This window comes from Haliotis rufescens, unplaced genomic scaffold, assembly GCF_023055435.1.
Source record: "Haliotis rufescens isolate VD_foot unplaced genomic scaffold, xgHalRufe1.0.p SCAF_5, whole genome shotgun sequence".
NCBI lineage: Eukaryota > Metazoa > Mollusca > Gastropoda > Lepetellida > Haliotidae > Haliotis > Haliotis rufescens.
In genome coordinates, this window is record NW_025964223.1 from 24,093,907 (window position 1) to 24,321,390 (window position 227,484).

Sequence of the window (227,484 nt, forward strand, 5' to 3'; positions counted from 1 at the left end):
GAATATTTTATGTGTCACTTCTTATGTTTTCTTTTCTCTGAAAGGAGGAGAAAAACATTTTTTATGTAATAATGTCTTCATATTTCTTTTCTGAAGCCTGAGGTAGAACTCGCCTGCTGACCCCCTCACCTCCACAGTATATCAAAAGGCCATCTCTATGAAGGACTGTTTCCTAGTCACTGATATCAGTTATGAATATTTCATCTTGACTGCCTGCTACAAGTGACATGAAACTAAATGTTTAGGGTGTATTTGTATTGCAATTAACTCATTTCCTTGTGAGACTATAATCACATATACAAGACTGTTTCCTGAATAAAGTAGATATTTCCAAACAGTTATTATGCATCTTGTCTTGTGTTTAGCTCACCCGGACTGTGCAGCCAGGTGAACTTATGCCAGGGCGTGCATTTCTATCTTCAATCATCACTGAAACTGATGCTTTACATACATCTTGTACATGAATGATGCTTTGATCGGGTTGTCAGACTCATTGACTCAGTTGATTGTGTGTGGTCGTACCATGGCGTTTATAATAGCTTATTTAAGAAATACACGACTCATGGTCATTGTTTATGGTACAATAGGACACTGGAGGGAGAATAAACACCCCCTCATGGTTTATTCTCCCTGCAGTCGTTTATTTCTTATATGAGATATCAACATTTTGTACATCTTTAAGGATGTTAATAAAATTACAAGCTTTAATAGTATTTACCTGGATTTAAATAATTATGACTCTCTGAATATAATCTGACCTCAGCAATGTCAGACAAGTTCAGACATGTTTGGTATTTCCCAGATATTCTCACAATCTTTACGTCAGTTATTTGTACCTTTTCTCCCTATACCGATTGTCATATCTCTCCCACTTTTCAATGTGATCGTTCGGCCCTTGCGTATATCTGCATAGCCCAGCTACATCTATTGGGAATGACTCACCAGACACTGCCCTCCAAAACATAACGTCATCCAATTTACGACTTCATCAAGTTGCGAACGTATGTTCGAATCTCCAGGATTTTTGTTTGTTGTTTAAAGCCGCACTCAGCAATATTCCAGCGGTATATCGGCGGTCTGTAAATAATCGAGTCTGGACCAGACAATCCAGTGATTGACATGAGCAATGATCTACGCAATTGAGATACAATGACATGCATTTAGTTAGTCGCCTATTACGACAAGCATAGTCGCCTTATACGACAGGCATGGGTTTTAACCCCGATCTTCATGGGTCCAAATCTCCAGGAAAGATGTCTTGATAGAGCAATGTTTTATCGTGAAATAAACCATGCTTTGTTCGTCATTGTTCTTTGCAATGTATCTCGTAGCTATCTTATATCATAATATAAATCACTGGTTTATATGGTCAAGTCTCAATTACTTACAGGTGGAATAGTGAGTCCTTGCTGACTTGGTTGCTGAGTGCAGTGTTAAACAAGAAACATTCAAACCTCCATGGATGTTCGTAGATGAGTTGTGAACATGTCACATTTCATCTGTGCATATAAATAAATTACGACCCAAGGGAACATCTTGAGCTGAAATCAGTATAACGTTCCAGTTGCACGTACAAGTTGTTCTTGTACATAGCAATCCAGGAAAACACATTACGGTTCAATGACAGTTAATTGCTTGTCTTAAGACCCATCAGTATCCAGGGCTAGATTTTTACATATAAAACAAACACCAGTGTAACCACATACTGAAAAATGCAACATATTATTTATGACTACATGCACCCAGTGCATGTCAAAATTTTACAAATTTGTGACTGACTTACTATTAAAGAACGTTTGCTACACAACATCAGTCTTTGAACTCAGTACACCTAATTTACCATACTACATCACTATTCCCAGTGTTATCTGTATTTTTTTACATTGTCCTTTGGCTTTAGGTCATCAAATGAATCTTATTAGGTAATTATAATGACAAGAAAGCAAGAGAATGTATGGGATATGATTCCATTTGAAGCGATCTTGTCAGTGAACTTAAAATGTCAGAATATTAAAGACACTGATTATATACATCTATAGTTAAAAGGTTCTGTTATAAGTGCAACCTGGTTTAGTCTGGTGCAACAAGGTTGTGATGTCAACCTGCACCAGGTGCGAGCTATATCTGGTGCCTTAAGTCTAGCCCTGTTATGCGGTCAACCAAGCTGCTTGCATGTATAGATAGCTTGATCTGTTGCTCATGCTGTCAACCACTTATCTCTGCTGTGACATAGCTGGAATATTGCTGCAGTATTAAACAACAATCACCCAATTCAAAACATTTTCGTTCATTTTGGACCAGTGAAATTATAAAGGCAAATGAGTTCACAATTATATGAACACAAACATCCACAGCTTTTGCAACACTGTTTTCAGTGGACCCTACACAGGTGTTTGTGCTCAAACATGCCGACTACAGATGGCAGATACAGACTGAGCAAGGAAGTTCTAGCACCAAAACAGGTGACTGGAAGCGGACGAATGCATCCCACCAAACCAGGTGACTGGAAGCAGAAGAGTACTTCCCGCCGAAACAGGTGACTGGAAGCAGATGAATGCATCCCTCCAAACCAAGTGACTGGAAGTGGACGAATGCATCCCGCCAAACCAGGTGACTGGAAGCGGATGAATGCATCCCTCCAAACCAAGTGACTGGAAGTGGACGAATGCATCCCCCCAAACCAGGTGACTGGAAGTGGACGATTGCATCCCACCAGACCAGATGACTGGAAGTGGACGATTGCATCCCACCAGACCAGATGACTGGAAGTGGACGATTGCATCCCGCCGAACCAGGTGACTGGACGTGGACGATTGCATCCCACCAGACCAGGTGACTGGACGTGGATGATTGCATCCCACCAGACCAGATGACTAGAAGTGGACGAATGCATCCCACCAGACCAGATGACTGGAAGTGGACGATTGCATCCCGCCGAACCAGGTGACTGGACGTGGACGATTGCATCCCACATAACCAGGTGACTGGAAGTGGACGATTGCATCCCACCAGACCAGATGACTGGAAGTGGACGAATGCATCCCACCAGACCAGATGACTGGAAGTGGACGATTGCATCCCGCCGAACCAGGTGACTGGAAGTGGACGATTGCATCCCGCCGAACCAGGTGACTGGAAGTGGACGATTGCATCCCACCGGACCATATGACTGGAAGTGGACGAATGCATCCCACCAGACCAGATGACTGGAAGTGGACGACAAAACCAGATGCTAGTACCTGGCCACTCGATCCGGGGGTGCCCAGATTCCCGGATTCTCCACCATTTGTTCAAGAGCAGGGAAGACAAACCTTAGGGGAGAAGATTATGACGACAGGAGCCAGGTGTCTTGTTGCAGATTGAGAAAGGTCGAAATAGTCATCATGTGACAAAACGCACACCGGACCCAGTGACCAATGTCCAGGTGTGCTGCTTTGTCACTTAGGCACATACAGGAAGTTGGAGGGCGATTCTCCATCGTTGAGGTACTCCTTGGTGGTGCGGTCGCCGTAGCCGCCAGTACAGTCCCTCATCTCCTGTCGATGACGTCTGTTGCTTAAAGTATCTAAGAGCTCGCCCTCTGCCTTAACATGGTTAGAAACTAACAGTTTTTGTCCACTAGTCCTTATAATGATAACATAAAGCAAAACCCTTGAAATGGGCCAATTTCTACTAGCCCTTAGGATACCTTTACTATTGGGCAGTTTGGTAAGGACTACAGGACTAGTGCCAATTTCTAACACTGCTTAATAGCAATTCAAGCTGACCCAACACTCTTTGTGACGTGTGTGTGAGGGTGGATTTATTGGGAGTTTTAGTATTGATAAGATTTCTGTTTAATATTCATAAGATTTCTCTTTTTGTGTTGATAGATTTCTATTTCCTGTTTCACAATGTTGTGAGGGTTTAATAGGTAGAGTTATTAAATAACATAGTGCAAGGCAAGTGACCCATGTGCATACCTAAGATCCGGCGACGCAAGGTGTTAATTGACATGTATAGATAACAGGGAGGTTAAGGGTCCGGAGGGGGCTTATGATTAAAGGGGGTACGCCGCCGGGTTGCTGTCAAGAATATATCGAATGTGGTGTGGATCATGTTTGTAAGGCCTTTAACCTTGCAGGATTAATGACGATGAGAGTCTGATGTACAGAGTGCATGTCTTCTACTCGCTGTGTTTAGGCTGTTGTGTATCATTTCCGCAGCTCCACCACACACGTGCTCGTCCTCTGATACTGTGTCCTGTCACACATGTATGTACGCGCAGACTCGTCAGAAAACAACTGGCATACACGGGTACCATAGCACCGATGAATAATACAAACACAGTTTATTTATCAGTCCCTTGTGGTATTTCCCACGACAGCAATTGTCCAATTTGTTGCAACATTTTAATACAGAATATTTTTCTACTATGGGCAAGACGGGATTCAATGTCGTAAATTCTCAAAAATAAACAATGATATCAATAAAACATTATGACATTTTGCAGATAGTTGGGGTGGGGATGGTTATGGTCCTGCAAGCTTTCCATCTGACAAAATTAACTTACCTGATTTATCAATGTTTTATCTAGCAACTGAACTAAACAGATCCTATTATCATTCAAATGTTGTTAGGAGTTGTCATTAAGTACCTCCAGTCTGTCCACAAGACCCATCTAGTGCAGTGCGTAATACATGAGGACAGATTTAATCTATCATCACAATTTGATAGTAATTCATAAACACCTGCTTATAATATAGTTGGAATCTTACAATGTTTTTTATGGTTTTGTAAATTTTGTTTTTTGTCGCGTTTATTCAATAACAGAGTTAAAGCGTTATTTCTTAACATGTAAGGCCACTCGCTGCCCAGACAAGATACGTAGCTCATATAAAACGAGGAAATACATGGACTAACAAAACGGCCTAAAATGTCTTCAACAAGAAGTCTTCGTCAATGTCCCTGCTGTGTATGTTAAAATCAATGTAACATTGTTATACCAACTACCCAGGAAGTATTATTCCAACAACCATGACTGTACATTGGTTTATACAGCCAACTACCATCAACTCATTCAGTTTTTTTTTTGTGGTCCTATGGGTGGCCACCGCCCCTTTTTTTCTTTCTTTGTTGTTGTTGTTGTTGTTTAACGCCGCTCTCAGCAATATTGCAGCTATATGACGGCGGTCTGTAAATAATCGAGTCTGGACTAGATAATCCAGTGATTGACATGGGCATCGATCCACAAAATTGGGATCGATGATATGCATCAACCAAGTCAGTGAACCACCCGATCCCGTTAGTCGCCTCTTACGGCAAGCATGGGTTGCCGAAGACACCCACCCACGGCACACCAACCTACTGGCATAATGACGTTCCCTTACTAGGCCACTAATTCAATTGTCATAAATTGGATCCATCCAGAATGTTTGAAAACAAACATCGGCACTAGTGGCCATGACATATCATGTACATATATACAACATGTATATATAACACGTGGGGAGCGCGCAGCTCAACACGAAAACCAGTCAATAAGAATGTAACCAACTTCCGGCTCAAGTCACAATTTAAAACCCCCGAAAAAGCCAGTCCACTACGTTTGACGCGAGTGATCCTTTAATACCATGACAAAGTTTATCCTCCTGTTCTTCATCCGTGCTTCCCAATTACTTCGCCAATATTTCTTCTTGCTCGCACTGGCATCGCGTGAAACAAGCATCGCCAGGATAATCAGAGTCGATCTATGCAGAGACCATTAAATACGTTTTATGGTCTCTGATCTATAAAAAGTAATCTGTGGCTGTGAAATGTTGTGTTAAAATACATTGGTTCAACGAACGCTGGGTTAAGAAATGAATTTGCAACCACGTGACCCCTACCGTGTTTGAAATGTAAATTTGTGCCGGAAAACAGCAAATTTATTGATTTTCAAATATGAGGTTTGTATTTTGCATTGTTTTAATATTCAATATTATTTTTATTTCATATATAGTTTGAAATGAATTTATATTTAAAAAAATAAAACCTGTAGAAGTATTCTTTGAGTGCTCAATGAGCGCCAGTACAGTTCATTTGGGGATATAATATCGCTAACTTAAGGTATTTTCCATTGAAAATCAAACATATGATAAGATCAATTGAGAGGTAGAGATTCTTTTGACCCTAGCTCAGTTTAGATTCCCAGGAATGGCCAGCCTCTGCTAACACCAATCAGGAAACTGTAACCAACTTCCAGCTTACGTCAGCCACCATTAAAATAGTCAGTGAGTGAGTATAGTTTTACGCCGCTTTTAGCAATATTCCAGCAATATCAAGGCGGGGGGACACCACAAATGGGATTCACACATTGTACCCATGTAGGGAATTGGACCCGGGTCTTCGGCGTGACGAGCGAACGCTTTAACCACTAAACTACCCCACGCCGACGCAAACAGACGAAATTACTAGCCAACCTCAAGACATCAGTAATTAACCCTTCAACATTTGCACGTTTCGATTTGTATAAGTGATCCGGTATAAGGTCCCCCCCCCCAATGCATACAAGCATTGCCAAAATAGGAAAACTGTTCGAAAATATACCATACAGACCGATAATAAATGCATAGTTGCACAGTGTGAAAATCGTTATTTACATATCAAATAATTATTTTAATGCAACTGTTTATACCTGCGTAAGAAATGGACCGTGGTAATAAAAAATAAAATAATATCAAATAAAGTTATGAAACTACATATTATATTGTAAATGTATTGAGGGAACGGAGTCGCAAGTCAACGCGCTGCACAATCTCATTGGGCAATCAGTGCGCATCGAGCCTATTCATATTTGGCGGGAACTTTTGGATGGCTTTTTAATATGTCGTAAAATACTTATTTTTATACGTTTATAACAAAATGAACACAACAGGTAGCACCAGTATTCTGCAATGATGCCCTTTACAATATAAAATTATAGATGTATACTCACAATACCATGGAATGAATGTAGCGACATTCCAGAAACGAGTCGTGTTATGGTGGCGAGAAATGATTCTTAGCCTGTGAAATATTTACATTTGTAATTCGTCTTTTTCCTTCTCGCTTATTCAGGATGAATATACTGCAATGTCTCTTTTAACAGGTAAGTGCTTAATGATAGAATTGGTTGCATTTGTAAATGTATTTCATCAATATTTTCGAAAAGAAAAGGAAAATGTGTCATATACATGGCGGCACATTTGCCATTTTCATGATAATTTTCACCGTGTTTACTAATAGAACTGTGTTATGCAGAGTTAAAACGTGGCATTTCATAGCGAAGTAAGATTTTATAATTGCAAATTAGCATTATTGGAACTGCAAAAGTTAACATGAGAATAAACCTTGGAAAATATTTTTAGCATAATATCTGTTAGCCAGACAAAACCAATTCTGCAAAGGTTGCACTCTGTCATGACAAGACACTATGAAGTCCACATGGCCATGATATAATAGTACACTAGTGTCAGTGAACACATTCTTACTTTAGTGTCCAAGTCAGTCTGCAAGGGCATACTTCTTGACAAATGTTGACATATTGACCATGGTAACCTTCCATTTTGGTTATTGAAGAACAAGACCCAAACAATCCAAAAGTGATTCATTCCATCACAAAATGACCTATCTTTTCTCCAGATTTCTGTCTGTGGAAATCTATCTTTGCATAAAGTTTTTGTTTTGTTCCCCCAGCAAACAGTTTATATTGAAAGAACATGTCTGTTCATCAGTAGCTGACCCGTGAATATCTGGGTAGAGAATAGGTCTCCAGCAAAACCATGCTTGCAGTAAGAGGCGAATAACGGGATCGTGTGGTCTGTCTCGCTGACTTGGTTGATGCATGTCATCGTATCCCAATGGCCATGATGGCGTGGATCGATGCTCATGATGTCAGTCACTGGATTGTCTGGTCCAGACTCAATTATTTAAGGCCGCTGTCATATAGCTGGTATATTGCTGAGTGCAGCGTTAAATGACAAATATACAAACAAAATCATTAGTAGGTGGAGGAAAATTTATGAATTTATAACATGATTAGCATGATTAGGAAAGGGTTACTAATTTCAAACACTCTTTATTGTTTTTTTTCACTTTGTGAGAGCAGGAATTGTCTCCCAGAGGAAAGAGAGACCAGTCATGACATTCGCTTACAATATTACACAAGGAAGTTCACAGCCACATGACAATACCTTGGCCATATACATGCACATCAACATGCATAGCAGTCCTCATACACACTATGTTAGTCCTATGATAGCAGCCAGCCATTGTCTTTGGCTGAGTGTGAACATATCACTTTGTCTTAAATTTCATACACAAAACATTTGCTTAACTCTACAAACTACACCTCATCTGGCAGACAGTTCATTTAAGATATCAGCCTCCGTATCTGCAGACATTCCTTGTCGTAAGAGGTGACTAATGGGATGGGGTTGTCAGGCTCGCTGGCTTGGTTGATGCATGTCATCGTATCCCAATTACATGGATCGGTGCTCACAAGGTTAATCACTGGATTGTCTGGTCCAGACTCGATCCTATACAGACCGCCTTCATATAGCTGGAATATTGCTGAGTGACGCATTCAAAAAAGAAACAAATCATGGGAAGGAATTATGAGCACACATGCGCAAGCAATACCAGGTTGGTGGAACATCATGAGGCTCAGTTTGGAACCCTGTGGAAAGTTAATATATCATGAGTAAAGTCTTCGGTTTGCATCTCATTCGGAGAAAGTTGTGGTGCTGAACTCTAAAGATCATTTATTTATTACCCTGCATTAGCTTCTTGTTTATATACAATGCTACCGAAGTGGTAAACGTCTGAGACCTGCATCACTCATCACTTCCGGCTTTCCTCCCACATTAAGCTGACGCACAGTGATATAACTGGAAGTTAAAAGTGGTGTTAAACCCAACTCACTCACTCACTATCTACAAGGCTATACATATTCTTTATTATAATTTTGGATGAGCAGGAATTATTTCCTTATGTAGGATAGACAGGGGCAAATCTACCATCTGTTTAGTTTTATGCTTTGCCTATTCTTTAATTTAGCTTTGGAAGAGCAGGAATTATCCCCGGACCGAGGATGGACCAGTGCTAATCAGTTTGTCAGCTACCAGTCCCAGCCCTCCATCAGTAGAATGACAAGCCCCAGCTCAGGGGCTAGCAGTGGGAGCTGGGGGGAGTCCCAGAGACTCGAGGGTCTGCTACCGCAGCCCATGGAAGATATCAAGACAGAAGCTACTGAGGGATCAGAGTACGTATCTGAAGCCTACATCATTTTGTTATCCCCAAGTACCAGCAGACAAAGAAAATCACTATTTTTAGTAGTCCTACCAAACTTCAAAGGGATTATGTTATCGTGTGTGTGGACCCCCTCCGTGATCTAGTGGTAGAGCGTCTGCCCGGGTAGCGGAAGGTCCGGGGTTCGATCCCCGGATGCGTCATACCAAAAGATGTTAAAAGATGGTACTTGTTGTTACCCTGTCTGGTGCTCGGCATTAAGGGGCTAAAACAAGGACTGGTCAGCTCGGAGTCAGTATACTGTGTCTGAGTGGGGTATTCATGTTAAACTGCGGCATGGTATCTCAGTGAGCTAGCACTATAAATTGGCATCAGTCCTGACTAGTACAAGCAGCCACACAAACACACACACGTACATGCACGTCGCTATATAAGTGCAATAATCTTGGACGCGACGTTAAACCCCATTTCACCTCACCTCATCTATCGTGTGTGTGTGTTGATGTGCTTAATGCCGATTTAAACATATTGTAATTATGACGCTGTGTGTCTGGGAGGAATACCTGAAATGATGCAGGTCTTAGAAGTTTACTACTTTGGTGAAACCAACAAGCATGGGTATGGTGCTGACAAACCAAGATTCATTATCAGGGCTTAGGGCCTACAGTCATAGGATCCTGGCACGGCTAGGGAAGGCAACAGCATATTGTGGTACCTCAGGACTGGGTCATCCATACCCTTGATTTTGTTATCCTTTGTTTCAACCTATTTGTGAAGTTCTAGCTGAAGTACTGTATGGCTATGATGTAATACATATCATTGCATGAATTTGGTATACTGTTCAAACCCATGTCTGGATTGTTTATTGGTTTGATGATTGGTTGATGATTGACCATAAATCGGAACATATATACATTTTCTGTTGTTGATAGTATTACCATGATTACAGGGATTGAAATTAACCAAGAAGAACTTATAGTAAATAGTCGATAACATATGGCAATAAACAATGATAAACCACACAACCACCATCACCACAACCACCATCACCACCACCACCAACCTCATTTGGGATTTTCTGGTTTCAGACTAATGGCAAAATCTAACTTGTAATCACTGGTAATATGTATTTACTAAGTATGAGTTAGTTTCATCATTTCACTATTCTGATGTCCCTTTCTTTTCTTCAGAGAAGTGATGCTAGTTGATCAGACAAGTCAGAATCAGGCAGTGAACTTGATGGAACAACTTCGAACTACTGAAAATACCATCCAGATTCAGTTAGGGGATGACATCTTCTCCATCCCCAGCTCCTCAAGCAATCAGTATCTCGTGCCCTCTGACTTTAGCCCCAGCCCTGCCCAGCCAGCTGCCTACCAAGCTGAGACCCCCATGGACTACATCCCATCACCACAGGAACAGTCAGGGAACTTTCTCCACACTACAACGAGTCCGAATGTCCAGTATTCTGCTCCATCAACTTCCATTCAACATGCCTTTCAGACATCTTCACTCCAGCAATCCCCAGTTCAGCATGTCCAGCAGGTTCAGCAGACAACTGTTCAGCGTGATCAGCAGACGTCAATCCAACAATCACCTGCTCAGCACATTCAGCAGACGCCACTTACTGCTCAGCATTTGCAGCAGACGTCGATCCAGCTCTCCCCGACAGGACATGTCCAGCAGCAGACTTCTACCACACAGTATCAGCACAATCAGTTTTCCCAGCATCAGTACGCCTCCAGCGAGAACAGCTTTTCGGGTTCCCCTGTTCCATCAAGCTTCAACAGTTTTACCCCCTCAAAAATCTCTGACCAAACATCGTCTTTGAGTCCAGAAATGTACAGCTCATCTAGTCAAGCTTCTTCGGAAGGCTTTATGAACCGGATAGCAACTCCACCAAAGACAAAATATTCCAAAAACACAGTTCAGAGTCCAGGAATGTCCATGATAAGAGAATATGAATCTGCCTCACCTCATTTCAGTGAGAATGTGGGTGAGGTGGCACTGACGATGTCTAGTGAAGATGCTAGATCTAGCCCTGTGATTGGGACTCCTAATCAGGTATACAGGGGTAGTCCCTACCCTCAGCAGTCACCTCAAGATGTCCGTTACAATGTGTCCGCTCCCTCAAATTTTGATCAGTGCGATTTTGGACAACAACATTCTCCGACCTTGATGAGCACGCATCAACAGCAGGATATGTCCGGTGCATCCCCACAGCAGCATATTATGAACACGTCACAGCATCAGTTGTTGAACACCCCACAGCATCAACAAGGCATGAATGCATCGCAGATATTCAATTCAATGAATCCTCAGCATCAGATGTTGAACAATTCACAGCAACAAATAAAGACGACACATCAACAGCAGGATCTGTCCAGTGCATCTCTGCTGCATCAGGGCATGATGAACCCGGCACAGCGAGGCTTGAACATAGCCCATCAGATTGAGGACTCGGATGGACAACAGACATTCTCAGACGATACGCAACAAACTTTATCTGTCAGGGGACAGAATTTTCAGAAAGGATATGTTTACCTTGTTAAAAAGTCCAATGGAACTGGAGGTTTCCTTGCTAAATATACAGCAAATGGTCTGGAACCAATGAAGGAATCAGGTAATTATTTTAGAAAATGAGCATCAATGTTTCAATGATCAGTGCGATACGCAACAAACTTTATCTGTCAGGGGACAGAATTTTCAGAAAGGATATGTTTACCTTGTTAAAAAGTCCAATGGAACTGGAGGTTTCCTTGCTAAATATACAGCAAATGGTCTGGAACCAATGAAGGAATCAGGTAATTATTTTAGAAAATGAGCATCAATGTTTCAATGTTTGCAGTTAATGTTAATGGTGTTAATGGTGTTTTTGTTCATTATTAAATGTGAGATGATGACATTGGGTTTTGTCCATTTTGGTTTTTGGTAAGGCAATACTTTCATTTCTTGATACAGCCTTCTTTGTGGAAAATCCTGTATCCTAAATAATGTATCTCAAGCTGCTTTTCAGCGTGTTGTTTATCCTATTGTATCCTAAGGTGCTTTTCAGCAGGTTGTTTATCCTATTGTATCCTAAGGTGCCTTTCAGCGTGTTGTTTATCTTATTGTATCCTAAGGTGCCTTTCAGCAGGTTGTTTATCCTATTGTATCCTCAGGTGCCTTTCAGCAGGTTGTTTATCCTATTGTATCCTCAGGTGCCTTTCAGCAGGTTGTTTATCTTATTGTATCCTCAGGTGCTTTTCAGCAGGTTGTTTATCTTATTGTATCCTAAGGTGCCTTTCAGCAGGTTGTTTATCTTATTGTATCCTCAGGTGCCTTTCAGCAGGTTCTTTATCTTATTGTATCCTCAGGTGCCTTTCAGCAGGTTGTTTATCTTATTGTATCCTCAGGTGCCTTTCAGCAGGTTGTTTATCCTATTGTATCCTCAGGTGCCTTTCAGCAGGTTGTTCATCTTATTGTATCCTCAGGTGCCTTTCAGCAGGTTGTTTATCCTATTGTATCCTCAGGTGCCTTTCAGCAGGTTGTTTATCTTATTGTATCCTCATGTGTCTTTCAGCAGGTTGTTTATCCTATTGTACATGTTGTATCCTCAGGTGCCTTTCAGCAGGTTGTTTATCCTGTTGTATCCTCAGGTGCCTTTCAGCAGGTTGTTTATCCTATTGTATCCTCAGGTGCCTTTCAGCAGGTTGTTCATCTTATTGTATCCTCAGGTGCCTTTCAGCAGGTTGTTTATCCTATTGTATCCTCAGGTGCCTTTCAGCAGGTTGTTTATCTTATTGTATCCTCATGTGTCTTTCAGCAGGTTGTTTATCCTATTGTACATGTTGTATCCTCAGGTGCCTTTCAGCAGGTTGTTTATCCTGTTGTATCCTCAGGTGCCTTTCAGCAGGTTGTTTATCCTATTGTATCCTAAGGTGCCTTTCAGCAGGTTGTTTATCCTATTGTATCCTCAGGTGCTTTTCAGCAGGTTGTTTATCCTATTGTATCCTCAGGTGCCTTTCAGCAGGTTGTTTAGCCTATTGTATCCTCAGGTGCCTTTCAGCAGGTTGTTTATCCTATTGTATCCTCAGGTGCCTTTCAGCAGGTTGTTTATCCTATTGTATTCTCAGGGGCCTTTCAGCAGGTTGTTTATCCTATTGTATCCTCAGGTGCCTTTCAGCAGGTTGTTTATCCTATTGTATCCTCAGGTGCCTTTCAGCAGGTTGTTTATCCTATTGTATCCTCAGGTGCCTTTCAGCAGGTTGTTTATCCTATTGTATCCTCAGGTGCCTTTCAGCAGGTTGTTTATCCTATTGTATCCTCAGGGGCCTTTCAGCAGGTTGTTTATCCTATTGTAAGGGTGAAACGATACACCGATATTCCGATGCATCGCGATACTTGACCCACTATACGATATACGATAAACGTGGGCCTATTCATCGATATGCCACGATACGGAACGCAAATCTCAAGCACAGCGTTTCCTCGCTATTGTGCCTTTCAATAAACCGCTAACTTGGTTATAGCGCGCGGTAACGCATGGCTCCCCAAAGCGTACTTACATTTTTAATAAGCTCAGGTTTTACACTGACAGATGTTTTTCCCCATCTCAAAAACATTATCAGCTGATCACTGCAACCACACAACACTGGAAATACCAGGCAACAAAACCGAACTGAAGTACGCAATTCAATACCATCATTATACTATCTTGTTATTAAAATGTGTTCATTGTATATCTGGACATGTGTTTGTAATATGTTTTATTAATTTTATTCAAAATTTCATTTTATATTGTTTTCATTAAGTTAGGTGAACTCATGTGTGAAGAGATACAGCAACCACGGTCAGATTACCGCTTTTGACGCATTGAAACGAACTTTTGTTGCTAAAGAATGGATACATATATTAAAAATGACATACTTTGACTCGTGAAAAGTCATATTTGTGTCAATTTGGCTAATATATGTCAACATACCGGGTAACATTTTCGCAATCGAAATACATGTCGCGCGGGATGTCCCTGCGGTGACTGGTCAAATTGTTCCATGCGTAAAAAATATCCTGCAACAGGAATCACCAGTACCGAAATGCTACGCTTTTTTGTAATTTTAAATACATATACAGTAAAAGCTGCAACTAAAGTAACACGATATTGGAATATATTATTCCTGATAAAACAATAATTTCAGTTACAATTTCTTCGACCATTGCATAAAAATTCTTTGAAGTTGTATCACTGGTGAAATACAATAATTATTTTCTGGTGTTTGAACTTTGAATTGTTTTGAAGGAAAGTTAGGGAAAGTTCCACTTTGAAGCTTGACATCTTCAGTAGTCATGTTATTATAAAATAATGTTGACTGTTCCAAAATCATGAAAGGTTCAATCTTGACATGCTTTAAGTCTTGTTTTTGTATCACTGCGTATCGAGATACGTATCGTATCGTGACCAGAACATCGAGATGCGTATCGTATCGTGACCATCCTGTATCGTTGCAGCCCTATCCTATTGTAACCTCAGGTGCCTTTCAGCAGGTTGTTTATCCTATTGTATCCTCAGGTGCCTTTCAGCAGGTTGTTTATCCTATTGTATCCTCAGGTGCCTTTCAGCAGGTTGTTTATCTTATTGTATCCTCAGGTGCCTTTCAGCAGGTTGTTTATCTTATTGTATCTTCAGGTGCCTTACAGCAGGTTGTTTATCCTATTGTATTCTAAGGTGCCTTTCAGCGTGTTGTTTATCCTATTGTATCCTCAGGTGCCTTTCAGCAGGTTGTTTATCCTATTGTATTCTAAGGTGCCTTTCAGCAGGTTGTTTATCTTATTGTATCCTTAGGTGCCTTACAGCAGGTTGTTTATCCTATTGTATTCTAAGGTGCCTTTCAGCGTGTTGTTTATCCTATTGTATCCTCAGGTGCCTTTCAGCAGGTTGTTTATCCTATTGTATCCTCAGGTGCCTTTCAGCAGGTTGTTTATCCTATTGTATCCTAAGGTGCTTTTCAGCAGGTTGTTTATCCTATTGTATCCTCAGCTGCCTTTCAGCAGGTTGTTTATCCTATTGTATCCTCAGCTGCCTTTCAGCAGGTTGTTTATCCTATTGTATCCGAAGGTGCTTTTCAGCGTGTTGTTTATCCTACTGTATCCTCAGCTGCCTTTCAGCAGGTTGTTTATCTTATTGTATCCTCAGCTGCCTTTCAGCAGGTTGTTTATCCTATTGTATCCTAAGGTGCTTTTCAGCAGGTTGTTTATCCTATTGTATCCTCAGCTGCCTTTCAGCAGGTTGTTTATCCTATTGTATCCTCAGCTGCCTTTCGGCAGGTTGTTTATCCTATTGTATCCTAAGGTGCTTTTCAGCGTGTTGTTTATCCTACTGTATCCTCAGCTGCCTTTCAGCAGGTTGTTTATCTTATTGTATCCTCAGGTGCCTTTCAGCAGGTTGTTTATCTTATTGTATCCTCAGGTGCCTTTCAGCAGGTTGTTTATCCTATTGTATCCTCAGGTGCCTTTCAGCGTGTTGTTTATCTTATTGTATACTCAGGTGCCTTTCAGCAGGTTGTTTATCTTATTGTATACTCAGGTGCTTTTTTAGCATGATGTTGTTCTTCTTTTAACTTATCATTTTTGAAGCATGATTAGCACTATGTGGGTTGGCAGAATCAGTAATCATTTGCTTATGGTTGAATTAGTGTGTTTAGACATGTTTAGACATTAATGGTTGTCATGGTGGATAGCATGGATTGTTTCTCGTAATAGCAATTACTTGATTACCTGGTCCCAACTGTCACTCTGCTGGAGTACTGCTGAGTTGGATGTTAAACAACAAACAAACAAGCTTTGATGTGATACAATTGCAGGTGGCAAGCTGTTTTTAGTCATCACAGTGATTTCTTTTTCTTTTTTTTCCAGTTAACTTTCAGGGCAAGTTAAATGCCAGTGGTGGCAACATTATTGGTGGGGGTAGAGGGAACACAGCTAGGGGGCGTGGTCGGGGTCAGAGTAGGGGAAGAGGTCAAGGTCAGATGCAGGGACGACCTCTCAAGGGCAACGCTACAGGGCTGCTCATGTCTGCTGCTGATGCCAACTCCATGAATGTGATGAAAGGACGGTAAGATTTGTTTGCGTGTGTCTATATGTCTCTAATGTCTAGGTTGAAGGCATGAATGACCTGTGTTAGAAAGTCAGAACTACCTTACTGAAATAAGTTACATATTCATTGTACATCTGAAGTATAATGTTTACCTGTGTTCAAAATAAACCATGAATGACAAGGCATCCTTGTCATACCCCTAATGTTAAAAGTTAAGGATTCAGGGGGCCCCTGGATTCAAATACCATAAGTGCAATGCTGCCTAAGGACCCCCGGAAATTTGAACACTGATAGGTCTGAACTGCTTTAGCATCCTCTTTGTGTTTTCTATCATGACTTGCATTCAGTACATGACATCCATCCCAAGGGGCATTCAGAGTTTTCTCCCACGTTCTTGAGACAGTTCCCTCAATCTCACTGAAATCTGATTGTGTTTTCCATGTTTTTTTTCCATAATGTGTGAAATCTGATTGGTTACCCAGAATGTTAGATTGATGTTGCACTCATCTGTTTGCTAAGTGTGAAACAATACATCGGTGCACCGTTGCATTGTGAGTTTTCATGCAATTATACGATACTGGATTTTATTACTGTCAATACAAGACAATACACTTGCTAAAATACATGACTTACTACTAGTTTAATGACCTCCAGCGTGTTTGTCAGTCAAATATCTCAAAATGTGTTGTAATTAGCGTTTCATTACTAAATATAGCCGCTACGAACACGTGTCCAAAGCTAGCTGTTCCTTTTGAATTTTCTCTGAAATATTAATTGTCAAGAAGTTTCCATGCAATTTGACGTAAATTGCGTATAGCCATACATATGATATTGTGACCTCGCTGTATCGTTTTACCCCTACTGTTTGCAGCTCCATGCATGGCAACATGGCCAACGCAGGCATGCTGGCAGAGAAGTGCTCCCAGAACAACGCCCAGAACATCCTGCCAAATGGAAGGATCTGGCGCCACACTAGTCTGGATACATCCCTGCTTGCACGGTAACTTTTTGTTGTTGTTTAATGCCTAGCAATGTTCCATTCAACCAAGTCACCGAGTCTGACCACCTGATCCATGGCCTCTTACGACCAGCATGCGTAGCTGGGGAAAGTGTTAACCTTGTGTCCACACTGTGTTTGCACAGTCAGCATGGTCGTCCCTTGATGGCTTATTGTGTGTCATTGTACCCCGATGGTGTGAGGCTTGTTGACTTGGCTGATTGTGTGACATTGTACCCCGATGGTGTGAGGCTTGTTGACTTGGCTAATTGTGAGTCATTGTACCCTGATGGTGTGAGGCTTGTTGACTTGGCTGATTGTGTGTCATTGTACCCTGATGGTGTGAGGCTTGTTGACTTGGCTGATTGTGTGTCATTGTACCCTGATGGTGTGAGGCTTGTTGACTTGGCTGATTGTGTGTCATTGTACCCCGATGGTGTGAGGCTTGTTGACTTGGCTGATTGGGTGTCATTGTACCCCCATGGTGTGAGGCTTGTTGACGTGGCTGATTGTGTGTCATTGTACCCTGATGGTGTGAGGCTTGTTGACTTGGCTGATTGTGTGTCATTGTACCCCGATGGTGTGAGGCTTGTTGACTTGGCTGATTGGGTGTCATTGTACCCCCATGGTGTGAGGCTTGTTGACGTGGCTGATTGTGTGTCATTGTACCCTGATGGTGTGAGGCTTGTTGACTTGGCTGATTGTGTGTCACTGTCCCTCGATGGTGTGAGGCTTGTTTACTTGGCTGTTTGTGTGTCATTGTCCCCCGATGGTGTGAGGCTTCTTGACTTGGCTGATTGTGTGTCATTGTACCCCGATGGTGTGAGGCTTGTTGACTTGGCTGATTGTGTGTCATTGTACCCCGATGGTGTGAGGCTTGTTGACTTGGCTGTTTGTGTGTCATTGTCCCCCGATGGTGTGAGGCTTGTTGACTAGGCTGATTGTGTGTCATTGTACCCTGATGGTGTGAGGATTGTTGACTTGGCTGATTGTGTGTCATTTTCCCTTGATGGCTGATTGTGTGTCATTGTACCCTAATGGTGTGAGGCTTCTTAACTAGGCTGATTGTGTGTCATTGTACCCCAATGGTGTGAGGCTTGTTGACTTGGCTGATTGTGTGGCACTGTCCCTCGATGGTGTGAGGCTTCTTGACTTGGCTAATTGTGTGTCATTGTACCCCAATGGTGTGAGGCTTCTTGACTCCTCTGATTGTGTGTCATTGTACCCCTAAGGTGTGAGGCTTGTTGACTTGGCTGATTGCGTGTAATTGTCCCTCGATGGCTGATTGTGTGTCATTGTACCCCGATGGTGTGAGGCTTGTTGACTTGGCTGATTGCGTGTAATTGTCCCTCGATGGCTGATTGTGTGTCACTGTCCCTCGATGGTGTGAGGCTTGTTGACTTGGCTGATTGTGTGTCATTGTCCCTTGATGGTGTGAGGCTTGTTGACTTGGCTGATTGTGTGTCATTGTACCCTGATGGTGTGAGGCTTGTTGACTTGGCTGATTGTGTGTCATTGTACCCTGATGGTGTGAGGCTTGTTGACTTGGCTGATTGTGTGTCATTGTACCCTGATGGTGTGAGGCTTGTTGACTTGGCTGATTGTGTGTCATTGTACCCTGATGGTGTGAGGCTTGTTGACTTGGCTGATTGTGTGTCATTGTACCCTGATGGTGTGAGGCTTCTTGACTTGGCTGATTGTGTGTCATTGTACCCTGATGGTGTGAGGCTTCTTGACTAGGCTTATTGTGTGTCATTGTCCCCCAATGGTGTGAGGCTTGTTGACTTGGCTGATTGTGTGGCACTGTCCCTCGATAGTGTGAGGCTTGTTGACTTGGCTGATTGTGTGTCACTGTCCCTCGATGGCTGATTGTGTCATTGTACCCTGATGGTGTGAGGCTTCTTGACTTGGCTGATTGTGTGTCATTGTCCCTCGATGGCTGATTGTGTCATTGTACCCCGATGGTGTGAGGCTTGTTGACTAGGCTGATGGCGTGTCATTGTACCCCGATGGTGTGAGGCTTGTTGACTAGGCTGATGGCGTGTCATTGTACCCCGATGGTGTGAGGCTTGTTGACTTGGCTGATTGCGTGTCATTGTACCCTGATGGTGTGAGGCTTGTTGACTTGGCTGATTGTGTGTCATTGTACCCTGATGGTGTGAGGCTTGTTGACTTGGCTGATTGCATGTCATTGTACCCCGATGGTGTGAGGCTTGTTGACTTGGCTGATTGTGTGTCATTGTACCCCGATGGTGTGAGGCTTGTTGACTTGGCTGATTGTCCGTCATTGTACCCTGATGGTGTGAGGCTTGTTGACTTGGCTGATTGCGTGTCATTGTACCCCGATGGTGTGAGGCTTCTTGACTTGGCTGATTGTGTGTCATTGTACCCTGATGGTGTGAGGCTTGTTGACTTGGCTGATTGTGTGTCATTGTACCCCGATGGTGTGAGGCTTCTTGACTTGGCTAATTGTGTGTCATTGTCCCCCGATGGTGTGAGGCTTGTTGACTTGGCTGATTGTGTGGCATTGTACCCCGATGGTGTGAGGCTTGTTGACTTGGCTGATTGTGTGTCATTGTACCCCGATGGTGTGAGGCTTGTTGACTTGGCTGATTGTGTGTCATTGTACCCTGATGGTGTGAGGCTTCTTGACTTGGCTGATTGCGTGTCATTGTACCCCGATGGTGTGAGGCTTGTTGACTTGGCTGATTGTGTGTCATTGTACCCTGATGGTGTGAGGCTTGTTGACTTGGCTGATTGTGTGTCATTGTACCCCGATGGTGTGAGGCTTGTTGACCTGGCTGATTGCGTGTCATTGTACCCCGATGGTGTGAGGCTTGTTGACTTGGCTGATTGTGTGTCATTGTACCCTGATGGTGTGAGGCTTGTTGACTTGGCTGATTGTGTGTCATTGTCCCCCGATGGTGTGAGGCTTGTTGACTTGGCTGATTGTGTGTCATTGTACCCTGATGGTGTGAGGCTTCTTGACTTGGCTGATTGCGTGTCATTGTACCCTGATGGTGTGAGGCTTGTTGACTTGGCTGATTGTGTGACATTGTACCCTGATGGTGTGAGGCTTGTTGACTTGGCTGATTGCGTGTCATTGTACCCTGATGGTGTGAGGCTTCTTGACTTGGCTGATTGTGTGTCATTGTACCCTGATGGTGTGAGGCTTCTTGACTAGGCTTATTGTGTGTCATTGTCCCCCAATGGTGTGAGGCTTGTTGACTTGGCTGATTGTGTGTCATTGTACCTCGATGGTGTGAGGCTTGTTGACTTGGCTGATTGTGTGTCATTGTCCCCCGATGGTGTGAGGCTTGTTGGCTTGGCTGATTGTGTGTCATTGTACCCCGATGGTGTGAGGCTTGTTGACTTGGCTGATTGTGTGGCATTGTACCCTGATGGTGTGAGGCTTCTTGACTTGGCTGATTGTGTGTCATTGTACCCCGATGGTGTGAGGCTTGTTGACTTGGCTGATTGTGTGTCATTGTCCCCCGATGGTGTGAGGCTTGTTGGCTTGGCTGATTGTGTGTCATTGTACCCCGATGGTGTGAGGCTTGTTGGCTTGGCTGATTGTGTGTCACTGTCCCTCGATGGCTGATTGTGTGTCATTGTTCCTCGAGGGTGTGAGGCTTCTTGACTTGGCTGATTGTGTGTCACTGTCCCTCAATGGTGTGAGGCTTGTTGGCTTGGCTGATTGTGTGTCATTGTTCCCCGAGGGTGTGAGGCTTCTTGACTTGGCTGATTGTGTGTCATTGTTCCCCGATGGTGTGAGGCTTGTTGGCTTGGCTGATTGTTTGTCATTGTCCCTCGATGGTGTGAGGCTTGTTGACTTGGCTGATTGTGTGTCATTGTACCCTGATGGTGTGAGGCTTGTTGACTTGGCTGATTGTGTGTCATTGTACCTTGATGGTGTGGGATATTGCTCACAATATGGATAAAAACAATTGGTTTTCAAACAATATCTTTCACGACATTGGTGTGAGAAAGTAGCCTGCTTTATTTGTGTGTACATGTGAACTGATAAGTGTAATTGTTCCTGTTTGTCTTAAAAATGCCTAAAGAAGATACTAATGCTGTAGTGGGAAACAAGGCTGTGATTTTGAGGATTACTGTTACAGTTCTTATGTGAGGGAGTGTTTTCAGATCTGGGCAACTCAATGTATGATCCTTTAAAAGGGAATTACAAAGAACCTGAGAAGCAATTTATCAGTTGGTCATATTGGTTACTTAGCATGCTTAGTACTTGCATGTTGGATGAGTTAATGTGTTTATGGGGCCATGGTGGCCCAGTTGTCTAAGGCGCTACGATTTGCTGTGCAGAGTTGCGTCCTTTGGGCACGCCAGAAACCTATGGTTGTGGGTTCGAATCCCGGTTCACCCTGATTATGTTTCTAGGTTTGTCATCACCATACCTGTGCTCATGGGTTTCATCAAAGAGGTAAACGTCTGAGACCTGCATCACTTAGGGCTTTCCTTCCACATTAAGCTGACACACCGTAATATAACTGGAACATGTTAAAAGCGGCAGTAAACTCCACTCACTCACTCACGAACGAACGAACGAACGAACGAACGAACGAGTTTATATCACACGGCCTGTACACATGATTCATTCCCATCTGTTTCCGTGAGCAGCCCTCCCCTCCACCCCGAGATGCAGTTGAGCCCGAACAGTCACGGCAAAACAGATATGGCAGGAGAGCCTCAGGATACACCACTGGTCAAACATGGCGGTCAGTATCATCATGGTCACACACAGATGCCAACCATTACAAGTTTGGTACAATCATTACAGTTGTTTTTGGTCTGCCAATACCATTTAAGTAAAATATGTCATGACGTTTGTCCAAAATGTCAGCAGTATTTTGGACAAGACACTGATCGTGCTACAGACATTGTCACATGGATCACCAATCAGTAATCAATTAATAATTACTGGTGATGGGAAGGGTTTTCATGTTCTTGAGGAGGGAAAGGGGTCCTGTTGTCTGAGGCTTCCAATTCACTTAACTGGATATTTAAGTGCAATAATCTTGAACGTGATTATAAACCCTGTTTTACCCACCCAATTCGCTATGCAGAGTTGTGTTGCTTGGGCACTCCAGAAACATTTGACTTTGGGTTGATTCCCGGTTCGCCCTGATTGTTTCTAGGTTTGTCAGCAGTTTACCCATGTCCTTTGGTTTCACCAAAGCTGTATATGTCTGAAACCTGCATCGGTTACTCCCAAATGAAGCTGACATGCCGTGATACAACTCTGACGCTGCTCTAGGTGCCGTTAAACTAAGCCCACTCACAGGAGTATTGGAGATCAAAACCAGGGATTTGTCCAGACCTTCTTATGGCAGTCTGCAACTTGAGCAACTAGTCCGACGCCTGAATCTAGTAAAATTCTGTTTGGTCCAGTAACCTCAGATAATAATAGTTCACATAGTAACAAAATCTACTGAAAATGATTTTAAGAGCCATTTTCAAGCTTGCAGACTCCAAAGTGTGTGGCACACACTGAAATGGTTATGGGTTTGTACATGTTGTAGAGGAAGAGAGATTTACAGACATTTGGAGCATTTTAGTCTGGTTCAAAACAGGTGTTGCAAAACTTTCTCCCGTCAGTATATGTCTGTTTGCTACCCAGATCTGCCAAAGACAGACATCAATTCCATGAACGATGACAGTCTGATGATGCGGCCCCGGGACCCACCAAAGCCAAAGAAGCAGTCGGGGGTGAGGCAGGCTGTTATTGCTCACAGTATTAAGCACTAGCCACACACATTCTCAGCTTCATCACTTAGTTCTGACGATAAATTCACATAAAATATGCCACAGAAGCAAAATCTCACGCAACAAGTTGGAGAAAGGCGACGCTTGCATTCTATCTTTCATTGGTAAAGGTTAAATCAGCCACTGACCACTCTGTATTGATGTTGTCCCCAGATTTATCAGGAGAACAAGTAGGTTTACTCAACCAAAGTTCTGTTCCCACTGTAATTATCTGTAAGATAAAGTTCTGAAAAAGCCCAGTCTCGCTGTATTTGTGTATAGGTTGGTTATCTATTATTTGTGATCTAACTCCATTATTGCAGCCTAGGCTGGTTCGGCAAGGGTGGAAACTGGACTTTTAAAATCAGTTAACTCCCTTGCCTCGGGAAGCTTATTATTTGTGGGATTACTTTGTTCCTAGGCGGATGGGTTTGCGGTGTGCAAGTTCTGTGGCTACACCAGCGGGGACATAGAGCAGTGTGAGCGGTGCCACCGGAAACTGCCCACAGATGTGAAGATCATGAAGAAGCACCAAGATGGGGGCAAGACTATAGACAAGAAATCCTTCTACGGTGCCCGACTCAATGAACAAAGCAAACCATATGTTAAAAAACACCCCTTGCACGCGTCAAACACTCCGAAATGTACGTCCCCGGTGGACTTTAATGTGCAGGGAGTGAACAACACGTACAGTAGTCCGAGACAGTATGCCAGGCCAACGCCCCGAACTCAGCGGATGTCTAGAGTACATGAGCCAGGTAGGAATTTTGTCTATGGCTTGAAGTAGCCTTTAGCTGCATGGTGCTGAGTTGTGTCACCGCCTCCGTGGTCTTGTGGTAGAGCATCCGCCTAGAGAGCGGAAGGTCTGGGGTTCGATCCCCAACCGTGTCATACCAAAAGACGTTAAAAGATGGTACTTGTTGTTACCCTGTCTGGCGCTTGGCATTAAGGGGTTTAAACAAGGACTGGTCGGCTCGGAGTCAGTATACTGTGTCTGAGTGGGGTATTCATGTTAAACTGTGGCATGGTAAGTGAGCTAGCACTATAAATTGGCATCAGTCCGGACTAGTACAAGCAGCCACACAAACACACACACGTACATGCACATCGCTATATAAATGCAATAATCTTGGACGCGACATTAAACCCAATTTCACCTCACCTCACCTGAGTTGTGTCCCTTAGCAGTGCAGGATTTGCTGAGTCTCTGATTTGCTCAGATTATGAGATGGTAAGTCAGCATAGCAAGAATCACTTGTTTCAGTCCTTTGGACATTTCTTCCAAGTTAATTTGACAAATCAGGATATGTCTGTAATACTGTTTATCGTGGTATACCAACTCCTCCACAGTTACACTACACATGTTAGAGACTTTGTATCCATGCAGTGTTATACCTCTTGCAGTCCTCTACTTTAGAGTATCTTTGTAACAAGGAGACTGACTTTCTTCAACCCGCAGAAATAGGCATATCATTACATGACATGAAAGGTCATCGATTATTAACTTGATGAAATAAGTTGTCCTATAATTCTGACAATAATTTGAATCTTTATCATTGTTTGTAAAGGTCTGAGACCTGCATCACTTCTGGCTTTCCTCCCACTCTAAGCTGACACGCCGTGATCAATCTCTACCACTAGACAAACATCTGAGATCATCCTATTACAGGTCACACCAGAATGACCATTTGTAAACTTTGACTGACCAAAGAAATGACCAACAAAAAGTAGACATTAGCCAATCAGAAAGCAGCTTTCTTGAGCTGTACGGCACTAGTTTCAAAGTGGCAACTTCTACTCTAGATTACGCTTTGAAAAATGAAAAATATTGTGACCAAGCTCTTCATTCAAAATTTCGAAAACTGAACAAAAGGAAATTCTGGAATGTCTAATAGATGACTCAGATAGTATGGCAGTACTTCCACGGGCTGTCAAAAGTCTCTTCCGCTTGAATGTGTATCCCTTCATAATACCACTTTAACCTTTTTGAGGTTGCAGGATGAGAAAACATATGCCAACTCACTTTCCTGATCTGGTAAGCGACACTCTGGTCGGATGATATGTCGTTCTGACGTGACCGGTAATGGGATGTCCTCAGATTGTTGTTTAGCGGTTGCAAGCACTAAGATCGGATTTTAATGAGATTATGCCATGATATTTCTGAAATACTGTTCAAAGCAATGTTAAAACCAAATTACTCGCTCCCTTTTTCATTGTCTCTTGTATCCATGTTGCAAGTTAACCATGTCGAGCTGTGTGATAGTATGTCGCCCTGAGTTTTTATACCTGTGCTTGTGGTTTTTGTCAAAGTGGTAAACGTCTAAGACCTGCTTCATAATAGAGCAAAATGCACCATACACTCTGTTCCAGAAACAGTGACCATATCATCATCCGACGAGGAAGATGCCTCTGCCAGAGCCATGATAGCCGCAGGCCAGTCTGTGCCCCATGGCGCAATGATGACGCCCCCGTACACTCCAGGCACCACCCCCCAGCAGAACAGTAGGAACGGCAGCCCCAGCACCAGCCCCTGCTCCAGCCCCTTCAAATACTCTGCAGCCAGACCAGCACTCACTCGGCGAGAGAAGATGGAGGACTCTGTATGTCACCAGTGTTGTCATTGAAATTTGTGTAGCTTCTTGATTCATATTATTATTGCCCTTTGGTTAAGCTGTTGATGTGTATCACAGATGTTCAGGGAAAGCAAATTAAATTAAATATTTACCATGGTTACCAGTCCAATAGTGATAACATATAAGGACTCTAACATTAGAAAAACTGACTCCGGCCAGCATCCAATGGGTTTTCTGGGGCACTATTGATCCCCAATATTCTATTCTTGTTGCATGAGACGATGAAATGGATTTTGTATTCAGGCTTAGTGTCTTGGTAATCACATGTCATCGTATCTCAGTTGCGTAGATTATTGCTCATATTGTCAATCACTAGATGTCTGGTCCAGATTTGATTGTTTACATATTGCCGTCATATGGCTGGAATATTGCTGAGTGCAGCGTTAAACAGCAAACTAACAAACAAACCAGTCTGGATGCATGTTTTTTATCATGCTTGTGTCTGAAACATCGCCGATGCAACATTTTCCCCCATCCACTGACTAGTGAAGCTAATTAACTTGCAGACGGGCAAATGTCCTGGCAAGAAGCGGGGCAGGAAGCCCAAGGTCCGACAGACGGAGCTGATGACGCAGCCCCCACCTGGGGGGAAGATGAAGCGGGACATCTCGGTGGAGCTGAACGTGAGGAGTGTCCGCATCGGCTGCATGAAGTCCACGCCCCTGGAGCATGTGACCATCACCAAGGATGGGTTCCAGTTCCATGTCATCTGTAAGTAGCACACCTCCAACATTCCATCCTCACAAGGGGATTATCGGTGTCCATGCTTAGCCCAAGGTGGGGATTCTAGGGCAAAACAGGTACCTATCTTTGCCTCCACATGTGGAGTCCAGGGCAGAAACATGTGCCCAGTACCACATGCCCTTCTTCTTAGGTTTTCAGAGGTCCCCAGTACCCCATGCTTGTGTCTACATATGGGGATACAGGACAGAATAGGTCCCCAGTACCCCATGCTTGTGTCTACATATGGGGATACAGGACAGAATAGGTCCCCAGTACCCCATGCTTGTGTCTACATATGGGGATACTGTGTGAGAAAAGGTCCCCAGTACCCCATGCTTGTGTCTACATATGGAGATACAGGACAGAATAGGTCCCCAGTACCCCATGCTTGTGTCTACATATGGAGATACAGGACAGAATAGGTCTCCAGTACCCCATGCTTGTGTCTACATATGGGGATACAGGACAGAATAGGTCTCCAGTACCCCATGCTTGTGTCTACATATGGGGATACAGGACAGAATAGGTCCCCAGTACCCCATGCTTGTGTCTACATATGGGGATACAGGACAGAATAGGTCTCCAGTACCCCATGCTTGTGTCTACATATGGGGATACTGTATCAGAATAGGGGCCACGTGTGGCCCAGTCATCTAAGGCGCCGCGATTCGCTGTGCAGAGTTGTGTCTCTTAGGCACGCCAGAAACCTATGAATGTGGGTTTGAATCCCGGTTCGCCCCAATTATGTTTCTAGGTTTGTCAGCACTATACCCGTGCTCGTGGGTTTCACCGAAGTGGTAATCGTCTGAGACCTGCATCACTTCCGGCTTTCCTCCCACATTAAGCTGACACGCAGTGATATAACTGGAATACTGTTAAAAGCGGCGATAAACCCAACTCACTCATTCACTCACTGTGTCACAAAAGGTCCCCAGTATCTGATAAGGTGATGTTACTGTAACAGGCTCTGTGAGGACCAGCACCCCATTGCTAGATGTAGGAGGCAACTAAACTGGGAACCCATGCTCATCTTGATCGATCTATGACAGTGTTTGAAAGTCAGAATCAAACTCAACGTGTCCTTGCAGTGATAATGTCAGATAGTGTTTAAAATCTAAGCTATTGGGGTCCTTAGATTATGATGAAAGGGGTAGGATCTTAAGGATCAACAGTTTCTAACACAGCTGAATCTCTCACTCTAGCCACAGTACATTATTTGATTTAAAAGTCCCTAGAAGAGATGTGTTTGTTGAGGAGTTGATGAGACCTTGACTTGTGTAGGTGATGACCGTGAGACGGAGTTCCAGTTCGAGGTGAATGCAGATGAAATACAGTCCTGTAGGGCGATCCTCAAGCAGTCTCAGCCGCTCATGTTCCTCCACACCTACGAGGAGTGCGGCGAGAGGCTGCGGCAGGAACTGAGCATGGAGGAGCCAAATCAGAAGGGCTACTTTCCTGACAGCAAGGGTTTGTTCATTTCTGTTGTGTAGACAAACTGTCCATGCTTTTACTGCTTGGTCACCAGTAACACATGCTTGTCCCCGAGGGAATTCAGGTGTAGAGTTGGTCACCAGTAACACATGCTTGTCCCCGAGGGAATTCAGGTGTAGAGTTGGTCCCCAGTAAAACATGCTGTCACTAATCCTTGTGTCATGTGTAATTTGTCACCTTCTTTGGCTGGACATCGTCATCCTGTCGGCATGAAATGTTCCTATTACGGTTTACAACAATGTGTCATTAATTTATGTGACACTGGCAACAGACTAGCCTATGTTTCACCTTTGACAAATTCATGGGACCAGGTTCATGCTGGTTTTGCCTGGTGCAACTGGGTTTTCATGTCATCATGCAACTGGCGCAAGTTAAATCAAGTTCTGTAAATCGAGACTGCCCTTTAGGAACTGGGGTCCGCAGACAGTGCTCCAACATTCATTTTTGCCCCCTGGGATTCCAGAGCAGGGTCGCATGAGTGTCACATGAGTTGACGTAAATGATGACTGTATGGTTATATACTGGTTATATGGGGAAAGCTTCACCTTGCCTGATATTGCTTCGCTTGAGTTTGGCTTAACAAAATATTCACTCACTCTGTCTGTTTTGATGCACTCTTTCCACAGATGTAACTCAGAAGTACATTGTGATCATCATCAACAAGATCGAGGAGTGCGAGAGACAGGACATTCGCATGTTGTTTCAGCACTACCAGCGCATGACGGCCAGCAAGGTCTCCCTCCTCACAGACCTCACGAGTGATGAAGCCAACATGCTTCTGGTCGAAACGACCCCCAAGAAGAATGATAAGATCTCTAAACTCTGTGATAAAGCCATATCATCTCTGAAGGAGAAATCCATGGCCTCCATCTCGGGGGGAGAATCCTCCAAACAGGAGGACAAGGAGAACTCTGCAGGGTCAAGGTCACCTTCACCACCACCAAAGATTGGATTTAGTGGGCCAATTGAAAAGTGAGTACAGCCATGACAATGTGGGCCATCGTTTTGATCAATAGCTTCATATATATTTTTCCTTACTGGACGTAGACGTGATAGCACAATTGATTCTTGTTTTTCATGTTCACTTATATTTTTGCTTTTATAATATGTTTGACCAAGAGGAAATCTTTATTTTCTGAAATAATTGTTAATATTATTTTGGAAAAACACTGCTGTGCATTGATTTGGCCATACATTGGCTTATCGTCATGTAAGACAATGATGTTAGTCAGTCTGTTGTTGTTGAACACCGACAGTATTTGTTCATGTAACAGGTGTAACAATGCTGCTGTTACCATGTCACTGACCAACTAGCAGTAGTTGATTGTGAAACATCGTGCTGGTACCTCCATGTCACTGACCTGCCAGCAGTAGTTGATTGTGTAACATTGTTGCTGGTACCTCCATGTCACTGACCTACCAGCAGTTGTTGATTGTGTAACATTGTTGCTGGTACCTCCATGTCACTGACCTACCAGCAGTATTTGATTGTGTAACATTGTTGCTGGTACCTCCATGTCACTGACCTACCAGCAGTAGTCGATTGTGTAACATTGTTGCTGGTACCTCCATGTCACTGACCTACTAGAAGTAGTTGATTGTGTAACATTGTTGCTGGTACCTCCATGTCACTGACCTACCAGCAGTAGTTGATTGTGTAACATTGTTGCTGGTACCTCCATGTCACTGGCCCACCAGCAGTAGTTGATTGTGAAACATTGTTGCTGGTACCTCCATGTCACTGACCTACCAGCAGTAGTTGATTGCGTAACATTGTTGCTGGTACCTCCATGTCACTGACCCACCAGCAGTAGTTGATTGTGAAACATTGTTGCTGGTACCTCCATGTCACTGGCCCACCAGCAGTAGTTGATTGTGTAACATTGTTGCTGGAACCTCCATGTCACTGGCCTACCAGCAGTAGTTGATTGTGTAACATTGTTGCTGGTACCTCCATGTCACTGGCCCACCAGCAGTAGTTGATTGTGTAGCAAGTGTAACATTGTTGCTGGAACCTCCATGTCACTGGCCCACCAGCTGTAGTTGATTGTGTAGCAAGTGTAACATTGTTGCTGGTACCTCCATGTCACTGACCCACCAGCAGTAGTTGATTGTGTAACATTGTTGCTGGTACCTCCATGTCACTGGCCCACCAGCAGTAGTTGATTGTGTAGCAAGTGTAACATTGTTGCTGGTACCTCCATGTCACTGACCTACCAGCAGTAGTTGATTGTGTAGCAAGTGTAACATTGTTGCTGGAACCTCCATGTCACTGGCCCACCAGCAGTAGTTGATTGTGTAGCAAGTGTAACATTGTTGCTGGAACCTCCATGTCACTGGCCCACCAGCAGTAGTTGATTGTGTAGCAAGCAGGGGTCCGGAAAATTTAAAATCCCAATCGGACATTTGCTTTTAGGCCACGCCCCCTTCAAATAGCGTATTTTAGTACGACTTTTCACACACATTACAAGTTTACGTATTCATAATATGATGAATTATGAATTGTTTCAATTTAAATTGTTTAATTCACCGGACAATTAATAACAAATAAAATCATTTTAGATTTACATGGAAAACATATGTTTGTTTCTTTTATAATAACGATCTGTTAACGTAGTGAACCGTCTAATTAATATTCATGAGTTATATTCATGAGTCTGCTCAAGTGTACGCATTGTAACATTTGGATCGAGACTATTATCCCATATTTGGTTATCACGTGACCTCACGGGAAATTATTTTTTTTAAACTAAAGATTTTTTTAAAAACAAGGCAGATAATTTAATCACAAATACAAAAATATCGTTGATAGCAATAGTTATTTAAATACTTTTTTCATCTGTACTTATTTATTGACCATAAAAAAATTGGATATCGATCGTCCGAGAAAGCAAAATGGCGGTCAATCAAGATTCAATATACGACTAGGCTAGCTACTGAAAACAATAAAATCTGCAAATCCTCATCGTATGTCAACCAAGTGAAAGTCGTTAGCCACGACTTACAAAATGATCGTCCAGACTTTGAGGGTTTGGCAGATCCGCTCGACTGATCTGCATCGGTCGACTGGCTGTCGTCACGCTTTCGCTTCTTGTCTGAGGTTACGTATCGTAGCATTGTGAGGATAATGAGGTACATCGATGATGCAAGGTATTAATGTACAGTTGTAAACACCTTTCACTCAAATTAACAAGATGTTCTCAGTAATTAATCCTCGATTAATCAGTGTCAACTCAGTTTATTGCCTATTACAGTGATTGACCGATTGGACTATCATGTAGGTACGATGTATTTACAGCAATCAAAACAAACAAAGCTTGTCAGTGTAGTTAATCTTCATTGTGTTGCAACTGCAGACAGAAACTGCTCAGTCCTAACTGTTGATCATGTCCGGTCAAAATGTAAGAATGTCCGGACAATACTTTTTAAAATGTCCGGTAAGCAATATTTTAAAACGGACATTTGAGATTCCCAATCAGACATGTCCGGCGCATATGACGGTTTCCGGACCCCTGGTAGCAAGTGTAACATTGTTGCTGGAACCTCCATGTCACTGGCCCACCAGCAGTAGTTGATTGTGTAGCAAGTGTAACATTGTTGCTGGAACCTCCATGTCACTGGCCCACCAGCAGTAGTCGATTGTGTAGCAAGTGTAACATTGATGCTGGAACCTCCATGTCACTGGCCCACCAGCAGTAGTTGATTGTGTAGCAAGTGTAACATCGTTGCTGTTACCTCCATGTCACTGGCCCAAGAGCAGTAGTTGATTTTGTAACATTGTTGCTGGAACCTCCATGTCACTGACCTACCTGTAGTAGTCGATTGTGTAACATCGTTGCTGGTACCTCCATGTCACTGGCCCACCAGCTGTAGTTGATTGTGTAGCAAGTGTAACATTGTTGCTGGTACCTCCATGTCACTGACCTACCTGTAGTAGTCGATTGTGTAACATTGTTGCTGGTACCTCCATGTCACTGGCCCACCAGCAGTAGTTGATTGTGTATCAAGTGTAAAATTGTTGCTGGTACCTCCATGTCACTGACCCACCAGCAGTAGTTGATTGTGTAACATTGTTGCTGGTACCTCCATGTCACTGGCCCACCAGCAGTAGTTGATTGTGTAACATTGTTGCTGTTACCTCCATGTCACTGACCCACCAGCAGTAGTCGATTGTGTAGCAAGCGTAACATTGTTGCTGGTACCTCCATGCCACTGACCTACCAGCAGTAGTTGATTGTGTAACATTGTTGCTGGTTCTTCCAGGTTGTTGACCTATCCCCCGCCACCAACTAAAGGTGGAATCACAATCACCAATGAAGACCTCTACTGTCTCAACGAGGGAGAGTTCCTCAATGATGTCATCATAGACTTCTATCTCAAGTAGGTGAAACATACGAGCAAAATAGTTGTAAAGCTTAATATTATCCCAAGGGGCTCCAGTGAAAATTTTGTTTTACAAGTTTTTTTGCCAAATGTTTGTGCTATCATAAGAAAACACAAATACTAAATGTGATTGAATAATGACATAATGAAGATGATGAAGCTAAATTGTCAATTAGTCTGATGTGCAGGTCATGGAAAAAAGAAGATACATATCGATGCATACATTTAATGTATCAAGTAAGATGTTTAATATAACACTGGTGCATTGATACATTCAGCCTTACTGTATAGTGGGTTGTACTACGTTTCAGGTATTTATTCATTGAGAAGCTGAGTGAAGAAGATCGAAGCCGGACTCACATTTTCAGCTCCTTCTTCTACAAGAGACTCACCCAGAAACAGGCCCGCAACAGTATGCCGGAAGATGTAGCCAAGTTGCCGTGAGTTCACCTTATCACCATGTTCACCATGTTCACCATGGTCACCAAGTTCACGCTTCAAATAATTTTGTTACTATTCAGAAACAATGTACTGTTTAAATAAGTATCAGCTTGCACCTTCATGCAAGTAAAGTAGCAAGTGTAGAATGATTGGTATAACTAGAAATTCCTGGGTAGAATAAATCCTGTTCCTCAGGGCATGCAGAGTTGTGTCCCTTAGATGTTCCAGGATCTGCCAGTAAAGAGTTCATCTGGTTATGACCCTTGGTTTATTAACTCCATACCTGACCTTGTGACATTCTGGCCCAGCAATAAGCAGAGCAAGTGGTTTTTGTTTGTTTGTACTGTACACTCAGCAGTATTCCAGCTATGTGACAGCATTCTGTACATAATCAATCTGGACCAGTGATTGACATCATGAGCAATGACCTAAGCAGTTGGGATATGATGACATGCATCAACCAAGACTGCGAGGCTGACAACCCGATCCTGTTAGTCGCCTCTTTCGACGAGCATGGGTTGCTGAAGACCAATTCTAACCCCAATCTTCATGAGTTAAGGGAAGAAGTATGATGTTGTGATAGCACTGTTGGATTAGGGTGCTGTGTAGTCTCCTGCTGCCACCCAGGGAAGCAGACAGTGTACCTGTGTGTGAGCTAAATGCTACTGCCCTGCATGGGTCTTCAGAAAATGTGAAATGTACTTTTTGAATTGGTGTCATAAATACCATAGTTCCTCTAGTTAGCATGTTTAGAGCCTGGGCTCTTGTTAACGTCCATTTACTTTTAGACCCAGCCATTATTAGGGGGACCGCCACCGTGGTCTAATGGTAGAGCATCCGCCCAGAGAGTGGAAGCTCGGGGGCTTGATCCCTGGCCACGTCATACCAAAAGACGGTAAAAGATGGTACTTGTTCTTACCCTGCCTGGTGTTTGGCATAAAGGGGCTAAAACAATGATAGGCTCTGAGTCAGTACACTATGTCTGAGTGGGATGGCCATGTTAAACTGCGGCATGGTGTGCTTGCACTATAATATCAGTCACCAAGGTGTTTTTCCCGGACTTGAATATTTACAAGATCATGTCATACAGCTGGAATATTGCTATGTGTAAATAGTAAACGAAAACAATAACAGAGGAAATATTGTGTTCCACTTCCTGGTATCTGACAGAAATCTGGTTGTGTTTTGAACAGGGCCATGATCCGGCGCCACACCCGAGTGAAGACCTGGACTCGCCATGTTGATCTGTTCGACAAGGACTTCATCATCGTGCCAATAAACGAACAGTATGTGCAGCTGTTCCTATTCAGCAGGGTTGTTAAAGATACACATGTGATCATGGTTGCTCTTAAAGCAATAGGATAAATATCTGGTTAACATATACCATTTACCTGAAAATAATGATGAATTGAAGAGAAATAGCATAACAATATGTTTGGTGAATGTGTATTTGAATTTCTGCCCTTAACATTGTTATTAGTGATGTCATCATCTTCTTAGTGAAGATACTCGGGTCAGAAACATTCTCCAATGTTTCACACGTTTATTTCAGTTCTCATTGGTTCCTTGCAATCATCTGCTTCCCCAACATGAATGAGGAGGAACATATTCCATACATTCCCCGCACCCCGGAGCCGGAGACTCCAAGTCCCAGCACTGAAGAGACATCAGAGGAACACAGTAAGGTGAGTCATGTGATAGGACCTCAATATAAGGTGGGTCATGTAAGAGGACCTCAATATAAGGTGGGTCATGTAAGAGGACCTCAATGTAAGGTGGGTCATGTGAGAGGACCTCAGTGTAAGGTGGGTCATGTGAGTGGACCTCAATGTAAGGTGGGTCATGTGAGAGGACCTCAATGTAAGGTGGGTCATGTGAGAGGACCTCAATGTAAGGTGGGTCATGTAAGAGGACCTCAATGTAAGGTGGGTCATGTGAGAGGACCTCAATGTAAGGTGGGTCATGTGAGACCTCAATGTAAGGTGGGTCATGTGAGACCTCAATGTAAGGTGGGTCATGTAAGAGGACCTCAGTGTAAGGTGGGTCATGTGAGAGGACCTCAATGTAAGGTGGGTCATGTGAGAGGACCTCAATGTAAGGTGGGTCATGTGAGAGGACCTCAATATAAGGTGGGTTATGTGAAAGGACCTCAATGTATTGTGGGTCATGTGAGAGGACCTCAATGTAAGGTGGGTCATGTGAGTGGACCTCAATGTAAGGTGGGTCATGTGACAGGACCTCAATGTATTGCTGACTGCAGCATTAAACAATTCTTCATTGATTCAGAGAATGAGACTGACTGTGTGTTGCAGGAGGAGGGGGAGGAGACTGAGGAGGGGGAACAGAAAGAGGAAACAAGCATGGATACAGATGACAGCCAAACCACTGTCAACACCAGCCCAAACAAGGTAATGCTTCATGAATGTTACTGGTGGCCCAAACAAGGTAGTGCTTCATGAATGTTACTGGTGGCCCAAACAAGGTAGTGCTTCATGAATGTTACTGGTGGCCCAAACAAGGTAGTGCTTCATGAATGTTACTGGTGGCCCAAACAAGGTAATGCTTCATGAATGTTACTGGTGGCCCAAACAAGGTAATGCTTCATGAATGTTACTGGTGGCCCAAACAAGGTAGTGCTTCATGAATGTTACTGGTGGCCCAAACAAGGTAGTGCTTCATGAATGTTACTGGTGGCCCAAACAAGGTAGTGCTTCATGAATGTTACTGGTGGCCCAAACAAGGTAATGCTTCATGAATGTTACTGGTGGCCCAAACAAGTTAGTGCTTCATGAATGTTACTGGTGGCCCAAACAAGTTAGTGCTTCATGAATGTTACTGGTGGCCCAAACAAGGTAGTGCTTCATGAATGTTACTGGTGGCCCAAACAAGGTAATGCTTCATGAATGTTACTGGTGGCCCAAACAAGGTAATGCTTCATGAATGTTACTGGTGGCCCAAACAAGGTAGTGCTTCATGAATGTTACTGGTGGCCCAAACAAGGTAATGCTTCATGAATGTTACTGGTGGCCCAAACAAGGTAATGCTTCATGAATGTTACTGGTGGCCCAAACAAGGTAGTGCTTCATGAATGTTACTTTGTGGCCCAAACAAGTTAGTGCTTCATGAATGTTACTGGTGGCCCAAACAAGGTAATGCTTCATGAATGTTACTGGTGGCCCAAACAAGGTAATGCTTCATGAATGTTACTGGTGGCCCAAACAAGGTAATGCTTCATGAATGTTACTGGTGGCCCAAACAAGGTAGTGCTTCATGAATGTTACTTTGTGGCCCAAACAAGGTAATGCTTCATGAATGTTACTGGTGGCCCAAACAAGGTAATGCTTCATGAATGTTACTGGTGGCCCAAACAAGATACTGCTTCATGAATGTTACTTTGTGGCCCAAACAAGGTAGTGCTTCATGAATGTTACTGGTGGCCCAAACAAGATACTGCTTCATGAATGTTACTTTGTGGCCCAAACAAGGTAGTGCTTCATGAATGTACCTGGTGGCCCCAAACAAGGTAGTGCTTCATGAATGTTACTTTGTGGCCCAAACAAGGTAGTGCTTCATGAATGTTACTGGTGGCCCAAACAAGGTAATGCTTCATGAATGTTACTTTGTGGCCCAAACAAGGTAGTGCTTCATGAATGTTACTTTGTTGCCCAAACAAGGTAGTGCTTCATGAATGTTACTGGTGGCCCCAACAAGTTAGTGCTTCATGAATGTTAGTTGCCCCAACAAGGTAGTGCTTCATGAATGTTACTGGTGGCCCAAACAAGTTAGTGCTTCATGAATGTTACTGGTGGCCCAAACAAGTTAGTGCTTCATGAATGTTACTTTGTGGCCCAAACAAGTTAGTGCTTTATGAATGTTACAGTAGGTGGCCCAAACAAGTTAGTGCTTTATGAATGTTACAGTAGGTGGCCCAAACAAGTTAGTGCTTCATGAATGTTACTGGTGGCCCAAACAAGTTAGTGCTTCATGAATGTTACAGTAGGTGGCCCAAACAAGTTAGTGCTTCATGAATGTTACAGTAGGTGGCCCAAACAAGTTAGTGCTTCATGAATGTTACAGTAGGTGGCCCAAACAAGTTAGTGCTTCATGAATGTTACTGGTGGCCCAAACAAGTTAGTGCTTCATGAATGTTACTGGTGGCCCAAACAAGTTAGTGCTTCATGAATGTTACTGGTGGCCCAAACAAGTTAGTGCTTCATGAATGTTAGTTGCCCCAACAAGGAAGAGCTGAGTTAATGGTGGCACGGTCCTGGTTGATTGATGAATAGTTAATGATGGCCCAAACAGAGTTAGGTCCTACAACCTCTGCTTGTTGTATGAGGCAACATGATGGATCATGTGGGCGGGGTTGCAGACTTGGTTGACTGCATGCCATTCCACCTTGATGGCATGGATTGTTGATCACAACAACAATCACTGGTTTGTCTAGTCCAGATTTGGTTACAGGCTGTTTCCTGTGGCTGGAATATTGCTGAGTGTGGTGTTAAACAACAGTCAAACAAATGTTATGGATTTGTTTGTTAGTAAAAGGCCTCCTTAGCAAGTATTTGATACCGATAGCTTGAGTCACACACAGATTCAAGGGGCATGTTGTTCTGTTGAAGGAGATCCGGGGGACTCCATTAGATCCGAGTGAAGTCTTGAACAATGGAGATGAAACTAAAGAGTACAGCCTCGGAGTCAAACAGTAAGTAACCATGGTTACAATAAACAATGGATGAAAATAATTCGTTGGTTGTGAAAACATGGCAAAATATTGCCAAGTCTGAATAATTTATGTCTCTAACCATGCTTAGGAGGTACATCCTCAATTATCTAGTGTCTTGTGTCGTCATTCTATAATCATCAGTACCCTGGTCCCATTTGGCACCATAGCTTTGTTTTTGAAGTGACGTCCCCGCCTGCGTCCTCTTATCACCAAGCAGTGAATGTCACTTCCTCTTGTGCTTGAAATGAACAACCAATCAAAATGCTGATCTAAAGAAGAGTTCAGAATAAAATCTTGGCCTCATCTGCGCGAGCACTCTGTGTATTAAAACAAATAACAAGACTGTGATAAATGACATTTTACCTGGGAAGATGTTTTCGTGAGTTTTAAGATGAGGGAGGAAAGCCAATATGCTACAATACGTTCCAGTTATTTTTATTAAGGACACACAAAAGATAAATACTTGTGATATCATTTAAATCATGAAAGAGGGTGGTGGGGTAGCCTTGTGGTTAAAGCGTTTGCTTGTCATGCCGAAGACCCGGGTTCGATTCCCGATGTTTGTACAATGTGTGAAGCCCATTTCTGGTGTCCCCAGCCGTGATATTGCTGAAATATTGCTAAAAGAGGTGTAAAACCATACTCACTAAATCATGAAAGAAAAATGTACCATGATTAGACTTCTATTTTTAGTGTTGCCATTCAACTGGCCTCAAAATTAAGCTAAGCTAAGGTGCAGATGAGTCAAAAGTATAGTATTCATTATAATAATATGGAGATATAATACTGGATAATGGAGGATGTATATTGGGCTTATTTTGTCAAAGCATGTTTTTCTCAATCATGTTGACAGGCGACTATCGGGATCGGGTGGTCAGACTTGCTGACTTTGGTTGATGCATGTCATCGTACTCCAATTGCGTGGATCAATGCTCGTGATGTCGTTCACAGGATTGTCTGGTCCAATCTCGATTATTTACAGACTGCCACCGTATAGCTGGAATATTGCTGAGTGCGGCGTTAAAGAACAAGCAAACTATCATGTCCACTTGTCTGGCAACAGTAGAACTCTTGACAGGTAGAACAAATATAGACACAAGTACCCAGTCTCAAAACCAGTACCCAATTTCAATGGTAATATGCCACATTGCGATGTTTTGTCTTGTATGTCTTTGCATCATCCATAATAATGTGACGATTCATTGATGTGTATGGAAGGGCGATACCTAGTGAAACAATGCAGTAGATTGATTGATCTTTTACAATTCAATACAACTAACAGTCACACATTGATGCATTGATACATTGATACACAGTCTAGGTAGCATTTAATTGTGATACTTACCAAGGTCTTTTTTGTGCATATTAACAACTAACAAGTATACAATAATATTTTCCAAACAGACATAAATAAAACTTGCTTTCCCGGGAAGTAATGCTTTCAGCAGCACAGTCACTGAGCTTTGGCAACTAACTACTCGACTCTTTCTGTCACTAGATTTAATGGAACGATACCAGTGCTTGCGAATGCACCATTGAAATGAAGGTTGTTTTTAGGTGTAAAGTAGCTATGTATAGTATTTACTATTTAGTATCCTTTAAATATAGAAGTGTCATTAAGTGAACTATGAATGTGAACTATGAACCAGGGTGATACTGCAAAAAAAACATGAATGACCTGAGTCCATTTAATCTCGACCGTCAGAGCCCAAACAACAGTACTACAAGTATCTTGATGGATACATAGTCTGATTCTGTTTTGATGTTTTTCAGAGCATGTGTGCTAATTTATGATTCCTTGGCTGGACCATCGAGGAGTGCCATTGTGCGCATTTTAAAAGAGTAAGTCTTTGACAAAGATTCTCTTAGTGTGAGTCGAGAACTTTGGATGAGAAAGTGGAGGGAAGCCCACTCCAGTTGAGCATGTGCACTGTTCCAGTTGGTTCTACTGACATTCACAAACATACCTGTTGTTATTGATGATATTGTGATTGTCCGTGGTCTTGTGGTAGAGCGTCCGCCCGGAGAGCGGAAGGTCCGGGGTTCGATCCCCGGCCGGGTCATACCAAAAGACTTTAAAAGATGGTACTTGTTGTTACCCTGTCTGGCACTCGGAATTAAGGGGATAAAACAAGGACTGGTCGGCTCGGAGTCAGTATACTGTGTCTGAGTGGGGTATTCATGTTAAACTGCGGCATGGTATCTCAGTGAGCTAGCACTATAAAATCGCCATCAGTCCTGACTAGTACAAGCAGCCACACACACACACACACACACACACACACACACACGTGCATGCACGTCGCTATATAAGTGCAATAATCTTGGACGCGACGTTAAACCCCATTTCACCTCACCTCACCATATTGTGATTGTTTAGAAACAACTCGAAGTACTCTAGCTTTGATGATTTAAAGTGTCCTGGTGTTTAATTGGACCACATAGGCTTGCAAAGATTCTTTGCTCATCTGACTACAAGACTCAGCAGAGTGTATCTGAAATATTGTTAACCTGGACTGTTGGCTAGTTTGCTAATAATTGAAATGGTTTTCCTATGCATCACTTTAAGTCTAGATGTCTCTCATGTGGTTCCTGAGTTTAGTTTGCTAATAATTGAATGGCTTTCCTCCAGCTACCTACAAGTTGAGTGGGATACGAAGAAGAAAGAGAAGCGGCAAGTGAAGGACAAGCTGAAGGGAGGGTTTGTCAAAGTGCCTCAACAGACCAACTACTCTGATTGTGGTGTCTACCTCCTGCAGTATGTCGAGAGCTTCTTCAAGGTCAGGTTCATTATAGAAACAGCAATAGGGATTGCGGGTTAGACTAGGTCCCATGCAACCTTGCTTGTGTATGAGAAGAAATGGATCAGTGGTCAGTCTCAGTGATTTGGTTCATTGCATGTTGTAGTACCGTCATTGTAGACTGATTTGTCAGGTCCTTTACTTGACTAGTTACAGGCAACGGCCATTTAGCTGGAATATTGCTGAGTGCAATGTTTAAACAACAAATAATAAACGCATAAGCTGTATCAAATCTAATAAAACAGGATTTCCAGGACATTGGAGGTTGCAAGTTCTCCATGCTTGTCATAAGAACTGGGTGAGTGAGTTTAAATTTAATGTTACATCAGCAATATTTCAACCATTTAGCGACAAGTCATAAGAACGGACTGATGAGGAGTGGATGGCTAAAATATGTGACCTGACTATTACAGGCTGGTTGTCTGACCTAGACATTACTTAACAGGCTGGGCCTGTGAAGATTCGGGTTAGAATTGGTCTTCAGCAACCCACGCTTGCCGGAATAGGCGATTATGCTTGTCGTAAGAGGCGACTAACAGGATCGGGTGATCAGGCTCACTGACTTGGTTGATGCATGTCAGCATATCCCAATTGCATGGATGGATACCCGTGATGTCAATCACTGGATTGTCTGGTCCAGACTTGATTATTTACTGACCGCCGTCATATAGCTGGAATATTGCTGAGTGCGGCGTTAAACAGCAAATAAACAAACACAAGAAGATGATGAAGATTTATGACAGTCTTTTCAGTTTGTAAGTCCCCAGGCTTGTGTTGTGCAGCAAACTGTTCTTCTCTTTGCAGGATCCAATCATGGACTTCTCACTGCCGATGAAAAGTTTAAAAAACTGGTTCAAGGATGAAATAGTGTTGAAAAAACGAGATGAAATCCGTGATTTGATTTTGGAATTGAAGAAAAAGGAGGAGGAGGGGGCTAGCTGATGATCTGTGATACGACACACAAATGAGAAACTATAACCTGAAAGTGCTGCAGAGTTATCTGCCCCTTGATCGACAGGAAGCGTGAGTGTGGGCTACACACGGCCAATCCAGGCCCAGATAATGTGACAGCCAATAATAAGACTGGTCACCCGTCCAAATAAAAGAAGAAGTTCTTTTGTGTGATGATCGAACCAATGATGACCAAATACCTTTCCATGGATGGTGAAATGCATTCTGGGCCTGGGCTGGGATCCATCAAACCAGCAGGCACTTGTGTATATGGGATTGTGTGAATGACAGTCAGTTCAATGGCTGAATGATGTACCTGTGGTAGTTGGAATGAACATTGACATGAAAAACTACAGCATGAGAGATTTGTATCATAACATACAGAGATCCCGATGACTTGGTTGTTCTATTCTTGCTATCGGGTTCTATTTGACCTTCTTTTTTTTTTAATCATTTGAGTATAAATGAAAAAAGGGTGTTATCAAATGACTACAGTATTTACTATCCTGTGGGACTGTTCCTTCTGCGAATGTGTTTGCAGACATTGTCTGCTGCTTATGTTGTTGCCGTAGTGATGTGCATCGTAGTGTTTCTGTGTCTTCAAAACATCTTTGCGTGTACACATTAGTGCTTTCATTGAGATCACATGCCTGGTCTGTCCCATCATGCAACTGCCATATAGATTAAAAACAAGCAGAGCTAATTTTGAATTGACTTCAGCATTTTTTACGTTTATACCTGATAAACGCAAAGCAACATTGAAGTTGATTCTTCTATATAACTCAACAATAGTATTTCACAGACTCTTTGTTTAATCATTATCACGCAAAAAACTGTACATGGAGAACAATACAAACTCAGTGACATCTTGTGGCCACCCACCTGTCTTCAAAGCCCACTATATTATCAGCCAATGAGGAATCTGTAGTCTGCTTGTGGGCGTTGCCTTTTTCTAACGCGACAAGAATTTGCTTTTTAGCCAATCCAATGCCATGGAATCACTTCGTTATTACAGTAACAACCTGAATATCTACATTTCTTTACAAGTGAAATTTTGCCATAGATGTTCATAATGTATTATAGAATAGAATGCTGGTATCTACAGGCAATCTACACCCTCTGAAAGCATACATCACATAGTAAAGTAACCAGGGCTGCTACAGAAACTAAGTAGGTTAACATTTTGTTCTTTCTGAAATTTTGGATCCTTTTCATCCAAGACATGATATACTCGTAATATCGTTGTTTTGAGTTGACGTTTTCTAAAACATAACATGACCAAACCTGTCATAAAGCCCCAGAGAACTTACCTGTAGGGTAACCTAGTGTAGAAGCTTTCCTTTATCATGTCAAGTTATTGGTTCCAGTCCTGGATATTGGTGGAGTATTGCTAATAGCAGCATGGAAATCTACTCACTTGAATCAATATCCATAACCACATTTTTGGGGCACAGGTGGCCCAGTTGTCTTAGGCACTGCGATTCGCTGTGCTGAGTTGCGTCCCTTGGGCACGCCAGAAACCTATGATTGTGGGTTCGAATCCGAGTTCGTCCCAATTAAGTTTCTAGGTTTGTCAGCATCACACCTGTGCTCGTGGGTTTTACCGAAGTGGTAAACGTCGGAGACCTGCATCACTTCGTGCATTCCTCCCACATTAAGCTGACACGCCACAATATAACTGGAATACTGTTAAAAGCTGTGTTAAACCCAACTCACTCACCCATAACCACATTTTAAGTGTCATTTTGTGTTTTGTTTGCTTGGTAAAATTCAGTTCTGTTTCTGTCCTGCTTGCAACAAAATACAAAGCTTTATTGAACCCATGGATCTTTGAAGAAAAGAACATGACAATAGATGATGCTACTTCAAACAGTCCAGGGCCCACTTGCACAAAGCGATCTTAGCGCTCAGACTGTCGTAAGTCTATGTTAAAGTAGGGGAGTAACGATCATCTTAGCGCTAAGATCGCTTTGTGCAAGTGGGTCCAGGAGATAAACATATTAAGACTTGAAGGATCATGTTATTTTAGTTTGATTTTGCTCGATTCAATTGATAACTGATTTTACAAGTTTCAAATTTGTAATTGAGAGGTATCAATATATGATAACATACCTCAAACTTCAAATCTTAGTAGGTTTATCTCTTATATTCTAAGACAATTTGATCTTTAACGGATGTGACACTGAATGTCTGCAGTTGGTCTTCAGATCTCAAACTTAAATGTACATAGCTGGAAAAATGATGAGTCAACATTAAATTTTAACTCACTTAATGACACCAATATGTTTTCTCTGATGACAAATATAGAGTGGTGTAGCGGTACAGTAACTATGGTAACATACCATGATGTGAGACTGTGTATATGAAACAAACATGCAAGAACTCATGATGCCAAACTTGACCATTTTAAAGAAAATCACGAATGTGAAGTTGAGGTTCATCAGTCGGTCCACAAAGGTCATTTCTGAACAACAGACAGTCATGTTGAAATAAAACATACTTGTTAAGTAAAGATTTTGTTCTGTTGTAAGTAATAAGTTTAGTCACCAAGTCTTATGGAAATTGAAAAAGAACATATTTGAGAAGTGTATCAGAACATGTATCATTTCACTTGTATCATGATACAAATAGTAACAGGTACAAAATGTATCGTTAAACCACTGATAAGAAACAGTGAAATCAGCAGAATATTGGTGAAAGGGACACAAAGACATACTCACTGAAATGCCAATACATTCTTAAGTCGTCTACATCACCCTGATTATCCTTGTCTAGGTTTGTCAGCACCACACCCATGCTAGGGGGCACAGGTGGCCCAGTCATCTCAGGCGCCGCGATTCGCTGTGCAGAGTTGCATCCCTTGGGTACAACAGAAACCTATGATTGTGGGTTCGAATCCCGGTTCACCCTGCCTGATTATGTTTCTAGGTTTGTCAGCACTACATCCATGCTAGGGGGCACAGGTGGCCCAGTCGTCTAAGGCGCCACGATTCGCTGTGCAGAGTTGCGTCCCTTGGGTACAACAGAAACCTATGATTGTGGGTTCGAATCCTGGTTCGCCCTTCCTGATTATGTTTCTAGGTTTGTCAGCACCATGCCCTTACTCGTGGGTTTCACTTAAGTAGTAAACGTCTGAGACCTGCATCATTTTGGGCTTTCCGTCCACATTAAGCTGATACGCAGTGATATACTGGTAACTGGAATACTGTTAAAAGCGGCATTAAATCCAACTAACTCACTCACCACACCCATGCTTGTGGATTTCACCAAAGTTGTAAACATCAGAGACCTGTATGCCATGATATAACTGGAATACTGTTCAAAGCTGTGTTAAACCCAATTGTACCCGTTATACCTCGGGGACCTGTATACAGTGATATAACTGGAATACTGTTCAAAGCTGTGTTAAACCCAATTGTACCCGTTATACCTCGGGGACCTGTATGCTGTGATATAACTGGAATACTGTTCAAAGCAGTGTTAAACCAAACTGTACCCGTTATACCTCGGGGACCTGTATGCCATGATATAACTGGAATACTGTTCAAAGCTGTGTTAAACCCAATTGTACCCGTTATACCTCGGGGACCTGTATACAGTGATATAACTGGAATACTGTTCAAAGCTGTGTTAAACCCAATTGTACCCGTTATACCTCGGGGACCTGTATGCTGTGATATAACTGGAATACTGTTCAAAGCAGTGTTAAACCAAACTGTACCCGTTATACCTCGGGGACCTGTAAGACAGAGTCGAGCTGATTGGTGAGCAGTGCTGAGAATCACAGTTTTCTCTTTAAAACTAAATGTCAGTTATATGGATTCAGTGAATGCCTGTTAGAACATGCATACATGTCACATTGCTTCACTCTAGACCTGATGGTCCTGGTATCATGTTTTAATCATTCAAAAATGACCATGTCTGGCAAATCCATTTAGTCAACACCTGTTTATTGGCCGATTCATCACTGCGATCGTTTCATGCCAACATGGTGGATACATTCACCTCTGAAGCATTTTTTATTAAAAATGGGAAGTCTCCCCCCACCTTTCTGGTGTCACCAAAAACATGTCTGGTCACTGTAAATGTTACTGTTATTAGTTATCTCCCTTGAGTGTACCTAGGTTTGTCAGCACCGTAACCATAGGTCTGGCTTTCACCCAAGTGGTAAACATCCAAATCCTGCATCACTTTGGGCTTTCCTCCCACATTAAGCGGACATGCCATGACATAACTGGAATAATGTTAAAAGTGACATTGAACCCAACTGACTCTCTTGCTCCCTTGAAATCTTTGTGTGTGTACTGTATCATAATGATATGTTCTAATGATTTATACGTCAATATTACCTGTTGGTATAGCCAAAGCAGATTAGAACCTTATGGTCCTAACAAGTTGTATTTCCTGCTGTAGAACTGACATCTGATCCCATTGTGCTCTGTCTCATCTTAGAATGCAAGTTTTGATTGGAAAATGTGGTACACATTGGACAATATGTACTGTTAAAGGCTTTGTAACTCATGATGTGTATATGAATCTGACTTGTGGAGTTTCATGAAAGCTTGTGAGAATAAGATATCTGGTATCCCTTAGATGTGCAAGAAAACTTGTGTGTTTGAATACTGGTCTGACCTGATTGTTTCCAGGTCTGTCAGCACCATACCTGTACTCGTAGGTTTCACTTAAATGGTAAATGTCAAAGAGCACACTTGTTCTCACGTTAGCTGACATGCCGTGATATAACTGAAATACTGTTCAAAGTGGCATTAAACCCCACTCACTCACTCACTCACTCACTCACTCGATGCATCAGAATACCAGGAGTCTTAAATTGTGGATTACAGCCTTTAGTAACATGGATGTCTAGTGACTGGATAACCTTTTACATTTTTGTGCTTTGCGTCTGCTTATTCCATGTAAATTTATGATTTTATGTGTTTATGAACATTTTGTGTGAGTGACTATGAAGTTTGTATGTGAGTTCTAAAGACCACTCATTCTGTACACGGGAAAGTTGTTTTGTAAATGTTCAATCTCATTGAAACCGGATAGTTACTCAATACCTCCCTGCGAGAAGATGTGGGACACTTCCATAGGAGGAACATTTAAATCAGCCAAAAACCTCCATACAAATCAACATTCGGATGAGCATATTCTGTTGTGATCTCCTATGGAGGAGTCCTCGGGTGTTTTTACAGAGAGGTATCGTATCGGAGTAAAAGATCTGATTTTAATGATGTTGGTAAATGTCGTCCCATTACATGTAAATATTTGTACAGACTTGTATGAGAAATATTTTCTGAAAATCTCAAAATAAACAATTCAATGCAATTATATGTCTTGTGTTTAAACAAGAATTGACTCTATATGTTTTGACGTTTATGGAGTACTTACTATAAAACTCTTGTGCAAACCGTGGAAATCTGCACTGTGTATTTTATGCAATTTTGTGTTGATAGTTCCATGAAGACAAAAACATTTCGATGTCAACAAGAATAGCGTCACAACCTGTCACAACCTGCAACAATTCTCGGTGACTTCATCCAGCAACATTATGCGACCCAAGCCCTGACTAATATCAGCCAATCAGGAAACAGTAGTCTGCTAGTGGGCAATAATTATTTTTTTCTTTTAATAAAACATAAACTAAAAAAATAATTGCTTGGTTAGACAATCAAATACCATAGAATCACTTGCAATTTATGTTTATGGTAGGTGAATGCTGACAAAACAGCTCAGTCATATACCGTCATATTGAATAGTACAGTTCATAGAAAACTGTTTGACCAAGATATTGATTTTTTAGCTCACCTGACAGTCAAGCTTTATGTCATGGCCTATTTGTTAGATAGATGTAATAAACATCTCAGGAACCACTGGACCAGTGAATTTGAACATTCACATGCTTGTTCCCGTCGTCCTGAAGCAAGGGAGTTAACTCACTGTAGTCGAAACTAGGCTTTAAAAGTTAGTTAACTCTCTTGCCTAAGGACCGTGGGTGCAGACCTTTCAAAATTGGCATGCACTGATACAAACTTGCTGTGGTCAATCCTGTGTCCAAGTGTTTGGGGGAAGGCTCGGGTGCATCTTCATCTTCATTCACACCAATAGGACACCCAAGGAGAGGAGATATAGGGGGGTTAAAAGGCAATAATTTGTACAGGGGACCAATGGCTGCTTGTGTGTGGAAGATCCTATTTGAACTGTTTTCTACAGACTTGTGAGGCATCACCCAGTGTGATGCATTAGACCTTTACCACTTTGGTGAAATCCACGAGCACTGGTATGATACAGTTTACCAATAAACCTAGAAACATGGTCTGGACGAATGTGGAATTCCAACCCACGATCATAGGTTTCTGGCATGCCAAAGGGACACAACTCTGCTCAGGGAATCGCAGCACCGTAGACAATTGTTTTCAAGTGACCTACATACATGGGAATCATACATCCAGGGACCGCCTCCGTGGTCTAGTGGTAGAGCGTCCGCCCGGAGAGCGGATGAACAAGGACTGGTCGGCTCGGAGTCAGTATACTGTGTCTGAGTGGGGTATTCATGTTAAACTGCGGCATGGTATCTCAGTGAGCTAGCACTATAAATCGGCATCAGTCCGGACTAGTACAAGCAGCCACACAAACACACACACGTACATGCACGTCGCTATATAAGTGCAATAATCTTGGACGCGACGTTAAACCCCATTTCACCTCACCTCACCTCACCTCACCTCACCTCACCTCACCTCACCTCACATACATCCCAATTGCGTGGATCGATGCCCATGATATCAATCACTGGATTGTCTTTTCCGGTCTATTATTTACAGACCGCCGTCATATAGTTTGGATATTGCTGAGTGCGGCGTTAAACAACAAACAAACAATAGTGATGTTTATGTTGTTTATTCGCTATGCAGACTTTATCATACTAGAAACCTGTGATTGTGGGTTCAAATCCGGTTTCGCCCTGATTATGTTACTAGGTTTGTCAGCACCATACCTGTGTACTTTGGTTCAACACGTGATAAACTTCTGAGACCTGATCAACCCTTGCTTTCCTCCCACAGTAAGCTGACACACCCTGATATAACTGGAATACTGTTCAAATCCGCACTAAACTCAACCCACTCATTCTTATCAATATTGTTACATTTTTTTATATAAATGATAAAACAATTACTTTATTAAAAAACAGATGATAATAATAACGTTAAAAGGAGACCGACTCCTCGATTGCCGGTATAGCGTCGCTAAGTCAGACAGTGTTGGAGGTATCAGGTACTTACATGACTGACATATTTACAACGTGACATTGTCTCGTGGGTGTGATTACCGTATTCCCATGTGTCAGACTGTCCCACCTGGCTACACGTGACCTTGACAGTGTCACCTACCTGTAATCTAGGACATGTGGTAAGGCTGTACTGGCTGGGCTGACACCGTGTTATGAATCATTATAGCTGAACGGGATGTTTTGCGTAAGAGCGCACCGAAATACCTAATGCATGCACGTTTCTCCGATAATGAATCTCATGACTTCAACTCGAGCTCCGCTTGGAGTAAAGTCTGTCGTCAGCAATGCATGGTTATTCGAGGGTTGTGGGTTGTAGGTTGTGGATGGTTGTTGTTGTTGCAAATAACGAACCAGAAACAAAAGTATTTTTAAATACATTTGTGAACAACCCTGCATGTTTGTCAAAATCACCCAACCAAAACTTTCCACCGTACTTGCCACTCCACTGAAGTTAAGAGTTAGACCATTGCCCCAGAACCGCCATTGTTTATTGTTGTGGAAAGTGAAACTATAAGTCGATTAGTCTTTGGGAAAACACCACGGCCCATGATTGAGGTTATTGCCCTGGTGTCATAAAACACATACAACACCTTTCTCTATAATTGCTGATACAACTACATAGCCATCCACTGTTATAGTGAGTCTGTTGTGTTTAACGCCGCTTTTAACAGTATTCCAGTTATATCACGTCGTGTTAGCTTAATGTGGGAGGAAAGCCCGAAGTGATGCAGGTCTCAGACATTTACCACTTCGGTGAAACCCACGAGCAGGGGTATGGTGCTGACAAACCTAGAAACATAATCAGAGCGAATCGGGTTTCGAACCCACAATCATAGGTTTCTGGCGTGCCCAAGGAATGCAACTCTGCACAGCGAATCGCGGCGCCTCAGACGACTGGGCCATTTGGGCCCCAGAACATTGTTATATGTCTGACAATACACATACACACTTAAAACTAACATCTTAAATGACATATGTCGTATTGAAGCCTTTAATGAATAAATATTATTGTCAAGATGACTGGTTTAGGTAACGAGTCGGAATTGTTTTATTTCCCAGGACCAATTCGACTAAAAACAAAACATACGCAAGTATTTTTTTGTGAACCGCATTAAACATTTATAGAATAACCCACGAGGTACGAGTGATTACGGAAAATATGTCACGAGTGAAATTATTACTTTAAGTTCCGAGCTTTGATCTTTGTTAAACTGACCAGCTTCGAAATCACTAATTGCCCACTGTGCAAATATCAAAGCGATATTACACTTCATATTTTAGACAATGTAGGTAATAATAAACGATTTATACCGTCGTAATGAATATGGTCATTGCACGATACGTCAACAATGACGTCTGTCTTACGTCAACAATAAAGTCTGTATTACGTCATAAGTTACGTCTGTCTTAAGTCATCAATGATATTATGTCAACAATTCCACAGGGCGCGTGAAATCTTCTGTACACGGACGTAGCTGTAATCAAAATATATAAACTGTCATACCGACGCATCATATGTTATTTATTGCATTCGGAACACTAAAAACATGAACTATAAACTTTGGACAACATGTCAGGTTGAAACAATGAGAAACACTGATGTGAGTCTATGTCTGTCCATGCGACGGATAGTTATGTGTTCTGACGCTCTGACGCCCACACATACGGATTGGCGGTCACGACATCTCACATGATGACAACAGCAGCCGTCTGAAGCACACACAGAGGTTTTCCCCCTTACCTGACCTCCCACGCCACTCTATCACGGCAGACGACAGTTTGTTTTCTTACGACGCGGGGGTCCACCGAGAGCAATGTGTTTTTCCAATTCTGTTACAGTGGTCTGTTAGTTTTTAATACTACAATTATCACCATCGGATTAATAGCTTCTCACCTTATACCAGTAACCTTTTATTTTATTATTGAGGGACAGTGGGGTGGTACGGTACTTTAAACACAGGGGTGAACAACAGTTAGGATCCAGATATATCATGTGTAGAGCGAAAAGAATAACACGTGAACACGTCTGTAAAAACATATGTATTCTGTATGATCTGAGGTCGATTTGAATCGATTTGAATATTTATTCACGATCGTCCTCTTTGAAAAAAACAATGGTCCTGTTCTCAGGGATAAATTCATGACAGGGGACCTCTTAGTTATAAATGGAAGGCTCTGTGAGTTATCCATCTTACCGAGGCAAGAGCGTCAGTTAGCCTTTTTATCAAAGTCTTGTTTCCACTAAGCTTTGATATATAGGCTAGTGGACACGCTTGCCTCGGGAAGATGTGACTAATCAGGAGTGTTTCTCTGTTGCTTAAAATATAATGCCGGACTCGGCAATATACCAGCTATATGCCGGCGTCCTTTAAATAATCGAGTCTGGACAAGACAATTCAGTGGTTGATATTATGAGCAACGATGTACGCCGAGTCAGCGAGATTGCACACCCGATTGTTTACGTCGCCTCTTAAGACCAGCATAGACTGCTAGGGACCAATTGTGAGCCTGTATCCACCGGAGGTGTTACAGACGAGTGTACCAAGTATGTTATCAGGCATATTTTATCACCAAACCTGACTATACATACATAAACTGACGGCCAAAAGACACTTTACCATAGTTTTAAATCCCTTTAGTTTAAAACAACAAAAGATAGATGCATGAAGTAAAATGTATTGAAAAGATCAAAATCTCAACAAAATCATTTAAAATGACAATCACACAGCCTCCGATATTGGCATGACAGTTGCCCGAATTGAGGTTGGGTAGCCAAACCAAGCTTTCAAGTTCAATGACACGTCACATTAATAGTGTGTATAACTACCCCCTGCTACAAGACACGCAAAAACTCTCCGGCGCACAGAAAAAGTTAGTCGTCTGATGACGTCAAGTGGGATACGTCGCCATTTTTCTTGGAGGGTCTGGGGCAGTTTATGTCGGTTGGCTGGAGGATCTGGTCGCTTTCGAAGAAGACGATCCATGACATCCCAGAGGTGGACATGTCTGGAGGAGCGTGCAGGCCACGGCAACACGTTGACGTTGTTGGTTGAAAGGGAGTTCTGTACGATTCGGGCTGTATGGGGTCTGGCGTTATCGTGCTGATAAAGAACACCGCGTGTTGTAGAAATCGTAGGACAATCGGACGCAGAATGTCATCCATGTAACGCTGAGCTGTGAAAGTTCCGTTAACGATGACCAGTGGTGTCCTTTCCTGCCCGGGGCGGTCGGGTAGCCTAGTGGTTAAAGCGTTCGCTCGTCACGCCGAAGACCCGGGTTCGATTCCCGACATGGGTACAATGTGTGAAGCCCATTTCTCGTGTCCCCCGCCGTGATATTGCTGGAAAACCATACTCACTCACTCACTCTTTCCTGCCCACACACTTCTCCACACATAACATCCCCTCCACCATACGACACGACTTCCTGAACGAAACATTCCGGCGTTCGTTCTCCCCTTCAGCGATAAACACGCTCTCTTCCATCAGCTCTGAACAGATATAACCGTCTTTCATCACTGAAAACGACCCTCTGCTGGTCACATCGCTGCCAACGACATACAGCCCGGGCACATCTCAATCTCTGACGACGGTGTAGCGCTGTCAATAACTGTCCTCTGTAAGGACTGTTAGGACTTAAGTCCTTGAGATCTGAGTCGCCTGGGCGCTGTGTGTCGACTTACCATACGCCCAAAGGCATTCGTCGCTGATGACTTCACTGTCAAGAATTGATTCCGGAGATGCAAAGTACGCAAATACCGGTCTTCATTGGGCGTAGTTACTCTGGGTCTGTGTAACGTTGCATCAGGTTAGTTACAGCAACACGGGAGCAACCCCAAAAGTTCTAGCAACGTGGGCCTGGGTGGCCCCCATCTGTATCATACTCGGGACCCGTGAAGATCCGGGGTAGATTAGGTCTTCAGCAACCCATACTTGCCGTAAAAGGCGACTATGCGAGGCGACTAAAATGATCGGGTGGTCAGGCTCGCTGACTTGGTTGATGCATGTCATTGTATCTAAATTGCGTAGATCAATCACTGGATTGTCTGGTCCAGACTCGATTATTTACAGACCGCCGTCATATAAAGAGGAGATACAGACCAATTCGTGGTCACTTTTTTCCAGAATCATCAGTGTCAACGATCGGGATTTATGTTATTCCTTTTAGTCCGACTGAACTTCATAAGAATATAACAAAGGACTCCAACTTTCTTATTTACAAGCTCCATACATCCCATACATCGTTCTCTTCTTCCTAATATACCGGGAGGAAACAAAGGTGGCACGCGCTGAACTGGAGCTTGCTTGTTGTAATGTCGAACGAAGGGAGATAACTCTAATGGAACACGTTTTTCAAACATTTTGTTAAACACCAACAGAAGATGACAGGGGTTCATTGATACTATCAATCAAAGGAACGTTGATTATGAACACCCGACAGCCATCAACTAAATTAGTTTCAACATTGAAAACACCTTATTGTCGATTTTCATGTTACAATGACGTCATAGTATCATGACGTCACAGGTCAAAGTTCATCACTTCGTAGTATTGTTCTGCGAGACCGCTGGCACAAAGGCAGCTCTCGTGTTTTAAGATGTTTAATCAGTATATTACACCCCGTAGAGATCGGACACCTTCCATGTAAGTACCAGAGTATACTACTTTCTTTTCTAGACTTCCTGCGGTTGTATTTAATAGCTCCAAAACACGGCTGATACTATGTGAGGTTGCGGTAAGAAAATGTTTAATGTGTATAAGGATCAACGGTTTTATCAATTACTGAGGCCACATCAGCTGAGAACCGATTAATCTGTCCTATCTTTAACATTTTGTCCTCGTGTTCCAACTGATTAAATGGTTAATTTGCTTTAAACAGATCTTTTAAAACGCTATATAAGCGCGATAGTTGGTTTTAACCCCACTTTTAAAAGGATTCCAGTTATTTCACTGCGTGTCAGCTTAATGTGGGAGGAAAGGCCGGAGTGATGCACGTCCCAGACGTTTACCACTTTGGTGAAACACATAAGCACGGGCATGATGCCGAAAAACCCAGAATCATAATCGGGGCGAACCGGGATTCGAACCCAAGATCATATACTATACTCCAATACCATAACACAGACTTACACATGCGCGGGTCCGGATATCTATTTGTAAGGTTTCTTCTGATGGTGGCAGAAATAAATTTCAAACAAAGATGGTAGAATGCCAGTGATAAGATAGTGCTAACATTAAGTAACATATATTTTCTGACACTGCACCTATTTTTCTAGCAAAGCAGGTACATTCGTAATTATAGTTACCTGTTAATCAGAAAATACGAAGACATACACACTCTTTAACATATTAATATGCTGACGTATAGTTTTCGCACTTGATATGCATTGAACGTATGCATATACAAGGTACTTGATTTTGTGTAATCTTTTTTTCCGATTTTGCTACATGTAATTAACTTTTTTCGATTCTGATTTTCTTGGGCCAAGACTACACTTTTTACTCACTGACGTAAACTTTGTTATGCAGATGACTTTTTAAAAATCTATGGCCTAACTAAAATTTATTAAAATATATCTTTCGTAATACAGATTTCATTGCTTGATCAAACCGAGCCGAAAACTGATGTCTTTTAATTTCAAATACTATTTTTGAAAACAGTGTGACATCCAGGGATCCCACAATGTCCTCTGTCGAACTTGCTGTAAGACAGAAGGGCGAAGATGCAGTAATTAATTCCGAGGACTACCGTTACATCATGTCAACATCGGCATCTGACTTAAGTTCCTCTCCATCGTCATCCAAGACTAGTCCTCGGAGACCTGAAGCTTCCGCCAAGAAGCCACTACGGGTAGATAACTCCATCAAACCTGGAGACTACAAATATATCATGGAGACATCGGCGTCAGACGTGTCGTCATCTCCATCACGCAAAGGTCTTCGTGAATCTGTTGGAGTATCTGCTTCGCTCTCTAGGAGCAGCCCTCGTGAATCTGACAGTGGATCTGACAAACCTGATGACAGTTGCTACACTTCACCAACGTCATCTCCATTGCCACACCCAAGGTCTCTTACAGGGTCCAGGGAATCTGTCTTGTCGTCTGAAATTCTAAGCAGCGTCTCCTCTGACTCTGAGAAAGTATTCGACCCCTTCGCAAAGGACCACCTTCAGCCCAGACTTTCCCCGAGGGAGCCATCTGTCGACGTTCATTTCCCAGTCGCTGAAACAGTGTCCGAGATATCCCTGGCAAACAGGAGCGATGAATCGTGGTTTACCGACTCCAGGGAGTCGAACAGTTTCCACCAGGACGCACTACACATACGCAAGCTGATGCTGGACCTGGCCTGGGTCTGTGACAGGCAACAGCCCATGTCGGACTGGGTGTCCTCTGTTATCGTCTGGGATGATGACGGTAAGTGATGCCATCAGTAGTTGGAACATCATCAGAGTAGTATCGAAAGAGAGTGAGTGAGTGAGTGAGTGAGTGAGTGAGTGAGTGAGTGAGTGAGTGTATGTCGTTTTTAACAATATTCCTGCTACATCACAGAGGGGACATCAGAAATAGGCATCACACATTGTACCAACATAACATGATGAGCTGAAACATATATGAATTATGACAGGTGTATTCACACAAAAGTATTTTCTCTAAGTAACTTTGCTATTATTATTTTTTCTATGAAGCAAATTTGTTGATAACGAAGTGACAGATATATATATAAGATTGTTGTTTCTGTCTCAAAAGTTGCAAGCAACTTGGGTGTGGACTCTCTCCTGACCAGACTGAAGAACAGATTTCAGGTGAGTCCAGTGATGTCCGTGCTCTTGTCACTCAGCGACTCTCATTGCTTCAAGACATACAAGGCATCTTAACGACAAACGAAACAATTCTAGGGATCCATTAAAGTGAACGCTCCAGTGAAGAATTTCATTTTTGAGGGGTAAAACCCGAAACTTAATTATTTTTATGCCTTTTTCCAAGACTTTGTGGAAACGTTTTTAGAATACTCCCAGGATAGCCAATGGTCGGCCCCAATAAAGTGATATTTTCCTTAACTTCTTTGAGTGGCATTTAGAAGTTGGAGTGATGAAGTAAGACGAGTTCTATGGATGAACAACTTCTTTATTACAATTAGTGCGACGTTTCGGTGTAGATCCTAACACCTTTATCAAGCGAGAGATAATTAAGGTGATAGGATCTACACCGAAACGTCGCACTAATTGTAATAAAGAAGTTGTTCATCCATAGAACTCGTCTTACTTGATATTTTCCTTGTTGTTTTCGTCATGATGATATCCGCTGAAATATCAACCTACTTTTCTTACCAGAGCACGTGGTGGCGCCTGACAAGGGGGAGGGAGACTCGGGTCCAGATCCTCAAGAAATCCAGCTCAGCATCCGGAGGCGGCACCAGCGGTGAGTACAGGAGCATTTGTCGTGTTTGGTTAATTGTTTCACAAAGCGAAGAACGCCCTACTATTCTCTTTTGCCGGAGAGAAATTAAAATAATGGAGACCTGTCACCTCAGTAACATGTTCTTGCTGCAGCTTGTTGTAGATCTCTTCAACTTGGTCTTGGTGGTAAAATTGACATAACAAAAGCGAAACACTGTTTCTATCTTTGGTTGTCCGAGGTCCTTTGTCTGAAGTATTGTTTCCTGTCTGCAGGTGGAGACGAGGACAAGGTACAACGCAGAGAGAAGCTGCAGAAGCGAGTGCAGAGGTTCATGTCCCGGTTCTTCATTTGTGGAGGACCATCACAGGCCTAGACACAGTCTCTGTCAGGCCCAGACACAGTGCCGGTGTCTTTGCCAGGCCCAGACACAGTGCCGGTGTCTCTGTCAGGCCCAGACACAGTGCCGGTGTCTCTGTCAGGCCCAGATTCAGTGCCGGTGTCTCTATCAGGCCCAGACACAGTGCCGGTGTCTCTGTCAGGCCCAGACACAGTGCCGGTGTCTATGTCAGTCCCAGACACAGTGCCGGTGTCTCTGTCAGGCCCAGACACAGTGCCGGTGTCTTTGCCAGGCCCAGACACAGTGCCGGTGTCTCTGTCAGGCCCAGACACAGAGCAGGTGTCTTTGCCAGGCCCAGACACAGTGCCGGTGTCTATGTCAGGCCCAGCCACAGTGTCGGTGTCTCTGTCAGGCCCAGCCACAGTGCAGGTGTCTATGTCAGGCCCAGGCACAATGCCCGTGTCTATGTCAGGACCAGACAAAGTGCAGGTGTCTATGTCAGCCAAGACATAGAGCAGTTGTCTATGTCAGGCCCAGACACAGTGCCGGTGTCTCTTTCGGGCCCAGAAATGCGCAGTGCAGGTGTCTATGTCAGCCAAGACACAGTGCCGATGACTACCTCAGGCCCAGACACAGAGCAGATGTCTATGACACAGCAGATGTCTAAATGGGCGTGCCTTATCGTGAAGCCATATCCTGTGTATATTACATGGACGTGCCTTATCATGTAGCTACATCATGTGCATATATCATGGGCGTGCCTTATCATGTAGCTTCATCCTGTGTATATTAAATGGGCGTGCCTTATCATGTAGCTACATCCTGTGCCTATTAAATGGTCGTGCCTTATCATGTAGCTGCATCCTATGTATATTAAATGGGCGTGCCTTATCATGTAGCTACACCCTGTGCCTATTAAATGGTCGTGCCTTATCATGTAGCTACACCCAGTGCCTTTTAAATGGACGTGCCTTATCATGTAGCTACATCCTGTGTTTATTAAATTATCGTGCTTTATCATGTAGCTGCATCCTGTGTATGTTAAATGGGCGTGCCTTATCATGTAGCTACACCCTGTGCCTATTAAATGGTCGTGCCTTATCATGTAGCTACACCCTATGCCTTTTAAATGGACGTGCCTTATCATGTAGCTACATCCTGTGTTTATTAAATTGTCTTCCTCTACATGTAGCTGCATCCTGTGTATGTTAAATGGGCGTGCCTTATCATGTAGCTACACCCTGTGCCTATTAAATGGTCGTGCCTTATCATGTAGCTACACCCTGTGCCTATTAAACGGGCGTGCCTTATCATGTAGCTACACCCTGTGCCTATTAAATTGCCGTGCATTCTCATGTAGCTTCTCAGTGTGTGTATTACATGGGCATGTCTTATCATGTACTTACAATCTGTGTATATTAAATGGTCCTGCCTTATCGTGTAGCTATCTCCAGTGTCCATTAAATGGTCGTGCCTTATCGTGCAGCTGCACACTGTGTATATTAAATGGTCGTGCTTTATAATGTAGCTACATCAAATGGTTATTTAATGGTCGTGCCTTATCGTGTACCTGTATCTGGTGTTTATCAGATGTTAACTTGTAGCTACATCCGATGCATGTTATTTGGGCGTGTCTCCTCATGTACCTACATCTCATGTATATTTAATGGACGTCCCTCTTCATGTAGCCCGTGTATCGTGAATAGGGTAATCTATTTACCTTGAGGTTGTGTACTTGATCCTGTAAATATCATATTACCTGCTTTATTCTTAATGTATTACACATACATTTATTGGTTTTCCAAATGTACCTGTCATGTTGTTGCAAATGGTAATGTTAAAAAGAGTTATACAAAAACTGAACAATTATCAAAAGAGGAAAAAAAATTAATTCATGGGTTTTTAAATTTTTAAATGCTTATAAATATAAAACTATAAAAAGCACCATATAAAAAAAATATGAAAATACAGATAAAAAGAGGAATACAAAAGCTTCAAAACATAAGTATACTGAAACAAGGTGGAAAAACTAATGCGTGGGTAAAAAAAATCCAATTGAGTTGAAATGCTTATAAAAATATAACTAAAGTATCTGATATTATCAATAAAAAAAACTTATTTATGAATAAATAGACCAACAATATAGAATATATTGAAATATACCCTGAACGTATAGTAAGCATTGGGTCACCTAGACTTACTTGTAATCGGTTGTACACCCTATATGAATAGCTTAGAGTGATTTGTCCACCTTAGTTGTGGGAGAGATGTAATCCCAAGTTTTCGATTGTCAATACAAACTGCAATATGTAATAAAAGTGCTGATGGGCGGACAGTGTTATTGTCTTAATTCTGTGATAAAATTACAATGCATGATTCGTTGTCTGCAGTACCAGGGCCCACTTGCACAAAGCGATCTAAGCGCTAAGATGATCATAAATCCCATAGTTTAACATTGGCTAACAATAGTCGTAGCACTAAGATCGCTTTGTGCAAGTGGGCCCAGATCCAGTGGTAAGTAGAGCACCTCAGTACAACACGTGACTGTATGATGCAGGTGACATTGTTGTACACATCCGATGAGGGAGTTACACGTGTTTGTTTGTTTGATGTTTGACGCCGCACTCAGCAATATACCAGCTATAGGTCTGTAGGGGACCTGTCTGGAGGAGCGTGCAGGCCACGGCAACACGTTGACGTTGTTGGTTGCGAGGACGTTCTGTACGATTCGGGCTGTGTCGGGTCTGGCGTTGTCTTTCTGATAAAGAAAACCGCGTGGTAGCTGTTGTAGAAATCGTAGGACAATCGGACGCAGAATGTCATCCACGTAACGCTGAGCTGTCAAAGTTCCGTTAACGATGACCAGTGGTGTTCTTTCCTGCCCACACATTTCTCCCAACATTACATCCCCTCCACCATACTCCACCCTCTGACGACGATGTAGCGCTGTCAATAACTGTCCCCTGTAAGGACTGTCAGCCCTAAGTCCTTGAGATCCGAGTCGCCCGGTCACTGTCTGTCGACTTACCATACGCCCAAAGGCATTCGTCGCTGATGACGTTCCTGTCAAGAATCGATTCCGGTGCAAATTACTCAAATACCGGTCTTCATTGGGCGTAGTTACTCTGGGTCTGTGTGTTGCCAGTCTGGTGTCTGCCCGGTCCATCTGTAACGTTGCATCAGGTTAGTTACAGCAACACGGGAGCACCCCCAAAAGTTCTAGCAACGTGGGCCTGGTTGGCTTCCATCTGTACCATACTCAGGGGCCCCGTGAAGATCCGGGGTAGAATAGGCCTTCAGCAACCCGTGCTTGCCGTATAAGGCGATTATGCTTGTCGTAAGATGCGACTAACGAGATCAGGTGGTCAGACTCGCTGACTTGGTTGATGCATGTCATTGTATCTAAATTGCGTGGATCAATGCTCATGATATCAAACATTGGATTGTCTGGTCCAGACTCGATTATTTACAGACCGCCGTCGTATAGCTGGAATATTGCCGAGTGTGGTATTAAACAACAAACAACAACAACATACGCAGGGCCCGCTCGCGTTGTCGGGTCTGTTTACTTGATCTCATGAGTGAATGAGTGAGTTGGGTTTAACGCCGTTTTTAACAGAAAACCAGTTATATTGCGGCGTTGTTATCGCAATAGAATGGAAATTAATGGTTAATATTTGTGAGTAAGTTGCAACGGCAATGTATCAGCCACATGGGGATGAGAACACATTATGTATTCATTAAAACTTACGCAGTAACGAAACAAGGTAAATATCACAGATTTGATATAAAACAAACTAGATTTATAAAAGTTAAAAATCCTGTAGATAAATAAATGTAACAGTTATTTTCGACACATGTTCAGAATCTATGATACAGACCAATTCATGGTCAATTTTTTTCCAGAATGTTCAGTGTCAACGATCGGGGTTAATGTTATTCCTTGTAGTCCGACTGAACTTCGTGCAAATATAACAAAGGACACCAACTTTCTTATTTACAAGCTCCATACATCCCTTACATCGTTCTATTGTAATATACCGGGAGGAAACAAAGGTGGCACGCGCTGAACTGGAGTTTGCTTGTTTTAATGTCGAACGAAGGGAGATAACTCTAATGGAACACGTTTTTCAAACATTTTGTTAAACACCAACAGAAGATGATAGCGGGCCATTGATACTATCAATCAAAGGAACGTTGATTATGAACACCCGACAGCCATAAACTGAATTAGTTTCAATATTGAAAACACCTTATTGTCGATTTTCATCTCTCATCGTTACAATGACGTCATAGTATCATGACGTCACAGGTCAAAGTTCATCACTTCGTAGTATTGTTCTGCGAGACCGCTGGCACAAAGGCAGCTCTCGTGTTTTAAGAAGTTTAATCAGTATATTACACCCCGCAGAGATCGGACACCTTCCAGGTAAGTACCAGAGTATACTACTTTCTTTTCTAGACTTCCTGCGGTTGTATTTAATAGCTCCATATTGTTTCCCCAAAACACGGCTGATACTATGTGAGGTTGCGGTAAGAAAATGTTTGATTTTGTTAGGATCAACGGTTTCATAAATTTCTGAGGCCACATCAGTTGAGAACCGATTAATCTGTTCTATTTTTAACATGGTTTCCTTTCAATCAAAGCGAAACATATGCGGCTCTAACCGGGATTCGAACCCACGATCATATACTATATTCTAATACTATAACACAGACTTACACATGCGCGGGTCCGGATATCTATTTGTAAGGTTTCTTCCGATGGTAGCAGAAATAAACTTCAAACAAAGATGGTAGAGAGCCAGTGATAAGATAGTTTTTATAACATATTTTTTATGACACTGCACATATTTTTCTAGCAAAGCAGGTACATTCGTAAATATAGTTACCTGTTAATCAGAAAATACGAAGACATATAGACTCTGTAACATATTAATATGCTGACGTATAGTTTTCGCACTTGATATGCATTGAACTTATGCATATATAAGGTACTTGATTTTGTGTAATCTTTTCCCTGATTTTGCAACATGTAATTAACTTTTTTCGATTCTGATTTTTTTGGGCCAAGACAACACTTTTTACTCACTGACGTAGACTTTGTTATGCAGATGACTTTTTAAAAATCTATGGCCTAACTAGAATTCATTAAAATATATCTTACTTAATACAGATTTAATTGCTTGATCAAACCGTGCCGAAAACTGATGTCTTTTATTTGTTTTTTATAACAAACACTATTTCTGAAAACAGTGTGACATCCAGGGATCCCACAATGTCCTCTGTCGAACTTGCTGAAAGACAGACGGGCGAAGATGCAGTAATTAATTCCGAGGACTACCTTTACATCATGTCAACATCGGCATCTGACTTAAGTTCCTCTCCATCGTCATCCAAGACTAGTCCTCGGAGACCTGAAGCTTCCGCCAAGAAGCCAGTACGGGTAGATAACTCCATCAAACCTGGAGACTACAAATATATCATGGAGACATCGGCGTCAGACGTGTCGTCATCTCCATCACGCAAAGGTCTTCGTGAATCTGTTGGAGTATCTGCTTCGCTCTCTAGGAGCAGTCCTCGTGAATCTGACAGTGGATCTGACAAACCTGATGACAGTTGCTACACTTCACCAACGTCATCTCCATTGCCACACCCAAGGTCTCTTACAGGGTCCAGGGAATCTGTCTTGTCGTCTGAAATTCTAAGCAGCGTCTCCTCTGACTCTGAGAAAGTATTCGACCCCTTCGCAAAGGACCACCTTCAGCCCAGACTTTCCCCGAGGGAGCCATCTGTCGACGTTCATTTCCCAGTCGCTGAAACAGTGTCCGAGGTATCCCTGGCAAACAGGAGCGATGAATCGTGGTTTACTGACTCCAGGGAGTCGAACAGTTTCCACCAGGACGCACTACACATACGTAAGCTGATGCTGGACCAGGCCTGGGTCTCTGACAGGCAACAGCCCATGTCGGACTGGGTGTCCTCTGTTATCGTCTGGGATGATGACGGTAAGTGATTCCATCAGTAGTTGGAACATCATCAGAGAGTGAGTGAGTGAGTGTTGTTTAATATCAGAAATAGGCATCACACATTGTACCAACATTACACGATGAGCTGAAACATATACCGGTTTGCTATCATTTTTTTCTTCTATTGAAGCAAATTTGTTGATAACGAAGTGACAGATATATATATAAGATTCTTGTTTCTGTCTCAAAAGTTGCAAGCAACTTGGGTGTGGACTCTCTCCTGACCAGACTGAAGAACCGGTTTCAGGTGAGTCCCGTGATTTCCGTGTTCTTGTCACTCAGCGACTCTCATTGCTTCAAGACATACACGACATCTTTCTTAACGACAAACGGAACAACTCTAGGGGTCAATTATAGTGAACGCTCCAGTGAAGAATTTCATTTTTGAGGGGTAAAACTGGAAACTTAATTATTTTTAGGCCTTTTCCAAAGACTCTGGGGAAACATTTTTAGAATACTCCCAGAAGAGCCAATGGTCGGCCCCAACTAAGTGATATTTTCCTTGTTGTTTTCGTCATGATGATATCCGCTGAAATATCAACCTACTTTTCTTACCAGAGCACGTGGTGGCGCCTGACAAGGGGGAGGGAGACTCGGGTCCAGATCCTCAAGAAATCCAGCTCAGCATCCGGAGGCGGCACCTGCGGTGAGTACAGGAGCATTTGTCGTGTTTGGTTAATGGTTTCACAAAGCAAAGAACGCCCTACTATTCTCTTTTGCCCGAGAGAAATTAAATAATGGAGACCTGTCACCTCAGTAACATGTTCTTGCTGCAGCTTGTTGTAGATCTCTTCAACTTGGTCTTGGTGGTAAAATTGACATAACAGAAGCGAAACACTGTTTCTGTCTTTGGTTGTCCGAGGTCCTTTGTCTGAAGCATTGTTTCCTGTCTGCAGGTGGAGACGAGGACAAGGTACAACGCAGAGAGAAGCTGCAGAAGCGAGTGCAGAGGTTCATGTCCCGGTTCTTCATTTGTGGAGGACCATCACAGGCCTAGACACAGTCTGTGTTAGGCCCAGACACAGTGCAGGTTTCTTTGTCGGGCCCAGGCACAGTGCAGGTGTCTATGTCAGGCCCAGACACAGTGCCGGTGTCTATGTCAGGCCCAGACTCAGCGCAGGTGTCATTGTTAAATGGGTGTGCCTTATCATGTAGCTGCATCCTGAGTATATTACATGGGTGTGTCTTATCATGTAGCTGCACCCTGTGTATGTTGAATGGGTGTGCGATATCATGTAGCTGCATCCTGTGTATATTAAATGGGCGTGCCTTATCATGTAGCTACGTCCTGCGTATGTTAAATGGTCGTGCCTTATCATGTAGCTGCATCCTGTGTATATTAAATGGGCGAGCCTTATCATGTAGCTACATCCTGTGTATATTAAATGGGCGTGCCTTATCGTGTAGCTACATCCTGTGTATATTAAATGGTCGTACCTTATCATGGAGCTGCATCCTGTGTATATTAAATGGGCGTGCCTTATCGTGTAGCTACATCCTGTGTATATTAAATGGGCGTGCCTTATCGTGTAGCTACATCCTGTGTATAGTAAATGGTCGTGCCTTATCATGTAGCTGCATCATGTGTATATTAAATGGTCGTGTCATATCATGTAGCTACATCCTGTGTATATTAAATGGTCGTGCCTTTCCATGTAGCTGTAGCTGGTGTTTATCAAATGTTATCTTGTAGCTACATCCGATGCATGTTAATTGGGCGTGTCTCCTCATGTAACTACATCTCATGTATATTTAATGTGTATCGTGAATAGGGTAATCTATTTACCTTGAGGTTGTGTGCCTGATCCTGTAAATATCCTATTACCTGCTTTATTCTTAATGTATTACACATACATTTATTTGTTTTCCAAATGTACCTGTCATGTGGTTGCAAATGGTAATGAAGGGTCTGTTAAAAAGAGTTATACAAAAACTGAACAATAATCAAAAGAGGAAAAAAATTAATTCATGGATTAAAAAAATCCAATTGAGTTTAAATGCCTATAAATATAAAACTGAAAAATATGAAATTATAGATAAAAAGCTTCAAAAGAAAAAGGGAAAAAAACGTAAATCGTGGATAAAAAAATCCAATTGAGTTGAAATGCTTATAAAAATATAACTAAAATATCTGATATGATTAATAAAAAAACCCATCTTATTTATGAATAAAAAGACCAACACTATAGAATATATTGAAATATACCCTGAACGTATAGTAAGCATAGGGTCACCTGAACTTACTTGTAATCGGTTGTACACCCTATATGAATAGCTTAGAGTGATTTGTCCACCTTAGTTGTGGGAGAGATGTAATCCCAACATAATTAGTTGTAAGAGAGTTGTGAACCCTATATTTATAATTTGTTGTGAGAGACATGTTCACCTCGGTTGTGAGAGAGTTGTCTACCTTAGGGCTGAGAGCGTTGTGCACCGTGGATGATTATACTGTGAAGTAGTTATACTTCTATAATAGTTGTTAGAGAAAAAAGGAAACTTGGTCTAACTTTAAGGGGATTCGGCCACAATCTTTCTTAAGTTCCCGATTGTCAACACAAAATTCAATATGCAATAAAAGTGCTGATGGGCAGACAGTGTTATTGTCTTAATTCTGTGATATAATTACACTGCAGGATTCGTTGTCTGCAGTACCAGGGACCACTTGCACAAAACGATCTTAGGTCTAAGATGATCATGACTCCCATACTTTAACATAGGCTTACAATAGTCGTAGCACTAAGATCGCTTTGTGCAAGTGGGCCCAGATCCAGTGGTAAGTAAAGCACCTCGGTACAACACGTGACTATGAAGCAGGTGACATTATTGTACACATCCGATGAGGGAGTTACACGTGTTTATGTGTTTGTTGTTTGACGCCGCACTCAGCAATATTCCAGCTATATTCCAGCTATAGGCCTGTGGGGTACCTGTCTGGGGGAGGATGCAGTCCACGGCTACACGTTGACGTTGTTGGCTACAAGGTGGTTCTGTACGATTCGGGCTGTGTGGGGTCTGGCGTTGTCGTGCTGATAAAGAACACCGCGTGGTAGCTGTTTTAGGAATGTTTGGACAATCGGACACAGAATGTCATCCACGTAACGCTGAGCTCTTAACGATGACCAGTGGTGTTCTTTCCTGCCAGCAAATTCCTCCCCACATTGCATCCCCTCCACCACACTCCACCCTCTGGCGACGATGTTGCTCTGTCAATAACTGTCCTCTATAAGGACTGTAAGCCCTATATCCTTGAGATCCGAGTCGCCTGGTCACTGTCTGTTGACTTACCATACGCCCAAAGGCATTCGTCGCTGATGACGTCACTGTCAAGAATCGATTCCGGAGATGCAAAGTTCGCAAACACCGGTCTTCATTGGGCGTAGCTACTCTGGGTCTGCGTGTTGCCTGTCTGGTGTCTGCCCGGTCCATCTGTAACGTTGCATCAGGTTAGTTACAGCAACACGGGAGCAACCCCAAAAGTTCTAGCTACGTGGGCCTGGGTGGCTTCCATCTGTACAATAGTCAGGAGACCCGTGAAGATCCGGGGTAGATTAGGTCTTCAGCAACCCGTGTTTGCTGCATAAGGCGATTATGCTTGTCGTAAGATGCGACTAACGGGATCGGGTGGTCAGACTCGCTGATCTGGTTGATGCATGCCATTGTGTTTAAATTGCGTGGATCAATCTCTGGATTGTTTGGTCCAGACTCGATTATTTACAGACCGCCATACATATAAAGTGTGTCGTTAAACAACAAACAACAACGACATACTAAGAGCCCTTCTCGCGTTGTTCGGGTCTGTTTACTTGAGCGCATGAATTGAATGGAAATTAATGGTTAATACTTGTGAGTGAGAGAGTTACAACGGCAATGTATCAGTCATATGTGGATGAGAACAAATTATGTATTCATTAAAACACTGCGCAGTAAAGAAACAAGGTAAATATCACAGATTTGATATAAAACAAACCAGATTGATTAAAGTTAAAAATCATATAGATAAACAGTTATTCTCGACACATGTTCACAATTTATGATACAGACCAATTCATGGTCAACTTCTTCCAGAATCATCAGTGTCAACGATCGGGGTTTATGTTATTCCTTTTAGTCCGACTGAACTCTATGAAAATGAAACAAAGGACACCAACTTTCTTATTTACAAGCTCCATACATCCCTTACATCGTTCTCTTGTTCCTAATATACCGGGAGGAAACGAAGGTGGCAAGCGCTGAACTGGAGTTTGCTTGTTTTGATGTCGAACAAAGGGAGATAACTCTAATGGAACAAGTTTTTCAAACATTTTGTTAAACACCAACAGAAGATGACCAGGGGTCATTGATATTATCAATCAAAGGAACGTTGATTATGAACACCCGACAGCCATCAACTACATTACTTTCAATATTGAAAACACCTTATTGTCGATTTTCATGTTACAATGACGTCATAGTATCATGACGTCACAGGTCAAAGTTCATCACTTCGTAGTATTGTTCTGCGAGACCGCTGGCACAAAGGCAGCTCTCGTGTTTTAAGAAGTTTAATCAGTATATTACACCCCGCAGAGATCGGACACTTTCCAGGTAAGTACCAGAGTATACTACTTTCTTTTCTAGACTTCCTGCGGTTGTATTTAATAGCTCCATATTGTTTCCCTAAAACACGACCGTGTCTGATGTGAGGTTGCGGTAAGAAAATGTTTGATGTGTATTAGGATCAACGGTTTTATCCATTTCTGAGGCCACATCAGCTGAGAACAGATTAATCTGTTCTATCTTTAACATTTTGTCCTCATGTTCCAACTGATTAAATGGTTAATTTGCTTTAACCAGATCTTTTAAAACGCTATATAAGCGCGATAGTTGGTTTTAACCCCACTTTAAAAGGATTCCAGTTATTTCACTGCGTGTCAGCTTACTGGGGGAATGTCCGAAGTGATGCAGGTCTCAGACGTTTACCACTTTGGTGAAACACACGAGCACGGGCATGGTGCCGAAATACCTAGAAACATAATCGGGCCGAGTCGGGATTCGAACCCAAGATCATATACTATACTCCAATACCCCAACACAGACTTACACATGCGCGGGTCCGGATATCTATTTGTAAGGTTTCTTCCAATGGTGGCAGTAATAAACTTCAAAGATGGTAGAATGCCAGTGATAAGATAGTGTTTATTAAAGAAACTTATTTTTTATGACACTGTACCTATTTTTCTAGCAAAGCAGGTACATTCGTAATTATAATTACCTGTAAATCAGAAAATACGAAGACATATACACTCTGTAACAAATTAATATGCTGACGTATAGTTTTCGCACTTGATATGCATTGAACGTATGCATACACATGGTACTTGATTTTGTGTAATCTTTTTTTCCGATTTTGCAACATGTAATTAACTTTTTTCGATTCTGATTTTCTTGGGCCAAGACTACACTTTTTACTCACTGACGTAAACTTTGTTATGCAGATGACTTTTTAAAAATCTATGGCCTAACTAAAATTTATTAAAATATATCTTTCGTAATACAGATATAATTGCTTGATCAAACCGTGCCGAAAACTGATGTTTTTTTATTTTCAAATACTATTTTTGAAAACAGTGTGACATCCAGGGATCCCACAATGTCCTCTGTCGAACTTGCTGAAAGACAGAAGGGCGAAGATGCAGTAATTAATTCCGAGGACTACCTTTACATCATGTCAACATTGGCGTCTGACTTAAGTTCCTCTCCATCGTCATCCAAGACTAGTCCTAGGAGACCTGAAGCTTCCGCCAAAATGCCAGCACGGGTAGATAACTCCATCAAACCTGGAGACTACAAATATATCATTGAGACATCGGCGTCAGTCGAGTCATCATCTTCATCACGCAAAGGTCTTCGTGAATCTGTTGGAGCATCTGCTTCACCCTCTAGGAGCTCTCACAGCAGTCCTCGTGAATCTGACAGTGGATCTGACAAACCTGATGACAGATGCTACACTTCACCAACGTCATCTCCATTGCCACACCCAAGGTCTCTTACAGGGTCCAGGGAATCTGTCTTGTCGTCTGAAATTCTAAGCAGCGTCTCCTCTGACTCTGAGAAAGTATTCGACCCCTTCGCGAAGGACCACCTTCAGCCCAGACTTTCCCCGAGGGAGCCATCTGTCGACGTTCATTTCCCAGTCGCTGAAACAGTGTCCGAGATATCCCTGGCAAACAGGAGCGATGAATCGTGGTTTACCGACTCCAGGGAGTCGAACAGTTTCCATCAGGACGCACTACACATACGTAAGCTGATGCTGGACCAGGCCTGGGTCTCTGACAGGCAACAGCCCATGTCGGACTGGGTGTCCTCTGTTATCGTCTGGGATGATGACGGTAAGTGATTCCATCAGTAGTTGGAACATCATCAGAGAGTGAGTGAGTGAGTGTTGTTTAATATCAGAAATAGGCATCACTAATTGTACCAACATTACATGATGAGCTGAAACATATATATGAATGATGACAGGTATATTCACATAAAGTATTTTCACTAAGTAGCTTTGCCTTCATTTTTTTTTCTTTCTATTGAAGCAAATTTGTTGATAACGAAGTGACAGATATATATATATATATATATATAAGATTCTTGTTTCTGTCTCAAAAGTTGCAAGCAACTTGGGTGTGGACTCTCTCCTGACCAGACTGAAGAACCGGTTTCAGGTGAGTCCCGTGATTTCCGTGTTCTTGTCACTCAGCGACTCTCATTGCTTCAAGACATACACGACATCTTTCTTAACGACAAACGGAACAACTCTAGGGGTCAATTATAGTGAACGCTCCAGTGAAGAATTTCATTTTTGAGGGGTAAAACTGGAAACTTAATTATTTTTATGCCTTTTCCAAAGACTCTGGGGAAACGTTTTTAGAATACTCCCAGAAGAGCCAATGGTCGGCCCCAACTAAGTGATATTTTTCTTGTTGTTTTCGTCATGATGATATCCGCTGAAATATCAACCTACTTTTCTTACCAAGAGCACGTGGTGGCGCCTGACAAGGGGGAGGGAGACTCGGGTCCAGATCCTCAAGAAATCCAGCTCAGCATCCGGAGGCGGCACCTGCGGTGAGTACAGGAGCATTTGTCGTGTTTGGTTAATGGTTTCACAAAGCAAAGAACGCCCTACTATTCTCTTTTGCCCGAGAGAAATTAAAATAATGGAGACCTGTCACCTCAGTAACATGTTCTTGCTGCAGCTTGTTGTAGATCTCTTCAACCTGGTCTCGGTGGTAAAACTGACATAACAGAAGCGAAACACTGTTTCTGTCTTTGGTTGTCCGAGGTCCTTTGTCTGAAGCATTGTTTCCTGTCTGCAGGTGGAGACGAGAACAAGACACAACGCAGAGAGAAGCTGCAGAAGCGAGTGCAGAGGTTCATGTCCCGGTTCTTCATTTGTGGAGGACCATCACTGGCCTAGACACAGTCTGTGTCAGGCCCAGACACAATGCAGGTGTCTCTGTCAGGCCCAGGCACAGTGCAGGTGTCTATGTCAGGCCCAGACACAGTGCCGGTGTCTATGTCAGGCCCAGACTTAGGGCAGGTGTCATTGTTAAATGGGTGTGCCTTAAAATGTAGCTGCATCCTGTGTATGTTGAATGGCTGTGCCTTATCATGTTGCTGCACTCCTGTGTATATTAAATGGGTGTGCCTTATCATGTAGCTGCATCCTGTGTATATTACATGGGTGTGTCTTATCATGTAGCTGCACCCTGTGTATGTTGAATGGGTGTGCGATATCATGTAGCTGCATCCTGTGTATATTAAATGGGCGTGCCTTATGTAGCTACATCCTGTGTATATGAAATGGGCGTGTCTTATCATGTAGCTGCATCCTGTGTATATTAAATGGGCGTGCCTCATCATGTAGCTGCATCCTGTGTATATTAAATGGGCGTGCCTTATCATGTAGCTGCATCCTATGTATATAACATGGGTGTGCCTTATAATGGAGCTGCATCCTGTGTATGTTGAATGGCTGTGCCTTATCATGTAGCTGCATCCTGTGTATATTAAATGGTCGTGCCTTATCATGTAGCTGCATCCTGTGTATATTAAATGGGCGTGCCTTATCATGTAGCTGCATCCTGTGTATATTAAATGGGTGTGCCTTATCATGTAGCTGCATCCTGTGTATATTACATGGGTGTGTCTTATCATGTAGCTGCACCCTGTGTATGTTAAATGGGTGTGCCTTATCATGTAGCTGCATCATGTGTATATTAAATGGTCGTGCCTTATCATGTAGCTGCATCCTGTGTATATTAAATGGTCGTGCCTTTCCATGTAGCTGTAGCTGGTGTTTATCAAATGTTATCTTGTAGCTACATCCGATGCATGTTAATTGGGCGTGTCTCCCCATGTACCTACATCTCATGTATATTTAATGTGTATCGTGAATAGGGTAATCTAATTACCTTGAGGTTGTGTGCCTGATCCTGTAAATATCCTATTACCTGCTTTATTCTTAATGTATTACACATACATTTATTTGTTTTCCAAATGTACCTGTCATGTGGTTGCAAATTGTAATGAAGGGTCTGTTAAAAAGAGTTATACAAAAACTGAACAATAATCAAAAGAGGAAAAAAATTCATTCATGGATTAAAAAAATCAAATTGTGTTTAAATGCCTATAAATATAAAACTGAAAAATATGAAAATATAGATAAAAAGCTTCAAAAGAAAAAGGGAAAAAAACGTAAATCATGGATAAAAAAATCCAATTGAGTTGAAATGCTTATAAAAATATAACTAAAATATCTGATATGATTAATAAAAAAATATCTTATTTATGAATAAAAAGACCAACAATATAGAATATATTGAAATATACCCTGAACGTACAGTAAGCATAGGGTCACCTAAACTTACTTGTAATCGGTTGTACACCCTATATGAATAGCTTAGAGTGATTTGTCCACCTTAGTTGTGGGAGAGATGTAATCCCAACATAATTAGTTGTAATAGAGTTGTGAACCCTATATTTATAATTTGTTGTGAGAGACATGTTCACCTCGGTTGTGAGAGAGTTGTCTACCTTAGGGCTGAGAGCATCGTGCACCGTGGATGATTATACTGTGAAGTAGTTACACTTCTATAATAGTTGTTAGAGAAAAAAGGAAACTTGGTCTAACTTTAAGGGTATTCGGCCACAATCTTTCTTAAGTTCCCGATTGTCAACACAAAATTCAATATGCAATAAAAGTGCTGATGGGTAGAAAGTGTTATTGTCTTAATTCTGTGATATAATTACACTGCAAGATTCGTTGTCTGCAGTACCAGGGCCCACTTGCACAAAACGATCTTAGAACTAAGATGATCATGACTCCCATACTTTAACATAGGCTTACAATAGTCGTAGCACTAAGATCGCTTTGTGCAAGTGGGCCCAGATCCAGTGGTAAGTAGAGCACCTCGGTACAACGCGTGACTATGAAGCAGGTGATTGTACACATCCGATGAGGGAGTTACACGTGTTTATTTGTTTGTTGTTTGACGCCGCACTCAGCAATATTCCAGCTTAATCCAGCTATAGGCCTGTGGGGTACCTGTCTGGGGGAGGGTGCAGTCCACGGCTACACGTTGACGTTGCTGGCTACAAGGTGGTTCTGTACGATTCGTGCTGTATGGGGCTGGCGTTGTCGTGCTGATAAAGAACACCGCGTGGTAGCTGTTTTAGGAATGTTTGGACAATCGGATGCAGAATGTCATCCACGTAACGCTGAGCTCTTAACGATGACCAGTGGTGTTCTTTCCTGCCAGCAAATCCCTCCCCACATTGCATCCCCTCCACCACACTCCACCCTCTGACGACGATGTTGCTCTGTCAACAACTGTCCTCTATAAGGACTGTAAGCCCTATATCCTTGAATTCCGAGTCGCCTGGTCACTGTCTGTTGACTTACCATACGCCCAAAGGCATTCGTCGCTGATGACGTCACTGTCAAGAATCGATTCCGGAGATGCAAAGTTCGCAAACACCGGTCTTCATTGGGCGTAGTTACTCTGGGTCTGCGTGTTGCCTGTCTGGTGTCTGCCCGGTCCATCTGTAACGTTGCATCAGGTTAGATACGGCAACACGGGAGCAACCCCAAAAGTTCTAGCTACGTGGGCCTGGGTGGCTTCCATCTGTACCATACTCAGGGGACCCGTGAAGATCCGGGGTAGATTAGGTCTTCAGCAACCCGTGTTTGCTGCATAAGGCGATTATGCTTGTCGTAAGATGCGACTAACGGGATCGGGTGGTCAGACTCGCTGATCTGGTTGATGCATGTCATTGTGTCTAAATTGCGTAGATCAATCTCTGGATTGTTTGGTCCAGACTCGATTATTTACAGACCGCCACACATATAAAGTGTGTCGTTAAACAACAAACAACAACGACATACTAAGAGCCCTTCTCGCGTTGTTCGGGTCTGTTTACTTGAGCGCATGAATTGAATGGAAATTAATGGTTAATACTTGTGAGTGAGAGAGTTACAACGGCAATGTATCAGTCATATGTGGATGAGAACAAATTATGTATTCATTAAAACACTGCGCAGTAAAGAAACAAGGTAAATATCACAGATTTGATATAAAACAAACCAGATTGATTAAAGTTAAAAATCATATAGATAAACAGTTATTTTCGACACATTTTCACAATTTATGATACAGACCAATTCATGGTCAAATTCTTCCAGAATCATCAGTGTCAACGATCGGGGTTTATGTTATTTCTTTTAGTCCGACTGAACTTCATGAAAATGAAACAAAGGACACCAACTTTCTTATTTACAAGCTCCATACACCCCTTACATCGTTCTCATGTTCCTAATATACCGGGAGGAAGCGAAGGTGGCACGCGCTGAACTGGAGTTTGCTTGTTTTGATGTCGAACGAAGGGAGATAACTCTAATGGAACACGTTTTTCAAACATTTTGTTAAACACCAACAGAAGATGACCAGGGGTCATTGATATTATCAATCAAAGGAACGTTGATTGTGAACACCCGACAGCCATCAACTAAATTACTTTCAATATTGAAAACACCTTATTGTCGATTTTCATGTTACAATGACGTCATAGTATCATGACGTCACAGGTCAAAGTTCATCACTTCGTAGTATTGTTCTGCGAGACCGCTGGCACAAAGGCAGCTCTCGTGTTTTAAGAAGTTTAATCAGTATATTACACCCCGCAGAGATCGGACACCTTCCAGGTAAGTACCAGAGTATACTACTTTCTTTTCTAGACTTCCTGCGGTTGTATTTAATAGCTCCATATTGTTTCCCTAAAACATGACCGTGTCTGATGTGAGGTTGCGGTAAGAAAATGTTTGATGTGTATTAGGATCAACGGTTTTATCCATTTCTGAGGCCACATCAGCTGAGAACAGATTAATCTGTTCTATCTTTAACATTTTGTCCTCATGTTCCAACTGATTAAATGGTTAATTTGCTTTAACCAGATCTTTTAAAACGCTATATAAGCGCGATAGTTGGTTTTAACCCCACTTTTAAAAGGATTCCAGTTATTTCACTGCGTGTCAGCTTACTGTGGGAATGTCCGAAGTGATGCAGGTCTCAGACGTTTACCACTTTGGTGAAACACACGAGCAGGGGCATGGTGCCGAAATACCTAGAAACATAATCGGGCCGAGCCGGGATTCGAACCCAAGATCATATACTATACTCAAATACCCCAACACAGACTTAAACATGCGCGGGTCCGGATATCTATTTGTAAGGTTTCTTCCGATGGTGGCAGTAATAAACTTCAAAGATCGTAGAATGCCAGTGATAAGATAGTGTTTATTAAAGAAACCTATTTTTTATGACACTGTACCTATTTTTCTAGCAAAGCAGGTACATTCGTAATTATAGTTACCTGTAAATCAGAAAATACGAAGACATATACACTCTGTAACAAATTAATATGCTGACGTATAGTTTTCGCACTTGATATGCATTGAACGTATGCATACACATGGTACTTGATTTTGTGTAATCTTTTTTTTTCCGATTTTGCAACATGTAATTAACTTTTTTCGATTCTGATTTTCTTGGGCCAAGACTACACTTTTTACTCACTGACGTAAACTTTGTTATGCAGATGACTTTTTAAAAATCTATGGCCGAACTAAAATTTATTAAAATATATCTTACTTAATACCGATTTAATTCCTTGATCAAACCGAGTCGAAAACTGTTTTTTTTATATTTTCAAATACTATTTTTGAAAACAGTGTGACATCCAGGGATCCCACAATGTCCTCTGTCGAACTTGCTGAAAGACAGAAGGGCGAAGATGCAGTAATTAATTCCGAGGACTACCGTTACATCATGTCAACATCGGCGTCTGACTTAAGTTCCTCTCCATCGTCATCCAAGACTAGTCCTCGGAGACCTGAAGCTTCCGTCAAAATGCCAGTACGGGTAGATAACTCCATCAAACCTGGAGACTACAAATATATCATTGAGACATCGGCGTCAGACGAGTCATCATCTCCAACACGCAAAGGTCTTCGTGAATCTGTTGGAGCATCTGCTTCACCCTCTAGGAGCTCTCACAGCAGTCCTCGTGAATCTGACAGTGGATCTGACAAACCTGATGACAGATGCTACACTTCACCAACGTCATCTCCATTGCCACACCCAAGGTCTCTTACAGGGTCCAGGGAATCTGTCTTGTCGTCTGAAATTCTAAGCAGCGTCTCCTCTGACTCTGAGAAAGTATTCGACCCCTTCGCGAAGGACCACCTTCAGCCCAGACTTTCCCCCAGGGAGCCATCTGTCGACGTTCATTTCCCAGTCGCTGAAACAGTGTCCGAGGTATCCCTGGCAAACAGGAGCGATGAATCGTGGTTTACCGACTCCAGGGAGTCAAACAGTTTCCACCAGGACGCACTACACATACGTAAGCTGATGCTGGACCAGGCCTGGGTCTGTGACAGGCAACAGCCCATGTCGGACTGGGTGTCCTCTGTTATCGTCTGGGATGATGACGGTAAGTGATGCAATCAGTAGTTGGAATATCATCAGGGTAGTGTCGTGAGTGAGTGAGTGAGTGAGTGAGTCGTTTTTAACAATATTCCAATATCACAGAGGGGACACCAGAAATAGACATCACACATTGTACCAACATTACATGATGAGCTGAAACATATATGAATTATGACAGGTGTATTCACACAAAAGTATTTTCTCTTAGTAACTTTGCTATTATTATTTTTTCTATGAAGCAAATTTGTTGATAACGAAGTGACAAATATATATATAAGATTCTTGTTTCTGTCTCAAAAGTTGCAAGCAACTTGGGTGTGGACTCTCTCCTGACCAGACTGAAGAACAGATTTCAGGTGAGTCCAGTGATGTCCGTGCTCTTGTCACTCAGCGACTCTCATTGCTTCAAGACATACAAGACATCTTAAGGAAAAACGAAACAATTCTAGGGATCCATCATAGTGAACGCTCCAGTGAAGAATTTCAGTTTTGAGGGGTAAAACCCGAAACTTAATTATTTTTATGCCTTTTTTCAAGACTTTGTGGAAACGTTTTTAGAATACTCCCAGGAGTGCCAATGGTCGGCCCCAACAAAGTGATATTTTCCTTGTTGTTTTCGTCATGATGATATCCGCTGAAATATCAACCTACTTTTCTTACCAGAGCACTTGGTGGCGCCTGACAAGGGGAAGGGAGACTCGGGTCCAGATCCTCAAGAAATCCAGCTCAGCATCCGGAGGCGGCACCAGCGGTGAGTACAGGAGCATTTGTCGTGTTTGGTTAATTGTTTCACAAAGCAAAGAACGCCCTACTATTCTCTTTTGCCGGAGAGAAATTAAAATAATGGAGACCTGTCACCTCAGTAGCATGTTCATGCTGTAGCTTGTTGTAGATCTCTTCAACTTGGTCTTGGTGGTAAAACAGACTTAACAGAAGCGAAACACTGTTTCTGTCTTTGGTTGTCCGAGGTCCTTTGTCTGAAGCATTGTTTCCTGTCTGCAGGTGGAGACGAGGACAAGACACAACGCAGAGAGAAGCTGCAGAAGCGAGTGCAGAGGTTCATGTCCCGGTTCTTCATTTGCGGAGGACCATCACAGGCCTAGACACAGTCTGTGTTAGGCCTAGACACAGTGCAGGTGTCTCTATCAGGCCTAGCCACAGTGCCGGTGTCTCTGTCAGGCCCAGACACAGTGTCGGTGTCTATGTCAGGCCCAGACACAGTGTCGGTGTCTTTGTCAGGCCCAGACTCAGTGCCTGTGTCTGTCAGGCCCAGGCACAGCGCAGGTGTCACTGTTAAATGGGTGTGCCTTATAATGTAGCTGCATCCTGTGTATGTTGAATGGCTGTGCCTTATCATGTAGCTGCATCCTGTGTATATTAAATGGGTGTGCCTTATCATGTAGCTGCATCCTGTGTATATTAAATGAGCGTGTCTTATCATGTAGCTGAATCCTGTGTATATTAAATGGGCGTGCCTCATCATGTAGCTGCATCTTGTGTATATTAATTGGGCGTGCCTTATCATGTAGCTGCATCCTGTGTATATTAAATGGGCGTGCCTTATCATGTAGCTGCATCCTGTGTATATAACATGGGTGTGCCTTATAATGTAGCTGCATCCTATGTATGCTGAATGGTCGTGCCTTATCATGTAGCTGCATCCTGTGTATATTAAATGGGCGTGCCTTATCATGTAGCTTCATCCTGTGTAAATTAAATGGGCGTGCCTTATCATGTAGCTGCATCCTGTGTATATTAAATGGGCGTGCCTTATATTGTAGCTGCATCCTTTGTATATTAAATGGGCGTGCCTTATCGTGTAGCTACATCCTGTGTGTATTTATGGTCGTGTCATATCATGTAGCTACATCCTGTGTCTATTAAATGGTCGTGCCTTTCCATGTAGCTGTAGCTGGTGTTTATCAAATGTTATCTTGTAGCTACATCCAATGCATGTTAATTGGGCGTGTCTCCCCATGTACTTACATCTCATGTATATTTAATGTGTATCGTGAATAGGGTAATCTATTTACCTTGAGGTTGTGTGCCTGATCCTGTAAATATCCTATTACCTGCTTTATTCTTAATGTATTACACATACATTTATTTGTTTTCCAAATGTACCTGTCATGTGGTTGCAAATGGTAATGAAGGGTCTGTTATAAAGAGTTATACAAAAACTGAACAATAATCAAAAGAGGAAAAAAATTAATTCATGGATTAAAAAAATCCAATTGAGTTTAAATGCCTATAAATATAAAACTGAAAAATATGAAAATATAGATAAAAAGCTTCAAAAGAAACAAGTGAAAAAAACGTAAATCGTGGATAAAAAAATCAAATTGAGTTGAAATCTTATTTATGAATAAAAAGACCAACAATATAGAATATATTGAAATATACCCTGAACGTATAGTAAGCATAGGGTCACCTAAACTTACTTGTAATCGGTTGTACACCCTATATGAATAGCTTAGAGTGATTTGTCCACCTTAGTTGTGGGAGAGATGTAATCCCAACATAATTAGTTGTAAGAGAGTTGTGAACCCTATATTTATAATTTGTTGTGAGAGACATGTTCACCTCGGTTGTGAGAGAGTTGTCTACCTTAGGGCTGAGAGCGTTGTGCACCGTGGCTGATTATACTGTGAAGTAGTTATACTTCTATAATAGTTGTTAGAGAAAAAAGGAAACTTGGTCTAACTGTAAGGGTATTCGGCCACAATCTTTCTTAAGTTCCCGATTGTCAACACAAAATTCAATATGCAATAAAAGTGCTAATGGGCAGACAGTGTTATTGTCTTAATTCTGTGATATTATTACACTGCAAGATTCGTTGTCTGCAGTACCAGGGCCCACTTGCACAAAGCGATCTTAGAACTAAGATGATCATAACTCCTATACTTTAACATAGGCTTACAATAGTCGTAGCCCTAAGATCGCTTTGTGCAAGTGGGCTCAGACCCTGAGGTAAGTAGAACACGTGACTATGACGCAGGTGGCATTATTGTACACATCCGATGAGGGAGTTACACGTGTTTGTTTGTTTGTTGTTTGACGCCGCACTCAGCAATATTCAGCTATATTCCAGCTATAGGCCTGTGGGGTACCTGTCTTGGGGAGGGTGCAGGCCACGGCTACACGTTGACGTTGCTGGCTACACGGTGGTTCTGTACGATACGTTAAACAACAAACAACAACAACTCAGGGCCTACTTGATCGAATGAGGGAGGGAGTTGGGTTTAACGCCGCTTTAAAACAGTTTTCAAGTTATATCGCGGCGTCTTGATCGCATGAATTGAATGGAAAGTAATAGTTAATACTTGTGAGTGAGTGAGTTGCAACGGCAATGTATCAGCCATATGGGGATGAGAACAAATTATGTATTCATTAAAACTTGCGCAGTAAGGAAAAAAGGTAGTGTATCACAGATTTGATATTAAACAAACCAGATTGATAAAAGTTAAAAATCCTATAGTTAAATAAATGAAACAGTTATTTTCGACACATGTTCACAATTTATGATACAGACCAATTCATGGTGAATTTCTTCCAGAATCATCAGTGTCAACGATCGGTGTTTATGTTATTCCTTTTAGTCAGATTGAACTTCATGCAAATAAAACAAAGGACTCCAACTTTCTTATTTACAAGCTCCATACATCCCATACATCGTCCTCTTGTTCCTAATATACCGGGAGGAAACGAATGTGGTACGCGCTGAACTGGAGCTTGCTTGTTTTAATGTCGAACGAAGGGAGATAACTCTAATGGAACCTTTTTTTTTTAAACATTTTGTTAAACACCAACAGAAGATGACAGGGGGTCATTGATACTATCAATCAAAGGAACGTTGATTATGAACACCCGGCAGCCATCAACTAAATTAGTTTCAACATTGAAAACACCTTATTGTCGATTTCCATGTTACAATGACGTCATAGTATCATGACGTCACAGGTCAAAGTTCATCACTTCGTAGTATTGTTCTGCGAGACCGCTGGCACAAAGGCAGCTCTCGTGTTTTAAGAAGTTTAATCAGTATATTACACCCCGGAGAGATCGGACACCATCCAGGTGAGTACCAGAGTATACTACTTTCTTTTCTAGACTTCCTGCGGTTGTATTTAATAGCTCCAAAATGTTTCCCCAAAACACGACCGTGTCTGATGTGAGGTTGCGGTAAGAAAATGTTTGATGTGTATTAGGATCAACGGTTTTATCCATTTCTGAGGCCAAATCAGCTGAGAACCGATTAATCTGTTCTATCTTTAACATTTTGTCCTCGTGGTTCAACTGATTAAATGGTTAATTTGCTTTAAACAGATTTTTTAAAACGCTATATAAGCGCGATAGTTGGTTTTAACCCCACTTTAAAAAGGATTCCAGTTATTTCACTGCGTGTCAGCTTAATGTGGGAGGAATGTCCGAAGTGATGCACCACTTTGGTGAAACAAACGAGCACGGGCATGGTGCCGAAAAACCTAGAAACATAATCGGGTCGAACCGGGATTCGAACCCAAGATCATATACTATACTCCAATACCCCAACACAGACTTACACATGCGCGGGTCCGGATATCTATTTGTAAGGTTTCTTCCGATGGTGGCAGTAATAAACTTCAAAGATGGTAGAATGCCAGTGATAAGATAGTGTTTATTAAAGAAACCTATTTTTTTATGACACTGCACCTATCTATCTAGCAAAGCAGGTACATTCGTAATTATAGTTACCTGTTAATCAGAAAATACGAAGACATATACACTCTGTAACAAATTAATATGCTGACGTATGGTTTTCGCACTTGTTATGCATTGAACGTATGCATATACATGCTACTTAATTTTGTGTTATCCTTTTTTCCGATTTTGCAACATGTAATTAACTTTTTCGATTCTGATTTTCTTGGGCCAAGACTACATTTTTAACTCACTGACGTAAACTTTGTTATGCAGATGATTTTTTAAAAATCTATAGCTAACTAAAATTTATTAAAATATATCTTACTTAATACAGATTAATTACTTGATCAAACCTAGTCGAAAACTGATGTTTTTTAATTTCAAATACTATTTTTGAAAACAATGTGACATCCAGGGATCCCACAATGTCCTCTGTCGAATACAAATATATCACGGAGACATCGGCGTCAGACGTGTCGTCATCTCCATCACGCAAAGGTCTTCGTGAATCTGTTGGAGTATCTGCTTCACCCTCTAGGAGCTCTCACAGCAGTCCTCGTGAATCTGACAGTGGATCTGATAAACCAGAAAACAGTTGCTGCACATCACCAACGTCATCTCCATTGCCACACCCAAGGTCTCTTACAGGGTCCAGGGAATCTGTCTTGTCGTCTGAAATTCTAAGCAGCGTCTCCTCTGACTCTGAGAAAGTATTCGACCCCTTCGCGAAGGACCACCTTCAGCCCAGACTTTCCCCCAGGGAGCCATCTGTCGACGTTCATTTCCCAGTCGCTGAAACAGTGTCCGAGATATCCCTGGCAAACAGGAGCGATGAATCGTGGTTTACCGACTCCAGGGAGTCGAACAGTTTCCACCAGGACGCACTACACATACGTAAGCTGATGCTGGACCAGGCCTGGGTCTGTGACAGGCAACAGCCCATGTCGGACTGGGTGTCCTCTGTTATCGTCTGGGATGATGACGGTAAGTGATGCAATCAGTAGTTGGAATATCATCAGGGTAGTGTCGTGAGTGAGTGAGTGAGTGAGTGTATGTCGTTTTTAACAATATTCCAATATCACAGAGGGGACACCAGAAATAGACATCACACATTGTACCAACATTACATGATGAGCTGAAACATATATGAATTATGACAGGTGTATTCACACAAAAGTATTTTCTCTTAGTAACTTTGCTATTATTATTTTTTCTATGAAGCAAATTTGTTGATAACGAAGTGACAAATATATATATAAGATTCTTGTTTCTGTCTCAAAAGTTGCAAGCAACTTGGGTGTGGACTCTCTCCTGACCAGACTGAAGAACAGATTTCAGGTGAGTCCAGTGATGTCCGTGCTCTTGTCACTCAGCGACTCTCATTGCTTCAAGACATACAAGACATCTTAAGGAAAAACGAAACAATTCTAGGGATCCATCATAGTGAACGCTCCAGTGAAGAATTTCATTTTTGAGGGGTAAAACCCGAAACTTAATTATTTTTATGCCTTTTTTCAAGACTTTGTGGAAACGTTTTTAGAATACTCCCAGGAGAGCCAATGGTCGGCCCCAACAAAATGATATTTTCCTTGTTGTTTTCGTCATGATGATATCCGCTGAAATATCAACCTACTTTTCTTACCAGAGCACTTGGTGGCGCCTGACAAGGGGAAGGGAGACTCGGGTCCAGATCCTCAAGAAATCCAGCTCAGCATCCGGAGGCGGCACCAGCGGTGAGTACAGGAGCATTTGTCGTGTTTGGTTAATTGTTTCACAAAGCGAAGAACGCCCTACTATTCTCTTTTGCCGGAGAGAAATTAAAATAATGGAGACCTGTCACCTCAGTAGCATGTTCTTGCTGTAGCTTGTTGTAGATCTCTTCAACTTGGTCTTGGTGGTAAAACAGACATAACAGAAGCGAAACACTGTTTCTGTCTTTGGTTGTCCGAGGTCCTTTGTCTGAAGCATTGTTTCCTGTCTGCAGGTGGAGACGAGGACAAGACACAACGCAGAGAGAAGCTGCAGAAGCGAGTGCAGAGGTTCATGTCCCGGTTCTTCATTTGTGGAGGACCATCACAGGCCTAGACACAGTCAGTGTTAGGCCTAGACACAGTGCAGGTGTCTCTATCAGGCCTAGCCACAGTGCCGGTGTCTCTGTCAGGCCCAGACACAGTGCCGGTGTCTATGTCAGGCCCAGACACAGTGCAGGTGTCTCTATCAGGCCTAGCCACAGTGCCGGTGTCTCTGTCAGGCCCAGACACAGTGCCGGTGTCTATGTCAGGCCCAGACACAGTGCAGGTGTCTCTGTCGGGCCTAGCCACCGTGCCGGTGTCTCTGTCAGGCCCAGACTCAGTGCCTGTGTCTGTCAGGCCCAGGCACAGCGCAGGTGTCACTGTTAAATTGGTGGGCCTTATAATGTAGCTGCATCCTGTGTATGTTGAATGGCTGTGCCTTATCATGTAGCTGCATCCTGTGTATATTAAATGGGTGTGCCTTATCATGTAGCTGCATCCTGTGTATATTAAATGGGCGTGTCTTATCATGTAGCTGAATCCTGTGTATATTAAATGGGCGTGCCTCATCATGTAGCTGCATCTTGTGTATATTAATTGGGCGTGCCTTATCATGTAGCTGCATCCTGTGTATATTAAATGGGCGTGCCTTATCATGTAGCTGCATCCTGTGTATATAACATGGGTGTGCCTTATAATGTAGCTGCATCCTATGTATGCTGAATGGTCGTGCCTTATCATGTAGCTGCATCCTGTGTATATTAAATGGGCGTGCCTCATCATGTAGCTGCATCTTGTGTATATTAATTGGGCGTGCCTTATCATGTAGCTGCATCATGTGTATATTAAATGGGCGTGCCTTATCATGTAGCTGCATCCTGTGTATATAACATGGGTGTGCCTTATAATGTAGCTGCATCCTATGTATGCTGAATGGTCGTGCCTTATCATGTAGCTGCATCCTGTGTATATTAAATGGGCGTGCCTTATCATGTAGCTGCATCCTGTGTATATAACATGGGTGTGCCTTATAATGTAGCTGCATCCTGTGTATGCTGAATGGTCGTGCCTTATCATGTAGCTTCATCCTGTGTATATTAAATGGGCGTGCCTTATCATGTAGCTGCATCCTGTGTATATTAAATGGGCGTGCCTTATCATGTAGCTGCATCCTGTGTATATTAAATGGGCGTGCCTTATATTGTAGCTGCATCCTTTGTATATTAAATGGGCGTGCCTTATCGTGTAGCTACATCCTGTGTGTATTTATTGTCGTGTCATATCATGTAGCTACATCCTGTGTCTATTAAATGGTCGTGCCTTTCCATGTAGCTGTAGCTGGTGTTTATCAAATGTTATCTTGTAGCTACATCCGATGCATGTTATTTGGGCGTGTCTCCCCATGTACCTACATCTCATGTATATTTAATGTGTATCGTGAATAGGGTAATCTATTTACCTTGAGGTTGTGTGCCTGATCCTGTAAATATCCTATTACCTGCTTTATTCTTAATGTATTACACATACATTTATTTGTTTTCCAAATGTACCTGTCATGTGGTTGCAAATGGTAATGAAGGGTCTGTTAAAAAGAGTTATACAAAAACTGAACAATAATCAAAAGAGGAAAAAAATTAATTCATGGATCAAAAAAATCCAATTGAGTTTAAATGCCTATAAATATAAAACTGAAAAATATGAAAATATAGATAAAAAGCTTCAAAAGAAACAAGTGAAAAAAACGTAAATCGTGGATAAAAAAATCCAATTGAGTTGAAATGCTTATAAAAATATAACTAAAATATCTGATATGATTAATAAAAAAACCCATCTTATTTATGAATAAAAAGACCAACAATATAGAATATATTGAAATATACCCTGAACGTATAGTAAGCATAGGGTCACCTAAACTTACTTGTAATCGGTTGTACACCCTATATGAATAGCTTAGAGTGATTTGTCCACCTTAGTTGTGGGAGAGATGTAATCCCAACATAATTAGTTGTAAGAGAGTTGTGAACCCTATATTTATAATTTGTTGTGAGAGACATGTTCACCTCGGTTGTGAGAGAGTTGTCTACCTTAGGGCTGAGAGCGTTGTGCACCGTGGATGATTATACTGTGAAGTAGTTATACTTCTATAATAGTTGTTAGAGAAAAAAGGAAACTTGGTCTAACTTTAAGGGTATTCGGCCACAATCTTTCTTAAGTTCCCGATTGTCAACACAAAATTCAATATGCAATAAAAGTGCTGATGGGCAGACAGTGTTATTGTCTTAATTCTGTGATATAATTACACTGCAGGATTCGTTGTCTGAAGTACCAGGGCCCACTTGCACTAAGTGATCTTAGAACTAAGATGATCATAACTCCCATACTTCAACATAGGCTTACAATAGTCGTAGCACTAAGATCGCTTTGTGCAAGTGGGCTCAGACCCTGTGGGAAGTAAAGCACCTCAGTACAACGCGTGACTATGAAGCAGGTGATTGTACACATCCGATGAGGGGGTTCCACGTGTTTGTTTGTTTGTTGTTTGACGCCGCTCTCAGCAATATTACAGCTATATATGGAGTAATTGACCGTACTTGAAGTTCAACAAATTACTAGTATATTGAAACACTCAGTTTTCAGTTATCAATTAAAAAAACCAGTCGTGTTTGAAATCCTCACTTGGCAAGTTTGTTTGTTTGTTTGTTATTTAACGCCACACTTAGCAATATTCCAGCTCTATGACGGCGGTCTGTAAATAATCGAGTCTGGACCAAACAAGCCAGTGATTGATGTCATGAGCATCGATCCACGCAATTGGGATACAATGGCATGCATCAATCAAGTCAGCGAGCCTGATCACCCGATCCCGTTAGTCGCATCTTACGACAAGCATAATCACCTTATACGGCAAACACGGGTTGCTGAAGACCTAATCTACCCCGGATCTTCACGGGGCCCCTGGGTATGGTACAGATTGGAGCCACCAAGGCCCACGTTGCTAGAGCTTTTGGGGTTTCTCCCGTGTTGCTGTAACTAACCTGATGCAACGTTACAGATGGACCGGGCAGACACCAGACAGGCAACACGCAGACCCAGAGTAACTACGCCCAATGAAGACCGGTATTTGCGTACTTTGCATCTCCGGAATCGATTCTTGACAGTGACGTAATCGAGTTTGACCACCCGATCCCGTAAGTCGCCTCTAAGTCGCGTTTTAAGGCAAGCATGGGTTGCTGTAGACCACTTGGCAAGTAGATAAGACGCATGTCAGGTTTAAAAGGCCCGAGTCTCCCTCGTGTCGCTCTTATCATATAGGTACAGCCAACCTTCTAGAAACTGTCACATCGCGACACTTCTCGAACCATATCTCTGTCTCTGTCTGTCTGTCCCCCCCCCCCCATCTCTCTCTCGCTCTCTCTCTCTCTCGCTCTCTCTCTCACACAACAACCAAGGGGGTAACTCTATATCACACTTCCTGTTTCAATCTAGGAACAACAGAATTCGATATTTTACGTGAGTTTCAGTTTCCTGCCACTGGCAATCACAACAAACAAATCTACATCGGTATCTCCTGCCACATAACACAAGGCAGTAAATTCAGTTATAGTTTGTTAAAACGGCCTTCATAATAAATCATGCAAAATCACTACTCCATTGCTGCCCGAGTTATGCCAGCGGAATGAGCCGAGCGGATCCGAGTGGGGATATCCGCACACACATGAACACGCATGTCAAACTAATACTTCCGTTTATACCTCTGTAGATTCGGTTGACCTCTATTATTCAAACGGCACTATCCTAAATATCACGGTGACACCGGCTCCACTGGTATCCTTCGTTGTATCATCGCAATTCGATATTGATTCATGAACACATGCTTATGACATAGCCAGAATCGTAAAATGCACTCTGCTTTTAGCTGAGATTTCTTATGATTATGGTGTTGTCACTTTTATCTATTACAAAGCCTCTACTATAGCTAGATGGGGAGTATACTTCCTTGTCTTGATAAACAAGGAAAGGTCGAACGGATTTGCAACGAAAAGGCGAAAGATCACAAACACTTCCTGACATTCAACACAAGATTAGTGTTTATTTTGGGTGAAATGGTTCATAAAGACAAATGTTCAATAAATTACGTATATTTTTGCATGATTTCAATTATCTTACACTAAACACCATGGTGTCATTGAGGTGGCCTGGGGGTAGTTTCCGCATAAAGATATCGATTCTGTATTTGGAGAGAACTTCATCGCTAAGCACCTAACAAGGAACAGACAGACAGTCAGAGAGTCAGACAGACAAACGTGTTCATTCAATATTTCGGCCTGAGTACAATTCAGTGAACAGAATAAAGTTGGTAGTCACTGACATGGCATTAGCTAAACTAACAACTCTTTGAAATCTTATAGAAAATGTGTATGATAAAGATGGCTACTGACTTAATAGTACATCATTTGAGTTGAGTAAATTGTACATGGTGATTTACGTATGTATTTTGTAAATGTGGCAAATATTTCATTCTTTGGGAAGCAGTGGCATCGCAGATAAACAGAACATCGTACTCGTCTTCAATGGACCCAGATTTACAATATGTACAACTAATATCTGAATAGTCTATGTGTCTTTGTTCTTCCTAATATCTTGTATTTGTAAACAATGTAAAGCGATTTTAAACTTACACATCGCTCGTAGAAGGGATTTAATCATATAATGTTACATATTCCTCAGGTTCAAACACATTTAATGGAAGCATGATGTGAAAGAAAGTGAGAGGATCTAATACTTTCCGACCAATTTTGATATCAACGAGTCTTTGTTTAAAGGAAGAAACAAATGATAACTTATTCCAAACAGGAATACCACACAAGAAAATAATGGTATTCTGACATCGGATGCCCATGTATGGTTGCCATGGTTATCTAAAAATACCAGCGATCGGTAACTCTGGTAAGGGTAACGACAATGTGGTATACGTATACGTTTAATCCGATATTTAATTACTTTTATCTGGGTTTGGACAATTAGAGTCTTCCCTTGTTTAACTTTTTTTGCAGCAAACTTTCCAACAGCAAGAATTTTCTTTAAATTGACGCATCAACATTTTCAATTTCTTTAAATACCCGGTGCCCCAAATGTCTGCACCATATACCAGAATTTATAATATATTTGTTTCAAAATGTGTTACTGGCTGTTGAAAGTGTAACATACTTGTTGTTTTTAAATAGTCCATAGATTGGGAGTAATGCTTTCTTGGCATGAACAGCAAGCGTTTTGCAGGCCATTGACTAATTTAACCGTTAGGAAAAAAAATTAAACCTAAATATTTATAATAGGAAGCAACTCTCATATTTGCATTACGAAACGACGATCTTTCCTTTTGCGCAACTTTACCACCATTTCTAAATACAACCTTTTTTAACTTGTTAAGGATAAGCTCTAGCCCCCAAGTGTCACAAAACTGCTGTTGAGCGTTCAGTTGCTTGCGGAGGCCATTCACTGTATAAGAAAGCACAACTATATCAGTAAAAGTAGATCATTAATTTCTTGAGTTACAATTATCCCATTACTGCATGTCTGATACATAGCATTACCAAATGCATTCATAAAGAAAATGAAAAGTAGTGGACTCAGGATGCAGCCCTGTCGCACACCTGATGTGGTCTTAAACGTCTCTGTCGCGCCAGAGTTAGTTTTCACACATGCAGCCACTGACTCATACATGCTCTTTAAAATTAAATACATTCTTCCATGACATCCTTCAGTATTGGAACATTCACTCATTGAATGAGTGAATCACATCTTACCCAAGTTTGCATAGGACTATATAGTAATTGCATTGTACGTTTAGGTTTGGAAGCGTGCGTACGTACATATCATAACAGTAAGGACACAGAGGTGCGTTTGGATGGAGCCGATTTCGCACTCGGCAAGTGTACCTGTAAACAAACAAGCAAACAATATTTATTTCTCAAGAACATTTATTCCGTTTCGGAATATGTTTATATGCCTGATTTTATTGAGATGGACTGTTAACATATTCCGAAACTAAATAAATGTTCTTGACAAATAAACATTGTTTGTTTGTTTGTTTGTTTGTTTGTTTACTGGTACACTTGCCGAGTCCAAGGTCAAGGATATATGGAAGGACAACTCTTGTCACAGCTCTGAAGCAGACGTCATCGGTACTAGAGTCCCCCCACAATGCACCGGTGATTATATTCCCTACAGTGACCTAGCACGACAGTGCCGAAGGTAATGTTCAAAGACTGGCCACTAGTGAGTTTGTCGGGGTTACTTTTCTTTAAAGTCGCACTCAGCAAAGTTCCAGCTATATGACTAGACAATCAAGTGACACCATGAGCATCGATCTGCGGAATTTGGATACGATGTCGTGCATCAACCAGGTTACCGAGCCTGACCACCTGATCCCGTTAGCAGCATGGGTTGCTGAAGACCGAAGCTAACCTAGATATTGGAATATTGCTAAAAGCTTCGTAAAGTCCAACTCACTCATTTTGTGCCATATTTTCAATACAAATACACAACCCACGCAAAATTTGGAGGATTTTGTGCATTCATTTGGCACTTGTGTGTTGACACTGTGATAACAAAAATGCAACAATGCATTAATGCGGGCTACCTGAGCAGGAGGTTACTCAGATGGTGACAGGTAACACTGCAACACATATAGCTTACCAGTTTACGGTGCTGTGTCAATATGGCTGTTATCGAGATAAAGTTTGTCATTGAAACGTTTAATTCGTTGTTCAAAGTGATCAAATTATTCATTGAGGAAACATTTAATAATTTTAGTGGGAAATAATTTGAGATTTGACTTTTCCTTCCTTATTTATATATAAAAGTTTGCAGAATATAATGAACACCACTCAATATTTCATCTTCTATTTCTCATACTCTTAATTAACAAGGGGTACGGGTGACCCGGTCGTCTATAAGGCGCCGCAATTCGCTGTACAGAGTTACGTCCCTTGGGCACGCCTGAAACCTATAATCGTGGGTTCCAATCCCGGTTCGCCTCGATTATGTTTCTAGGGTTGTCAGCACCAAACCCGTGGTTTGGGGTTTTACCAATATGCAAATGTCTGAGATCTGCATCACTTCGGACCTTCCTCCTCCATTAGGCTGACACGCCGTGTGTAATTAGAATACTGTTCAAAGTGGTGTTAAACCCAGTTCACTCACTTAATTGTCCCGTGAAGATCTGGATAAGAGGCGACTCTGCTTGCGCATGAGGCTACTAATGGGATGGGGTCATCAGGCTCGCTGACTTGTCATCGTATGTCATCGTTTCCCAATTGCGTAGATCGATGCTCATGATGTAATCACTGGATTGTCAAGTGGTTTGTCAAAACCATACTTGTGTTCATAGATTTCACCAACAAAGTAAATGTGTAAAGCTTGACCTTCCCCACACTTAAAGCCGACATACTGTTTTACAGGGGTGTCAAACACAAGTCAACTCACTCACTCAAAACCAAGTAGAAAATACATTTTACGCATAACAATATCACGTCCAAACATAAACGCCAGCTAGGTAAGATATTAACATTTGTTATACTCACCGCCAAAAGAAACGCGAATACCATACATGTTGGTTAATATATGAGTGAGTTAGTGAGTTGGGTTTAACGCCGCTTTTAACAGTATTCCAGTTATATCACGGCGTGTCAGCTTAATGTTGGAGGAAAGCCCGAAGTGAGGCAGGTCTCAGACGTTTACCACTTCGGTGAAACCCACGAGCACAGGTACGGTGCTGACAAACCTAGAAACATAATCGGGGCGAACCGGGATTCGAAACCACAATCATAGGTTTCTGGCGTGCCCAAGGGACGCAACTCTGCACAGCGAATCGCGGCGCCTTAAGTGTTGTGTGAACCGATGCTCATGAACGTATGACAAAGTCTTCATGCACCATTTGTCTTGTGAAGGATTAGCGTGTAAAGTTTGGAAATCAATTGCAGCATGTGGTGATAAGAATAAAGTCATTTAATGGTAACACTTGGCTGATTGTTAGTAGTGTTATTAATTGGTACACATTGGAAACCTCTCTTCTTAACGTACATGTTTCTATGGTTCGCGTTTCTTTTGGCGGTCAGTATACATGTATATAAAATATATTTCAATTTTCGATAGATATATTTTTAATTTTTAATTTACATAGTGTATGCTTTATGTTATAGCATTTGACCAAAAATAAATCAGAAGAACGAGAAACTTATTTGTTATGGTATTGTGCGGGTTTATTCGACACAATAGAAAACATGATATGTAAAATTGTTGATGGTTTACATGAATCAATACCTTCGATTTCCTAAAAACACTTATTCACTTGAATATTCGCCCATTTCGCTGCAATGGATATTACAAGAAATTTGGTCAAATGAACATGATTAATATTTCCGTTACTACTGTATACATAGAAGTTAATATTTTGGATGAATTTATTATTTTTCCGTTTTGTGTATTCATTTAAACAAATTCACCCATGACATAGGGGAATGTTTCATTCTGATTGGTCAAATTTAGGTATCATATGTCCATTTGATACCTCTAAAATAAAGCCTATTCAGAATTCACATAATGGTACAAATATGCATTAAATAAATAAATATCATAATTGTAACCGATATATGTGTATTTCACTCTTGATTCAGAAGATACTTTTAATTGAAAGCATATACTCTGTGTCACACATTCCTGACCAATATGCCACGTGTTCGAATTGTGACTGACACTCAAAATCGTTAATGCATGATGTATTTTCCGAAACAGAAATGCGTCAATTGTTATTTTGGTCCCGATGAGTGAGATGAACATAAGTAAAGAACGACAACTCTCGCGGAAGTTATTACAGTGTATGCGCATGCGCTTGCGCCATTTTCATAGGATGATCAGGAAAATAATGTTTTGTGATAGAATTTTTCGATCCAGATTCAAACGAGTTACAAGACGAATGATTTAGTTACATTATATATGGAGGAAGAATATTATTTAATCAACTGTGCCAAGGTAGGTGAAAATTGCAAAAGTGATTATTGTGTAAACGTCAACAAAGTGACGACAGGCGAGACACCGTTCCTCCGTGGGGCAAGTGCCTGCCAAATATTTGCAAAACAAATTTCACTGTGCTTCAAGAAGTACGTTAATGACATTTCTGACAGTAGTCGTAATAGGTCCTGCATGTGCTCGTCTAACACGAATACAGTAAAACGATTCAATGTATGTGATAGCACCGATATGCGGCTACTGTTATATATGCTATGACCTATATGATCAAAAGTAAACAGCTAATCTTACCCAATGTCCGATCAGACGGGAAATTATGACATCTTGTGTTTTCCGAATGTGGCATACATAGACACTTATCAGAAACACTTTTCAAATAGTCAGAGTAATGCAAAGGAAGTTTTGACAGTTAACCTTTTCTTTGATGAGAGGTAGAGACACACCTTGTCGATCGGGAAGTCAACTGGTCATGCATCTTTAGATTTGGGATCCATTTAAATTTTAACAACCATCCTAAATGATCGTACGGGTTGTTTAGATGTTTGAAGTCATGAGCCAATTTGATTTTCACATGCATAGAATGGAATTTACTTCTATGAAATGTGAGAATCATTAAAACAGAAAAGGGTGAATTGATGATTTGGGTCGAATCATAAGAAGGAGGTCTAAGTTACAATATTGACACACCTAACAATGTAAAATACATGCTAATATTTATATTCCTTCAGGATGTGGTGGATAACAAGTGTATAAACAACTGTTAACTTTGGTTGATAATTTAAGTACAAATTATGTTTATAAGTCAATACTTACAAATAACATTGATATAGGTTTTACATCAATACATGTTTTAGGGTCACATTCAAATACTAAATGTCTGTATCAGTAAAGGAACTTTATTTTAGTTATTGCAGAAATAAAATGGCAGCAATACAAGTCATCTTTCATGAATTAAAAGCACTGTATCCAGAAGTACCCGATGAGGTTGTCAACACAATAATGCAACAGGTGAGTAAACTTAGGGGTGTGATTGTTATTTTGATTGAATTAACACTGATGATTGATCACTTATTGTTGATTGGGCATGTTTATTCTGTTAATTTGCAATCTGTATTGATTTGTCAACTGTTTCGTGACAACTGAGATGACATTTGCTAACTTATCATAGTTGGATCTTGAAATTAAAACAGGACAGAATAATAACACTTCATTGTCTCCAGAGCCATCAGTGTTGGTGTATTGATGAAATACAGATTGACTTCATGACAGTTGTAAACCTTTGATAAAGATACATCAGTAAACATAAGGATTTTACGTGAGTTCTTATTCTTTACCCACCAATTCACAATGAATTTATCTAATTTTATCTTTGTCTTTACTGTTGGACAAAATTAACATTCTTAAGTTGTCTTTTTATATTATTTGATCTAATGGCTATGTTATTGACATGTTAATTCCTTAGAGGTAAAATGCAGTACAGATACGTGTTCATTTGTTGTGTGTCATTCGATTGGATTAGTGTTAAGAGTTTTTCTCAGTGAACATGGTGAATTTACAAGATGAAAGGTTGCAGTTGTAACAATAGCATGTAGCAGTGCCACAAATTTTATGCATATATCGAATAGTCATCAATTAATTAGTTTTCAGATATTATTCTAATTGCTTGTATAAAATAGCTGAGTATTTCAAATATTAAAACAGCATTGGATGGCAAAAATATGACAAGATGACATGTAGGAAAGCGCTTCCTGATACTGAAGGTATTCTGAAATTAATGCTTTTGGACAGTGCACCACTGATTGGGATAATTACAGATTTGCAACTTGTGGTGTTTGACATTGATTCGGGTACTCTTAGCAAGCAAGTTTGGTTTTAATTCATTGCTTATTCAGTAATGTTCAAGCAACGTGAATTTGGTGATATGGATATGGATTTTTCCAGTCTCTGAGAGATTTTATTGTTTTACAACTTTTATAGATTTTTTTTAGGGTCCAGGGTTTTACACGATGCAGAAATGTGTGTCCGCTACTCACAAATGTATAGAAGGGATGCAGAAAAATATATATGTTGCACCCTGAGGGACGCACAATAATATTCATTGTACCAAATTCTTGACAAGGTATATAAAGTTCCTGTAATTAAAGTAATTATTAAATATTACACTTAGTTAGTTACAGCACACTTCATCATTTCTTTACTTTACATGACTCACATATTTCCTGTAAGGACCCTTGAAATTAGTATTTGGGGGTCATCTGGACCCCTAGTTTTGTCAAGGTAAAGCTCTCTGATCTGGCATAAAAATAATTGACCTGTTGTTTGTTTTGGTGACAAAACTTATCATGTTTAGTAGATAATTATGCTTAGAAATGAAAGATTGCTTGACCTTGTTGTATTGACGTCCAAGTGAGTGTCCAAGTTAGAAATCATGTCTCATTTCTTTCACTATTTACATACCATTATGTATTTTTGTAGGCACAAATATTGATCAGGTTTAGCATGTTAAATTTGTTTAGAAAATATGTACTTACAATTAAATAATGCCAACATTTTCCTAAAGGCAGTCTTTCTTTTTTGTTTTGGTCAGTGTAAACCTAAAACTTCAAAAGGTATTGCCTAAAAGGTTGAGAATTTGTTGGGGAGTCCCTAGATTTAGTACGGTCAGCAAATCTCAAGCATGTCAAAGTAATCTTCACTGATACACTCATATGCTCACTGACACTCCTGCATTCAACGTATGTATTGCAGGGGAACTAACTCTTTTTTGTCAGCACTCACCCTACTAATGATCTTATATAGAAAAAGTACAAAACGTAAAAAATAACACCTGAACATGCATAAAGGATACACAGTACAATATGCTGTGGGCTATAAGTTGACTGCTTACTACAGTAACGCCATTAAAGTGGGCTCACATGTTTTAACACCTAATGTCATTTGAAGAAGAGTTTGGTCCATATTCTGTTAATTAATGTCAAGATTAGTGTAAAAATGATAATCATACATTAAAATATTTAATGTGAGTGTGAATATTCCGGTAATTATGAACTATTCTGGTTGTTTTAAGTTGGTTAAAAAGTAATTGTTGGTTTCTGTCCTCACCACCCTGAATGTTTTTATCTAATTTTTTTAAAAAATGAAATACTGATTTTCTTCATCTGTATGCATGCAGAAACCTATGATAGTGGGTTTTGAATCACATATTTGCCCTGATTGTCTCTAGGTTTGTCAGCACCAGGCCCATGCTTGTTGGTTTATCCAAAGCAGTAAGAGTCTGAGAAAGCACTGCAGGCTTTCCTGACACATGAAGCCGATATGCCGCGATATAACCAAACAACTGTTCATAGTGGCTTTAAAACAAATCACATAGGGACCATGACATATGAGGCAGGCAGAGATAAAAATCTAATTGAAAATTTGTTTTTATATTTGTACCTAAGTTTTCAGCATTTAACCATGTTAACAGTAAACCAAATGCATGTTTTTGTCTGTTGTCTCATTTTATTTACCTTTGTATTTGTACCTTTGTTTATTATCAGTCTTCTACCTATTTTGTTTTGTGTCTTTTTTTTGTTAGTTAGTATTATCATAGTTATAGTTGTCCTGGCATGGTAGTTTGTAGTAGTAGTAGCTAGATTTTGCTGACATTCACAAGCATCATAATGCACACACATTTATTTTCATCACGTGTGAAACATTTTCTTAGGCTGCAGTTATGCATGAACAGTGATGAACATCTCCACTCACAATTTCAACTATTAGTATAGGATTTCATAAAGTCTTGTCATTTATCTTTTCATAACACTTCCATCATGAAATCCCCCACCACCTAACCAATTCCCCGATCACTGCTGATGCCCTGTGACAAATCCTTGCTATCACACAAGACACCTTCCTGGCCTGTGTTTTGTTCTTTTTATCTGATTGATTTGATTTTGTCATTCATCTGTGTCCTAATCTTTTGAAACACAAAATTTGTATAATGAAACATAGTTAGAACTCCTATCTGTGTTCTTGCAGTTTTGAGTTTCACATGTATGTCATCTGAATGAACTCTTCTATATGTGCATCCTGAATCAGTCATCATGTTGTTAACAGTCTCTATGTGTTTCTTCGGGCTTATTTTGTCTTAATAATATTTCTGAAGGCTTTGTTTTAATTAGATTAAGAGATAGAAAAACTTGAAAATATTGTCTAAAATTGTCACTTAATTGTCTTGTTTCAAGAGGATTGTTCCAAGGTTAGAGGAACTGCTGGGATATAATGTATTCGGGGATTTGCAAGTGTGTACCCCAGTCTTTCAGGGTACTATGTATACTTGTGTCTTCTTGTACTCTGAATATCTTACGGACATTTGTTGTGTAAACATGATTCATATCTCATCACTGCACTAATTCCACGGTGGGTACAGGGTTTAAACATTGTTAAAAGTTTGGTTAATCCCTTTCTGCTCTATGGTTCATACACTCAGAACATGCCAAAAACGTTTCAATCCAATGGTCAGCCATTGCCACGTTTTTCTAGGTACATTATTAATCATGTTAATATTAAATTATACATGATATATTGACTTTTATTAGCTTAGCTTACTGGACCAAAGTAAACTTGGCCAGACCCGGAAGTGAGACTAGTGGCAAGGGTCACAAGCTGTCTCATTATCATGATTGTGTTACATCAACATTGTTTCTGTACGGCACATGTTTCGGTCAATAAATGAATTGTTCATTATTATAAGAAATTCTAAACTTTTTTTAGTTGATATTGGGATATTATGATAACTAACAAGTCATCAGACTTATTATGTGTTATTATGGAATTAACTGGTACTGAGAACTAGCTGCAAACATGAACCATTGTTGTCTTCCGATGAAGTAACACCCATATAATCTAGAGATTGTTCACAAACTAGTTTTTATGTTTGCAAAGTCTGATATTTCTGTTTAACTTTAAGGTTGCAATATTTGCAGAAAAATTTATTCACAGCACCGTTTGTGTGGTTATTTTTTGATGGGTCCATTTTTCTCTGCACTCTCCGGGCCTCTAAACCTACCCAGGGTGTCATTTAGTGGTGAATCATGTTTACAGGACAATAGGCTGTCATTCATGGTATATTGAGGACACGCAGCGTATGCACTATCTTAAAGGATTGAGGCTGTGTGGTAAGGACCATTTTCTCTTTCTTGCTGTCAGTTGTAGGATAAGAGTCCTGTGTTATTTTGCAGAATGGCAACGATAAAGAAAAGTGTCTGCAAGCCCTACAGTCATACAGTGATAGTTATTTGTTTGGAGGTCGAGGACCGAATGACCAGGTTTCTCGTAGACCGCAAGAAGTGCATATCACACACGAAGAGACTACAATCCCTGGACCCAGTCAACACAGATTCATTTCTCGGAATCGGGACACAGGGGCAGACATTCACACAAGTATATCATGGCCAAGTGACCTTACGAACAGTGTAAATATGGAACATGGGAGACAATCCCCTATTACTGCACCGGTATTGCCCCAAGACTTTGCCCCTTTTGTTCAGCAAAATGCGTCCCAATCCACCCGACAAATCCCTAATATCAATTGTACAACGTATGGAGGAACAGACAGTTCAGGTACTGCTTCCCCTCAGTCAACGGGGAGTCCGTCAGAAGGGCGGCGTGCTGTGAGAGTGTATCATTACCCTTCTCGGTCCCCAACAACGCCCCCTGTCAGTTCCAATATCTCCCCCAACCCCAACCAACAACAGTATGTGTATAGGATTCAATTCGGTAAGGACAGTGGGGGGATGTGTACTGTTGCACCCCAGTCCTCCTCTATGCAGAATCTGCAATCTTTACCCACTGCTGTGAATCAACAAGGACAATATTCGCCTGAAGCAGGACCTCAATCCTATGCAGGCTCTACAGCACATGTATCTAATCAATACACACATTCTTCACAAGCTACAATCTTTATTAATAAGAACAATAATAACGGACAAATTAGCCCTGAAAGGCCTGGAAATAGGACTAACAATTACTCCGCCTTCTCGCGTGATCCGAGATTGGGTGTGCAGGTGCCCATGAATGCCACAGGGCCAACGTCCCCAGTGCCAGGATATGGGGGAGTTCATCCGATTCCACAAGGATATAACAAACCTTTATCTGTGACAATTCGAGCATCTGGACCAGAAGGGGCTGAAACAAAAGTGCGATATTTCCCATCAACACCTGAGCGCTCAGGGCCAGGATACCAGTTGTCCGGGGCTCACTCCCCAACCCGATATGGAGTAAGTGCTCATCCCTCCAACCACCTCCCAGGCCAGTATGCGACAGCTTCTCAGTCTCCTTTCCATGTACAACAGGCGCCAAACCAAATATCTGTTGTCAACACAACTTCTTCAGCTTTCATAACCCCTACGCTACCACGCTTTCCTTCACCTAGTATAGCACAACCGGTCATTCCACTGCTGGGAGCTCAGGCTAGTAGTGAACATGGTAACCTTATATTGCAGGAGACAGACACAGGGCATCATATGCCCAACTACCCTACTATGTCACCTGCTTCTAGTCAAAGCAGCTTGAGTGATGAATCTTCTCGAAGTGATTACAACCATCGACAGAGGTCGGGAAGTCTTCAGGATGAGGTGGAATACACACAGGGTAAGGGATAGTATGTCTCGCTATGCCTCCACATGTATTGGCAAGCCTCAGGTTTTAATCTTTTAGCTATTCATGTTACATATTGGGTACAGAGGCACTCAGGTGAGACTCTCCATGTAGACTTTTTACATTTCACATCAGTCCTTTATTTCATCATGTTCATGATCGAACTACAACTATAATTGCATCAAAATCTCTTGACAACTATAATTGTTTAAAAAACTGAACTGTTTCTAAAAAACTTGATTTATGCCCGAAACAACCTGCATTGATGTTTTGATTAGATTAAACATTAATCTCAAGCCTGATCATGCTTATCAAATACAGACTTTTCAACGTACACAAAATGTTTGTATTTTTTAATAGTGTAAACTTGAATTGCTCCATAAATATTTCATAAGTTCCAAAAATATTGCTTTTTCCATTTGATAAATAGCATTAGCACTATTACTATTAGGAGCCAGACGTCTTAATTAAGAAAGAATTTTGAAGCCTGCCTCAAAGTACGTGATCTAGACTACCAGTTGTCGGACTTTCATTTTTGTGGAAGCCTTGGTGGCTGAGTGAGTTAGATCGCTCACTTGTTGTGCTAGCGATTAGGTGCCCCACTCTGGCAGTGTGGTTTCAAATCCTGGACAGGACTAAAAAAAAAAGTACTAGAATCTGTACTGTACTAAGCATTCTAAGAAAGTGTTATCCCAAATATGAGATTTGTTAAATTTGATCACTTTCTAAATGGCAATTGTGTTTTCATAGCTTTCGGCCATGGGAGCCGTGCCAATTTACTCTTGTCAGAGGGGTACACAAAGTATGTGGTCTAGAATTCCAGTTGTCAGACTTTCAATCTTGTGGAAGCCTTGGTGGCTGTGTGGGTTAGGTCGCTGACTGTGTGTGCTAGCAATTAGGTGCCTCATTCTGGCAGTGTGGGTTTGAATCCCAGACAGGACTGAAAAAAATATGAGAATAAGTACTTTACTGAGAAAGTGTTATCCCAAATATAACATTTGTTAGAAATGAATTACCACACACACATCAACCAGACTTCTCAAGCTTACTCTTCCAATCCTGTTTACTGTTATGATATGGCTTGTGTATCAGGTGCTTGTTTGTGGTATTCTAAACATCATGTTGATCCAGTCTTTATATGTTTTCAGCATTGCTAGCACACCAAAATTCTCGGATGGGTCGGTTGAAGAATGATTATGAAACTGAGCTTCAAAAATTAGAGAAGTTACGGGCTCAAGTGTCTCAAATGGAGAAGAATATGCTGGAAAGGAGAAGTGCTCGAAGAAACAGTTTTCCAGGGGTATGACAATATTCTTCTATCAACACCAGCCAATGTGATCAAAGGGAGATAATTATAGGATTGGATTACCTCCCTTAGTTTTTAAATGATTTTGTGAAGTTGCTAAATTGTTCAATACTTCACATAAATTTAGTTCTTATGGTGTCTCTTGGTTGATCTCTGGTTACCATGGTACAATTGGCACATATGTGTTTAATTTAATCACACTGAAAGTTCTTATTCCAAAATGTACACCCAACTTCAAAATATTTGCCTCTTCCAAATGAGTCCATGCTAGTTTTGTATCTTTGTTTAAGTAAGCATGGTAGGTTGGTCAGTACTTTACAGACTGTTTCTTTTCAGCATGTTCAGTATTTTGATTTCAGAGAAAAAGTCTTACTGAACAACTAATACAGACATTGGGAGTTACCCAAGTTACTGTTTCTGTTGATTTTCAATGTGATTGATTATCCAGTTGTTGTGAATATAAATTGGCTTATGTTGTTTGTAATCAGGTTGACGATATAGGCAAGATGCGGCAAGCTAATAGAAAACTTCAGACAGATATTCAAGTGATGGTCAATGAAATAGACATGTATAGGAATGGCCAGAGTGAGTATCTACGTGATCCACACACATCTTCTTTCTGGGTGCTTATCGTGATGCTTATTGAATAATGGCCAGGCAAAATGTATGGTATGATGTTTTGTTTTTTCAGTCTCGCACCCATGCTTGCCGTAACAGCCGACTATGCATGTCATGAGAGGTGACTAACAGGATCTGGTGGTCAGGCTCAAGCGGCCAGGCTCGCTGACTTGGTTGATGCATGTCATCGTATCCCAATTGTGTGGATGATGCTCGTGATGTTAATCACTGGATTTTCTGGTCGATTATTTACAGACTGCCGTCATATGGCTGGAATATTGCTGAGTGCGGCGTTAAACAACAAACAAACAAACCTTGGTTACATGGCCCCGAATATGTTTAAAAGTAATATTACAGTAACTCAAATAGATGCATATTTGGGACTTACCCTTAGCATATTTAGTCCTTCTTAGTATCATATGAATAATCTTGATAACCCTGATCACTGGGTTCAAGAAAGAAAACGCAGCATTTTTCTCCAATAATGTGTTCTGTTAGTTTCAATTTGGAGCTATTAATATACATGAACTTTTAGATCTATGAATAATTTTGTCCTGTTTTCTTTAGAATAAAGTTTTATTGAATGAGATGTTCTGTATAAGTATTTTAAAACATGTAATTCATGGAATTTGGGTACTCTGTTTCAGCACCGTTTAGTGTAATAGACCCTATCGGCCAACAGAATTTTTTCAACAACATACCCACTGGACAACATGTCCATCGGAATTCCTTCAATGCTAATCGGCCCTCGGACCGGACTAGTGAGTGTAAGTAATGCCAGTAACTTGTCTGTTACTATGGTTACAGCTGTCAGATAATAATCATCAACTAGTATTAGCCAAAGAGTGTGTAAGTTGCAAGGGTGGGTCAGAGGTGTCCAGAGTGCAGGGTTGTGTTCCTTAGTCATGCCAGGATCTGCTGGCCGTATGGTTCAAGTCCCAGATCCTAGAATCTGACCCTTGATTTATCAGTAACTATCATAAGAGGCGACTAAAGGGATGGCTGTGCAGAGATGCATCCCTTGGGCATGCCAGAAACCTATGATTGTGGGTTTGAATCCAGGTTCGCCACGATTATGTTTCTAGGTTTGTCAGCAACATACCCGTGCTCGTGGGTTTCATCGAAGTGGTAAACGTCTGAGACATGCATCACTTGGGGCTTTCTTCTCACATCAAGCTGACACGCCACGATATAACTGGAATACTGTTAAAACAGCGTTAAACCCAGCTCACTCACTCAACATTGTTCTGGGAGTAGTGATGCAAGTAATTTTTACAACTGGTAATAATTGAAATAGACAAACACACCATTTTGAGTATAACAGTTCACATGGCCTTAAGGTCTCAAGCTCTCTTATTGCTACCACTATCTTAACCCCCATCCTTACACATGGACTTACCATGGTGCTTACACTAAGATTGGTGGCGGTGGGGCAGCCTAGTGGTTAAGGCATTTGCTCATCACTCTGAAGGCCCAGGTTTGATTCTCCACATGGGTTCACATCCTCTATATCTCCAGGGCTCACCTTTTGGTAAACCTACACAACCCCTGGATCCATTCCCGTGGTTCTTGAAATCTCAATTACCCGCCCCTGATTTTTTTTAGCCATATGATTGGCCATGCTACCAAGTCTAACGTACCAATCAGAATGTGAGTTACAAACCAGCCTCAATGTTAGGTTGGCGATATCAACAACATGGCCGTCAACCCCATTGATTACGATAGTGTTTGCGAGAAATTCAACATTGAAAAATTGACTGACAAGCATGGAAAGAATCTTCATTGTCTTCATGTCCATTAAAACTGACTGTAGCTTTGGCTTCTAGGCAGTGCAAGTTACCTGCCTTGCTTATTTCCTTTTATTTAATTTGATTGGTAAAATGTTAATGAAAATCAAGGGCAGGTAATTTACGATTGTGAAAATCTTGGGAATGGATCCAGGTATTAGTGTAGGTTTCAGTGTTAGAAATTGGCACTAGTCCTTGCCAAACTGCCCTATAGTTAAGGTATCCTAATGACTAGTAAAAATACTGAAAACTAACTTTGAATGATGAAGCATACGTTTAATTGATTGATGTCAAATCATAACTTGTATCTTTTGATGCCATAATGTAAGCTCTTGTACAACATGTACAAAGAGCCTGTGGCATCAATGTTCTGAAAATAAATATTGAATATTGAACTATGTCTTTCTCCACAGCTCCACCACCTGTTCCTCCCAGAGAGAGCCTCAGTTCTGTTCCCCCTGCCCCTCCCACACAACCCCCTGCAGGGTCAGGGGACTCGGAAGAGGGGGAACAGTGGAGTTGTTCGGCATGTACGTTCCTGAACCACCCTGCCCTCAACAAGTGTGAGTGCTGTGAGATGCCCCGAGTCACCACAGGTAATGTCCAGCCCTGCCATATACACTCGGCAGAGCTGTGCTACTGCCATCACTGATACTGTACCAAATATTACCCACAGCATTGGAGCATCACACTAGGTGAAGGTCTCATTGTCTCAGCACATCTTACACTGGAACCCACAGCTCTGGGAATGGGGTTTGGCATTCAGTGATCTCTTGGGCAACATTTTGGACCTTTTCAAAAATCAACTTCCAGATTAGTGCTACTACTAATGTGTTAGTAAAAAACAAACAAGTTTTAACACAGCATTGCAAGATACCAAAAAATTATTATTTTATTTTTGTTAGAGTAAAAATTTTATGTATAATTCAACATTTCTTAGAAACAGTGGTGATAAAATTTTGTGTGTGTTTTTCATTTCACCTAATCGAAAAACAGCCGATGTAAACCAACTAAAAGAATATATGGCCTTATGTTGTAGTAGTGCACTGAGATAAGTTTGAATCGAAACCTAACTCATTGTTATGGGTTCCAAGTTTAAGATGCTGTGAAAACTTGCATTGTTTTGGGATGCATTTATCCTGTTAATCATCCATCATGTTGTTGCAGAAATTTACATGTCGATGATGTTCGGCCATCATGTAGCTTATTTTATTCCAGTACCTTATGCAGTGATCATTGCTCACTTTCTCTGACCATTGTGCAATTATGAAGCTGATTGTGATCTGGCTGCCTTGGTTGTAGATCCATGTCATTCTGAATGACTTGTTTTGAGTGAATTGTTATCTTTATCATTTCCATGGTCGACCAACACAGGCTTGCATATGCTGGGTTCTTCATTTGTAGTGGAACTTGGTGTATGCCTGACTGTTCTGGACTGACAATGCAATCATTTGTGGCAATTTTATGCAATGCAACTCAATTATATATTTTGTGATGCTGAGTATGAGAACTGGTGACTTACATTTTGGCACACCCTTTGATCCGGGGTGGTATGACAAAGACATTTGGAGACAAATTGTAATATTTATTTTTTAAAGAGATTATGAACATTTCAAGGATCTGTTGCTATATTTGATTTTCAACTTCATTGATGTGTGTCCATCTTGGTACCTGTATCATGACTGCTGAAGTCAGCGTAAATCAATCATATACCCTCTCACAGATGAAGTAAGAGTGTATGGAAATCGAATTATCTTTGTGATAGAATGTTGCAAATATGATTTCACTGTTGTCAAAGTATATATGAGGTTGCATTAATGGAGTTGCTAAATTAAATTGATAAGCAATATCATTTGGGGCAATATGGTTCCTCTCATGGATTTTTGGTATAGATATGTGATGGATTTTCTTAGTCGCACGTTGACCAGGTGAAACTCTTTCAACAGTGGCTCCATGGCATGTGATACTCCATGGGTTTGTCATTGAAAGAGTTAAGTACTGTTTGGTGATGAAATTATTGCATTTCGATGTCTTTCCTTTTTGTTTAGTTAACAATGTGTTAACCAAGTTCAGTGGTAGCTGCTTCATGGATAGAGAAGCAGTTTGTTTGATAAGATGGTGAAATAAACATGTGTGACATATCTGGCTAGCTTCTTCAAGGAAACAATATCTCATGATGATGTCAGATGACCATCCTCCTCACCATTCCATTATGATAAACCCTCGACGCGTCTGTCACCCTAGCTTCATTTGGATCTGGATTGGAATTATATGTTAAAAATAGGCACCCAATTAAATTAGTCATGAGCAAGAGAACTTTGTCTTGAGCTTGATTTAAATTATACATTAAGAATAGCTGCCCAATCAGCTAGTGAAAACTAACATATATTTTTTTCCTTATAATGATAACATATAACTAAACCTTAAAAATGGTAAATTTCTATCAGTCTTTATGATACCTTCACTATTGGGCATTTTGACAAGGACTACAGGACCAGTGCCAATTTCTGAAGCTGCCAATTATATTAGTTATGAGCAAGATAAACCCTGGGTTAAGTTAGTGATGAGATAGATGGAGGATGTCACATCATTCTTTTATCTGTGATCTAGTGGATAGAGCTTCTGCCCTGAGAGTAGAAGGTCAGTGGTTCAAATCTCTTGCTGTTAAACCAAAAATAGCTGAAAGATGGTACTTGTTGTTACCCTGCCTGGCTCTCAGCATTAAGGGGGTGAAACAAGGACTGGTCACCTCGAAGTCGACGTCAGTTAACTGTGTCTGAGTATGGTGTCTCAGTGGGCTAGAACTATAAAACCTGCATTGGTCCGGACAAGTACAAGCAGCCACACACACACATGCACATCTGCATACACATCGCTATATCAGCTATATAAGTGTAATAATTCTTACTGCAATGTTAAACTTAATTTCACCTCACCTCACAAAGCTTTGGTGGTGGGTAGGTCCAGGGTATTTATCCTAATTGAATGGAGATATTATGCATTGGATAATTGAAGACGGATGACCATGAACATATCGCCTTTGTCCGATGATGAGGCTAACAAGTTAACTTGTGCAGCTTTCTAAGGCTTGCAGGCCACAGGTTTTTGTTGAAATAGAACAAAAAAGAAATAGCTCCATATTTTTGTGTTTAATTTGTAAAAGTAAATGATAAAAAATCTCTTTAAAGTGCAGGATGTCTTATGTAACACATACATTGATTAAATCTGTTAATGAAGGCTTGTTCTCATGACATTTACTAGTGGCCACGGAATATGTGCAATGCATTTGATCAAATACTACTTAGAAGCTAACTGTTACCTACTTGTTTGATTTTTGTAGAACTATCTTTTTAATTCATCAAAGATAGAGTGATCAGACAAATTAGGAAAAAAAGAATATTTTTCTGGTTTTAGCTTTTGGATGCAAATTGTTGTATTGTCAGTTTGAGTTTAGTTTTCGAAAATAAATCTTCAAATAAACATTTTAATGAAAATACGATAAAACACAGCATTTGTTTTTGCAAAATGTGAGTTAGGCTTGTGTTTAAAACAATAAGATAAGTTGAGCTGTCATATGTACCATTTTGCATATTATTTAGGATTTCTAGAAGCTGATAAAAGAGCCCAAACTGTTACTCTCTTATTTTTGCAGATATTTTGTACTGACGACGATGGTAATTTCATACATTTAAGAAGGATGAATGTGTACAATACTGCTCAAGTGGTTCTAAGTTTTCTCCCTTTGTTAGCCAGGACACTTGAACCATAAGAAAATGTTGAAACTTTCATATGATGTTGTTTCCTGCTAGATAAGAAAATCGCATCAGTTTGACAGATCATCACATTTGTTGCTTGCACGAGTGGATTTCGTATTTGATTGAAGTCACTATTAATAATCTCACTGACCTAAAGGGCCTTCGTGGGCTTCAGCTATGGTGCATTGTCCGTTGATCATCAGTTTTACCGCTCCAACATATTTGAGGTGATTAGTTCAATCTGTGATTAATGCATTTGCAAAAGACCCTGTTTTGATTTCTCCACATACTGGTAAGCCAGGATAGGTTGAGTTATGACCTGACAATTCACCCCATATGACTATGTATGAGGTCTGCCCACTGGCATGTTCCATTGTGAAGAAAGGGGGTAGCAGGTGGTCCACGACATGTAGTACGATAGATATGTCACTTGTCACGACGACCTCTAAAGAGCCTTATGGGCAACTTATGGGTCCATGGGGGTGAAGTCAGTTTCATCGTCATGACCTGCTTGTGCACAACATGCGTACACCCTCTCTACCTGTTTCAAACCAAAAATGTTTTCCTAAAATCTATGCACTGCCTACTTGTCTCAAATGCATTTTGTGAGTTGGTACAACTTATGCCATGTATGCCGGGTTACCAGTATGTACTTAATGTAAATATTTTGGATACCTTTGGATCTGATACTGCTGAAGTAACTGCTTAAATCTGTATCAAATCTTTCTCATTCTGGGGGAACGGGTGGCCCAGTTTTTTAGGTGCCGCAAGTCCCTGTTCAGAGTTGCGTCTCTTGGCCACGCCGGAAAGCTGTGATTGTGGGTTCAAATCCTGGTTCGCCCTGATTATGTTTCTAGGTTTGTCAGCACCATGCCTTGCTAATGGGTTTCACCAAAGTGATTAACGTTTAAGACCTGTATCACTTCCGGCTTTCCTCCCACAATAAGCTGACACGCCGTGATAAACTGGAATATTGTTAAAAACAGCGCTTAAACAAAACTCACTCACTCTCTTTATTCTCTTGATAGATGTATTTGACTGTGATGATCAGATTTCCCCAAATGGTGGCAAGTGCCCTCCCTGTATGTAGAGTACATGTCACACAGCAGGTTGACTGACTCAATGTTGGCAGCGGAGAGGAAGTTGATGAGCATGATGAGTGACCACAACATGGCAGTCTGGCCTCTGAAGGGTTTCAAAGGATTCAGTCCCGGCCCACACTTTAACACAGGATATGTGTTGTGTGTTGTCAATGAAGAAGTGACTGTTTCCAATTTGCCTTATGCTCAGAGAATTGGTTCCTGATAGGATGAGATGGCAATATTATTGTAACAGTAAGACAGTTGAGCACCTGACATCAACATGGGTTATGAACTCCTCAGGGAGCTGAGAATGATTTGAAATTCAGATGCACACTGATTCATAAAACAGAGTAAAAATATGCTATTGTTTGTTTTTTATTGCCGCACTCAGCAATATTCCAGCTGTTTGACGACTGTCTGTAAATAATCACATTTGGCCCGACAGTTAAAAATTGAAATCATGAGCATCCATCAACATGATCAACACAGTTTGGATGCGATGACATGTAACCAACCAAATCATAGATTGCTGAGGACCTATATTCCTACCCGGAATCCTCATGGATATAAACATCATGAAGTTTTTACCAATTGGTGAAAAAGCTCAATCTCACCAAGATTGAAACTGTTTGTTACACTGATGAATCTACTTTTGGCTGTTTTCGACATGTTTCATTGTGTTGCTGTGTTTAGCTGAAACATTGTTGATATTCCCCAGACTTATGAAACTGAGGGTGTACAAATCATAATTAATGCACATGAGGAAATTTTGAATTAAACTCTCTCCCTCCACAATTTAAGAATAGTAATTTACCTGGTGAGCTTCAGAACCAATGGCTGTATTTTGTGAAGAACCTACATGGTGCCAAATAATGTATTGAGTTCTAGGTTTTACAGTGAATTCTTATTCTCCTTCCTAACATTGAAGCATCTTATCAAACAAAAGCAGGGCATTTCTGTCATGCAGATTTTTATTGTAACATTGACATTATCAACAGAAAGGCCCTGGGCCCCATTCCACAAAGTGGCCGTAACATTGAGACGATCGTAACTCCCATACTTAAATATAGACTTACGACTGTCGTAGTGCTATGGTTGCTTTTGTGAAGGGGCTGATTCACAGAGAGATCTAAGCAGACAATGATTGTAACTACGATACTTTTTCGTAGTTTGCAGTCATTTCACTACAAGTACAGCTTTAGGAAATAGTGACCTATAGACCAGGGCCCCCTTCCACAAAGGGGATGTCAAGTGGTTTCAGTGCTATAAATAGAGGAGGAGTTTGTATGGAAGGTAGTCATGTTTGAGATATTTTGTAATTCATCAACAGGCATACTTAATGTCATACTTAAGAAGCAGTCTTTGAATGTGTACCACTAGGTATATTATAGCTATCAGTAAACTTTGTCTGTGATAAGCAGATGAGGAAGGTTGAAACAATATGCTTGGCTGTGATATGATACGTAACAACACGTTTGGAACTTAAAGTGTCTTTCATAACATTTCACTAATTATCTATTAATTCCATATCAGTGCCATGCTTAAGACATGGAATTTCTTAATCTTTGGTGGATGAAATGTGTATTTTGTGTCACAGCTCATTAAGGTTGTGATGACCATTTCTTTCCGTTGCGTATGTATTGCGTATCATATCACAGGCTGAGTTGTCTCATTGCATTGTTGCATTGATGAATCATTACATACGTAGTAACAATGTTTGACATTTTTAAGTCGTATGTATAAGGACTTCTAATCCATTTGACCTTTTTATGTCAATAAAATATGTTTTAAACAAGGATTCGAGATATTTTGTCACGAACTAGGGCTATATTGTTTCAGTTCAATGACATTAAAACAGGATGTGCAATCAAAACCGATTTGAGACCTGATTAAAGTCTTTAATCATGTTAATGATGATGTATATTTGTTAATTTTGACTAATTCTCCATGCAAATGATGATGTGATTGTAGTTACCATGGGTACTTATGTATAATTTCTTTGGAAGAACAGACCGCTGGTTTCTTTAGGGCATACATACAACTGATTTCTACCAAGGATACTAACATTTTGCAGAGGATTTGAAGTATAATTTCGTATATATTTATTGCCGTTTTGTGAATTTGTACATTGGGTCAAAATTGCAATCTTGGTGTTTTTTGACAGCATGAAAACCTCTAAAACTATTCAGTGTTAAGAATGAAACTCGAGAATTAGAAGGATTGAAATTAACAAATGTACCTCTCCTTTGTATAAGAGAAATTTCCTCTTTGAACAAAATGTTAAGTAATTACACAGATCATGACATGAAATGTAGTTAGTTTGATTTATCCATCCGGGCTGTGATATGACTGAAATAGTGTTCAATTTCAGCTCTGAACCCAAATAATTTACACTTCCCTATTGTCCAAGAAATTTGAGAAGGGCGTCATGAACATCGTTGTTTGTAGTGTGTGTTATTTATCCATTCTATTGTGAATTATGCCCTGGACCTGTATATACCTTGCCACCATAGCTTTGTTTGAAATGTAATTTTGTCAAATTACATTGCTCTTTTATGATTTAAAAAAGAAGGAATGTCACCAGTACATGTCTCACAAACTGAAATGTCTTGTAGCAGAAGGGCTTCTCTCATGTCTTTGTACTAAGCAAAACATTCTTTTCTAGCCCAAAAGATTTTTGAAGTCTTGTGATTCCTTTAAATAAATCATGGCCTTGCTCGTATGAGACAACGGTTTTGAATGTAGATCAATGCTCAAAAGAGGAATTTTGATTGGTTGTTGATTTCAAGCTCATGAGCTGGTGACATCACTTCCGAAACGAAACTGAAGTGGGGAATGGGTCCAGGGTCTTATTTGTAATAGAATGGAGATGTGATACCCTGGATAACAGAGGATGTTCTATGCAGTGAAGTAATGTGATATGGACGAGTTAGATAATTTAACATAGGTGTCCTTTTAGCATCAGGATGTAATGTTTACCTGGCTCTATTGCTCTGTATAGTTTTGGAGGATTTCATGAAGTCTGGTTTCTGTGTAGAACGCAGAGTAAACACAGATTATACAGATTTCAATACCGCCCTGTTTGTTCTGCAGGAATAGGTTCTGTAAATACTTCTATTGTATATGCTGTATTTTTTACATTGTTTCAACAAATCCATTTTGAATATTTACAGATGATTGTAACTGACAAATTGTTAATATGTACAAGGATTTGCTATGGATTGACTAAAATTTGGTTTTAAAGTTTTCAATAAAACCTTTAAAGTGACTGAAGTTGCCTTATTTTTGTAAACAGATGTCCATCAGAGTGACGGTTTGTGTTTTTGTGCCGCACATTTTTTCTTTCTAGTTTTAAGTTAATGATGGCAGACAAAAGCCGCTGTTACATTAGACAAAAGTCACATAATTTTGAGGTGACTTACATAGCAATGGCAGGATTGGCTGATCATGGGTTTGCATCTCAGATTATACCCCATGTTGACAATCCTTGATTTGTCCGCACCTTACCTTATAATTGTGGCTCGCACCATGGTGGTAAACGTCACGACCTGCATCACTTTGGGCTTTCCTCCAACATTTCCTTGATACTCATCACAGCAGAGTCCAACCTGGCTCACTTACAGACGTTTGTTTTGTTTGTTGTTACATTGCATGGTCTTTGTGTTGCTTGATTTAAGAGTGCACAGAACAAAGCTTTCAGTATTGAAATTGTTGGGACTGAGAAACTGAAAAATCTCCCAGAACAACATGTCAGAAGCTTATGATCAAATGTATTCATGTCTTTATTGTATCATCAATCGTGAATCACAAATCAATTCATAATGTAATCCTCAGCACCTAGTTGAGTTTATTAAAAATTACGTTAAAAGCTCAGCTTATAAATAACTAAGACATCAAAACACAAATCTACTGAAACTGATGCGTAAAACACATTCTACTCTGTATATTCAAACTGTTTGGCACAGACTGAGACAAGGATATGAATAAAAAAACCAAAAAGACTATTTCTAAAAAAAAAACAATGCATGTCCTGACAATTTTTGTTCTGTGCATACTTGCTCTTTAATGTTTTTGCTTTGGTTGCCCTATTATTTTCTTGTTTTCTTTATTGCCTAGGATCATGATGTGGAATGTTATTTGCCTGTGGCCTGTCTCCCTCTGCCTGTGTCTGCTGTAGAGAGAGGACTTCTGCCTACCCGTCTGCTGCCCCGTAGATTCTGCCCGTCTGCTCGCTGTCTTTCCCATCATACAGTGTACTTCCTGGTTACGGCCCTTGTCTGCATGGAATCACCTGCTCAACTACAGTTTCCTCTCAGCACAGGGTTACTTTATGCCATTATTCTGCTCACATTACAAACCACTGCTTAACATCATCATTTTGGTGGCTGGAGCGTAGCAGGTCATTGACATTGGAAGCTCAAGGGCAAATCTTTGTAAACTTGGTCAAACATAATTTTTTTGTCATCTAGCACTTGCAAAACCAATACATTGATTTGCAGTAGGGGATTTAATCTGTTGCATGGTTATGTGGTTTGCTTTGAGCTGACATGGAGTTGAGAAAGCTTATTTGGCTTATTTGAACTTTTCAATTTGATTGGGCTTGTGAACAGATATGTCTCCTACATTGCTTGCGACCACATTAAGATAAGACCTGTGAAGGTCTAGGTATAGACAATAGGTCTTCAGCAGCCATGCTTGCGGTAAGAGGCAACTATGCTTGTCGTAAGAGGCGACTAAAGGGATTGGGTGGTCAGGCTCACTGACTTGGTTGATGCAGGTCATCATATCCAAATTACGTATATCGATGCTCATGCAGTCAATCACTGGATTGTCTGGTCCAGACTGTTATTTACAGATCGCTGTGATATAGCTTGAATATTGCAGAGTGCAGCGTTAAAGAACAAACAAAATATTAAAATATGGTTACTCTGATTTGATACCTCTGTCATAATCCTCAATAGGAGGCCGAGTCAGGTGAACTTAGTTACCTGCCAAATCTTACCAGCCAATCAGTGTGAGGGCTTCTAAATACTCAGCAGCATTCAGAGCAGCACATCTGACCTTGATCTCTAACTCACAAACGGATAAAAATGATCAGTTCCAAATGAAGAACAATAAAAGCTGTGTTTTGTTGTGGATATTATTACATAAATAACAATGCAACAGAGAAAGGCAAAGTGGTTTGTGGGTAGCATAATAGCATGTCACTTTGAACTTGTCACCTGTTAATCTTCTGTTGCTGATGCAGAAAGTGTGCACAAAAAATGTTGAGTGTTGGCAGAAAATTGTATTGTGCATTGCCATAATCTTTGTCGATATTACTTTGTTAAATGTCCAAATGTTGTTGCCTGTCCTTGACACTATCCACCCTTGTTTTCACTTTAACAAAGTTTAATATTGTTTTAATATTGTATTCTGTTACCATGGTTACTAAAGCTTATTTTTTATTCTTATTTGCCAAATAAGTTATTCACCACATACTAGAATAGCTTTTATCTGTGCTAAGGATCTCAATCTCCATGATCCAACATCACCAGTTTCTCCTTACTTTACACAGTGCATAAATCAGGAAGTAGTCACAGGATGGAGGAGCTCCTAATAGTTGTTACACTTCACCAATTACTGGTACACAGTACTGAACACTGATACCGATTACTGGTACTCATTACTGATGGCCTGTACCCATTGTTATTACATTTACACATTATTGATTAGGGTTACACATTACTGTTTAGGGTTACACATTATTGATTAGGGTTACACATTATTGATTAGGGTTACACATTACTGTTTAGGGTTACACATTACTGATTAGGGTTACAAATTACTGATAAGGGTTACACATTATTGATTAGGGTTACACATTACTGATAAGGGTTACACATTACTGATTAGGGTTACACATTACTGATTAGGGTTACACATTACTGATAACCGATTTACCAAATACCAACACTCATTACCTTTACAAATTACTGACTAAAGTTAACATTGATGATAAATGGTACCCATTACTGATTACCAGTACACATTACTGATCGCCATTACTCATTACTGATAAGCTTTACACATTTCCGATTACTGGTATGCTTTACCATATACCTGTACACATTACTGATATATACTCGCTGTAAAATGTGACTATGCTTGTCGTAAAAGGCGACTAACAGGATCGGGTGGTCAGGCTCGTTGACTTGATTGATACATGTCATCGATCCCAATTGCTTGGATCGATGCTCATGATGTCAATCACTGGATTGTCTGGTCACTGGATTGTTACAGACCGCTGCATATAGCTGGAATATTGCTGAGTGCGGCGTTAAACAACAAACAAAAACATTACTGATATGCTTTACTGATTACTGGTACACATTAGTGATAACCATTACATATTACTTATTAGAATTGCCAATGACCTGTAGACATAACCAACCACAAAATTATATCGTATTTTCTTGAGGATAGTGCACACTTTATTTTTTCAGAAGATGAAGCAGCGCAGAGGGGGTGTGCATTTTACAAGCCACCATACGATTTCAGGTATTTTGTCCCCCATGGGTAAACAATACATCCAGTATGTATACGGGAAATCGAGTGTCAACAAACGGAATACAATACCGATGCATTCATCTGTCCTAATTTTAGTGTTCAGATATAATAGATAAAATATTTGACTGCGCATAATACTCGAAAATACTTTTTTCCAAAATTCTTTTGCATCCCTTAGAGGGGTGCGTGCATTATGCTCGGGTGTGCACTATACTCCCTAAAATACGGTAAATGAGATGATTAAGATTGCTTGAGGCAGCAATGCCACACAAAGACATTTTCCAGCAACGTAAAATGCACAATCACCTTATGAAGTTTATTTTGACAGAACGTGTGTAATACGTTTTAGAAATATAATGATGAGAAACTTGTATTTCTCTTGCCACAATATTTAAAAATGTTATATCTATACTATAATGTCTTGAGGTTAAAGAAAGCATTGGCTTATTAAACTGGAACAGAGTGATTGTTTTCATGAAGAAGTCCCATGTGTCTGGCTGTCATACTGTGTGTATGGTCACTGCTATCGAGATGATCTCCCTTTGCTGTAGCTGGATCTCATTGGTGAAGCTGATCATATAGAATAGCCCTAGAAATTCACAGTATACATGTTTGCCCCGACAATCAAGGTACTCAAATGGTGGGTTCTCGTTAAAAAGAATAAGATATCATTGGAACACTGAAGTCTCGAAGGATTTTTGGTCCATTGTTATGAAATGGACCCTCCATTTAATATTTGTGTGATGGGGCTGGGAGTTTAGTTGAAGATGAACACCTTTTTCAGCCACTGTTTCAAAACACATAATTTCTATCTATGAGAAGCGTGTCCAGCAAACAAACTACTTTGGGGGTAAAATATGGGGACAAATTATTTTTTTATTGTTTGTCCTGGAAGAAATAAATTCTGTTAATAATAATCCCAGCCATTATCTTCCCGGTTGTCACCAAATTATGATCATGATCTGCAATAAGTTTGGAAAAATAGGAATATCCTGATCAAGATATGGAATAGTATATCTATATACACGTTCATTCTGATTTTTATGTGATAGGTTCTCATATTTGGGGTATTGTATTTGTGGCTCCTAACATGCTGTTTGATGTAATGGGTTGAAGTATTCACCAGGTGTATGTACTGTGTAACCAGTCCTTTCTGTCCATCATACAAAATAATTCCATGGATTTGCAGTTACCTCACCAAGTGACTGAAGTGATCAAAATCGTTCTATACAATCAACAGGATCAAACCTCATTATAATGCCATGCTCATTTCCTCAATACTGAGTGAAGCAAATTTCTAACAATTGTGTCATGCTATTCCTCTATTACGCCAGTCTGGCTTTACTTCAATATGGAGGGCCTGGCATTATAGTGAGGTTCATGGCAGCCATAATGTCTTGCACAATGTTGTGAATATTGTATTCTGGAATTTTGAGGACTACATATTTTTAGTCCTCAGTGTTGCCATTGAGCCTGTACAGACATTTATACCGCAATCGATGTAATACCAAAGGGGCATTTATAGGGATAGATTACCCTTAGGGGTATGGATAGGGGAAATTATTTTCAGTAATTCTCACTGAGAAGTATAATGTTTGCTTGATGCTGATTGGCTCACATCAATTGTGCCATTATTTTCATTGTCTCCAAAACAACGTTAAATCAACATGTTTCCGTAAATACTGGACATGACATCACCCATTGTTAATGACATCATTGACCACGTTATGTTGATATAGAGAGGAACCTTTTTGCATCTCAGATTGTCTGATTCTCCAAATTGTCTACAATGGTTTTATCCTGACTATGAACAGAAAGTTCATAGACTAGCAAATTTCTTCACTGCAAGGTTTACTTAACTGTTGAAACTATTATTAACCTGAAGAATCTGATGCTACCGACTGAGACATTGCTGGAGACTGATATTAAGCTGGCACAAGTCCAGGGTGATCTTCACTCATAAAGCTGTGATATTCTGATAAATGTACTGGCAACGTTAGATGCTGAGGGATGCATTCATGTGGTAATTATCGTGATGGGATAGTTTTGGCGAGGGGCACTCATCATGATGATTATGGTATAATTTCAAGGATAGGACTACGGTATCATTGTTTGCTTTTAACCTTTATCAACAGTATCAGGAAGTATGTTCATAATAAATCTTTTTAGTTCTATGAGGACATGTTCATTCTTATGCTTAGTTAGGTCTCATCACACAGGGGCATTGGCTTACCATCATACAGTGTTCGAAATTAAACACAAAAGTGATCCTGGTTATAACCCTCGTGTTGAATGATAAGACATTGAGGGGTCCCCAAATTTAAATACAGGAGCAGATGTGAAGGACCCCAGGGCCCCCCTTAATTTCGAACACTGTTCATATGTAGCATGTTCTAAAAAATATCGGTAGAAAGTGTTCACTACCAGATGTTTAGTTCAGCACTGATGCACCCTAGGAAGGATCCCATGATATAGGATGCTTGGTTTATGTGATAGGGAACTCTCCAGTAGTCTTGCCTGCTGTGGCTCAACCTGTACATTTCCTGTGTAACATATGTCTTCTTGGAGTGTCTTTGTTAACCTTTATATTACAGGCCGTCTTTGCAGAGCAAGGGTTGAAAACCAGCAGTTATGTTGAATTGGATTTTTTGGGTCCATGTCTTCAGTGCAAATCAAACATAGGAGCAGTGTCTCTGAAGTTTACTATATAGGATTATCTAGCTTTGAAAGGTTTTCAAGAGGTTTTTTTATATAAATGTGTGTCAAGTGACTCATTGCCAGTGAAGAGGGCCAGTCAGGTATCAGATAGGGCGGATCAGGTAGAAGGTATCAGATAGGGCGGGACGGCGGGTCAGGTATCAGATAGGGCGGGACGGCGGGTCAGGTATCAGATACGGCGGGACGGCGGGTCAGGTATCAGATACGGCCAGGGGGGCTATTTTTCACAGAAATAGAGGTCATCTGATTTCATCGATGACTTGCCCCCCTTGCAGTGAGAAGCACTGCCTATGTCCTGTAAAAAACCTCAAGGTCCATTCTGTCCTGGCAGAAAATGAATGTGAAAATTTTATCATAAATTACTTTGTCCTATTCCTCAACCCGGTGTTATTAACTCCTTTCTTTCACATGGATTGCTATTTAAGATGGTCATAGCTTGGTGGAAGGTCACAGGTCCCAGTTCCACAAAGCACAAAGTCTGTGTTGACATATGGGAGTTATGATCATCTTATCACTAAGATGGCTTTGTGGAACAGGGCCTAGGTCTTATTAATGAATTTATTTATGGTTCACTGCTGAAGTCTGAATTTGAAGCCCATTTGTAAATTATGCATCAAACAGAAATTCGTCCAAAGATTTGGACAACCTATGCTCTTCCAAGACGGTCATCACCCAGTTAAACCAGATTAAGTCCAACTTGGAGGTCAGTTGAGGTCACTTCACATATTGTGATAATTGTACAGTACATGGTGTATATTGTGTGTATGTGGCTTGTACAGAGAACGACAAATTGCTAGCTGTGAGATGATTTTCTGTGATTCCCTGTATATAACCACTAGCTATTTACTGACATGCCTTAGATCGACACCTTTGGTGCTCGAACCATTACCTGGAGATACCAGATTTTATTAGGTGATGAAAATCCCTTGAGCCAATTTTAATATGCCTTGTATGCAGGACGCTGTGTGTGGGTCACCATGTACAGTGCAGTAATAATAAAGAATAATTCTCTATGAACATATGCTTTTTGTTTGTCCTTATATGAATGAAATTGGTTGATCAGTGTTCAGCTTGATGGCTTGAAAGCCCAAAGTGATGTTTACCCCTTTGGTGAACCCCACGTACTTGTGTTGTCACGGTGAATCATCGGTTTCTGGTGCACCCAAGGGACACAACTCTGTGTACCGAATTGCAGCAACAGCCAGCTTTGCAGGGAAGAGAGAATCAGTTGTTTGTGGTACATTGAACTAACAAAGAAAGCTAAGGATCACAAATATTTTGGGAGATATTTTTAAGAAATTATGTGCTCAGGCTTCACTAGAAAAAATATATAAAAAATATTCATGATCCCTAGACTGATGACTGGAACCCCAAACCTTATGGTGGTGAATGGGTTCAAGGTATTTATTGCAAAACAATAGGGATATAATGCACAGGATAATTGAGAATGACCTCGTGCTTTCAACCATTGTTTAGTCTGGGCCAGACATGAGTACTGACAGGTGGTTGTGATTCAGCTGGACAACAGTCGCTCAACTACATGGAAGCAGGAAGTTGTTTGTTGTTTAACGCCACACTCAGCAATATTCCAGCTACATGATGGCGGTCTGGACCAGGCAATCCAGTGATTGACATAATGAGCATCTATCGAACCTGACCACTCAATCCCGTTAGTCGCCTTTTACGACAAGCATGGGTTGCTTAAGACCTATTCTTACCCGGATCTTAATGGGTCGGAGGCAGGAAGTTGCCTTCATCTCATGCTTGTTCGAACAGACTAAACTGAGGATCAGATTGTCAATGGCGTGGGCTGTGCATCATACTACCACTGGTTTACCTGGCACAACATATTCAGTTATTTTCATGAATGCCATGACATAGCTGGAATATAGCTGACAGTTCAGTTTTATCTTCATGTTCCTCGTCCAGTGTCCTCAGTGTAAGTTCATGTTGATGTGTAGAGAGAATCTGGACATTCCTCCAGTCCAGAGATTAAAATATATATAATCATAGACATCTTATCTATGGAAAGCTGAACCCCTACTCCTCCTACTGCTGGATATACCAGTGCTAGTCAGCAATAGCTGTCCAGTGGAAAAGGACTTGGTGAACAAATGTATGAGTGAGTTGGCTTCAACACCTCTTCAAACAATATTTCAGCATTTCAATTTAATGTTTTGGATGTTGTCTACTTTGGTTAAACCAAACATACAAGGGTAGGGTACTCTCAAACCAAATACCATAATATATTCTGTGATTTGAACCATGATTATAGGATTCTGGCATGAGTAAGAGAGGCAACTCTGTATGGTGAATTGCAGCACCTCAGATGACCACCCATGTCACTGAAGGAAACAACAGAGTCTGGCATTAAATGACCATATCACCTTTATTGTTGGCCTGTAGGCTGGATGCATTATGTTGACAGGGGCAATAATACTGAGGGAGGGGGAGGGGGGGTCAGGATGAGGGGGTGAGGGAATATGTACATGGTGGTGCTACGTCTAACATGGCAACACTATACTGTACAGTATATACACAGAGCTAGGTGTTAAGAATACAGTATTATACACTGACAGAAGCATCAACAAGGAGTTTATACAAATATTTATCCTCATTGACATATACACTGTGCAACATTTCCTTGTTTCCATGGTTACACACTGACATCAAGACATAAAAATAGTCTTATATACTATTAAAAAAGTTAAGGACCACCTGATTCTTTCATATTACTATACTAAATCTGTCATCCTTAACTTTTTTAGTACTATATTTAGCATCCATTTAGCAAGTGAATAACTATCGGAAAGGAAGTATTATGGATTTAATCTGACTGTAGGACAAAATGGAGTGTATATGATTCATAATATTAAATATCTCTTTTTCAGACATATTTTCATAAAATTTTAAAATTTAAATTATGAACTTAATAAATACTAGCTAAAATAGCCTCCATTTCAACAGACTGACCATGACATATAGATCCAAAACTTGATGAATGAGCAGTCATTATGAATTATAGATGGCAATAATAATTGATATTATTATTCATAGATGTTTTAAAATTAAGGGGAATAATGACTATCATTTTGTTCATGGACAATCGAATAGCTGAAAAAAACATTGGACTCCCGGTACATACAGCTGTAGGATTCCAGGTACAAAACAGCTGTAGGACTCCAGATACAGCTGTAGGACTCCAGATACAGCTGTAGGACTCAAGACACAACTGTAGGACTCCAGGTATGTAACAGCTGTAGGACTCCGTATACATACAGCTGTAGGACTCCAGATACATAACAGCTGTAGGACTCCAGGTACATAACAGCTGTAGGACTCCAGGTACATACAGCTGTAGGACTCCAGGTACATAACAGCTGTAGGACTCCAGGTACATACAGCTGTAGGACTCCAGGTACAGCTATGGGACTCACGGTACATAACAGCTGTAGGACTCCAGATACAGTTGTAGGACTCCAGGTATGTAACAGCTGTAGGACTCCGTATACATACAGCTGTAGGACTCCAGGTACATAACAGCTGTAGGACTCCAGATACAGCTGTAGGACTCGCGGTACATTCAGCTGTACGACGCCAGGTATATAACAGCTGTAGGACTCCAGGTACATACAGCTGTAGGACTCCAGGTACATACAGCTGTAGGACTCCAGATACATACAGCTGTAGGACTCCAGGTACATACAGCTGTAGGACTCCAGGTACAAACAGCTGTTGGACTCCAGTTACATACAGCTGTAGGACTCCAGGTACATACAGCTGTAGGACTCCAGGTACAAACAGCTGTAGGACTCCAGATACATACAGCTGTAGGACTCCAGATATGTTCAGCGTCAAGCCGCATAAGTTTTCTCGGCCATGTTAGTAACCTTTCATGCAATCTCCCAACTTTCATAACACCAACACAAGCATTTATCAGACACACAACTGATATCCATTCCCAGTTATCATCAAAGCCAACTGTATTTAACAGAAGCTTGGCTCCTATACAGTTGAGCCCCTGTATGTATCTCCACACGACTAGGGAGCATTGCACTGGCACTGGGACATAGACACTGATTGCACAGATGGTGAAATGCCCAGATTAATGACTAAATGAAGGGTACACAATTTGTCCCAAGTATAACCTTTAACAGTATGCTATTCCACACCTTTACAGAACTCCCAAACACTAATGAAGTACGCTGATGGCCAAAATTGATTTTGTTTCAATAAACTAAACTAAAGTAAATGCCGTATTTCTAAAAATATGCTAGTTCATATTTCATTCATCAAAGACATTTCTTAAGAAAGTACCCTCAAATCAATCCTTACATAATTCTATATTTTTTCCAATTTCCTTTCTATCTTTACATAGTGATAAAAAAGATCTTAAAACAGAACAAATTGGTCAGCAGCAACTAACATAAATATCTCTTAGAAAACAGTTCAGAAGTTTACTGTAGGTTAAAAAAAACCTAATTCCCTAAGCTCTTACTTTTTATCTTATCTTATTATCCACAGAGCTTGTGATTTGGCAGAGATTTCAAGAATGTCAGGTAAACTGATTTCTCTTAAAATATGACGATCAGAGGTGTTACTGATTGACTTGGAACAAGAACTCTCTGAAAAGTTGATTTGTTGAATTGAGCACTTGACCCATTAACCTCCCAAACCCAAACTCAAGAATAAAGATCATACATCAAACTTTTGAATGCTTCCTTAATAGCAAGTATTTTGTCAGTAAGTCAATTCAACAGAGGAAGTCCTCGCAGCCTATGGGTACGAGGCTATCCTACAGGTATTCTCAACCCTGAATAACTCGCCATACAGGATGCTTCAGAATACCATTCAACCCATCTCGACACAATGAGAACTAAAAAAATAGAAATAAAAACTAAGGTAGAACCTTAATTAGGAAAATAAAGATTTGGGGAATAAAATCACAGACAAACAACTGGACTAAAAGTTTCCCACTGACAAATAAAACACAGTGCACATGCAAACATGCCTCCGCTCAGCCTTAGCTTGATAGACCACAGAATGAAAGTAGCTTTTTAAATAACATTTCCTCATCTCAACAAAAATTATTCCAATATGGCAGAATGTGGCAAAAATGGAAAACTGATTTGGAATACAGCAAAAACAGAATGTCCAAAGTTTGTGCTACACAAGAGATAACCTAATCTTAACACAGAAACATAGAGTATGATTTCATACAGCTCTAAGGTAGAAAATACAGAAACAATCGTCCACCACATATAACACTAAAAACACATTTACCCTGATGAAATGTTGAGATTTAATAATGAGAGTGTTTTTTTATGCTATTAGCACAGTCCTAGCTCGGTCAGGCCAGCTGTGTACGTTAATGGAAGATGTAGAGACGTTGTCTGATTAACCAAGACATGTACAGGACAACAACTACAACTTAGGGACAAAACAGTACACCTAGCAATAAGCCCAGAATGAAATTGGTCGACTCAAATGACAAACAAAATGTGGAAAACATAGAAGTCTATAAAACATAGTAAGACAAAGTGAGTATTGTTTTCATAAAGGTGGAATGGCAAGGAAAATATTTCATTGATTCAGATTAAAAATACTTAGTAAATAGGGCAGGAATTAATGGCTAGTGTGAACTGAAAGTATAGAAAATATGAGAAAGAAAAATGTCATGCTGAACAGAACGAAAATAAGCACTCTAACATAAGGAAGCTATTTCAGTATTTATGTGTACAGCTCCACATACTATTAGCTTGAAAACTAGTTTTAGTGAGTGATGAACATTAGGCAAATTGTTTTTGGTAGAGTTGTCATTAATGTTATTGGTGCCTTTATTGATGGAATTAATGACTCTATTTTACCAGTAAGTGATAGGGGATAATGGTTTCTGTTTCCTGAAACTAAACACATGGTTGCACTAAAGCCCAGGACAATATCTTGTCAGGTTGCTAGCAGCAGCAATGGAAACTCATCAACTTTCACTAATTAAAGGGGGACTGGTGACATGTAAAGGGCTGCCCTGCCTTATTATCAGTGGAGTAGGTGACAGTAGAAGTAACTACCACTAAAATAAGTCACAAGATTTTCATCATGATCTGATGCAGGATGCTGTTAATGTCCTGATTTTATCGAAATTAGAGTTGTCTTTTTCGAAATTATCTTGCATGTTACAGTGAATTAAAAGGATGCATGCTACTTTTAGCAATATCCCAGAAATGTCACCACACTGACCCAAGTTGGGAAATGGAACCTGGGCCAGAGGCGTGATAAGCAAAAGCTTTAACCACTGGGCTACCCCACGACCTTGCCTGCTACAGAAACAGATGAGTGTTGGTTTGTGGCTTATAACCTGAGCATTCAGTCCCAGAAATAAAGTTCTCAAATTAAAAAATATATATCTACAAAAGAAACAGTATAAAATCCAAATTGAGCCCAGAACAATACTTAATTTCAGGGAATAACCAAATCTACAAAGCTCTAAATATCTGCAGATTTGGACAGACCCAAGAGCTGAGGCAATCTAGACTTTCCAAATCATAAATGGTTTCAAACCAGAAGTGCTGTGGAAAATAATGTACTGTTGCCTTTGTGATTATTAATTTTCCATTAAATATTTCACAGAAACGTTCCTTGCAGTATGCACAAGTTTTGAACTAGCAAACAACATAAGCTTGTATTTTATTCATCTTATTCTGAAGCCCACAAAACCAAAACACTGTGACCTGACAATTACATGCTTGAAAACATGCACAGGGTAATACAATGAGTCCCATCTCTGACCCCTTCCATAACAACTTGTCTCCCTTTAGTCTTTCGCTAACGTGTACGATATCTGTAGGAAAACGTGAGAAGGTTGACAACTGATTCTTCTCAGATGGTTTTGGCAAATGCTGACATTAACTGCTACCTAGTTATTCCCAGACAGTTGATACATGGTCACAATAGTCACACACCAACAAAACTATGTAACCAAGGCAACCAGTCTCTAGTCAGTCTCATACTACACTGGTGAACCAAGATGTACAAAGACAAGCTCAGAATAAGGCTCCACACAAGAGGAAGCCTTGCGGAGCGGTGTACATGGCACAAGAAAAGCACTGAAAGAATGGAGTTCGTTACCATGCACTGGACAGGATCGATGTTGGGTGTGGGTGCTGTGGCCCGCCCATGCCCCGCCCATGCCTCTCCCTGGCCCCACCCTACTTCCATTCAGCAGTAATAGCACTATGTCTCCACACTGACTGGACCATCTGACTGTCACAGCACTAAGCTCCTACATGCAGGTAACAGATAGTATCCTCACTGTGATATGGCAGTCCACTCTCTAAGCTGGTGGGGAACAGTCCCCATCAATATTCACCATAAGTTAAAATGACCAACGCTTTCAATAGTATTTTATCCCAAACATGACTTCCACATAATGTCACACATTGTAGATGTTTACGCAGTTGGTGAAATCCTCTAGCACTGCTATGGTGCTTACAAACCAAGAAACACAATGAGGGGTATCTTCGATTCAAGCACATGACCAGCAGATCCTGGCTTATGCTAAGGGACACAACTGTTTACTCAGATTTGCACCATCAGTGTCCTCAAGGGTTTAAGATAGAAAGAAAGTTGTACTACCTCTGTTAACAGTTCTTGTGGAAGATAGATAGTGGAGGAGTAATGGCTACCTAGGGAGTATACTCACATACTAAATATCAAGATGAAGGTTTAGTCAGCAAGAGATGAGAACCAGAACTAGAATTCATGTAAAATAAATTCAAACATAAAAATAATTTTAAACAGAAATAGCTCTTTTCAGTAAATCAGAGAGAGACAAGAAAGTTCAAGATTTGATATCGGTTCATCTTTTAGAATAATTCTTAACACAATTAAAAACAAACATTACAAGTACTTTTGAAAAACAGTGTTTTAACCTAAAAACAGCAATCTTGTTGCTGAGAAAGAGTTCATCAAGTCATAATGTGACCTTTATGACTGGAGCAGGTAGACTACAGATTGCTACAGCAAGGCTACACAAACTTTGGAGATGAGCCATCATTGGAAAAACGACCACCATTGAGCGACAGACCTCTACAGTTATGAGCTTATGATAATCAGGGAATGACCTTCACACAGTAAAAGATGTTCATTAAAACTCCAGATCGGTTCTCACTGGGCTAAAAACCAGGCCTCTATTTACATGCATGCACTATTTTATCATTGTACACCACCTCAAGAACCAGCCATCATTCACAAGTACACGGAGAAGCGTCCATCGACCACACAGCTCTCAGCAGCAACAGCAATGGCACTTTCTTCAACACTTGGACACAGAGGCTAAAAGCTGCTAATCCCACATCCTTGTCCTTCCTGCTGCATCTCAGATCACTACATTGTTCTAGCATCTTCAGGATTCAAACACTTCCATATCCAAACTGAATTGCATTTTGGTCAGCCGTTAGTTGTATGAGTTATCTCCCTTCATTTACACAGGCTCTTACAAGACAGATAATGGTGATACATGTTCCACATACATATCCACATCCAGTAGTGAAATAATCATTTCAAAATACGATTCTAATTACAATCAGTCCACCTACGGCTAAATGACTGACAGAGTTCTCACAGCATATAGGTAATATCATTACTTAGAGCCACAAGACAGCGTTGTTGTTAATAATATATACATCTAGAAAGAGGACAATACAGGGGAGATAACTCATATTTCTGGGATCCCGGCACACAGATTGTCTCCCCTAGCTGGGACTAACTGGAGAAGGGTCGCAAATGCTCCAGCTGAATCTCCAGAGCTATTCTCTGCTCCATCACTTCTTGTAACTCCTGGTTAAGTTCACAGTTCAATCGGGTGAGCATTGCATTCCGCTCAGTGTGGGTACGCACTGCCATGTGAAGTTCACGCTTGTCTCGACTTGCTTGCCTGGAACACACACAAATGGGCAATATTTCAAGAGAATGAATCAATTTGGTTATAGTCTCCGAAAATATACAATTTTGATAGTGAGTGAGTGAGTTTGATTTTCCAACAATATCATGGCAGGGGACACCAGAAATGGGCTTCACACATTGTACGCATGTTGGGAATCAAACCTGGGTCTTCTGCTTGACGAGTGAACGCTTTAACCACTAGGCTACCTGACTACCCCAAATTTTGATAGAAACAAGCAACTACATATAAAGGATTGAAAAGGATCTCCATTGAGATGGGAGATTCAGAACCTGAGCCTGTGGAAAACCTCGACTTGTTTCATTTAGGGCTATCTATAGCATTACAGTAAGGGCTGTGCGGAAGGCTACTGCTAAACAAAGATTGGAGGACATCCCATTACGGGTCACATCAGGCTGACCTTTCACGAACTTTGACCGACTAATATAATGGAATGACTGACAAGAAGTATATATTAGCCAGAAGGCAGCTTTCTTGTGCTTCACGGCACTAGGTTCAAACTGGCAACCACTTTACAAAACATATTTTGACTAATTCTCCATCAAAAATTTGAAAACTGAAGAAAAGAACATTCAGGATTAGCTAATAGATGGCCTAGATTGAATGGATTCAGTCTTGAAGCTTGTAAATATCGTTCAGAATACCCTGCGTTAAATAGTTCAACTATGCATGATTAGAAAACACATTCCGTCTGTCACTTTCCTGATCTGGTAAACAACAATCTAATTGGTCTGATGAAAGGTAATTCTCTAATGGAATGTCCTCAGATCTTTGTTTAGCGGTAGTGAGAACTGATTTTAATGAGATTGGGCAGAAGGGAAAATAATATGGATCAGGGAGTTTGAGACAGACTAGAGTTTGGTTGACATCTGAAGTTCACTATAAGTAGAAGTTCATAGCAACAGACTGAGGACTTTGAGACAGACTAGAGTTTGGTTGACATCTGAAGTTCACTATAAGTAGAAGTTCATAGCAACAGATTGAGGAAACAATTAACTCGCTGGCATCATTATGATAATCACCTTGATTTAATATTTTACAAGTCAAATGACACAACAAAAATTGCTGTAAAAAATGCAGTGATATAACCATTAAAAAAGCTAACAGCTGAACATGTTTTATTTGAAAAACAAATATTGGAGACGTGCTCGTACAAGGATGACAAAAAGGATTTCTACTTCTGAACCAACTAGGGTGGTGAAAGACTTCCGGGTATTTATTATATTAAAATGGAGATATAATACACTGGATAATCGATGCTGGTTATGTTCATATGCTCCACATAAATATCCCAGGATAAAGGAGGATGGAGAGGAAGGGATTTACCAATACACTTGCCTTTTTACTTGCCTTGTTCAATGTTATCAAGTTTTACATTCTTATGTTCTTATTGACAGCAGACAGCACAAAATAAGTCCCTGCCATCTACGTTCATCTCTGCCCATCCACACTCGCTCAACCATGCATCTGTTCCATTTCATTTTTTTAACAGTCATACTGTTTTAGGAGAAATTTTCTTTTTTTCAGCCTGTTTGTTAAATTAATCCATTTTTTTTGTCGTTAACCCACCATCCCCGATCTAAAACTTCTGTATGTCAGCAATGTCCCTCGCAAAATAAATCATCAAGTGTTTACTATCGCTTTGACGTTTGAGCGTCAGTGATGAGTGGCTTACAACAAAAATAAAATGTTTTAATTATCTCCCTTTAGAACCTAGTTTCAATTCCTGCTGAACAAACGCACTTCCTGTTTATTTCTGTAAGAGACAGTTGCCAAGTATGTTATTTATTTATGATATGAGCGACGTGTATTTCGATGTTATTACATAGATCGTGCACGAGATGAAAACATATTGTAGGATTGAAATTATCTTGCATATTTCATTGAAAATGATTAGAGATGAATTGACATGATTGAAATATATGTACTCGCTGGGTAGGACAAGCGTTTCTTCAATTCTTTCTCACCCTTCACAAGCTGCCACTTTTCAACACAAGCGGACAAGTCGATTTTTTTTAGCCCCGTCAGTAACAGGATGTGGTCATGGTGGACGTAGTATTTACCGTAATGTTAAGACCGCATGCTGAGGCTTGCCTGGCTCCACCTCCTCCGCCACACTCTGCTGTTCCCGGGGCAACGGTGATACAACCTGGGAGTATATTTCAGAATTGGCTTAATATTATTAGATTCATGATATCCTACGGCATTGATTTACTGAACAAATAATGATTCTTAATTAATCATAATCTTTTAAATATGATCATATTGAAACTGAAAATATAGAAAACTGGGATACCACTTATTCTTTTATTTCCACACAAATTAAGGAAAATGTGGTTCAAAGTGCGGCTAATAGAAAAAACGGGGTGGGCAAATATGAATCGTATAACCCAAGATTGGATGGGGCAGGATACTAATACCTGCTTAAAAGATTCAGTCTAAAATTGCATCGGAAAGCATGACTTTGATTTACAAGAGGTTTTGTTTGTATTTTAACGCGGCACTCAGCAATATTCCAGCTATATGACAGAGGTCTGTAAATAATCGAGTCTGGACCAGACAATCCAATGATTGACATCATTAGCATCAGTCCATGCAATTGGGATAAGATTACATGCATCAACCAAGTCAGCTAGCCTGACCACCCGATCCCATTACTCGCCTCTAACAACAAGCATAGTTGCCTTTTATTGAAAGCATGGGTTGCTGAAGACCTATTCTATCCCGGATGAACACGGGTGACTTACAACATGTACACTGAAGATTTCAAAGGCATGTTGTAGTTTATTTTTCTCAAGGACACTCATACAGCAAAGGTTGCTAAATACTATAGTCAACAATATTCATGCCGTAGCACGTCAGCCTGTAAATAATTATGTCTGGACCAGTGACTGAACACATGAACAAGTTCTACTCCATCTTGTCAGTTCAAGTCCCAGACCACCTGCTACCTATTTTAGTCAAGTTTTGTGAGTGTGTGAGTTGGGTTTAACGCTGCTTTTAACAGTATTCCAGTTATATCACAGCGTGTCAGCTTAGTGTGGAAGGAAAGCCCGAAGTGATGCAGGTCTCAGACATTTACCACTTCGGTGAAACCCACGAGCACGGGTATGGTGCTGACAAACCTAGAAACATAATCGGGGCGAAACGGGATTCGAAGGCACAATCATAGGTTTCTGGCGTGCCCAAGGGACGCCAAATCGTGGCGCTTTAGACGACTGGGCCACCTGTGCCCCCCTCAAGTCTTGTGACCAGCATGAGGTACAGGGCTCACACGCTGACCGGACACTTCCACACGGGTCTCCAGAGTGACCACTTTGGATGACTAGTATGACTGAAACATGTACTGTTCCGGGGGTGCAATGCAGGCTCCAGGTCTCTTACCTTATTTTCTGATGCTACAGTCAGGCTGGAAGAAGTTGAAGTGGAGAAATCTGCAATGGAAATAGTTCACTAAGTGTTTGTTTGTTTTGTTTGTTTGTGTCTTGTTTAACAGCACTCAGCAATATTCCAGCTACATGACAGTAGTCAGTAAATAATTGAGTCTGGACCAGACAGTCCAGTGATTGACATCATGAGCATCAATTCACGCAAGTAGAATATGATAACATGCAGTCATCCAAGACACCAAGCCTGACCACTTGATCCATTTAGTCACCTCATGGGTTAATTCAGAGAAAATTTATGGACGTTAACTTCTATATTATCAGGAACACGTTTTGGAGTATACGCATGCTCCTTCAACAGGTGAATTAAGGAGTAAGCATATACTCCAAAATGCTATATTTCTCTCTCTTATGTGTATCACTTCCAAATGCCATTCAAAGACTGTTTAAAATGAGTTTTTGCGAAAAAAAGTTACCTCCACTCCCATCCACAGCATCCTTCGGGACCTGAAACACATCATTAAACTGATTACACTGAAACGCAGGACAAAACCGATGATCCTGAAACATCTCCAGTCTCCTCACCTCTACGATATCAATGTCCGTGGCAGACCAATGTACAGTGGGTCAGCCAGTCAGATACAAGCAAACGGTTGTGGCTGTAATTCTCTACCTCTGCGCTGAAGATGTAAACTATCATCTAGAGTTGACTGTGATACACCAGCCTTTGTTGAATCCCCTTGTCATACTTCATGGGTTTGTATACACTACCTTCCTCCATTTCCCATAATACATACGGCTGCTTTGAGGTGTAGCGGCGACATGTGCCTATTTGGAGTCAGCCAATTAAATGAGGCCATGTACAATGGAAGTCAACCAGAGGATAAAATTATTGATATCCCTCACAATTGTAAACACTTCTCAAGATGAAACTATATGGAACTTAAAACTGAAAATATATTTGTTTAAAAACTCAGAAACGATCTAAAGGCACAAGTTCACCACTAAACCTATTTATATGCCAAGTTTGTTAAAGTATTACTGTTTTGAAGATCTGTTCCAGAAATGATCATTACTTCTATTTTCAGTGTATGTCAAAGCTGTTGCCGTGGAAACTCAAAAAATTTAAAAAACTAAATCCCAAACTATCAAAAGGCACCAGTTCACCACTAGATCAATCAATGTGACAGAAATATTGGTGAAGAAATATTGCACATTTTTCAAGATCTCCGGAAATGACATCTTGCATGTATGAACACACAGACGTCCATACTGACAGTGTCCATTATAATTAGACGGGTATAAAAAGCCCTACCTTTTGTCTGAGCATTGGCTGTGGCTTGACTCCTTGGTTAAAATTAGCAACTACACGGTAAAGCGGCCACATGAATTCACAGGTGATGGAAGAACGTAGTGAATAAATACACATGAAGAACTGATGATACTTGAATCCACACTTGACTGTACTCCAGTACTTGAGTACTGACGGCTAGATCTCCAGAGAGTAGATGAGAGAGTGAGTGACTGTTGTTGTACGCCACAGTCAGCAATATTACAGCCACACGATGAACACTGTCACATAACCGCAGAATGAAGGTGTCTTGGGTGCAGTGTGTGACATACATGAGAAGATGTACAGGAGTGTGTGGAGGGGCGTACACCAACATTCAGCTTCCTCAACACTCTGTTATTGACACATGTAACACATTCATCACTACATTTCCACAAAGTAACAGAGACTTATTTTCTGGCGATATACATTTGCGTGACAATATCAGTTCTACCAGAGATCTGCCATTGAGCTGGTAAGCAACTAACATCTCATGGTAACTCAAAATGAGGACAGGAGATGACATATAAGACACTATGACGTTATGATGATTGTACACACCGGCCAAAAGACTTGTCAGACAGCTGGATCTTATTACAACTAATTACAATGAATTATCCATGCACTTGCTACAGTCATCTTATTGCCTGTATGAGTGTATACATGTGAGGATAAAAACCCCAGTCTTCGGTGTGACAAGTTAACGCTTTAATCACAGGGCTACCCCACCTGTATATAACACAGGTAATTACTTTGTAAAGCAGTTGATGAAAATGAAGTCAATGATTCAGCTGCTTTGCCACATGACACAACATGTTGGATACATTTTAACAAGAATTATTTTGTTAGAGAGCCCACTTTGTTATAAAACACAGTGGATCAACCTTTCATATTAAACCACAACATATTAACAGTATCAGACATGCCATGTGACCTGTATCGTTCATGTTCGGTTTTGGCAGAGTATATAGATTTTTATCTTTTTTTGTGTGTTGGCGTGAGATATACAATCATATTTGTGAAATAGGTAGTTTAATTTGAGCATGAAATAAGAATCAGGGCACTAATTATGTCAATAAGAAATACATATACCACAGAGAAAAAAAATATCATAAGCCACAATAAATCATCAGATTTTCATTCTGTCCCCCACTTCACTATCAAAAGAAAATCCCCATGTACGATTCCTTCTTCTTTAAGTAATAGAATACACCATAAACAGTTCAAACAATCAAGCATCAAGTGAATCACATCAGTAAACGGTTAATGTGCACAGATGCCCTGAACAGATTCGTTCAAAACAATTTAAAAATAATTGTTTTTAAATGTTTCATATTTTTCAAAAATTGAAAATCTAAAGTAATTTATTGTGGCCTTATATCCCATAAAGGTGTTCTGTTATATCTATTGGGATCACTGGGATAATTATGTCAAATGGTGACACAATACCCATGAAATAGAAAATATGTATCTAATCTACTAATCTGTTTCCAAGAGTTAATGATTGTGCGGATCTTGATTCACAAAGTGCAGAGCTTGAATACAAGGTGGTGGTGGAGGCAGGACAGACATAAAACAGCCTAGATTTCAGCAATACCATAGATACCACAGTTAACGTGTTTAAACAAACAGCATTCCATTTTATCACGAATGTCTCATATAAAAACACCTCTGAAAATTGTAATTAATAAATGCAGCATGAAATCATTGAACTAACAACTGATTGAATACAATTGTAACAGATTGACTACAAGTATTTAAAACACACAATGATGGAGTAACAACTGAGACCCACAGATTGAACCTTGGTGTTTGAAGTACATAGGGGGTGGCATACACAGGGAAAAGGAAAGAAAACCATGGAAACAGATCAACTAGAATATGGGTGATGCAGAATTAAATTCCCACTGCAAAACAAACAAGGTCCATGGATGACACCCCACCATAAAACCAAAATGGACCCTCACATGAAGATGAACAGTTGAACAGGTGCCGAATTCAACTGGAACATTTGCAGAAATCCATGCGATGGTATTAAACTTGAGTAAGGTGAAAACTGCCAAACTAGTAAACATCCAAGAGACACTGCAGATGAATAGCCGGACGTCACTGTCATGCAGTGCTGCATCCTCGGACATAACACACACACAGCCTCTCTGGCGACAGCCCACGGGTGGCGCTCACTACAAACTAGTTCATGCACCGAAGTACTTCCTCTCCCAAACTCTACGCAACAAAACAATGAGCCCATTACCACCAAAAATCTCACCACTTTTTTATAATCTAGAGAAAAAGATCGGCGATGCCTCTCCCGGACGGACTTTGTTAGTAGCTGAGGAGCAGATACCAACTGCAAGAGAGAAGGTTAGAGTGAGCACCTCATTAGTGACTGTGTTCTCCGTTGGCGACCTGGGCTCGCTAAACGACACTGCCCGATCTGCACCCCCCTCCGTGGCGGCAATACCTGCACCTTCATTGGATTTCCAGCTGGGTGCCTGCAATTACAGTTGGGTGACAGTTACATGGTTAGTTTTCAGTTCTCTCCCCTGAGAGTGACGGAGGAGTCCGTCTGTTTTACGCCATCGTCATTGGCGTCACACTTAACACTTAAGGCTGCTTGGATTAATCAGCCTGACACAGGCGCACCATTGGGTGACTGTATGAGCTTCAGACCAGGCCATCCAAGGACATGGCCACTCAACAGTCATAGCTGGCTGATGGCTTCAGCAAGTGGTCAGCCACTTCAAGGACTGTATCCGTAAATAGGAGCTGATCCTTACACTAGCACCACAGTGGAACATCATGGGGCCAAGCTTGAAGTTTCCGCCGAGTCATACTGTATCCTGTGGGAGAGCGTTTATAGACGCAACATGACACTCATCTCCCCTGGCCCTGTTATATGCACCCCAGAGAGGTAATTTATGTACATTGTGCAGTATGATAATCCTTGTGAATGTTGTGCAGTATGATAATCTGTGTATATGTTGTGCAGTATGATAATCCGTGTGTATGTTGTGCAGTATAATCCGTGTGTATGTTGTACAGCATGATAATCCGTGTGTATGTTGTACAGCATGATAATCCGTGTGTATGTTGTACAGCATGATAATCTGTGTATGTTGTGCAGTATGATAATCTGTGTATGTTGTGCAGTATGATAATCTGTGTATGTTGTACAGTATGATAATCTGTGTATGTTGTGCAGTATGATAATCTGTGTATGTTGTTCAGCATGATAATCCATGTGTATGTTGTACAGCATGATAATCCGTGTGTATGTTGTGCAGTATGATAATCTGTGTATGTTGTGCAGTATGATAATCTGTGTATGTTGTGCAGTATGATAATCTGTGTATGTTGTACAGTATGATAATCTGTGTATGTTGTGCAGTATGATAATCTGTGTATGTTGTTCAGCATGATAATCCATGTGTACGTTGTACAGCATGATAATCCGTGTGTATGTTGTGCAGTATGATAATCTGTGTATGTTGTGCAGTATGATAATCTGTGTGTATGTTGTACAGCATAATCCGTGTGTATGTTGTGCAGTATGATAATCTGTGTGTATGTTGTACAGCATGATAATCCGTGTGTATGTTGTGCAGTATGATAATCTGTGTATGTTGTGCAGTATGATAATCTGTGTGTATGTTGTAGTGTATGATAATCTATGTGTATGTTGTGTAGTATGATAATCTGTGTGTATGTTGTTGTGCAGTATGATAATCTGTGTGTATGTTGTGCAGTATGTTAATCCATGTGTATGTTGTGCAGTATGGTATTCCATGTATATGTTGTGCAGTATGATAATCTGTGTGTATGTTGTGCAGTATGGTATTCCATGTGTGTGTTGTGCAGTATGATAATCTGTGTGTATGTTGTGCAGTATGATAATCTGTGTGTATGTTGTGCAGTATGATAATCTGTGTGTCTGTTGTGCAGTATGATAATCCTTGTGTACGTTGTGCAGTATGATAATCTGTGTGTATGTTGTGCAGTATGATAATCTGTGTTTATGTTGTGCAGTATGATAATCTGTGTGTATGTTGTGCAGTATGTTAATCCATGTGTATGTTGTGCAGTATGATAATCTGTGTGTATGTTGTGCAGTATGATAATCTGTGTGTATGTTGTGTATAAGGATAATCTGTGTATATGTTGTTGTGCAGTATGATAATCCATATGTATGAACTATACATTAATTAATATATTACATGATAATCAGTTGGTATGTAACGCAGTATAACAATTGTTGTATATGATATTCAGTAGCTATGTAACACTATTATAATCATTGAATAGATTAATCAGTAGTTATGCTACAAAGTATAATAATCATTGTATAGGATAATCTTTGTGATGTTATTATTTAGGTGTCAACAGAGGTTTCCTGACATACAAGCATATCTAGTAAGTGGTCGAACAACACTAGGGACATGTTAGAGACTGATGCATTCAAAGAGTAAAGTTTGTATTGTAAAAATCAACATACAGATAAGAGATCAATCAAGTTAAAAAAACAAACAACTATTCTTAAAACAAAACCCATATCATTAAAAAAAAATAGCAGACAAAAGGAGACTTGACAACATATACAACTGCGGCAACAGCCAACAATCACGCTTTCATTCACTGACTTCAATAGGCATGCAAATATGGCATTAGGCAGAGACTGGATGGGCATTGGCTAACACTGTGAGTGTGGAGGTCAGAGAGTAGTCTGCCTTTACCGGTCCCAAACCAAGCTCCTTCCCAGCACATGACACCTTCATTACACTCTCGGTATCATTTCTGCCATCAGCGTGGCAGGGGCCATTACAAGAAAATTGAAATTTGCCCTCTAACCATAAATCTAGTAACGTTTAATGCCATGATAGTAAATTTTGAATAGGTTCATGACTGACCATATTTTCCAGGTGAATTTAACTTTTTGTTTGTTTAATCAGATTGGTTGTAAACATAACAGTCAGTCTGTTGCGAGTGCAACTCCAAGCATGGTTGTGGCCACCTTTCACAGTGGGTAACTTTGACTGGCGGCAGCGACAGTATAGAGAGGTCAGTGAATGGGCTATCGCTGTGAGGAGGTTGGTTCCCAACCAGAATGGTGAAGAGGACTTACGTCTTTTGGCGACACTCTCGGCGGAACTGCTGGGGGCGGCAGCAGCGCACTGTAGTGTCCTGGAAACAACAACATGTACCACAACGTTAGAACTTGGCACTAGTCCCGTAGTCCTTGCCAAACTGCCCAATAATTAAAATATCATGAGGACTAATAGAAATTTGCAATTTTTAAGGGTGTTGCTATATGTTATCATTATAAGGACTAGTGGACTAAAAATGTTAGTTTCTACCGCTGTACCATTAGTTAGGGAGGAGTGAGTGAGTGAGTATGGTTTTACGCCGCTTTTAGCAATATTCCAGCAACATCACGGCGGGGGACACCAGAAATGGGCTTCACACATTGTACCCATGTCGGGAATCGAACCCGGGTTTTCGGCGTGAACGAGCGAACGCTTTAACCACTAGGCTACCCGACCGCCCCTAGGTAGTTAGGGAGGAACACACTGAGGGTTGCTTTGAAAAGTTCCCACGAGTTCAGTGATACTTTGAAACTCAATTCAGTTTATGGATTTATCTGACTGGAGAAACAGTCAAGAGGCAGCATACCTGCTTCTGAGCAGGGCTAGATAAAACCCTGAATTGATCAAATCTATTGTATATATAGAACAACACCTCTGACATACAAGTCCATGTTACTGTAAAAACACAGTGCCATAGCACTGTAGCTCACCTGGGTATGTAGTCAACACATTAAAAGTTCAACAGAGACAGACACTTTACAAAAGTTTCTGTCAGCATTTATATTCACATATACTGCTCAAAAGAAGTTTAAGGACACCTTATTATTTCATATTGCTATGGTTAATTTGTCATGACAGTCAGTCAGGCAATTTCAGAAGTCATTTGCAGAGCCAAATATGCATTTTGAGCATGTCAAAGTGCAAAGTTAAAATAATAGTCAAAATTTATAATACCGCCAAAAAACAGAACACAGACTAATTACACACTACTAATTACACATATACTAAATTTCATTACATTTTAACAAAAATGGCTGCGAAATGTAAACAACTGGGTTTTCAATATGGCTGCCATGGCCAACTTTATGCAAAATTAAATTAAAAAAACACTGAGCTGAAGAAAATCTTATGGCTCAATTGGACTTACAGTACATAAGATATTAATTGGTTAGAAAAACATTCCCAAACAAAAAAGCATGTGGCCTTTCATTTCCTCGTTGAAACCTTGAATATACCACCACAGTTTAGCTTATATAGGCAATACAATTTTTTTACTATTTGCATAAACTATTTCCCCATTAATCAACAGTGAAACATCAATAAACTGCTTTCACTTAGACCAACATGAGTGAGTGAGTGAGTTGGGTTTAACGCTGCTTTTAACAGTATTCCAGTTATATCGCGGCGTGTCAGCTTAGTGTGGGAGGAAAGCCCGAAGTGATGCAGGTCTCAGACGTTTACCACTTCGGTGAAACCCACGAGCACGGGTATGGTGCTGACAAACCTAGAAACATAATCGGGGCGAACCGGGATTCGAACCCACAATCATAGGTTTCTGGCGTGCCTAAGGGACGCAACTCTGCACAGCGAATCGCGGCGCCTTAGACGACTGGGCCACCCGTGCCCCCTAGACCAACATGAAAGAGAGATTACTATTAACCTATCAGTTTTTTGGTAGATGACACTTTTTATGGATAACTTCTTTTATCTCTGTAACAATGCTTCAGGGCTACTTCTTGTCCCTTCATAAGGTGAATACTGTGTCAGCGTGTCAGTTCCCTCTCTCTTTCACACCCACACACACTCTCTCAAACACACACACACACACACAGCCACGAACACACACACACACAATACCCACCAACCCAAAACCCACACCCACCCACCCACTCACCCCCACACACACACCCACACACACACACAAACTCACACACACACACACACACACACACACACACACGCACACGCACACGCACACACACGCACACGCACACACACACACGACCACACACACACACGACCACACACACACACGACCACACACACCCACACAAATAAAACAAGTTGTTATCCATAAATAGTGTCATGTATTCATGTTCTTCCAACTTCTTAATGCTTATCAAAAACTTCGATCAGTCCTAGAGATCACATTTTTCAGGTATTCTTAAGACATTGTTAAGCTTCCCAAATGCATCTGTTGATCAATGATATGTGTAACCTGTTATCAGTGACACTGACCTCCTTCTGTCTTTGGCTTGAGATCAACTGACATGCTGCGTCCATGTGTGCCGGGAGGTCGAGGGGGTGGTGCTGGGGGCTCGGAGTTGACTAAAGCTGACTCGCCACTCACAGAGGACATGAGTGCATGGGGCCGATCTGGGCCGCCTTCGTGACTAGTGAGTGGAGGGGGTTGTATATGACCACGAACAACCATTGGCACTGCAATACACAAGGAAAACATACAGACTGTGTCATCACCATCAAATGTCAGTTTCCTGACCACCCATCTGAAACCTCAATCATCTCCTGCTACTGAAGGAAATTATCTCTGCCCTCACAAACATGACTCATAGATAGACAAACAGAAACAAGACCTAGACATAAAGGGAGTCTTGTTATGTGTAAACATATCTCTAAAAAAAAGGTGAGTATAAAGGTCAGTTTGAGCAGCCAAGTCCTTTCAAAAATATTTCAGTTATATTATCACCATGTCTGCTTAATGTGGGACAAAAGTCTGAACAAAGTGAAAATGTGGGAACAAGGACCAAAACCAAACCACCAGTCCCAGAAAAACTAATGAAGCTGTCAAGAACCATAAGAGAATACCTTAGGCAAGGAAAGACACCTTTCATTGGAATTCTAATAATCTTGATATTAATCAAATTAATTCTGCCAGATAAAATCAAACCATCATCCTGAGAATACAATAGCTCAAAAGGTGCGAGACCAGCATGATAATGAGAAAATGTTTCATAACTGTTTTCGGTCCAAATACTCTACCAGTATCCTGATGCAGATAGAAATGACCAAGGATGTTCTTCAGGCACCTACTGTAAATGCTTCCCTAGATTCCCTGATTGGCATTTTATTTTATAAATCCCTGATCTTTTTTCAGTCTCTTGTAAATAACTTTCCCCATCAATTTGAGAACTATTGCTGTAGAAGTTCTGTTACAATACTTTCTCAAATACAAAATATCATTAAAATGTCAACTTACCAGCATTTACATCATCAGGGCCAGCAAAACAGACAACACTACACATACCATAATTGCCGGTACAGTTTGCCATGCACACATGTACAACGCCACTATCACAATGACCAGCACTCCATCACTAGTCAGTCAACCCTACATCTAAATGACATTTTTTTTCCACACATAACATCTGATTGTATGCGAAACAAAAACTGTGGCAGTCTGCACTGTCATAGAGAAGTCAGTGAGAAATTGAATGTTGTGTCAATGCCCCAGTCACTATGTTCTTACGTTCTATGCCACTTTCAGCAATGTTCCAGCTATTTCACAGTGGCCGGTACTTACGTTCGATGCCCCTTTCAGCAATATTTCAGCCATATCAGGGGCAGGGGACACCAAAAATGGACTTTGCACATTGTACCCATGTGGGGAATGGAACCCAGGTCTTAGTGCGGTGAGCCAACACCTTAACCACTAAGCTACCTCACCACCCCTCATGTCTTGGAGAGGCAGACCAGTGTTGGAGGCACAGGCAGTTATCCACGTCATTGTGGTTTGCAACATTGTAACAACCCACAGAGGTCAGCCAGGGTGAAACTGAGGGAGCCGTGGTGTACTGCAAAGGCACATCATCCAGGGCTTTAAGGCATAGGAGTGAGAGTGACTTGGGTTTAACGCTGCTTTGAACAGTATTCCATTCATATCACAGCGTGTCAGCTTAATGTCCAAGGAAGCCCTAAGTGATGTAGGTCTCGGGCATTTACCACTGAGCTCAGTTATGGTGCTGACAAACCAAGAAACAAATTCTAGGTGAACCAGGATTCGAAACAATCGTAGGTTTCTGGCGTGCCAAGGGATGCAACTCTGCACAGCGAATTGCGATACCTTAGAAAACTGGGCCGCCCATTCCCCTGAAGTCATAGGAGTCTGTGACATCTTACGACAATATCAGACTCAACAAAATCATGAACAAAGGAATAGATACGTCATGTTTGAGGCTATCTGGTGGAGAGAGAGAGAGAGAAAGAGACAGTGTGAGGTGAGTGATGCGGACAGTGTCGACAACTGATTGGTGACTACATTCACAACCCTTTCCATGGTAAACAACAGTTCCACTATCAGTGAACACATTTTATCATTGATGTCACAGTACTCACATAGTATTACTGGTATGATTTTAACTGGATGGTATGTAAAGTTGGTATGTAAAGTTAAATTCTTTCTTCTCAAACTCAACAGGAACCTCAATATTTCCAAAACAAAAATGGCACAGGATACTGCATATAAATACATGATTTTAAGTCAGGATAAAGAAAATAATCAATTTTCGAAATTCTAGAGTTTGAAATGACATGATGAACGGTCTCATCCTTAACCTTCTGTATCACAGTATGTGTCCTGCATACATAAATATCATATTCTGTCAAAAACATCAGTCAATGAAACCAAGCCCATGAACTGTCATTCCACATGTTTCCAATAGATTTTACTCCTAACACATAACATCTTAAACTATCCTCACTGCCCAGAATATTTTTGTACCAAATTTGTTTATTGTTTAACACAGCACTAGCAATATTTCAGCTATATGATGGTGGCCTGAAAATGATAAGTCTTGACCAGAAAATCCAGTGATTGGTTTTGTGAGCATCGATCCACGCTGTCAGGGTACGATGACATGCAATCCCTCAAGTCACCGGGCCTCATCATCTGGTCCATTGTCACCTCTTACAACCAGCATAGGTTGCTGGGGAGAAATTATTACCTGGAATCTCCACAGGTTTACAAGATAGACTCCAACATTTGTAGTACATAAATTGATAGTTTATCTGAGCGTGTGTTCTATCAGTGAGACTCCTGTTATCACAAACACATGAATATCACATCCATTTTCGACAACGTTTGCCATTGACAATAAGATTGTCTGTTTAGCAGGCATGTTTCTGTCTACCTGGATTTTGCTTCTTTGCAATAGGCCTGGGTCGGCCATGGAGGGGTGTGTTGTATTTAGCTGAGGGGTCACTCTGACTAGGGTCAGGGTAGGATTCAGTATTGGAACGTTGCTTTGTGGGGGTAACAGCGTCCGGCGAGTCGGGTGGGGCACAGTCATGCGACCCGGGATCTGCAATACCCATGGAAACAACGCAACTAAACAAACTAAAGACAACATCAATGATGCAAAACAAGGAGAAGCAAACTCAATGGACAGAATGTCAACCACTTGTGCATGCAGTTTAACATTAACACATTGAAAGTCCAATAGTTTACAATTCATGGATATTTGCAATTACATCAAAACCAAAAGAATATTCTGACATATTTTCAAAGCTTATTTGCCACTTAGGACTATCATGCATGCACAAACTACCGACTAGAAACTTGAAACTGAAACTGACTGGTGATACAAGATGGCGTTATTGTGTCAGTGGGTACAGCACATGCACAAGGAAGCCCTGTATTTTATCCTGCTGATGATTGATGGAAAGAAGCTATGTGACAAGAGACAAAATAGTTCTTCCTACTGCTTTGTTTTTAATTTTGAATTTAATAATAAACCATAAACAGATTTTCTCATTTGAGTGAGTGAGTGAACTGGGTTTTATGCCACTGTTATCAATATTCCAGCATTGTCATGCAGGAGACATAAGATATGGACATTTGAACCTGATGTGGCTCGACAAGGAGACATAAGATATGGACATTTGAACCTGATGTGGCTCGACAAGGAGACATAAGATATGGACATTTGACCCTGATGTGGCTCGACAAGGAGACATAAGATATGGACATTTGAACCTGATGTGGCTCGACAAGGAGACATAAGATATGGACATTTGAACCTGATGTGGCTCGACAAGGAAACACTCTAACCTCTGTGTAACCCTACCTCGCCTTTCTTATTTGAAAAATAATTGAGGAAAATGTCCAAAAAGTGAGCATTCTGTCAGTTTACAATTAGTACTAACATTGCACTATTTCTTAACTAAAATTAACATTAAAAAAATCTGTAAATGTCAAGTTGAAACGGAAAGATTAAATATTTGAAATATACTTTTATCACAAACCTACATTCCAAATATAACCGAACTCTACTGCTCAATAAAAAGTTCTCAAGGAAAGTACTCTAACTCGGAAATCCTGTGATACTTATTACCCAGACCCCACTCCTCAAAGGGCCATGACAGACAATTATACATTTTCATCTCACATTACGACAATCCCTGCCCTATCTCTGCTCGTAATGTTTCAGTACATAATGTTTCAAATGTTGCTGCATATACAGAATATTTGACACATGGCCCAGAGGCCAACTTAAAAAAAAGATATTAAACCCAAACCACCTCATGTTAATTTTAAAATATGGAAGTTACCAAAAACATAAATTAAAAAAAAAAAATTAATCAGAATATGGAAGATACCAAAACAAGAAAATGAAAAAAATAAAAAAAATATAGAAAACCCAGATCAATTTGTGAACGCTATTTTTTCCCTTACATATTCCATACAGCCAACGTGACAACAACGACAATGTGACAGTGTACGATACGTAAAGCAGTAGAATGTTAGAAGAGTGAGTGGGAAGGCTCCATCACCAGCCTCAATACCTGACAATGCCCTACCCCTGTCGAATCCCTCTGGTGCTATCGGGTGACCGTCCGGAGACATTCGTACAGCCACAGGGTGAATGATCTTCGAATCCTGAAACAAACATTGGTCCTAGTTAGTAGGTTTTCTCAGAAGTAAAACTCAAAAACCACTAATGTTATGAATAGTTATTAAAGAAAATGAATAATGAATTTACTGTTTTAACCATTACATAAGCATACAATTAAGAATAAAAGTAACTGTGTCAATATGTAATTAGTTTCATTTTCATTTTTACAATATACTAACTGCCAAGGACAGAAATGTTAGTATATAAATAACCGCCAAGGACAGAATTATTAAAAAATGTTAGTATACCTCTGTATTGACACAAACATTAGGCAAAAACAGTCTTAGTTTCTTGTTTCCAATTCTTTTCTACAGGTTTAATTGAAATTTATTATGTGACAAGAGCAGGTAACTCTGACCACACTTCATGATCAGTTGCCTGGCAACGAGAGCTCTCTTGACAAGAACTAAATCTTGTGCAGACAATGTGAATGAACAATTTCATGTCATCCAAATTATTTCTTCAAAACAAAACACAAGAAATACAAGACATATTTAGGCCTTTGCTGCATGTTAGATGGTTAATGTTTTACTGAAGTTGCTAAAGCAGAAAAGTACCAACGTAAAATGAGAAACAACTGAAGTAACAAAAATACTTAAAACACATATTTATGCAAGTGCAAACCTTGACACATAGTCAAGGGAATGATATTAAGTTTCTATTACGACTACCCTACATGGATAGAGTTAACATGACAGAATTAGCTTGCATCTGCAAGACTATCTCGTGTTCACACTGCAAGGTACATACAGTACAGGGGTCCGGAAACTTTAAAATCCCAATTGGACTTTTGCATTTAGGCCACGCCCCCTGCAAATAGCGTATTTTAGTACGACTTTTTACACACACATTACAAGTTGTTACGTATTCATAATATGATGAATTATGAATTGTTTCAATTTAAATTGTTTAATTCACCGGACAATTAATAACAAATAATATCATTTTAGATATATATGGAAAACATACGTTTGTTTCTGTTATAATAACGATCTGTTAACGTAGTGAACGGTCTAATTAATATTCATGAGTCTGCTCAAGTGTACTGTATTACAGTACCATGGGATAACAGTCCAATCTCGCTACCACTACACAGAGATCTGAGGACATCCTATTACAGGTCATGTCAGAATCTGACCAAACCGAGCAATGCTTATGAGAACACATAACAAAAATCCAAATGTTTTCTAATCATGCAACCATGGAGAGGTTAACACAAGGCATTCTGAATGATAGTGAGGGGCTGTACCACTTATTTCATCAAAATGATCATTATACCTCTCACTTCAATGGATAAACATTTCAATCAGAAGAGACTTTCAATAGCCGGTGGAAAGTACTGCTATACCATCTCATCCATTTAATAGACATCCCAGAATGTTCTTTTGTTCAGTTTTATATCAAGAACTTAGTCCAAGAAAACATAACGTAGTCTGGAATGGAAGTTGCCAGTTTAAAGTATTGCCATAAAACTAAAAAAAGCTGCTTTCTGACGGTCTTCCTGTCAGTCATTCCATTCGTCCGTCAAAGTCTGCGAAAGGCTTGACCTGTAATGGGATGTCATCAGATCTTTGTTTAACAGCAGTGAGCTCTAAGATCTGATTTTTATGAGATTGGTCAACAGTCTTAACAAGCAATGATATAATCCAAAGAAAGAAGGAAAAAATACGTACTCTACAAAGCATCTTATATTTTGATTAGTACTTTAACTATCAGTCAAAACAAAGCATGTCAGTTTAACATTCAACTCTAAACATGAAATCAAATCGATAATCATTTCTATTGCCTTTTACAGTTCCAAATGAAGGTCCTGTTCTTGCTATATTAGTCGCTCACTGAATACAAATACAAGCTTTAACATTAAGGCAAGCACCCTGCTGTTAATGTACAGATTGCAATGAAATTTACACCACAAAACATGGGGAGCACTACAAAGAGAAAGGTTAAACCCTAACCACTGTGAAATGTCAAAAAGCATGAAGTCAGCAGAGTGGCTGAGCACAGAGCTCTGTGTGATGCAGGGTGCACTACAAAACTAAAACCTACTCTACCATAAAACCGACTACCCATATTTGAGGAAAAACAACATTCTCCTATTCCACAACAGAGTGCAAGTCTTGTGAATATTCACTGCCTTAGCTGAAGACTCAGTGAATCCACAGTTATCCAGGGAATAGCCTCTCACCATAGCTGTCTATCTTATCGAAACCATCCCGAATGCCAATAACCAATTAATGATCAAAGGGAGATAACTCTAAATACATGATAATTTCACTGGACTTAACAAAAATTAAATTTTGATACGAAAATATACATTAAGTTTAAATGTATTCTGCATTTACTTTGTATATGACCATGTATACATGTTGCTTGTTAATTCATTCAAAACACTCTAGTTCAGACTAGACAACAAATATTGATTCTCTGCTATGAGGAGTGCACTTATTGCAAATGATCTTAAGCAGTGCGATGGCCATGTAAGCTGGCATGCGTCTACCCCCTGGATAACTATAGTGTAACAGTGCAAACACAGAGAAACCTGCGCAAAAATACTCACAGGGTCTGCAGCATTAGGCTTAGCAAACTCAAAGTTGACTGGCAATAGGGCAGGGGAGGGAACTCCGCTTGACCCTGGAGATTCCTGAACAAAGCTAGCAGTCCACTGTATAAACAAGAATTGTCTGTTGTCAAACTGACTACCTTATCTCAACCTCCACGCAGATCTCTCTCACAGAGAATTCCTAACTTTATCTTATATGATGATGATGATGATGATGATGATGATGATGATTATATATTAACACCTGAACATGTACTATACCAATCCTAAACAATATCAAACTAGTTGACACAACAATGTCAGCTATCTGTGTAATGAGTAGTCAGTACTGCTGACCTCTATGACAAGAATAAACAGTGATATCATAGGAGTGATGCTCTTCTTTCCTCCCTGAAATCAGTACATTTCAACATAAGACAAAAACAGAGAGCTGGTATGAGGTATGTGATTCTACATGAAGTTTAGCAGGCGTTAAGCTGATAGACGTCTATAGAGACCTGTTACCTCAGATCCGTTGCCAGTCACATGACACAACACATGATCTGGTAACCCAGGATAAGTTGAATCAACTCACAAAACGTGTTGCAGACAAGTAGGCGGTGCATATAATTTGGGCAAAAATAATTGGTTTGTTATAGGTAAAGAGGGTGTACGTATGTTGTGCACATGCAGTTCATGACGATGAAATTGCCTACGTTTCGGGGACACACATGTTGCTCATAAGACTATTGAACACGCCACTAGAACCCGTTGTTAGCCGAGACAGGACACACTCATATCCATGTTACCACTTGTCGCGGACCACCCACTACCCCTTTCTTTGCAATGGTACATGCCAGTGGGTGGACCTCAAACATAGTCCTACGGGGTGAATTGTCAGGTCACAACTCAACTTATCCTGGCTTACCAGTAGATATAGACAGTTAATATCCCCTTGGTTATTACTTTACATAACACACACAGATAATATATAAGGTCTGTCAATAAATGTTACAAATCATAAAACGGCCATCCTTTCTTACATATTTGTCAACAAATTAAATAAATCATCAAATATCTGCTCTATACATTTTCCACTTGAAACATGATTCATAAACAAATACTGTTAAAATGAACAAAACATTTGCATATAAAGTAAATATAATTCTATTCGTTCATAGATATGTTTACCAAATTATGTGATTAAAGATTATGTTACCTGATAAAACAATATAGAATTGAAATGAGATTTGTGTAGACATCCTAATCTTATAAGCTTGATGTTGCTGATAAGAAACGTAAAATAGCCACTCAAAAATATATAACAAAATGCATATGAGAACAAGCCTTGCTTCAGAAACAGAGAACCTAGAGAATTCTACAGAAACAAGAGACAGCTGCTGAAATGAGTTTGCTAAATGACAGGGCAGTACAAGGTGTCATGGCAACAGTTGTCATGGCAACAGCTTCCCTCCATCATCTCTCACCTGACTAGCCTGGGGGGAGGGGGGCGTGGTTCTCTTGAGGGTGCTTCCAGGGGGTAGGTCAGCTGCAAATGGTTCATCTAGGAGAAGACAAGTGGGAATACATTTGCCAACTACTTCCATTATTGTAGTCAGAAGAACACATGTGAGAGGTTGATCCATGTCAGGTCTCAGATATGTGGCCAATTCTTAGATCCATTGTATGTACATCAAGTATTGTAGAGTGAGTGATATAATTACATCACAGCATGTCAGATCGATATGTGAGTAAAGTCCGAAATGACCAATGCAGGTCTAGGATGTTTATCACTTTATATCACAGTATCACAAACTCATAGTATCACATAACAATTTGTGATTCTGTATTCAAGCTAATAAAGCCAAAAAGTATCATGTAACCATAGTAACAAACCACAGAGTAATCTACTTTTCTTGCTACAAGTCCCAGCAGCTTTTGGCAACTTCATCCTCCTTTTGTACATGCATGCACGCACACTTCTGCACACTTCCGCACGCACACAGCACGCACGCACGCTCATACACACATACACACATACACACATACATACATACATACATACATACATACATACATACATACATTCATACATACCCACGCGCGCACGCGCACACACGCACACACACACACACACTTCTGAAGGACTATCCTGGCTTACCACTTGTGAGTGTAGCATACGGCATGAGAGAGAGGGGTAGACGTTCCGGCAGTTCAATCTCATTCCGTCGCAACACAACCAGATGCATGGCAATACAGAACTCCTCCAGAGACAGAGCTCCATCCCGATTCAGATCTGAGAGTTGCCTGGAAACAGATGTTACATGTCTAAGGAGATGCTTAACACATGATACTGAAAATAAGTTATATACATACGCTAAGGTATTGTGACCTATCCATGATCTCAATTAAATCAGACAAAAATTATCATAAATTGAAACGAGGCATCACTCACAACTAATGAGACTAGAATACACCAAGAAATCTTATGCCTTAAAGTTTTATATCATGATCACAATATCAGACAGTGTGCTATATTACTGAAAAGAAATACTCACCATATTTTAGATAGCTCTACTACTGGCAGTTTAGACTTCTCAAAAAAGTCTTTGGCTACTTTTCCTGTAAAAACAACCACAACAAAACATATGAGCTGTAAACTGAGTTTTCCACTCAAAGGATATTTGTCCGTTGAGGTTGGTTCCTTCACTCCCCCCAAAACAATTATTGTTATATGTTTATTCCTTTCAGAAGGAAACATAAAACAGAGCGTCCCTGACTGGACTTCATGTGACCCTTACATCAAGGTCACCTGACATGATGGGCAAATGAATTGTCTCCCTTCACTCAACTGGCACCTGAACAACACAGTAACAAATAATTCTACGACAAAGACTTCCAAAACACATATGGGTAGACAAGATAGTTTCTTCAAGCTTCAAAAGGTAAAGGGATAAAAGTTTTCATGGATAATCTCTCTTTATCTGCTTTCTAGCAAGGTGTTTTTGAGGATGCACAGCGATGCCTGGAAAACAAGAGAAAAGTGCCCAACATCATACAAGTGAGATTAAATGCCAGGAGTAGTCTCCCTTACCTGTAATGACGCCCCCTAGGTCCGGCTGCATGGTCTTGAACTGTTTCATGTAGTACTCTCTCTGTTCCTCACTGATGGCCCAGATGTCGTCCACGCTCTCCGCCTCCGAGCTGATGGAGGATGAGTCGAACCCAGGAGGCTCCAGATGATCCCACTTCTTGACGCCAGCACCTAGCAACACTGAAACAGTAGGCATGGTCAATAGGCAGCACCTAGCAACACTGAAACAGTAGGCATGGTCAATAGGCAGCACCTAGCAACACTGAAACAGTAGGCATGGTCAATAGGCAGCACCTAGCAACACTGAAACAGTAGGCATGGTCAATAGGCTGCACCTAGCAACACTGAAACAGTAGGCATGGTCAATAGGCAGCACCTAGCAACACTGGATCAGTAGGCATGATCAATAGGCAGCATCTAGCAACACTAGAACAGTAGGCATGGTGAAAAACTGCTCAAACCATTTTCAAGCTACTGGGATATTACATATCACTGAACAGACATATTCTGGCGAAATCGCAGCATTACTGTAACACTGACATGGCATGCATTCATTCACCTCATGATTTAGGTCATATTTTGTTAATGTACAAAATGAATAAAAGAACATCTTACTGTGACTGTCCTCGTCTTCAAACAAGGCCCAGTTTCCGTTTTCACTGGTGGAGTTGAGATATGCTCCTCCGGCCAGGGCCACAGGGTTCACATGGCCACCGTCCAAACTTGCCATCTTCACGCTTACAGGGGGCGCTACCGTGACGGCAGGGTATGTGGCAGGGGCAGTCTGCTGCTTCAGTAGTTGTCTGCGGACCGCTGGGGGGGAGGCAGGAGGGGATTGTCGGGGGGAGAAGGGAGGGGACTTGGAGTCGTTGGATTCCTCTTTGTTGGTTGTCTGAAACATCCACAGTTTAGCGTACAGACCATATTAACAGGGGAACTTCTGTGAAAGTATGTGTTGTATTACTCATATAAAGCAATCATAGTTTCAATGACTAATGAATGGCAAACTTTGACATCATTTTCTGTTTGAAAAAATAACCATTACCAATAACCATTATCCAGTTCCATGTTTTTCTAACCATCAGGAAATAATAGGCTATAGCTGACAGTGTTGCGAGCATTCTTCCTAGCCATTTATAAGTAGGATGCACTACATCAGTGAAAAGTAGCGGACTGTCCCATCATACAACAGTCATTGTGACCAACCAATACTCCCTGCTCTGTCATGACAAGGAAAACTGTGTATTGCCAAGGTAACGAGTCTGAGTGGAGGAGTAAGATTATAGTGAATACCAAAAGCAAACCATTAATACCAATGCACCGTTAGAAAAAGGCTCTGGTCCTATAGTCAAAAATGCCAAATAGTGAAGGTATCATAAGGACTAGTAGAAATTTGCCCTTTTTAGTGGTTTTGCTATATGTTGTCATTATAAGGACTTGTGGACTGAAATTGTTAGTTTCTATCGCTGCAATGTGAATTGTAACTTGTGGGAGAAGACTCAATGACGCCAAAACATTATCTGGAACCCTGGATGGGAGTACTCACTTGTGGCTGTTGTGCATTGAACGGTTGCTGTCCCTCCGTGACGACCCCGCGGTACTGCCCGGACAAACTCCGTGTGTGGGACTTCTTTGCTGAAGGAGGAGGGGGAAGCTGGCCAGCCGTGCCGCTGGCTTTACTGTAACAGTAACATCACCTTACTGTAACACTGACATCACCTTACTGTAACAATGACATCACCTTACTGTAACACTGACATCACCTTACTGTAACACTGACATCACCTTACTGTAACACTGACATCACCTTACTGCAATGCTGACATCACCTTACTCTAACACTGACATCACCTTACTGTAACACTGACATCACCTTACTGTAACACTGACATCACCTTACTGTAACACTGACATCATCTTACTGTAACAATGACATCACCTTACTGTAACACTGACATCACCTTACTGTAACAATGACATCACCTTACTGTAACAATGACATCACCTTACTGTAACAGTGACATCACCTTACAGTAACAATGACACCACCTTACTGTAACACTGACACCACCTTACTGTAACACTGACATCACCCAACTGTAACAATGACATCACCTTATTGAAACACTGACATCACCTTACTGCAACACTGACATCATCTTACTGTAACATTGACATCACCTTACTGCAACACTGACATCACCTTACTGTAACACTGACATCACCTTACCGTAACGCTGTCATCACCTTACTGTAACATTGTCATGTCTCTACTGTCACACTGACATCACCTTACTGTAACATTGTTATCACCTTACTGTAACATTGTTATCACCTTACTGTCACACTGACATCACCTTACTGTAACATTGTTATCACCTTACTGTGACACTGACATCACCTTACTGTGACACTGACATCACCTTACTGCAACACTGACATCGCCTTACTGCAACACTGACATCACCTTACTGTAACACTGACATCATCTTACTGTAACATTGATATCCCCTTACTGTAACACTGACATCACCTAACTGTAACATTGACATCACCTTACTGTAACACTGACATCACCTTACTGTAACACTGACATCACCTAACTGTAACAATAGCATCACCTTACTTTATAGTTAAAATGTCAATCCTCCTAGTAATGTGTGGGCCCTGTAACTTGATATTGCCCGCATCTTGCCTAACATCAGGTCATTCATAATCAATCATTTCGCCCTATGACATAGTTAATTTGCATACAAATGTAACAAAAAATGGCGCCTGCATAGGTACAGCTCTGTCAACCCCCCCAGTCAACTGATGATATGTGGGTCGATGATGTCACGTGCATATATTTATATGAGCACAATAGTAACTTGAACACTTCAGCAATGTTTAGGCAGAAGTCTAACAATCAAACCTTCCTCGCAGTATCAATAATTGCATTGTTAATCACTATTAATTACAATGTCCAAGTCCATCCAAATCTGAAAAATGCTGTTTGAATAGCTCACTAAACTGTCTCTCTCCGACGCTGAATGACATTGTTGAATGACAATGTTGATGACATGTTTCTTGGCCAGTGTCACACTGACCTCTGATGTTTTCGTGTTAATAACTGCTTCCCACACGATGTTGCCTGATTCTACTGGGCCGTCTAAATATCATCATGCTTAGGACAAATTCTACCCATTTAGCTATACTGATGGTAACGTTATTTTTCAACTTACAAAAGTTAATATATCTACTAAAACTGAATGTTCTTGTGTCACTTGTCATGCCACTTCATGTGTTACTTCCTCACACAGTTGTTTTCATTTGGGGGAAAAAATCCACTTAAATAATATGCACCATCATCTACACAGTCTACCTAGGGGGGAACTATTTACACAAGAAAATATCCTTCTTTCCCAAGTGAAGATGCACAGTGAAACCCTCACTCACCCATCTGCAGTGACCGGTCCGACCTCCTGGTCAGAGGTGGAGGGCCATCTTCGCTCACCTGAAACATGAGACACAACCAATTAGTGAGCCACTGAATGACTGACACACACACACCAGAAACACCTGCACCTGTCTCATCGATACAAACCAACCAACCTGACCAACACATTTAAAGTACATTCCCTACAAATACAGGGACAAAAATGTATTTGATTTCAAGTGTGTAACAGGGAACGCCCAGTGATGTTTAGAGGTGGAATGTCGGTGTGCCAAGAAGAATTTTTTTTTATCCATCTTCAAATTTCCTCTTTCTTTTCCATTCAGATTGGTAATAGGGCTTTAACAGGTCCAAAAGTGTGAACCTGGGGTTGAGTGAGTGAGTATGGTTTTAGGCCACTTTTAGCAATATTCCAGCAATATCGAGGCGGGGGACACCAGAAATGGGCTTCACACACTGTGCCCATGTCGGGAATCGAACCCGGCGTGACAAGCAAACACTTTAACCACTAGGCTACCAGACTGCACCTTGGGTTGAAACGAGACTCATATGCAGTTTCCTTCATAATAACACAGAGTCAGCTTATGAACAAGCATTTCATCACATTACTTCCTGTATATTTTGAGTAACAGCAAGCGTTATGTACATCAACTATTGAGTAAGCTGTTATTACACCCACCTGTTTCATTACTGTTCTTTTCCAAGACAAGTCGACCTAAACATGTCAGTCACATCGTGCATATTTGTCGTTTTAAATTCACTGGAATATTGTGGAACTGCTGAGTATGAAATCGCCTTTCGTAATATGTAAACACATGCAGTTCCATGCACGATATCAGCTGCCCATGCTGGCACATCAATGTAAAATAGCAAAGACAAATAGAGTGATCTCCCCTTAGAAGGTCCTGAGTCCTCAAGCCTTGCTGAAAGTGACTCAGCATGGAGTAATTATTGAATTATTGAGCCCCAATTGGTTGTGTCCTATTTGAATTTCTGAATCCTCAGTTTTATTTTATGAATCATACTCTACATTTATTTCGTATGTGCACTTTACTTTGTCCAGATTACTTTTGAAAAAGACCGGAGGTGAAATGGGGTTTAACATCACATCCAAGATAATTGCACTTTTATGGAGACATGCAAGCACATGTGTGTGTGTGGTTGCTTGTACTAGTCTGGACTAAAGCCAATTTTGTAATGTTAACCCACTGAGATACCATGTCGCAGTTTTACATAAATAAACACGATAAACACCAAAAAAGGATTACTGAAGAATCTAAGTGTAACCTTCATGTACCCAGAACTTATTTTAACTGTGCCTATACAATCTTAACCATGCCACTCTAATACAACATCTATATAGAGAACCAAGTCTGTACATATTGATTCTCAACCTTACTTTAGTGACACTATTGCTGCTTGTAGCTGCAACACAATCTAGCTTATTCCACATGCACAAACGAATAATCTGTCTGCATAAAAACTTAATCTACATTTGTATCCACTTATGTATATATTTTCCATCATAACTATCATCATTACATGTCTTACGCTTAGGAATATAAACCATAATGCGAATTAAATTTGATGATAAAAAAATGAAAACGAAATATTACCTTGTTCGTTGACTTTCGTAAACTTTGGCAAAGCTATGTCTACACCTGTGAACAAAAAAGAGAACAATTGATACACGTTCAACAAAACTACACATCTTCAATAAGGTGAGATGAGGTGAAATTGGGTTTAACTTCGCGTAAAATATAATTGCACTTATATAGCGACATGCATGCACGTGTGTGTGTGGCTGCTTGTACCAGTCCAGACTGATGCCGATTTATAGTGCTACCACACTGAGATACCATGCTGCAGTTTAACATGAATACCCCACTCAGACACAGTATACTGACTCCAAGCGGACCAGTCCTTGTTTTAGCCCCTTAATGCCGAGCACCAGACAAGGGAACAACAAGTACCATCTTTTAACATCTTTTGGTATGACACGGCTGGGGATCAAACCCCAGACCTTCCACTCTCTGGGTGGACGCTCTACCACTAGACCACGGAGGTGGTCCATCTTCAATAACATCAACATTGTTTGCATCTCCATCAATAGATGTCCACCACTGTCATCATGATGACCAAGTGATAATTGACACTTGTCATCAGATCATTTGTCAACAAGAAAATAGTCATTGTTTACCCTCATTGTCACGTTCTATCATCATCATCATGTTTTGCTTTATCATCATCAATATTTACAATTGTTTAACTTCATCACCATTTCAGCTAATGCCAATAGCATCATCACCATATATCATCATCATCATCACCAATTATCATCATCATCACCACCATATATCATTATCATCATCACCAATCATTATCATCACCACCATATATCATCATCATCATCACCATATATCATCATCATCATCACCATATATCATCATCATCACCACCATATATCATCATCATCACCACCACCATATATCATCATCATCATCACCACCATATATCATCATCATCATTGCAATGGACTAAGAAGCCTCACCATCATGAAGTCCCTCGACCACAGCTGCAGATGTCACTTATCTAACCCAAAACTGCTTCGGCCACAATACTTAATACAAGTCTAATTCTGCCTGTTTGACTATTTTGGGTCTAATTCATTTATCTCCTGATCAGAGGTACTTTGATTTACTCCATTATTTTGCAGCCTGGCAGTATTATTAAGCTGCATGATTTATCCCAATACCATCCTCAGCCAACAAAGTGAAGTAATACCTCCTCTTGAGGCTGCAGCATCACAGTGACCCATGATAGCATCACCAGTATGACAGTCATCCCACACTGCCTGCGCACACACACAACACGTAGGCGGCACGCACACACACCACACGAAGGCGGCACGCACACACACCACACAAAGGCGGCACGCTCACGCAGGGGACACCCACTTGCTAGATTTATATTCTCTTCTCTTCCAGCAGACAGCGGAACGTTTTTTTATCTTAATGAAGCTATCATAGAGATGGGGAAACAGTGACACATTTATGTAACATACAGCCACACCATTGATTTAGTTAGAGAATCCCAATTAGCTTCTGCATCTCAAGCAGACTAGTAATGTTGAAAGAACAATGTACTTAGGATGTGTCAGTACAATGGTATTAAAGCGCACTGTTCCTCAGAGCAATCTTAGAACTTTAATCAACGTAACTCCTATACTTTACAATAGAGACATAAGATAACTACGCGATAAACCACAAATAACAATGAAGAATGAAGCATGGTTTATTTTACGATAAAACATTGTTCTATCATGACATCATTTTTGGAGAATCGAGCGTACGCTGGCAACTTGATGACGTCGTATATTGGATAACATTATGTTTGAGAGGGAGGTGTTTAATGAGCTGTTCCTTATGGATTTAGCTTGGCAATGCAGTAAACCCAGCGGCCGAACGATCACATCTAAGAGTGGGAGAGATATGACAATATGTATTGGGAGAAAGGTATAGATAATCCATGTGAAAATTGTGAGTATATGCGGGAAATAACAAACTTAACCCACCTGTTCATAACATGGACTTGTCTGACATTTCCGAGGTTGATATCTATTCAGGGAGTCATCATTTCATAATATGGTTAAATATATTAAAAGCTTGTACATTTTATCATTATCCTTAAAGAGGCTGTACATTTTGTTCATATCTCAAATAAGAAATGAATTACTGATAATAAAATGTGAACACTGTGTGTATTCTACTGATAATAAAATGTGAACACTGTGTGTATTCTACTGATAATAAAATGTGAACACTGTGTGTATTCTACTGATAATAAAATGTGAACAGTGTGTATTCTACTGATAATAAAAAGTGAACACTGTGTATTCTACTGATAATAAAACATGAACACTGCGTGTATGCTACTGATAATAAAAAGTGAACACTGTGTATTCTACAGATTAAAAAATGTGAACACTGCATGTATGCTACTGATAATAAAATGCGAATACTGTGTGTATACTACTGATTTTATGAATCTTGTGTCAGAATTCATGAAGTTTCCCAAGAAAAGATCAGGCATTCATTTAATAAATTCAGTCTGACACCGACACGCAAAAATTGTGTCTGATGTTGTTTGACATCACACTCAGCAATATTCCAGCTATATGACCGCCCCCTGTAAATAATCAAATCTGGACCAGACAATCCAGTGATTGACATCATGAGCATCGATCTACGCAATTGGGATACAATGACATGTATCAACCAAGTCATTAAGCCTGACCACCCGATCTCATTTGTCGCCTATTACGACAAGCATAGTCGCCTTATACGACAAGCATGGGTTGCTGAAGACCTATTTCACCCCTGATGCTCATGGGTGTCAACAAAGTTGCCTCATACGACACGCTTAGAGCTATGGCTGCATTGTGAACCAAGAGCCTGGCATCTCCACTGTAAATATACAAGTGCGACTCAGTGTGCTGATGCAATAATGCATAGTGTCAGTTCGACATTATCAAAGATAAGTTGTTTCCCTCTAAGAACAAAGACACTATTATTCAGTTTCTGTCTGGGTGTGAGAGGTTGTGGTTGACATGTTATTATAGACTTCAAAGCAACGCTGATGAGGAAATTATGTAACAAAGCAAATCCCTTTCCAGAAATGTCTTTAATATTTATGTTCAAGACGAAGCAATCGATGGAGAATAAGTGGTTCACTATTTGTAGTTGACATAGAAGACATTAGCACTAACGTAAACAACAAAATATGAACATGATCACATAACAAATCACTGACGACACTTGCTGAAATCATCATAGCTGAATAAGTTTAGCTGATACAAATGTATTGATCATCTATTGTCCAACGCTGCCCTTGTTGCACTGTTTTCCATAGGTGAGGTGAAGTGAAATGGGGTTTAACATCACGTCCAAGATAATTGCACTTATATAGCGAAGTGCATGCACGTGTGTGTGTGTGTGTGTGTGTGTGTGTGTGTGTGTGTGTGTGTGTGTGTGTGTGTGTGTGTGTGTGTGTGTGTGTGTGTGTGTGTGTGTGTACGTGTGTTTGGCTGCTTGTACTAGTCCAGACATGCCGATTTATAGTGCTACCACACTGAGATACCATGCTGCAGTTTAACATGAATACCCCACTCAGACACAGTATACTGACTCTGAGCCGACAAGTCCTTGTTTTAGCCCCTTAATCCCGAGCACCAGACAGGGTAACAACAAGTACCATCTTTTAACATCTTTTGGTATGACGCGGCCGGGGATCGAAACCCGGACCTTCCGCTCTCCGGGCAGACGCTCTACCACTAGACCACGGAGGCGGTATGTTTTCCATAGCCTAGAATAGCCTTACTGTTATACATGTTTCAGGGGGTCCACAGCTTCAAATTCTGTAATCCAAAATGACCCAGGACCTGCTTATGTCTAACACTGTTCTCAATTATTGTCCATGTTTTCCTGCATAGTTGAGTACACCCTAATGCTATAGCGCGTCCTGATTGATTTCCTGGTTGAAGCCTCCCAACACAAAGTTGTAGATCATCTTGATCTATCCATCCTGCTGGTCTGACTGCAAGGAAGTGCCTCGACAAGGAACTTATGAATAGGACTAATTAATTCCACACAATAAACCAACTTGTGCTTAGCAATGTTCATTAATGTCTCACGCTATAGCTGGAATATTGCTGAGTGTGGCATTAAACAACAAAGCAACCAACCAACATCAATAATCTTGTCCTGCGAGTGCCTGAATGAGTACAAATGTGTAGCAGTTTCAATGACTGAGTCAGGAGAAGACATGCTGACAAAGGCAGACCAAAGTGTTCATTTTCAGAATCACTTCATCTAAATGACATAACCTAACAACAGTTATTTTCAATTCATCAATAAAATATACAAATATACAAACGATTATCACGAAAAAAATTCACATCAATATCTGTATTAGTTAGTTGGTTTGTTGTTTAACGCTGCACTGCAATATTACAGCTATATGACAGCGGTCTGTAAATAATCGAATCTGGACCAGACAATACATTGATTGACATCATGAGCATCAATCCACGAAATTGGGATCGATGACATGCATCAACCAAGTCAGCGAGCCTGACCACCCAACCATTTAGTCGCCTCTTATGACAAGCATTATTAGTCACCTTTTACGGCAAACATGGGTTGCTGAAGACCTATTCTACCCTGGATCTTCACGGGTCTGTATTAAAGATTCATAGTTTCGTACATTCTTAACATAGATGCTACAAGTGGGGATAAGCTTTGTTTTCTTTCCATCAAATGGGAAAATTAGATCATAACAAAAGAATATGTTCATGAAACCAATATACTTGGGATAGAGCACTCTTTTGGGAGAAGATGCACTCACTTAAAAACTTTAAAACACATCCACAACAATATAATGGTGCTGAGCTGAGGCAGGATATGCTCACCTTTTTGCGAACACCTGGTATCATCACTACTTGTTAGTGATTCATAAACACACGCTTGTCATTTAGTCGGAATTGTACAATAGACTCGACTTTTAGCAGAGATTTCTTATGAATATGGAATTGGTCTTGACTTTTATTTATTGTTTTTCGCAATTTGCACGCCTCAGTTTGCAGTGATTTTACAGTCAGTCAAAGTCCTACAACATGAACCTATCTGAAAACCTGAGAATGGCATCCCTTTGGCTGGAATATCATAATGGTATAACAATTCCAGACAAAGAGACCCCAAGAATGGGCGACATCCATTTTACCCATCTTCAGGGTTTCCGATAGGTTCAAATTCTAGGACATACACTATTTGTTAATCACTGATTTTTGGAATCAAACTCAAGTCTTTGGAGAAATGAGCCAACACATTAACCACTGAGCTACCCACAGATCATAAACCTGAAAGAATATGGTATATGATATACAAATGTGTGTGTTGGGTTCAACTTTGAACAGTATGTCTTTACGTCACAGTGTGTCAGCTTGATGAGGGATGGAAGCCTGAAGTGATGCAGGTCACAGACATGTACCACTCTGGTGAAACCCATGAGCACGAATCAATAAACATTATCAGCCCAAATCCATGATTGAAATATATACTACTCAAAAGAAGTTAAAGAACACCCACCAGCCATCGCAGATTAAGTCATATGAATAGATTTAGTGTTCCTTAACTTCTTTTAAGGAGTATACATATAGAATAGCGAACAAATCAACTAGAGACATTTATTTACGAACAATTATAGCTATATCATAAATATATTCTATTTACGATAACTTGTACCACGGCATGTATGACCTTAAACACTATCATACACAAACAATAAATAATAGTTATCATGAAAAGAGTCTTCAAGCACAAAACTGTTACTTTCTGTTTCAACTCCATCGGAATCGACTGCATACAATAACAAGCTAATGTGATAAGGCACACTGAAGTTGTCAACAAAAACTGAAATTCTCAGACATAAACTGCTCTCAGTGAGGGGCAGAATTCCCCACGCTTCTTATAACAAGCCATGTATCAATTTCCATCTTTTGTGCCAAAATCACTATTTGTACAGACTTATCATAAGAATAACACAGTCCCACCTTCAAATATCACTGGAAGCAGGTTTCAAAGCCCTCTCTTGCATCAGACAAATCAGATACCCAACAACAGCTTTAGATAGCATGACAGAATTTCAGAAACTTAACATTGTGTCAAGTAGTGGGCGTAGTCCCTTACTGTATTATCCTGCTTGAATCCATCAAGTATTAACTACTCAAATATTCTGAATTCTGAATGTGAACTGATGGTACAAATAGAATCTAGTGAAATATTGATGGGACAAAGAGTTCAAGCCAGCAGCTAGGTAGTTTGATCAGTAATAAACTGAGGCTATTCATGAATGTGAATAATGCATACTGAAGTCATGATGTTTGTTGAGTGAGTTAGCTGAGTTAACATCATACTCAATCAACCAAGGTCATGGAATGGTCTGGGGAGGTTGTCTGTAACATTGTCAAGCAGTCATGCAATGGTCTAGGGAGGTCATCTCTAATACTGTCAAGCAGTCATGCAATGTTCTGGGGAGGTCATCTGTAATATTGGCAACCAAGGTCATGCAATGGTCAAGGGAGGTTGTCTGTAAAATTGTCAAGCAGTCATGCAATGATCTGGGGAGGTCATCTGTAATATTGTCAAGCAGTCATGGAATGGTCTAGGGAGTTTGTCTGTTATATTGTCAAGCAGTCATGGAATGGTCTGGGGAGGTCATCTGTAATATTGTTAAGCAGTCATGCAATAGTCTAGGGAGGTCATCTCTAATATTGTCAACCAAGGTCATGCAATGGACTGGGGAGGTCATCTGTAATATTGTCAAGCAGTCATGCAATGGTCAGGGGAGGTCATCTGTAATATTGTCAAGCAGTCATGCAATGGTCTGGGGAGGTCGTCTGTAATATTGACAAGCAGTCATGCAATGGTCTGGAGAGGTGACCTGTAATATTGTCAAACAGTCATGCAATGGTCTGGGGAGGTCGTCTGTAATATTGTCAAGCAGTCATGCAATGGTCTGGGGAGGTCATCTGTAATATTGTCAAGCAGTCATGGAATGGTCTGGGGAGGTCATCTGTAATATTGTCAAGCAGTCATGCAATGGTCTGGGGAGGTCATCTGTAAAATTGTCAAGCAGTCATGCAATGGTCTGGGGAGGTCATCTGTAATATTGTCAAGCAGTCATGCAATGGTCTGGGGAGGTCATCTGTAATATTGACAAGCAGTCATGCAATGGTCTGGGGAGGTTGTCTGTAACATTGTCAAGCAGTCATGGAATGGTCTGGAGAGGTCATCTGTAATATTGTCAAGCAGTCATGCAATGGTCTGGGGAGGTTGTCTGTAATATTGTCAACCAAGGTCATGCAATGGTCTGGGGAGGTCATCTGTAATATTGTCAAGCAGTCATGGAATGGTCTGGGGAGGTCATCTGTAATATTGTCAAGCAGTCATGCAATGGTCTGGGGAGGTTGTCTGTAATATTGTCAAGCAGTCATGGAATGGTCTGGAGAGGTCATCTGTAATATTGTCAAGCAGTCATGCAATGGTCTGGGGAGGTTGTCTGTAATATTGTCAACCAAGGTCATGCAATGGTCTGGGGAGGTCATCTGTAATATTGTCAAGCAGTCATGCAATGGTCTGGGGAGGTTGTCTGTAATATTTTTTAAGCAGTCATGGAATGGTCTGGAGAGGTCATCTGTAATATTGTCAAGCAGTCATGCAATGGTCTGGGGAGGTTGTCTGTAATATTGTCAACCAAGGTCATGCAATGGTCTGGGGAGGTCATCTGTAATATTGTCAAGCAGTCATGCAATGGTCTGGGGAGGTCATCTAATATTGTCAACCAAGGTCATGCAATGGTCTGGGGAGGTTGTCTGTAATATTGTCAAGCAGTCATGGAATGGTCTGAGGAGGTTGTCTGTAATATTGTCAAGCAGTCATGAAATGGTCTGGGGAGGTTGCCTGTAACATTGTCAAGCAGTCATGCAATGGTCTGGGGAGGTCATCTGTAACATTGTCAAGCAGTCATGCAATGGTCTGGGGAGGTCATCTAATATTGTCAACCAAGGTCATGCAATGGTCTGGGGAGGTTGTCTGTAATATTGTCAAGCAGTCATGGAATGGTCTGAGGAGGTTGTCTGTAATATTGTCAAGCAGTCATGAAATGGTCTGGGGAGGTTGTCTGTAATATTGTCAAGCAGTCATGCAATGGTCTGGGGAGGTCATCTGTAACATTGTCAAGCAGTCATGCAATGGTCTGGGGAGGTCATCTGTAATATTGTCAAGCAGTCATGCAATGGTCTGGGGAGGTTGTCTGTAATATTGTCAAGCAGTCATGGAATGGTCTGGGGAGGTTGTCTGTAATTGTTAACCAAGGTCATGCAATGGTCTGGGGAGGTCATCTGTAATATTGTCAAGCAGTCATGCAATGGTCTGAGGAGGTCGTCTGTAATATTGTCAAGCAGTCATGCAATGGTCTGGGGAGCTGGCCTGGAATATTGTCAAGCAGTCATGGAATGGTCTGAGGAGGTCGTCTGTAATATTGTCAAGCATCTGACTTCAGAGCGTTTATTGGGTTACAGTGCGCCTTGCTTATCTCTCTTCAAATGGCAGAAAGGTGACACGTTTCCTTTTTCTGTCTACAGATTTGACCAACCAGGGACAAAAGCCAAAATCAGTGTTAGAAATTGGCACTGGTCCTGTTGTTCTTGCCAAACTGCTCAATAGTATCACAAGGACTAGTAGAAATTTGCCCGATCTAAGGGATTTTCTTAATGTTATCCTTATAAGGAACTAGTGGACTAAAACTGTTACTTTCTATCGATGCAAAATCAGAAAATAAAAATAGAAATAATTTATTTCTATTTGCATCGTTACTCTAGCCTTGATAAGTAAGGAGAACAAAAAAATTTTTTTTATCAAAATCATACAGAAATAAAATAACTCTGAACCTTAAAAAATAATTGATCAAATGCATACATAAAGACTCTAGTCACTGCAATCCTGTTACAATAAACAAGAACAAAGCCTTCTCAGTATACATGTACCATGTTGCTATCAAAATACTTCAACATCCTGTATGGATGATAAAATGTCTTGCTTTGGGGGTATGTCCCTACATGTTATCACAATTCAGGTTTGTAGACTTTCAAGGTTAATTTCTATCCCTGAAATGTATTCACACATCGCTAGTCTGCCTTTAGGCTTCAACCAGTGGCCATCATTAGAGGCTGCATTAGCATACTTCCCATCGTGGGACATCAAAGTCTTGAATTAGATCTTCTGCACTACAGACATAAATATACGTTGTGTCAGTTTCGATTCAAACTGAAGCTCGATGCAGATTTTCCACTTAACTAGCCAGCATAATGCTAACTTGACACGACCAGGCATGATGGTTTACGCCAGATTTCACATTTATCACTTCTCTAGGAAGCTGAGAGGACCGTTTTCCCCATTATTTGAATGAAGCAGATAAAATACAAGGCTGTATGTGATAAAGTTGGAGGCATCAAACAAGGACTACCGTAAATACTGGAATAAGTGGTGGACAAATTGAAAGTCCCTGGACCCACATTTGACTCCAGGTACGTGTTTTGTGGAGGCATGTATTTTCATCAACTATTTGAAACATCTCTCCTTGATGTTGCACAAGGGATCTGACTAAAATTAAATTTAAGGATAAAAATCAGCAATATCCCATTTCAGACATGTCAACGAATTCCTGAGATAATCAGGCTCCAAAATGAGTAATTTAAAAAAGAACATAGCAATCGCCATTAGCATGATTAGTGTGATTATAGGGTCTTGATTTTAAAAAACCAATATCTTGAGCATTGCATTTTTAGCACTCAAACTACTCAAAATCTTATTTATTAATTAACAACTTTTAATCAGTTTTATATGTGACCATGCTTGTAGCAAAGACAATAACTTCACAAGTATTGGCACAATTTGGTTCAAAATATCATAATGATTCTGCCAAAATTGTAATGGTTGGCATCCCTTCCTTCAAACTTAATACTGAAAATATAGTGCCCTGAAATGATACCTTTGACAAAATAGGTGTTAATTCAAGGCAGACATTCATTTCTTTCAGTGCATCATCAAACCCAATTTGTATTCAAGGCAGCATTTGGTCCAGGTTTTACGGCACCTCAATCAATGGGACACCAACCACAGGCTCTCCGATCAGCAGCTTTTAAAATGCCATTTCTCTAGGTGGCAGCTCTGTTCAACTGATAACTCCTGAAACAGGATCCTTTTTTTAATGCAGGGAGGGGGCCAGCTTGCAGCCTGTTGATATTTTGACAATTGCAGCTAAATGTTATATCAACATACAAGAGATAGGGGGATTAGGACTGAAACTGGCAGCAATGGTGCAGCCCAGACAACCCTTGGGATATCTTGTTTAAAGGGAGCATTGTAAAGATGGATTTCTTGAACATCAACATTTCACAAACCTTATAGCAGGCTAATTCCTGTCAGTGATAGACTCCGTACCTCTGTTGTGGCTACAGAGGAAGTCTTGACAAATAAACAATCAATCTCTCCATACAAACTCACCCAGATTGCTCACCGTTCAACAGCAATTAGATTTCGTAATCGTGTACAGCAGTTTATAACTAACGAGAAAACCTATTAAACGGACACCTTAACCCAGCTAGTGCTTAAGGATGAAAGCAAGTCATCTTTTCATTTATTTGAAAGCGCATACAGAGCAATTCAGCACTTCTTCACCGAGTTCATTTCATTTCAGATTTAAGGCAGCCCCTTCAAAAACATTTGTACCGAGGCCTTCAAATAACCAGAAAACCAGATATTTTCAATTTAAACAAACATTTTTGAAAAAGCATTTATCTCATAAAGAGAACATATTTTCCTGAGATAGTATCTACTGATATGAGTGAGTGAGTGAGTGAGTGAGTGAGTGAGTGAGTGAGTGAGTGAGTGAGTGAGTGAGTGAGTGAGTGAGTGAGTGAGTGAGTATGGTTTTACACTGCTTTATCTAGCATTATCACGTCAGTAAGGCACCAGAAGAAGGGAATGAACTTGTGCCTTCCGCATGACAAGTGAGCGCTTTAACCACTACACTACCCCACCATCCCTTTACCTCTTAGAACCAATCAGGACAAAACCGTTGCTACATAACAATCCTGCTTCACTGATAAACATCAATTTCATCCGATCTGGTTAAGTTTGATCCATTTCCATCCATTTTCTACAGTGAGCCTGTTGGAGAAGACACAGCTAACAAATGTTGAAGTTAAAACTCTCCTCCCATTGCAACATAGCACAGGCCCTTCACCCTAGAGGGCAGCCATCTTCATCCCGGTGTTAAGAACACCTGATAGTTTGCATCTTTAACATGATTAAGTTTGCAATCAAGATGCATACAACTTCCACACCATCCTTGCTCCTTGATCAACATTTACTGTCCAGGGAAAAAACACAGCTTGTTTCGTTTCAACCAATATTTCCTGTATGGAAGCAGAGAGTGGAAATGAAGTGATCCAGACAATCAATCTCACAGTTTTGACTGTAGATGGCTTGGAGAGGCCACGGCAAGCTGGTGATGATGTTGGTGCTGTCCAGATGGTGGTGACGTCAATGCTGATGCGGTCAGATCATGCTCAGATAATACATCAGCCTACATGTAATGGCACCGCTGAGCACCAACCAACAGGCAATACTGACACGATGTGCACGAGTATATAACATATCAACATGCCGACTTAACTGAGGCGGGCAGAAGGAGGAGAAGTAGAAGCATATTACTTTCCATGATACATCCACATGATACATTCCTATATTATTACTATGATACATCCATATGAAACATTCCTATATTATATCTATGATACATCCATATGAAACATTCCTATATTATATCTATGATACATCCATATGAAACATTCCTATATTATATCTATGATACATCCATATGAAACATTCCTATATTATAGCTATGATACATCCATATGAAACATTCCTATATTATATCTATGATACATCCATATGAAACATTCCTATATTATATCTATGATACATCCATATGAAACATTCCTATATTATATCTATGATACATCCATATGAAACATTCCTATATTATATCTATGATACATCCATATGAAACATTCCTATATTATATCTATGATACATCCATACGAAACATTCCTATATTATAGCTATGATACATCCCTATAAAACAACCTCATCATACATTCCTATGATATATTCCTAGATCATGTCAATATGCTACATTCCTACATTACATGTATGTTACCTTGCTATATTACATCCCAACAAAACACCCCTAAGTTGTCCATACTGTTGTCCCTACATTACACCCATGTCATACATTCCTATAATACATCCCTATGATACATCCCCACCAATACCCTATGATACACACTTTCATCTTTTTCAAAGAGAACTAGCAGCTGGTTGCTACACACCAGCCCTGTTGTCAGCCTTCTCTCGATGACGTTCAACTTGTCTACCTCCAGGTCGATCCTTTCACCTGTGCACAGGAACCCATCACTCATCCAGCCATCAGTGATGTAGCTGCTGAAGGCAGACTACCCAGCCCCAGCTACAAATTAGGCTTTCTACTACACCTGTGCTAGAAACTAACTAGACGTAAGTCATTAAGAATTATGACTACAGAAAACAACTTCAAATTTCTACTAGTCTTGGGGACATCTTATTGATAATTTTACTCCATACCATAGCACCAGTAAACTCAAAGTAAAATAAAGGAGAGACACCATGTCAGAGCTATATTCAACTCGTGCAATGCTCTTACAGTCATTGTTAAATATTATTTCCTCTTTACGTCAGTAGTGGGGGCTACAGTTCAACCCTTTACAAAAGTGTGCCTTAAAGGACTTACAGCACACTTTTACATCCGAGATGGGCTACAAAACAGAAATTATCAGTAATATTCACAACCAATCGCTTCCTTAAACACCTACTTCAAAACTTGAACTTTGAACAAGGATTTCAGTGTTACAAAAACATATTGGTAGAGGTTTCATGAGCACTGCTTTCATGTTTTCCCAAACCCTACTGGTTTTTGTTCTGGTATTGCAATCTAGAAATGAACCTGAGCCTTGAACCCTAAATTAGCAAATCTTTGCATGGCTAAGGGAGATAACTCTTTTGGTTAACATGATGGTAGGCCTTGATCTTGGCAGTGCGATGAGTAGCCTCAGTTACGCAGTTACTGAATGCATATATTCCAGCTACATCATGGCAGACTGTAATCTATGAAGTCTGGACCAGGGAAACCAGTGACTGAAAGCACAAGCAACAGTCTATGTCTGTACAGTGGGGTATGATGACACACAATGAGCCAAGTCACTGAGTCAGACTACCGACCCAGTGTAATCTGGAGACCTAGTCAAGGATAAACATATTGGTCATGTCTAACAAGTCCACAGCTCATTTAGGACAAGTGATTTCTGTAATATAATTAGACTCAGGATGAAAAACAGTTCCTCTGTAGTCTGTGTGAAAAACTACTAGCCCGAATCTGACTCTTGACATCATTTTCAGTAGATGTTAGTGTTATTTTATGGACTTTTATAAGCAAATCTTACTTGACTCTGGCTATAGACAAGTGGCTGAAGTCACAGACTGCCTCTGAATTTTCACTATTCTCGGGGCTAATGGACATGTGGCTGTGTCTAGCCCAGGATCCCTACAATGGTCAGTTACACAGACAGTCTTGACTGAAGTCTCCTGTCCTAACAATCAATTGTAAAGCTTTAGTAACATCACAGGAAAACAGATTAGACTTAATCTAGTCTCTGAAATTAACATATCGTACAGAAAAAAAACAGTTGTTAAATTATATAAATAAAAACTTAATAAACTGGAGCCCAGAGACTCTTCATTTTCAGACCTGATACTGCAGAAATCTAGACTTGCCAAACATTATAGACTTGCATGGGCTGTATTTGATATATCTGTATCAGGGTCTGTAAGATTTACTTCATCTCCCACAATGTTCCCACCAGTAAGGTAGCCTTGAGCCCCACGTGGTCAATGACAGTGTCCTCACAGTGCATGCACGCAGTACAGCAGCAGCTTACAGGCCACACAGACACGTCTCCTTCACAGCCTGCTGCCTGCTGCCTGCACACAGTACAGCAGCAGATTACAGGCCACACAGACATGTCTCCTTCACAGCCTGCTGCATGCACACAGTACAGCAGCAGATTACAGGCCACACAGACATGTCTCCTTCACAGCCTGCTGCATGCACACAGTACAGCAGCAGATTACAGGCCACACAGACATGTCTCCTTCACAGCCTGCTGCATGCACACAGTACAGCAGCAGATTACAGGCCACACAGACAAATTTCCTTCACAGCCTGCTGCATGCACACCGTACAGCAGCAGATTACAGGCCACACAGACACGTGTCTCCTTCACAGCCTGCTGCATGCACACCGTACAGCAGCAGATTACAGGCCACACAGACACGTCTCCTTCACAGCCTGCTGCATGCACACAGTACAGCAGCAGATTACAGGCCACACAGACACGTGTCTCCTTCACAGCCTGCTGCATGCACACAGTACAGCAGCAGATTACAGGCCACACAGACACGTGTCTCCTTCACAGCCTGCGGCATGCACACAGTACAGCAGCAGATTACAGGCCACACAGACATGTCTCCTTCACAGCCTGCTGCATGCACACAGTACAGCAGCAGATAACAGGCCACACAGACACGTCTCCTTCACAGCCTGCTGCATGCACACAGTACAGCAGCAGATTACAGGCCACACATACACATCTCCTTCACAGCCTGCTGCATGCACACAGTACAGCAGCAGATTACAGGCCACACAGACATGTCGCCTTCACAGCCTGCTGCATGCACACAGTACAGCAGCAGATTACAGGCCACACAGACATGTCTCCTTCACAGCCTGCTGCATGCACACAGTACAACAGCAGATTACAGGCCACACAGACATGTCTCCTTCACAGCCTGCTGCATGCACACAGTACAGCAGCAGATTACAGGCCACGCAGACATGTCTCCTTCACAGCCTGCTGCATGCACACAGTACAGCAGCAGATTACAGGCCACACAGACACGTCTCCTTCACAGCCTGCTGCATGCACACAGTACAGCAGCAGATTACAGGCCACACAGACACGTCTCCTTCACAGCCTGCTGCATGCACACAGTACAGCAGCAGATTACAGGCCACACAGACATGTCTCCTTCACAGCCTGCTGCATGCACACCGTACAGCAGCAGATTACAGGCCACACAGACACATCTCCTTCACAGCCTGCTGCATGCACACATTACAGCAGCAGATTACAGGCCACACAGACACATCTCCTTCACAGCCTGCTGCATGCACACAGTACAGCAGCAGATTACAGGCCACACAGACACATCTCCTTCACAGCCTGCTGCATGCACACAGTACAGCAGCAGATTACAGGCCACACAGACACATCTCCTTCACAGCCTGCTGCATGCACACCGTACAACAGCAGATTACAGGCCACACAGACACATCTCCTTCACAGCCTGCTGCATGCACACAGTACAGCAGCAGATTACAGGCCACACAGACACATCTCCTTCACAGCCTGCTGCATGCACACAGTACAGCAGCAGATTACAGGCCACACAGACACATCTCCTTCACAGCCTGCTGCATGCACACAGTACAGCAGCAGATTACAGGCCACACAGACACATCTCCTTCACAGCCTGCTGCATGATGATGACACATGGATAAACAGTTAAAAACAATAAATATCAACTCACATGAAGCATACCTTTAACACTGCATCTTTAACATTGAGCAGATTACTTTTGCAAGCGGTTAGGGCCTCAATTTTTCCTGACATAAGCTCATTACAAAACTAATATCCATGTGCCTCTTAACTCGCAGATCCATCAATGTGCAAGTTTTGTCCATCGTCTCCATGGATGATATTTTATCCCATACAACAGGTGTCGCTACATGAAGCAGGATGGTTCATCTCTTAAACCACCAATTCTAATGCAGATTGCATACATTTTCTTCAAACTGTTTCATATTGTTGATTTTCTGGTAGAAAAGAGCCATCCTAATCATGCTAATGCACATGATGTCATCACAAGTATCTCAAGCTCTGATTAAAGTAATGAAACTGTAGGCCTTTTCACTATCGAACACCACTCTTGACATCAGCGTTAGAAGTTGTCACTAGTCTATAGTCCTTGCCAACTGCCCAATAGTTAAGATGTCATAAGGACGAGTAGAAATTGGCCATTTCTAAGGGTTTTGCTGTATATTATCATCATAATGACGAGTGGTGTGAATATTTATTAAAGGATATGAGAATCCAACCATGCAACTGAGATACAGTGATATGCAATCACCATGTCAACAAGCCTGACAGATCAACAACAGTCAATAGAGAGAGTAAGTGAATGAGTGAGTTTGGCTTAACTTTTAACAGTCATAATTCTAGGTATATCATAGCATATCAGCCTAATCTGGGAGGAAAGCCTGAAGTGATGCAAGTCTCAGGTTTTCCCACTTTGGTGAGACCCACATGCACGGGTATGGTCCTGACAAACCAAGAAACAAAAATCGGGTGAACCATGATTCGAACCCACTATCATAGGTTTCTGGAATGACCAGGGGATGCAACTCTGCATATCTGCCAGTCATATAAAAAATATCAGGTGTTCTTTAATTCCTTTGAGCAGCATATAATGGAGGAATGAAAACACAAAACGCAAGATCAATTGGAGGAAGGAAATGCTTCACATTCAAAACTCCAAAATTGGTATACGAAAATCCATTAACTATTGATGAAGATGAAGTCCCTAGTTGCCTCTTTGATCCAATGATTCACATTTCAGTTGCTTTTCTAGCAGTCATGGGATGATTACCTGGGGATATATCCTCAGCCTCCATATCTGTCCCAGGGCTGCCATAGCTTGCAAATATAAGTGTACATTGCCCAGTGACATTCACCACGTTAACAGTCAGCGGAATATGAGTACTGTATGAAAGAAACCACTTATATATATAGGTCTTGGTATTTATATGGACAATAGATACACAGCATTAGAAATTGGCACTAGTCCTGTAGTCCTTACCAAACTGCCCAATAGTAAAGGTATCCTAAGGACGAGTAGAAATTAGCCCATTTTAAGGGTTTTGCTATATGTTATCATTATAAGGGACTAGTTGACAAAAACTGTTTCTAACCCTGATACATATTCTGAAAAAAGTACACGCAGGCAGGTAGTTATTGCAACACTTAGGTAATGCAGTGTTTGAAACAAAGCGCGAAACTCAATGAGTCCTGGGCCTGGTTCAACAAAGTGATCTTAGCACTAAGATGATCGTAACTCCCATAATTTTAACCTAGGCTTAAGACAGTCATCACGCTAAGATGATCGTAACTCCCATACTTTTAACATAGGCTTACGATAGCCGTAGCGCTAACATGATCGTAACTCCCATACTTTTAACATAGGCTTACGAAAGCCGTAGCGCTAACATGATAGTAACTCCCATACTTTTAACATAGGCTTACAATAGTCGTAGCGCTAAAGTGATCATGAACTCCCATACTTTAACATGGCTTATGACAGTCGTAGCACTAAGATTGCTGTGTGGAATGGGGCCTATAGTCTTAACCCTTCCGTTTTACAATTAAAGATCAGGTGGTCCTATATTCTACAACTACCGAAGCAAACCTCACAACTAGGACCACACTTATTCTCCATCATAGTTGTGGCGATACCTTTCCACTCGTGATCAACTGCTTGGCTTTTTCAACCATTCATCAATTAATACAATTACAATCACAGCCTTATCATTTATCTACACTAAATCACAGCATTGGCCATACAGAAATACAACAGATCAGTGATACCTACTTAGGAGTGAAAGTCAGCTAGCTCAGTCGGGTTTAACATGGAACTATTCCAGCTTTGTTCTGTCTGGGAGGTGGGATAAGGGGGTCTGGCTCTCGCATCTCCCACAAACTATTGGCTGACTGCAGTTTCGTTATGTGCAGGTACTGACTGTCTACATTGCAGGACATTTAAATTTCAAGTACTTTCAGGACTGAAATCCATGGGACATCACATACATTGGGTACAGCCACTAACAGCAAATTGTACACTTGGGTTCATGGGTACTTGGATACCAGCTTACACTGGACAATAAGGTACATTGGATACTGGGGTACATACTGGAATATAAAGGGTACATTGGTACCAAGGTGAAATGGGGTTTAACGTCGCGTCCAAGATTATTGCACTTATATAGCGATGTGCATGCACGTGGGTGTGGGTGTGTGTGTTTGTGTGGCTGCTTGTACTAGTCCGGACTGATCCCGATTTAGAGTGCTAACCCACTGAGATACCATGCCGCAGTTTAACATGAATACGTCAACTCAGACACAGTAAACTGACTCCAAGCCGACCAGTCCTTGTTTTAGTCCCTTAATGCCAAGCGCCAGATTGGGTGACAAGTACCATCTTTATGTCTTTTGGTATGACGCGGCCGGGGTTCAAACCCTGGACCTTCCGCTCTCTGGGCGGACGCTCTACCACTAGACCACGGAGTATGTAAATGTGGTACAGATGTAGCATGGGAAACCAACTGTAAAGGGTGTGACACCATTCTATAGCATCACAACCAGGCTTATATCAATAGGACAAATCACTATTAATTGGATCCAAAATACTTTGGGGTAATTGCATTATCTATTAAAACAAGTGACCATGTCACTATCATTATCAGCTGAAAGTGAGTGATGGGATGAGTTTGAGAATAAGTTTAAGAATGATTGAGTGAATGGGGTTCCGTATCGCTGAGTCAGCAATACAATACATCATGGCCACTACCATCACAGCAAGAAGTGTCCCAATCACAAACCTACAAACAACAACATTGGTTGACCTTAATCACTATCAATTCAAACCGAGGCAAAGTAATCTAACTTAAACCAACATTAAAGCACAAAGAGTATTCATAAAATGCAAAATAAAACTGGCCAATCACAATCAATTAGAACCTTGACTTCAGTTAATGTCCACTAGGCTTCTCCAGGGTGCCATATGATGTACACATATGTCCAAGATTACACGACAATCTGACCTTATCTCGACTGTAGACACCAAATACATACTGGGCTGCTCTGTTGTGGTAACATCGTAAAGATGGTGTAATTAATTCTTTAATGTTACCAGCTTACACTTGGGGGGGGGGGGGGGGGGGGGAACAGGGGTGGAAATTTGCCAATTCCCGACTCTCGGGGAAAGTAGAAATACGAGGTTGGGCAACAAAATCACTTACTTTAACTTGTCCGGAGGCAAGTAATATTGGAAATTACTATCACTGTCTACATTTCTAACTACTTGTAAGGCAGGCAGCCAATCAAATTTCAGCGGTGATACCAAGCTCGTGTTTGATAAATTTCAGAAGTTGGCGAAAGATTTTTGTTAAATCATGTTATTCTGAACTAAAAGGCAGGAAATCACGATATATATATATATTAAAAATATGGAACTTCGTGAATCTATCGTGCTAGGTTACGAGCTGTGACAGATTTTTCATGCATATATTTTTGCATTAAACATCGTGTCCGAGCCGAGAATTTAAGGCGACGAAAGCTGAGATGTCATTTGACTTACATTACATGCGATCGCACGAAAAGATGGAAATAATAACTTAGATGTAAGTTTGATTACTTTTAGATATATTTTTGTTGAATTTATTTATTACTTTGTATAATATATCAAAGATTTGCTTAAAACGTCTTTATTTTGCTCTTTGACATGTTCGATGTGGACCCGTTGTTGAAATGTGTGTCCGAGAATTATATTTTCAATAACATCGCGGGAAATAGTGAATAATTTTTTTATTTATTGATAAAAAAATGATAAATTGATATGGAATACGTATTTCAGACATTGTGAAATGTGATAGATTTAATAAATGAATGATATTATAGGTAGGTCCATACAAATATAAACTATTTTGACGTGACTACGGCTTGGCCGGAAAACCGGCCTACGGTGTTGAAAGGGATAAACACATAGATACAAAATCACCAGACATGTTGATTTACCGTTTAAATTGTATTTTTTTGTTCTGCTAGGCATTGTTTTATATCCAGGGATTAAGATTACCATGTGTATCTTCTCGTAAACTAAGCCGGACACAGCAATCAGCTGTACACACAATTTCTTGGAATTTACCGGTGATTCAGTCAAGTCACACCCAATGATATAACTTTACAGGGTTTTAATGCAAGGATCGGCAAAAAATGTATCTGAAACTTCTTCTTTTTATCAGGAATAATATATTCCAATATCTTGTTAATTTAGATGCAGCTTTTACCAAACATATTTGAAATAATAATAACCCTAAGCGTAAGCGAAGCAGCTGATTGCTATATATTACCGGGTATTACATGGTTTTACATGGAACACACAGTCTGACCAGTCACCGTCAAGGCTCCCGTGCACGTGATCGCGTGAATTACGTGTTGACATAGAATCGTCCAACAAAAACAAATATGACCTTTAACGAGTCAAAGTATGGCATTTATGACAAATGTATCCATTCTCTGTCAACGAAAGTTCGTTTCAAGGCATCAATAGCGGTAATCTGACCGTGGTTTCTCTTAATAACCGTTTGTTAGATCTTCCGATCGCTTCACACACGATTTCGCCGAAATAAATTAAAACAATATTAAAAGTAATTTTGAATAAAATTAATGAAATAAGTTACTAACATAAGTCCAGATATACAAAGAACACTTTTTATAGTCAGACAGTGTAATTACATGATTTGTTTGCGTACTTCAGTATGGATTTGTTGACATGGTATTTCCGGTGTTACGTTCTCACGGTAATGTCTTTCCATGGGGGAAAAACATCAAAACTCATTATTTCGTGTATAATGCGCACCCCCTTCTACACAGCTGTTTTTTTGGAAATAAATGCGCAGTATACTCAAGATAATACGGAATGCTTTGAATGGCGAAGCTGACACGGAAGTTTCGTCGTCTATCGACACGTTCGATGAACCAAAACCTGCAACTGGCACCGGTAAACTGTCAGATGATGTTACTGACACAATGTTCTAAAGCTTGTTTGTCTGAAAAACTCAAAAGCTTCAACAACACGTCAACAGTTGTTGTTCATGATTTAAAACTGATTATTCAAACTAATGGATTTTGTTTGTTTGTTATGCAGTTAAATTACAAGTCATTACTTTTGGCTCCTTACATTTTGTCTTGGCTCCTTGAAATTCTATTTGGCTCCTTGAAAAAATAATTTAGGAGCCAAGTGGCTCCTTTGAATTTTTTTTAACTTTGTGGCCTGGCCTCTTGTTAACAACACCATTGATAGTGTCACTGTTATTCACTCTCGTATGACAGAAACCTGATACTCAGCATCCAAATTGAACAAAGAAACATGATGCCTGATGCAATCTCTTTGCTGTAAACTTTGTATCCATTTTATGTTCATGCATTGTTAGTCTAACAGTTAACTGTTCTGTGACCTTGACCTTAACCTTGGACCCATGTCACAAGCAGGCCAAGCTACACTCATCCACAAACACCTGGTATCATCAAGAAATTTACAGCGGTTCTAAAATTTTGACAGTTACATTTTTCCTTGACAGCATAATTCAAAACATATCTCATATATTGATGTAAGGCTATGCTCTAAAGTAGAAGTCCACCATACTCAGTATTCAATCTTAATGAGAACTTGTCACAGATATTTCAGCAATCATAACAGAATTTACCATCTTCCACTAAACAATGCCTTAGAATAGAGGCTAGTTATGGACAACAGTGATAGAAATTAAACAATGCCACCTGTCAATTAAAACTGAATGACCAATCAGAAAGTCAGAAGTGATGAGACCTGACACTGTGTCCAACAACCACAAACCCGTTGGACTTTTTCAAGTGATAGATATTTTTCAGGTGACACTTCAGGACATTGTTTTAAAAAAATAATCATTCTGTACAGCAAAATTGCACCTCTCATAGAAATAAATAGAAACATTTTGAGGAATTTGAAAAAGTGAAAGATAGAAGAAAAAGGACAAGCATATTTTAAAAAATTGTAATTAGAACTCCCTGCTCATGGCATCTGTGAAGATCTGGGGTAGAATAGGTCTTCAGCAACCCATGCTTGCCGTAAAAGGCGACTATGCTTGTCGTAAGAGGCAACTAACGGGATCGGGTGGTCAGGCTCGCTGACTTGGTTGATGTATGTCATTGACCCCAATTGAGTGGATCGATGCTCATGATGTCAATCACTAGATTGTCTGGTCCAGACTCGATTATTTACAGACCGCTGTCATATAGCTGGAATATTGCTGAGTGCGGAGTTAAACAATTAAGCAACCAAACCAACCTTGCTCACGGCACACAATGATGGACAAGACACATTCGACATAGTCTTTCATGGTGTGAAAATATCCAGAAATATAACATGGTATGTTATTTGAAGTATACACTAAGAAACACACAAGATTTCTTCCGTGATTGTTGGGCGATTAAAAATTTTTTTAAATTGGTTTATGGAATTTTGTTTTGCGTCGGTGGTCGAAAAATAATAATATTCGAACAAATTATTTTCAATTTCGAGCTTTTTTTCATGTCGGCAGAACCGGAACCCAACACATAAAATTAATTGCCTTATCGCCCTGGTTAACTCTGATCTGGCGAAAGGTTCCCTGTTTCAGAATACTAGTACTACTTTCCAGTTCCCATGTTAATGCCTCACACCATCCTAGCACAACTGAGGAGGACTTCAGACAAGCTGAAAACACCAAGGACATTAAATACATCAATTATGGTAAAACAGGTGTGTTCATATTGATCTTTTCACCAAGTGTGAGCACTTCTTCATTCATGCAATTACTTTTTTTATGAATCCGTTGACACTAAAAAGAATAATTTGACAACTTCACAGCACAAATTACACAAACCAAATAATGTTCAATCGTTGTTTTTCATAAAAAAAATGTATAATTCATTTCAAGTAACCCGTAAACATGGATGTTCAAATAAGCATCCAATATTTAACTGTAAGCATGGTAAGAACAGTTGTGTAATTGAATATACAGACGAAAATACCGCTAATTTTAATGTTTTTCCTGTACATGATCACCACAAGTTCTTTCCATCAAGGAGCTACAAACGTGTATGAATAATACATCACAGAAATGGCTGAAAAACACATTAACTACAGAATTTACAACTTAATATCTCATCTTCTACTGGAAGCTTGCACCACTGACAAAAGGTGTTTAACTCGAAATCTTACACTATGAATACAAACTCACAAATAACAATGTATCATTCAGCTAAGCGTGTTTAGTATGATTCTGATCTGAGTGAGTTGATAAATTGCTTAAAATATATATCAACAAGATACTGACATGACAAAGGGACACAACTCTTTACAGACAGCAAAAGTCCTGAGGCAACTTGGCCACCCTGGTCCAGGTCCCAGGTTAGTGAATGTGATGTTATAACACAGTCAGCAATATTCCAGCAACATCATGTGGCAGTTCAGTATTGATAAATAAGTCAAGGTCAGACAAACCAATCATTGAGAGCAAGATCAATGATCCACACCATCCAGAAAGGATGACTGGCGATCAGCGAAGTCTCGGAGCCTGCCAATCCCCATTTGGGCTCACAAGCAAGCTGTTCTGGGCCTACTTGCACAAAGCGATCTTAGCACTAAGATGATCGTAACTCCCATACTTTAACATAGGCTTACAAGAGTCATAACACTAAGACCTCTTTGTGCAAGTGGCTCCTGGGGAACTACACTGACCTAAATCCCACCTGGAATTTGAACCCTTACCCACCAGATCCTTGCATTTCTAAGGGATGTAACTGGATGTAAGCGTCACCTCTTACACAACAAAGCCACCTGCAGTCGGACTCAAGAAAACCATAGCTCTATAACACTGTTGTACAACCATTCTGCCCACAACACAGAGATAAACACGGGGCTTGTCATCATGATGAGATGTTCATGGCTGATCAGGTACAGCTTGTTGGTCCCAGCCCACTTGGGGACACTGCTACCCCAACAGCAAGGATTGGACGTAGTGGATACCTCGCTACAGGAAATCAATATCCTTCTCATTAGAGAGACACAATAATGTGGCAGCCATCACCACTCAGACACGTCCAAACTGTACAAGTACAACATGTCAGGCCATCCTCGACTCAACTGTCACAAGTACCCATTTTGTTACATACAACACACATAATTCTCGATGTAATATTCGGAATCAATGACAAACTGCAAATGCTCTCTCCCCAGCCGGATCTTAAAATACCTTGATCAATACAGAGAGTACTACCTACACTTTGTGACTCATCCCTTGTTGGCCATACCAGACAAAATTCTTCAAGCACTGCAATATTCCAGCATTAAGATTTGGTGATACATCCTTCAGGCTATGACACAAATTAAATCTAAGTTTTTAAGACCCCTGTATCCTATGATGCCTCTTAATACAGGGTTATTAAAAAATATAACAAAATTATTTGTGTTCAGCAATGAATTTCTGTGGACAGTCAGTCACAGTCACTCTGGACCTTCACTTACATAATTTTGAAGAAATATTTCATTATCAACAAGATGACACCAATATCTGATTGCAGTTGAAATCGGTGAAAACAATTACCCAACAAAAGTGTTAGAAATTGAGCGCTCCTGGGGTCCTTCAGGTTCTTAGCTGTTGTATTCAAATTTGGGGGCCGTTAATTCTTTAGTCATTTATATTAGTGATTTGGCAAGGGCCCTTCGACCTTAATTCAAATCAAATAGATAGAATTATGACTCAGTCCCTTATAAAAAAGAAAGATCCAGTTGTCATGGAAGTTGAAACAGTGACGGTCTAAATTATGTAACAATATATTAACATCACCCCAGTGGAAAAAATAAATAATTTACACATTTATTCAATAATTGTGATCACAGGAGGCAATATTTCAATATTTTTCAAACAAAACAAAACAAAATCTGATGAGCAGACATTTCCCTAAATATTTGATAAAATATTTGATAAAATATTTAAAGTAGCAACGCAAAAAATCTCTCGGTGGATATTTGACCTTCCAGGTGGCTTTCCTACCACATAAATAAAATACTGTTCAAATCAGGCCTCAACGGAACTCACTCAGTTCTTCTTTCCAAATTGCAGTCCAATTTTCACAATAACATGCTATCCATCAAATATTGAAGGACAAGAAATTAAAACAAGATGAAAACAAAGAAAAGATCAAGTAAAAAGATAACTGACTCAAATATGTTTTGATCGTCCATCATTATTGATCTGAGTGCTGTCGTCTCTCCTATCAACCATCTTCCTGTTTTACTCACAGTTACTACTGTCAATCCTTCAAGTGCCAAGCAAAAGTAACTTTCAATCAATTCCATCTGTGGCAAACTCACAAAAAATGTCCATGATTATTCATCCTGGTGTGTACTGGATTAAAATCTCGTGAAGAGCGCTCCACAACTATCCATATCACTCGGTTCCCAAACAGTGGTGCTTGTGGTGAATTGAATTCCTCCTTCCACTTTTTGTTTCTCAACTGAGAAACTGATAAGAGCGGTTTCACAGTATCAGCAATACTGCTAAAGCGGCTTAACTAAAAGTATTTCATTCAGATTACCGCTTGGTAGCTCAATCTGTCAAACGTGATGCAGGGCATAGACCTTTACCACTTTCATGCTGACAATTCCTGGGTCAAGGCAAATCTGAGGCTTTAATCCACAATCAGCAGATCCTGATTCAAGTAAGGGATGCAACCCTGCAAAGAAAATTGCAGTGCCTAAGACCACTGCAACATGCATCTCATAGATGCAGTGACGGTTTCAGTTAATTTATTAGGCAGTTACAGTGACTGCAGCAACATAACTGTACCAGACAATCCAGTGATTGATATTGTGAACAACGATCCATGCCGATGATGTACGATGACATGATATCAACCAGGTCACAGGTTGCTGGGGAATCCCCATGGAGAAGAGCAGTACTGTCCAGACTATCCAGTTGTCACTGTATATCACATGAACTGACCTTCAGCTCAAAAAACAATGCATGGCGTGTGGCTCATTCTATCAACCACTGGTTTGCCAGGTCAAGGCTTATGTTCATACAATGTTTTATTAAAAATGTGAACACATGAAATAAAAATGAAATGCCGCAACAACAAACCATAAAAAAATATAAATAAACTGACAATTTAAGGAAGCAATACAATTTGGAATTTGAGACTTTAAGCAAAAAGTTATTTTTTTCCCCCTTGTACAAGCATGTACGTACAATCTTCATGAACAGGTCTTACATTCTAGAACTGTTCATGAACTAAAAGTGCCATTTAATGTTCACAAACTGCTCATGAACTGTTTATGGAAAAGTCATAGGGGATGACAGCTGACATCATGAAGCTATGATTCATTTCTTTTCCTGCCAATGACAACACAATTTTCTTAATTGGCACTTTCGCTGAAACATAACTCTAAGCAAACAAATATTCAAGATGCCTGCCTCTAAAAAGTCTTCTGATAACCAGCGAAACTGGGCAATCCAACATAACCTGTCAACAACCATCTTCCGACATGTAAATTACTACACAAGAGATCAAAGCCAAGTAATCTTAGCCAGGGTTGGATGCCTTCATCAGATGAAGGAGAAGTGGCATTCCTCAGCAAGTCAAGTAACACCTTGCAACTGGATTTACTGCATGACATTCCTGCTGCTCTTCACACAATCACTGTCAATGCAGGAACTGAGGTGCAACAAAATAGCAACGTCTGGCTTCAAGTCAAGGGGGAGATAACCCAATATCTTCAGCAAGTCAAAGTGACACCTTGCGACCGGAATATTGCATGACATTCCTGCTGCTCTTCACACAATCACTGTCAATGCAGGAACTGAGGTGCAACTAAATAGCAACAGCTGGCTTCAAGTCAAGGGGGAGGTAACCCAATATCTTCAGCAAGTCAAAGTGACACCTTGCAACCGGAATATTGCATGACATTCCTGCTGCTCTTCACACAATCACTGTCAATGCAGGAACTGAGGTGCACAATGTGGCAACATCTGGAATCCTGGTTCCCAGCTATCTATGATCATCAATTTGAGATATGAAGAGATGACAAATTGTGATTTGCAGAGACAGGACCTGGGGGTGGGACCTGGGGGTGGGACCTGGAGGTGGGACCTGGGAATGGGACCTGGGGGTGGGATCTGGAGGTGGAACCTGGAGGTGGGACCTGGGGGTGGGACCTAGGGGTGGGACCTGGGGGTGGGACCTGGAGGTGGGACCTGGGGGTGGGACCTGGAGGTGGGACCTGGGGGTGGGACCTGGAGGTGGGACCTGGGGGTGGGACCAGGGGGTGGGACCTGGGGGTGGGACCTGGAGGTGGGACCTGGGGATGGGACCTTGAAGTGGGACCTGGGGGTGGGACCTGGGGGTGGGACCTGGGGATGGGACCTGGGGGTGGGACCTTGGGTGGGACCTGGGGGTGGGACCTGGAGGTGGGACCTGGAGGTGGGACCTTGAAGTAGGACCTGGGGGTGGGACCTGGGGGTGGGACCTAGGGGTGGGACCTGGGGGTGGGACCTGGAGGTGGGACCTGGGGGTGGGACCTGGAGGTGGGACCTGGGGGTGGGACCAGGGGGTGGGACCTGGGGGTAAGACCTGGGGATGGGACCTTGAAGTGGGACCTGGGGGTGGGACCTGGGGGTGGGACCTGGAGGTGGGACCTGGGGGTGGGACCTGGGGGTGGGACCTTGATGAGGGATGGGATGGGTGGCCAAGTTGTGGGAGGAGTCTCACTCTGTAAAAAGTCTCTTAGTCCTGCCAGTATCTGCTTACCATGGGTTCAAATCCTAAATTTGCCCTGATTATGATCCTAGTTTTGTCACCATATCAGTACTAGAGAGGTTAATCTAAGTGGTGAACCTCTACGACCTACATTATTTCCAGGCTTTGTCACACTTTAAGCTAACATCTTGAAATAACTGTTCACACAATACTTTCAGAAAACTTTTTTAATTTCACGAACCCAATGGGTTCTCTGAAAACTCATTTTTTGTTTATGAGGCACCCAAGCTAAATAGAAAATCTTCACAAGTAAACAACAAGTCATCAGAAGATGACATATCCACCTGGCCCCCACAAATTCGAAAGAACACTTACCTTAAGTTCAACTTGAAGAGAGAATTTCTGTCTAATATCTGTCCATATACAAAAGCAGTTATTGAGCTACCAAAACAATACCATGGATTTGGGATTCAGAACTTTGTAATTCTATGTCATGTACACACCAATTAGAACAGAGTCAAAGTCAAACTTGCTGCCATGGAAACAAAACAAATAAAAAATTCCCAAATCCCTTAATAGCAAAAGGCACCAGTTGACAACCTGGTCTTTGTGAGTGCACAGTTTTATGAAAGAATACCTATTAGTTTTAGAGATATGGTCCAGACAAACACACTATAAACTGAGTCAAAGTCAAACTTGTTACCATGGAAACAGGAAAAATTAAATTTTGTAAAATTCTTAAATAGCTAAAAAGTACCACTTCAGCCCCTGATAAATACATGTACCAAGTTTGGCTGGAAAATATAGAATATTGTTTAACTTCTGCTCTGGAAATGAAGCCTACCTCCATTTAAGCTAAGTCTAACTTGTTTCATGGAATTTTGAAAAAATCCCAAACAGCAAAAAGGCACCACTACAGCCCCTGGTTAAAACACGTTGCAAGTTTGGATGAAAAATCTTTCATGGTTTTCAAGTTATGCTCTGGAAACAAAATATGGACATACAGACCAGATGATGACTATATCCCCGTCCCTTCCCGCCCCTTCCCCCACCCCACCCCTTCCCCCACCCCACCCCACCCCGGATTATATAATCTAAAATCGCCTATGTCATCTATGAACCTCATCTCCTTGAAAATAAACTGTGAGAAGCAAGAATATAGAATGTGCCCCTTGTTAAAACCAGCACCAATCCAACTCAACATGTTCTCTTTAACGAGAATGAACAAGCTACAAAAATAAATAGCCTGCCTTGAAGAAGGCCTAAAATGATTGATATTGAAGAACCAAGCCCATTATGTGCAGTTTGTGGCAGCCCAGTACAGTCACAACACAAAAAGTCTTTGCCCACTGAACTCTGTTGGCCTGAGTCAAGCTGAACACACAAACACCTCCCGGTTATCACTCCAACACACTGTAAACAATCTGCAGCCCAGATACACTCAGACATCACAGAATGGCTGTATGGGACATCACACATACCAGCAGTCCAGATACACTTGTACATCACAGAATGGATGTATGGGACATCACACACAACAGCAGTCCAGATACACTCGTACATCACAGAATGGCTGTATGGGACATCACACATACCAGCAGTCCAGATACACTCAGACATCACAGAATGGCTGTATGGGACATCACACACACAGGCAGTCCAGATACACTCAGACATCACAGAATGGATGTATGGGACATCACACATACCAGCAGTCCAGATACACTCAGACATCACAGAATGGATGTATGGGACATCACACATACCAGCAGTCCAGATACACTCAGACATCACAGAATGGCTGTATGGGACATCACACACACCAGCAGTCCAGATACACTCAGACATCACAGAATGGCTGTATGGGACATCACACACACCAGCAGTCCAGATACACTCGTACATCACAGAATGGCTCTATGGGACATCACACATACCAGCAGTCCAGATACACTCAGACATCACAGAATGGCTGTATGGGACATCACACACACCAGCAGTCCAGATACACTCGTACATCACAGAATGGCTCTATGGGACATCACACACACCAGCAGTCCAGATACACTCGTACATCACAGAATGGCTGTATGGGACATCACACATACCAGCAGTCCAGATACACTCGTACATCACAGAATGGCTCTATGGGACATCACACACCCCAGCAGTCCAGATACACTCGTACATCACAGAATGGATGTATGGGACATCACACACACCAGCAGTCCAGATACACTTGTACATCACAGAATGGCTGTATGGGACATCACACATACCAGCAGTCCAGATACACTCAGACATCACAGAATGGATGTATGGGACATCACACACACCAGCAGTCCAGATACACTCAGACATCACAGAATGGCTGTATGGGACATCACACATACCAGCAGTCCAGATACACTCGTACATCACAGAATGGATGTATGGGACATCACACACACCAGCAGTCCAGATACACTCAGACATCACAGAATGGCTGTATGGGACATCACACACACCAGCAGTCCAGATACACTCAGACATCACAGAATGGCTGTATGGGACATCACACACACCAGCAGTCCAGATACACTCGTACATCACAGAATGGCTGTATGGGACATCACACATACCAGCAGTCCAGATACACTCAGACATCACAGAATGGATGTATGGGACATCACACACACCAGCAGTCCAGATACACTCAGACATCACAGAATGGCTGTATGGGACATCACACATACCAGCAGTCCAGATACACTCGTACATCACAGAATGGCTGTATGGGACATCACACATACCAGCAGTCCAGATACACTCAGACATCACAGAATGGATGTATGGGACATCACACACACCAGCAGTCCAGATACACTCGTACATCACAGAATGGCTGTATGGGACATCACACATACCAGCAGTCCAGATACACTCGTACATCACAGAATGGCTCTATGGGACATCACACACCCCAGCAGTCCAGATACACTCGTACATCACAGAATGGATGTATGGGACATCACACACACCAGCACACACACACCAGCAGTCCAGATACACTCAGACATCACAGAATGGATGTATGGGACATCACACACACCAGCAGTCCAGATACACTCGTACATCACAGAATGGCTGTATGGGACATCACACACACCAGCAGTCCAGATACACTCGTACATCACAGAATGGATGTATGGGACATCACACATACCAGCAGTCCAGATACACTCAGACATCACAGAATGGATGTATGGGACATCACACACACCAGCAGTCCAGATACACTCAGACATCACAGAATGGCTGTATGGGACATCACACATACCAGCAGTCCAGATACACTCGTACATCACAGAATGGCTGTATGGGACATCACACATACCAGCAGTCCAGATACACTCAGACATCACAGAATGGATGTATGGGACATCACACACACCAGCAGTCCAGATACACTCGTACATCACAGAATGGCTGTATGGGACATCACACATACCAGCAGTCCAGATACACTCGTACATCACAGAATGGCTCTATGGGACATCACACACCCCAGCAGTCCAGATACACTCGTACATCACAGAATGGATGTATGGGACATCACACACACCAGCACACACACACCAGCAGTCCAGATACACTCAGACATCACAGAATGGCTGTATGGGACATCACACATACCAGCAGTCCAGATACACTCGTACATCACAGAATGGCTGTATGGGACATCACACATACCAGCAGTCCAGATACACTCAGACATCACAGAATGGCTGTATGGGACATCACACATACCAGCAGTCCAGATACACTCAGACATCACAGAATGGCTGTATGGGACATCACACACACCTGCAGTCCAGATACACTCAGACATCACAGAATGGCTGTATGGGACATCACACACACCAGCAGTCCAGATACACTCGTACATCACAGAATGGCTCTATTGGACATCACACACACCAGCAGTCCAGATACACTCGTACATCACAGAATGGCTGTACGGGACATCACACACCCCAGCAGTCCAGATACACTCGTACATCACAGAATGGCTCTATTGGACATCACACATACCAGCAGTCCAGATACACTCGTACATCACAGAATGGCTCTATTGGACATCACACACACCAGCAGTCCAGATACACTTGTACATCACAGAATGGCTGTATGGGACATCACACACACCAGCAGTCCAGATACACTCAGACATCACAGAATGGCTGTATGGGACATCACACATACCGGCAGCCCAGATACACTCGTACATCACAGAATGGCTGTATGGGACATCACACACACCAGCAGTACAGATACACTCGTACATCACAGAATGGCTCTATTGGACATCACACATACCAGCAGTCCAGATACACTCGTACATCACAGAATGGCTCTATTGGACATCACACACACCAGCAGTCCAGATACACTTGTACATCACAGAATGGCTGTATGGGACATCACACACACCAGCAGTCCAGATACACTCGTACATCACAGAATGGCTGTATGGGACATCACACACACCAGCAGTCCAGATACACTCGTACATCACAGAATGGCTCTATTGGACATCACACATACCAGCAGTCCAGATACACTCAGACATCACAGAATGGCTGTATGGGACATCACACACACCAGCAGTCCAGATACACTCGTACATCACAGAATGGCTCTATGGGACATCACACACACCAGCAGTCCAGATACACTCAGACATCACAGAATGGCTGTATGGGACATCACACACACCAGCAGTCCAGATACACTTGTACATCACAGAATGGCTCTATGGGACATCACACACACCAGCAGTACAGATACACTCGTACATCACAGAATGGCTGTATGGGACATCACACACACCAGCAGTCCAGATACACTCAGACATCACAGAATGGCTGTATGGGACATCACACACACCAGCAGCGAATGCCATCAGGGTTCAATGACCTGCAATCGACCGAGTCTGACCACCCATTCCATTACATGGCCTTGTCTGACAAGCATTGGTAACTGGGGACCAGGAATCCCCATGGGAGATCTACCTGGAGGAATTGCTGTATGTACGCCATAGTTGTTTACACATCCACATTCTGCATGAACAGAAGTCTTGAAGGAAAATGTCCTTATAGCATCTATTTAGACCATTACAGTACTGCGACTTTATCTACAAGTCCAATATGGTCGAGTGAGATCAGCATGTATAAGTCCATACACTAAAACTAATTTTGACTGAAAATCATGCCAAAATACAAGTTCTGGCCAGTAAACTCAAATGTTTCCGACAGTCTGACCTTACTCATCTATCAGACCGAGTACCTGGAAGGACTCTATCATAGTATTGGGCTGACCTGTCTATCAATCAGTGCAGGAAGGGTATCATCAAATAAAAGTAGCATCTGATGCAGAAACATTTGCTCTGTCATTATCTAACTCAAGTCAAATATTTCACAACATAATGTCAATCTGTAGTGTGTGAAGCTTTCCTTGGCTTTAACTGTCAGAAGCTAGAAGTTCAATGTCACTTAACATCCAATGATACCTCACTTATTGAATACCTAAGTCTTCTACTGGCTGTTTCTGTAAATGTCCCATTTAGCATTATTCCAGCTAGATATCAGTAATCAAGTCTGGAACAGGCAATCCAGAGACTGACATCACGCTAACTTGGTACGACAACTCACGCTCTAGCTAGTCAATGAGTTGGACTGACTATTTAACACGCATTGCTGGGAACCAAATCTATCCGGGAATCCACGTGGGGCCAATCTTCTCAAGACAATAGGCGTCATATAATGCTGTGGATAAGGTGTGTAAACCCCCATTTATTTGCTCATTTCAGAATGAAAATCACTTAACACTACGTCTGTTTAAATAAAAACTGTTGAAAAAACCCAGCAACAATACAAAGACAAACCACATAGATTGGACTTCTTGGAGGAGACAGCATGATCATGTCACACAACTGGGTTAGAAATTATTTTACATTTTCACTTGTCAGCAAATATGGTCTCCTACAGATCAACTTAACAGTGAAAGTGGTAGCTCACAAGATGTCACTAGCCATACCTGAATATTACTTGTCTCAGACTAGCCACCTTATGTTAACTTCAAAGCCTGCACTGACTGTATGAGGCAGACGCAGGTGTCCAAGTTAAACCTCATCCTGATAAAGGACATCACATCTCTCTCTGTCCATCATGTCCAGCTTAACACAAAGCTGCAGCTGCCACAATGTTGTCAGTCGACCAGTCCGACACCTACAGAGCAGGAAGCAGCACCCTGCGGTTGTGTTTAAGACTCTCGTGTCCTCCTTTACTCACAATGGGAGATAGGTGTTGATACGTTCCTGTTCATAGGGCTGTTTCCTCTTTCTACTTAGTGTATGTTTTCTACAAGGTCGTATTTCCTATTGTCAACAAATGCAGTGTTACAAACGAAGGGGATCCTTGAGGTTTGCTGCGATAGTACAAATATACTGACATATATATATGTTCAGGAACAACATGTTCCAGCTATATGACGGCGGTCTGTAAATGATCAAGTCTGGGCCAGACAATCCAGTGACTAACATCATGCCCATCGATCCAATTGGGATACGATGACATGCATTAACCAAATCAGCGAGCCTAACCACCGGATCCCGTGAGTCGCCTCTTACAACAAGCACAGTTGCCTTTTACAGCAAGAATGAGTGGGTAACTAACGGTAACCATGCTAACGCAACCAGTGCATAATCTCAAGAGAGGATGCATATACTGAAGCTCTAACCCACAGCTATAATCACCCTCTACCATAACCATAATTTCTGCTTTTTCCAAAGTTGTCAGTTTTTCTGCAACATAATTCAATTGTGTTGCGAACTTGCCAAGCCATAATCTGATTATGTTTCAGTACAGTAATTACCAGCACACATGCATGACATATATTGGTGCCAGTGACAATAAGAGTGGACACCACACACAAAGCTGGCAGCTTAATTACACTTGTTAAGGCAATTAAGAAGAACTACTCCATCAATACAGCCAAACCTCACAGGCTGGCCTGATATAAATCTCCTATCTTCTAACACTTACCACTTATCAATCATATCTTTTGACATTTTATCAAAATATACTACTCATCATTTGCTGAGGACCACAACTTTGACTATAGTCATACAATCTGATAGTAATATTTAATGCGCATGTACTTAACATGCGATTATCTCCCTGGATTGGATTTCTAAAATCCTGATCATTGTCTTTGTGTGGTGTGCAAGACTCCAGCCTGTAGGGGTGTCACTATAAATCGAAATATCGATACCGTATATTGCTATTGGTAAGCACTTAAAGTCAATAAATCGATTGTTAAATCAGTTTCCGATCAAAAGTATCAATTTCATTTAGGAATATCGATAGTTTCAATTGTATTTACCATATCAATAAAATACATGCAATGTTGTTCCAATTTGTTTTTCATTTGATCATGAGCGGTAGTAATTTACGCATGGTAATGTGGAAGATTCTTTTTCTTAAATTATTAGGGTAAAGAAAAAACAAATCAGTCATATCTCAAACTTCACTTTTTATTTGTTGTTATGGTTATCACATTCAAAGGAAATTTCAGTTCCAAGGTTTAATTCAACTCTAAAAGCCATCTAAAATGATACACTGGAAACTATCGATATTTATCGCAATAGTTTCTTGCAATATCAATAGTTATCGCAATAGTGATTTCCAGACCAATAGTCACCCCTACCAGCCAGGTCCCCAAGCACCATGAGAGTTGAAGACGATAATTTAGCAATTAAGAATACTTTGCAGGATAATCAAGTTATCAAAAGTGTGTTGAGGACAGAATTACTACAAATTATTGGTTGTTGTTTAACGCCGCACTCAGCAATATTCCAGCTTTATGACGGCAGTCAGTAAATAATCAAGTCTTGGCCAGACAATCTAATGACTGATATCATGAACATAGATCCAGGCAATTGGGATACAATGACATGCATCAACCAAGTCAGCGAGCCTGACCATCCGATCCCGTTAGTCGCCTCATACGACAAGCATAGTCGCCTGTTACGGTAAGCATAGGTAGCTGAAGACCTATTCTAACCCGAATCTTACTTCCACAGAAGATGTTGCAGCATGAAACAGTGCTTGTGAGAATTCCGACCCAAGTGGTTTGATTAATACTTACTACTAATTTGGTTCTTAACAAACATTGAGTAGTAAGGGTAGTATGGATAAACGAGAATAACTATGATGTCGGCTATCTGGAATGTTAATGTAAACAGCGTGTAGCATGTGCTGTTTACATGGTTTAGACAGGAAACCAGTCCATCTAAATGCCTCAAGATAGTAGATAAAATTTATACATTAATATAGTCATTCTTTTGTGACTGTATCCGAAAGTATTGATACGCAAGGGTTGTATAGTGATATGAGCATTGCTGATGGTCATAGAGCAATATACCATATACCAGTCATATTATGCACCCTATACAGCTCTGATAACATTTTCCGATAATCATTACAAATGTTATTCCAAGCATTACTGGTAGTCACTTTCAACTATGGAGGCAATTTCTCACAATAACCAAGCCAGAATTTCTGTTCAAAATCAGCTCCCTAAAGGGCATGTGTAAAATATAAACCCTCTTGACTTTATCTCCCTCATGGACTGAGGTAATCACTTCTGTACTGCCTTGGCAACAATCCTCTTACAGTGGTAGTGACAGTGACAGGGTCACTCCACAGCCCACACAACCACAGAGCTCATACCGTACTGGACATAATAATAGTGACAGTGAGTCCACAGCCCACACTGCCACAGAGCTCATACCGTACTGGACATAATAATAGTGACAGTAAGTCCACAGCCCACACTGCCATAGAGCTCATACAGTACTGGACATAATAATAGTGACAGTGAGTCCACAGCCCATACAACCACAGAGCTCATACCGTACTGAACATAATGATAGTGACAGTAAGTCCACAGCCCACACTGCCATAGAGCTCATACCGTACTGGACATAATAATAGTGACAGTAAGTCCACAGCCCACACTGCCATAGAGCTCATACAGTACTGGACATAATAATAGTGACAGTGAGTCCACAGCCCATACAACCACAGAGCTAATACCGTACTGAACATAATAATAGTGACAGTGAGTCCACAGCCAACACTGCCATAGAGCTCATACCGTACTGGACATAATAACAGTGACAGTAAGTCCACAGCCCACACTGCCATAGAGCTCATACCGTACTGGACATAATAATAGTGACAGTAAGTCCACAGCCCACACTGCCATAGAGCTCATACCGTACTGGACATAATAACAGTGACAGTAAGTCCTCAGCCCACACTGCCATAGAGCTCATACCGTACTGGACATAATAACAGTGACAGTAAGTCCTCAGCCCACACTGCCATAGAGCTAATACCGTACTGAACATAATAACAGTGACAGTGAGTCCTCAGCCCACACTGCCATAGAGCTAAAACCGTACTGGACATAATAATAGTGACAGTGAGTCCACAGCCAACACTGCCACAGAGCTCATACCGTACTGAACATAATAATAGTGACAGTGAGTCCACAGCCCATACAACCACAGAGCTAATACCGTACTGAACATAATAACAGTGACAGTGAGTCCTCAGCCCACACTGCCATAGAGCTAAAACCGTACTGGACATAATAATAGTGACAGTGAGTCCACAGCCAACACTGCCACAGAGCTAATACCGTACTGGACATAATAATAGTGACAGTGAGTCCACAGCCCATACAACCACAGAGCTAATACCGTACTGAACATAATAACAGTGACAGTGAGTCCAAAGCCCACACTGCCATAGAGCTAAAACCGTACTGGACATAATAATAGTGACAGTGAGTCCTCAGCCAACACTGCCACAGAGCTCATACCGTACTGAACATAATAATAGTGACAGTGAGTCCACAGCCCATACAACCACAGAGCTAATACCGTACTGAACATAATAACAGTGACAGTGAGTCCTCAGCCCACACTGCCATAGAGCTAAAACCGTACTGGACATAATAATAGTGACAGTGAGTCCACAGCCAACACTGCCACAGAGCTAATACCGTACTGGACATAATAATAGTGACAGTGAGTCCACAGCCCATACAACCACAGAGCTAATACCGTACTGAACATAATAACAGTGACAGTGAGTCCTCAGCCCACACTGCCACAGAGCTAAAACCGTACTGGACATAATGATAGTGACAGTAAGTCCACAGCCCACACTGCCACAGAGCTAATATCGTACTGGACATAATAATAGTGACAGTGAGTCCACAGCCCACACTGCCACAGAGCTCATACCGTACTGGACATAATAATAGTGACAGTGAGTCCTCAGCCCACACTGCCATAGAGCTCATACCGTACTGGACATAATAATAGTGACAGTGAGTCCTCAGCCCACACTGCCATAGAGCTCATACCGTACTGGACATAATAATAGTGACAGTGAGTCCACAGCCCATACAACCACAGAGCTAATACCGTACTGAACATAATAACAGTGACAGTGAGTCCTCAGCCCACACTGCCATAGAGCTCATACCGTACTGGACATAATAATAGTGACAGTGAGTCCACACCCCACACTGCCACAGAGCTAAAACCGTACTGGACATAATAATAGTGACAGTAAGTCCACAGCCAACACTGCCATAGAGCTCATACCGTACTGGACATAATAACAGTGACAGTAAGTCCACAGCCCACACTGCCACAGAGCTCATACCGTACTGGACATAATGATAGTGACAATGAGTCCACAGCCAACACTGGAACAGAGCTAAAACCGTACTGGACATAATAATAGTGACAGTGAGTCCTCAGCCAACACTGCCACAGAGCTAATACCGTACTGGACATAATAACAGTGACAGTAAGTCCACAGCCCACACTGCCACAGAGCTCATACCGTACTGGACATAATGATAGTGACAGTGAGTCCTCAGCCCACACTGCCACAGAGCTAATACCGTACTGGACATAATAACAGTGACAGTAAATCCACAGCCCACACTGCCACAGAGCTCATACCGTACTGGACATAATAATAGTGACAGTGAGTCCTCAGCCCACACTGCCATAGAGCTCATACCGTACTGGACATAATAATAGTGACAGTGAGTCCTCAGCCCATACAACCACAGAGCTAAAACCGTACTGGACATAATAATAGTGACAGAGTTATGCCAAAGCCAACACAACCACAGAGCTAATACTTTATTGTACATATTTAGTGACAGAGTCACTCTACAATGGAGCTAATACCTATTGGACATATCGACAGTGACAGTCCAGCTTACACACCCAGTGACTCAGTAGAATCGTAGCACAACAGGAGTGTACACTAAGCAAGATGGTTACCAGACAGCGCCACCTACCTGAGTTCAGACTGTCGAGTTTGACAGGAAGACCTGCCTGGCCCACTGCAATCAACTTCAGGGCAATGTAGAACTGACTGCGACCAAAATGTCCGAGACGCTTGGCTCCACACAGCTCCGTTATCTGAAACAAGCAGAGAGTGCTGTTAGAAAAACTTACATGTATCATGAAACTAGTCCAACTTTTGTAACAGCTCTCAGTGATGCAACATCAACAGTGGTCTAAAGTAAAGAAGAGGGGGGGGGGGAGACTGAAGGGCAGCCTCAACCCCAATGTCTTCATTCAAATCTGTGTTCAAAATTAAAGGGGTCTCTGCTTTAGTATTTGAATCTAGGGACCCTATAAATATTTTACTTTTTATCCATACTTTTGACCAATTTATAGACACACTGTGAATATACAGCTGATCTCACGCAATACGAAAAAGTCCTGCACCATGACTGTGGAATGTATTTATTTCATGAAAACAAAACAATCTAGATATGTATACAAAAGCAAGTCTAGCCAGCTCTAGCTAGCTCTATGAAATCAGCATCAGGAAAATAATTTGTTTAATTTTAATGTCGAGTAGGGTATTGTGTAATATAAGATTTCATAGACTAAATGTTAGTCTAAATACAAAATACCCATGTATTTATTCATGTTTTACGCTTTAAGAGTACAACTAAAAACATTTAGCAATGCCTGAAAACAACTCTGATAACTCCAATACCTTAACACAACTTATGATGGTTATCATGTCTATAGCACTTTGTGGAACAGAGCCAAACCAACCCATTCATCACTGAAACCTATTCCACAAAACAATCATTGTTCTATGTTCATCCTTCGTCTATACTAAGTATGGTGCTAAGATCACTCTGTGGCTCCGCCCTCAAAAGTTAACCTGATATCGCTCCAACAAAACCTCAGTTTATGAATGCATTTTAACCTGTTCATTTAACCTAACTTGACCTTTCTTACAGTTAGGACAATCAAACTTACCAAATTTGGCTGAGAATTATTTTTATTGTTAAATTTTCAATCACAAACGTCAACCACAAAACACCATGACATATATGTAAGTTCTTGTGGTCTCTAATCAGTTGAGCAAACAAGTGTGATAAATTACCAGATTGACATATTTAGTGACCCAGTTGTATTCTGCTACTGTCATGTGTCCCCTTGCCTCATCATTCAACCCCCCCTCTCTGCCTCTCATGCTATGTATCAGATCTGACTTGTCAAAACAAATCCTACATCATGACAGGCGACTGTAACAACTAACACAATAACCTTTGCTAGGTGTTTAACACCGCACTCAGCAATATGCCAGCTGTATGACTGCAGCCAGACAATCCAGTGATTGATATTATGTGCAGCAACCAATGCTGTCAGGGAACACTGACATGCTGTTTGTTGGTTTGTTGTTTAACTTCGCTCTCAGCAGTATTCCAGCTATATGATGGCAGTCTGTTAATAATCGAGTCTGGACCAGTTAAACCAGGGATTGACATCATGAACATTGATCCACGCAATTGGGATCAATGACATGCATCAACAAAGTCTGCGAGCCTGACCACCCAATCCCATTAGTCACCTCTTATGACAAGCATAGTTGCCTTGATGGCAAGCATGGGTTGCTGAAGACCTATTCTAACATGGATCTTCACAGGTCCACTGACATGCATTCAAAGTCACAGAGTCTGAACTCCAATCCATTAAGTCCTATCTCACAAGTAGGACCCATTCTAACCTGAAGTCTCCACTGTGGGTTATCATCATAGTAACTCCAGTGGCATCTGCGAAAACCAGACTAAGTCGGATTCCTGTCCATACCAGACCACATTAACAGTCCTGAAAATAACATGATAGATAATATATCTTCCAACCCCATCTTTATTTCATATTTCATTATCATCTGTTAAAATCTCATTAATCTGGACCTCTGTCTAAACCGGACAGAACTTTCAGTCCCACAAAAGTCGACCACTGAAATTGATGTGGAATCAGAAATCCTCTGCCCTCCTTTATTCGTTTTATCCCTCTGATGCCAGGGTATTTAAAGCAACTGCCAATTTCTCCTAGCCAAATCTCGATGCTCCCATCAGAGGCCAGTACATCTGTCTGGTTCAAATCCCTGGAGAGCTATCGTAATGTTTACTTCACGACTAACTACCAGTTGATTATATTCTTCACATTCCTAGACTGGTTCTCCATCAACAAATACTTCCACTGTGGCCCAGCTTGATGCAAGCCTCACTCACAAACACAGTAATAAACTACACTTTACATGTACTTCCTCTGCAGGCTTCAATCAACACCTCACTACAACACATCAAGAAGAGATGAACGTTTCCCAGTTCCAAATTACACCCTGACCCCCAAACTGAATAATGAAATCACTTAATGGACCATCCAAAATAATCCAATGTGTGTCATGTCAAAACTCTTGTCAAAATATTGAAAGATATTGATCACAATGCTAGACCTCCAGATCCCAGGTCCCCCTTTTAAAGTCTAGCAATGCTTTTGGTAATCTTACTATTTATAAATTTCTGTTCATAAGACAACAGTCTCCCCTCCCCTACAAATCAAATATGGATAAACAGGCCAGATGATGACCATATCCCAACCCCCTCAATATGCTTGGGGGGGGGGGGGGGAGGAGGAGAGATGCTTGACCAACTCCCATCATCTGAGTATAAGCCACACCATTAAATCCCTGGATTTGAAGAAACATAAGACTGCATCACTAAACATGATTCATCTGTGTAGGCCAAAGTGCAAACTCAGCTCCATAATGAATTATGGATGAATTACCTGTAGATTTAACTATGCTGAATTGAATTTGGAACCGGACACGCTGCGTAAAGTTCAAAAGTAAAAACACAGTATGTTTTTTGTTGTTGTGAGAAATCCCTTGATCTAGCAGTGGTGCAATATCAAGCTAAGATACAGCAACAGGTACCATGTTTATAACACACAACCCCTTCATCTACCAGTGGTGCAATATCAACAAGCTAAGATACAGCAACAGGTACCATGTTTATAACACACAACCCCTTCATCTACCAGTGGTGCAATATCAAGCTAAGATACAGCAACAGGTACCATGTTTATAACACACAACCCCTTCATCTACCAGTGGTGCAATATCAAGCTAAGATACAGCAACAGGTACCATGTTTATAACACACCACCCCTACATCTACCAGTGGTGCAATATCAAGCTAAGATACAGCAACAGGTACCATGTTTATAACACACAACCCCTTCATCTACCAGTGGTGCAATATCAAGCTAAGATACAGCAACAGGTACCATGTTTATAACACACAACCCCTTCATCTACCAGTGGTGCAATATCAAGCTAAGATACAGCAACAGGTACCATGTTTATAACACACCACCCCTTCATCTACCAGTGGTGCAATATCAAGCTAAGATACAGCAACAGGTACCATGTTTATAACACACAACCCCTTCATCTACCAGTGGTGCAATATCAAGCTAAGATACAGCAACAGGTACCATGTTTATAACACACAACCCCTTCATCTACCAGTGGTGCAATATCAAGCTAAGATACAGCAACAGGTACCATGTTTATAACACACAACCCCTTCATCTACCAGTGGTGCAATATCAAGCTAAGATACAGCAACAGGTACCATGTTTATAACACACAACCCCTTCATCTACCAGTGGTGCAATATCAAGCTAAGATACAGCAACAGGTACCATGTTTATAACACACAACCCCTTCATCTACCAGTGGTGCAATATCAAGCTAAGATACAGCAACAGGTACCATGTTTATAACACACAACCCCTTCATCTACCAGTGGTGCAATATCAAGCTAAGATACAGCAACAGGTACCATGTTTATAACACACAACCCCTTCATCTACCAGTGGTGCAATATCAAGCTAAGATACAGCAACAGGTACCATGTTTATAACAGAGATAACACCAGACCAAGAGACCAAGCAAACCAAAAGTTGAGAAAGTCAAGTGACCATGGGTCATGATGCCCCAAGCTTATTCCCTCACATTCATTAGGAATGTCGCAACATCCTGACCGGTCAACAAGCCGTAAGGCAGGAAAACACACCTAGCTTATACTCCGACCTTAGGTTAAAGAAACAAACAACAAGCAAAAAAACATGCTGTATTTAGAAAGAGAAATAAGAGATGGATGTGGTGTGGTTTCAACACAGTGACAGTAGTATGCAACATTAGTAGACAGCCAGTCAAGGTCTATGTCAATCCTGGTGGCTGGACGATACACCTATGCATCAGTGGATTGCGATTGTTTACATCTAGAGGCAAGTGTCGATCACAGCCACACAAAGTAAAAAATGTTGATTCTTACCTTAAAATTTGCTTTAATACCTGTTACAACAATATCTAATTAGAGGTGAAAATAAGTAGTGAAAATTTAAATATTTCATCCATTCTGCCACACTTGACACTGCCAACTGTAAATTGTCAGTGTGCCAGGTATTTGGCCATCCTGTCTATGAAAAAGATGGCTTATGAACCACAGATAACAGCACATGCAAGTACCATAAGCATTGGCTCGTGAGCAAGGTATTGTGATACACATCGGATCGCACAGTTGGTGTGTCATCCCAGCCCTAGTAAATCCAGATCGGTCGATCAGTGTCTATGATTAAGTGAGATGTGTCGGACCAATTGTTTCAGGATGTCTGTTGGTCTGCATTCAGAGTAATTAATTCTTCTGGGACAGATTAAATCATCTTGATATTAAAAGTACCTAACTTTCCAATTCAAAATAGAAGGGGTTAGCATGTTTGTGTGTATTTGTTAACTACCTCGCCAACTTCATACTTTACTGTGGACATGATAGAGACTGCATTTTGGGCAATCATTCACCTTATAAATTTTGCTTAAAATGATTTAAAAGAATTTAATTTAATTTGATATTTGGCATATGGATTAAACATTAATCTATAACAAAACATGATAATAGTGTGCTAATTTTAATTTCACAAATGGATTAAACATGCACATTTAGACATGTCCTTCAATTTCTTACATGAAACAATATTCCACTGATTATATCATACAGGATCACACAGTGATGTTACTTGGCACTGACGTCATAGGTTAAACATTACAGTGCTACCATCATTCACCTATGCTGCTAGCAATTTGTGACCTGTCCTAGAAATGGAATTTATTTTTTGTTTGATGATATTTTGTGTCTTTGACGATTTAACTTTGAGTGTATAAATATCTGCTGCATTGCTTTAAGTCCAAAGATTGACAGAAAATCGATCGTCGGAGCACCTGATTCAAGATTCATGAGTTGTGCAGTAAACACTCCACCAGCTAGCATCCTTCAGATAGATTTTCCTGTTAACCTGATCTTAACGAAGTCATATGAAGGATAACACTCTATTGATGCATTTCACCTGCAGCTGAATCTTCTTCCCCTTGTCCTGAATATTCCAGGTTAGGAAAGGTCCCCAGAAACCTATGCTTGTCTGATGGAGTGACTTGACGGATCAAGTTTCAGGCTTGGTGACTTGGTTGCCTGCAGGTCCTCATACCCCGACGTCATGGGATGTTGTTCATAATATCAATCACTGGTTTGTCTGGTCCAGACTCGATTATTTATCAGTCATAATCATAATACAACTGAGTGAATTCTTACACATCAGACAAACACCAGCTTAATTTACACTGCAGTGATAGAGCTGGAATATTGCTGACTGCGGCACAAAATTACATCCACGTCACTTTCCCTGGTAATGTACCGGCCAGTATATTCTGGTCACACAGTTAATGTTTGTGCAAGGGGACAACAGTCTCAGCTGTTTCCTGATACCATCTGCGTCCTTGTGTCCCAGTGGATCTAATGTCAAGTCAACAGTGACACTAATGAGAGGTCAAGACAAACCTGACAAGTCTCACATGCTAGCTGCAGTGAGCTTACAGGAGAGAAACTAAATTCGGAATTAGGTTCGGAACTTCAAAGCAAATTGCAATTTTCTTGTCTATGTTATCATAATATTAGGAGACACACAACAGAAAGATTCCCTACCATCAATATATTACCCAAAGTGTGTGACATTAGTAATAATAGGAGACACACAACAGAAAGATTCCCTACCATCAATATATTACCCAAAGTGTGTGACATTATAATCTGCATTTCAGTTTCCTTGGGAATCCACAACCAATAATTTACTGAAACAAATGGCTATGGGACATTTTCATAATTTGACTAACTTTTGATAGGACTTTCTTCTACATAAAATATACATCACCAAAATTTGAAAAGACATCTTCAGGACATTTTTGAAGACCATCAGTCAATGTCCTAGAAAATGAACTGATCTAAAATCCTGCACCACCCAGGCTGCAGGATTGGCTAGAACATTTTGCGTTCATATTACCTTCATCTTACCAGGTACCCAGATTAACATTTAGTCCCAGAATAAAGTTAATTTATTTAAAATTATATATCTACACAATAAACAAATCCAAATGGATCGCATAACAATTCTTCATTTTTGGCAATCTAGACTTGCCAAATCATTCTAGACTTGACTTGGATTTAATTTCTTTGACTACAGGTACCCATTCATTGCTAGGTTGGTTGGTTTGTTGTTTAACGCCATACTCAGCAGTATTCCAGCTATATGATGGCGGTCTATATATAACCAAACAACCCAGTGATTGACATCATGATCATGATCCACGCAATTGGGATCGATGACATGCATCAACCAAGTCAGCGAGCCAGACCACCTGATCCTGTTAGTCGTCTATTATGACAAGCATAGTCGTCTTTTACGGCACACATGGGTTGCTGAAGACCTATTCTACCCCGAACCTTCACGGGTCTCACTGCAAGGTGAACAGTTGCATATTTAAAACAAAGTCACATGCCAAAAATTCTAGCGTACTAGCCACAAACTTGACTCTTATCGTCAATTTTATGTTATCATATGGCCTATTATTAGCAGAGCTTACTAGACCGAGCAGAATTTTGCAAGACTTGGGCTTGGGGATTGTTGCTGGTTTCAGTGTGGTACTGAAGAGCTGGAAACTAACCTAAAACATTAACTAGCCCAAATAGTGTTAACAAATGGCATCAACAAAAGACAGTGAAAAACTGTTGTTTGTTGATTAATGCCCCACTCGGCAATATTTCCGCCATTTGACAGCACCTTGTACATGAACCAAACCAATGATTTGATATGATGAGTGATGACCCTCAGATTCCACACTGTAGGGGCACTTGCCACACTATCAACCAAACCAATGGTTGATATGATGAGTGATGATCCTCAGATTCCACACTGTAGGGGCACTTGACCACACTGTCAACCAAACCAATGGTTGATATGGTGAGTGATGATCCTCAGATTCCACACTGTAGGGGCACTTGACCACACTGTCAACCAAACCAATGGTTGATATGATGAGTGATGATCCTCAGATTCCACACTGTAGGGGCACTTGACCACACTGTCAACCAAGACAATGAGCCTGACCCATTAACTCACCTCTTACAACCAGCATCAATTAGTGGGGACCAACTTAACCAAGAAGCCCATCTCGACTGAACATTTAACTCAAGCAAGTACAAATTTCTAACCCTGCTAGGGGTGACAGTCAAAGAAACTGTTCAATCAGAATCGACGAATTCTCGTCCAACTAAATCCGATATTATGAACAATTCCTCCAAACGACACAAAAACTTTGACTGAAAATTAACCGAAAAACAAGTTAGGGCTTGAAGATTGAAAAGTTTTAAGCACAGTCTGCACATGCCCCAGCTTAAGAACATTGTTTACGTGGATGTTGTATTCACTTGTTGAACCCACATAGCAAAAGTAAAAGTCACACTGACCAGCTGGGTGATTGTATCGCAGTTCTCAACATAATACTCTCTGTAATGATTACCCTTGATATAGATTTTCAGAATAATTATACATGTACAGCAACCTGGCGCAGGCAGTGTGACTGGTACATTCTGCCTACAGCATTGCTCAGTGTATCTGACCGAGGGCCAGAGGTGGGAAAACAACTGAAACATGGTAGTTGGAATCAATTATACAGAGAACAGTATACCATTTCTTGAAAGGTTTACTTAAGAATGCTTCTGGTTATTTTCCTGATAGTGAGATGAGTTGAATTCCCAAACAAAGAAGTTTTGTTATTTCCAGATCTACATGCCCAGACAATCAATAATATCTTGGGGCTTTACTTAAAGGTTTAAGGTTATATTTGTTACTAATCACATTAACGTAAATGACATACTTTCTACCAAGGCCTGTGATAAGGGAAAGTTTCAAGGCCTTTTGCTCTTAGATTGCGATATTTTCTGGTTGTTGTATTTGAGCTGAGCATAGAAATTTATATTTAAAAGGATTGTTTATTTTATAAATATTAATTACATGAAAGTTACAGACAAATGCTTTAATCGTCCAACTATTCAGGATCAATTATCATTTAATAAACGATAGCTTTTAACATAAAAAATAAACTTCAATTAATATGCAACAAATTCCAAAAAGGATGTGACCCGCTTAGTTTGACTCCTTAACTGCATCGAGCCCATTCAGTCATAAATCCTTCCATACTGTGTTTCGTTCAATCACTATGGGGTTTGATGACAATTGTGAAAAAAATTGCAGCAGTAATGATGACAGGAACAGAATGGATTTCTTAAATTTTAAACCATTATGATGATATCACGCTATTGTTGTTGCAGTTGATTCTGAGCCAGGAATTCACAGGTCATAATGAACGTTGATCTATGAAGAAAAACACAATGCCATACACTTGTGTTGTTAGATGATAGGATATAAACACTCATATATCTTCAGCTTATAACATATTCACTATAATTAGTGCCCTGGGTGCTTAGAAACTTGACAAAGGGAGGTGCTTATCAAAACAATACAATGAGTTAAAGCTGTTTCCAGAAGACCGCCCCCGTGGTCTAGTGGTAGAGCGTCTGCCCGGAGAGTGGAAGGTCCGGGGTTCGATCCCCGGCTGTGTCATACTTAAAGACATTAAAAGATGGTACTTGTTGTTACCCTGTCTGGCACTCAACATTCAGGGGATAAAACAAGGACTGGTCGGCTCGGAGTCAGTGTACTGTATCTGAGTGGGGTTTTCATGTGAAACTGCAGCATGGTATCTCAGTGGGCTAGCACTAGAAATCGGCATCAGTCCAGACTAGTACGAGCAGCCACATCTCTATATAAGTGCAATAATCTTGGACACGACTTTAAACCCCATTTCACCTCACCTGTTTTCAGAGATCGAGTGGTAGTGATCAAACTAAGTTCAAATGTCGATGAAACTAAACCTTTCGATAATAGTTACAAGTTACATACCCCCTCTATGTTGCTGTTCCCAGTATTATAAAAAGCATCTGTGATATATACACAAGAAAATATGAACTGTCATGTAAATTATCTGTCTTTGTGGGCAGCGCTTAAAAAGATTACTTACAAAGTGCTCCAGAAGTTGATCAGGGGCACATACTGGAGCAGGATGCTTAAGACGGTGAATATGCTACATCAAATAATCCAATGTGGTTGACATTGAAAGTTATTTGTATCTGATCCTAAAGGATAGGGGACAAAACCTGTAAATCAAGTGTAGGCATAAATATATCTACAGTGGTATGTGCTCTGTACATTAAGATAAAACTTATACATGTATACATCAGGATGATTGACACCTCACATTCTCCCTGATGATGATATGCAGAAATCTATTGAGGAAGATACTTTGCATACTGAACTATTAATCATATTCAAATACACCAGAATTGGATTTTTAAAGCATTCAAATTGAAAATGTGGAATATATTCAACCCAAAAATAAATACCCCCAGTTGGTGGTTATTAAGTACAGGCACATGAATGCGCCATAGCACAATCAAGTATCGCAGCATGATATCAAACTCTAACATTGCTATTCAAATTGTAGAAACACATAACAGCATGAGGGTTTATAAACACCTACATTTAGCAACTGCTGAGTCTGACGTTCTGCAAAATCAATTACTCTCTAAATGTAGATGATGGGAAAATTATGCATAAAGTACAAAGGTAACAATGCATGATTGATAAGGGTGTGCGGTATTACCGGTATATCGGCATCTTCCTGAGGCAAGGGAGTTAACTGACTATAAAAGTCCAGTTTCCACCCTTACCGAACTAGGCTGGTATTATGGAGTTGCATTTTGGCTCGACTAACGAGTTTATGCATAGTCCAATCAAAGTTGAGCAACGAAATTGAAATCCGATTTGCAAAGCATGTGCACCGCCAACTCATTGTCAATAGATATTTTCAAAATCTTTTCATATTTTTAATCAAGGTGCTCATGTGATTTGATGCACTTCGCTATGTAAGACTCATTTTATTACAATATAGATCTTGTTTATCGATCGTCTTGATTGGGCACCGCCATTTTGTTTGAAGCAATGCAAGTGCTACGAGAGGTGGAATCTGATTGGTCCATAGTAGAGGCATAGAAAGCATAACTCATATAAGCCAGAGGTGGTGGCACTATGATCGAGCCCAGGAATTCCAGCCTAGTTCGGCAAGGGTGGAAACTGGCCTTTTAAAGTCAGTTAACTTTCTTGCCTTGGGAAGATGGTATATCGGTAAATTGAGGTGTATTCTTTCCACGATACCCGCACAATATCATTTTTCATGCTCGGTAAATCGGTTGATTGCAAATAGCCATTTTTATCATGTTTTTAATGTTATACCCTTGCCAAACACCTCTCATGCTTTTGGATGTGATTGTTCGGCCATCGCATTTATCTGCGTTGCCTAGCTACATCGATGGGGAACAATTTACTCTACAATTCCCTCTCAAAAATTACGTCGTTCAATATAGGTCACCAAGTTGTGCACGATTGTTGGAATCTCCAGAAATGATATCATGATAGAAAAATGTTTATCGTGAAATAAACCACATTTTTCATTGTTCTTTGCAATTTATCTATCTTATATAATAAAATAGATGTCTTCGGAAACAATACTCAATCAGAGAGGTAACATGCTAATAGCACCTTAAGCAGAACTAAGTGTTTACATGGCACAGCGTCCTTCCTGAGTTGACAGAGGTCTATAAATACAGCCAACCCCACAGCCAAAGTAGGATGCATAGAACATGCTTTATGTCATCAAGGTTTCTTGTTAATAGTCATAGACAAATATAGACTATCCAATATGAACCTAGCTTTTATGTCACACAAAGTCTCTCCTAAACAGACCCACACACGTCTAGTTGTCAGCCTACAGCACACAGATGATGTCCAGCTGTAGCCTTCTCTTTAGTCTGTGTCAAATACATGAAACAGGCAGTCACTTAACTGGTTTGTGTTCAGTCCGTGGCCATGAACAAATATAGGATATCTATTATCAACAATGATCCACTAGCTCACAGTAAATTAGGCTGGGATCTGATTACATTTTATGTAAGTGGGGATTTATTTCAAAGCTTTCGCAAACCTTGCTGAATTTTGTTCTTGAATTGTTTTGCATGTATGCTTTATAATACATGTCACGTTTACAATACCTATAGACATACCGTAAAAAGCACCCAGGGCACTCTCAAAATTAGAAATAGGGGGCTCTTATTGGAATAAAATTTTAGTCAAAAAAAAAACAGAGTTGAAAGATCGTAAATTTCATGGTTTATGCCGACAGCCTGAAATGATAAAAAAAAAGTCTGTGTGTATTATACACGACAGATATTTTTCCAGAACTTAATTGCCCATAATTAAGGGTGCATATAACACACGAGTGCGTATTATACACAAATAAAGAAGTCTTGTGTACATTGATCAATCAGGAGGGTTGCTAATTGGGATTGTTCACGAGTCAATATATTAGCAAATATCGCAGTGGGCACTTATTAGAGAGGGGTGCTTATTACGTTGAATATGGTAATTGAAATTGAGTTAGTGAGTTTGGTTTAACACTGCTTGAACAGGTTTTTAGTTGTATTACAGCGTGTCAGCTTGAAGTTGAGGTTGTTGACTAACCTAGAAACATAACCAGGGTGAACCATTGGTTTCTGGCCCCTCATGGGAGACAGCTCTGCACTGCAAATAACTGAGGATGGCAGCTGAGACACCAATATAGATGTGACAAAATGTACGTCAAGAATGACACATGTTTGTGAGCTTCCTACCATGTCACTTCATTATGTTTAGGGCTGGGACGATACACCAACTGTGCAATGTGATACGTATCACGATACCTTACTCACGATCCGATGTGTATCACGATACTTGCATGTGCTCTTTCTTATCTGTGGTGCGTAAGCCATCTTTTTCATAGACAGGATGGCCAAATACCTGGCACACTGATGATTTACAGTTGGCAGTGTCAAGTATGGCACAACAAACGAAAATATTTATGTTTTCACTATTAACTTGCACTACTGATTAGTGTTTAGTGGAACAGTTATTAAATCAAACATTTAAGGTCAGAATCGATATTTTTACTTCGTGTGTGACTGTGATCGATACTTGTATCGAGAAGTAGAAAATCGCGATCCACCGATGTATCATCCCACCACTAATTACGTTTACGTATATTGTCAAACTTGAAATTAACGCGAGCATGAATTAAATGTTGTATACTGAAAATCTTGAAATTAATGTGTCTCCAAAATAATACAACTGCTGACCCTTAGTCAAAAATGCAACTCAAAATCAATGCGACTCGCCCTACCCCATCCCAAGTGGTAAGATACATATCCTTGCCTTAATCCAATCAAGCACACAAATAGCACTGCTTATCAGCAGTGAGTGAAGCACTTCCGTAATAACAATAAACAGTGTTTTCCTTAAAACAACACACAGTTTATAAATATATATATATATTCTGTTCACTGGCATTAAGGAAGTTCAAAGGCAATAAACATAATTGAACCAACAACAGTTCTCTGATTGGAGTGGTCAATGATGCCAAGTTTGACACGAGTGGGTAGAACTCTTGACCCCAGCAGTGATAACTCACCGGATGTCTATTGTGTGATTCCTATTCTTTAAATGACATTGTTATGTACTTGTTACAACTGCTGCTCAATGATTAAAATCATGTTTGTGTATATATTCAAGTTGGTATTTCTGCTGTCCAAAGTGTACAGTGAGGCCATATTATTGTTGTCGCGTTAATTAAAAGGTGAAAAATGTGAGTGGTCTTTGTTTGCATTAATGAAACTTCACATTTATGTCTCTTTAAAATGACAACAATAAGACAATAACAATAATGAGGTATTGGACAAGACAATAAATCATGTTACAATCTGGGCACTACTAGCCCGAAGATGGCCCCTAGCATCATTTTCACTAGAATTGAATGTCATTATATGGACTACTATCAGCTGTGCTTACTTGACCGAACAGAATTTTACTAGACTTGAGCATCAGACCAGTAGCTAAAGCCGCAGGCTGATGTTCATTGATGTTATTCTGTTCCAGAATATACCCCTTTTCACCATTTACAGATAGTTTATTACATCTTCACAATGGTATAACATTGCATTATCATAACCAAATAATAATGCAAAACTTGTCTTTGTTCGGCTTTGAGAAGTTGGTTGAGCTCATATGATTATTATTATTTTATGTCACAGTAGTTATCTAATTAATGTCTCATATACAATAAGTGAGTGAGTGAGTAAGTTGGCTTTAACGCTGCTTTTAACAGTATTCCAGTTATATCACGGTGTGCCAGCTTAATGTGGGAGGAAAGCCCGAAGTGATGCAGGTCCCAGACGTTTACCACTTCAGGTATGGTGCTGACAAACCTAGAAACATAACTGAGGCGAACCAGGATTAAAACCCGTACTCGCAGGTTTCTGGCGTGCTTAAGGGACATAACTCTGCACAGCGAATCGCGCCCATTTAGACAACTGGGCCACCCAGTCGACCATATACAATAAGTATCTTCCTGGGATAATATCAGAAATTTTTATGCATTCAGGGATGACACTAGCCCAAATGTGGAGTTTGTTCGTCTTATGTCAAAGGTGTCCCAAGGGCTAGTCAATATTTCAGGCTCAGTTGCATTTCTGTTACCTTGTACAAGTCACACAGTTCAAACAAAACTGTCAATGATTTAGGTTTTAAGGATTAGTGAAAATAACAAGCATTAGGTAGTTTTTTCTACATATCCTTACAAAGACTACAGTCCAGTGGTATCCATGTCAGAAAAGATCCCCAGGAACACATGCTGGTCAAAAGCATAATACCCTGACAGTGTGGAGTGTTGCTCTTAATATCATCACTGGAATGTCTGGTCCTGATTAGGTAATTTATACACTGTCATCATGTAGCAGGAATATTGCTATGTGTGGAGTTCAACAACAAACAATATCGTCAACACTAAGGCCTGATATGTGTAAATTCTGCTGTCGTACACACAATTTGACACACTGTATTCCCTATAAACAAATACTTTCAAACATGTAGATAATTATCAAACTAATATAATACACAAACAAAGAAAACTTACCTAAATCCCTCCATGTGTATGTTATGCTGTCAAAGACCTCCTGTCACATCCTATGTGATATATAGATCCTGACTCTACACAACGTTATGTTGTGCAACATATGTCGCTGTGTTCACACTGTGAGTTTGCACAGCGACAACACAAATATCGCCCGGCTTGCTATTTATCTATGTTTATCAGCACAGTAGACAGTATTAGTGCTCCAATTATTGCATTCCGTAACATACAAAAGTGTATTTAGTCAATCATTGAACAAACTTCAAAATGGTGTGGAATCAATCAGTCTTACGGCTATCATTATCTCATGGTATTTCCTCTGTCATCACACGGGAATGTTACCTCATTATAGCAACGTCGCCCTCGTCATATTTATGTCACTGTGATTCCATGCTCCAGTGTTATAACGAGGAGTTCAGGGAAGCATGTTTCTCTGTTTCGTCATAAAAGAGTAATTCCCTGAAAGCCTCTTTTCCTGATATTTTCAAATAGGACTAAGTGTTCATGATGCTCTTGATTAAGGAACATCAGGTTTTAGCAATATTCCAGCAATATCGAGGCGGGGGACACCAGAAATGGGCTTCACACATTGTACCCTTGTGGGCAATCGAACCCGGGTCTTCGGCGTGACGAGCAAACACTTTAACCACAAGGCTACCCCACCGCCCCTTAAGGAACATAAAGATGCTCATCCCGGTAACAGATGGATATAACACGGTGATCTCATTCTGACATAACCTCACATGACAGAACTGCAGCCAGACTTTTCTTCTTAACTTGGTTTACAACTCTCCAAAAAATAAGTAAAGTCTTAAAACACAGCTTCATTTACTGTCGCTATCAAAATATATAAATTATATAAAATACTATAAGTTCTATTACAAAAAACAGCCAATCCAGCCTAGATATTTGTTGAAGTTTTTTTTCCCTATTCCACCCGCCCCTAATTTTATTTTTCTAACCTACATTTGGAGGAAATAAATTTTTAAAAATTGAAACTGAAATGTTTTAAATAATTTTTTAACCTATCGACCTGAATTTATGGGCCAAAATCCTGTAAGTCTGGCCTAATACATCTGTACATCATGTCCTGTACAGGCCTCAGTTAGTCTCAGTCAGTCTGAGTCTGCGTTGACTATCATATCACAGATTCAATTTGCTTATAATATCACATCTGTTGTCATGATAATCATTATAAAAAGTGTGAGGTCTGCAATCAGAGTTCTGTCAAGTTATGTCATCATTTTTTACTTAATGCCACACTTAGCAATACTACAGCTACATATGATGCAAGCTATCAAGTCTGGACCAGACAATCCAGTGACTGATGAGCAATGATTCACGCTGTCAGGGAACCATCACATGAGGTCAACCAAGTCACTGAATCTGACCACTCCATCCACATGTCTCTTCTTTATTCTAGTCAATACATATTCAGCGTTTTACCTGGACTTACGAAAGTGGGGGACCTGCAATACCTACTTATAAGGGTCCTTACAAGCAATATGAGGGTCCTGTAAAGTAATGATATGGTGTAGTGTAGATAATTACTTTAGAGCCTGGAATGAATCAATGATGATGTGGACAGTGGTTATTATTGATGGATGGTGCTGTAGGTACAATGAATATTATTATGCATCCCTCGGGTTGCATGTACATGCATTATTAGCGAAGTATGGGAAAGTCTAAGAACTACCACAAACGTCAGACAATTACATGTATATGTACAAAGCAGCCAATTAGCTTTCGCTGTTATTAAGCGTAATGGTCTCAAGACTTTTTTAATACATATTGCAAATGGCGGCCTCCATGACATTGTTCATCTTTTTCTGTTAAGTAAATTCCGTCAGTAATCAGAATGTCACAAAATATGTAGGCTGTAGCCATAATGTAGGGCTAGTAAAATATGGTGAGGGATGGCAACATTTCTTGTGAACAAGTCCTTCTGGCCAATGAAGTCTCTCAAGCTAATTCAGACACTGGTTAACCACAGTATGTTCTGGATCAGGGGAAGTTCTGTCATGTTATTCCCATGGTGAGTTGTCATGTGATGTTATTCCCATGGTGAGTTCTGTCATGTGATGTTATTTCCCATGGTGAGTTCTGCCATGTGATGTTTACCCATGGTGAGTTGCCATGTGATGTTATACCCATGGTGAGTTCTGTCATTTCACACCAAATGATGAGTTCTGTCATGGATGTAACAATCAGAAACTGGGATAGTTCAACAGTTTGCTGCTCAAATCATAAACACACCAGCATACATCTTTATGTCATGGGTTAATGCCGTGTAAGTGAGTGACTTTTAATAATGATGCTTTTAGCAATGTTCCAGCAACCCTCAACAGGGACATCATCCCGAGGCAAGAGAGTGAACTGACTTTAAAAGTCCAGTTTCCACCCTTGCCGAACTAGGCTGGAATTCCTGGGCTCGATCGTAGCGCCACCAGTGGCTATTACGAGTTATGTCCTTTCTATGCCTCTCCTACTGACCAATCAGATTCAACCTCTCGTATCACTTGCATTTGCTTCAAACAAAACGGTGGCGCCCAGTCAAGACGATCTAATTGATAATCAAGATCTATATTGTGATAAAACGAGTCTTACATCGCGAAGTGCATCAAATCACGTGAGCACCTTGATTAAAAGCATGAAAAAATTTAGAAAATATCTGTTGACAACAAGTTTGCGGTGCACATGCTTTGCAAATCCTGCAGTCGACCGAAATCTGCATGACACTTTACAAACCGGATTTCGATTTCGGTGCGCGATTTTAACTGGACTATGCATAGACTCGTTAGTCCAGCCAAAATGTAACTCCATAATACCAGCCTAGTTCGGCAAGGGTGGAAACTGGACTTTTATAGTCAGTTAACTCTCTTGCCTCGGGAAGATGCAACAGGAATACCAAGAATTGGTTCGGCACATTGTGGAGGAGAATCAAACCAAGGTGTCCAATGTGACGAGGGAATAACCACCAAGCTACCTCTCTTCCCCCTTACATTATTAGCTTTCATTTTGTCCAGTAAAACCTGACAAAGTTGTGCCATGTGATGTGACAGGAACCTATCTAGGCCTGCCGAGATGCCGATTGTCAGCCCACAGTCAACATGTTGGAAGTAATGTCAAAATACCTCAAATAAGAACTTTTTAATAAACCCAATTTGGAACAAAATAAACGTGTTTTCTTATCCTGCTTGACTAGAGAACACAGTCTGCTATCCGAGATAGGTCCCTGTATCATGTGAAGAATCACACTCAACATCACACGAACAAGGCACTAGCAGTTCTTGCTCCAGCAACCTTCAACCGAAATACAATAAATAATATATATCTTGACAACATACCACAAAATATACATATTAGGTGAGGTGAGGCGGAATGGGGTTTAATATCGCTTTCAAGATTATTGCACTTGTGATGGTCAAATAGCAAAGTGTGGTGTGGTGTGGTGTGGTGTGGTGTGGTGTGGTGTGGTGTGGTGTGGTGTGGTGTGGTGTGGTGTGGTGTAGGTGGCAGTGGCATCGCGGTGGCGTGGCGTGGCGTGGCGTGGCGTGGCGTGGCGTGGCGTGGCGTGGCGTGGCGTGGCGTGTGGCGTGGCATGGCGTGAGGTGTGGTGAGTAGTGGCGGTGTGGTGTGGTGTGGTGTGGTGGGGTGTGTGGTGTGTGGCGTGGCGTGGCGTGGCGTGCCGTGCCGTGTGTTTGGCGTGTGTTTGGCCGCTTGTACTAGTCCATGTTATTACACAAGTAATTACAATCCTAAACCAACAATGTTATTTAGGTGAAATACATGTGTTTTCAGATTTGCTGGTATTTATTGAGAATTTGATAGCCAGACATTCCATTTTGAACTGACACTGTTTATCAACACTGTAAAATACAAAAGCACTCTCTCTCTCTCTCTATTAACTCCCTGTGTTAGACAGACATGACATCCCTCTGTAATGGGACGATGTACTGACACACAATGGAAGATGTCATATGCTTCCATGATCATGATGATAAGTGAACTCGCCAGGTTCGCAGAACGTGGAATAAAAACATCTGAACAGAACTTCTCATAAATATTGATCAAACTTCACATTTCATTACCGTGATATCCATTTTGCCAAGCCGAACGACACGTTTTTCAAATTTTGGATCGAGAAAAACATGATCGATATGATCAAGAAAAGTATTCGTGCGCAATGAATAGAACACAAGATTTCCTGAATCACATTACAGTTTTAAGCAATAAGATCGCAGGATAAACTCTCATTCATTTAACAACTATCTATTAAACATACTAACATTTGTATTTCATGTAATACTAACAGGTATTTCCATCGCATGGTCGAACAGTGATTGACTTTCAATGATATGAAGTTTAGACATGTAACCGGAAAAACGTTCAGGGTAAATATATTGATACTGTCTTGTCACCTGTGTACATAGTAATGAAGTGTGCCAGGTGTGCAGTGTATATATCATGTTACATCTATGTTACATCATGTTGTGTACATTGTTTGTTGTTGGGTCGTCCGTACACCAAACATATTCAATGATGGTGATTTCAAGGATCCAGCTTGGGGCCTCTGTGGTTTATAGTGCTAGCAGCTCACTCAGATACCATGAGGCAGTTTAACATGAATACCCCACTCAGACACAGTATACTGATTCCAAGCCGACCAGTTCTTGTTTTAGCCCTTAAATGCCAAGTGCCAGGCAGGGTAACAACAAGTACCACCTTTTGGTATGCTGCGGACGGCGATCGAACCCACGACCTACCATTCTCGGGCAGACGCTCTAATAATCCACTAGACCACGGAGACGGTCCAACTACTTTAAAAGCTGCAAGTCCTGACTAAACTTCAGGCCCTCATTTTAAAAAATGTAGCTTATTGTGACACATAAATATACAGCAGGCCATAAGGACCCATACAAATTGGAAACTACAGGCCCGACACAAGATCCACCTGCCACGGGCCTATGGGCAGGCGCTTATTACGAACACTGTTCTCTAGTCTCCATTATAGTACATATATATATATAGTAAAAGATAATTTAACCAAAACATCTTCAAGAAATATTTGCATTTCAGAAACATAAAAAAGCGCAGGCTAGTTCAGACTTTTTTTTATTTCTATCCCTCCCTGCAGTAGCAGTGAGATAAGCAATGTATACATAACTACATGATATACACTCCGATCAGTAAACAACCACAACATAATATGTACAGGAACTTAAGAGACTAGAAAGAGCATCCATATTTCTAATCATGACTTCAAAATGTCAGACAATTTAACACAGCATACAGACAGCTTTGCATCTACACTGAAATATTAGCTTGAACATAAAATTCAAACCAGAAACACTACCACCGATAAAACTCACAGTACAAGTAACTTGGTTACACAAACATAAACTCTACCTTCACAAATGTCAGCTTGTGTGAAGCTTCCCTGTGTGGTGCGTTACAACTCAGACAGTAGGACGTGGAGGAGCTACACCAAGTACATCCAGATTATGGCTGACAACTGGGAGACAGAGACAAGGATGGGCCGACTGACAGCGCTCACTGACTCATGTCACTTACCTGAATTCATTGCATACACTACATTACCAGTCTGTCAGAATGTCCCATAGTACCTGAATTCATCATTGAATACACTACATTACCAGTCTGTCAGAATGTTCCATAGTACCTGAATTCATCATTGAATACACTACATTACCAGTCTGTCAGAATGTCCCATAGTACCTGAATTCATCATTGAATACACTACATTACCAGTCTGTCAGAATGTCCCAAAGTACCTGAATTCATCATTGAATACACTACATTACCAGTCTGTCAGAATGTCCCATAGTACCTGAATTCATCATTGAATACACTACATTACCAGTCTGTCAGAATGTCCCATAGTACCTGAATTCATCATTGAATACACTACATTACCAGTCTGTCAGAATGTCCCATAGTACCTGAATTCATCATTGAATACACTACATTACCAGTCTGTCAGAATGTCCCATAGTACCCGAATTCATCATTGAATACACTACATTACCAGTCTGTCAGAATGTCCCATAGTACCTGAATTCATCATTGAATACACTACATTACCAGTCTGTCAGAATGTCCCATAGTACCTGAATTCATCATTAAATACACTACATTACCAGTCTGTCAGAATGTCCCATAGTACCCGAATTCATCATTGAATACACTACATTACCAGTCTGTCAGAATGTCCCATAGTACCTGAATTCATCATTGAATACACTACATTACCAGTCTGTCAGAATGTCCCATAGTACCTGAATTCATTGAATACACTACATTACCAGTCTGTCAGAATGTCCCATAGTACCTGAATTCATCATTGAATACACTACATTACCAGTCTGTCAGAATGTCCCATAGTACCTGAATTCATCATTGAATACACTACATCACCAGTCTGTCAGAATGTCCCATAGTACCTGAATCCATCATTGAATACACTACATTACCAGTCTGTCAGAATGTCCCATAGTACCTGAATTCATTGAATACACTACATTACTAGTCTGTCAGAATGTCCCATAGTACCTGAATTCATCATTGAATACACTACATTACCAGTCTGTCAGAATGTCCCATAGTACCTGAATTCATTGAATACACTACATTACTAGTCTGTCAGAATGTCCCATAGTACCTGAATTCATCATTGAATACACTACATTACCAGTCTGTCAGAATGTCCCATAGTACCTGAATTCATCATTGAATACACTACATTACCAGTCTGTCAGAATGTCCCATAGTACCTGAATTCATCATTGAATACACTACATTACCAGTCTGTCAGAATGTCCCATAGTACCTGAATTCATCATTGAATACACTACATTACCAGTCTGTCAGAATGTCCCATAGTACCTGAAGTCATCATTGAATACACTACATCGCCAGTCTGTCAGAATGTCCCATAGTACCTGAATCCATCATTGAATACACTACATTACCAGTCTGTCAGAATGTCCCATAGTACCTGAATTCATCATTGAATACACTACATTACCAGTCTGTCAGAATGTCCCATAGTACCTGAATTCATCATTGAATACACTACATTACCAGTCTGTCAGAATGTCCCATAGTACCTGAATTCATCATTGAATACACTACATCGCCAGTCTGTCAGAATGTCCCATAGTACCTGAATTCATCATTGAATACACTACATCGCCAGTCTGTCAGAATGTCCCATAGTACCTGAATTCATCATTTAATACACTACATCGCCAGTCTGTCAGAATGTCCCAAAGTACAGCGTTAGAAATTGGCACTCGTCCTGTAGTCCTTGCCAAACTGCCCAATAGTTAAGGTATCATACGGACTAGTAGAAATTTGCCATTTTTAAGGGTTTTGCTACATGTTATCATTATAAGGACTAGTGGACTAAAAATGTTAGTTTCTACCGCTGTAGTACCTGAATTCATTGAATACACTACATCGCCAGTCTGTCAGAAAGTCCCATAGTACCTGAATCCATTCAATACACTACTTCGCCAGTCTGTCAGAATGTCCCATAGTACTTGAATCCATTCAATACACTACATCGCCAGTCTATCAGAATGTCCCATAGTAACTGAATCCATTCAATACACTACATCGCCAGTCTATCAGAATGTCCCATAGTAACTGAATCCATTCAATAAACTACACCAGCAGTTATTTTACTCCAATATGATACGTCAATGCGTCAAAATCAGACAAGCTCTATTTAAGGGTGAATCTATACTGCAATGCGTCAAAATCAGACGAGCTCTATTTGAGTGTCGATCTTGAAATTATTTGGCTTATTTCTTTACCACTTTGATCCGGATGTTTGATCTTAACAAAAGACAAAACACACAGAACACATATGTATCCTTGACAGTACATCCTTTGGATGCTGATGTCACGGTGCTCGGAAACCTCAGGCAGCAAATAACCACAACATACATAACAGACGTTAGTATTTTCCATTCAGAAAGTCTGATTATGATCAGTTTCAAAATTCAGAAATTACATACGCTGATATGTTTTGCTCGTTTGAGAATTTAGATAGCTGTAATTTAGAAAGAGTAGAAAGTTCTCCTGGCGTGAGTTTGTCAGATCTTCATGCAGAGAGGTATCATATCGGAGTAAGAGATCGGTTGTAAATGAGACTGGAAATTGCTAAGCTTAGAATAGTCACAAAATAAGAAAACAATGCCAGTATAATCTATTCACTGTCGACACCAGCACCCACTACGGCATAGAAATGGATGGCGTAAGACCTTGATGTGTAAACATGTTGACGTACACTAACATGCAATCACTGTCGACACTTCCCCCTCTCTCGGAGCACCTCACAAAATGGGAAGTAAACATGACCTGGCAGGACGCCATCCCAGACTTAAAAAGGTGAAAATATTGGGAGTTGTTCAGCTGTGAATCTCCACAAACTGTTGCTACGCATAACACCACATAACACCCTCACAACTATGATACTGGCCTACAGTAAGTGCCAAAATTTGCTCAAAATTGTGATTTTTTTGTAAGTTCTTATTGTCTTAAGTTCAGAGATATTTTAACACTGTATTTTGATATTGCGACTATTAAAGCATTAAAACATCTTCCTATTTATTTATCACTGAAATAAAGTTTTTCTCTACAAAGCCATGACATTAGTTATTAGTTATATGTATATCAACATAAATTTTTTCATTCAAATGAATTTTTAAGAAAAACCAACAAGTTGAGTCAGCTGATTAAAGAAAAGTGAAAACTACAAGCCGTAAGCTGCCCCAGTGCTCCCTCCGCCTGTTGTAAATCACACACATGAGTGAGTGAGTGGGTATGGTTTTACGCCGCTTTTAGCAATATTCCAGCAATATCACGGCGGGGGACACCTGAAAAGGGCTTCACACATTGTACCAATGTCGGGAATCGAACCCGGGTCTTTGGTGTGACGAGGTAACGCTTTAACCACTAGGCTACCTGACTGCCCCATCGCATACATTAGACTTACGACACTTGGCATCATGAGTGCTTTGTGGCAAGGGTCACTGGTCAACACGGTCAACAGACAAGAAGTGCATCATATGGCTCAATATGTGGGAACCAAACCAGCATATCCTGACGGGGGTAAGGAACATAACCCTGCACCATCAGCTGCACCACTATAAATCCATGAGGAGTGGAGGGAGCTGTATGGCAAGAAATACAATTTCACTTTGGTTGGCTGCCCGAACATTATTTTTTTAAAAATCTGATCCAAGTGATGTTCCTCACATGAGGCAAAAATAGTGATTTACAATCAACTACAGTATTTTTTCCTTGTTTATAAAGTTTATCATGTTTATACAAGGACAGAACAAATCTTTTTCAGATTTACAGATGAGCATGATGCACTGCCATGAAGCTGAGTGAGACACTCCTATATTATAGCATCTCTCTACTAGGCTGCCCAGAAGGGACTTCGGATTTGGAAAGGTCCTCAGCAACCTAGGTTAGTCCTGAAGGCGACCAAACTTCAGGCTCGGAGATTCGGGGAATAGCCTGTCATCGTACCCCAAATGTATGGGATGTTGCTCATAATATCAATCACTGGTTCGTCTGCCCAAGACTCAGTTACTTACAGGCCATCATCATATAGCTGGAACATTGCTGTGTTGGTCATCTCTGGTCACTGATCAATTTCAGTTGCTATGTTCTATACATTGAAGTGTGAAAAAATGCCTTTGTGACAACACCCAATTTCCATCAGTCATACACTGACAATCGGTACCTTACATGAATAAACAGATATACTACATTGTATCAACAAAAACTCTCCATCAACTTCAAATGAAGAGGGTCACCGAGATAAATACTGAAGCATCATTCAGCTAGACTAACATCTAGTCTCTGAGATGATAATATTGTACAGAAAAAAACAGATGAAAATTATCTCAATAAAATATAACAAAGAGGAGCCCAGGGACTCTTCATTTTCTGACACAGCAGTTATCTAGACTTGTATTTCAGCATGTGGTAGTCCGAGTTACAGCCGAATACAGACACAGCAGCATCACATAGCAGCATCACATAAAATCATAACACCATCATAAACTTTATTCACAGGTCATTCAAATGAACAACTGTTTTAACTACCGCTTAAAAATGAATGTGACATTTGTTCCCAAAGTTAAGAAAATCAAAGTAAGACTTTTATTTTAAAATGGTTGCCAATATTCCATTTTTCAACAACTAAGTTGGCAGTACTAAAAGTAGTTTTACTAAGCAGTAGGGATCAGGGGTCCGGAAAATTTAAAATCCCAATCGGACATTTGCATTTAGGCCACGCCCCTAGCGTATTTTAGTAAGACTTTTCACACACATTACAAGTTACACGTATTCATAATATCTAAACAGTAAAAACATCGATATTCATGTTGTTTACATGCATAAATAGAAATATTAATAATAACAAGGCCATACTTTTCTCGCATCATCTATCGACAGATGGGTTTTGATATCTTGGATATCCATGTGTTGCCGCTATATAAATGTCGGTTTTGTTTGCCCTTCCATCGTCGTAGCGTCCGTCTAGGGTCAAAGTCGTTCAGTCTTGAACAAATTGAAATTCGCAGCAGTCTGTCCAATGTTTCCATCGTCAAAGAGCATCTAAGTCGACTCTTGAAGAGGTTTTGTTTCGAAAAAACCTCGCTCACACTCTACGCTGGATACGGGCAAAAAGCGTCCGACTTCCATTAGTTTTACTACATTAGGGAATATTTCCGTCAATTTAGAAGCATGGGCAGTAACTAACATCTGTCCATATGTCAACTGTCTGTAATTGTTGTACACCAAAGGCTGAAATATCCCCCATTCTCTCTCCAGAGTGTCTTTGTCAACAGGTGTAAGTCCTTGTCATCTGCTACCGTAATGGCATCCTAGAGTCGCTATACTCTCGTCCCCATAACTTGCCAAGTCACGTGTGTTGTCAGGATCAAGTGCACCAAATGAATCTGTCCGTTACATTGTCAACTAAAACTTGTACGCAGTCCCTAGCCCTATCAGTCAGTGTTCTGTCATGATGTGATCTCGTCATTGTCACATTTTCAAACTCGTCAGAATCGTCAGTCTTCGCCAGAAATTCTCGTAATTTCGGTCCATATGTCAGTCAGGTACTGCCCCTTGAGTCCATCTAGAAAAGCCTCGATAGTCCTCCTCATGTCACCGTAAGTCAAGTCACGTGTCTGCAAAGCCCTACTTACAGTCCCTATCATACCAAAAACATCCTGTAGGAAAGCTGTCAAAAATCTAAATTTGTAAGTAGTCAATTGTCGTAGCAGAGAGTCTGCCATCGTGTCCGTGTCACTATTGTCCTCAAGCATGGCAATAAGGGCAGGCAATGCCTTTGCACAGCTGTCTATGGCTCGTGTCATTGACAGCCATCTTACACGATGCACCTCCGATGGTCTAACTTGAGGTTCAGCCAGTAGATCCTGCCACATCTGAAGGTTTGATAAACACTTTGGGGAATGATTAAAAAAGGAACAAATAGTGTTCAATATACTCTCGTAGAACGAGACCTCCTTCACAGATTTCACAGATTTCACAACATCCACACATGCCAAGGCCAGTCTATGCACAACACAATGCATCTCAACAAGATGAGGACAGAAATCATTCATATTTGCAGCCACACCACCCCGTTTGCCTAACATCACAGCAGCACCATCTACCTTGACCTTCAAAACCAGGACCAGAGGACCCCCAATTACTTATTTCAAGGATCCATACAGGAGACATGAGGATCCTGTAAAGTAATGAAATGGTGTAGCGTACTGTACTGTAAGATTTAACCAGAAAACAGCATTATCACTATCCCCCGCCATGGGGCACATCAGAACTTTGTTTGTTCATATAGTAGTACATGTAGTGAATATGAACTTTAAGAAAGAATCACATAAAGCCTTAAGAAGAGATAGGTACTTGGGTCACTTTATGTAATCAGAAAAAATTAATTAATATGAAATTAATACACACAAAAAGAGCCTTCTTTGGACAACATAACTATGTCTTGATAAGTATCTCTTAGATAAGCTAACTTCAGTAGCTTCTGAGAAAACTTGCCCTCATGACACACACTATACACTGAGTAAATTAGCATGGATCAAGGGCCATAACTCTGTAAAACAAAAATTTACAGGACCAATTTTGAACTCAGTCTTGACAAGTATCTCTTAGATAAGCATACAATCTTTCATTCATGCAACTTTAGTAGTTTCTGAATGCACTATATTGAAAAGCATGTAACACCAATTTTCGATCTCATTTGAGATCATGCCCAGTAACACCAGTGTGTAAAATTACATTTCTCTGACTTTAATAGTTTTTTAGTTTTCTCCTTTGAGAAGCGGACGGATGAATTCTGCTTTGAGGAGAGGACGGACGGACGAACAGACGGACGAACAGACGGACGAACAGACGAACTCTGTTTCCATTATCCCCAACCACTTCTTGGCGGGGGATAATAATTACCTTAATTGCAGGAACTTTATATTTCTTGTCAAGAATTTAGTACAATTCATATTATTGTGCATCCCTCGGGATGCAATATATAATATTTCTGCATCCATTCTATACATTTGTAAGCACTGGATGCACATTTCTGTATCTCATAAAACCCTGATGGTTGTCAGAAAGCCTAACGCAAAATTGTTTCAATTTCTGCACAAATATTCCAAAGTATCAGCAATACACCAAAATTCTATTAATCTTCAACTTGACAAAGATATTTGAAGTTTTAAAAGTAACAGACAAAAAAAGGTGAAAGCTGTATAACAAAGAAGCCTTGTGTTGAAGCAGGAAGAAATACTGGCAAACTACCAATATTCTAATCTTCCCTGTAACACAGGCACTTCATTAATTCATTAGAGGCATGTAATAGTAAAGAGTGTACGTCTTTAACACACGGCATTGATTTCATCTGACAGTTTGGTATCTGCAAAGTTGATTACTAAAGTCTGTGGAGAATGTTTAAGCACGGCACTACACGCTGTGGGAATCCATCATATATCTCACTTCCATACAAGAATTCTTTACATTCACAACAAATCGACCAGGGGGGTTGCAGATTTCTGTTTCCCATCACAGAAATATTCCACACAGCACCAACTATAACACTATGTAATTCATTCTACTGGTCCCTGATAAAATCTACTAGACTGGAGCCCATTGACCAGCATGTTTTTTTTTCTTTTTCATCATGTTCATGCAAGGATTTATCAAGGCAAATTGGGAAAAATCATTATTAGGTTCAAAACTGGGATTTTTTAAACACTTTAATTTCTTAAATTCAGAGGTATATTAACATTTTTCATTCAATTCAATAATGTTAAGCTAGACATAAAGCTTTTTCCCTTAATTGGTCCGTATATCACAGAAATATATGTGATAAAATAACAAGAATTTGGAAGTTTTTCAATGACACTTTTACTGACATTGGCTGCAGACTGGGAGCTGGTTATCGGCATCTGAGCCAATCCAGATAAATCTCTATCATAATCAATCATTACCATGATATCCCAATGAGGATTCTGAGAAGCAAACTACGCTTGTCCTATGAGGCAAATCAATAGATTGGGTTGTCAGTTTTGGTAGCCCGGGACATTACTCATAATATTAATCACTGGCTTGTCTGGTCCAGAGGCAATTATTTAGTGGCTGCTGTCATTTAGCAAGAATACTGTGGAGCGTGGCATTAAACAAACATTCACATGATTAATGGATAATAGATTTTATAAACCAATAATCAAGTTTAATGATAATAATTATATAATAATAGTCACTCATATAGTGCACAACTCCACACACAATGTATGCTATCACACAAGACAGTGGGAAGCTTTCCACTCAGTTTCAGCCACAAAGGAAAAGGAACCATATTCTTCAGTCGTTACTTGTGGACCCATGAAGATCCGGGTTGGAATTATCTTCCTGAGGCAAGGGAGTTAACTGACTTTAAAAGTCCAGTTTCCACCCTTGCTGAACTAGGCTGGTATTATGGAGTTATATTTTGGCTGGACTAACGAGTCTATGCATAGTCCAATCAAAATCTCGTAACGAAACCGAAATCTGGTTTGTAAACTGTCGTGCAGATTTCGGTCGATGCAGGATTTGCAAAGGATGTGCACCGCCAACTCGGCGTCAGCAGATATTTACCAAATCTTTTCATGTTTTTAATCAAGGTGCTCACATGATTTGATGCACTTTATGACGTAAGACCTGTTTTATCACAAGATAGATCTTGATTATTGATCAGATTTTCTTGACAGGGTGCCACCATTTTGTTTGAAGCAAATGCAAGTGATACAAAAGGTGGAATTTGATTGGTCAATAGGAGAGGCATAGTAGGGACACAACTCGTAATAACCACTTGTGGCGCTACCATCATGCCCAGAAATTCCAGTCTACAGTTAGGCAAGGGTGGAAACTGGACTTTTATAGTCAGGCAACTCCTTGGCCTCGGGAAGATGGGTTGGAATTGGTCTGCAACAACCCATGCTTGTTATAAGAGGCAATTATGCTTGTTATAAGAGGTGACTAACAGGATCGGATGGTCAGACTCGCTGACTTGGTTGCTGCATGTCATCGTATCATAATTGCATAGAATGATGCTCATGATGTTAATCACTAGACTGTCTTGTCCAAACCTAATTATTTACAGACCGCCATCATATACCTTGAATATTGCTAAGTGTGGCATTAAACAACAAACAAACAAACAAATCTTTACTTGCAATTTTTAGATAGACCCCTCCACCTCCACATCCTAGTAATGTCCTGCTGGTGTGTTGTGTGATGTTGCAGACATGCTATTAGGCATACCACCGAGACAATTGGCAATCACAATTATGTGACACTGCAGTCCCATCAGACACGTGGCCGACAGTCCTGGCCAGCAGCCAGCATCACATGCCAGTGCTCCGTCAACAGAACCCCAAGGGCACTGACCTAACAGAACCCTCCAATTATTATGATGACCCCTATCATTGAAGCATGATGGTCAATAACAGATGGAGGATCAGGTCAACAGGTTTCACTAATGACCACTCATTATTAATGCATAGATTTACCATTGAGGATGTGAACAATCATAGATGGAACTAATTTTCCATTTTCCAGATCATCAGTAGTGCTGAAAACTTGTTTGTTTTGTTTGTTTTTTGTTTAACACTACACTCGGCAATATCCCAGCTATACGTTGGCTGCCTGAAGCTAATCATGTCTGGATCAAGCAATCCACTGGACCAGTGATCAATGTCATATGCAATGACTCATACAGTTAGGGTACCTGATTACGGAAAATAACGCTTTCTCGTTTGAAATGAGGTTATTCGAAATTAAGCCCAGGGCTCAATTTCAGAAGCGCTAACGCTTGCTTAACTAAATAGGGGGTTATCTTCGCTGAAAAAATCAGAAACTGTTAAGTTGTTTTAACTCAGAAAATATATAATATGAACTTTAACTTTAAACCGAAAATAACTTCATAAAATGCAAACTTGAGCGTGCACTTGTTGAATGCACATTAAGAATTGCATCGCCACGTATTAACTTTCAAGTTATGAATTTAAGGAAGATCACTCCAAAATAAATATCCAACTTGAATTTCATGGGCCTACATATGGAATTATTTCGGTTTTTAGGCCCATGAGTGTAATTACGTAAGAGCCTCAATACGGGAAGTCCCAATATGATGAGACACAATCAACCAAGTCAACAAGCCTCACCACCCAATTTATCCTATCCAGAATTTGCATTTTTAAAGTCAATGTTTTGTTATAATCAGTGTAAGATGCAATCTGGGATTGGTAAACCAGTGTTTGATGGCATGAGAAACATTCCCTACCACCTAGACATGATGACACACAATTAGACAGGTTACACATTGCCACCACTCAATCCTCTACAGTGAACTAATGTTGTTTGTTCTTTAACGCCGCACTCAGCAATATTCCAGCTATATGACGGCAATCTGTAAATAATCGAGTCTGGACCAGACAATCCAGTGATTGACATCATGAGCAACGATCCACGCAATTGGGATACAGTGACATGCATCAAACAAGTCAGCGAGTCTGACCACTCGATCCCGTTCGTCACCTTTAATGAAAGCATAGTCGCCTTTTACGGCAAGCATGGGTTGCTGAAGACCTCTTCTACCCCGGATCTTCCCGTGAACTAATGGCTACCATAATAAGCATGGAGTAATGAGAACGTATTCGGTCCCTGAATCTCCACAGGGGGTGCCAGGACTCAAGTACTATTGCAGAAAACCTCAACAAACTCCACCTTCATCCTGATGAACATGATAATTTCTAACATTACCGTATTTGACTTGATAAGCGCCCGGCTCTAATAAGCACCCACGGCGATATTTGCTATTAATATATTGGCTAGTGAACAATCCAATTAAGCACCCCTTCCAAATGATCAATGTACACTTATTCATTCGTGTATAATACGCACCTAGTGTGTCATATGCACCCTTAATTATGGGCAATTAAATTCTGGAAAATATATCTGTCGTGTATAATACGCCAGACTTTTCTTCTTTTATCATTTCAAGCTGTCAACATAAACCACAAAATTTACGATCTTTCAACTCTGGGTTTTTTTCACCAAAATTATATTCTAATAAGAGACCCCTGTTTCTAATTTTGAGAGCGCCCTGGGCGCTTATTACGTCGAATACGGTATTTCAAATTGTTATCATGGAGATCAGCTGAATTGTCTTCACCCAAACAGCAATCCATATCCAATATTTGTGTTGTCCTATTATTAATCTTAATAACATTAACAGGCCATTCTTCCATCAATGATAATGACAGTGATTGTTTCTGGAACATGTTGTCACTTCCAGGGAACGACAAGGCAACTAGTCCATTAGTCTGAGACTATACAGTCCGTAGCTGATGTGTTCATGAATCATGATCATGATAAAACAGACATGTCAACAGATTGGCAGCCTCCAACATCAGGATGGTGTGTCAGAAGTAACTGAAGCAGTCATAACCACCACACAGCTGAGTGGCAAGGCTTGTTTCTGTATACTAGCAGTATCCACACTGAACACACAAACATACGTCAACTCGTTTTACAACACGGCCACCTATTATGCTTACATGGCACTTCAAAATGTTCTATAGAAGAAAGTGATGCAACAATATTGACTTTGTTTACTTGTTGCTTAATGCCGTACTCCGCAATATTACAGCTACAGTCAAACACAGGTATGTCGAATTCTGATGTGTCAAACTTATGGTTGTCTCAAACTAAAAGCTGGGTCCCTGAGCATTCCTTCTATATTCATCATTTTCGGTTGTGTCGAACCTCGGATATCTCAAAGCAGGTCCCTTCAACTTAGACACAACGGCATATGACTGAATATTTCAGTGGTCAGTAAATAATCGAATCTGGACCAGACAATCCATTTTAGTTGCCTCTTTCGACAAGCATAGGCTGCTGGGACTTCCTACCCAGAATCCCCACAGGTCAACACTATTGTGTCGTGAGTCAGACCAAAAGTGACCATACCCATCAGTGGTGAAGCCCTGGAAATCTAAACCCAAACTTGTCCCTTGGCATTATTCTCAGTATAGTGTATTCTGAACAAGCTGAATGTGTGTACGTTATTATCTGATTATCTGTGCACTCTGGCTTGCAAGACATATTGTGAAACAAAAAGTAAATTATTTTTATTATTATAAACAAATAATAACTTTGAATTTCTGATTAATGGCTGCGATATTGTATGACAAATACTTGTATGCAACATGATGCAAGACATATTGTGAAACAAAAAGTGAATTATTTTTATTGTTCTAAACAAATAATGACTTTGAATTTCAGATTACCATGATTACAGCAGAAATTATGTGTCGACAAAAAAATAAAATCTATGATTAACTAAATTACACCATAATGTACTACATTCAACTAACAGCTGACTAAAACATAAATAAACAATGATTCATTTTTATCAATATATTCAAGTTGTAATAGCATTATGTGAATTTTAGACACCGTGCCCCACTATTGTTCATGACAAAAATAAAAAAGGTTGAAAGGGGTAGAAATATCAAAATTATGAACTTGTCCCTGGACTAGTTCAAACAGTAATTCAATTCTCCAGAGACAGCCTATTGTCCGGAGGGCACGGGTGGCCCAGTCGTCTAAGGCACCACAATTCTCTGTGAAGAGGTGCGTCTCTTGGGCATGCCAGAAACCTATGATTGTGGGTTCAAATCCTGGTTCACCACGATTATGTTTCCAGGTTTGTCAGCACAATACCCATGCTCGTGGGTTTCACAGAAGTGGTAAACGTCTGAGACCTGCATCACTTCCGGCTTTCCTCTGACATTAAGCTGACATGCTGTGATATAACTGGAATAATGTTAAAAGCGGCGTTAAACCTAACTCACTCACTCTATTGTCCAGATTATGACCAATATTGATGGTTTTATAACAAAACCATCTATTTTTGGGTTATAATCAAACGAAATCCAAACGTTTTGTGCAGCCAGTGTGACCTTCCATGACTTCTTTCAAATGTTGCACAATGTGGCTACATGGTATGCCGGTCAACCAATCAGAGAGCATTTCCTAAAGTGTGATCGAAATCAGAACAAGGAAATAAATACTGCACAAAAGTGAGTTGGGTTGGTCATAGTCTTGATGTTTACGCTTTTTTAAAACCATATTTAGTACCAGTTACTAATAAGTGTTTGAAAGGCATTTAGAATTGATACACATGTGGAAGAGAATTTATGGATGTCAACTTCAAATACTTTAAATTATTGACATCCATAAATTCTCTTCCTTAGTTACGAATAGTTCACCAACATTTACAAAAGGCCTTCTAAATTTTAAGGTTGCCAAATGAAGTTCTTATTTTTGTCCAGTGATCTCAAAAAAAGAGTCAGGCATTGGTCTTCTACATCCCTGAAATGTCTACTGCAAAAATGCACATCATGTTAATTGTCTCATAACCGAAGTAATCTCATTCAATTAAGTTCAACTTCATTAATGATCATTGCAAGATAGTAGTCTCATTCAAATACAATCAACATGTTGCACTCTTGATTTCAATCATAAAATACAAATCCACAAAAATAGCATATAAAAAGAGACAATTCGCCATGGTCTGGTTCCCTTTCCAGCCTAGGTCGAGACATACAAATAAATGCCTCATGCGAATATCATTAGACATTGTCTCCATATCAATAGGGTCAGCATAAAGATAACCTTTTTTAAAGGATGTTGAAATACACAATATAACTTCACTTGTCTGCATTGTCAGATGGGACTTCATACTAGTTCACAACTTGAATGTATTACAACATGTATTACCCATCTGCAACAGTTGTTGAAGCAAACATACCAATTGCATCTGACACTTGCCATCAGTGACATTGACATTGACAATTCCAAAATGGAAGTCATAATACCATTTCTTATAAAAATTCTTGGTAATATCATGGTAATATTAAACCAAACATTTTTTTTATGTTAACATCATTACGTTCTCAATTGAAAATCACATGCATAATATTTTGAATTCAGACAGTCAAAAGAGATGATAAAGCATTGGCAAATGCATTTTATAATTTGGATTTTCATAATGTCTTATCATAGATGTCTATGACGAGAGCATAACAACAGTCGGTTTTGACCACTGCACAAGCCCACAATGAGTCATCACCACTGAACATGGCTCCTTCAACATGTTTGACGTATTAAGTCCAATAAAACCACAAACATTGTTACCTACAACCAGGGAACAAATAAAATGTTATGCATGTAAATAAACAACTGCAACGCACGTGAAGGGACAACACCCCTTTCTCATTAAAGCCGAAACATTAGAAAGGATGATAGGAGATGAACAGGAGCTTCCTGCTAAACTCGCATATCTTAATGAAACAGGGTATGACACTATTGCATACGTTTTGATTCTTACCTGATGTAACGCTTCCTGCTTCAAACCTGAAGCTCTGAACAGTTCTAAAGCTTTGATTCCACTTATTTTCCCAGAAACATCACTATCACAGGTTTGAAATAATTCTCCATAAAATCGCTGCTCTTGATCACTGAGCTTCAGGCCCTCCATCTTACATCTCTTGCACGTCTTATGTGGACATACGAATAATTTTATGTATTCTGCAACTAATCCTCCAGAAAGACAGTTTTTGCATAGTTCTGATTGTCCAAATATGACATTCACTTTAACACGATGGATAACTGGGGAAATCTGTCACAGTCGACTCCATCTTTAATTGATTTCTCGGGCAATGCCACACGCGATGTCCTCACTAAAATATCTCAGATATAATCCAACTGTCATCGTTCTTAAAAGTATCATTCAACATCTATAATTGATATATGTTTTGTAGATGGTTAAGTTTAACCGAAAGCAGATTCAAATCCTAATATCATCAAATACAAGTATCTGCCATTTTGGAGTAAACAATTTACACAGAGTACATCGCGTTTCACATGGATTAATTTGGGTTAATTTCAGATAATTATTTCACTTAATATATCCTCAAAACATAATACATTCCAAAAGATGCTAGCAATTTGTGTATAATGGTGATTCGCAATAGTTCGAGAAAAAGCTTTCCGTGAAATAGCTTTCTTCGCCGGCAAATTATACAAACTACTTTCCTTCAACGGGTTTCATTTGTATTCTGCATAAGCGACAGCAGGTGCACGTTCATTCAAATTCGCTTAAAATAAACCTTAATGTTCACAATCACTCGGTTGTATTTTGAATTAAGAAAGGACATATCTTTCTTATTTTGTTTAAAACAGAAATTTGAGGGCATATTAGTGCATAATTATCAAAACCGTCAATTGGAAAATAAGTGTATACTGGTACTTATATTTCCAAACACATACGTACTTTTAACACATTCAATCTAATTATCTTTATCACTGGTCCTAGTCCAGATCGCTATGTGTACGTACAATACAGTACAGTAAGTTCCATGTACAGTATTCTGTCTACAGTTTATATCATTTATGTTGATAATAGTATTGAAAGTTTTGACAGAATGTTGTATCTAAGTGTTTTCCGTCCCTCGCGAGCCGCTTTGCAATGACTCAGTCTGTGATCTGAGACATGGTTGAGATGTTGCAATCGAGTGTGAAACCTCCCTCAGAGTGAGTTGTGTTTTACGCTGCTTTTAGCAATATTCCAGTAATAACACGGCGGGGGGCACCAGAAATGGACTTCACACATTGTACCCACGTGGGGAATCAAACCCGGGTCTTCAGGAGACGAGCGCCATTCCCTACAACCAATATGTTTGACAGTTATCGATATCTAGATATGGTCTCTGATATAACTGAACATTTCAGTCAATTTTTAAAGTGCTTGAGTCATTCAACCTCAATGCAAAATACCTGAAAATGTCATATACCTATCTGACAGGTTTACCACAGGTTTCCCAGTCGTCTAAGGCGCCGCGATTCGCTGTGCAGTGCAGAGTTGCGTCCCTCGAGCACGCCAGAAACCTATGATTGTGGGTTCGAATCCCGGTTCGCCCCGATTATGTTTCTAGGTTTGTCAGCACCATGGGTTTCACAGAAGTGGTAAATGTCTGAGACCTGCATCACTTCAGGCTTTCCTGAGCTGACACGCCGTGATATAACTGGAATACTGTTAAAAGCGGCGTTAAACCCTACTCACTCACTCTTAATTTGGAACCGCGTTTTACTTCGAATCATTGCTCCATTGTTCGGGAAACTGACGGTCTGGGCATCACATACATATGATACAGCCAATACTTAAGTTGTGTCAATTT

At 40.7% G+C, this 227,484-nt stretch overlaps 6 protein-coding genes and 1 long non-coding RNA gene across 22 annotated transcripts; 6 read left to right on the top strand and 1 right to left on the bottom strand.

Annotated features, from left to right (window-relative positions):
- Nucleotides 1-6,991: 6,991 nt before the first annotated feature.
- LOC124111405 (sentrin-specific protease 6-like) lies at nucleotides 6,992-42,416 on the top strand. 3 transcript variants are annotated; one of them, XM_048383802.1, is made up of 22 exons: nucleotides 6,992-7,108; nucleotides 9,058-9,262; nucleotides 10,440-11,782; nucleotides 11,964-12,053; nucleotides 16,141-16,339; nucleotides 17,193-17,321; nucleotides 21,957-22,054; nucleotides 22,957-23,045; nucleotides 23,503-23,839; nucleotides 25,452-25,681; nucleotides 26,221-26,425; nucleotides 27,719-27,904; nucleotides 28,555-28,900; nucleotides 32,192-32,308; nucleotides 32,623-32,751; nucleotides 33,946-34,038; nucleotides 34,305-34,437; nucleotides 35,065-35,160; nucleotides 37,375-37,457; nucleotides 39,252-39,320; nucleotides 40,111-40,258; nucleotides 41,084-42,416. In XM_048383802.1, the coding sequence occupies exons 1-22, from the start codon at nucleotides 7,093-7,095 to the stop codon at nucleotides 41,219-41,221; spliced, it is 4,479 nt and encodes a 1,492-aa protein (XP_048239759.1). In that variant the 5' UTR covers nucleotides 6,992-7,092; the 3' UTR covers nucleotides 41,222-42,416. The 3 variants fall into 3 exon arrangements, with proteins under 3 accessions (XP_048239759.1, XP_048239758.1, XP_048239760.1); XM_048383801.1 differs by lacking the exon at nucleotides 11,964-12,053 and having other exon boundaries at nucleotides 10,440-11,872; XM_048383803.1 differs by lacking the exons at nucleotides 6,992-7,108; nucleotides 9,058-9,262; nucleotides 10,440-11,782 and having other exon boundaries at nucleotides 11,925-12,053.
- Nucleotides 42,417-60,604: 18,188 nt separating this feature from the next.
- On the top strand, nucleotides 60,605-63,283 carry LOC124112476. Its single transcript, XM_046472613.2, has 5 exons — nucleotides 60,605-60,686; nucleotides 61,514-62,265; nucleotides 62,478-62,533; nucleotides 62,845-62,932; nucleotides 63,183-63,283. The coding sequence occupies exons 2-5, from the start codon at nucleotides 61,536-61,538 to the stop codon at nucleotides 63,281-63,283; spliced, it is 975 nt and encodes a 324-aa protein (XP_046328569.2). The 5' UTR covers nucleotides 60,605-60,686; nucleotides 61,514-61,535.
- Nucleotides 63,284-67,915: 4,632 nt separating this feature from the next.
- LOC125373238 lies at nucleotides 67,916-69,733 on the top strand. The gene is made up of 4 exons (XM_048384239.1): nucleotides 67,916-68,654; nucleotides 68,926-68,981; nucleotides 69,294-69,381; nucleotides 69,633-69,733. Exons 1-4 carry the CDS (start codon nucleotides 67,916-67,918, stop codon nucleotides 69,731-69,733), a joined length of 984 nt encoding a protein of 327 aa, XP_048240196.1.
- A 10,677-nt stretch (nucleotides 69,734-80,410) lies between these two features.
- On the top strand, nucleotides 80,411-82,070 carry LOC125373240. The gene is made up of 4 exons (XM_048384240.1): nucleotides 80,411-80,969; nucleotides 81,268-81,323; nucleotides 81,631-81,718; nucleotides 81,970-82,070. The coding sequence occupies exons 1-4, from the start codon at nucleotides 80,411-80,413 to the stop codon at nucleotides 82,068-82,070; spliced, it is 804 nt and encodes a 267-aa protein (XP_048240197.1).
- Nucleotides 82,071-90,890: 8,820 nt separating this feature from the next.
- Nucleotides 90,891-111,008, top strand: LOC124111375 (TGF-beta-activated kinase 1 and MAP3K7-binding protein 2-like). 5 transcript variants are annotated; one of them, XM_046471084.2, is made up of 9 exons: nucleotides 90,891-91,027; nucleotides 91,930-92,032; nucleotides 96,247-97,284; nucleotides 97,510-97,657; nucleotides 98,812-98,963; nucleotides 99,458-99,554; nucleotides 100,235-100,354; nucleotides 101,788-101,970; nucleotides 110,328-111,008. In XM_046471084.2, the coding sequence occupies exons 2-9, from the start codon at nucleotides 91,946-91,948 to the stop codon at nucleotides 110,333-110,335; spliced, it is 1,833 nt and encodes a 610-aa protein (XP_046327040.2). In that variant the 5' UTR covers nucleotides 90,891-91,027; nucleotides 91,930-91,945; the 3' UTR covers nucleotides 110,336-111,008. The 5 variants fall into 5 exon arrangements, with proteins under 5 accessions (XP_046327040.2, XP_046327023.2, XP_046327046.1 ...); XM_046471067.2 differs by having other exon boundaries at nucleotides 96,247-97,657; XM_046471090.2 differs by lacking the exon at nucleotides 96,247-97,284.
- A 25-nt stretch (nucleotides 111,009-111,033) lies between these two features.
- LOC125373475 lies at nucleotides 111,034-116,495 on the top strand. Its single transcript, XR_007218375.1, has 2 exons — nucleotides 111,034-115,615; nucleotides 115,674-116,495. It is a non-coding gene; the product is annotated as an uncharacterized LOC125373475 (long non-coding RNA).
- Nucleotides 116,496-117,848: 1,353 nt separating this feature from the next.
- Nucleotides 117,849-225,983, bottom strand: LOC124111324 (ralBP1-associated Eps domain-containing protein 1-like). Of its 10 annotated transcripts, none has more exons than XM_048384173.1 (20): nucleotides 225,636-225,982; nucleotides 191,106-191,229; nucleotides 151,834-151,878; nucleotides 150,220-150,277; nucleotides 148,328-148,460; nucleotides 147,397-147,673; nucleotides 146,782-146,961; nucleotides 146,246-146,309; nucleotides 145,849-145,994; nucleotides 145,175-145,251; nucleotides 143,706-143,810; nucleotides 141,054-141,132; nucleotides 139,385-139,555; nucleotides 136,476-136,676; nucleotides 134,276-134,334; nucleotides 131,532-131,648; nucleotides 128,300-128,330; nucleotides 127,822-127,871; nucleotides 126,501-126,586; nucleotides 117,849-124,410 (listed from the first exon to the last, which is right to left on the bottom strand). In XM_048384173.1, exons 1-20 carry the CDS (start codon nucleotides 225,783-225,785, stop codon nucleotides 124,239-124,241), a joined length of 2,325 nt encoding a protein of 774 aa, XP_048240130.1. In that variant the 5' UTR covers nucleotides 225,786-225,982; the 3' UTR covers nucleotides 117,849-124,238. The 10 variants fall into 10 exon arrangements, with proteins under 10 accessions (XP_048240130.1, XP_048240131.1, XP_048240129.1 ...); XM_048384174.1 differs by lacking the exon at nucleotides 131,532-131,648 and adding an exon at nucleotides 131,423-131,503 and having other exon boundaries at nucleotides 141,039-141,132; XM_048384172.1 differs by having other exon boundaries at nucleotides 141,039-141,132.
- Nucleotides 225,984-227,484: the final 1,501 nt, after the last annotated feature.

What these genes read in the sequence shown, in the direction of transcription:
- LOC124111405 (XM_048383801.1), top strand. An exon ending in CTACTTTCCTGACAGCAAGG is followed by an intron (nt 27,905 to 28,554) that starts GTTTGTTCATTT and finishes CTCTTTCCACAG; the next exon opens with ATGTAACTCAGAAGTACATT. An exon ending in CATCAGAGGAACACAGTAAG is followed by an intron (nt 34,438 to 35,064) that starts GTGAGTCATGTG and finishes TGTGTGTTGCAG; the next exon opens with GAGGAGGGGGAGGAGACTGA.
- LOC124112476 (XM_046472613.2), top strand. Translation starts at nt 61,536, where the DNA reads ATGTCCTCTGTCGAACTTGCTGAAAGACAGACGGGCGAAGATGCAGTA. An exon ending in GACTGAAGAACCGGTTTCAG is followed by an intron (nt 62,534 to 62,844) that starts GTGAGTCCCGTG and finishes TTTTCTTACCAG; the next exon opens with AGCACGTGGTGGCGCCTGAC. An exon ending in ATCCGGAGGCGGCACCTGCG is followed by an intron (nt 62,933 to 63,182) that starts GTGAGTACAGGA and finishes TCCTGTCTGCAG; the next exon opens with GTGGAGACGAGGACAAGGTA.
- LOC125373238 (XM_048384239.1), top strand. Translation starts at nt 67,916, where the DNA reads ATGTCCTCTGTCGAACTTGCTGAAAGACAGAAGGGCGAAGATGCAGTA. An exon ending in GACTGAAGAACCGGTTTCAG is followed by an intron (nt 68,982 to 69,293) that starts GTGAGTCCCGTG and finishes TTTCTTACCAAG; the next exon opens with AGCACGTGGTGGCGCCTGAC. An exon ending in ATCCGGAGGCGGCACCTGCG is followed by an intron (nt 69,382 to 69,632) that starts GTGAGTACAGGA and finishes TCCTGTCTGCAG; the next exon opens with GTGGAGACGAGAACAAGACA.
- LOC125373240 (XM_048384240.1), top strand. Translation starts at nt 80,411, where the DNA reads ATGTCCTCTGTCGAATACAAATATATCACGGAGACATCGGCGTCAGAC. An exon ending in GACTGAAGAACAGATTTCAG is followed by an intron (nt 81,324 to 81,630) that starts GTGAGTCCAGTG and finishes TTTTCTTACCAG; the next exon opens with AGCACTTGGTGGCGCCTGAC. An exon ending in ATCCGGAGGCGGCACCAGCG is followed by an intron (nt 81,719 to 81,969) that starts GTGAGTACAGGA and finishes TCCTGTCTGCAG; the next exon opens with GTGGAGACGAGGACAAGACA.
- LOC124111375 (XM_046471067.2), top strand. Translation starts at nt 91,946, where the DNA reads ATGGCAGCAATACAAGTCATCTTTCATGAATTAAAAGCACTGTATCCA. An exon ending in TCAACACAATAATGCAACAG is followed by an intron (nt 92,033 to 96,246) that starts GTGAGTAAACTT and finishes GTTATTTTGCAG; the next exon opens with AATGGCAACGATAAAGAAAA. An exon ending in CTCGGACCGGACTAGTGAGT is followed by an intron (nt 100,355 to 101,787) that starts GTAAGTAATGCC and finishes CTTTCTCCACAG; the next exon opens with CTCCACCACCTGTTCCTCCC.
- LOC124111324 (XM_048384172.1), bottom strand. Translation starts at nt 225,785, where the DNA reads ATGGAGGGCCTGAAGCTCAGTGATCAAGAGCAGCGATTTTATGGAGAA. An exon ending in CAAGCCAAAGACAGAAGGAG is followed by an intron (nt 134,335 to 136,475) that starts GTCAGTGTCACT and finishes TGTTGTTTCCAG; the next exon opens with GACACTACAGTGCGCTGCTG. An exon ending in CTGTAGCATCAGAAAATAAG is followed by an intron (nt 126,587 to 127,821) that starts GTAAGAGACCTG and finishes ATATACTCCCAG; the next exon opens with GTTGTATCACCGTTGCCCCG.